Below are 284,290 nucleotides of genomic sequence, written 5' to 3'. Positions count from 1 at the left end.
CCCTCCGCCGCCCCGCACGCCCCCGGTTCTTCCTCACGCCAGCGCCCGGGACTCCTTGGCGGACCGCCTCGTTGTGTAAGGGACCACTCCTTAGCAGTTACTACCTCCACACAGCGCTGCCCTTCGCGCCCTGGTCCCAGACTCCTCGGTCCCCGCACCCGGACGTCCCTCACCCGGCATCTCCCCTAAAGCATCCTCACAGGGCCCCCTCCCCCCGGCCAAGTTCCTCCTCCGGCCTTCCCCCGGTGAACACCCCTCGTCAGGGCCCAAACTCGTTCACGCAGCCGTGCGAGCCCTCCTCGGCCCCCGGGCCCCACGGCGCGCACCCCTCTGTACCCCACCCGCTCACCCGCGGGCCCCCGCCTAGCCCCCACGCCCCTCACCCCGTCTGCCAGACTCCTCCCCACACCTCGCCCCCCACCCCGGGCCCCTCGCATCTACGGCCAGAACCCCTCTGGATCTCCTGCACCGCCAGCACTGCACCCGCTCGTCTGCCCGAGACCCCCCACACCCACTCGCACGCTTCTCCCGCCCTCCGTTCACCCCTCCGTCTCACCCCACACCCCTCTCCCCGCACCCCCCCGGGGCCGGCGGGCAGCGCCGGCGGCGGCGGCGGCGGAGGCCGGTCCCCGGGCCGGGACACACCCACCCGCCCGCCCTCCTTCTTTCCCTCGCTCCCTCCCTCCTTCCCGCCCGCCCTCCCGCCCTCGCTCGGCGCTCGCTCCTTCCCCCTCGGTCGCTCCCGCTTCCCGCGGCGCCCGGCCTCCCGCTCCGCCTCCCCGTGCGCGGCTCTCCCGGGCGCGGCTCCGGGGTTCATGGTGACGAGGCGGCGGCCGCTCCAGCCCAGCGGCGGCGGCGGCGGCGGCGGCGGCGGGAGCTGGGGCGCGGGCCCGGGCCGCCTCTCCCTGAGCGCGGGGCCGGGCGGCGGGCGCGCCCAGGCGGCGGCGGCGGCGGCGAGCGCCCCCACCGGCCCGCGGCCCCGCGCGCCCCCCGCGCCGCGCCCCCGCGCGCCTGGCTTGCGGGGGGCCGGGCCGGCGGGTGGCCGCCGCGCCGCGCACCCATGGACGGCCCGGCCATCATCACCCAGGTGACCAACCCCAAGGAGGACGAGGGCCGCGCGCGGGGCGCCAGCGAGAAAGGTGAGCGGGGGCGCGGGCGGGCGGCTGTGGGCTGGGGGCGGGCGCACGCCCCGCGCTGCCGCCGGAGTTGGGCGCCGCGCGCCCGCACGGGCCTGAGGGAGGGTTGCGCCCGCGGCGGAGGGTGCGTGGGTGTGGGGGTGAGCCGGCGGGCTGGGCTGTGAGCGGGTGGCGGTGACCCTGACGGACTGCGAGTTTGGGTTTGCGCTCCGCCGACGGAGAAGTTGTGAGCGTGCGTGTGTGTGTGTGTGTGTGTGTGTGTGTGTGTGTTGCTGGCAGGCTGTGAGTGAGTGTGCCCTGGTAGGTTTTGCGTGTGCAAGGGACTGAGAGGTGGTAAGGGGGTGTGGTGTGCACCTACCAGAGAGGGGCTGAGTACGCTGTGCACCTGACAGGTTATGAGTGTGTATATGTGCCTGGTGGATTCTGAGTGTGAACTTACGTGTGTGTGCACACACCAACTGAGATTGTAAAGGTGTGTGTGTGCACCACCCAGAGAGGTTGTGAGTGCAGGTTTTCCTGCCGGGGCATGAGTTTTTGTATGTACCTTATGTAGAGGTTTTTTATGTAGCTAAGAGGTTGTGGAGTAGATATGTGTGTGTGTGCATGAGCGTGAGCCTGCAGTTCTATGTGTGTTCCCTCCTGACGGAGTTTCTATGTGTGCATTGTGTGCCCACACCACCCAGCTGGCAGGTTGAATAAATTGTGTCAATGGACAGGAAGGTATGTGTTTGGGCACTCATACACAGGAAGGCTGTGTGTCTGCCTGTGTCGTAGGTGTGCACCATTGAGGCTGTGTATCTGGGTGTTTTAATTGATGGTGCAAGTGCTGGGGCGAAGAGGGGATGGTCAGTGCCTAAACCATCCCCCTCTTTTTCGACCGTGCTGTCTCAGTGACACCAGCCTGTTGGGACTGCCAGCAAGGTCTGGTTCTCCCTGGGTCCTTTTAGGGTCTGCCTCTAACCAGCACTCATAGGGGCCTCACGGTACCGGGTATATCTCTTTCCTCTGTGCTGCAATGCCTGGTTTGGTTTCAGCACATTTGACTCCACCGCTGTCTTCTCTTTCCTTCTGGTTGTTCTTTGTGTCTCTGTCCCTCTCTGAGACTTGGGCCCCTTTCTCATATGCCCTGCTTATTGTCCCTCTAGTGAGTTGTCCTGAGGTTTTGAAGGACTGAGGAATCTGGCTTGGTTGTTCTGGTGACTAAAGCCCTGCCTCCCTCTCTTCCTGCTGTGCGCCCCCAAAACATCTGGATTGATATCAGGAGCAGCCTACCAGGACACCCTCCCCTCACCCAGTCTTGTCTGACCACAGCCAACTTTGGGAAAGAATCAGATTTCTTTCCTTGTGTTAGCATCCTCTCTGCGCCCCGTGGAGTGAGGTGCGCAGCCTTTCTGAGGAAGGGGGGATGGGGTGGGAGAAAACAAGCCTCTGTCTCTTTCCAAGCAGGGACCACTGGGCAAGTCCATCAGAGAATGCAAGAAACCACCAGAGGTACCCTCAGACTGGGGATTTATCAGTGCATTTGCACTTTTGTGGGCCATAAACATTGTGTCTGCAGACTTATTTTCTTTTATGTAGAATTAGAAATCGAACTCCCCCAGGCATTTTTCTGTGCCTTACAAATTGGCTAAAAAATTATGCAGAGAGGGTGCTTCAGGTGAATCTCTTTTGTCTCCCTCGTGCCCAGGTGGGCAACACATAGGTTCCTGCCATTGAGGGCTGTCAGCTCTTGGGGCCCTGGTGTGCACACTCTGGGCTGGGTGTGTCCTCTTGGGGAAGGATTAGTGGGAGGCATGAAGGTGGTTTGATATCTGTGCTTCTCACCCACTCTGGATTGAGTGCTTTGTGTGATGCTTTGCCAGAGAGAGAATCCACAGCTCTTATGAGGAGAGGTGTGGCATAAAGCAGGGAAATATTTGTCAGGGCCTCAGCCCTCCTGCTGTCCCCGATCTGAGTCTTGGAGCAGGATCCTCCCCAACTTTCTCTTTTCCTCTAGCTGCGAGGCTTTTTAAAGTAGAGTCAGTTGAGCCAAAATCCAACCATGTACAAATGCTCAAGAATGGTGCTTGTTCTCTTCAACCTGTTTACATTGCTTTTCATGACGATCTTTTATTATCTTTAATAGTTTATTTTGTTTGTTTTCTAGGGTCAGGTCGGCTGATTGTTAACTGGTTAGGTGAATACTTGCTGCTCTGGGATGGAGTGGCTAGCTATATCAGGTTCTTCTTGCTGAAGCATTAAAACAGTGCTCAATTCAGCTTTTCACTTTAAAAAATGGAAGAAAATTGGTCAATTACAATGTGGCAATAAACTGAATAGTTAGACTTTGGAACAGCTTCTGCAGATTCCTAATGCACTAAACAGGTTCAGCAGTGTTTCTAGCTTAAGCACGTTGATCTATTTAGATAGGCACAATATATTTTACATAATTTTAATTTTAGGTAAACACTTAATCATTCTGTTTTTATTTACAGAGCCTGGAATGTTGTAAGTTTTGGGGATAGGAAAGAAACTATTAGTTTTAAAAGTTTATTTTCATCATTTATTCTGTGAAACAGGAATAAAAAATGCTGCTCTTGGATTTGATATGAGGGTTAAGTGAGATGATGTTTATTAAGGACTCTGTCTCATGTGCCACTATCCCATAAACCTTTCTTGAGGTGTAGATTTGTAAAACAAACAAACAAAAAACCACAACAGCTAATAAATGTGGGCTCTGGTGTTTTGCACAAGTTGAATTACTTCTTGACACATTGCCACGTGGTGATGCCCTGCTTGGAGACGACTGTCAGGATTGTCACTGTCTGCCTGGCCTGTCAGGGAAGATTTATTTCTTAGCTGTGTTTGATTTCGTTGATAGTATAAAGATGCAGAGACAGATCTCCCCGTGAGTTCAACTCTGCCTGCTTTGCTATCCAGAAATTTACAAATCAATAAGGCAAAGCTACACAATGCAGTAGAAAAGTAGAGAAGGGAGATATGAACAAGGAAGTCATAGAAGAGGCAATCCGTTCAATAAATGTATGAAATGATGCTCATTTTCATGTGAAATAGTTGCTTACATCAGCTTGGTAAAGCATTTACATGACAACAAAGTAAATAAAAGTTTTTGGAAATGGATACTCTTACAGACTTTTGTTAAAGAATAAAGGAAGTAAAGACTTTTTAGAGAGTATTTTAGTACTGAATTCTTTAGGAACCCATTTGGCTGCAAGTAAAAGAAAACCAGGCTCATACTATGGCTTAACCAAGAGGAGTTTATTTTTACATAACAAATAGTCTGGAAGTAAGCTCCTACTGGTTTCCCTTCGGCTACTCACTGATAGCAGGACTGACATCACGTTGATTCTCTAGGCTTTCCTCAGTGTAACATGGCTGCCACCCCTCCAAACACCACAGCCACCTTCAGGGCAGGAAAAAAGGGACAGTGCCAGTCATGTCAACCCCTTTTACCTGGCTCAGCAAGCTTTGGGGGATGTTTACTTAGCTAGAACTGGGTCACATGGCCACCCCTAGCTGCAAGCAAAGGGAGTTTCTAGCTTTTTCAGCCTTTGTTATGGGAAGCAGGAGATGATTAGAAATGGGTGGGAACAAGTATTGGTTCAGGCAGTCAACAATATTGGCCATACCTTCAAAGCTTAAGTTCTGCTTCTGGGTTTTTCTTCTCGAGAACTGTCCTCATAGGTGATCAAAGAAACATGTACAAGCATTTTCACTGATGGGTACATTACTTGCATGGCAAAAAAAATCCATTCTGAGTTATTTTTTTTATAAGGTGAGGAATTTAAGTTCAGGATTTTTGTTTGTTTTGTTTTGCCTCTGGCTGTCTAATTAACTTCAGTCACATTTGTTGGAAAGGCTATCCTTCCTCTTTTGAATTTTTTTTGCATCTCTACCAGTTCAGCATATTTGTGTAGGTCTCCTTCTGGGTTCTTGAGTTTGTTCCTCTGATCGCTGTGTCTATACCACTGTTTATGCTGTGGAGTCTTGATTACCAGAGCTATGTATTAAGTCTTGAAATAGGATAGACTGATTCCTCCAATTTTTGCTCTTTTTCAGAAATTGTTTTAGCTGTTCTAGTTCTGTTGTTTTTCTATATGCATTTTACAATTTTGTCTATATATATAAGAAGTCTTGTTGAGATTTTGATAGGAATTATATTAGACCTATATAAAAACTTGGGGAGAACTGACATCTTTACGATGTTGAGTCTTACAGTCCACGAACACATTATGTTTCTCTATCTATTTAGATATTCTTTGATTCTTTCATCAGGGTTGTGTAGTTTTAAGCATATAAGTCCTATTGATGTTTTGTTAGATTTACATTTAAATGTTTCTCTCTAAGATTTTATTTATTCATTTAAGGGAGAGAGCAAGCATGGGAGAGCATGAGCCAGGGGATGGGGTAGCCGGAGAGGGAGAAGCAGACTCCCCACTGAGCGGGGAGCCCCATGCAGGACTGGATCCCAGGACCAAGGGGATCATGATCTGAGCAGAACACAGAAGCTTAACTGACTGAGCCACCCAGGCGCTTCTCTCTCTCTTTTTAAGTGATTGTACTTTCAGTTTTGGTCCAAGTATTCAATGCTAGTATGTAGAAATATAATTGATTTTTGTATGTTTGTCTTATATCCTGTGATCTTGCTGAGTTCACATATTAGTTATAAGAAGCTTTGTAGATTTCTTGCCTTTTTTACATAGACAAACATATCAGCAAATAAAAACATTTATATTCCTTCATTTCTGATTTGTAAACTTTATATTTCTTTTTCTTGCTTTATTGTACTCACTAGAACTTCCAGAAGTGTGTTCAACAATAGTGGAGAGATTGGACGACCTTGCCTTGTTCTCAGTGGGAAGCCATTCAGTCTTTTACCATTAAATATAATGTCAGCTATAGGTTTTTTTGTAGAAAATCTTTATCAGGTTGAGGAAGTTTCCCCGTATTCCTATTTTTCTGAAAGCTTTTATGGCAAATGGGTGTTATTTTGTCATGTACTTTTTGTGCATCAACTGATATGATCGTGTGAGTTTTTGTCTTTGGTCTGCTAATGTGGTAGATTATATTGATGGAGTTTTGAATATTGAACCAGTCTTCCATCCCTACAATAAACCTCATGGCTTTATGAGGTATATAATTCTTTTTATATATTGATGAATTCTATTGAAGAATTTTTACATCTGTATTCATGAGTGATACTGTTTCTTTTTTTGCATTGTCTTTAACCTGGTTTGGTATCAGTTTCACAAAATAAATTGTGAAGTGTTCTCTCTCTCCTTTTTTTTTTTTTTTTTTTCCTGGAAGAGATTATGCAGGATAGGTGTTAATTCTCCAGTTAAATCATCTGGGTCTGGAGATTTCTTTTGGGGGAGTTTTTAACTACAAATTCAATTTCCTTAATATTTATAGAGCTATTCAAATTATCTCTTTCATATTGGCTAAGTTATGGGTGTTTGTTTTTTTCAAGATTTAATCCATTTCATATAATTTGTCAAATTCATGTGTAGAGTTGTTTATACTGTCATTCCCATATTAACTGTTTGATGCCTGCAGAGTTTGAGGTGATATACTTTGTTTCAGTCTTGATATTGGTAATTTTTGTCATTCTTGCTAGAGGTTTCTCAATTTTCTTGATCTTTCCAATGACCAAGTTCTTTGATTCATTAATTTTCACTGTTGCTTTTATACCTTCAACTTCGATGATTTCTGTTATTTCCTTTATTATTTCCTACCTTCTGCTTGATTTGGGTTTATTTTGCTCTTTTTCTTGGTTCTTGGAGGAGAGCTTAGGTTATTGATTTGAGACTTTTCTTCTTTTCGAATGTATGCATTTAGTGCTACAAATTTTTCTCTTAACACTACTTTTGCAATGTCCCACAAATTCTAAAGTTACATTTTCACTTTCACTCAGTTCAGTGTATTTTTTTAAAAATAGACTACTTTTTAGAGAAGTTTCAGGTTCATGGCGAAATTGAGTAGAAATTAGATAGAATTCCCATCTAGTGTTGACCCCACACATGCACAGCCTCCCCCCACTATCAGTTTCCTGCACCAGAGTGGTGCATTTACTACAGTCTATGAACCTGCATTGACACATTGTTATCACCCAAGTCCACATTTTGCATTATTTCTCACTCTTGGTGTTTTACATTCTTTGGGTTTTGACAAATGTGCAATGGCATGTATCCACCATTAGAGTATCATACAGAATAGTTTCACTGCCCTAAAAATCCTCTGTGTTCTATTTATTCATTCCTCCCTCCCAGCAACCCCTGGCAACCACTGATCTTTTTACTGTTTCCATAGTTTTGCCTTTTCCAGAATGTTACATAGTTGGAATCATACAGTATGTAGCCTTTTCAGATTGGCTTCTTTAACTTGGTAATATGCATTTAAGCTTCCTCCATGTTTTTTCATGGTTCATTTCTTCCTAGTATAAAATAATATACCATTGTATGGATGTACCGTAGTTTTTCCATTTACCTACTAAAGGACATCTCAGTTGCTTCCAAGTTGAGCAGTTATGAATAAAGCTGCTATAAACATCTGGGTGCAGGTTTTCCTGGAAACAAAAGTTTTCAGCTCCTTTGGATAAATAGCAGGGAGCACCATAGTAAGATTATTTTTAGTTTTGTAAGAAACTGCCAAACTGTCTTCCAAAGTGGCTGTACCATCTTTAGTTTTCAGAAGTTTAGTTATATCTCGGTGTGAATTTCTGTTTTGTTTTGTTTTTAGATTTTTATTTATTTATTTGACAGAGGGAGAGAGATCTCAAGTAGGCAGAGGGGCAGGCAAGGAGAGAGGGGGAAGCAGGCTCCCTGCAGAGTAGAGAACACGAAGCGGGGCTCGAGCCCAGCACCCTGAGACCATGACCTGAGCTGGAGGCAGAGGCTTAACCCAGTGAGCCACCCAGGCGCCCCTTGGTGTGGATATCTTTGGGTTTGTCCTGTTTGGAATTAGCTCAGTTTCTTGAGTTTATTGTATGTGTCTCTTGCCAAATTTGAGAAGTTCTCAGCCATTATTTTCTGAAATGCTTTTTCAGCATCGTTGTTTCTCTTCTCTGGGACTCTGATGACACAAATATTAAATCTTTTGCTGTAGTTCATGGGTTTGTCAGTACTAACTATTCTTTTTTCTTTTCTATTAATTCAGAGTGGGTAATTTCTACTGTTCTATCTTCAAGTTCATCGATTTGTTCCTAGTTCCCTCGATGCTGCTATGTATCTCCCATCCACTGAGCTTTTTATTTCAATTTTTGTATCTTTTAGTTCTAAATCTTCCATTTAGTTTTTCTTTATATCTTGTATTTCTCTCCTGAGGCTTTCTGTTTCTTTGCTGAGCCTTTCTATTTTCCTCATTTGCTTTAAAGTATCCCTAATTGCTTTTATCATAGCTGCTTTAAAAATCTTTGTCAGATAAGTATGACATCTCTGTCATCTTGGTGTTGGCATCTATTGATTGTCCTTTTTCATTCAATTTGAGAATTTCTGGTTCTTGGTATAATAAGTGAATTACAGTTGAAACCTGGACATTTTCATACTGTGTTATGAGACTCTGGATCTTATTTAAACCTCTGTTTTATTTGGTTTTCTCTGAACTGCTGCAACAGAAAAGGGAGAGCACTGCCTCATTTTGCCAGATAGATGTAGAAGCCCAGGGTCTCTACTTGGCCTCTTTTGACATACTGCTGGGCATGGAGGGAGTTTCAGCTCCCACAAAGTCTACTGAACTACAGTGGGAGTGGTCTTATTACCACTGGGTGATGGGAAAGCCCTGACTCTTCTTTGCCTCCTCCGACACCACTGCTATGGGAGAGGAGTACTTCATTATTCTAGGTAGGGATGGAAGTCTGTGGTCTCCACAGACACCTCTGGGAGACAGGGAGGCCATTTACCAGTTGTCAGGGATGAAAGTCCCTGCTCCCTATTTGGCCTTCTCTGACACTACCCCAACCTCCTTACACCTTGATGAGAGTGGAATTCTAGGTACCCATCAGATTTTGCTGGCATGGGTGAAATTGGAACTACACGGTATGTGTGTTCGGGATGGGGGTCTTTGGCTACAGTGGAGTGGTTGTTGTCTGAAAGTTTTCTGTTTTGCTAGACTATCCCTTTTCTGGGCCTTTGGTTATAAAGAATAGTCTTTTGAAGGAACTCTTGCTTGCAGCTCTTGGGGTTCACTTCATGTAGCTTCTGCAGCTAAATCTCGGCTGTTACAGAGAAAAAGAAACCCCAGAGATCACTGCAATGTCATTTCAAGTCTCAAAGTCCCTAGCTGGTCTATCTTCTTTCAGAGTCTTCTTAGGTTTACTTTATAAACAGTGTCCAGGGTTGTTAGTTATATTTAGTGGAAAGAATAAGAAGAAATATGTCTATGCCATGTACCTGGAAGCAGAAGCCCCCTGATTAGCTTTTACACTGATCCAAATTGGTATTTTAAGGAAGACTGGAATTGGAAAGCTGTCATTTTAAAGGTTTATTTCAACATTGTGTAATGTAAAAGTCAAAGTGAGTTTGTGCTTTGAGAATCTTGACTGTCCCCTAAAAAGAAACATGATAATGAATTCAGTGTAAAATCAAGGCTAGATCAGTAGGGCTTCAGTGACAACTGTTGTTTAAATAACCTTAAAAAGATGCATTCATAAGCTTTGGTCTTAACACCAGAATTTTAAATCAGAGTTCATAACATCTTGATTTAAATATATTTTTGATCTAATATTCCATTTGATTGGCAAGCATGTTTAAACTCCTATCTTTGATTTTCTTTCTCAAGCAAGAAAGCATCAGTTTAAGTAAATAGAAATGTTTTCATAGGTTAAACACAAAGGAGCTTATCTCTGGATTTAGCACTTGACCACCCTCCCCACCCACAACATGGCTTGCTAGCCAGTGACTGGAAAAGTCTGCTTTCAGTATGGGCTGTTCTGGAAGGAGGTTTTAGGGCTTTAGAAACTGGCATAGACTGCATTTGACTATTGGAGAGTAACCCCATTTGGAATGGCAGGACTGGGTTTTCAGGAGGGACCACAGAACCTCGAGTTTAATTCTGAAGTATGTATGTATTTACTTACCTACTTATCTGTCTTCCAGTTTTATTGAGATATAACTGAAATCCAGCGTTCTTTAAGCTCAGGTTATATGGCATGATGACTTACGTACATACATATTGTGAAATGATTACTACAGTAAGTTTAGGTTATGTCCTTCTCCTTGTGTAATTGCAAAACAGAAAAACTTCCTTTTTTTTTTTTTTCTCATGGTAAGAACTTCTAGGATTTACTCTCTTAGCAACTCTGAAATATACCATACAACAGTGTTAACTGTAGGCATCATGTTGTACATTATATCTCCAGTGCCTATTTATCTTTTAACTGGGAGTTTATAAGTTTGTACCTTATAATCATCTTCACTGAGTCCTCCTCCCCAATTCCCTGCCTCTGGCAGCCACAAATCTGACCATTTTTTTCTATGAATTTTGTTTTTTTGGATTCCTCATATGAGTGAGATCATACAGTATTTTTATGTTTGTCTGACTTATTTCACTTAGCATAATGCCCTCAAAGTCCATCCATGTTGTAACAAAGGGCAGGATTTCCTCCTCCTTCAGAGCTGCATACCATTGCATTGTATAGGCATACACTACATCTTTATCCATTCCTCTATCCGTGGACACTTGTTGTTTCCATGTCTTGGCTGTTGTGAATAATGCTGTAATCAATGTGGGGAGAGGGCAGAGGTCTGTTTGAGACAGTGATTTTGTTTCCTTTGGATATATACCCAGAAGTGAGGTAAATGCCTCTCTCTTTTAGTGATGTTGAGGGTTGAGGAAGTGGGATACATGACATTGCTAGTGGGTTCACTGGAACTAACAGAGGTCAGGAAACATTCTGGCCACCAATGATTCTAGATTTAAATATACATATATATTTTTAATATATTTTTTTTTCACTTGCTTCGTCAGTAATGTATGGTGCCAAGGTCAGGGAATGTAAGGAGTCTCTTGAGTAATATTAAAGGTATGAGATATACCTTTGGTTTTATTTTCCAGATCTTAAATCTTGATTTATCAGGTGTTTAAGGTTTAGTATTTTTAGTGACCTGCCTTTCTTTTATAAAATCTACTTTCTTTAAATAGTTTTCTTCCCTTTAATCTTTTAACATACATTTTCCTATTTTCAAAAAAGTGAGGATACATTCCGTGCTATATTTAAAATAAAATTAAGCAAATATTTGCCTTTATGGCTCTGAAATGACATCATATAATGGAGCAAAGGCTTAGGAACTGTTTGTAGCACTGGGTTGGGATGTGGACATTTTTGTATTTGGGATCAGGACTGAAAACACTAGTGGCATAGTTCTCTGAAACCGGGGCATAATAAACAGTGGTCTTTATGGATGCTAAGGATTATGTAATCACCTAAGTAATAGCTCATTTTGATTCTGAGTAGCTGCTTCAAGTTAAAAACTGAAAGGTTTCTTTGTAATTGTGATTTGTATTAAGGCTATTTGCCAAAATGTTTTAAAATCCTGGTACTTAAAGCACTTTAAAAACTGAAGAGAGGTGGCTTAACATTTGATGATGGATACTATTCTTATTTTTCATGATTAGTATTTAACCAAAGCTTTAAATGTTTCAGGGTATCTTGAAGAACAAACTGCACCACCTTGTCAGCGCGGCTTGAATAAAATGTAGCCTTTTAGTACCAGAGAGAAGTGAGTGTTCCAATAAGAATGTACACTGTACTTGACATTGTATAGAATATCTCTTGCATTCTGATCAAGATTCAGCTTTCATGCTTAGCATATCATTAAATTTGTTCTAAGGATTTGGCTCACTTATGTTTAAGTCAGAAACCATTGACCTTAATTCCATAGACTTCAGTCAGAGCCATATTTTCTTTCCTCATTTTGAGGAAACAGCTCAACGCGTTCATTTTGGTTTTGGTTAGAACAAATACATTTCATAGCAGTCATCAAACAAGTGTGCAATTTGAGTAGCTTATTAACTCTGCTAGGTGTTTAAAGTTATTAGTGAGCATTAATTTTTCTACACTGCAGTATATACCCTGTGTCACTGCCATAGGCCTGACTTCTTTTTGAATTTTTTTAAGTTTGCTTTTATATCCAGGTAAATTTGCATACGATAGAAATCACTCTTTTTGGTGTAACCAAGGGTTACAAATTTCTGTGAGTGTTGACAAACTCAGGCAGCTGGATAACCACCTCCACAGTTAAGGCAGGGAATACTTACATTGGTCTCAAAATACTGCTGGTACCCCATTATACCTATCCTTCCTCTACACTCAGCCCCCAACAGTGATCTGTTCTCTCCCCTATTGTTTCTTTGCCTTTTCTGGAATGACATATACTAAATGGAATCAATATGTAGCCTTTTGAGTTTGGCCTCTTTCATTTAACCTGATGCTTTTGAAACTCAGTCAGGTGGTTGCATGTATCTCCTTTTTTTTGCGTTTTATTGCTGGGTAGTATTCGCATGTATACCATAGTTTAAAAGTATATGTTGCACTTTATAAAAAAATTGCCAAATTATTTTCCAAAGTGGTGGTACCATTTTGCATTTCCATCAGCAGCGTATGGCAGTGCCAGTTCAGCTCTGCATCCTTGCTGGTACTTGGCACTGTCAGTTTTTAATTTGAGTCATTGTAGTAAGTTTCTAGTGGTAGCTTCTCATGGTTTTAATTTGTATTTCCCTAACAACTGGTAGTGCTGAGTTCTTTTTTTTTTTTTTAAGATTTTATTTATTTATTTGACAGACAGATCACAAGTAGGCAGAGAGGCAGGCAGAGAGAGAAGGGAGGAAGCAGGCAGAGAGAGAAGGGAGGAAGCAGGCTTCCCGCTGAGCAGAGAGCCCGATGTGGGGCTCCATCCCAGGATGCTGGGATCATGACCTGAGCCGAAGGCAGCGGCTTTAACCCACTGAGCCACCCAGGCGCCCCAGTGCTGAGTTCTTTTTATGTGCTTGTGTGCCATGTAAATAAATTCTGTTAAGTTGTCTATTCAAATTATTGCCCAGTTTTAGAAAATGGGATCGGTTGATTTTTCTTTCTTTCTTTCTTTTTTTTAAAGATTTATTTATTTGAGAGACAGAGAGTGCATGTGAGGGGCAAAGGGAAAAGGAGTGAGAGGAACCTCAAGCAAACTCCCCTCTGAGTGCTGAGCTTGACACGAGGCTCCATGCAGGGCTCGATCCCAAGACCCTGAGATCATGACCAGAGTCAAAATCAAGAGTTGAACTCTTAACCAGCTGAACTACCCAGGCACCCCATGAATTGTTTGATTTCTTTTAATTGAGTTAGAAGGTTCTTTATATATTCTGGATACACATTTTTCATTGAATGTGTTTTAAAAGTGTTTTCTCTCAGTTTTTGGTTTGTCTTTTCATTCTCTTAGCAGTATCTTTTATTTTCCAATTTTTAACTGTAGTGAAATACGCACAACATAAAATTTACCATCTTAACCATTTTTAAGTGTACAATTCAGTGGCGTTAAGTACATTCGCACTGCTGAGCAGCCATCACCACCATCCATCTCCAGAACTCTTTTCATCCTGCAGCACTGAAACTTTGTACCCATTAAACACTAACTTCCCCTTCTCCCCTCTCCCTAGTTCCTGGCAACCACAATTCTGCTTTCTGTCTCTGATTTTAACTCTCCTGGGTACCCCGTGTAAAAGGAATCAGGCAGTATCTGTCTTTCTATGACTGACTTATTTCACTTACTATAATGTTGTCAAGGCTGATCTGTGTTGTAACATGCGTTACAATTCCCTTCCTTTTTAAGGCTGAATAGTATTCCATTGTATATACAGTCAGTTGACCCTTGAATGATTCAGAAGTTAAGGGCACTGACCTCCCGATGCAGTTGAAACTCTACACATAACTTTTGACTCCACGAAAACTTAAATTGCTAATAGCCTGTTATTGACAGGAAGGCTTTCTGATAGCCTGGACAAACAATTAACATATATTTTATATGTTATATGTACTGTATACTATATTCTTACAGTAAAGTAAGCTAGAGAAAATATTGAGAAAATCATAAGGAAGACAAAGTACATTTACATTACCGTACTGTAAAATTCACATTTAAGTGGACCCATACAGTTCAAACTATGTTCTTCAGGGGTCAACTGTATTATATATGTGTGCATATATGTTATATATACAGTACACACACACACACACACACATATATTGTACATATTGTATAAATTTATGCATATATGGTATCTAAAATGCACCACATTTTGCTTAATTATTCATTTGTCGGTGGACACTAGGTTGCTTCCGCGTTTTAGTCATTGTGAATAGGTGTATATACAAAAGTAGAATTGCCACATCATATGGTAATTCTGTGTTTAATTTTTTAGGACCAGCCATTACTGTATTCACTAGCAGCTACATGATTTTACATTTCCTTCAGGTATATAAGGATTCAGAATTTTCCACACCCTTGCCAATACTTGTTATTTTTCGTCTTTTTTTTTTTTAAAGATTTTATTTATTTATTTGACAGACAGATCACAAGTAGGCAGAGAGGCAGGTAGAGAGAGAGAGGGAAGTAGGCTCCCTGCTGAGCAGAGAGCCCAGTGCAGGGCTCTATCCCAGGACCCTGGGATCATGACCTGAGCCGAAGGCAGAGGCTTTAACCCACTGAGCCACCCAGGCGCCCCTATTTTTAGTCTTTTTGGTAGCAGCTACCATAATGGGTGTGAGATGTTGATGTCTTCTGAAGAGCAGAAATTGAAGTTTATTTGTTTGCATGTGGATGTTGCGATTGTTTCCACCTCATTTATTGAAAAGACCATCCTTTCTCTATTGTACTGCCTTTGAACCTTTATTAAAAATCAGTTGGCTGCATATATGTGGGTCTATTTCTGGATTCTGAACTCTCCTTAAATTTTGATCACCTCCTTAATGTGAAGTGGTGTTAAGCTTAATATAGTACCAGCCCTCCCTCAGAAGTAAATTTTTGGTCGTGTTTTAAGCAGAAGAGAAGACCAAGACATTTTACAATCTGGCAGGGAGGATTTAACTCTGCATTTTGCAGTAATGGGGGCTCTTAAAGACAAGACCTATGACTTCCTCCAGTCTTTTTTTAGGATTTTTTTTTACCCACGCAGATTTTGTACAGTATATCTTTTTTTCAGATTTAGAATTGGGGCTGAGAATTTCTTCTAATCTTGATTATCCTTCTGGAGAAAGCTAATACAAAAGTATGAGATAAAATAAATAAGGACTTGAATTTAAAATATAGTCTCCCATAGTTATACTTTAGTATAAAAATAGTGACTATCTTGATGGAGTCTAAGAGAACAAAGGAGTAGAATAGCACTAGGACAGAGAAGTGTGACGAAGCCCCTGTTCTGCGGAGAGGGCCTGGGCTCTGAAGGGTGTGAGGGATACCTTTCAGGCTGTCTACAGATGCCTGGGGTGGCAGAGGCAGGGAGAAGTGCTTATACTACCTGAAACAAAAGGGCAGAGCCAGCTCATTCACTGGGTAGCTTCATTTCTTTTGTCCCTAGGTAAGTAAAACAGGCGAAACTTGCCCAAGAAAGAAGTCCTCATCCAGGAGGTGTGATCCAGTTTGTATAGAGCTCACAGTTGTGTTGGCCACTAATGTTAAGACGTCCCTTAGAAAATAACATAGAGATGATCCAGAGTCTCAGAGATGGGAAAGCTCAGGCAAAGGGCCAATATCCTTTTCTATCTTCCTACCTCTTATCTGGGCTCTTACTCCAGCCCTTCCTCTGTGAGGCTGCTGGAGGTAAATTTCTAAAGCACAGCTCTGCTCATGCTACTGCCTGCTTAAATCTGTTTCTCTGTGATTCCCCACTGGCCTCAAGATAAGAACATGTTTCATAGCCTGTAAGCCCTTCATGGACTGACCCTGGCCCACCTTCACAGTCTCCTGTCCAGGGACTCCTCTTCTACACTGTAATGAACTACTTGCTGAGCCCAAGTGAGCTGTGATGTTTTGCTCCGTCGTGCATGTACTGATTCACCTTACTGGGCTGCCTTTTCCATTATGTTCCTGATGGAGTCTTAGTCCTCTAAGATCCAGCTCAAGCATCACCTGATCTTGACAGCTCCTCGTGCTGCCTGAGCAGGATGCGGTAAATAGAGTGTAATGTTCGAAGGCATAGCCTTGGATTTGAATTCCAGCTCCATCATTATGAGTTGTGTGAACTTTGAAAAATTTCTTAATCTCTCTGAGCCTTGGTTTTATAGTAGCTAACACTTCATACGATTATTATAAGGATTAAACAGTATAATATATGTGTGTATGTATATATATAGGGCATATCAAAGTACATAAGTGTCTGAGAAACATTTTTTCTTGTTAATATTATTTCTAATTCATTTTTTCCAAAACATTTATTGAGCATTCATTATACATTGTTCACCCTTCCCAGGTGCCTGGGATGCACAGAGAAATGAGACCTGCCCAGGTACTTGAGGTGTTCAAGCATAAGTGCTCTGAGAAAAGGGCATACAAAGTGCCATGGAAGCTACTATTTATTTTATGTCTGCTGTATGCCAAGTACTTGACATACATATCTCATTTCATCCTCCAACAACCTTTAGATGTAGGTATTATAGTCCATATTTTATGTCCATGGAAACAGAGTCTCTGAGAGGTTAAGTAACTCGCAGACCTACCAAGTAGTAGAGCCAGGAGTTAAACCTAGTGTGTGTGAATTCATTAAAAGGAGACTCAGGAAATATCTGGAGAATATCGTAAGCTCAAAAGATTTACATCTTGAAAGACAGCAACCATATTTTTCCAAAAGATGCTTCTTTTTGCTTCTGCCAGATGTAGCATATTTAACAGGATAAATTCTAGGGCTCACCCAAGTTGACAGGCCACATTTTCTTACAGTTCAAGCTCTGTTATTTATATAACAAATTCTGTTTCCTTGAGTCTTACTGTTAACTCTTCACCTGCTTCATATTTGTTTGTGTATTGTAAACAGTTAGAAATGAGAGAAGTTAAAGTAAAAGCCAATAGTTTTTATCTCTAGGATTCTGGGAGAAGTGATAGGTTTGCCTCTTATTTACACACTATTTCTAGGTGTGTCATTAAATAGAAGTGGAGTTTTGAGATGTTTTTGGAAGGAAAGAGCGCTAAGAAGGCTCTTAAAGATGCTTGAATCCCATTGTACTGGTCAGAGTTCTGAGTGGCAAACCACAGAATCCATGTGAACTGTTTTAGACGGAAAGGAGTTTATCAAAATATTTTAGTGACTTATAGGCCATCTGATGTGGCCAAAGAACCAGATTTGGCTGTTTTACAGCCAGAGCAAAATGCTTAAGTGCACCCTAGAGCTCTCCTAGTAGAATACACGTCTGCCCCCGCCTGCTGATGATTCAACTTAGCAGCATCACCAAAGCAGTACTTATTCTCCCTTACAAGGGGCTCATTTTCTAGAAACTACTAGAACCAAAAGAAAGCCAATTCTTCTTCTTCTTCTTTTTTTAAACAAGCTCTGTGCCCAACATGGGTCTTGAACTCTCAACTCTAAGCTCAAGAGTCGCATGCTCTGCCAGCTGAGCCAGCCAGGTGCCCCAGGAAGCCCACAGTGAAATCATATAAGGCAATCAATCAAAAGGAATAAATCAGAGTCACACCTGTTAACATGACTAAAATTTTCAAATGTAACATTGAATGAAAAAGCAAGTTCCATAGTAACAGAGTATGAAGCCATACATAAATTTGAAAACATGCAAAAACAGTTTATAATGTATGGATATATGCATATATTGTAAAACTGCAGGAACATTCTTAGGATTGATGAACAAATCCATAATAGTGCTTATTTCCTAAGAGGGAGGAAAGGGGATGGAATCAGGGAAGACTATATAAGTACCTTTAGCTGTATACTGAATGCTTTTTTATGAACTATTTTTTTGAGACGAATACAGCAAGATTTTAAGAGGTCCTAGAGCTGGGTAGTTGGGTAGCTTAATATATAGTCATTTGTTATATCTATTCCTTGCACTTCTCTTATGTTTAAATATTTCACAATTAAAAATGTTAATTCTGGACTTTAGTATTTAGATAAATTTTGAAAAGTATTGCCTCCTTTAGATAGAGATAAATTCAGAAGAAGTGGTAAAGAGGCAGTTATTGAATTTATTTGGTTCTTTTCCCAGTGGAAGAGTATTCAGGAAGATATCCAAAATCTTGGTCATTGAGCTTTCCAGAGGGGGTTCAAGTGATCTCAGTGCTAACTCAGGCTGTGCCAGATACGCAAGTTGGAGCCAGGTCACACTCCAGTCCTATTATGTTTCTCTCAGGTGCCTTTCAAAGGGTGTTGTGAGTGCTTAGTCTGGAGTCAGGTAGGCTTTGTGTAGAGTTCTGGTCACAAAAGTCTATGTTGGTTTAAAACAGTCTGTTTACAAATGTGTTGTCACATAGCTTGGGTATCATCAAAGGGGTGATTTGCTTAATTTGCCAGTTCTATACCGTTATCGTGGGAATTTCTTTTGGGAATAAAGGAATTGAAATGTTTAGTCAAGTCCTTTATATTAAGCAAAGTAAAATCATACTGGAAGGAGAACAAAGAAATGTGTGAAATGCAAAAAATCAAAAGGAGTTATCTTAAAAGAAATCAAATGAAAAAGTGTTTGAAGACCTGTGGCATCCCTTGCACAGAGGCCCCCACAAGGCTTTAAACTGATGGGATCAACATTTGGATGGGAGCTCTGGTTCCCTAGTCACCTGGGGCGCCTCCAGCACTGGTTTTTCAGTGAAGGGATTTTTAACCTGGTGTCCACAGATCCCCAAGTGGCCCATGAATAGAATTCGGGGAGTCTAGCAACTTGGTTAGCAAAAGATATTCTTAATTTTCATTGACCCCTAACTAAAATTGAGCATTTTTCTCAGTTACGAAGATAACTGGAAATAAACCACTGTAGTATTAACAGTGCCTGTAACTTTGTCATGATGTCCAAAAGAGATTGGCCTGTGGTTTTCCTTTCTTTCAACGTCCTTGTGAGGTTTTGGTATCAAGGTTATGCTGACCACAAAAAACAAATGGAGAATTTTATTCTCTGGAAGAATTTGTGTAAGGTTAGTGTTATTTCTTCTTTAAATATTGAGTAGTATACATTGGTGAATCCCTTTCAGGTCCCCAGTTCCCTTGTAGAAAGGTTTTTAAATGTAGATTTAATTTACTTAATAGATATAGGACTATTCAGATATTCTATTTCTTCTCTTACAAGTTTTGGCCAGTTTATTCTTCCTAGAAAGTGCCCATTTCATCTACATTTTTTTAATGTCTATAGAATCTGTAACACTGTCCTCTTTTTCATTCTTGGTATTAGGTAAAATTTTTAAACATGGACAAAACTCAGGGTTCAGAAGGGTTTAGGGAAATGACAATTATTGATAGGAGTTGAAATTAACAGTCTTTCTGGAAGACTTTTGCAGTGTATATCAAACAAAATGTGAGTATATTCTATCCAGCAACATTTTTGAAAAGGAATTTGCCATGAATAATCTCACAAATGCAAAAATAATCAACACAGTGTTATCTGTAGCAGCAAAAAACAAACAGGCAAATGAAAAACACCTGGAAACAAATCAATAGGGGACAGGGAAGTAATTATGTTCGTTTCATTCACTAGAATAACCTTTAAGATTACAAAACTTAGGACAGGACATTGACATAGGAAAGAATTAGGGGGATACTATTAGTTGTAAAAAGCAAGTCTCAAAAGAGCATGTACAGTGTAGTCTCTTCTATGTTAATACATACTTCTATATGTGAATGTATACAAAGAAAATCATTTGGAAGTATGGTCACCAAATTTCTTTTTTTTTTTTTTTAAGGTTTATTTATTTATTTGAGAGAGAACACACAAGTACATGAGTGGGCGGTGGGGCAGAAGGAGAGGAAGAGGGAGAGAGAATCTCAGGTAGACTCTCCACTGAGTGCAGATTCCCCACTCGGGGCTCAATCCCATTACCCTGAGATTATGACCTGAGCCAAAATCAAGAGCCGGGCATTTAATGGACTGAGCCACCTAGGTGCCCTGGCCGCCAAATTTCTAATAGCAGTTATCTATGGGTAGTAGAGTGTTGGGTAATAGTTATTTTCTTTTTGCTCTTCTGTATTGTTTAAAATGTTTGCATGAACATGCATCATTTCTACAAAAATAGCAAAACTTTCTAAAGAGCTTGGCAGTCACAAGATGAGAGGGTGGTTGGGGAGGGGAGTGTCAAAGCTTTTTTCTTGCCTGATGGAGAACAGCCAGGAAGGAAGGAAAGCTTGAAGCTATAAGAAAGAAAGGACAGTCAGTTGAGTAAAATCCTTTAGAAAGACAGGAGGGCCTGGATTCCGACACAGAAGTTAGTCTTAAAGGAGCAGGACAACATTTCTTCCCCGAAGGGAGGAAAAGAGGACTGGAGATAAGAAGAAGGTCAGAGCCAAAGAGAAGGAAGATGAGAGTGTTCACAACTCATGGCTGCCGATTTCTTAGTGAAATCGGAGGTAAGGCCATTTGCCAAGAGTGGGAAATGAAAGTGGACCCAGGGGTCTTGAAGCAGGTGGTTCTCTCATAAAGTTGGCTTTCCGAGAGGGATGTGGATATGTGGGCAGCTGAGCTGACCAGAGGCTTACTGAAACTTTTGAAAGGGTGCAGTGTTTTCTCTAGCAGAATGCACAGCTGGTATCAGGTTTTAGGGTGGAGCAGCAGGCTTAGCAGAGCTTCAGAGGATGACAAAATTCAGGATACTGATGAGGACAACTTAAATAATTGGCCTTGGAATCCAGGATGCTCGGGAGGAAAGTGAATTAGAGAGAATGCTATGGACTGGATATTGAGTTGGAATATGGACATCCAAGAAGCCAGAGGATGAGTGTTCGTGGTCAAAGTGGGGTTTCAGACTTTGAAATGTTACAGGGGACACAGGGTTGGCTAGCTGGCCGTGGAATATCAGGAATGGTTGTAGAAGTTGGGAAGGTCAGGATTGTGATGCTGGGAGTTTCAATGGTCTTCCTCATAGACGGGAGCACTTTCCAGGGTGATGATGGGAACTCTGGAGAAGAAGGTCTTGAGGCAGGTACTGAGAGATTGGTTTCAAGGATAGAAAGAAGGCTGACTCCTCAGAGAAGGCTTGATGAAGACAGCTGGGGGAGCCCTGGTCTGGAGTCACTGCAAGAGAGAAAGGAGTTTATAGACTTGCCCTCCTAAGACCCAGAACGCTGGGATCCAGGAAGTCTGTCCTTGAGACTGATGGGCAAAGCCAGGTTTGCAATGCAGGAGACTGGTAGGAGGAATTGTCCAGAAAAAAAGAAATGCTCCGTTGAAGCTTCTAAGCAAAGGGACAAGGGGGCAGGGACAAAGGGGTGCAGATGAGTGGGCAAACAATATGAGAAAGGGGGTTCTAAAGAGAAACAAGCTGGGGAGAGGAAGGGCTGAGCTGCAGAGGGGTGAAGCTTTGTCTGCTGGGTTCCCAGAGGAAATGCTGAACTGTATGTTTCTTTTTCTTAGCACAGAGCAGTATCAGCTCACTACAGAAAGAACAGAAACTACAGATAAGCAAAAAGCAAAAACAAGTAAACAGAAAACCATAAGAACTACTCACTATCCCAGGGGTTTGGAGCTTTTCCCACTGACATGTCCCTCCCCTCCTGTTCCTACTGCCATAGACCAGGTCAAGGCCACATCATCTCTACAATAAGCCTGTCCTCTGGGTCATAAATCTCTTTAGCTGAGCCCCTAGGCCTGCCCCAGCTCCTTTCCCACCCTTCCCATCCTGCATAAACCAACACAGTCATTTTCCCCAAATGCCACTTTCCATTGTCGCTTCTCTTGGTGGGTTCCATTGTATATTACATCCCCTCCTTCGACTTTCAAGGACTTCTCTAACTTGGAACCATCTTATTTCCCTACACTCATTTCCAAATAGTTCCCTTTTCTTAGACATGCTTTATTTCCCTCCCAGCTCACGTTCCCACATCCTCACATCTGGGTCTCTGTCCCCTCAGTGTGATGCCCCTGTTAGGACAACCACCCCATTCCAAAATCCCCCACCCCCACCCCCGTGAAGGCCTGGTGCCCTACTCCAGCCCATAATGACTGATGTTTGGCCTCCTAGGTACTTACCTGACCGCCCCTTTTAGGACCTCATCAGTGGTATTTCAGTAAACACTTAGGTGTGTTGAGTATACTGGAGTACACTTAGGTGGAAGCACAGGATTTAGAGCCGGGAGGAACCTACTCCCCTGGTCTTACTGATGAGGAGCCTAAGATTCAGAGAGGCCAAGGGACGTCCCATGGTCAACCAGCAAGCTGTTAATAAAGCTGAAACTAGAACCCTAATTCTCAGACCTAAATGCTACATGTTGAATTGAAATTTGCTTTTATTTATTTATTTATTTATTTATTTATTTATTTATTTATTAAAGATTTTATTTATTCACTTGACAGACAGAGATCACAAGTAGGCAGAGAGGCAGGCAGAGAGAGAGAGAGAGAGAGGAGGAAGCAGGCTTCCCGCCGAGCAGAGAGCCCGATGCGGGGCTCGATCCCAGGACCCTGGGACCATGACCCGAGCCGAAGGCAGAGGCTTTAACCCACTGAGCCACCCAGGCGCCCCGAATTGAAATTTGCTTTTAAAATAGACTTTCTGTGATACCTGGATGTGAAGCCCCAGAGGCCTAAAGCAATGATTATCAATTTTTAAAGCACATTAGCATTACCTGAGGGGCGCCTGAGTGGCTCAGTGGGTTAAGCACCTGCCTTTAGCTCAGGTCATGATCCCAGGGTGCTGGGATCGAGTCCCACATCAGGCTCCCTGCTGAGCCTGCTTTTCCCTCTCCCTCTGCTGCTCCCCCTGCTTGTGCTCCCTCTCTCTGTCAAATAAGTAAATAAAACTTAAAAAAAAAAATTACCTGGGAGATTTCTGAAATTCTAGATTTCTAAGCCCAATTAGGGGAAACTGTCTGATTCAGTAGGGGTAGAGTAGAGCCTGAGTTTCCTCATTAAACAAACAAACAAACAAAGACAGCTCTCCACTTGACCCTGGTACAGGTGATCCTCAGATTACCCTTTGAGAAGTAGAATTTTTGTCTTTCTGTTTTGAGCTCCCTGTTATTGCCCCTGTAGACAATTTTAAGCTTTTCTGAAGCTTCCCATTTTAGGAGAGGTTTGGGTTAACCCACAACCAGATTTCCCATCAGAATATACCAGCCACAGCTCTGTGCAGTAGCCTGCATACCTCCTCGGGCTCAGACTGCCCTGGGCCCCTGCTGCTGCCCTCCCTTGACATGCTTGGCCATTTGGCCCTAGGAGCCAAATTATTTTCCAAAGTACTTTTAGGCACACGTTGGCAGAATACTGAGTGTAGAGGAATTCTTACTGGAAACAGCCCACTGCCGAGGTGTTTCTGAGCACCTTCTCAACTGCGGATGTCCAGCCCCTGCGGCCTGCCAACTGTCTGTGCCACAGGACACCCAAGTAAACCAAACCCAGACATGCGCTTCGAGCTCTCCAAATCCTGGCCCGAGCAGCCCTGGGCCAGTATGCCAAGGCGGAAAGGCCGTCTGTGCAGTAATTATGGCAAGGCTCCAGGCATACTGCCTCCTGGGGTTTGTATCTCAGTTCCACCATTTCCAGCAGCATGACCTTTGACATCCTTTTGCCTCTGTTTTCTCTTCTAGAAAGTGAGAATAAAAATGATAAAAAGCAATCATGTTAGAAAAATAAAAATAATTCTTACCTCAGAGGATGGTTATGAGGATACTACATCAGTACATGGAAAGCACTAGAAGCTGTGTTTGGCACATATGTGTTCAGTAAGGGACTGCAGTTACTATCACTGTTTCATGGAAACTCTTGAAATCTTGAGACCCTGAAGGCGCAACTTACGGCCTGAGACAGTTATCAGTCCGAGTTATCAATTCCTTCCTTGTTGCCTGAGCACGCATCAGAGAAATGACTAATAAGGTGGGAATAGCTCTTCAAAATGCTGCCTGGACCTCTGAAGACAATGAAAATATGCCAGGTATTTCCTAGCAATAAGGTCAAGCCTTGCATAATTTAAGAAATACACAGCTCTTCAGCATTTTGGTTCTTGAGAAGTGGCAGTTACATAACAGGCTGTAACCACGCAGATGAGCAGAGCCAAAGGTGGGGGAGAAGGTGCTTTGAAAAGATGTGTGAGTGCTGGAGTGAAGGGTGTGATAGATGACAGACGTGACCGCGGTTGGGGCTCCGTTAAAGTTTGGGTCCAGGAGATCTGTGCATGCCCGTTATGGCACATGTTGGCTTGACAACAGGAAAAACATCTCTCGACATTTACTCTCAGGCTAACACCAATGGGAGGTATGAAATTTTTTCTCATACGAGCCATATTGCCAGTGTTTTCTCACCCCTTGGTAATGTTTTTAGGCTCAAAGTAAGATTGCCTCAGTCTCTAACGTGATACAAAGCTGAATTAATCTCCGAAATGATATGTTTTTCAAACTTTTCTGTAAAAAAAAAAAACCTCAGCGGAGAGGTTGCCAAAGCATCACCTTGCTGCAGTCATCGTGCCAAGTTAAACTTCTTGGTGCTTCAGACGCAGCGGTGCCGTCCCTCGGATGCCAAGCACAGGAGCGCCCTAGGAGGGTGCTGAAACGCAAGTTCCAGTGGTTTACTGCTCTCCGGGGGGTGGGAGATGTTAGTCCATGAGCACCTGCCAAGTGATCTCATGTGCTACCAAAATGCTTCCTGGACTGCCCTGTTTGAGTTGTGCGATATTCTCTAAAAGAGGACTGGCCCATTTAAATAGACTGTTTGGTGTTTGTCACAACCTCAGGCTCAAGCTTCTAGAAGCTAGAAAACCAGTTTGTTTTGGGAACCATCTTTAGGCCAAGCATCCTTCTCATCTCACAGGAGGAGCCAGACTCGTTCATTTATTGCCCATACATTCTGGAGATGTTGCTCAAACCGGGGACCTTTAGATCCACGGATAGGGAGGATGCCAGAGGGGGCTGCTGTGGGCCAGGCCAGGTTGAATGCCTTGACTCTGCCTCTGCACGTGGTAGGCCCCCATTGCCTTAGCAAGAAGCTGCTGTGGAATGAGTCCCTAGAATGGCTGAGGCGCAGGAAAATGTTGTTGTCTTACCTCAGGGTCTTTTAAAATAAATAATTTTTAATATTTATAAATGAGAGCAAAATTTGAGATGAGTATGTATTTTTTTTATTGTGGGCTGTCCAGGCAGGGGGAATCAGAATGCTAGCCTGATGGCTGGATGGCAGGCAGCAGCGAGGAGACCTTAGGTAGCTGTCATCTTTATTTATTCACGCCGATACCTCCCATGCAAGGCATGGACCACACTGTGCTCTGGAGGAAGGCCGATGACTGCACAGACTGAGCACATGTGTGTAAGACATTATTTTGAATACCAGTTTGAAGTTTTTCATAATAAAGTTTTTAAAAAGCGAATTAGCATTTAAAAAGTGAATTAGCATATTTGAGAACAAGAAGGAAATATTCGAAGATAAAAATGAAACTAACTTAGGGTGCCTGAGTGGCTCAGTTGGTTAAGCGGCTGCCTTCAGCTCAGGTCATGATCCCATGGTCCTGGGATGGAGCCCTGCATCAGGCTCCCTGCTCAGCAGGGAGTCTGCTTCTCCCTTTCCCTCTGTGTGTGTTCTCTCTTGCTCCCTCTTGCTTTCATTCTCTGTCAAATAAATAAATAATATCTTTTTTTTTTTTTAATGTAACTAACTTAATCGCTTGTTAAGTATGACAAAAGGACTGGAAAACAAAATCAGGGAGTTTCCAAAAGGTAAAATGAAAAAATGAACAGAGAAAACCAGGGAAGAATAATATTTAAAATTTTTTATTAGCACATCCAGGAGTTTTAATGTCTGACTAATAAGAATTCCAAGGAGAAGGAACACAGAAATAGAAAGAAGGAAATTATCCAAGAAAAAATACAAGAGAAGTTTCAGAACTGAAGATCAAGTCAAGGCACTCTAGATTAAAACATGCAATGAATGAGGGGTCCCTGACCGGCTCAGTCAGTGGAGCGTGCAACTTTTGATGTCAGGGTTATGAGCTTGAGCCCCACTTTTGGTGTAGAGATGACTTAAAAAAATAAAATCTTAAGAAGAAAAGTACAACAAATGAAAAAAATGGCTCACACCTACATGTATTGTCATCAACATTTAAAACTCTAAACAGTGAATTGGGACGCCTGGGTGGCTCAGTTGGTTAAGCCACTGCCTTCGGCTCAGGTCATGATCCCAGAGTCCTGGGATCGAGTCCCACATCGGGCTCCTTGCTCAGCAGGGAGCCTGCTTCTCTCGCTGCCTCTGCCTGTCTCTCTGCCTGCTTGTGTGTACTCTCTCTCTGACAAATAAATAAATAAAATCTTTAAAAAAAAAAAAAAAACTCTAAACAGTGAATTATAAAAGCTTTTAGAGGGGGAAACAAATTTGTCAAATTTGTCACAAACGAATGAAAATCAGAAAGCTAGCAGAGTTTTTAACATCAGTACTGGAAGCTACAAGACAATGGAACAAAGTCAACAAAAACTTTGAGGGAAATTTTCCATTTAGAATTTTATACTCAGCTGTACTTTCATTCGCATGTGAAGATAGAACAAAGACATTTTCAATCTGCAAGGACTCAAAACTTTGCTTCCTGTGGATCCTTTTCTAGGAAACAACCAGACTAAATACTTCAGCAAAATGAGGAAATAAATAAAAAAGGCAAAAGAAACAGAATCCAGAAGGCAGGGAACCAACACAGGAAAACGGTACAGAGAAGCCCAGTGTGTATAAAATTGACTCAGCTGTTTTGGAATTCACAGATTATCAGACATATCTAGACATATCTGGCCATTTGGAAAATAATATTTTTTGATAATTCAGGCAGGGTGTTCAGGAGAATTTGAATAAAAGTACATAGAAGATTAAACAAATTAAATAAAAAGGAAAATGTTAACTACAAGGAAAAAATGGTACACAGAAAAAAAATCAGAGTAAACTTGGCTTTTCAGTGAAGAGTTCTTTCTCATTATAATGTAAAGGAAAGGGAAATGTGGTAGATGGTGTAAAAGAGCTGAAATCTAAATTATTATAACAAAATTAATAGATGAAGGATAAATAGATAAACCAAGAAATGGCAATATTAACATATTATTTGGTTTTTAAAAAAACTAAAAGCATTGAAAGTGTTTGCCTCAGTGTTTGCCTGGTATTTTTTTAATTCAGTATTTTTCAAAAATTTGATTTAAGGGGCACCTGAGTGGCTCAGTCGTTAAGCGTCTACCTTCAGCTCAGGTCATGATCCCAGGGTCCTGGGATTGAGCCCCACATCAGGCTCCCTGCTTGGTGGGAGGCCTGCTTCTTCTTCTCCCACTCCCCTACATGTGTTTCCTCTCTTGCTGTGTGTCTCTCTGTGTCAAATAAATAAATAAAATCTTAAAAAAAAAAGAAATTTTATTTAAACCATAGGATTTTGTCTGCTCTGATAAAAATGAAAATTACTAAAAAAATAAAAGGTCCAAAGTTTGGCCATCAGTGGGAAATTCAAGCGTGCATCATTCAATAAGCTTTTGTCGGCACAGGCATCACCTGTGTGGTAGATGACAGCACACAAAGTCTTGATTGGATCTAGGCTCTCTGTCTCCAGGTTCCTTGTCACAGGATATCCTTCTTGTCCCCTGGCAGGTGACTAGGCTGTCTCCTGCTCCAGTCATACCAGGTTTCAGGTGAGGTTATAAGACAGAGTAGGGGTGTGTGCCTCTTAACAGGGAGGGAGGGAGGGAGTGGGGAGGAAGGAAGGAAGGAAGGAAGGAGAAAATCCCCTTCATAGATGAATTTAGAAAACAATTTGGCACTTTGCTATTGAGACAGCTTCAGGGAAATTCTATCCAAAATGCATCCAGCTGGATCTGGCATCAGATGACGATTCCACTTTTTTACCCCGTGAAGGCTGTTGGTGTGACTCAGTGTGTCTCAAGGCCAGCCCCGGGGAGTAGAGTTAACTGGTGGGCACACCAGGCTGTCCTGTTTTCACCACTGTCCAGGTTGGAGTTGGGGATTGGTACTAAGGGTTCCAGGCTTGCCCAACCTGGAGATGGCCAACCTGAACCACCTAGAAAACATAGACTGGACCAGATTTCCCTCCCAGGGGTAACCTCTCCAGTATCACCCCTACTCACTGGAGGTGACTTATCATAAATCTGGGACCTATCCCAGTCTATACTAATCCATCTGGGCTCACCGAGTCTCTTAGAATTGGACCACCCAGACCATGGCCATATTTAAGCAGCCATTCAGTTCTCTATACTCTACTCCTGATGACCAACACTTGCTGAAAGAAGTGACTGCACAGGAAAGAGCCTTTCTACTCCTACACACAGGTGTGTGCAGGGCACCAGGCCAGCCACAAGCTAGGACACAGCTGTTTGTGTACATGGGTCTGCAGTAAAGCCCAGACTCTCCTCTCTCGCAGGCTTGGAGTGCAGTTTTACAGTGGAAATGACTATACCACACTCCTAGCTGGGGAGGACCCCTTGCACTTTCAGTTAGCCAAGGTTTAACCTGTACCTGTTTATGGAAGTGTTCTCCTTCTAAAAGAACACCTTTTATTTTTTAGGTAGTGAGCCATTTTTAAAAAATCTTGTTGGTTTATTACGGAAGTAATACATGCTTCTAACAGATTGAAACAATACAGAAGTATGTTAGAAAAGGATTTCCCCATCCTAATCCCATTCATAGGAAAAAGGTATATATGCATGTATATACAACTTTATATAACATAGACATATATATATATACCTGTATACAGCATACATATATATGCACATATCTTTGCAAACAACCACGACTCAACATACATGGTTATTGTTCAACAAAAATGAGATCTAATCTATGCAATGCACCTTTTTTCTGTTGACATATATTATAGACATCTTTTCATATTATATAAATTTACCTCATTCTCAGAAGTATCTTTATAAGGATGCGCCTTCATTTATCTAAGCCCCCTATTGATGGACATTTGGATTCTTCTAGACTTTTGATATTAATATTCTTGATGCGATAACATCCTTAATTCTGAAATCAAACAGCCTTAGTTCAGGTTCCAGATAGTTGATACTTTGTGACCTGTAGCAAGTTATTTAAACTCTGTGCCTCAGTTTCCTGATATGTAATAGGGGAATAAAATTGTCCTCAGAGTGTCCCTATGAAAAAAGTTAAATAAGATAGTATGTAATCTATTTAGCATATTATACTAATGATAGCTAGTGTTTATTGAGTGCTTCCTATCAGCCTGTCACTGGGTAGGTAAACAAATACCACAGTTTCATGCATTAACCTTATAACATGTTTTTTAATATCTGCAGAAGAGAGTCCTACATTATTATTATTGAAATGACATTAGCTATTCCTATGCATCTACTCCTCCAGGTAAATTTTTAAATCAACTTTCCACCTACCTCCCATCAGTATGACAGGTGTTTTTTTTTTTTTTCTTTAATCTAGCTGGAATTTTGAAGGGTGTTTATATTCTTGAAGGTTGCCAGAGTAGGAAGACCCTTGGAGTTGAGTTAAAGAGAACTGGATAGGGCGCCTGGGTGGCTCAGTGGGTTAAGCCGCTGCCTTCAGCTCAGGTCATGGTCTCGGGGTCCCAGGGTCGAGTCCTGCATCGGGCTCTCTGCTCGGCGGGGAGCTTGCTTCCCCCCTCTCTCTCTGCCTACTTGTGATCTCTCTCTCTGTCGGATAAATAAATAAAATCTTAAAAAAAAAAAAATAAAGAGACCTGGATAGTCTCACAGTATCCCTTCCAAAGCCTTGTGACCACGGGCAGTTCATGTAAATGCTCTGAACGGCTGCAGCTTCCCTACCTAGTAACCAGGAGGGATGATCCTTATGGGAGTAGAGGGTGAGGATATTGTAAAAAGCCCTGGAAGAGTACCTGACAATATTTTTTAAATGTGCTTACTTTGGAGGCAAGTGTTTTCACTTTGTCTTCTGGTCCTCTGTCATCAGCACCATTTTCAGTGGCAACTCTAAGATGATCTTCCGTGAAAAGAGTTTGTGTAAGAGCGAGAACTGCATGAATGAGCAGGATGAAGTTGAAGGCCCCCGCTTCCTGTGCAAGGCAAGCTGAACATTTATGATCAGTGAAGATTAGCCAAAGGGGAGGAAAGGGAATTGGGACAAACATAGACTGTTCCGTTGTGCCGGCATGTGCCACCAACCATGGCGGGGACTTCCTGCTGCAGGACACAGCTGACCTTTGGAGACTCACTGTCTGGGTGAGGCTGTCCTTTAGCAGGACAGCACACAGCTGTTGTTTAGATGTCAGAGGCTGGTTAATGACTGTGTTTGGCAGTCAGCTTGGGATGTTAGCAGTTTGGAAAACAGTCTGCTTCTCGGTTGAAGGAAAGCGAGTATGAAGGGAATCTTTGTGTTACTAACAGGTTGTTTGGTAATCCTGCCTTGAACAAAAATGAACACTTAGCAGCAGCTTAAAAAAGTATTAGGAGAACTCATAAAAGTCAGAGCAGATGTGCAGGAGAAGGTCACACTTCCGGAGCTCTCCTGGGAACTATTTCTGGACTAACAAGTCCAACAAACATGTTAATTCAGGTTGAGATTTCTAATGCAAATATTGACTCAATCTCAACCTTTTGCAGTGAATTCTCCAACTTGAATGTGTCCTTTCAGGCTACCTTGGCCTGTTTTCTTTTCTTGCGCCTCATACCTTGCCCACCCTTCATTTTGAACTCTTAGTAGATGAGCTTTTAATAGTTCTGCATTCTGTCTGTAGGTCTGAATAATGTTAAGAGGCGTAAATTGAACTATTCCTCCCTTTCCCAGTGGCATACTTGTGGGAAAGGAGGGAGGAGAAGAGATTGTTGAGACCAGGAAATCTTGGTGGAATGTAAATGATTCCCAGACTTAGATTATGTAGAAATAGCTTCTTACCCACTATTTACCATTTCAGGAAAAACTGAGGACAGGTTGTTTTGTTGATCTTCCCCTGCCCACTTCACATGATTTTTTAAAAAAATTACTGTTCATTTTAAAACACGTGTTTTAAAGTTTCTGTGAATTGGTGTGCAAACTGCTGCATAGCTAACAAACTTGCAGGGTAGAATGGAAAGCTTTAACTGAAAGATATGACCAATATACTATATATTTACTTTATTTCTGAAGAATATTTTCACTGGATATAGAATTCTGGGTTGAGATTTTTTTTTTTTTTTTTTTTTTTTTTTTTTTTTTTTTTTTTTTACCCCAGATGCTGTTTTACCATCTCCTGGCTTCCTTGGTTTCTGATGAGAAGTCAGTGGTCACTGGAATCATTTTTGACTTTTATGGAATTTATCCTTTTTCTCTGGCTGCTTTCAAGATTTTCCTGTCTTTATCTTTGGTTTTATTTATCCTGCTTAGAGTTCATTGAGCTTTTGGAGAATTTTCTGCCATTATTTCTTCAAATATTTTTCTGCACCATTCTTTCTCTCTTCTCCTTCTGAGGCTATGGTTATACCTATGATAGACTGACTGATTTATTCTCTTAATTCCAGTGTAGTTAACATACAGTGTTATATTAGTTTTAGGTGTACAATATAGCAGTTCAACGATTCTATACAACACTTGGTGCTCATCACAAGTGCACTCCTTCATACCCATCACCTACTTCACCCATCTCCCCACCCAACTCCCCTCCTGTAACTATCAGTTTGTAGTTAAGAGTTTGTTTCTTGGTTTATCTCTCTCTTTCTCTTTCTTTGGCTCATTTGTTTTGTTTCTTAAATTCCACATATGAGTGAAATTATATGGTATTTGTCTTTCTCTGACTGACTTATTTCACTTAACATTATATGCTCTTGCTCCATCCATATCATTGCAAAGGGCGAGATTTCGTTCTTTTTTTATGGCTGAATAATACTCCATTGTATATGTGTACCACCTCTTCTATATTCACTCATCTATTGATGGACACTCGAGCTGCTTCTAAAATTTGGCTATTATAAATAATGCTGCAATAAACATAGGGACACATGTATTCCTTTGAATTGGTGTTTTTTTAATTTCTCAGGTAGACACCCAGTAGTATGATTACTGGATTATGGGATAATTCTATTTTTAACCTCCTGAGGTACTTCCATACTGTTTTCTGTAGTGGCTGCACCACTTTGCATTCCCATCAGCAGTGCAAGAGTTTCCTTTTTCTTCACATCTTTGCCAGTAGTTGTTTTCTGTGTTTTTGATTTTAGCCATTCTGACAGGTGTGAAGGACATCTCATTGTAGTTTTGATTTGCATTTTCCTAATGATGAGTGATGTTGAACATCTTTTCATGTGTCTGTCGGCCACTATGATAGACCTTTTGGTATTGTCGTACAGGTCTGATGTTCTGTGTTTTTGTTTTTGTTTTTAATTCAGTCTTTTATTTCTCTCTGTTCTTCAGATTGGGTAATTTCCATTGGTCTGTCTTCAAGATCACTGACACTTTCCAATATCATTTCCATTCGATTCAGTTCACCAGTGATTTTTTTTTTGAAAATTTTGTATATAGTTTTTTTAAAATTATAGAACTTCCATTTGGTTCTCTTTTATAGTCTATTTCTCTGCCAAATTTTCTGTATATTTCATATATTCTTTTATGCCACTGAGCATAATTATAATAGCTGCTTTAAAATCCTTATCGGCTAATTGCAACATCTGGGTTATCTTGGGATTGCTGTTGATTGTCTTTTTTCTTGAGGGTGGGCTGCATTTTCCTATTTCTGTGTATGTTTAATAATTTCAGATTGTATTCTAAACATTGTACTACTACATTATGGAAACTCTGGATTCTATTATATTCTTCTGAAGAGGTTTTGCAGGGTTGAGGGAGGTTATTTTTTATTTTGGTTTTTGTCTTAGCTAGTGATTACCTTGGTTGAACTAAAACCACAAACCTTGGCCATTGGGCTAAGCATCTCAGTTCTTGGCTCAGTTATTTTATCCTTAGCTAGGTTGCTGAGAGTCTGCCCTGTGCATGCATGTCTAGGAGATTTGGACAGAGTTTTTACACAGAATTTGAGGCTTTCTCTTTCTGGCTCTATTCTTTCTGAGATTCCCTCTTCACTTTCCAATGGCTGTGATGGTGCCGAAATCTTTCTCTGAAAGACTGCATGCTTTCTGTTGGAGTTTTAGCCACTCAGCATGGCACTGACCACAGCCTCCAACCAGGCTAAAAGCTATAAAATTGAGAACCCCATCTATGTCTTTTCCTTTCTCCCACATCTCAGCCCTCCTGCAGAATCTCCCTATTTTTTTGTCTTTCTCCAGTGGTTCAGGCAATTGTTTTTATATTTTGTCTGAGTGTACAGCTTTTTCCAGGAGAATTGGTCCAGTAGGAGCTAACTTGCCCATACCAGAGGTGGAACCAAAAGCACACTTTTTAAAGAATATTTGAAGTGCAAACTGCTCCTTCCTATAATTAGTTCAGATTAGCAAATTTGAAAAATATATCTATAAGTAGATGAAGACATGGGACTTGAAAACTTCTAGAGGAAACAGTCATTTTTAGGGTCTTAGTAAACTACTATTAACATAATATGTTAACTACTGTTAACATAACAAATAAGCAACATAGTTCATTATATACTTCAGCATATTAATGAGATACCAGAAGCTTCTTTGTTAAATCTTTTAGTCAAAGTTTCTTTTTCATACTAGCCAACTGAAAGTTGCCAGGCAGCAACTTACATACCAATTCACAGAATTAAAGGGAGAAACAAAAAATTACCCAATCAGAGTTGGAGATTTTCCCACTGTCAGCAACTGATAGATCAGTTACACACACACACACACACACACACACACACACATATCAGTAAAAGGCATAGATGAAGACATAAGCCAGATTGATGTTTGTAGAATACTACATTCAGCAACAGGATGCACGTTCTTTTCAATTGCACATAGCATGTTTACCACTCAGTCAAAATGCTGGACCATAAAACGAGTCTCAATAAAGTTTAAAAATTTGGAATATGTAAAGAATGTAGTATATCCTCTGACTACATTGGAATTAAATTAGAAATCAATAGCAGAAATATATCTTGAGAAACCCCAAATATTTGGAAATTCAGGAACACACTTGTAAATAATCTGTGTTTCAAAGAAGAAATCATAATGGTATTCAAAAATAGTTTTAACTAAATGATAATGAAAATATAACATCAAAATTTATAGGATGCAGCTAAAGCAGTACTTAGAGGAAATTTTAGAGCTTTAAATGTTTGTTTTATAAAACGATTTTTTTAAAAGATTTTATTTATTTATTTACTTACCAGAGAGAGAGGAGGGGCAGAGGGAGAAGGAGAAAGAAAATCCAAAGCAGTCTCTGCTGAGCGCTGAGCTGGCTAGAGGCTCCATCCCATGACCCTGAGATCATGACCTGAACCAAAATCAAGAGTTGGAGGTTTAACCAGGCACCTCAAAAAGAAAAATCTTAAATGCGCTGTACAACAGAAATTTCTGTGGCAATGGAAATGTTCTGTATCTGTGTTCTCAAGTTTGATAGCCACTAATCATATGTGGCTTTAATTTTTAATTAATTTAAATTAATTTAAATTTAGATACCCACATGTGGTCATTGGCTACCATATCAGAAAAGACAGGTCTAAAACTCAATGACTGAAGGTTTCTTCTTCTTCTTCCTTTTTTTTTTTTTTTTTTTTTAAGATTTTACTCATTTATTTGACAGAGATCACAAGTAGGCAGAGAGGCAGGCAGAGAGAGAGAGGGAAGCAGGCTCACCGCTGAGCAGAGAGCCCGATGCGGGACTTGATCCCAGGACCCTGGGACCAGGACTCAAGCCGAAGGCAGAGGCTCCCACCCACTGAGCCAGGTTCCCCTGAAGGTTTCTTCTTAAGAAAGATACCTAAATTAAGTAGTAAGAAGGACATGAAAAAGATAAGAACAGTGGGGAGGAGCAGCAGCAACCAGGCCACCCAGCTTCACAAAGGCTCTGCACACACCTGGCCCCACAGGCACAGGCATCAGGCACTCGCCCACTTCCCACCACGATGCCCAAGAGGAAGGTCCACTCCTGCAAGGGTGCAGCAAAAGAGGAGCCCAAGAGATCGTTGAGGTTGTCAGCTAAACCTGCACCTGCAAGAGTGAAAACGAAGCAAAAAAAGGCAGCAGGAGAGGATAAATCTTCAGACAAAAAGGTGCCTACAGAGGAGAAAAGGGGAGCAAAGGGAAGGGAGGCTGAAGTACCTAACCAAGAAAGAACGACTTACCTGCAGAAAACAGAGAAACTAAAAATGAGGAGAGTCCAGCCCCTGATGAAACAAGAGAGAAAGAAGCCATCTGATTAATATTATATACCTTGTCTTATTAGTGCCCCCTGTCTCCCTTCTTGTACAATCCAGAGAAATATTTTTATCAACTGTTGCATAAATCCAATTTTTTTAGTAGTTCTAGAAACATTTTCAAGAAAGAGAGAATCCCACCTCATCCTATTTTTTTTTTTTTAAGATTTTATTTATTTCTTTGACACGGAGAGAGAGATCACAAGTAGGCAGAGAGGCAGGCAGAGAGAGAGAGAGGAGGAAGCAGGCTCTCCACTGAGCAGAGAGCCCGAGGTGGGGCTCGATCCGAGGATCCTGGGATCATGACCTGAGCCGAAGGCAGAGGCTTTAACCCACTGAGCCACCCAGGTGCCCCTCGTTTTTTTTTTTTTTTAAGTAGGCTCCATCCATGCCCAGTGTAGAGCCCAACACAGGGCTTGACCTCTGACCCTGAGATCAAGACCTGAGCTGAAATCAAGAGTTGGACACTTAACTGCCACCCAGGCACCCCTCTAGCATTTCTTATAAAATTAAATATATCCTTACTTGACTCAGCAATTCTCTCACAGTTATTTACACAAGAGAAATTGAAATATATGTTGACAACACTTATAAAGCCTATGTGTCCCCATTACTAGGAAAATGAATACAGAAACAATAGGATATAATGGAATGCTACTTAGCAATATCAAGGAAAAAATTACTAATACATGCAACATGTATGAAACTAAGGAACTGAGTGAAAGAAGCTTTCCACAAAAAGGAGTATTTAGTATTTGATTCCATTTCTGTCAAATTCTAGAATAGGCAAAACTAATCTTTGGTGGAGGGAAAAATCAAAACAGTGGTTCCTTACAGTAAAATAGGGATTTTTTAACTCAGGTGTATATATTTATGTAAACTCAGTGTATATACATTTAAGATTTGGGCACTTCATTGAATATAAATTTTACCTCAAGAGAAAAATAATGACTGCAGTGCAGTGAATTGAGCCTTTATTGAGTCTGCCTTTATGGACAAGAAAAATGTACTATGAACACATTTGTTCTGAGTTTCTTAAGCACTGCTAATAAGCAAAGGACCACGGAATAATTAACTAATTAATTAATATGAATCAAGCATTTTCCCTGTCTTCTGGAAACTTGCAATCTGATGAAGGATATAAAACAAACATACCAGTAATAGAGTACAGAATATGATACATTCTCGATTAGCAATAGGGACAAGCTGGTGTGGTTTTCAGGGGAATGAGCATATTTAGGTTGGAGGAACCACAGTGGCTGCATGAAGGAGGGGATATATTGAATACCAATGGACAGAAGGCCTCAGCAGGGGAGATGGTATCCTAGGTGCAGAAGGGAACCTGTGCAGGTGTTGGGAGAGTGTGGAATAAAGGTAGAAAGGTGAGACCAGGGCCCTGAAAACCAGGTTTGGATTTTATTCAGTAGATAGGTGGGAGACATTGTGTCTTTGCACAAGGCCAGGAGACAGATGCTTTAACATAAATGTTACTTAGTAGTACCTAGGAACACTGGAAGCCCAGATGGGATCCCTGACTCCCTCCTCACCGTAAGGCTTTGTTCCAGTCATGTGCTCCCTCGGAGGGGTGCCCAGGCCCCAGCTTCGATTTGAAGAAATTAGATTAGAGGATCTCCATGGCCCTTCCAGTTCCAACAGTCTGTGATCTTGTGGCCGCTTGAAAAAGTTGTTGCTCAAACAGAGTAAATATTTCCTCTTGCAATATTATTGTACGCTGTGAGCCAGTTCTTTCTTCATCAAGTCTGGATTGTACTGTTAGATATATTACAAATCCTGTATTCAAGTGTCAGAGCTCTAAGCTGTTGCTGGGTGATAATGCTGCTTTTTACAGAGTTTTAACATTTCAAGCTGTTGAACTTTCACATTCTGAAAAAATCACTGATGTCGTGATGTTAAGCCAGATGAGGGTTATAGGGGAAAACTTAAAACACTTCATGGGAATCTGGGAGTTCTGCATCTGTTACGAATGAGTCTGAATAATCTGAACTTGAAATGAGACTCCTCACAGAATGCTTACAGCATTCTGGTAACTCCTGAGTGCAAGGAAATGGAATCTTAAAACTGTGTGGAACAACACAATTTCTTTGGATGAAAAGAGTATCTTTTACCACGTGAGTTTTTATTAATGGTTTTATTATTATATCTGATGTCTTCTACTCTTTGGTCCCAAAGAGCAGAGTCCCCCAAAATATATATTGAACCATTGGATGCGTGATGAAAAATTAACTTTCCATCTCTAAGTATCCCGGTCCAGGTGGACGCCTGCTGTGTCAAGTGTGAAGGAAAGATAATGGAGATACTCTTTCTTCCAGACCACTGGGTCCAAGAGTTTGATGTGGGGAAAGAAAGGATAGGCTGAGAAAGTTGTGTGGTGTGGGAACACAGACTCCTCGGGAAGAAAAAGAGAAAGAAAGGTAGCCCAGAGCACTTCCATAATAAATTTGCCACGGCTGTGGTGGTTTGCTGGCTGGCTTAGCCCCAGTTCCAAAGACTCAAGCTTGATGCTTACAGAGAACGGAGCTGCAGAGACAACGTATCTCTTAGCATCCATTCACTTTTCATCTTAATAGGGAGAGAAACCAAATCCTGACCTCATCAGAGCACCAGACCACCTCTCTCCAGGTGTCTCAGATATCTATGCTCTGTGAACTTGGCAGAGATGGTCTTTTACAGGGAGGGTCTTCTCTCAGAGATCCCCATTGAGAGGGGTCTCAGATCAGAGCTGCTTCAAAGGAGTAAGGGATGTGCCTCTAGACCCAGGCCCCAATTAAGGGGGGGTGGTGTTTTTCTTTTGCTGGGAAATGAGGAGTGCCACATCAGAGACTCTCTTCCATTTTAAAAGTATTTCACTGAAATATCTGCTTTCTGGCTGTTGGCAAATAGCATGTTTTGAAGCCAGATATCCTGTCCAAATAGTAATAACAATGTCACAACTCCAGTCACTAATATGCTTTCCCCTTTCTTCAATTTATTTATAACAATTTTTCTTGTGGTTATAAAAGAAACTGCAGAAATCATAGAAAACATACAAAATGTAGAGACAAAAAAGTCATGCATAATACCACAACTTAAAGGCGCTAATTGTTGCTAGCTTTTTTATTACTCTCCTTGCCTTTTGAATTTCTCTTACATATGTGCATGTATAATATCATAAGGGGATTATGGGAAGTATAGCACATGGATAGCCTAATATGTCAGCTATTTTTCACATGAGAGTTTTTCTCAAATTATAAAAACCCTTAGAGAATATCATATTTAATGACTATAGAATATTCAATCTCTTCTGTGGACATAGCATCACTTTTTAAAATAGTACCTCGCAGATGCAACGTGGGGGGTTTGGGGGGCAGGAAAAGAATAAATGAAACAAGATGGGATCGGGAGGGAGACAAACCATAAGAGACTCAATCTCACAAAACAAACTGAGGGTTGCTGGAGGGAGGGGGCTAGGGAGAGGGTGGTGGGGTTATGGACATTGGGGAAGGTAGGTGCTATGGTGAGTGCTGTGAAGTGTGTAAACCTGGCGTTTCACAGACCTGCACCCCTGGGGCTAATAATACATTATATGTTAATAAAAAAAAAGTACCTCGCTCTTAGACTTTTAGATTGTTTCCAATGTTCTGTTGTAAAAGCAACAATATCCTTGGTTGCAGGAGATACACTTCTGTGTCTGGGGAAGGAAGAGAAATGCTTAAGTTTGCCAGGGTGCCTGATACCCCTAACTGAGCCTTGTCAAGGCCTTTGTCTGACTTTCTGGGGATGCTGGGTCCAGACTGAAGGAACAGAGTGGGAGTCTTCCAATCCACTGACGATGGCAGGAGCCACTCTGTATGTGTGCTGCCCTTCCCAGGGGACAGGCAGGCTCTGGGAATGAAAGTCCGTCTCAGGGGACAACCCACCTATTCCCAGTAGCCCCAGTGGGCCCAAGGACCTAACCCTTTCTCACTCTCTTTTCCTCAGAAAGAATACCTTTTAATGGGTTCCCAGTTGGCTGTGGTTATAGATACTAAAACAGAGGAGCTTGAAATGGCTTGGAGCCTACTTGGCCTAATAATAATAACAACAATAACAGTAGCTAATATTTATTGGGCATCTGCTATGATGTGTCAAGTGCTTTACATACAGCATCTTATTGAATTTGCAGACCCTTTGTTCTGAGAGCAAGAAGTAGTGCTGCGCCCTGGAAAACAAGCAAGATAGGCTCTGAGAATATACAGAGTGTTTGGAGCCCAGTCCCGCCATTTACCAGCAGCTCTATGACTTGGCAGGGGTATCAGTCAGGTATGCATTTAGCTGCAAAACTCAGAAAACCCAACCAAGAGTGGCTTAAATAAGTAAGTAGTAGGGTGCCTGGGTGGCTCAGTGGGTTAAGCCTCTGCCTTTGGCTCAGGTCATGATCTCAGCATCCTGGGATCGAACCCCGCACCAGGCTCTCTGCTGGGCGGGGAGCCTGCTTCCTCCTCTCTCTCTGCCTACCTCTCTGCCTACTTATGATCTTTCTCTGTGTCAAATAAATAAATAAAATCTTTAGAAAAAAAAAAAAGTAAGTAGTTATTTCTCAGGCACAGTGAGAATTCTGAAAGGAGCCAGGCAAGGGCTCACACAGTGTCGTCAGGGACTCAGTCTCTTACCTTCCTACCTGTGCTGTCCCTGGCACGTGGCTTTCCCGCCTCATGGTGGCAGATGGCTGCTGCATCTGAAGCAGGAAGAAGAAGTAGGGCAGAAAGCAGGGCCAATCGCTCCATCAGGAAGGCAGAAGCTTTTTCCTAAATGCTCGCTTATGTCTGATTGGCCAGAAGTCTGTTATGTGGCCACTTAGGTGTAAGCAGCTCTTTGGGAGAAGTTTCAGCTGCACGCACTGCCGTCCCTAAAGAGATCAGTGCTCTGTTGGAAAGGGAGGCAGGGGGATGTTTGATGGGTGAACTGGCATCAGTGGCTGTATCAGCAAGTCATTTAATATCTTGGAAGCTCAGTTGTTCCTCTGGTAATAATTCCTTCCTATTTTAGTCAGGCCTTTTCAGCCTCTAGGTGGTGTGTCCAGTTTGTCAGCATATGGGAGCTCCTTGGGACAAGGGGGACACTCAGGCCTGGGTCCCAGCCACATACACCCCATTCACCCAGGGCCTCTGTACTTCCCAGCAGGCCCCTTAACACCTCATCACTCAGGATGTACCAGGAACTCTAAGTACCCACTGTCAGGCCGTCACTTTAGAACTGGGCTTCCAGGGTTCCTTACCTTGGGGATTCTCCCAGGCATGCAAAGGTGGGCTCTTTGCTACATTTTTCTCTTGCTTCTACTGCCCTCTCTACTGTCTCACCCCAGCTTCTGTCCTTGCTGCCATGATGTCTTAGGTCAAACAGTCATCACTCATGAGGAGTATCACAGGCAGAGTCTTACACCAGGCCACCCCAGTGGTCCCCAGTCACCCTTTAGCCATAGGACACACTGTGGCTTCTTTTCTCAACAGAGACCTGTGGCTGTGGCAGGTGCTAATGGATCCCAGTCCCCACACAGATATATTATATCAGAGTCTCAGGCACATGGCTCTGAACAACTGTAGAGGCAGGGGCAGCATGCACCTTGAAATGCACAGGAGTTTTGTTCCAGGAAACTCTGTTCCCCTGAAGTCGAGTAACAGGGAGGTACAGGCCCAGCTGGCCTCTCTGGGCCCTGAGAGTCAAATGCCAGAGCCAGGCAAAGATGGCTGGCTTGGTTAAGACCGTGAGACAGGGGCACCTGGGTGGCTCAGTGGGATAAGCCTCTGCCTTCGGCTCAGGTCATGATCTCAGGGTCCTGGGATCGAGCCCCGCATGGGGCTCTCTGCTCAGCAAGGAGCTTGCTTCCCCCTGACCCGCTCTGTGCCTGCCTCTCTGCCCAGTTGTGATCTCTGTCTGTCGAATAAGTAAATTAAAAAAAAAAAAATATATATATATATATATATGAAACTTAAAAAAAAAAAAAAAAAGACTGTGAGACAGGGTAGGTTGGGGGTTGCAGGCGTGATTCCTGTGTACCTGGCCGTTGGAGAGCCATGCACCAACCTGGGCCACGGGCTTACTGATGGCAGGGCAGAGAGGAGAATGTGGGTTCTCTGAGGAGAGGGAGGAAAGGTCTTGGGAAAAGGCTATTACTGGTCAGATTGCTGGCATTCCTGAGGAGGACCTTGTTTGAAAAGCAGGCTGCTGTTAGCTGCACCCTCTGTCCCAAGCCGCCCAGAGGTGAGAGGCAGTTATCAGGACAAATGAGGGAATGTGTGTGCACATACTTTGAAATGGTGACTCACTCCAGAGGCCTCCTCGTTGGTGTTATTACAGCTGCTGCTGCTGCCGCAAAAACAGCTTTGAACCCTGAGGTGTAAGGCTGCCTAGAGGTAGGGGCAGGGAGTAGGGGGTGGGGGGACTTGCAGGGCAGCCTGAGACGTGAGAGCCTGCGGTCAGTGATGGTCAGTGATCAGGGAAGGGGCCCACAGGATGGATGAATAAGGCTCTGTCTCCTCTGTAGTGGCTGTAGGGTATTTGTGTGATTTCTGGTGCAGATAGAGAGCAGATCTGGGCCTGAGGGTCAAATGCCAGAGCCAGGCAAGGATGCCCTTGTTGGTGCAAGGCTGTCCAGGCGAACAGTCAGCAGAGGGTGTGGCACACCTCCACCAGATCCTGTCCCTGTGGGCCATGCAACGGCTTCATAGCAAACTGGGCACAAGTTCGGAGTCTCTTGGGACAGAAATCCCATTGTCCCTTTTCTCTTGTTCACCCTGCATCCCTCTCAAAGCTGCGGCGGGTCAGGGTGCTGCCACTGCTGGACAGAGTTCCTGCCAAGTCCATGCAGTCGTTTCCGGCTGGTGCCAGGTTTGCCAGCCAGCTTCCCACAGCCACTGCCGCTGGGCGACTGGTTCGTAGAAGCGGCACATGCGTAAGCTGTAACAGTGTCAGCGGAAAGTAATTGGGTGGCCCTCCCTCCCTCACCAGATCCCTACCACATATTCACTGGCCCGGGACTTCTCCTTCAGCTTGTCCAGGGCAAGAGAGCTGTACAGCAAATCTCCTGAGCATGAACAGTTCTGTGGAATAAAGTTGGCTCTGTGGGCTGGCTGCCTGTCAGACGGCCAGCCAAATGGCCCTCTGCTAAAACTCTGAACTTGATTATGTGACATTTTTGTTTGAATCAGAGAGGAAAGCTGGATTGCTGAGCAGAGCCAAGCTGGTCATGGCTCTTATTTCAGCTGTTTAGCACTAATTCCCTTTGGGGGAGAGTCCTCACTGGGTCCCTTTTTAGACACCCAGGAGAAGAAAGAGGCACACGCTCTCAAGCTTTAGAGGCCACTCCAGCGGGTGGAAAATTCAGGGTACTCATCTCACCTACACTGAGAAAAAGCTTCGTTTGTGAAGGGCTATGCCGAGGGAGAATTGGCTCACCCTAGTGCTGACCCAGTGGAAGAGATGGCATCAGGGGGTGACTATCAGGGGTGAGAGATCCCCTTCCAGTCCCTGGCCAGAGCAGAGCTCCAGAACCTGAGACAAGGCACGAGGAAGGGCACAGCTCACCCTTGTCTGGGCGCTCAGCCCTCAGCAATCTGCTCAGCGCCCTTTCCATGGGGAAAACATGTATGGCCATGAGTCCCCTTCGTTCCCACATTCCAGGACACATCTCCCTGCTGTGTCATGGTCCAAATTTCTGCCACTTCCTTCTCCACGTTCTGTGATCTGGAAAAGTGGTTTTTCTGCCCATCCTTGCATCTTGACTACAATAGCACAACAGCCTCCTAACGAGGCTTCCTGCCTCTGGGTCTCATCATCGTCGTCGTCAGCAGCATCCTGTATATATTTCTAGCATAACTTGTCAGAGCATGGTGCAGTCTAATTATTCCTCTGTTTGGAAGCTCTCAGTGCCTCCTCACTGCCTGCAAGAGACAGAAGAAAATGGGAGAACCTTCCTTTGGGATTTGGTTCCCACTTGCCACTCTGAGTCTTACTACATTTTGTCCTGCCCACAGCTCCAAACACAGATGCTCAGGAAACACTGAGAGATGGAGTGAATGAATATAAAAATTAGGAAGCCAAATAAGAGTTCTGTAGTGTTCTTAAATTTTCTATAGAGGTATCATGCTAATATATGTGTGAGATTAATCATTGATAATCTTTTCATGGTTTTCTTGAGCTATGTCTCTTACTCAAAGAATTGGGAACCCTTCTTATTTTAAATAGACGGCGAGGTTTATAGAATACATAAGGAAATTGAAAGTCAAATAACATTTTGATCTTTAATTTTTGAATTTGTAGCTCAGACAATGCTTCCAAAAAGGATCTCGATCATTTGCTCTTTTTTTAGCCAGTCACTTCTCTAGTCAAATTTTAAAAGGTTTGGAAGAACATGTGATTTTTAAAATATCCTGGAGGACTTTTCCACGCCTGGGCAGCTCATGGGTCAATGCACAGCTATTTTTCTGTGTAAGTAGAGTGGGAGTGTGCTCTGCCAGCTCACTGAAGGTTGGGGACCCAGTTGTCTGAACTGGGAAGTCGGATGGAAGGACTTCCTTTTTCCCCTCTTGTGCCACAGCTGGGCTTCACTACAGAACTGCAGACATGTGCTACCCCGTTTGTGTTTGCATGCCTGTACCTGCTGCAAGGTATTTTCTTCTGAGTTGATCCCTTTAAATTGTGGGGAGTCTGACTCTTGTGTCAAAGGTATAGCACACAGGTGTGAACAAAGTAGTCATTTGGAGAGTAGTGCCAAGATAGTGTAGACTGAACCATGTAGGAGTTAGGAGTAGCTTTGGAATACACAACTCCAAAAGAGATATAAATAGTTTCCAGCTGATTTGAAGGCCTGTTATTTTTCAAGGTTTGAGCCATGCTTATAGGCACCTTCTGGTCAAATGAGGGTGGAGGAGTGTGGACTGGCACCCAGGGATCGAGTTCCCAGCCCAGCTCCGCAATTCGTCCATTGATTTCCCTGGGAGTTGTATAATACCTTTCAGTTTAAAGGGTTGGGTCAGTCTGCTCTTTTGCTGCAGATCCTCTCTCCAGCCTTCTCCACCCTGTCCTGTGCTCTGGAAGCTGATCAGTAGGGACTATATGAATGGGCTTCCTTGCTTCCTGGCCCCCTATTGCATTCTTACCCTATAAGGAAATTATCATACAGGACATTAGGGGACAGGGAGTGGCAGAGGAGTAGGGCCGAAGTATTGATTCTCCTGGCTCCTCCTTGTATCTGTCTCTTGGCAGGCAGCCCTCTCCCCAGGGCACTCTGTCTAAAGGTTCCAGTAGCCTCTTCTCCCTCACCCCTTTGGTTCTTAGGATGTAACTGTGGCACTGTTACGGGTCCCAGAACACTGCACTGTGGTTCCCCTAGTCCCTGCCCACCCTTTATAAATGGCCCTTTTATTAAACTCTCCTCAAATTACCCAGTTTGAGAGTGCCATCTGTTTCCTGCCAGAACCCTGATGGATACAGTTCCTAAGATCTTTTCCAGCTCTGAAAAAAGATGCCTGCAAACAGGGGAGGAGCTGGCCCTTGGGGGCTCCCATTTTTCACTCACGCCTCCCTTCATGGTTCACTGGGATCAGGGGAGGGAGGGACTGGCAGAAACATGATCTCTAGAGCACAGAGTCACTAGGATAAGAACCACCCGTGCCTTGGTAGGCATAGGATGTTAGAACCTTGATTTTCAAAGAATACACAGGCGTGCTCTTCCACTGGGGTCCGTGGACTTTCCCCACCTTTCCCCAAGGGCGGCTCACACCATCTGAGGTAGGACTGCCCCTCCTACCCCTTGCTGCCTCTGTGACTTTGAGCAAGTGACTTCCCCTTCTGAGCCTCAGCACCTTCCCTCCTAACCTGGAGTTGGTAACGCCTTCCCTGGCCTGCGCAAGATTGTTAAGAGGTGCAAAGGAGGAAGTCTTTGATGAACATCAAGTTCAGGACTAAAGAGGATTGTAGTCATAAACAGCTTTTATCGTGGTAGGGGTCACAGGCAGGGCACAGAGCCCAGTGAGACATTACCCCTGCTTCCATTCTAGCCAGAAACCCGCCTTCATTCACTGTGTCCTGCTATGTGCACTCGCTGAGACATACGTGGCTCCCAGAGTGTCAATTTCAGGATCAAAGTGTGACCTCAGAGATACCAGATTACAGAATCATGTCATCAGACAGCAAGAACAGCTTTCTGACATTCTTGGAATTCAGATCCCGGCCTTGGCAGTCTTAGGTGACCACTTATGGCCCTTCCAAAAGCAGCTGCTTCAAAATAGTTCTAAGAGAGGATAAAGGATTTGAATATATTTTATTTATACATTTTTAAATATCGAAGTTGTCACAGAGACTTCTTAGCATACAAGAAAAATACCTGCTTGTAGACTACATATTTCGAGTCCAGTTTTTTTCTTTAAAAAATTATAAAGGGGCTTAAAGAATTATCATATTCGCTTGGTACTGTTGATATTATGTTAGGCCATATGCATACAGCCCACATGTATAGACAAGTGGCAGAGCTGGGGGAGGCAGGAGGAGGTAAAGAAATGACAGGCTGTGAGTCCCTGGCATTCAAGGCCCTAGTGGATACACAGTTCACTGTATTTATTTCCCAGCAGCTCAGTACTCTGCACAGAGCAATGTGCGTGAATGGTAAGAGCATGGTACTTAATGGGAAAAAAGAAGAATGAGATGCACAAACTAGTATTTCCGTAAGTTAAAAATAGGTGCATAGAAACACCCATTGCACATTTTGTAAGCACTGTTGTGGACATGAGGATACACCTCAGGCACATTAGGAAATTGCTCTGTGGAGCAAGGGGGACCGAAATGGGCCGTAGACATAAAAGGAGAAAAACTGCTTGTATACATAATACAGTGTTAATCAGGAACTGTTGCATATGGTAAATGCAGCCCTCTGCTCCTGAGGTATAAAACAAACCAAAAGAAAGTCCTCAGTTTTTCTTTTTTTTTTGGGTTTTAAAAGAAACCTAATAAGGGTTTTACTGTTAGGTTTGAATGGTCTTCCCTCATAGCCCTCAGTGTAGCCCCTGAACCACAGCGTAACGTTAGTGGAACAAAAGTAATCTGTGTAGGGTCAGAGCACAGACATAGCACAAAAGCTGTGTAGAAACCACACGGAGGAGGGGGATGCCTGGGTGGCTCAGTTGGTTAGGCCGCTGCTTTCGGCTCAGGTCATGATCCCAGCGTCCTGGGATCGAGTCCCACATCGGGCTCCTTGCTCCACAGGGAGCCTGCTTCTCCCTCTGCCTCTCTGTTTGCCTGTACTCACTCTCTCTCTCTCTCTCTCTCTCTCTGACAAATAAATAAATAAAATCTTTAAAAAAAAAAAAAAAAAGAAAAAGAAACCACACGGGGGGAAGGATGCTGTGAACTGCCCCTCAGGCTCACTTCTGGAAACTCAGCAACTGATAGTGACCCCCAAGTGGGCCAATGTCCATCACAGCAGGCAAGACCATTCCAAATATGGTTCTCTTTTGTTTAAAAAACAAAAAAAATCCCTTAGGGAAAGTAGAAGATACAGCAAATGCATGTAAACTTATCAGAAGAGCCTTCATAAAATATTTTGAGCAATACACCCTGCTTTCTCCTTTTGATGTGTTTGATGTGTTTTACTTTTAATCTCTTATGGGTAATTTTTTTTCTGCAAAAGTGATATCCCATGTCTACATATTCCCTTTTTACATAAATTACATTTTACATCCTTATCCTAGTTATCTTCCCTTAATGTTGCATTTAACAGTATTTTTCCATTTTGCTACATGGACTGTCACCATCATTTTTAATGGCCATGTAATACTTTATTGACTGAATATACCAACACTTATTAGAATGACATTTAAGCTGCTTTCCACTTATCCCCAACATATAAGTAATGCAGAAAACGCTGCATGTAACCTCTTCATATTTTAAATAAGTCCCTTAGGATAGATTCAGGAAATGGAATTACAGGTGAAAGAGTATACAAAAAGCATCTGTACCCTTGGTACGAATTACTAAATTGCTTTCAAAAAGGATAGTAGCAATTTGCACTTACAACAGTAATACATTCTTTTAGCAACATGGTGTTTAAAAGTTCTTTATTGCCAATTTAATAGTTCACATGCATTGATTTTATTTTTGTGTTTCTTTGATTAATAAAGAGATCAAAATTTTTCTAAGTTTGAGATTAGTACTTTTGTTTATATTACTATTTGGGTGGTTTTGGACTTTTCTTTTCAATTTGTACCCAATCCTTACCCAGTGTTTAGTTGTTGTCATGATTCTGCAACTATTTTTCATTTTCCCTTTAAAATGTTTTAAAAAGTTTATATGAAGTGTTTTTTTTTTAAAGAAACTGATACTGATTCATTGGTGTTTTTTGTTTTATTTTGTTAACCAGATAAAAATCAAGATACTTTTGGTTAAATTTGAGAAAGAAATTTTACAGCAAGGCATAATGAAAAACGCACTGAATTGAGGGCTTTATAGGCAGATAAAATGAGGTTTTAGTCCCTGACTGTGATCTCCTGGCTGGGCAGATCACTCAAGCTTTCTGAGCCTCTCTGTCTTCACTTATGCCGTGGAAATTATGACCCACCTTCAACCTGTGGGACTGGCTGAGCTCATGAACAAATGCTGGCATGGTGGGTTTTCCCAATAAACAGGGATCCTCTTCCTGCTCCTTGCCCTCCAGATCCTAGGGCTGAGCAGGCTGCTAAGGGTGGCTGAGCGGCTCATCAGGAGAAACAAGCTACGGTGCTTACCCAGGACTGCCTGTGGCTTGCCCAACCCTGCCCTGGGGCCCCCTGTTTCCTTCCAGGCAGGAGGTCCAGGGACTCGGGTTAGTTGCTGTGCCCCTCTCCAATGGCTCTGAACAAGAGGGTTGTTGTTCTGGCCTATCGGGTTACCAGCTTCCTGTTTGTCCTGGTATAGCTGTGTTCTCTCAGTCAGCAGTAGGAGGGAAAGGAATAGTCCTGGATGGGTGACTTAGGTTCTCTAATTCCTCCTGCAGTGGGAAAGCCTGGCCCTTCCCACCTGGGGCTCTGTGACCCGATCATGAGGCTGTGTGACCTTGAGCAGGCTTGACACCAAGTCCCATGTGTAGGGAGAAAATGAAGGAAGGAACGGCAAGTCACCATTGCTTGGAATTTAGAACTGTGGTGCCCAGGAACTAACGCCAATGGATTTCAGTTGTATGCTGATTAAACATTAAACTTTAATTTCCCACAAAGTGAATGCACCACACATTCCCATTCTCTTCATATTCTGGGAAGGGTGATTAAGTCATGAACAGGATTCAAATCCCACCCCCCCTTATAAGCTATGTGACTTGGAGCAAGTGACTTACCGTCTGCGTGCTTCAGTGTCCCTATCTGTAAAATGGGAGAATAATAGTAATTACTTTGTAGGGTTGCTATGAAGGTTAAATGAAGGAGTGTGAATAAGGTATTAGTACAATTCTAGGCCAGATAGAGTGACCCTACAATAGTTTGCATAAGACCCTAAGATTTTACTTGTTGAATTCCCTTTGAATCTATGATTCTCAGAGGCTGCACTGCATTCTTCTCTTCAGAGATCTGGAAGTTCAGTGTACAGGTAATTTGTTGAAATTTCTCAGTTATTTGAAGCAGATAATATTTGCAAAGAATGTGCATCAAGAGTATAGCAGATATATTCCTAAAAAGTTAGTTGTAGAATAGAACGAATATTTTATTTTTATTGGCTCAGTGGGTTGGGCCTCTGCCTTTGGCTCAGGTCCTGATCTCGGGGTCCTGGGATCGAGCCCCGAGTTGGGCTCTCTGCTCAGCAGGGAGCCTAATTCCTTCTCCCCCTCTGCCTGCCTCTCTGCCTACTTGTGATCTCTCTTTCTCTCTCTCTCTCTCTGTCAAATACATAAATAAAATCTTTTTTAAAAATTTAAAAAATAAAATTTAGGGCTATATTCCCATGGGAAAAGTTGCTTGCTGCTGAAACCAATGTCCCTCTTTCCCTGACAAATAATTAGAGGCTGAATTACGTTGTGCAGGGTTGGGGCCAGGGGCCCTTGTGAGAGGTGTGAGCTTAGCACATGTGAATGTGGACTGTGATGTCCGGGGGAGATGAGAAGGTGGGGTATAGCTCTTCTCAAGCTCCACTGGTTCCAAGGTCAAGGCTCCTACCCTCTGGGCAAAATCCCAGCCTCTGCCCTGCTTTATGACTGTCAGTAGGGCTTTGTTAGGTGGTGATTTTGTCCTGTGTCTTTCATGGGTGCTAGGACAGACGCAGAGCCTACAGTAAGCATGTAGGTAATTTAAATCACTTAATTCCCTTGCTTCTTTCAAAACAAGTTTATCATGGGCTGACTCAGTTTATTGCTGTACTCAGGAAATCGAAGCAAAGGGTGAGCTCTCGATGTGGTTATGGCAGCTGCCGGATTCACTTTTCCTCAGTGTGCTTTGCTGACATGACTGAATACTAAGTCAGAGTATAGTACCTTTTGGGTTTTACAGACTTGGGGAGATCCCTTTTGGTAACAATTTTCAGTGCATTCGGAACTTCAGAACTGAGTCGAGGCTGCAGAGTGATGACTTCCTTTCTGTTACTCAGCAAGAACTGGGAGAGAATTCACAGAGGGGCAGCAAGCTGTAAGAAGCAGGTAGAGCTGTGCATCTGGAACAGGGTGGGCTGAGGGATGAAGGAATAACAGAGTCTTCTTGATTTGGGGTGCAGATTACCTGCTTATTTTTCCACCGAACATCCAACAAGAAAACCCTTTAGCAAATAATAAGGATTTCTTTGCAGGCAAATAAATTTTCTTTAACATTTTAGTGAACTTCCAAAACAGGTTTCAGATTCTCTTCCTAGGAAAGGCAAGATGTGAGGGAGCGGCAAGAAGCAAGAAGCTCCGAACACCTCGGTGGCAGGTGTAACCCTCTCTGCAGAGAGAAGGAGGAGCAGGACCCTGATAATGCTTACAAGTCAGAAGCTGTCATTAGGAAAACCTCTTTAGTTAATTACAGTTTAGCATATTCATTTGTAACTTTGAAGCATCTTGATTTATGGTGTCTTGGGGGGTCTAGAATGACTGTCCCAGCAGGGAAAGGTGGATAGTACTGTGGCTCCCTCTGGAGGAGGGGAGGTCAGCTCCTTCTGCAGTCAACCCCGACCACTCCTTCCTTCCATCCAGGCAGATGTTTTCAGGCCTCAAGAGTAAGTTCTGGAATAGGGTATTGTAGTACCTAGCTTCTTGTTGGTTTGGAAATACTTCTTTTATGGGTGGTTTTGTATTAGGAATCTCTGGGGTGTTAGCCAGGCTGCAAGCTGCTGAGGCATCAGTTGACCACAAGAGGCAGAAGGGTTCCCATGTGTTTGGGGAGGGAGGGAAGGAGGGAAGAGATGTTAGCTGAGGCCAGGTGTTGGGGCGGGTGGGGGAGGAGGTAGCATGGGAACCAGCCCAGGCTTCGGTAATAATGGGAGGAGGCAGAAATGTACTAGGAATCTGGTTATCATTTCAAAGGGAGTCTGACAATTATAAAGAAGGAACCTTAACTACTTGTAGGATTTGTGAGAGCCTGTAAATGAGTAACCTTCCCATTCCACAAATACTTCATAAACAGTAACTACACATTAGGCACTATGTGATAAACCCTCGCAAGTCTACTTTGTTATTTCTGTTATTCTGTCTTCATCATCACCATAGCCCTAACACCCAGCCCTGGTCTATTTTCAACCATAGCTTCCATGTTTTGTTTTATTTATTTTATTGTTAATTGAAATATAATTGACATATTTGCTTCAGGTATACAACATAGTGATATGACAGCTCTGTACATCACTCGGTGCTGACCATGAAAAGTATAATCAACACCTGTCACCACACTGTACTAATTTATTTTATAACTGGAAGTTGTGACTCTTAACTTCCTTCACCTATTCTATCCATCCTCCCACCCCTCCCTTCTGGCAACTTTCAGTCTGTTCTCTGTATTTATGAGTCTGTTTCTTTTGTTGTTGTGTATCTGTTCATTTCTTTTATTTTTTAGATTACACATATGAGTGAAATCACAAGGTCTTTGTCTTTATCTGGCTTATTTCACTTTGGCTTCTACTTTTTTTTTTTTTTAAAGATTTTTTTTTTTTTTTTAATTTTATTTGACAGACAGAGATCACAAGTAGGCAGAGAGGCAGGCAGAGAGTGGGGAGGAGGAAGCAGGCTCCCCGCTGAGCAGAGAGCCCGATGCGGGGCTCGATCCCAGGACCCTGGGATCATGACCCGAGCCGAAGGCAGAGGCTTTAACCCACTGAGCCACCCAGGCGCCCCTGGCTTCTACTTTTTAAATGCTTACTCTGGGGGCGCCTGGGTGGCTCAGTGGGTTAAAGCCTCTGCCTTCGGCTCAGGTCATGATCCCAGGAGCTCTCTGCTCAGCCAGGAGCCTGCTTCATCCTCTCTCTCTGCCTGCTTCTCTGCCTACTTGTGATCTCCGTCTGTCAAATAAATAAATTAATTAAATAAAATTTAAAAATCTAAAAAAAATTAAAAAATAAATGCTTACTCTGTGCTGACACTCTCCTAAATGCCTTACAGGCATTATTCAATTTAACCTTCACAGTAACTCTCCTTCCCCGGATAAGGGTAACTGATACTCAAAGAGCTTAAATAGTTTGAGTAGAAACTTGATAGATATGTAAATGAAAAGTAGTATTTTAAAACCAAGGTCTACTTGATTTATCCACTGCCTAGTATGCCTCCTAAATGAGCAAACAGTATAAGCCTCAGCAACCTATACCCTTTATACTCAGACTGCCTGGAATATTAAATACGTAGGTGGCAGAACGGGAGGCATAATCCCTGCTTTTCCTTTTTCCCAGAAAGCAGAGGGGGAATGGTTTCCTGAAGATTGTCTTGCTTTCAGGTGGAAGTGAGACACTGCAAACTGGATATGCCTATTAATCTATTTTTATTTCAAATCAGAATTTTTGTGACACAGTCAAAATTATAGGGGTTAGAGATGAAGAAACTGAAGTCCACACAGGGGATGAGCTTTACCCAGGATTACAGAGAGTGAGAACGTTGCTCCAAGAATCTCGCAACCTTGTTCTCTCTGTGGGAACATACATCTGCCTGCAACTGTTTCAGGGCTTCTATTCTATAGTCTACTTATCTCTGTTCTTTTGCCAAAATTACATTTTCTTAGTTACTGTTGCTCTGTAAGTTTCAGTATCCAGTGGAGCAAGTCTATTACTGGCTCTTTGCTTTTCCACTTAAATCTTAGAATCAGTTTATCTGTTTCTGGTTTCCAAAAAAAACAAATAAAAACTGCTATAATTTTCTCTAAGATTGCATGGAATCTAAGGAAAAATTGATATCTTTCCAATATGGAATCTTCAAAACCATGAACATGGTATGTCCCTCCATTTTTTATGGACTTCAGAATTTCTCCAAATAACATTTAAAAATTTTCCCTGTACAGGTCTTGCATATCTTACATATCATAGTTTATTCCTAGATATTTTCTATTTGGATGCTAGTGTAAATTATAACTTTAGATTCTTTTGCCTTTTCTAAATATCTGGAAAATGTAAATCTAAATATTTATTTAGAAACATGAGATATTTTCAGACTGACTTTATATCTCCCAAAAAATTGTTAATTCTGGAAATTTATCCAAAGATTTCTTTGGATTTTCTATGCACACAATAAAAAAAATCTGTGAATGAGTTTTTTTCCCTCTTTCTTACACCTCCTTTTTCCAGTATGATGTTAGATAGAGGCTGTGATTCAGCCATCCTAGTCTTGTCCTTGATCTCTGTAGGAAGCTTTCAACATTTCACCAAGTATGATTAGTGCTATAGTTATTTATGAATACAGTTTATCAGATTCAGGAAGTCCTTATCTAGTCCTGGTTTGTAAGGATTTTTATCATAAATGGATATTGAATTTCATCAAATTATTTTTCCGACTCTATGATATTTTTCTCTTTTATCCTGTTAATGTGATGAATTGCATTCCTGCATTAAACCCATTTGCTTGTGATGTATTATCAATTTTATATGTTGCTGGGTCCATTTTCGAATATTTTGTTCAGGATTTTTAACATCTTTGCTCCTGACAAGGATTGCATATAATTTTACCCTTTGGTAATATCTCTGCTGTGGTTTAGTTTGTCTCATAAAATGAACTGGTAAGTGCCATCATTTTTCTTCTCTGGAAGATGTATAAGATATGTGTTATTTCTTCCTTAAGAGTTTATTCAAAATGGGTGTTAAACATTTGGATATTTTCTTTTAGTACTTTGACAATATTCCAGTGCCTTTTGGCTTTCAGTATTTTCATTATGAAATCAACTGTCCATCATATTTAAGTCCCTTGATGATTCCCTGTCTTTTTCCCACTGGCTGCTTTTAGGATTTTCATTTGTCCTTGGTGCACAGCAGTTTACTGTGAGGTGCTTAGGTATAGCTTCTTTTCATTCATCCTGTGTGGGGTTTATCCATTTAAGATATTTTATCTGTGCTTGATGTCTTTTTTCAGTTAAAATTTTTTGGCTCTTCTTCTGCACGGTTCTTTTCTTCCTGTCCTGTGACTGTAACTGCATATCTATGATCCCTTCTTCATCCCTATATCTCTTACTCCCTCATTTTTATTTTCTATCATTTTGTCTCTCTGAATTTCAAACTAGGAATTTTCTTTGAATCTATCACTTAGTTCACTAATTTTCTTTTCAAGCTATGTTTGAGTTGCTCTTAAACCCATCTAGTGAATTCTTTTTTTTTTTTTAATGTCCTGTAAACTTCTTGCATTTTTTTAAAAAGATTTATTTATTTGTTATAGAGAGAGAGTACAAGTGAGTGGGGGGAGGTTCAGAGGAAGAGGGAGAATCCTGAAGCAGACTCCACGCTGAGCATGGAGCCCAGTGCAGGGCTCAGTCCCAGGGCTCTGAGATTATGACCTGAGCCAAAAACCGAGAATCAGAGGCTCAACCAACTGTACGACCCAGGGACTCCACATCTATTGAATTGTTAATGTGAGTTATTTTGTTTTTAAATTCCAGGGTTTCTCTAGGTTTTTGTCTTTTATTTTGTTTCTAGTTCCCTAAAAAACTTCTCAATTTTATCTTTGAACATATTCAGCATAGTTTAAAAGAAATTCTATGTCTGATAGCACTTTTATTTTTAGCCCCTATGAGTCTGTTTCTATTGCCTGTTGTTTTATTCAGTATCCATTCATATTGTCTTATATCCTCCTATACCTGGTTACTTTTGAAGGAGTGCCAAACATCAGAGATGAAAAGTTGACAGAAATAACTTGAGACCTTCAGTGATGTTATCTAACTTTCAAGAGCATTTATATTTGCTTCTGGCAGGACCCAGAGCACCAGTGATCTATTGTCACCGCCATCCAGTTTCAGGGATTGAGAGGACCTTTGTATCTGTGAGGACCAGTCTGCTTGTGGCTCACCTTTACTCTCAGAGTGTAGCACTTTGGGAATAGGACTCTAATTTTAGATCCCCTAGTTCCACAGGCTGTCCAGAGCACAGCCGAGCCTTTCAGCCTCTTAGCCAGCTCTTCCAGGAGCAGGCATTCTTGGAGGAAGTGTCCTGAAATTCCAGGCTTGCCTCTCAAGATTTTTCTCTTCTTCTGAATCTTGGCTTTGTTATTCTTCATTGCTTGATAATCCTCCATAGCTTCCAGCAGAATTTTAAAAATATTTTTCTAGCTTTCTTCATTCTCAGCAGGAGGGTTAGTCTGAATTACCTAGTCTAACAATATTTCAGTGGTTTTTAAATGTGCTGCCTTGATTCACATGGTGCATGCTGTGGATTAAATTGTGTCCTACAAAAAGACATGGGGAGAAGTCCTAACCCCAGTACCTCAGAATGTGACCTTATTTGGAAATAGGGTCATTGCAGATATAATTAGTTAGGATGAGGTCATACTGTAGCAGAGTAGGCCCTTAACCCAATGGGCTTGTGTCCTTATAAGAAGCGGAGAAGATACACAGAGACAGAGGCACACAGGGAGAAGATGACCAGGCAAAGACAGAGGCAGATATTGGAGTGGTACATCCACAAGTCAAGGAGCAGTAAGGGTTGCCAGCAAATATCAGATGCTAGAAGAAGCAAGGGATTCCCCCTGCAAGTTAAAGAGGGCATATGGCCCTGCAGATACCTGGATTTCAGACTTCTAGCTTTCAGAACTGTAAAGCAGTTAATTTCTGTTGTTTTAAGATACCCGGCGTAAATGGCTTTTGATATGGGAACCTGAAGACACAAATACATTGCTTTATAGTGTACAAAGTGCTTTCCCAGAAACCATAGTGTTTGTTCTGCACAACTATCCTGACAGGAAGGGGGGCAGGTGGGTGGTGCTAAAGGAGATCAGTTAGTGAAACTGAGGCCCAGAGAGGCAGCATCTAGGTACCACATTTAGGTGCACAAGTCACAGGCAGAATTTGAATTGTAGCTACATGTTCTGCTTCTTTCTACCCACTGAGATGCCATAATTTTCATCCAACTTCATCCCATCTCTTTAGTGTTAGAGGTCAAGAGATGTGCCCAGTGACCCTAGTGCCAATGTTCATTGCTTTGGAGTTGAAAGGAATGGAACATTTACTTGAACATTTACTGGGCAGTGCACACATTCATTTTTGTGTTCATTCATTTGTTCAGCAGATACTTACCGAGCACCGAGGTCCTATGCCTCGGTGAGGTCAGGGCATAGTACAGGGAAGGACAAATGCAGGAAGGCTAGATCAAGAACTCAGTTTCTCTCCTCAGGAGCTCACAGCTCAAAGGCAGAGAAGGTACATCTTTACAACTAAATTATTGTAGCTTTTAAAATAGAACTTAGCAGAGTATGAATAATTTTACTCAGGCAAAATGAGTTTTCCACTCTGGTTTATATACAAATGAAATGTAAGAAAGTGTTTGTATATCCTGTTTAATATTTATGGCACATCTTTTGTTCTAAAGTGTTAGACACTCTCATTGTAATTATTTAGAAAATTATCTGTGGATAAGTTGTCCTAAATTATATCACAATATAGATGAATAAATTTAGACTTTATTAGATTGATGTCATCTACTCGAAAATGTAGCCTTACCGCACATGCCAGACCACAGTGTACTAGATATAGTTTTACTATTAAATGTTTCTATTTAGTACACAGTGTTACTCAGTCATCAAATTTTTATTTATAACTTTCAAAGGAGTGTTAAAGGAAGTGTTGGACAGTTCCTGTCCTCAGCCAGAGACAAACTGTAAGTGATGAAGCCTTCGTTCTTTGATTCATTCAACCTTAATTTGAGTATCCAGGCAGTGGGAATATGGTGGCAAATAAGGCACAAAGAAGCAAAGTGTAAAATTCAGTGCTATTGTGTTTGACAGTAAAAATTTGAGAGAAGAGCTAGATGAGCCAAGTGCCCAAAAGCATAGTAGGAATTAAGGCAGAGAAATGTGGGTTGGAGTTTTTGGTTCATGGAACTGGGCCTTAAAAGGTAAGAAAGAGTTAGGGGCCAGCAGAAGGCCTGGTGGGTGTATGAAGTGAGGAGAGGTGGCGAGCAGAAACAAAGGCAGGGGCAGGGAAGAACCAGAAGCATACAGAAGGGTGCTCCAGAGGGAACATGTGCTCTGTATACTCAGTTTCACATGCGTACTTGCTTTCTTGAGTAAGAGAACAGACCTTGGGCCTGGTGCTTTAAGTCATAGTCTCTGCCTCTAACCAACTCTGACTTTGCTGAGGTCACTTCATTTCTCTGTACCTTTAGTAAGGAACTGAAAAATCCACCTGGTATCGAAGTCTAGCTTGTCAGAGCCCCTTCCACCCCTGCGCAGCCTGCCCCCATTGCTTGCTTCGTCGAGCCAAGGCTTTGCCAGCTCTGGAAATCCCTGTGTCTGCTTGGGCTGGCAGGCATCCCTGTGACCCCCTGAGCCGTGAGCCTAGTCTCTTCTTGGTGTCATGCCCCTGCTCCCAGACCGCCTCACTACCTTTAAGGACACATGTGGAATAGTTCCAAGGACACAAGTTGGAATAGTTCCCAAGCCTTCTTGTATTTAATGTAACTCTTGGAGCCCCCCCCCCAGCCTATAAATGTGGTCTGCCTCTCCCTGGGAATATCATCTGGACTCCCATTTCTAGAGGATTCTAACTTCATTCTGTCCTGCCAATCACATTCTGTTTTTATATCGGCACCCTCTCTTACTAGTTCTCCATCCCATGTTCTCTTGCTTGAATATGCTCACAAACAAACAGACCAGAACGTATATTGCTTTACGGTGACACTAAGAAATCGTATTCTTCAGTTATGGTAGAATTGTTTCTCATTTGTCTTTTTGCATCAGGTGGGATCTTAAGTAAATGGCAGTGCCTGGAGCTTGGAAGCAATTTGAGTCATTCACCCAACAAACATTAAGAACTATATGTGATCAGTTGCTGTTAGCCAGTCAGAATCATGAGGAAAACACTGCTCTCTCCCTCCTATTTCCTCTCTGGAAGGGGAAACAGGGCCTGGAGAATCATGGGAGGAGAACCCTAAGGGGCACTGTGGGAGTGGCAGGAGCACCTTTTATTGTAATAGGATTTGTGTCGGTGGGAATATATGTTATTGAAAAGACTATGTGTAATACACAAATAGATTCGGTGTGATATCAGTGGTTTTCGGGGGGCTCGGAAATCCCCCTTGGGCTGAGAGGATCATGCCTTTCTTCCTGCCCTCCTCCCGCCCCACAGCAGCTCATTTCAGCTTGTGGTATTTAACAGTAGGGTCCTTGTATGAGTTGCCTTTTAAAAATGTCCACCTATTGATATTTTAAAGTTTGGAAACTATGCTTTTCTATAAAAGACACTCTACTCTGTACCCTTGGGAAATTGCACTTAGGGTCTCATGATCAGAGGATCCTTGCTGTTTCCAGGAGTCTGCTTCAAGACTATACCCCTCACCTGAGGACGTTCCAAACAGTGTCCTCAATGTAGAATTGAAAGTTTTTCCCTTCCCTGGAAAAACAGTTGTGGAATTTTGGCTCAAGTTAATAATTAACACGACATGACAGGACAGGATCTCTGAATATGTTTTCACCTCCATCTTTATTTTAAAAGTGAAGTGTGAGGTAGAGCCCGGAATAGGAATAGGCGGGGCAGGTGTGGAGAACCGTTTTCAGAGGGATTTGATGGCAGTAGGTATTTGCTAATCCAAAACCAGGTCCTGGAGAAGCTGAGGGATCGGTGGGAGGCTGCAGTTTCAGGAGCCGGAGAATGATTTAGCAGATGGGACCCTGAAGCGGAGGGAGAATCATCAGGGACCAAACGGAAGGAGGGCCAGGGCTCCCCTTCTTCAGGGTAACGGGCCCTCCATCAGCCTCTGCCCTCAAAGACCCTCCTGGGTTCCGGCAGTTATGTGTGGCCGGGCCTCAGGAGAGACAGAGAAGGAAGTTTGGTTTGTAGGGCATTCCCCTCAGTGAGTAAGCCCAGTGAGGGAACCCACAGGATGGCTGGAGAAGGGAGCTGGCAAAATCAGGCAGGGTCCAGAAAGCTCAATGACGAGGCTGGAGAGTTAGGAAGCCTGTAGGGTGATTTCTTCTCTCAGGCCCTGCTAGAAGCTTAAGTAACACTCACATTCCCTCCTAGTTCCAGAGGTCAGAAGTCAAATCAGCTTTGCTGGCTTGGAGTCGGGTGTTGGCAGAGCCGGGTCCTTCTGGAGGCTCTAGGAGACAGTCTGTTTCCTGACCTTTTCTGGTTTCAGGGGCACCGGCATTCTTTAGCTCATGACCCTTCCCTTGCTTCACTCCAGCCTCCTGTTCTTTTCTCCTGTCTCCTACTTACTACGTTGACCTTGGCATCCTCAGGATTCCATACAGGGCCCGTTCGAATAATCCAGGGTCATCTCCCCATCTCTAGATCCCTAATGGAATCAAGTATACTAGTTTCCTTTGCCATAGAGGTAACATTTCACAGGTCCCAGGGGTTCGGATGTGGCTGCCTTTGGTGGGGAGTCTTATTCAGCCTCCTGTAGGACAGAAAGGATTTTGCTAAGTCGTGAGAAACATTTCTGGATGAAAGACAGGCATTCACATCTCCGCTTGAAGTCTTTGAGCATGTGCTGCGGCGCCCTGCCTTGGGGGGCTGAACCAACCTGGTGACCAGAATTGAGCTCCTCAGACCTTCCCTCCAGCAGGCGGAAGGCTGCCTGGCTTTTGCTGGGTCTCGGTGAGACTGAGCACTGTGGGGGCAGCTCTCTCCAGAGCTGACTTGCCTGCTGCTGCAAGCAGGGGTGGGAGCTGCTGGAACTGCTCAGGAAGGAAGCAGTCTTCTCCTTTTAATTGGCAGCTTGGACTGTTCCGTAGCACTGCTCCCCCTCAGATCAGCTGTGTTTCCGCCGCCTGTGAACATCTGCCCTGGTGCTTTCACAGCGGAGTGGAGAGGAGACAGGCCCTGTTGGGCACCCTGGAAGGGGTGTGGGGGAAGCCCGGGCTCTTCCTCACTTGGGTCTGTGGATGGTCGAGGGCCAGGCACAAGCGATGGAAACGTCCTCATAAAGAGTGGAATTTTCAACAAGTGACCTTGTGGGAGGGAAGACCAGCGACTGGTTCAAGACCGACAGTCCCTTTCACCCCTGCTTTGCAGTGCTGTCAGTCACTAGGGATTTCATGTGGATGCCTTCCCCTTGCTGTATGGACGGGGGCAAGTCTTTTAAACCTAAGCTCACTTAGGTTTTAAGCAGACATAATAGTTCAGCCCAGTTCTGGTCTCTTCCCTGCCCAACCCCCATGTGCCCTGCTACCCCTCTGCATTTCTTAGCCCTGTGGGCCCGGCTCCACTAGCCGTGGGTTTGCATCTGTGACCCTCCGCCTTTGTGAGCCTCGGAGAACCAGACCCCTCATGAAGGAACCAGAAAGAGAGGGAGCTGAGAGAGCCGTCCTCGTACTTTCTCACCCATGACTTTATCTCTTTCTCGAACCCTCTGGAGGTGGCCAGCACAGGGCCTTTATTTCCCAGCTGACAGAGTTTCCCTTTGGAGCAGCTCAGTGACTTGCCAGAGGAGGGGCTGTTGGGGACGGGTGCTATTTGGGATTCTTTGCACTGCTTACACGTGAGGAGCAACACCGCCGTCCGTGCTTGGCTGACAGGGTGGCACGTGCCCCGTGGCACCGTCTCCTCCACAGGCAGGAAAGAGACCAGACAGTGTGCGGGACCAGTGCCCATTCTGCTGGACACATTTGACCCATGCCACAGTCCTACGTCCACGTTTAGAGCCTGTGTTATAGGCAGCTGGGTATGTGTGTGTCTGTCCCCTCCCATTGTTAGTATCGGCCTTTCTTGAGGACAGAAACATTTCTTTAACTGATTTTAAGTTCTCAGTGCCTGGTCAGCCACTGGCACATAGCTAGTGTGAGAAAGCAGTCCCAACCCTTACCACCACACATGCGTACACACACACACACACACACACACACTGTACAACTTTTAAGCTGATGCGTAACGGTTTGGACTCTCTGAGGTCCTTGAAGCCTTCCCTGTGTGGTAGGCAGATGTCTCTTTTAAGACAGTGATCGTTACAACTCCTGGTCATCCTGGGGCAGCCCATTTCTTCTCTTTGTACCCTGTCATCTCAGGCCTTGTCTCTGTGGAATTCACATGTGCTTGAGGACTTCTTCCCAAGTCGTGGGCTTCGGGGTAGAGAGGTAGCCGGGGACAGCCCTAGAGACTTCCTGTGGAGAGGAGTGCTGGGGCAGCCGAATTAGCGGTGGCTGCGGGTGACTCCCAGTCTGATTCTTGAGTGCTGTCCTCAGACCTGTGGCGCTGTGGAGCATGAAGCCCCCGGTCTGTGCCCAGACTGAGCCCGAACGGCCTGAGGAGCAGTGCCCTGATGTACCTGAAGCAGGGGCAGCAGTAGCCAGTTGGATTCCCAAAGTGAAAGCAGATCTCAGGACAAAAACTGGGCTATGAAGTCCCAATTGCTCCATCCCATGGAGAGATTCTTCTCTGTGCCGGGTAGAGAGGATCAAGGTGTTACTTTATGAAAGGAGCTAGCAGGCATCCTTCTATCCAGCGCCAGATAAATCTCTACTCCTCGCAAAGGTAGCTCTGTTGAGTTATGGGTTAAATCGGCTTTTATGGGCACCTTATCACTCTTTGTCACATGGTATTTATGGGAAAGAATATTCCAGGTCCTAAACAAGTGATTGGCGAAGTAAGGCTTGTGAGCACAGCCTGCTCACCAGCCGGGGGCTTGCCACCTCCTGGCCTGGGCCACTGGAGTGTCTCTGCAGAACTACCTTAAAAGGCTGCAGGCCAGCCCAGCCTCAGAGCCCACAGGCCTGCAGGACTCTCCCAGCCTGTGGGCGTTTGACGAGCCAGGGCTGCATTTCCATCGTGGACAGTAAGGGGTGAGTTCATCTAGCGTCCTTTACTCTGTTCTGTGCTACCTCGTCTCTTGTAACATGACAGCAGCCGGGTCTGAGCCATGGGGGGCCACCGAGGGGCTGTAAGCAGCAAAGGGCCTAAGCACATCTGCATTTCAGAAAAGACTGCTCTGCAAGAGTGGGTGCAGAGAGACCTGTCATTAGTCAGACTATTGCACAGGTCCCAGGGAGGGAGGGGTGGTGGCGTGGGCCAGGATGACGGCTGAACAGATGGGAGAAGAGCCTGTGCCTGGCAGCAGCTTGATTGTGGGGGATGTGGAAGGGAAAGCTGAGGTCACCGTCCATGTTGCTGGTGTGCCTGAAGAAATACGGAAGTAGTCAGCTGGAGGAAGGAGCCCTGAGCTCTTCTTCTGGGGAACCCTAAAAATGCTGTGAAGAATTCCAGAGGACTGCATCCCAACTGATAGTTCAAATGTGTTCTTAAAATATCTGATCTTGGCAGAATGGAACTCTGTGTAGGAAGAGTCACATGGTACTTCTTATTCCATGTTCAGTCCCCCAAAATGTAGGGTTTATTTTGAAATATGTGGTTTAAGGATTTTTATCTTGAGAGGTTTCTTGGGGTCGTTTGTTAATATTTTTTCCATTTAGAAAGGCTATATCCTAGAAGATTCCTGGTTAAGGAACAAATAACTAAATAGATTTCTTACAAAGTCATGCTCTTATGGGAATTAAAAATGTACAGTTAAAACTATAGGCTGTTGACGGTGACATTTAAATGTGCATATTTCCATCTGAATTATTAAACGCTTAGCTGGCTGATACGAACAAGCCTTCTAGGTATTCCTTGCTTTTTTCTATTTCTTTTACATGAAACAACACACTTACAAAGCAATATAAGGTTCAGACAATATTAAATCACTTACTTAGGCTGTCAGGAAAACTATGATTGTAGCAAAGGAATGACACAAACATGTGATTTGATGAAATTTCAAAATTAATCTGAAAACCTCTGTCCATATGCATGAGAGCTGATGCCCGTTTTCATCAAAATGTCACAAGTATAACCTCTGTTTTACCTTTCTCTTGTTAAAACGAAATAGGGAAGAGTTTCTATGTTTGAAAACTGGGAACAAGGACAACAGGTCTCTTGCCATATGCTTCAGACTAGTCCAAGGTGAAATTTCCTTTGTCTTAAAATTCTTGAGGTAAGAATTCAGAGTTCGTCATGATTCATACTAAACTGTTTCCATTATTTGGCCTAGAGAGAGGGAAGGAGTGCTGTGTGTCCTGTTTATGTGATGAAAATAAATTTCTCTAGGCCAGCCATTTGCTCTTTTGTCCCTTGTGGTTGCTATCCCACGACTGGGAGACTTGTTTATCCATGCGAAAAAGGAATTTGAAAGAGTTATGAAGTCCAAAGTTGATCCTTGAGAGACTGAAAAACAGGGACAAATGACCCGGTGCCAACAGCTTTTACTTTTACTCGGAGACTCCCCAGTATTGTAGTTACCAGCTTTTCCAGCAAGGGTTAGAGGGCACCGTGAGGAATTATCCTGGTGGGTAACATGGAAAACCTTCTGGGCTTATGTTGATCTTCCTGCCTCCACAATTGCAAAATAATGACAAAAGTAAATATTTGGGACCAGGTTTATTTTGGTCAGACAAGTTCCAGTCTGGTTTCTAAAATTAGGAATTCTGCGGGATGCACGTGGTTTGGGGCATCCTGCCAGAGAACTTTGTCTCAGGGATGTACAGTTCTCTTATTTGTTGTTGCTTGCTTGGAAATGTGGATCTAAACCTTCTCTCGTGTCTGTCCATCTGGACAGACCCACTCCCGATGGTAGGAAGGCTCTTCCCAGCTAATTTGGGTGGGTTCCTGCCCCCCTGCCCTCACCCCTGCTTGCCGTCTGTCCTTCATTTATTGCCAGACAATCCTTCCAAGAGCACAGCTCTCATCCTGTCCCTGTCCCTCCTCAGGGCGTTCACTGACACTCACCCCCCGCCATACACACACACTGCCTTCAGGCTAAAGGCCCTCCCCACCATGGTCCTACCTGGTGGGACATCTTCTGCCACCACCCAGATTGGCCTCTCCATGGCCCCTCAGACACACGGGCTGCTTGCTTGCCCTTGTAACTTTCCATTGCCCCCATATAAATATCCCTCCATAGTCCCTCTGTTCGTCTTTCCAGGCCCAGCCGCAGCCCCATCTCTCCCGGGAAACCGTTCTGTCCAAGGGAAGCCTCAGCCAACCACTGTGCATACTTGCCTGTATCATCCACTGTTGTCTCATTCCCTCAGGCCCAGTGCTAAGGAGGTACTCAGGAAACATTTCTGATCAGGGTTGTCTTTGAGTGTCAGGTTCTCCCCCTCAGGAAGCTGTCCTTGCCCTATAAAAGGCTGCCCTCCCGCTGCCGGTTCCTGTGCTGGTCTTTCTCCTCCTCCCAGACCTGTTCAGCTCTTTGTAGAAGGTGGTAAGGGCTGCTGTTACCCTGCACCTCTAACTGGGGCTGTGTTTGGGGTGGGAGGAAGGCCTCATTCCCCAGGCTTTGCCTTCATCTGCCTTCTTGGGTAAAATAGGAATAAGCAGGGTGAGCTTCATGGGTGTGCGTCCTGTGCCCCACAGAGGGCCCCACACTTGCTTTCATGCTCTGCTGTTACTATCTTAAAATTCTTACTTTTTTCACAAGAAGCCCTGCATTTCCGTTTTGGACTGGGTCCTACAAAGTATATATCTGATTCTAGGAGTAGGGCAGCTGCTGACAGACAGGTAAGGGTAGGGAAACATTACAGAAGGAATGCTGGGTGGGGTATGTGTGGAGGCCGATGGAAGGTGGGTAACAGAATGGCAAGAGAAATGGAGGAGATGCATCAGTTGTGAGGTTCCTTCCTTAAAGGGGTGATAGTTCTCCAAAGCCAGGACTGTTCCTCAGGGGTGGTGACTCCACAGGACCCGACTTTGGCCCTAAATAGGTTTATTTAAGTTCTGTTGTAAGTTTGCCATTTTTTTAAAGATTATTTACTTATTTGACAGATAAAGATCACAAGTAGGCAGAGAGGCAGGCAAAGAAAGAAGGGAAGCAGGCTCCCAGCTGAGCAGAGAGCCCGATGTGGGGCTCAATCCCAGGACCTTGGGATCATGACCTGAGTCGAAGGCATAGGCTTTAACCCACTGAGCCATCAAGGCGCCCCAAGCCTGCCATTTTTATCAAGCTGTTCCAACTTTCCCATCCTTATCAGAGGAAGAACCAAGTCCTTCCAGTGGCCTATGGACCCTACCTGACCTAGTGCTTTACCACCAAACTCTGTTCCTACCACTGTCTACTCAGTCTCTTGCAGCCACATTGGTCCCCTTGCTGTTCTTGAACATGCCAGAATGCCCCCCACCCCCACCCACCCCTGGAAATTTACACCTGCTGCACTCTGAGCCCAGAATGCTCTTCCTCTAGAAGGCTTGCCTCTACCTCCTTCAGGCCTTTGCTCAGGTGTCACTTTATCAGTGTGGTCTTCCCCCAGATACCCTATTTGAAATAACATTCACACACACACACACACACACACACACACACACACACACACACACATGCCAACACATGTCTCTTTCACCTCCTTCCTGCTTTACTTTGATCCACAATACTTTTCACCATTTAACATACTCTATACTTTACGTGTTTATTTATTGTCTGTCTCCTCCCACTGGAATATAAGTAAGTTCAGTGAAGGCAGGGATGTTTGTAAGTTTTGTCCATCTAGAACACTATCTGATACAGAATAAACACTAAATAAACATGTGCTAGTGAATTCACTGCCTTCTGGGGGCTGATAGTACTGCTTTATGATGAGACTGTTTTCCGCAGGGACTGCACCGTTTTACATTTCCAGCACAGTGCTCAAGTGTTCAGTTTCTCCACATCCTTGCCAACACTTGTTATTTTCTCTTGTGGTTTTTTTGTTTTTGTTTTTGTTTTTTCTAATAATGGTCATCCTTACAGGTGTAAGATAATATCTCATTGTGGTTTTGATTTGCATTTCCTTGATGATTGAGCATACTTTCATATACATATTGGCCATTTTAGGTCTTCTTTAAGAGAAATGTCTATTCAAATCTTTTGTCCATTTTTAAAATCAGATTATTTGTTTTGTTTTGCTAATGAGTGATAGGAGTTCCATATGTATTTTGGATATTAACCCCTTACCAGATACAGGGTTTGCAAATATTTTCTCCCATTTTGTAGGTTGCCTTCTCACTCTGCTGATGGTTTCCTTTGCTGTGCAGAAGCTTTTTCTTTTGATACAGTCCCACTTACCTGTTATTGCTTCTGTCACCTGCATGTTTGGTGCCATATGCAAGAAATCATTACCAAGACCAATGGCTTTCCCTGTGTTTTCTTCTAGGAGTTTTATTTTTTTATTTTTACTTTTTAAAGATTTTATTTATTTATTTGACAGACAGAGATCACAAGTAGGCAGAGAGGCAGGCAGAGAGAGAGGGAGAAGCAGGCTCCCTGCTGAGCAGAGAGCCCGATGCGGGGCTCGATCCCAGGACCCTGGGATCATGACCTGAGCGGAAGGCAGAGGCTTTAACCCACTGAGCCACCCAGGCGCCCCTCTTCTAGGAGTTTTATAATTTTAGGTCTTAAGTCTAAGTCACTAATCCATGTTGAGTTGATTTTGTGTATGGAGTAATATAAGGGTCCAATTATATTATTTTGCATGTGGATATACAGTTTTCAGAAGCACCATTTGTTGAAGGGACTGTACTTTCCTCATTGTGTAGTCTTGACTCCGTTATTGAAGATCATTTGACTACGTATGTGTGAGTTTATTTCTGGGCTCTTTTGTTCCATTAGACTTTATGCCAGCAACATACTGTTTTGTAGTTTTCTAGTGTGTTTTCAAGTCTGGAAATCTGAGGCCCCCAGCTTTGTTCTTCTTTCTCAAGATTGTTTTAGCTATTTGGGGTTCCATATGAATTCTAGGATTGTTTTTTTTTTTCTATTTCTGGAAAAAAAAAAGCCATTCGGATTTTAATAGAGATTATACTGAATCTATAAATTCCTTTGGGTTGTGTGGACATTATAACAATATTAAGGCTTCCAATCCACGAACACATGCTGTCTTAGCATTTATTTGTGTCTTTTATAATTTCTTTCAGTAGTATTTTGTAATTTTGAGTGTACAAGTCTTTCATCCCCTTGGCTAAGTTTATTCCTAAGTGATTTCATTTTTTTGGATCCTATTGAAAATACAGTTGTTTTCTTAATTTCCTTTTCATTATTGGATTGTTTACTGTAAGCAGATGGAAATGCTACTGATTTTTGTCATTAATTTTGTATCCAACAAGTTTGCTGAATTCATTTGTTACTTCTAATAGTATTTTATGGGATTGTTAGGGTTTTGTACATATAAGATCATGTCATCTGTGAACTGAAATAATTTTGCTTCTTTTTTAACAATTTAAATGCCTTTTATCTCTTTTCCTTGTCTAATTGCTCTAGCTAGGACTTTCACTACTATGTTGAATAAAAATGGCAAATGGGCATCCTTGCTTTCTTCCTGATCCTAGAGGAAAAGCTTTCAGTTTTTCACTTTGAATATGTTAACTCTGGGCTTTTCAGAGGGGGAAAGGGAGCCATTTCATAGGAGAGATATGTTTAACTGTAACATAATGACAATAACAACAACAAAACTATGGTCTACTTATGTAAAAATACTTATATTGAGATTCTTTTTATCCTCATTTTTTAATGCTTTATTATGAGATGGTGTTGAATTTTATCAAATGCCTTTTCTGTATCTGTTGAAGATCGTGTGGTCTTAATGTTTCACTCTGTCAATGTGGTGTATCACATTGATTGATTTGTGTATGTTGAACCATCCTTGCAATCCACAGATAAATCCCACCTCATGGTATAGGATCCTTCTAATGTGTTGTTAAATTTGGTTTGGTGGTATTTTGTTAAGGATTTTTACATCTGTATTCATCAGAGATTCTGTCTGTGCTTTTCTTTTCTTGTAGGTCTAGCTTTGACATCAAGATGAATCCGCCCTCATAATATGAGTGATGTGTTCCTTCCTCTTTAATTTTTTGGATGGGTATGAGAGGGATTGGCATTAATTCTTCTTTAAATGTTTGATAGAATTCTTCAATGAAGCCATCTGACCCTGGGCTCTTTTTTTGTTGGGAAATTTTTGATTACTAATTCAGTTTCCTTATTCATTATTGAATTGTTCAGATTTTCTCTTTCTTCATGATTCAGTCTTGGTAGATTGTATGTTTCTAGAAATTTACCTGTTTCTTCTAGGTTATCCAGTTTGTTGACATACAACATTACATAATTGTCTCATAACCTTTTTTTATTTCTGTGACATCAGTTGTAATGCCTTGTCTTCCATTTTTTATTTTAGTAGAGTCTTCTTTTTTTATTAATTAGCCTAGCTAAAGGCTTGTCAGTTTTGTTCTCTATGCCAAAAGCCACCTCTTAGTTTCATTGATTTTTTTTTTCCTATTCTTTTTCTAGTCTTTATTTTGTTTATTTCTGTTATAATTTTTATTACCTCCTTCCTTCTGCTAACTTTGGGCTTGGTTTGCTCTTCTTTCCTTGAGGTATAAAGTTAGGTTGTTTATTTGATATCATTCTTCTTGTTTAATGAAGGATATTTGCCATTCTCAGCTTCCCTCCTTGTATTGCTTTTTCTATATCCTGTAAGTTTTGGTATATTGTGTTTTCATTTTTATTTGTCTCAGGTATTTGTGATTTCTTCTTTGACCCATTGGTTATTCAAGTGTGTGTTGCTTAACTTCCACATATAAGTGAATTTTCCAATTTTCCTTCTAGTATTGATTAGCTTGTTTAATTCCATTTTGATCAGAAAAGTTACTTGGTATGATTTCAGTTTTCTTAAATCTATTAAATCTTGTTTTGTGACCTAACATGTGATCTGTCTTGGAGAATGTTCTGTATGCACTAGAGAAGAATATGTGTTTGCTACTGTTGGATGCAATGTTTTGTATATGCCTATTAGGTCCACTTGGTCTCTCATGTTGTTCACGTCCTCTGTTTCTTTATTTGTCTTCTCTCTAGATGTTGTGTCCATTACTGAAATATGCTATTATTGGGTCACCATCTGTTTCTCCCTTCAGTTCTGTCCAGGCTTGCTACACATACTTGTGTGCTCTAGTGTTGGGTACATACACATTTATAATTGTTGTCTTTCCAATGAATTGGCCCTTTTACCATTAGATAATGTTCTTCTTTGTCTCTTGTGACAGTTTTTACTTAAAATCTCTTTTTTTCGTTTACCATTTGCGTGTCCTGTCACTTTCAGCCTATGTATATTAAATCTAAATGGGTCTCTTATAGGCAGCATATAGCTGGATCTTATTTTTTTTTATCCATTCAAGCACTCTGTGTCTTTTGATTGGGGAGTTTAATCTATTAACATTTGTGCTAATTACTGATAGGGAAGGTCCTACCAGTACATTTTATTTTCTGTCTCGCAACTCTTTGTCTCTCTTTTTTCTTTTTAGCTATCTTGTGTGTCATTGATTTTTTTTGTGGTGACATGCTTTTTATTCCTTTCTCGTTTTCTTTTGTGTCTCTTCTATAGGTATTTTCTTTATTGTTATCGTGGGAGTTGCAGAAAATATCTTACAGTTGTAACAGTCTATTTTAAGCTGATACACAAGGCCATTTTTACTCTTGGAACAGTATTTAGGAATAAGGTACAACAAATGGATTTTTTTTTAACTTTTTCGTTTTAACCTTCCTTTAATTACTTTAATGGAATTAGTGGATGTATATTTTATGAGCCTAATGCAACCAAATCCCAATGGTATGTTTTTTTAGAACTTGATAAAATGATTCTGACATCCATCTGGAAGCATAAGGGGTTAGACTATCCAAGAAATTTTTGAAAAGAAAATAATTAAGGGGGTCTGGTACTGTTAAATATAAAACATAAACCTGCAGTAGCAAAGCTTTGTGTTAGTGGCACAAGAGGAGGAATGGAGTGAAGTAGAGTGGGATGGGAAGAAATAGAATAGAATAGAATGCCCAAATCAGTGTACGAAGGTGAACTGTTAAATCAGTGATGTTAGGATATTTAATCTTGGGGGGGAATAGGTAGATTCATAGATCCTACTGTATACAGCATAAACTCTAAACAGATAGAATATTTAAAAGAAATTTCCTTTAAACCAAAAAAGAACGAGAAGAAAAGTTAAGTGAAGACTTTATCATATTAGGGGGCACCTGGGTGGCTTAGTCGGTTAAGTGGCTGCCTTCAACTCGGGTCATGATCTCCGGGTCCTGGGATCAAGTTCCACATCAGGTTCCATGCTCAGCGGGCAGTCTGCTTCTCCCTCTGCCTGCAGCTCCCCCTGCTTGTGCTCCCTCGCTCTCTGTCTCTCACTCTCTCTGAAATAAATACACAAAATCTTTAAAAAAAAAAAAAAAAAAGAGTGTATCATATTAGTGTGGGAAGGAATCAATTAAAAAATCATTAGATTTGACTCAAGACTTCGCCCATCTACAGCCATTATAAACAAAAGCAAAAGGCCTAAAACAAACTGAGACTATTTCAACACACAAAACCATCCAGTACAGAACAGTCTGAGGATTACGTCTCCAATATAGGATAAAGGAACTCTTAAAAATCAAAGAAAAAATGGAAAAATAGGCAAAAAGTATATAAGCACAGTTCTCAGGAGAAGAAATAGAAATGGACAAAAGTTATAGGAGAGATTATAGAACTTGGATGGCAATCAAAGACATGCACATGAAAGCAAAAGGGTTGCCATTTCCACCTTCCAGACTGGCGGAGGCTATTTACAGTCTCCATGTTGGCCCAGCCTCCGTGGCATAAACCGCGGGTGGGCGCGCACACTGGCACTGCCCCTCTAGGTGGCAGATTGTCCACAGGTATCAAGAGGCTTGACTTTTTTTTTTTTTCCAAAGACTTTGGTCCTAGCAATTACACGTCTAGGAATTTCTTCTAATGGGATAATCAGACATGCACTTAAAATTATGTAGACTAATTTCATCGTAGTATTATTTTGGATATTTCTTACTCATTATGGTGCATGAGACATTACATAGGATTATTAATTTAATAAGTAATACAAAATTCAAAGGATACTAAAAGGAAATAGAGTAAAAAATAATTCTCCTTTCCTTCCCAGTTGTGTCCTCCATTTCTCTGCCATGGAGCAACCAGTTACTTATAAATCCTCCCAGAGATGCTCTTTGCACATGTGAGAATAGACACATGCTTGTGCTTTTTATTTTGCTAATCTATTTAATTTTGTATTTGAAGGTTGATGGCAGCATGCTATATGTACCATATGTACCTTGCTTTTCTCACTTAATAAGTCTCAGAATGTGCTCCATTATCAGTAGGCAACATAATTGCAGAGAAGCACAGGTGAGTGGGGTTTGAACAGACTCTACTACTTCCTAGCTATGTCATCTTAGACAAATTTTTAACTTCTCTGGGCCTTAGTTTCCTCATCTATAAAAAGAGTACAGTAATAGGCCTTACATCATAAGATTACTGATACGATTCAATGAGTCACTGTTTAGAAAGTGCATAAAATAGCAACAGGCACATCTTACATAAGTGTTAGCTAATATTAGTACCTATGGAGCTGCAGCCTTCTTTTTAACAGCTGTAGAATATTCTACACCCAGGATCTGTTCTATTTTGTCCCATATCAGTGGACAACTAGATTGTTTGTAGCATTGCTGTTGCAAACAAACTGCAGTATTTGTCACAACACTTTTTTAAAGGAAACAACATAAATGTCCAAAGTCAGTTTAGTTATGGCATGGTGTACATCCACACAGTGGAATATAATACAGTGAACCAAATTGAGGTTGTAGAAGGGTATCAGATATGTGAAGATGTTCCCATATATTTTTTTAAGTAGAGACAAAGATTTTTGACATTCTGTTTTTTCCATTATAGATTGTAGAACTTGAGAAATGATTTTTAAAAAGTGTGGAGAAAAATAACAATTAACCTAGTCCTATGATCCGGAGATAGCCATGCCTACTGAACATACTGGTGAATTTTATCTGATCGCTCGCGCTCTGAAAATTTGCACTAATTCTCCTATAGAGGTTGCACACCTTCACTAAAAATGTCTGGGAGCTGAGAGTTGGATTCTGCAGGTGCGGGTTGGCCATAAGTGGATGGCATAGATTAAACCAGCTTGGAGGAAGAGGCTTGCTGTGGTCAAGAGGGCTTCCCAGGAAGCAGAGCTGCTTGGGCTGACCTCTCTCTGAACAGTCGGAGGAGCTGTTTCTTTCTAATAGTATCTCAGTCATTTTCATTGTTCTGAGTTTCCTTTCATACATTCATTCATTCGGTAAACATCTGTCACGAGGGGCCTATTTGTACCAGCCTGCTTCTATGTCTCAGGGACTCAGGCATGAACAAGATGAGTTCCAAGCCCATAGCTCTGGAGCCTACATTCCAGATCTCATCCAGAAACAGAGGACAGAGTTACAGACATGAGGCATGTGCAGTGTTTCTGAGATGCTTCCCCAGATGGTGACCACAGGCACTTCTCCCTGGGTCTTCCCAGTGGCATTTCTTGTGGCTGCACAGTATTCTGTCCAGCTGCTCTGCATTCGTTTACTTAACCATTCCTACTCTATTGGACATGCACGTGTTTTGCATGAATAGTTCATGGTCTTCAACACATCACTCCTCTGCTTTTCAAATGGATTGTTCCAGTTTACCGAGTTCACCAGCCACATGTGAACGAAGGGGCCTGGACCATCAAAACCTCCCCACTGTGTTGGCTCTCTGTTTTTATTTCTATTGTTTCTATTCATTTAACAGGTACAAAACTGGGTTTCACTGTTTAAGTGTTCATTTATTTGATTACTGTTAAATTTTAACCTTTACTTCCTCTTAAGTGCATTTTCTGTATAAATCCTTTGTTCTGGTACTTAGTTGGGCTCTTGCTGTGAAAAACGGACTCTGTACAGTGATGGCTGAGAGCTCCCTTCTAGACTCCCACAGACCTGGTTTCTGTCCAGCCCTGTTACTTAGGAGCTGTGTGGCCTTGGGCCAGGGGTCTGGGACATGCTGAGGCGTGGAGGGCGTTCCCAGCACAGGGGCACTCCTTGGGAGCTGAGTCACAGAGTTTGGTGGCCTGGGGGACATTTAGGGCTCAGTGAAACAACCACTGTGTCTGACCTTATCTAAGAGTCCTAGCACGAGTATCCTTGGCTCACTTTGGTATTTTCAGAACTGCAGACTTTGGAGTAACGGCATGCAACACAAGGCCTCATATTCATTTTCTTCCTGGAAATAAACCCCAAACCCAGAAGAGGACGGGGGAGAGACGGGGAGGGCTGGTGGGAAGGCTGGGAGCCCTGCAGTCAGGCAGTTCTGGCCTTGAACCCCAGCACCCTCACCACACAGTTGTGAGTACTCTGGGTCTCCGTTTCCTTACTGGGAAGTGGGATGTCATCTGGAGGGACATTTCTTTCAGAGTGCCGGGTGAAATTGCCAGGGGAATTTTATCGCTTGGAACTAGATATAGGGACTGCCTAGATATCTCAAAAGGTAACTCAGTGACTAAGTCCTTTTTCTAGGAGAAAAGGATGTTTGGATTCTCAGCAGCCACATCTGCTTTTGAACTCTGTGCGGTCTGTGCCCTGGCCTCTCCCCACCCCAGCAGCCCCGTCAACAGCCCCCCTTTTATTCAAACAGAGGAAAGTTGTGTTTGTTGACCACTCTTTTGGGGGTGGGAAAGGAATGTAATGTATGCATAGACTGCCCAGAATTTCCTGTTAGACACCCACTCCAAACCACGGCCCTGGGATGCATTCCAGAGATTGCGGCCCAGTCCTACAAGAGAAGAAAGGGTGCATTCATTTAAATGCTGGCCACTGGGAGGAACTCCCCCTCCCCCCTTAAAAAAAACTGGTGCTTAGCATTCTTCTGTAGTGGCATAGTTGTGAATTCAACTGCATGGTCTTCGCAGGGCTGTAATGTGCTCTGACGTCCCCACGTGTGAAGAAGCACCTTTTCCTTGGGAAACTCCGATGTATGGTTTTGTAGCCTTAACAGCATTGGTGTCCACGTTGATGCTTGGACATGTTTGTTTAGTTTTTAAGATTTTATTTATTTACTTTGACAGAAAGAAAGACAGCAAGAGAGGGAACGCAAGCAGGGGAGAGGGAGATGTGGAAGAGGATGTGGGAGAGGGAGAAGCAGGCCTCCCGCCAGCAGGGAACTCAATGAGGGGCTTGATCCCAGGACCCCGGGATCAGGACCAGAGCAGAAAGCAGATGCCCACCAACGGAGCCACCCAGGCCCCCCCTTGAACATGTTTTTAATGTTCTGTGTGAACACCTGATGATACAAATCGGCTGTGGAGTACCTTTCTTGATTCTGCTCTTGTGACAAGGAAGAAGCCAGTTTTGAGGGCAGGTTTTGGCATAGACTTCTTGTGTCGAGTCCATTTTCTCCTAGAAATTCTGTTATGCTTGGTCTTTGGCCGTCTGGCCCCTGTGCCAGCATGTAGGCTGGCTTGGCACCGTGGAAATTAAAGGCAAACCTTCTTTGTTTTCTGTAGCTGCCAAGATGCAGTTTCTTCACTTGGGGAGAAACTTGAATGATTGGGGATGGATTCCCAGTGAGTAGCAAACATTTCCACCTACGTTCCAGCTTCTCCGTGCTTCATCCTGAACCACTCATTTGATTGTAGGGATGTGTGTGGGGCGGTGGAAGTTCCAGGTCAGATCTGAGATAAGGACAGATGGGTGGGGGTGTTCACAAAGGCAGCGAGTATGTGAAGCTCTGAGTTGATGTAGACCCCAGAAGTTTGCCTGAAGCTAGGGTTCAGGATGGAACCAGAGCCTCCAACATCTGCAGTCTAAACCAGGTTAGAACACGAGAATTGTTTAAGGGCAGTGATAGGTGGCACGGGCGGCTATCACACTGATAAGAAACGCTGTGTCGAGTCAGCACTTCAATTTCTGGACGCAGAAGGGAACCAGGTAGGTCAGGAAGTCTAAGCGGATAGCAGTACCCCCTCCTGGCCAGTGCAGACCCACTGGTGGTGGATCCACTCGCACCTTCCATCTGTTGGCATAAATACAGTTTGGTAGCTCTTTAGACCAGTCCTTTTGATCCCACTGAAGGACCAGACCTCACTGTCCGCCTTGGTGGACTTTCCCCTGGATGTTTCATGTTCCTAATTAATTACAATACTTTCTTTCTAACCTTATTTCATGTAAGAGTTCCTAGAAAAGTCCTGAGTCCTAGGGTTTATTATTAAGCTTCACATGTAGATCTGCTTTTTATTTGTTTCATTTCCATCATCGTCATCATCATTGTCGTCATCATGCAAAGAAACCTTCACTAGATAGGAAGTAAAGTTTTAAGGAGCCACTTCAAGTTCTAAGTTTAGAATTCACATAACCAAAACCGAAATGGGACTGCCTCCATGTTTTCTCATAAAGCCAGGCTGTTTCTGTAAGGACTGTTGTTTGGATACACGCTAACTTCTGAATGTTCACAGTGAGACACTGCTCGGTACCTAAAATCAGTCCATTGCTGCTGTATTTTAAGTTGCTGGTAGATCTTCTCTCTTGAACAAATATGTGTATTTTTGCTGCATCCACACAGCAGACCTCCCTGCAAGGATAGGTATGAAGATTCCCGTATTAGTGGTGTGGCTTAGGTAGATGAAGTCACACTTGCTGACCCATGCAGGGTGAGACGAACCCAAAATATAACTCCAAAGCCCATTTTCTTTCCATGTGACTTGCTTATTTATTTTTATTTTTAATTTTTTATCTCCATGTAACTTATATTTATTTTTTATTTTTTTATAATTTTATTTTTTTTCAGCGTTCCAAGATTCATTGTTTATGCACCACACCCAGTGCTCCATGCAATACATGCCCTCCTTAATACCCACCACCAGGCTCACCCATCCCTCCCACCCCACTCCCCTCCAGAACCCACAATTTGTTTCTCAGAGTCCACAGTCTCTCATGGTTTGTCTCTCCCTCTGATTTCCCCCAACTCACTTTTCCTCTCCATCTCCCAGTGTCCTCCATATTATTCCTTATGGTCCACAAGTAAGTGAAACCATATGATCATTGAACTCTCACTGCTTGACTTATTTCACTCAGCATAATCTCCTCCAGTCCCGTCCATGTTGATACAAAAGTTGGGTATTCATCCTTTCTGATGGAGGCATAATACTCTATAGTATATATGGATCATATCTTCTTTATCTATTCATCTGTTGAAGGGCATCTTGGTTCTATCCACAGTTTGGCAACTGTGGCCATTGCTGCTATGAACTTTGGGGTACAGATGGCCCTTTTCACTACGTCTGTATCTTTGGGATAAATACCCAGTAGTGCAATTGCAGGGTCATAGGGTAGCTCTAATTTTAATTTCTTAAGGAACCTCCACACTGTTTTCCAAAGTGGCTGCACCAACTTTATTCCCACCAACAGTGTAAGAGGGTTCCCCTTTCTCCACATCCTCTCCAGCACATGTTGTTTACTGTCTTGTTAATTTTGGCCATTCTAACTCGTGTAAGGTGCTTTCTGAATGTGGTTTTGATTTGAATCTCCCTGATGGCTAATGATGATGAACATTTTTCCATGTGTCTGTTAGCCATTTGTATGTCTTCTTTGGAGAAGTGTCTGTTCATGTCTTCTGCCCATTTTTTAATGTGATTATCTGGTTTTTGGGTGTTGGGTTTGAGGAGTTCTTTATAGGTCTTGGATATCAGCCCTTTGTCTGTACTGTCATTTGCGAATATCTTCTCCTATTCCATGGGTTGCCTCTTTGTTTTGTTGACTGTTTCCTTTGCTGTGCAGAAGCTTCTGATCTTGACGAAGTCCCACAAGTTCATTTTCGCTTTTGTTTCCTTTGCCTTTGGAGACATATCTTGAAAGAAGTTGCTGTGGCCAATGTCAAAGAGGTTACTGCCTATGTTCTTCCCTAGGATTTTGATAGATTCCTGCCTCATGTTGAGGTCTTTTATCCATTTCAAGTTTATCTTTGTGTATGGTGTAATAGAATGGTCGAGTTTCATTCTTCTATACATAGCTGTCCAATTTTCCCAGCACCATTTATTGAAGAGATTGTCTTTTTTCCACTGTATATTTTTTTTCTGCTTTGTCAAAGATTAGTTGACCACAGAGTTGAGGGTCCATATCTGGACTCTCTACTCTGTTCTACTGGTCTATGTGTCTGTTTTTGTGCCAGTACCATGCTGTCTTGGTGATTACAGCTTTTGTAGTAAAGCTTGAAATCAGGCAACGTGATGCCCCAGTTTTGTTTTTCTTTTTCAACATTTCCTTAGCAATTCGGGGTCTCTTCTGTTTCCATACAAATTTTAGGATTGTTGTTCCAGCTCTTTGAAAAATGCTAGTGGAATTTTGATTGGGATGGCATTGAAAGTATAGACTTAAAGTCGACTTTAAGGTAAGAAATTTCCATTCTAGGCTCTTTACCCAAAATGGTCCATATCTCTGATTTGCAAATATGGCATTCTGGAAATCTTTGATGCAGATCAGTAGCTTATATCAGTCAATTTAAAATTTAAATTCAGAGGTTCCAGTTCTAGAGGTCAAACTGTGACATCTACCGTACAATCTGCTCATCTACTCCCCATTTCCGTAGAGGCAAATGCAAACTCATCATCTTGGTTTGCAAGGCTGTCATCAACCATCGCCACTCCTCTGATTTCTGAGATACATCGTGCTGTCTCTCACATCAGGCCCTTTACACGTTGCTGTTTCCCCACTTCCCTGCCCCCTCCAGCAATTGTATGCACTGTCAGCCCAGCTCAGAAAGCATTTCTTCTAAGAGATAACTCCTACCCTCCCCCAAATCTAGACTTTGGGCCCCATCAGTGCCTTGCACTGTTCAGTGTCTCTCGTGCCAGATGTGGGCCACATGAGGTAGGGATGGTACCTGTGTGGTTCACCAGTGTTTCTACACTGCCTTGCCTGGGAGCTGACATTTTCAAGAATAATCTTTTCCATCACAGATAACATAAACCCAGAGAAACAGGTAATTTATTCTCTTACATAACTGAAAATTCCAAGAGGATCTGGTTTTGATGAAACCAAGTCCCCAGATGGTATTGTCAGAGAACCACCCCTTTCCGTATCTCAAGCTCCTTTTTCCTCAGTTTTGGCTTATGCTCAGGTAGGTGCCTCTCACTTAGTGACAAAGGAGCCACCGGGGGCTCCAGGTTTACATCCTACCCACTTGGCAAACCAGCAGAAAGAGAACATGAATCGTGGGGCACACTCTCCTTGGCCTAGGTTGGGTCAGATGCCCAATCCTAAGCCAGTCATATGGCTTAGATTAGCCAGGCCTCGGTAATGGATAGAAAGCAATTTGCTGGGGGAAGGCAGCAGGGTTATTAGACCTAACCAGCCAGCATCTTGAGCCCGTTGAGGACCAAATGAGTACCGAGGATGGAGTTGAGGCTGATGCTGGTCCTGAGCAACTCCATTCATATCCCCTGCGAGCCTGATTCTGAGAGTACCAGACTAGTCCAGGAGCGATTAGCAAAGTAGGCAACCCCTGACCTCCCAAAGCTTCCTGCAGGCCCTAGAACTAAGCTTATTTAATGGGAAGAGCCTGGCCCCTCCCTCAGTCTTGGAAGTGAGACCACTTTGGGCTGCTTCACCTCCTGGTACACCAAAGGGAGATCTTAAGTGAACTGCTGCTTTCCCCTCAGGGGGTGACGGCCTTCCCAGGGACTCACTCCCACCGCTCTATTTGTGGCTTCTACGTAGTAAGCTGTCATATGGTAGAAATTATAAGTAGCTCACTGGCTCCAGGTTCAGGACTTTTTTTAGCACATAAGTTCATTTGTTAATTTGTTTGTTAGTTGGTTGTGGGGAATATGTATGTGACCTGAGGATGAAAATGGGATCTGAGGGGGGTGCTTTTTGCTGAGCGATTTACTCCCCAGCTCAGGCATCGGCTGCTCTGTGTCTCTGAGACATGAACAAATCACTTGTTTACTTGCAGAGAAATGTGCTATCAGCCAAGGAAGAGGCAGGCAGTATTTTTTCTTCCTCTGACGAAATTATCTGAGTGTGGCAAAAAAAGGAAGCACCCAAAGTAACAACAGAACAGTTTAACCAATCAGACATTTTTTTCAAATTAACTATTTGTTTATTTTCTAGAGGTGAGGCAGAGCAGGGGGGGGAGGGGAGAGAGAAAATCCCAAGCAGGCCCCAGGCCTGGCAGAGAGCCGAGCACCAGGCTCCATCTCACAGCCCTGAGATCATGACCTGAGTCGAAATCAAGAGTCGGATGGACACTCAACCGACTGAGCCACCCAAGCGCCCCTAAGAGTTTATTGTAGTGTTTTTCTCTCCGTTTGGTATGTTCCCTCCTTGATCTGACCTGATCTGTCTAGACTGTGTTCAGCATGGCCCGTGGAGAGAGCACACACTTTGGGAACAGGCCCCCTTGGGTTCAGATCCCAGCATACGAATTCCTGGTTGTATCCCCTCAGCGGTAAGACGGAGGCAGTAATGCTGATCTCGTTGGGTAGCTGTGCGTGTTCCATGAAGTGAGGGTTGTAAAGTAGTGGAATAAAGAGGGCCAGTCCTCAGTAAACAGCGGTCATTATCACATCCCCCCTCTGCTGCTTGGGAGGCCTCTGTGCCTGGAAGTCCCTGTGGCCTGGCTTGGCCTGCCATCGGGTGCCCCAAGTGAGAAGACTGGTGCCTGTGGCATGCGCCCAGGCATTCTCAAGGAAGATAAAAGGGCCAGTGTTTCCAGGGGTTACGGTTCTGAAGCGCATAGTTAGTGAATGGGGATCTTAAACTCACACTTGCTGAGCCACTCGCCCAGGCCCAGGCTGGAGGCCATGCATGCCTGTGGAGTTGCTGGCAAGAAGTTTTTCAGTCTTTTTTCATGTTGATTTTGCTGCTGGCAGAAGAGTACCCCAAGACTATTAGCAGAAGTTTTGTGATCTCTTGAGAGGGAAGGTGCTGTACAAATGACTCAAGTACACAGAGGAATCATGCCAAAACTGCTTTTTGGGAGAGAGAAACTCCAACAGTTATCATGTGGACTCAGTGATTTCCTATTGGTAATTTCCCCCGTTAACCCCAAGCATGGGCCCTTTGTGGCCTCTGCTCAGTACCATTGACCCACCCAGACATGGTATGTGGTGGGACAGCCCTGGCTGCATTCCCAGGCACTGCTCCTGGCCCTCCAGGTTGTCAGTCTCCTCCCCTGAGATGTGTTTTTCATTTTATACTAATTTTTGGCCTTTTATTTCTGACTTGTGGCAGCTCGTCTTGAGGCCTGAATAACAGAAAGGATAGCATCAATCCCTCGGGAGGCTGAGTCCAGGACAGGCCAGGAAATGAGTCCATGGCACAGGACTGCCCCGGGTTTCAGGAAGATGGGCTTTTCCCTGGCCAGCCCTGCTCTTGCTGGACCATGTGCTCTCCGTCCCACACCTGCTGTGTATGTCGAAGTATCATGGAGGACTCCAGCCCTCCCATCATTTCTTGACAAACGGCAGAATTTAAGAAGGGGCCTGCTGTATGCCTCACACACCTTATCTCTTGATGAAGTTAGTCTTGATGAAGTTAGACTAGTTTCAGAGTGATTCTTTCTTGGTACCCTTCTCAGAGAAATGCTTCTCAGAGACTGTCAAGTCTGATTTTGCCTGAAAGGATCTTTGTTTTGAAGTGGTGCTCAGTCCCGGGTCGGAAGACTGTCTGCTGGGTTCAGGAATGCAGATGGTGCCTGACCCTGATGATGGGTCAGTTAATGAGCAAGCAGCCCCCACTGGGCTGAGGTCAGAGGAATTCTGTCCAGCCAGCAGGAATGGACTCCATCAACCAGCTGGCCCTCTAGGAATCACATGTTGAATAACAGTCCTTCAGAGTAACTTCTAGGGCCCCTCATCTTCTTGTGCTGAGTAGGTCTCCTGGTATCGGGGCGCCCAGGGGTGGGGCAGCTGCACATTCGGGTTTTCCCATTGCATGACAACTAGGAGTATGTGCTGCAGTTGGCCACAGTGTGTTGTTTCTCTTTCCAGCATCCCAGTGCAACGTCAGCTTAAAGAAGCAGAGGAGCCGTGGCATCCTCAGCTCCTTCTTCTGCTGCTTCCGTGACTACAATGTGGAGGCGCCGCCCAACAGCAGCCCCAGTGTGCTTCCGCCCCTGGTGGAGGAGAACGGTGGGCTTCAGAAGGTCAGTGCAGGCACGAACTGTGCACTCAGCAGAGCCTCTGTGGCTGTGTATCTGTCCCACCCTTCATGAATATCCTGAATAAAGGTCTGTGATGGTTACGTGTGCAGCCATTAACTGAAAGATCTGAACTGACCAAAAAGGTCAGCTTCTTTGTCAGGATATGTCAGTCACTCCCATTTAGCAACTGAAGCATATGCTTGATGACAGTTATAAGAATCACTTCACATTTTTATAACATTCTGTCCTGGGTGGTTGGTGGCAAGAAATGGAAAGCTAAAGAACCAGTAGCAGAGAAAGACACAGAAGACAAACAGAGAAACAGAGGCATCCCCCAAACCGATATTAAGTATAAAGGGATTTAACTACTTTGTCTAATATATTTGTTATATATTCTTTAAATCCATCAGATATAAAATTTTAAGTCAGGTTTTCATAATATGTTAAAAAAAAAACCAACTAAACTCTACCCACATGCTGCCCAACAGACATACCCTAAGCAAAGTGACTCAGAACAGCTAAAAGTAAAAGGATGAGCAAGAAGATGACACACAAATATACAAGCAAGAAGAAAGCAGGGATTGCAACAGTCATTCAGTCAAATAGAATTTCAGGTAACAATCACTGAAAGGAAAAGACGATTATTCGCTCTGAAGACAGTTGAGATTGAGGACACAAAAACCATAAAACTTTATGTCCCAAATAGTGTGAGCGAAGGACCTGAGCAAGCATTTCACAAAATAAGAAATACAGTTGGTCAATAAACAGGAAAAGTGTTCAGTATGGTTAGTAATCAAAGAAGTACAAACTAAAACAGTGAGCTAGCCTTTTCCATGTGTCAAATTTATTTATAAAGATACTGTTTGGTTTGGATGAGGGGTAGCCACAGAGAGGGTAGAAGATGTAAATGGTTTGTTAGTAGCCTTTTAATCAGTTACCTTTCTTGAGGGAAATTTGACAATGTAATCATAAAACCTTAGCAGTTATTTATTGACATAATTATAGATGTGCAAAGATTGAACTATAGGATACTGTCCAGCATAGGTTATAAGATTGCAAAATTGTGAGCAACCTGATGATCAATGCTAGACAGTAAAACCCCACAGAATAACCACACAGTCAAGTAGTTGCCAGCTATTAAAAATGATGTCTCATAAATATTACTGACATAGGGAAATGTTCATCTATGTCACTTAGGAGATAAAAAACTTGTAGGTGAGTGTATTTATAAGTATATTAGGGGATAAAATGCAGTAGGTGAGTATATTTATAAGTACACATGTAGTGTCACACACACACACACACACACACACACACAGGCATTTATAAGACTAGAATGATATATGCCAAAATATGAAGAGATTATCTCAGGCTGATGGGATTATATATAGGATGTTCTCCCCTCTTCTGTGCTCTCCTTCTTTCTCTTTTTTCTTTTGGCTTTTCCTAATTTTCACAAAATAAGCTTAAATTACTTTTGGGATTAGAAAATACATTATTTCAAAAGCATATATGAATGTAAGGAAAAGGATTCTGGGAAGGACAACCTGAGCATGTGGCTCTGACCATTTAAATTCTCTCTCTTGATAAACCCAGGTGAGCCTGCTGGTGGAACCTGGAAAGTGCGTTAAGGCCTCTGGTTTTCCCAACATCACCAGGGGAAAGAGCAGGCACAGGATTCACCCTCTCTGCTCCTCAGTGAGAAACAGGGACCTACCAACAGAGGAAAATGCTTGCTTGCCTTGGAGTCCTGGGACAGAGACTTGAAGCAAATAGTCCTTTGAGGTCCCCCAGCCAGCAAGAGCTGTGGATCTCCTTGGAAAGGGCCTTTACTGCCCACTTACTGTGTGTGGTCCTTGGAGGGGCTATATGGATGAGTTGAGTTGCTTTTACTTCTTGGGCCCTACAGGAGCCCATTACTACAGAGACTTTCTTCCTCTCTTGTGGTTTGTCAATTTGGGCTCTGAGGACTGTGAAAACATTGCTCCTTGTGGGGTCTGGCACTGCTCCCTCATTTGCCACTGCTGAGAAGGTCCAAGTTGAAAAACTAGCATATGAGGCTCCCACTGAGGTAGAACTAGTGGAACAGATAGAAGAGAACTTTTTAAAGATTTATTTATTTGAGAGAGAGACAGAGAGAGACAGGAAGGGTAGAGGGAGAAGGGGAAGCAGACTCCCCACTGAATGTGGAGCCCAACACAGTTTGATCCCAGGACCCAGAGATCATGACCTGAGCTAAAGTCACATGCCCAACCAACTGAGCCTCCCAGGCTCCCTGAAGAGAATTTAAGTAGACAACTCAGGAAATGATATTTCAAGAAATGAATTTTGAGTACAAAAGTAACTTCTAGAATTTAAAAAAGAAATCCCATGATTTCTAAATATAAAAATTCAGTAAACAAACTGAGAAAAAGGAGACTGAGGATGGTCACTGCTGAGAACTGAATTAATGTTCTAGAAGAACAAGTGGAAAAAATATCTTACAGTTCAGACCAGAGACACAGAGATGATTATTGTGAGCCAGGAAGAGGCATCTAGGAGACCTAACAGCAAGTAATAGGAGTTCCAGAAAGAGAAACTGTAATAGAAGAAATTTTTCTTGAGCTGGGAAAAAAGCCTCAAATGTGTACATTATAAGGGCTAGCCAAGTCTGCAGCAGAATGGGGGGAGCAGGTGGAGGAGCACATACATGCTGCTGAAGTTCTGAAATTTAAGTGTAAAGAGAATATCTTGCAAGCTCCCAGAACAAGATATTTTCAAAAGAAAAAGAATTATACTAGTACCAGACTTCTCATCAATTATATTGAAAGCCAGAAGACTATGAGAGAAAAATTTACAGGTTCCTGGGAGAGAATTCCAGACCACAAATTCTATATGTAGCCAAGATACCATTTATCTATCAAAGCAAAGGAAGTACATTTTCAGACATGTAATGATTCAGAGAGAGGACAAAAAAAAATCTGGGTGAGATTGATCTTCTGTTATGATATAATTATAGAAAATGTAGGAATAAATATAACTATCAGGAATAGAACTGTAACAAGCAGCACAGTTAGAAAATAGATCCTCATTAGAGCCTCATGTCAGGCTCTGTGGTGAGCGTGGAGCCTGCTTGGGATTCTCTCTCTCCCTCTCCCTCTGCCTCTCCCCCTGCTTGCTCACTTGCTCTCTCTCTCGCGTGCGCTCTCTCTCTCTCATACACACACACACACACGCACACACACATCTTTTTTAAAAAAGAGAGAAAGAAAGAAAACAGATCCTCAAAATGCACAAGGAGTGAGAGGAGAAATGGGCAGAAATGTGAACAAGCCATCAAAATTAAGAAAAGGAAAAAAAGAACAAACAACATAAACAGTAAACTTAACATAAGGGTAGGCATGAAACCTAGTTCAGTGAACCAGATTCTCCTGACAAAGGACCAAGACTGTATCAGATTGGCTTGACAAATTCATCTGTATGCTGTTTCCAAGAATAGACCTGTATCAGATAGGAACAATTTTGGCAGCAAGTAAAAGAAAACCGACAAATAACAGCTTAAACAAATAGGGGATTATTTTTTCACATAAAAGGCCTGAGTCTGGCAGTTGCCGGGGTTAGTTTAGGGGCCTGATGATGCCATCAAAGGGACCCAGGTTCTTTTCTTTGCTTCTGTCTCTCCATTTTTCCACTCCGCCGTCCTTGGGGGGTTTGCCTTCGTCCTCACACTTGTTTTTATCTCAAAGTTGCGAGCTCCAGACAGCATATCCACATTGAAGGGAAGAAGAGAGGGAGGAGTAGCACTACCCATGGCTGTCCCTCTTGTAGAAAGTAAATGCTTTCACAGAAAACCCCGGGGAACTTCCACGTAGGCTGATTGGCTAGAACTTTGTCACGTGGCTACCCTCCAGCCACAGGGGAGGCCCCAAACAGGAAGGATTTAGACTGCCTTATTCTGCCCTCAGCAGAGTCAGAGCTCTTCCACAAAGGAGAAAGGAGGAGTGACTGCTGAGTAGATGTACTAGTCAGTGTGGGTTCAGTTTTGCTGTAGTAACAACCCCCAGACCTCAGAGGCTTAAAACAATAGAAGTGTATTTTTCACTCATGCGCATGTTTAGCGTGGAGTGGGGGGACCCTCTCCTCTGTGGCACTTGTCCAGGAGATACTGAGAATGTGAGCCACATATGTTATTCACATTTTTCTAGTAGCCTCATTTTAAAACTATTTTTTTAAAAAGGTGAACTCAAGTTTAATCATATATTTTATTTAACCAGACCTATCCAAAATATTATTTCAACCTGAAATCAATAGAAAAAAGTATCAGTGAGATAAAATTTATATTCTTTTTATCTTACTAATTCTTCAAAATCTGATGTCTATATATTTTATACTTATAGCATGCCTTCCTTTGTACTAGCTACCTTACACCGGCTCAGTAACCATCGGTGACCTGTAGCTACCATTACCAGATTACCTAACCCACCTTCTCCTCATTCATGGACTACGCTGGGGAAGGCCCTATCTCTTTGCTTCTGTCATTGTCACAGCAGGGAAAAGGGAATGTGGTGAATCACACTGACTCTTAAAGCTTTCGCTCAGAAGTAACTTATGTCTTATTGGCCAAAGCAATTGATGGAACTACCCCTAACTTCAGGGAGCAGGGAAGTGCAATCCTACCATGTGCCTGGAAGGAAAACTGGAATTGTTTGGATAACAGTGCTGATTGCTGTTACAGTAGGTGGCTACTAGTTTGTGACATCTAATAGTGATTTTTAAAAGGTGGAAAATAGATGGGCAAAATGTAAAAAGCAGGGCGCCTGGGTGGTTCAGTGGGTTAAAGCCTCTGCCTTCAGCTCCGGTCATGATCCCAGGGTCCTGGGATTGAGCCCCACATTGGGCTCTCTGCTCAGCGGGGAGCCTGCTTCTCCCTCTCTCTCTGCCTGCCTCTCTGCCTACTTGTGATTTCTCTGTCAAATAAATAAATAAAATCTTTTTAAAACAATGTAAAAAGCAAATCAAATAAAAAAGAAAGCAAAGGTGGCAATATTATATTCAGACAAAACAAAATTCAAGGCCAAAAAACATGAAACAGGAGAAAGAAGGACACTTTCTCATGGTAATAAGTCTGATACATGAAGTGTGTACTAGCCATAAACTTTTATATACTAATCAAGAGTAAAGACAAATATATAGAAGAAGACCATTTAAACACGATAAAAACTATCTTCTAAAAATATGGAGCACCTGGGTGGCTCAGTCAGTGGCATGTGCTCTTAATCTTGGGGTTGTAGGTTTGAGCCTCATGTTAGGGTAGAGATTACTTAAAATCATTAAGGGGTGCCTGGGTGGCTCAGTCAGTTAGGTGTCTGCCTTCAGCTCAGGTCATGATCCCAGGGTCCTGGGATCAAGCCCCGCATTGGACTCCCTGCTCAGGCAGAGCCTGCTTTTCCCTCTCCCACTCCCCCTGCTTGTGCTTGCACTCTCTCTGTCAAATAAATAAATAAATAAAAATCTTTAAAAAAAAAAGTTAAAAAAAAATACAGCAAACTACATTTGAAAATCTTTGGCAGTTCCTGGCTAATGCAATACGACAAGAAAACGAGGGGTGCCTGAGTGGCTGAGTCCTTAAGTGTCTGCCTTCGGCTCAGGTCATGATCCCAGGATCCTGGGATCAAGCCCTGCATCAGGCTACTTGCTCAGTGGAAAGCCTGCTTCTCTCTCTCCCACTCCCCCTGCTTGTATTCCCCCTCTCGTTCTCTTTCTCTCTCTCTCTGCCAAATAAATAAAATTTAAAAAAAAAAAAGAATGCCAAAAAAAACCCCAAAACGCTTGGTGTAAATGTAAAAAAATTGGAAATTAGTTTTATTTGCATGTGACATGATTATTTACATAGAAAACCCAAATACTTCAAAAATAGAATCATTATAAGGTTTTGCTATGGTCCTCTTATATATGGAAAAATCTGCCATGTTTCTAGATAAGATTTAAATATATATAGAAGTAATGATATCTAAGAATAGATGAAAAAATTTGGGGGAAAAATAATGAAAGATAACTTGCTTTAACAGATGAAGCTTTATTATATTGGCACAGAAAAATATATTAGTGGAATTTATATGGTGAGATTCTACTATAAACCCTCTTGCAGCCCCAGATTCTAATATGTTCCCCCAGTGTGCTTTCCTCGTACTATGTCTCCCCCAATTTAAAAATCATTTTAGAGAATCTTTAGAGAATCACCATTAGCAAAAGGACCATGGTTGGTACCCTAGGTATGTAGAGGATAAAAGAGATGAATCACTGCTGTCATAGTAAAAGCTCTATTTAAAATTAGTATTTGCCAGGGCACCTGGCTGGCTCAGCTCAGTCAGGCTGATCTTGGGGTTGTGGGTTTTAGCCCCAGATTGGGTGTAGAGATTACTTAAAAATAAAATCTTTTAAAAAATAAATAAATAAAAATAGTATTTGCCTCGATGAAATGCCATGAGACAATGGTGGTGCAGCCCCAACAGGTTTTCTGTAGTGGCTGGCTGTATATATGGGAGAGTAAAGGTGTTTGAAGGCAGTTCCTCCGGCAGAGCTGAGCTGGACTCAGTGTTCATTCATAGACTTCCTTCACTTAATATTTATCAAAATGACTGTTTAAAGAATAGAATTAACTCTGAGTCATGCATCATTTGCACTAACACTTGACTATTCGGTCTATAAGACCAGACCCCACAGAACAAACCAGGGTCGAAGTGGGCAGCCAAGGCCTGGAGGAGGACCCTCCGCCCTCCCTCACACTCAGCTTGGTCTGGAACACAGAGCCCAGGCCATAAATTGTGGAACCAGATTCTAGGCCCGACTCTATTGCTGGCCTCCAGCCCTCCCTGCCTCTGGGAACTCAGCAGGCCAGAGGCAGAGGGAAAGTTGTGGGTGGAATGCTATGGGTGGCCCCTAGGGTTCTGTCCACCCTACATATTAGCTTGAGCCTGGAGAAATGCTTCTGCAGCAGTGGCCGAGAGCGGCAGCTGTTGCCACCATCATAGTTACAACCTGCAGGCCAGTTGCCCAAGATAAACAGGTCCAAGGCCCTGGCCAGAGGCAAGAAGAAGTCAGCATCCAAAGGACCCCAGTGGCCAGGACCATGGAGGACTTTCTCAGGCAGAGGGCAGAGTAAAGAGATAGCAGGACACACTAATGTATGCACACCCCATCACACACGCACACATACATGCAAACTTCCAGGGTGATTTTCCTGACCAAATATGTGGCCAGAGGAGCATCTTTGGTCCTAGCCCTTCAGATGTTTGTTAGCTCTCCCTTCACTGATGCACTCGTCTTGTCTGAAGATGCACCTGTGTGAAGGGGCTGTTTGCAGCCTCCACTGGTGCAACGGTTCTCACTTGGAGATGATTTCTCTCCCTAGGGCACACTTGACAATGTCTGGAGACATTTTCGATTGTCACTACTGGGCATTGTACTGGCATCCAGTGGGTAGAGGCCAGGGATGCTGTTGAGCATCCTACAACACTCAGGACAGCACCCCTAGCAGAGTTATCAGGCCCAGAACATTGGTAGCCCCGGGGTTGAGAAACCCGCCTTTGTAGTGGCCCAGTGGGCCTGTGAGCTTCTGGTTAAAGTCTCCCCACCAAGAGCAGGTGTTGGGAGTAACATTACTTAAGAGGTTTGGAAATGAACTTCTCTGCAGAAGTCCTTAAAAACGGATTGGATTTGATTGTGCCGTCCTGTGCTCGCTTCGGCAGCACATATACTAAAATTGGAATGATTGTGCCGTCCTGTTGGAGAGCAGCACAGCTCTGCCTTGAATAATGGCAGAAGGGGTTTAGAACCTGAAGACAAGTCCCAAGTGTCCTGAAAAAGGAAAGAGCGTCAAGGTGGCCTTGAGAGGGAACAGTAGTTGCTGTCACACTGCAGAGGTGGTAACTAGGGCTACAGATAATCAGGAAGTTGCTAAATGGTGCTTAGAGTCAGAGCAGAGCTCAGAAAGGTACCAACCAGCTGTCGACAGTCAGGTTTGACCCCTTCCTGTGAGAGCCTTGTCGCCAGCGAGCCCCTCAGTGAAGATGGACATACTGTTCACAAATCCTTCGGTGTCGGAGACTGGAAACAGTGTGTCTCCCCACCAGGAACTGTGATGCTACTCTTCATTGCCTCCTGTCACACCATCTAAAAAAGAAGAAATGCAGAAACCGGAAATGCTCAGTGGAGATAATGGAGAGAATGTGTTATTTTATTAGCATTTCGTAATGATGCTCAAATGAAATGTTTCCATCAACCAGCTTTGGAATGGCTGGCATTTGGAGGCTGAGGAATGGGTAAGGCTCTACCTTGGGGCCTGGATTTTTTTAACACTCCCTGTGAGTACAGATTTTGATCCCATTAAAGGGAACACTGTCTCCACGCCTGTGGCCTCAGGGGCAACCTCTTGAGCTTTGCCTTGTCCCCTCTGCCCAGTTCTCCTCTAGAAGAAGACCAGGAGAGGCCAGGGGCTTCCTCCTAACCTGATAAATGAGACTTCCTTTCCCTGCACATTGTATTGACTTGAGGCTTAGTCTTCTTAGGGAAAAACTTGCTTAAAAGAAGAAATAAGCCAGTTATTAGAGGGATTAATGGATCAAAGTAATATATGGGCTTTTGTTTTTATTTTTCAATCAAGGATTAAATTCCTGAGAGTAAGGGAGGCACCATTTAAATAAACAAGATTAATGAGCCTCAGGAACCCAGCCTTGGTTTGTCGGGGGAGGGAGTGTCTGGGAGGCAGAGTGGAGCCCAGTGCCCTGACTGGAAAATCTGTGGGTTCCTCCTGTTCATTAAATACCACTAAGGTAGAGAGAACAGGAAATCATAGGGCTGCTGTACTCAAGAGTGCTTTGAAGTTTCTTTTGAGCATATGATCTACTTATTTCTCTTCAAACCTGACAATGATTTCTTTTTTTCTTTTTCCTTAGGGTGACCAGAGGCAGGTCATTCCCATACCAAGTGTATGTATATTTATCCGATTTTATTCAAACATTCATAGAATCTTGTAGCTTTGGGCCTACTGATATAAAAGATACTTTTTAATGTTTTTGCATATGTTGAGTTTAGCATGTGATATAAACAGCTCTGTTCTGTTAAAAAATGAAGCTGCATTTTAAACTGTGAGCAGGAGGTTCTGTAGAGTTTCCTTTCTCAGGAACAACAGTGGAACTAGCATCTATTAACCAACTTCTCACCTTTCCTTTCTTTCTGCGAAGGGCCTCCAGACTAACAAACTAAGGCAGCCTGCTGCTCTTCCCCACCCAAGACCCCCAGCCCCAACTCTGTAGCCCAGGAGAACATGCTTTTGCCCAGACATGGGCTTTTATGGCAGGTGCTCTCCCAGTGGGCTTGGTGAGCCCGTGGGCCGGCCATTTCTGACTTACTCACCAGTGTTGGTAGCTTGGCCCTCCCTGGCTCTGAGATCAGAAAAAAAAATTGCCCCAGTTGTATTCCCTGAACTTGCAGGACTCACCCCCACTCCTGCAGGCTGGCTTTGCTCTAACTCTGTTCTAGCTGGGCACTCCCTCAGACCACCACTTCTCTTTTCAGCCCTGGAATTTGGAAGAGTAGCTGCCCTAGTGTCCAGCACAGGCTGGGCTCCCACCCTGCCCCGGACATCCGAACATCCGCTGTCCCCACTGTTCCTGCTCTGATAGCAGAACCACTTTGCCCCGGGGCCAGACAGCAAGGAACAGACCAGGGACTGACTCAGAAGAAACTTGCACTTGAGATGTCTTTGTCAAACAAGACCACTGAAACAGCCCTATGTCCTTAGAGAACTGGGTTTTAAAAGATGTCTGTAAATGGATACTTTTATCCATAAAGTGTCTCTGATTCAAATTGTTTGACTCAAATCTGTTCATCTAACTTTCCGTGGACATCTTCACATATTATCTGGGAACATCCAGACACAACTTTGAGAAAAACCAGTGCTATGCGAGTATCACAGGTAAGGGGAAAGCTGCTGTCAGAAGTAGTACGTTGCCCTCCAATTTTTAAAAAATTTCCTTGTTCTCAGGACTTCAGCTCTGCATTAATTAGTTTTAAGGGTTTGTGACATGGTTCTGACTTGGCCAGCATGCCTGGAGGTTGGACTTTGTCAGGAAAACTGACTTTAACCCCAAAAATGGATCAAGCAGCAGGACCTCTTATCCAGTGTTTGAGTGGGATACCCAGTGGATTGATACCAGAGGTCCTTTTAACCTTTATACAGAGTAGTTTCATGCATTTTTCCTGTAAAGTTACCTATGTTAAGCAGGTGACAGCAGCTTTCCCCTTACCTATGATACTCCCATAGCACTGGTTTTTCTCAAAGTTCATTAAGTGCCAAACCAAGCATTTCTCAGGATAGAATTCTACTGAGGAAAATGACCCTTTCCCCACAAATTTTGACACATTCTAGAATCCCAGAATGAAATAGCCAAGGGGAAAAAGATCCCTCATATAATTTAGTGCAGGGTTAGATCAGTAAACTGCTGACTCCTTCCTACAAATGAGACTCTAGGTCAGGCCTTGTGAGTCTCTGAAATATCTTGCACAAAAACAAAGCCTAGCTAAAGTAACTTGCATCACTGAATGATATCCTCCAGAAAAGTAGATCTACTGATGGGCTCAGTATGATTTGCACTGCCTGCTTAGCATGCACAGCTGAACCCAAGTCCATCTGGAGGCCAGCTCAGCCCCAGAATTTGAGCATTGGGATCCCCTGCAGAATCTGTACCCACCTGTCAAGACTGCAGGTCGCATTAACAGAGTAGCCCTGCCCTTTCTGGGTCACAGGGGACCTGGTCAGGGAGCCTGTGCGAGCCTGGGGTGCTGTATCATAGGAAATATGAAAATCCAGGCTTGTGCTAATCCCAAACCAGAACCTCTAGCCTCCTGAAAGCTGTTCCAGGCCCTGAAGGTGAAAGGTGCCCTCAAGCCTGTGGGTGCCCAGACTAGTTCCAGCTGGAGCCCCCCCCGCCCCCATTTCTGCTTCCGTCCATACCCATCTTGTTTCATTTTCATGCTACTCTGTTTACATGTGCAGCTTTGGTCTTTTGGTTTTTTACTAAGCAATAATTGAAGCTCATAGTTTTTACAAATCATAAAGCAGAAAGAAAAAAAATTCCCCACATGGTCCCACTCCCTGGAATAACAACTTTCAATATTTGTTATGGATTCTTCCAGAAATCTAAATAAACACAACTTGTTTAGATTATTAATATCAGATCTTTTTTCTAATATAAACATATAATGCTATAAAGTTATCTCTAAGGGGTGCTTTGGTGGCTTAGTCATTAAGTATCTGCCTTTGGCTCGGCTCATGATCCCGGGGTCCTGGGATCAAGCCCTGCATCAGGCTCCCTGCTTGGTAGGAAGCCTGCTTCTCCCTCTCCCACTCCCCTTGCTTGTGTTCCCTTTCTCTCTCTCTCTCTCCCTCTCTCTCTCTGTATTAAATAAATAAAATCTAAAAAAAAAAAAAAGAAGTTATCTCTAAGACTTTATCTACATCCCCCATATTTTATGTTGTATTTTTCAGTTTTGTTCACACAAATAAGGAATTTGCAAGATGTTTTTTGCTTTAAACAATATACTTTGAACCTCTTTCCAAATATTCGCGCATCGTGAGTGATCTACCTCCTTCTTTCACTTGACCTTGGTGGCATTTACTTTGTTTCTTCTTCTGGACTATTGCAAATACTTGGGAATATTCCTGTGCACGTATGTTTATGGACTTGAGTTACAGCATCTGTTGTGATCCTTTCCTAATTGTGGAAATGCTAGATCAAAGGATATCTCTTACATTCTGGGTAGATTAAAGCCAGATTGTCCTCTGAAAGCTTAATTTATGTTCCCACCAGGAGTGTGTGGGATTGCTCATTCCCTTACCAAAAATGATGATAATCAAATATTTAATCTTTGCTGATCTGTAAGTAAAGAATGGTATATCAATTCATTGCTCTGATTTGCATTTCTTTATGAATGAGGATGAATATTTTTTCACAAGTTTATTATTTATATGTCTTTCTTCTTCCCTGTTAATTTCTTCTGGATATTCTTCTGTTACCTTTTTCAATTTCAAGGAAATTAGGACTTTCCCCCAAATTTATGGTATATCTTTTGGCCTTGGTTATAATCATTTTGGCCACAAAGAAGTTTAATTTTATATAGGCAAATGCGTTAATCTTACCCTTTATGACTCCAGAATTTTATGTCATGCTCTTAGAAAGATCTCCCCACTCTATCACTGTGAGCTGTATTCTCTCCTAGTATTTTAATGGTTTTATCTCTACACTGAAATCTGTGACCCATCTAGAATTCATGTTGGTGGAAGGCGTGAAGTAATGATTCAGCTTTATTTCCTTTTCCAAGTGGCAGGGCAGTTGTCTCAACACCATTTATCGATTAATCCAGCTTTTATACCCCTCTTGAAAATGACATCTTTATCTGGACTTGACATTAAACATTCCACTCAGTAACATTGGCCTCCCAGATGTAAGCTGGGATTTGCGGCCCTCCACACATCTTACTGGAAGCCTCGTGGGCTGTTCAGTGAAAGCCAGATATCGAAGGGTAAGGAAAAGAAGCAGTGGGACGGGTTGAGAACCCCCTGAAGGTTGGGTGGTCGTGGCTGAAGGCGAGCACTCAGATGCTTCGGCCCCAGTGAGGAATGGGGCTGTGAGCCGACTCCTCCCGTGCCCTCTCTTGTGTGAATCTCACTCTATCCTGACACTCACCACACACGGTCGCAGTGCAGCTGAGCCGTAAAAGTGCTGAAAGGGGAGAAGAGAAATGTGTTTTCTAACGGTGTCTATGCTGTTTGCCTGAGCCTTTTAGTAAACAATAGCATACTTTTTTTACCAAACCTTATGAAGAACCCATCGGCGGAAACGACGATGGTAATGAAAGACAGCCCAGGGTTTCCTTCGCCCCCTTCCGCAGAGGCCCTGAGATCTCTGCCCTCAGCTCTGTGGCTGAGGGACCCATCAGGCAAACTCTGAGCCTGAGGACTCTTACAGACAAAAACGCCAATCTGACGTGCCAAGAAGAGAGTGAGTAGGGTGGTACTCGAAAGAACCTTAGAGTTAACTGTTCCTGGCTGCCAGTTCATTACCAAGGACCGGAAATTCCAGACCTACTCCCAGGAAAAGAACAGGAATGAATGCCCTTCCCAAACCTTGGGTGGCAAGCCAAGGTTCCTTCCTTCTCCCCTCCCCCAACATGTTTGCCCCCTACCTCCACCCCTTCCATCCCCCTGGCAATGCCCTCCATGTGCTTTGGAGCAAGAGAGCCGGCTCTTCTGGATAGAACTGGTGTTCCTCTGTTCTCCGGTTCTGTGATGGCCTGAGAGGAAATTTGCCTCAGGGCATTTTTAGTTACTAATTCAAGCATCACCTGAACAGATCAGTTGAAGTAACAAAGCACTGTTGCAATTCTGTACGGTCCTTGCATGTGCCAAGGACACAGCTGTCCAGAAGAATTCTTACCAGTGGTCTGAAGAATTTGCATTAGTCTAAAGCCAAGCTCTCAAGAAGCTGTGTGTACTTAGGAAGCGGGCTGAGGATTCATGGAACCCTCCTGGCCCATTGCCCCCAGCCCGGCTTTGCTCTCTGCAACACAAATGCTAACTCCGTGGCTTACTTAAGAGGACCCTCACCCTTCTCCCTCTTTTCTCTCCTTCGGTAGTACCGTGAGGCCTTTTCCGTACTGTTAGCTCAAAGAATGCTTGCAAAGTGTGGGTTAAATATGCTAAGAAAGTAATTTTTATTCTCAGGTTTGGAAAATAACTGAGCCACTTTTGGCAGATCTTTGATGTTTTCAGATCTGCTAGGGATAGAATTTCTAAAGCCTTATTTTCCAGGCTAGCAATTACATAAAGTGAAAATGTTGTTTAGTATATAAACGCATTGAGAAAGGTCTGGACAGACAGACACTGAACTGAGAAGGGGGCATCTGGGGAGAGGAATGGGGAAAAGGGAAATAGTTGTCTGTTACATGTCTGTATTCTTTACAATGAGAATGTGTTTTTATTACATATTTGTGTAATCAAAAATTAAAACAAATTTTATTCTAGTCCCAGGCATGCTTTCTGCTATGGCCCCAACAACAGAAATAACTCAGATCCTCTTTATTATGTTCGCTTACAGAGCTCATCGTGCCCTGCCTTTTTAAAACGTTTTTGCAGAACTTCTTCTTGCAAGTTTAATTTTTCCAGCCACCTGCTTGCTTGCTGATTTATAATGAAGGACAGGGTCCTCTCTAGGACTCCAGATCCCATGCCCTGTGTCTAAGGCACATCTCCCAGGCCACTTACAGTATTGGGTGAGATATACTGCTTGGTGAACTTTAATTAGAGCCAAGGGAGTTGGAGGCCATGAAGGCTTTTTCTTCTGGATGTTGCTGGACAGGAGGAAATACCCACACTCTCTGGAGGGAGCCCCTGTAGAATTAGAACCACCACACGCAGCCTCACCCCACCAGCCCGGACAAGGTGGTCATCACACTTGCAGATTTACCTGCCCTGTCCACTTCTTGTGTTACATTCACTACTGAACCAGCAAAGTCCAGAATTAACTCTGGATCCTTGACTCATGTTCACTTTAACCTCCCCCCACCACCAGAAAAAGGAAATACCCATCGAAAAGGGAATACCTCTTGATTTCTTTTTTTTTCTTTTTCTTTTTTTTTTGGTCTTGTTTTTTGTTTTGGGGGTGTTTATTTGTTTTAAAAAGCTAAATTGTTCTTCAGTGGCTAGGGACACCTTTTTTTGTGTGTTTCGTTTTGCACTAAATATTGAACAGAGAGAGCTTGACCTTCCCAGGATAGAAAATTAACTGTTTAACACTGGCTACGGACACCACAAAGTAAACTAAGAAACTTCAGTCATTTCTAGAATGAGGCAAGGCCCAAAGAAATAAATCTAAATCAAGAAGGAGGTTGGCTGAAGATAACTGGCCGTTTATTAGCTCTTTACAACCGCTTTATCACAAGATTAGATTCAGCTGCTACTAAGACATAAATAGGTTTTCTGATTAGCACAGAGCATGTGGATTGAAGTAGAACATCCAGACACTGAGAATCCAAGGGGTAACAGTGTCAGGCTCGCTCAGTGTGAATACTACCGTGGGGCAGACCCCAGACAGAGCACTTTACCTCGACCACTTTTACTTCTGTTTCCTATTATTGAAACTCACTTCGGATTGCATTTTGCTGGTGGGTCTATAGGTACTCTTCAAGTTCCTGAAAGTTTTAGTCATTAAAACAAAACAAACACTGTGGTTCCTATATAGCTTTAAAATATACTTCTGTACCACAGTGAATTTCAAACAGAATATGACCCCAGTAAATGGGCCCGGAAGTAGGAGAGTAGCTAATACGGTCTAACATTTGTTTTTGCGTAGCCCATTTTAACTATAATAGTAGCCACCATATATGTGCCAGGCAGAACGCTGGGGGCTTTACCACAATTAGAGCCGATAACAACCTTCCATGGTAGGTGTTACTATCCCAACTCACTGCCAAGAAAGAGAGCTGATACTCGGACCCTGGCTTGTCTGGTTCCAAAGCCGAGGCCCTCAAATAGCCATTCAGACAACAGCACAGTATTTGTTAAAACTTCAGTGGCAAACGACCCAGTCCTATTGTTTTTAATAAAATTAAATGGGGGGTGGCTCAGTCATTAAGCATCTGCCTTCGGCTCGGGTCATGATCCCAGGGTCCTGGGGTCAAGCTCCACATCGGGCTCCCTGCTTGGCGGGAAACCTGCTTCTCCCTCTCCCATTCCCTCTGCTTGTGTTCTCTCTCTCACTGTGTCTCTCTCTGTCAAATAAATAAATAAAATCTTAAAAAAATAAAAAATAAAATAAATTTCTGTGATGTGCTTAATCAGGCATATAAACGTTTGATCTCATTTAACCCTCATTGACATAATATATAATAAAGGCATTGGTTTGTCTTTTACATAAAGGTAATAATACTGATTTTTTTTTTCTCATTTTAGCCCCCAGCTAAATACCTCCTTCCAGAGGTGACGGTGCTTGACTATGGAAAGAAATGTGTGGTCATTGATTTAGATGAAACATTGGTGCACAGTTCATTTAAGGTAAATCAACAAAGAAAGCAATCCATGATCTTCGTGATTCCGTCACAGTTGTCTTGGAAAGGGAAAATAAAAGCATGACATTTTGTGGCTGTTGGTGTAGGACTTCACTGTGCATGAAGAAATCCCAAGAACAGTTGCTTATTAACTCTGGTGAACATTAACTCGAGTAGTTGACTGTTACATAGTTAGTTTGGGGGAAAATGCTGGGCTGCTAGTGTCACTAAGACCTCATTCTTACTTATGAGATTAGAGTTTTCCAACCCTCCAACCCCTGCAGAAGTACTTTTCAGGTGGCAAAAGGCAGTCAGTACCCTGTGCCCCAGGACACTGCTGTGTATTTGTCAAGGTAGCCAGAGTGCTCTATGTTTTATTGGGCAGGGCAGGAGAGGCACTGTTAAACTGTCAAGCAACCTGCTATCTTGGAAGTTTTCCCAGACCAGTTCTTGAAAGATGTCCAGCTCTGAAGAAGACTTCCGGAGTGACAGCATCTGGGATTCAGCCATTTATTTTGAGCTTTTTCATGAGAAGAGGTTGCTGGGTGTTTTGGTTTTTGTGTGTGTGTGTATTTTTTTATAAACGTCATAGTTCAATGAGTATCCATCCACAAGCACGACTTCTCTCCTGAAGGGGGCGGGGCTTTAGTGATGTCACAGGAAGCATCACACCACCGGCTTCCTTCCGTCCCCTTCCTCACTCCACTCTTTGCCAGAATGACAGCAAATTTGCCAAAATGACAGCAAAATTCCCAGAGGGCGTCCATGTGGGAACAGCTGTGGCTACACTATTAAGAAGTGACTTTGTGAACCATTTTTCCATTTTTTGAAATGAAACAAGTTGTTTAAAAGAGGCAAATGATGGAAAGGTTTGGGAATAGGGGGTTCCAGGGGAAGAAGTAGGATCCTGGTCCTACTTTCCCTTGGGGTATTTGTGGAGATGAAACTGCTGCACTATCACTGGCCAGTTAAACCCCGTTCCTCCTTTTATCCCCAGCCCTCAACTCCCCTTGCTTTGCTGAGAGATGTGAAAGGCACCACCCATGGTGGGGTATGTGTCTCCCATGAACCACAGTCATTCCCTGACTATTGTATTGGGAAGTGGAAGAGCCATCAAATTGACCCGAAGACCTTTCTGTCAGAAACACCCTCCTTGTGCCTGCTTCTCACTGAACAGAAGCCTTCCTTAACAGGACAAGGCCAGGCAGTTGTCTGTGAGTCCTTTGGGAGACTGGAGCAGGTGCCGCACTTTAGCAGTGGGAAATGACCTGCCTAGCCACTGGGGCCTGGAGGTGTCACTTCTTCCCCAGCAGCTTGAGGGCCCTTCCAGGATTGGTCCCGTGGCTGCCATGACCTTGTGCCCCAGCTCAGCTCTGCACAGCATCGGAAGCCTTTTCTTGCCTATGGGCAAGTCGCTCAGGACTTTTCAAATCCCTCAGGAGGAAAGTCCTTTGGAGCAGGGTCATTTGCCATTTCAGCCTACATGGCTTCCTCCCAACGCTGGCCAGACTGCCTGAGGTTACGGACAGTTCCTGCCTCCAAAGGCAGGCCTGCTCGGAGGGCATTATACCACGAGCTGATGGGAACAGCATCTCTTCATCTCTTTGCTCCCTGGCCTGCCTATATTTGCAAGCAGGAAATTCTTTGTTGTGTGGGTTTTTTAATTCAAGCATACTGCACATACAGAGTTGTGTTAGTTTCAGGTACACGACATAATGATTCAGCAATTCTGTATATTTCTCCGTGCTCATCAAGATACATGTACTCTTAATCCCCTTTATCTGTTTCACCCATCCTCCCCACCTCCCCTCTGGCAACCACCTTTAGTGTATGGTTTTTAGTATTCTGGGCGTTTCAGAGGCCTCTTCTTAAAAATGTACAGTGGTACGACTCACAGGCTCTTAAACCCAGGGGAAGAACCGTGGCTTGGCATAGCCCCCTTTACACCAGCACGTGAAAAGAGACGGAGGCTCAGGCTTCGTCTGAACTGGGGAACGGTTTTTCTCTTTTAATGTACTCTGTGGAGTATGATATCACAATATGCTAATATCTTTTCAGAGTTTCTGCCTTCAATCTTGTGTTTATTTAGCATGATTTTGTATTTTCATTATAGAATTATAAAATACCAAACTTATCATCCTTAGCCTTCCAACCACAGGAGTGAATAAATTGTAATCTTAAACCTCAGGTGCTCTACTGAGTCCTTAAGAACAGTTCTGCGATCTAGAATTTTCTATATTATTTTCAGTTTACTTATCAAAGAACAATGTGTGTGTGTTGTGATGGGCTTAAAGGCAGATCCAAGTTCAGGTTCTGACCAGAGACTGGGTAGTACACACCCCTGTCCACACCCCCTGCCCCCTGGCCACCACATACATGCTTTTCTCCCCCTCTCTCTCCCACTTGTCCCAGAGGTTTGCGTTCTGATTCTCTGGGCCCTGTTCATTTGAGTAGTTTCCACCTCATTTATGGAATTCCATTTAGAACTGTATGTAAGCCCAGCAGTGACTTACACAGGCACTGCCAAAGTATATTTAGATTTTAAGTGTCATTAATATTGTCAAAGAGTTCATTTAAGTGTGCTGAAGTTTGTGGGTGTGCTGGGCATTGCGTTACTTAGAGCAGAGCAGTCTAGGGTGGGCTGGCTCTCCCCACTGCTCAGGGCAGGAGCTGGTGCCGGGCAAGGCTGATCACTGATGCTTGGGACCGATGGAGCCACGGGCACTCAATGGACCCATTACTATAGCTGTGGAAGAGAGGAGAAACCAAGGTTGAGAGGGAAGGAGCCTGGCCACAGTCATGGCTTGTAGTCTCTGACTTCAGCCTCACATCTCTGTGGCCCTGCTTTGTGTCCATGTGCTCAGCATCTCCTGCCAAGGGGCCCATCACAGGGCAGCCTGCATCTGTGGGTCCAGTGCAAATCATTCTCCCCCGTGTAGTGCCATCCTTTGGGACCATCAGGCTCTCACCTCCTCCCCCTGGTGGCCAGCAGTGGTTCCGCACCATCCTGGCAGGGCTCTAGGCAAGAGTTGGGCCTTCTGAGAAGCCCCATTCCCTGGCTAGGTTGCCCAACCCTTTGTCGTTTAGGCCAGGAAGATAATAGAGAGGTTGGACCAAGATGCTGAAAAGGTAATGATACTCGGAACAGAAAAAAGTGTGCTTTCCTGCTTGTGCTTAGGGAACCTGCTTGTGCTTTAAGGAACCAAAGCATACTTGAACATCCTTTGCCTGAACTGTTTTTTCCAATAATAAAAACATTGGTCTGGGCAAGCTTTATTCTTACTAAAGTTTCCAATTTTATTTTATTCTTTCAGATGTAGTAATTATCATTTCTTTTCTCTCTAGCCTATTAGTAATGCTGATTTTATTGTTCCGGTTGAAATCGATGGAACTATACATCAGGTAAGAAATCAAAGCTAAATCTGAGTTGCAGTTAGCATTTTTTAGTAATTACATTTCCTGTGAACTTACTCCTAAATTCCCATTTCATCAATAATTTTATGACTGAATCAAAAGGGAGCAGGCTTTGTAAAATAAATACAATGGTTTTCTGCTTTTTTCACTCAGATGAATTTCTTTTATACTGTGTTTATAAGGGAAACTAAAATCTGTAGATATTAGATGTGGTTGCAAGTTCAAATAGTTCTTTGATTTGATTCAGACTTTTAGAAGTGCCCATATCCCCCGCTGGCCTAGCTTGATGGTCTAATTAACTTCCTCATGTAAGTGCTCTTGGATACTCTCCTAGCAGGCAACAGGAAAATGCCACAAGTCACCCATTTATGGGCGAATCTTGGGAAAGGGTGTCCATTTCCAGTGCTAGCCACTCCAGACTGATCTTTTCACTTCTACATCGTGTTCTCCAGTGAATCTTTAGCAAAATCCCAACGCTTCATCAGAGGATGAAGAGGGAAGGGTGTGTTTTCAGATCCAAAGGCAAATTTGAATAAAGATGCCCTAGTTAATTGGCATGCATCTTTGTTCTGATATTTTTTCTCCTTATCTGCATGATGATTCTCCAGGAATAGCTTCATTTATGAACATATTGGAACATTGTAGGAAAACTAGCCTCGGAGGTTGAGGAGTGGGGGAGATTTTTGTCAGATTTTCCACAGGGATGGTCTGACCATCTTCCTTGTCAACCCCAGGGTCTTAAAGGGACAGTCTCTGGCCTGATGTGTTTATCTCCCAGGAAGGAAAATCTCTCTTGGTGCTTGAGCCATTTTAAAAGGATATCTTTCCTTAATGATGCCAGTCATCTCTTTGGCCTTTGAGGACAGGGTGTCAGAGTTGGTGATGACTTGGAAATCAACTGGCCCAGCCACCTCATTGTCCAGATGGGGAAACAGAGGCTCAGCCAGAGAAAGAGTTGGCTCAAGGTCATACAATGAGAAGAATTAAAATGAGACTTCTAGTCTTTTGCCTCCTGGCCCATGGCTCTTTACCTGATGCTCTAGACCCTTCCCTCCCCTGCCAGGCAATCTTGCCAGGAAGCTGGCCCTGAGAAAGGCAGCTTATCCCTAGTGTCTCCACATTTCATGCTTCTGAAAGCCATCAGGGAGCCAAAAGGCAGGCACTTGGGCATTTAACATTTGCAAAAGCATCAGCTGAATTAACTCAGCATCTGAGAAGCAGTTAGGGCTTCATTTATTATCTTGGCTTCTGCTACAAAGTAATAAGACAAAGGAGAGGCTGCCTACCGGCATGGCAAAAATTAGGACAGAAATTAATCCTTCTTACCTCAAGATGTGAGCATGACCCTCGGGGCCTGACCTGCTCTGGCCAGCCCATTCTCGAAGGAGCCAGTCCAGCTCCCCCGGCCTCCCTCCAGACTGCGCTATGGTTCATACGGTGGTAGATACTCCAGGGCCCCAAGGCTGGGGTGAGAAACTCACTCTCCTGAGGGAATGAAGCCACAGGCGCCAAGAGGAGGACCAAGGCCCTGGCGAAGGCCGTGGCCTCGTTCAAGTAATCCAGGATAGGCTGTGCAGGTCCCAATGGGCCTATTCTCGGTTACTTGCACGCGGACGCGGGCCTGGACGCCGGCATCCGGGCCCAGGACCTTCCTCTCTGCCAGAGGCACCAACAACCAGAGTTCCCAAATCAGTCTCCTGCCATTTTCGTGTAGCAAAGTTTGCTTTCCAGGCACTATTCCCAAGGAGACTGAGGACCACAGGCCATACCCACTCCCTGGCATCGAGGAGTCTCGTGGGCAAAGTGGGGGCCTGGAGCTACTACAGCCACAAGCCCTCACCCCCACCTAGTCTCCCAGCTCCTCACAGCCCTGTTGGCACTCACCCCGGGCCATCCTACTCCTCCAGCCCCTCACTGCACCCTTGGCCACAGACTATGCTTGCCCTACTCTTTCAGTTGGCCCAAGTTCCCACCGAACCCTGGCTCTGTGCAGAATTCCCGTGCCGTGCACAGAACGCATTCTCTGTGTGGTACAGAGCCCCGCCTCCCTTCCGTGACTCCACGGGATAGACAGCCGGCAACATCTGCCATTCACGGCCCCACGCGTACTCCCCCGCACCTGCCTTTCACACTTGCTCTTCAGCCGCTTCTCCTATCCCCCGTCTCCTCTAGAGGGCTGGTCATGAAGGGCTCAGCTGTGCTCTGACACCGGGGTATTTTCAGGCCGAGTCTCATGCTCATACCCTTCCCTCTGCCTGGAAGCTGACTTCTCATCCTCATCAGCCTGGTGAACTCCTGTTCATCCTTCAAGGTCCAGGCCAGATATTACCTTCTGTGATTCCTTCCCCTTGAGAGGGGAGTTAACTGTCCTTAATATATCCCTGTACTACAACTTCCATTACGCATGCCTATCCTGCCTGATTTGTTTTTATTTATATCTGCTCTAGACTGTGAGCTCTTCAAGGGCAAGGCCTGTGTTTTGTTCATTTTTGTAACTTCTTCAGGCTGAGCACAGAACTGGATCTCGGTGAATATGAGCTGAATTGAATTTTAATAAGTTTGAATTATTTTAGGGAAGTGGCTAATTTCAAATGGAATTTATTCAAGTTTTAGTTAGTTCTTCTCTCCTCCCACCTTCCCTATCTTCTCTCACCAGCTTTGCCTTCTCTCCCATCTCCCTAGTCTCCTCAGATTGGTTCACGTTCCCCAGGCAGGAGCATAGAGCCCAGCAGCCACTCTAGGAAAGCCTGCTCTTTGCCCCCCCCGCCTGCTTGGAGGCCCCTCCTGATGGCTGACCAGGGGCCTGGGAGTAGGCCGGCTTCACATCCCCTGACATCTGTTTCTGTACCAAGCAGAGTAACCTTTGTGGGTGTCAAGTGGACAGCTTCCCAGGAAGGCTCTTCTTACAGCTTTGCTGGGCCTGCTCTCCGACCCCAGGCCTGCCGAGCAAGGGAGGTGCTCCAGGCAAGGGTAGGAGGTGGCAGTCGGGGCAATCCCAGCGCGTCCGGGCAATGGGCCGGGCCTGGACCTCCCAAAGGACAGCCCCCAGACCCTGGCCTATGTCCATGTAGGGCCTGACTCAGAACACATGCCAAGAAACACATGTGAGAGAATGAGTCCTTTCACACAAACGTGGCACACCCCTTCCACTCACTGGTTCGGAAAATCCCCAAGACCTGCAGTACCATGGTCAGTTTCCCTTTCTCCCTTGGGAGGAGTGTCTGCGCCAAACTCAGACCTGGAGCCCCATCCAAGGAGTGTGGCCTGAAGTGCAACCTCTGCTCATTCAGTTGGGTTCTCCATGCCACAAATAGAGCTGCTGGGGACAGGAAGCAGTTGCCTTTTCAGGAATTCTTCTACGTGGGTATCGGCCCTCAGCAACCCCCAGCAGCTGCCACGACTGACCGGCTTGCTGTTTGTTGCCGTTGCAGGTGTACGTGCTCAAGCGGCCCCATGTGGATGAGTTCCTCCAGAGGATGGGGCAGCTCTTCGAGTGTGTGCTCTTTACTGCCAGCCTGGCCAAGGTACGTCCCGCTCCCAGCTGGGCGCCCCCAGCCACTTCACCCCGACCCGCTGTCCATCAGACAGCCCTCTGGTAAGGGAGGGGAAACGGTTTCTATGGTGACAGGTTCCCACCCCAGATGGGATGCATGCAGGCCATGTGCACAGTACCAGCCTGAAAGGCTTCTGGGTTGCCATGGTGACAGGGAGCCCTTGGAACAAATGCCCCACAAAGCTGAGCAGGCAGCTGCCTCAAGCTGGATGTCCGCAGACCAGGATATCACGAATGTGTCCAGTGTCACTGTGAAGGGGCATCTGCATCTCCTCTGCTGACTGGCAGCCTCAAGCCTACGTGTCCTTCATTAGCTTACACAGGTTTGGGGAAGGACGAGCGTCCAAGATTCTCCTGCATACACAGGCCAGAGGAGGCTTCTGCCTGCCCTAGTGAGCCCTGGGAGCTCGGGCAAGGGACTTCAAGTCTCTTGACTCCGGGTCTTCTAGAAATTAGGGATAATTCCCTCTACCTCGTGGAGTGGATCAGATGAAATAACGCATGTGACAGGCATAGCACAGTGCCTGACTTCTGTGCGGCAAGTCTTCATCTGAGCCCCTGCCGTGTTCACTGTGCCTCGCCGGCCCTGCCACGTGCTAAGAGCTCCTGATGTTCTTTGTTTAGTTATCATAATTATTAATGATGACAGTTTACATGGTCTGCCCTTGTAGCTCAGCATGAATCTTTGACCCCACGTCCACACTGGCTCTAACCACATAGAGTGGTTTCTTTGCCTTCTCCTACTATTAAAGGACACCCCCCCCAATCTGGTTATGTCTGCCCTTTCACAGATGTGCTGAGCCAAAGGGGGAGAGGGTAGGTCCACACTCCTCGGAGGACATCCTTGCCATGATCATCTCTCAAATCCTGAGTCTGATGGGGCCAACACCATCCATTTGTGGGGGGCACCACCAGTGTCTCCGTGGGCAGCTCCAGGGCTCTGAAGTAGCCCCAGAGATGAGCTTTGTGGGGCCCAGGTTAGCCAACTGCTCATCTCCAGACCTGCTTCAAGGACTCATATGCAGTTCCCCACCACCCCCAACAATTCCTAGCTCTGGACAGCTCCCTTCTCCTCTGCGTGCCGAGGATTCTGACCAGGTTCCCAGATACCCCGCTTTGCCAGACTGGGCATTCCCAGTTTGGGCCATCTCTCAGTCATGGCTGAGTTGAGAGAGAACCCCACCTGTACAACATTCTGCCATGAAGCATGAGCTGGTAGAGAACACAAATCCAAAACCTAGGCCTTACTTTCGCACACTAAAAAGAGCATGGCCTCGGGGAAGGGCGCTCCCCATGGGCGCTCTTTCCCAGGAATGGCACCAAGAGCAATTGTACTGTAGGGGAGATGACTCTCCTAGCAGTGCTCTGGGGTGCCGAGGAGCCTGAAGTGACAGCTAAGGAAGTAACAAACAGGACGATTGCACCCGCTCAGGGGAGATGGAGAGTTGGTGGGATTGGGGGCTGCTGCGTCGGGGGGAGATTGGCAGAGTTGAAACACTCTTGCTTGGCATCGTCCCCAGCACTCACTTAAGCATCCTTGTGCAGTCTCCCTTCCTGGCCTGCTCCCACCTGTGCCTCCATCTGTCTCTACATCCCTTCTCTCAGTGCTACTCTAGCCTGGCTCAGCTGCATCAGCTCCCAGGTGAAGGCTTCCAGCCCTTTTCTCCCTGTGGGCAGGTGGGCACTCCCCAGTTCTTGGCTCTGGGCTCAGCTCCCAGCCAGCACTGCCATACTGGCCCACCGCCCAGGAGCCCACGGGAACCCTCCGCTGACTGTCAGAGCCCTTCGATGTCTGCTTCCTCATCTTGGTTTCCTTTACGGATGGATTCACCCAGCAAATATTTACTTAGTGCCTACTGTATGTTGGGCTCTGTCCTGGGCACTGGGGATGCAGCAGAGAACAAGAGACAAAGCCCCTGCCCTCATGAAGCTTACATTCCCCACATTCATCTCCAAGGCTTAGAGCCCCCAGACTCAGACATTGCTTGAAAGATGTATGCCACCACCAGTATCAATAATTCTGGGGAAATTAATCACCATTTTCATCTAGAGTCAGCCCCCTAGCACCCACAAGGCACTTGGCTGCCCTTACCAGCTGAAAACTGCAGTGCCCACCTGGTCAGCAGGAAAATCTAGCCTGCTCCTGGACTCTGCCCCTCAGGATGTCTCCAGGGAAAGGAGGACATTCCCACAAAGTCGGAGCTGCTGCCTGTAGCCCCGTGGCCCTACGTGGCCTCTGCTCTCGGGCACTGCTGTGCCTTCCACTGCTGGCCTTCCCAACACCGCAGCCTCGGGGGCTTCCTGCCTCCCTGGCAGAGTTGCTGGGCCCTGGTAACACCTGGCTGTGCTGGTCCTGGTGCTGAAGCGTGGCCTCATGTGGGCCTTGGAACTGCCACTCTTTTGCCTCCAGCCCCAGCCACTCAGGGCAGCCCAGTCTTTTACACATTTTCATTTATGAAGGTTTTTCCCCTCAAGGATGATGCCTTTATTTCTTTATCCTGGTTAGCCTGATTTGGGAAAATTCCCCCAGGCTCTGAGGGCCAAGCAGGGTTAGCCCCAACTGTGAGCTGGGCTCACACTCAAAACTCCTGAACTCCAAGGAAGGGGAAGTGGGAGTCTGATAATGTCCTGTGACTGGCAGGGGCTGGCCTGGCCCAGCTGCCCCAAACACCCATAGGGGGCAATATGGCCTCATACCACATGAGCCGGATTCAAAGTCCACTCACTCATTCAGAGATGAAACTAGTATTTCCTGAGCCCGCACCATGAGGTGGGCACTGTGCAGGGTGCCAGGGACATCATGGTGAGCACGACAGACAAGGCCTGCACCCTGACCAGGGAAGAGCAAATCCATAATCCCCAGGGCTGGTGAGGGAGCTTGTGAAGGAGACCACTGTGAGGCATTAGGAGCCAGGAAGGGAGGGACAGGCCGGTGCTCCAGACGGGTGGCTGGGGAAGCCAAGACTGAAAGGCAAAGAGGCAGAAGCTGAGGCTCCTGCGGAGATCTGAAGAGGGCATGTTCCATGCGGAGGGAACACTGGTGCCGAGGCTCTGACCGTGGTCAGCCAGTGCAGCTCAGGTGACGGGCTAGAGCAGGGAGGTGGCAGAAATCACGTAGCTGCCGCTGTGTGGGGTATGGCAGGCCTCCCTCCAGGGGCCGCAGGTCAAGAGTGGGGGTTGTAAGCAGGGGAATGATCTGATGGGACGTGTTTTCCAGTGGCCACTCTGACACAGGCAGGGGTAGCAGCTGCAAAAGAGATGCAGGGGGATGTGGGGGGGCTCTTTGGGAGGCTTACGCCGCCGCCCCAGGCAGAGGTTACACCGGTTGGGATCAGGGCAGTGCCAGTTACACAGAGGGGCAGGTGGATTCAAGGTAGTCTTGGAGACAGAACTGTCAAGAATTTCTGATAGATTAGATATGAGAGGTGAAAGAAATGGAAGAATCCAGGGTATCCTGCACGCATGGAAAGGAAAAGAACCAGGATTCTAAAACACATCCAGTTACTTAAATCCCTTTCTAGGGGAGCCTGGGTGGCTCAGTGGGTTAAAGCCTCTGCCTTTGGCTCAGGTCATGATCTCAGGGTCCTGGGATCAGGCTCTCTGCTCAGCGGGGAGCCTGCTTCCTCCTCTCTCTCTGCCTGCCTCTCTGCCTGCTTGTGATCTTTGTCTGTCAAATAAATAAATAAAATAAAATAAAAAATCCCTTTCTAGAAGAGTAATGCAAGTAATACTTGCTCTAGTAGGTCAGGGTTTCTGGGCTCTTTCGGGTGCCTGGCCTTCACTGCAACCTGCTTTTCAGTACGCAGACCCTGTGGCTGACCTGTTGGACCGCTGGGGCGTGTTCCGGGCCCGGCTCTTCAGAGAATCATGCGTCTTCCATCGTGGGAACTACGTGAAAGACCTGAGTCGCTTGGGCCGGGAGCTGAGCAAAGTGATCATTGTGGACAATTCTCCTGCCTCGTACATCTTCCATCCCGAGAATGCAGTAAGTGGCCCCAGGGGCAGAGAACGCAGGGCCTCATCCAGTTCCACGTTTGTGCCCTCAAGCACCTGTGCCGGCTTTCTTGGCCTTCCTGGGGGGCCCCAGCTCTGGCACTTAGCAGGTACTTGGCACTGACTGAGTTATTTAACCTCGCCGAGCCTTAGTTACCTCGTCCATCAAATGGGGATTCTGGGGATGCTGACCCGTAGGATGCTTGGAGGACTGAGTGTGGGAGTGAAAAGCACTTAGAACACTGTCTGCATTGGGTAAGTGCTCAGAGAGCCTGGATCTTAGCAATTTTCATACTGTTCCTGAGAAGGGCACTGTCAGTAACCTCCTGGAGCTGGCTTCATGACTCCTATAGACTCAGAAGGCCTGGATGATCTCTTCAGCAAAAGTTCTTAAACAAGAATGAATAAAAACACCTCAGTCAAGGCCTTCAGACAAGCCTGCCCAGCTTTTCTGCCTCATAGTGATGCCTTAAAAGTATACAGTGGGAACGTTTCCTATATAAAACTCTCTAGAGCATGACAGCCCTTAGTGCCCGCTCCCTGGGTGCAGCATGACTTTCCGAGCAAGAGATGCCATCCCGCTTCCCAGCCCACACTTCCAGGGGATGAGCGGCCAGCCAGGCCCGCGGGTGACAGCAAAGCCCTCGGCAGCACCGCCACGCTGGCTCTCAGCTCGGGCAGCCCACCCTGCACAGGAGGCTTCCTCCCCAGCCTGGGGTTCTCAGCCTCAACACAGGCTTCCCCTGGGTTCTTTCCTTGAAGCCAGAACTCTGTGGCTGCACTTATAGCAGAAAGCCGAGATCAAGCTAGATTTATTTAGTAGTGCATAACGATTACTTGAGTAAACATTCCAAATTTATTATATTTAAACATGTTCATTTTAGTGAGTTAATCAAATTCAGCATAATGCATTTTGTCATGTGTCTCTAACAGATAAGGATTACTTCTTAATATAATCACAGTTCCATTATCACATCTGACAGAACTAACAGTTTCTTAATATTATCTACTATCCAGACTGTGTTCATATTTTCCCCGTCATCTCAAAGTGTCCTACATTTGGATTGTTTGACTCAGTATCAGACAGGGTCCAAGCACTGCTTTGGTTATTAATGTGTTTAGTAATTCTTGTGTAATCCTAACAATCCCCTCCCCTCTGCCTTTTTCTTCCATCCTGTTTACTTGTTGAAGATTCTGGTTATTTGTCTTGTAGAAATTTCCTCTCTTCTGGCTCTGTCTAGTTGCAGCCACGTGGTGGTGTTTTACTTTGTTTTTATAACTGCTATATTCCTTTTTTTTTAAATTATTTATTTATTTATTTGACAGACAGAGATCTCAAGTGGGTAGAGAGGCAGGCAGAGAGAGAGAGGAGGAAGCAGGCTCCCCACTGAGCAGAGAGCCCGATGTGGGGCTTGATCCCAGGACCCTGAGATCATGACCCGAGCCGAAGGCAGAGGCTTTAACCCACTGAGCCACCCAGGTGCCCCTGCCATATGTCCTTTAAACAAGTAGTTAGATCAGTACTACTTGGTTAAATGCAGGTTCAGTTTTTCAAGTTTTTCAGTTTTTTCAAGAATATGTCATAGGTGATATTGTATACTTACTGTGGTATCATATCAAGAGGCATGTAATGTCAGGCTGTCCCACTTTTAAAGATTTTACTTTTATTATTATTACCAAGTAGGCTCCATGCCCAGTGTAGAGCCCAATGTGGGGCTCGAACTCACAACTCCAAGATCAAGACCTGAGCTGAGTTTTGAGATCAAGAGTTGGATGCCTAACCAACTAAGCCACCCAGGTGCCCTTTAAAGATTTTAAGTTGGCCTTTGGATTCAGATGTTGTTAGCCTGTACCATCTGTTTGCAAATTCCCTATTGTCCTTTCACCTAAAAATGTGAAGCCGCTGATGATCATTGCCTCCATCAACTATTTCATTAAGAACTACGAAATGGTGATTTCTAAATTCTATCATTCTTTCCACATTTATTGGCTGGAAGTCTATTTCTTTTAAATGAAACTTGCCCTCATTGACTATTTGATTATCCTAAATTCAGTTTGAATGTTTGAATCAGAAAGTCAAGGTAAAGTCTTGGTTCTTTTTCTTTAATTCTTCAGTCTTCAGAGTAATGAGGTGGTGCTCTAGCAACTTCCAAAAGTAGACAGGGAATTTGTTGTAGGTATTAATATAAACTCATGGATTTTTTTTATTAATTTATTTAATAAACATATAATGTATCCCCAGGGGTACAGGTCTGTGAATCGCCAGGTTTACACATTTCACAGCACTCATCATAGCACATACCCTCCCCAATGTCCATATCCCCACCACCCTCTCCCGTCCCCCCTCCCCCCAGCAACCCTCAGTCTGTTTTTTGAGATTGAGTCTTTTATGGTTTGTCTCCCTCCCAATCCCATCTTCTTTCATTTTTTCTTTTCCTGCCTCCCCCCAACCCCCCCACATTGCATCTCCACTTCCTCATATCAAAGAGATCATATGATAGTTGTCTTTCTCCGATTGACTTATTTCGCTAAGCATAATACCCTCTAGTTCCATCCACGTCAATGCAAATGGCAAGATTCCATTTCTTTTGATGGCTGCATAGTATTCCATTGTGTATATATACCACATCTTCTTTATCCATTCAACTGTTGATGGACATCTAGGTTCTTTCCATAGTTTGGCTATTATGGACATTGCTACTATAAACATTGGGGTGCACGTGCCCCTTCGGAGCACCACGTTTGTACCTTTAGGATATATACCCAATAGTGCAATTGCTGGGTCATAGGGTAGCTCTGTTTTCAGTTTTTTGAGAAACCTCCACACTGTTTTCCAGAGTGGTTGCACCAGCTTGCATTCCCACCAACAGTGTAGGAGGGTTCCCCTCTCTCCATATCCTCGCCAGCATCTGTCATTTCTTGACTTCTTAATTTTAGCCATTCTGACTGGCGTGTGGTGGTATCTCATTGTGGTTTTGATTTGTATTTCCCTGATGCCGAGTGATGTGGAGCATTTTTTCATGTGTCTGTTGGCCATCTGGATGTCTTCTTTGCAGAAATGTCTGTTCATGACCTCTGCCCATTTCTTGATTGGATTGTTTGTTCTTTGGGTGTTGAGCTTGCTAAGCTCTTTATAGATTTTGGATACTAGCCCTTTATCTGATATGTCGTTTGCAAATATCTTCTTCCATTCTGTCAACCAAAAGTTGTCTTTTGGTTTTGTTAACTGTTTCCTTTGCTGTGAAAAAGCTTTTGATCTTGATGAAATCCCAATAGTTCATTTTTGCCCTTGCTTCTGTTGCCTTTGGCAATGTTCCTAGGAAGAAGTTGCTGCGGTTGAGGTCAAAGAGGTTGCTGCCTGTGTTCTCCTCAAGGATTTTGATGGATTCCTTTCTCACATTGAGTACCTTCATCCATTTTGAGTCTATTTTTGTGTGTGGTGTAAGGAAAGAGTCCAATTTCATTTTTCTGCATGTGGCTGTCCAATTTTCCCAGCACCATTTGTTGAAGAGGCTGTCTTTTTTCCATTGGACATTCCTTCCTGCTTTGTCAAAGATTAGTTGACCATAGAGGTGAGGGTCTATTTCTGGACTCTCTATTCTGTTCCATTGATCTATATGTCTGTTTTTGTGCCAGTACCATACTGTCTTGATGATGACAGCTTTGTAATAGAGCTTGAAGTCTGGAATTGTGATGCCACCGACTTTGGCTTTCTTTTTCAATATTCCTTTCGCTATTCGAGGTCTTTTCTGGTTCCATATAAATTTTAGGATTATTTGTTCTATTTCTTTGAAAAAAATGGATGGGATTTTGATAGGGATTGCATTAAATGCGTAGATTGCTGTAGGTAGAATAGACATTTTCACAATATTTGTTCTTCCAATCCATGAGCATGGAATATTTTTCCATTTCTTTGTGTCTTCCTCAATTTCTTTCATGAGCACTTTATAGTTTTCTGAGTATAGATTCTTTGCCTCTTTGGTTAGGTTTATTCCTAGGTATCTTATGGTTTTGAGTGCAGTTATAAATGGCACTGACTCCTTAATTTCTCTTTATTCTGTCTTGTTGTTAGTGTAAAGAAATGCGACTGATTTCTGTGCATTGACTTTATATCCTGACACTTTACTGAATTCCTGTACAAGTTCTAGCAGTTTTGGAGTGGAGCCTTTTGGGTTTCCCACATATAGTATCATATCATCTGCAAAGAGTGATAGTTTGACTTCTTTGCCAATTTGGATGCCTTTAATTTCTTTTTGTTGTCTGATTGCTGAGGTTAGGACTTCTGGTACTATGTCGAACAGCAGTGGTGATAACGGACATCTTTGCCGTGTTCCTGACCTTAGCAGAAAAGCCTTCAGTTTTTCTCCATTGAGAATGATACTTGCTGTGGGTTTTTCATAGATGGCTTTGATAATATTGAGGTATGTGCCCTCTATCCCTACACTTTGAAGAGTTTTAATCAGGAAGGGATGCTGCACTTTGTCAAATGCTTTTTCAGCATCTATTGAGAGTATCATATGGTTCTTATTCTTTCTTTTATTAATGTATTGTATCACATTGGTGGATTTGCGGATGTTGAACCAACCTTGCAGCCCTGGAATAAATCCCACTTGGTTGTGGTGAATAATCCTTTTAATGTACTGTTGGATCCTATTGGCCAGTATTTTGGTGAGAATTTTCGCATCTGTGTTCATCAAGGGTATTGGTCTGTAATTCTCTTTTTTGGTGGGATCCTTGTCTGGTTTTGGGATCAAGGTGATGCTGGCCTCATAAAATGAGTTTGGAAGTTTTCCTTCCATTTCTATTTTTTGGAACAGTTTCAGGAGAATAGGAATTAATTCTTCTTTAAATGTTTGGTAGAATTCCCCTGGGAAGCCGTCTGGTCTGGACTTTTGTTTGGAGATTTTTGATGACTGTTTCAATATCCTTACTGGTTATGGGTCTGTTCAGGTTTTCTATTTCTTCCTGGTTCAGTTGTGGTAGTTTATATGTCTCTAGAAATGTATCCATTTCTTCCAGATTGTCGAATTTGTTGGCGTAGAGTTGCTCATAGTATGTTCTTATAATTGTTTATATTTCTTTGGTGTTGGTTGTGATCTCTCCTCTTTCATTCATGATTTTATTTATTTGCATCCTTTCTCTTTTCTTTTTGATAAGTCTGGCCAGGGGTTTGTCAATCTTATTAATTCTTTCAAAGAACCAGCTCCTAGTTTCATTGATTTGTTCTATTGTTATTTTAGTTTCTATTTCATTGATTTCTGCTCTGATCTTTATGATTTCTCTTTTCCTGCTGGGTTTAGACTTTCTTTGTTGTTTTTTCTCCAGCTCCTTTAGGTGTAGGGTTAGGTTGTGTATTTGAGACCTTTCTTGTTTCTTGAGAAAGGCTTGTACCGCTATATATTTTCCTCTCAGGACTGCCTTTGTTGTGTCCCACAGATTTTGAAAACCGTTGTGTTTTCATTTTCATTTGTTTCCATGAATTTTTTCAATTCTTCTTTAATTTCCTGGTTGACCCATTCATTTTTTAGAAGGATGCTGTTTAGTCTCCATGTATTTGGGTTCCTTCCAAATTTCCTCTTGTGATTGAGTTCTAGCATCAGAGCATTGTGGTCTGAAAATATGCAGGGAATGATCCCAATCTTTTGATACTGGTTGAGACCGGATTTATGACCCAGGATGTGGTCTATTTTGGAGAATGTTCCATGTGCACTAGAGAAGAATGTATATTCTGTTGCTTTGGGATGGAATGTTCTGAATATATCTGTGATGTCCATCTGGTCCAGTGTGTCATTTAAGGCCTTTATTTCCTTGTTGCTCTTTTGCTTAGATGATCTGTCCATTTCAGTGAGGGGAGTGTTAAAGTCCCCTGCTATTATTGTATTACTGTCGATGTATTTCTTTGATTTTGTTATTAATTGGTTTATATAGTTGGCTGCTCCCATGTTAGGGGCATAGATATTTAAGATTGTTAGGTCTTGTTGGACAGACCCTTTGAGTATGATATAGTGTCCTTCCTCATCTCTTATTACAGTCTTTGGCTTAAAATCTAATTGATCTGATATAAGGATTGTCACCCCAGCTTTCTTCTGATGTCCATTAGCATGGTACATTGTTTTCCACCCCCTCACTTTAAATCTGGAAGTGTCTTTGGGTCTAAAATGAGTTTCTTGTAGGCAGCATATTGATGGGTTTTGTTTTTTTATCCATTCTGATACCTTGTGTCTTTTGATTGGGGCATTTAGCCCCTTAACATTCAGGGTAACTATTGAGAGATACGAATTTAGCACCATTGTATTGCCTGTAAGGTGACTGTTACTGTATATTGTCTCTGTTTCTTTCTGATCTACTACTTTTAGGGTGTCTCTTTGCTTAGAGGACCCCTTTCAGTATTTCCTGTAGAGCTGGTTTGGTGTTTGCAAATTCTTTCAGCTTTTGTTTGTCCTGGAAGCTCTTTATCTCTCCTTCTATTTTCAATGATAGCCTAGCCGGATATAGTATTCTTGGCTGCATGTTTTTCTCGTTTAGTGCTCTGAATATATCATGCCAGTTCTTTCTGGCCTGCCAGGTCTCTGTGGGTAGGTCCGCTGCCAATCTAATGTTTTTGCCCTTGTATGTTACAGACTTCTTTTCCCGGGCTGCTTTCAGGATTTTCTCTTTGTCGCTAAGACTTGTAAATTTTACTATCAGGTGACGAGGTGTAGACCTATTTTTATTGATTTTGAGGGGCGTTCTTATCATCTCCTGGATTTTGATGTTTGTTCCCTTTGCCATATTAGGGAAATTCTCTCCAATAATTCTCTCCAATATACGTTCTGCTCCCCTCTCTCTTTCTTCTTCTTCTGGAATCCCAATTATTCTAATGTTGTGTCCTCTTATGGTGTCGCTTATCTCTCAAATTCTCTCCTCATGGTCCAGTATTTGTTTGTCTCTCTTTTGCTCAGCTTCTTTATTCTCTGTCATTTGGTCTTCTATGTCACTAATTCTTTCTTCTGCCTCATTTATCCTAGCAGTGAGAGCTTCCATTTTTGATTGCACCTCATTAATAGCTTTTTTTATTTCAACTTGGTTAGATTTTAGTTCTTTTATTTCTCCAGAAAGGGCTTTTATCTCTCCTGAGAGGGTTTCTCTAATATCTTCTATGCCTTTTTCGAGCCCGGCTAGAACCTTGAGAATTGTCATTCTGAACTCTACATCTGTCATATTACCAATGTCCGTATTGATTAGGTCCCCAGCCTTCTGTACTGCCTCTTGTTCTCTTTTTTGTGGTGAGTTTTTCCGCCTTGTCATTTTGTCCAGATAATACTTGCTTTCTCCTCCTCTGGAATTCCGCTGTTCTTGATGAGGGAAGTTGGTCTTGGCTGGGTTTCTTGTTGATCTTCTGGGAGAGGGGCCTGTTGTAGTGATTGTCAAGTGTCTTTGCTGCAGGCGGAATTGCACCGCCCTTGCCAGGGGCCAGGCTAAGTAATTCGCTGGGGTTTGCTTTCAGGAGCTTTTGTTCCCTGAGCGCTTTCCGTAGAGTTCAGGAGGACGGGAATGAAGATGGCGGCCTCCCAATCTCCGGCCGGGAGGAGCCCAGAGCTTTGGGTCCCACTCCTCAGTGCGCCCTCAGAGAATAGCGCCCAACCGCCCCGCCTCCCTGGCCTCCAGTCGCACCTGGAGGAAAGCAGTCAATTGCTGGCACTTGGAGAAAAGCGCTCATTCGCTTCCGTCTCCGTGGCCTCTGGCCGCGCTCCGAGCTCACCCAGCCTGCGACCGGCTCAAGGTAACCCTGGGCTGAGAGCTCACTCCTTGGCTTTGTCGCTGTAGCCGGCTTCGCTGCTCTAATACCTGCGAGCTCTGCGGCACTCAGATACCCCCGGTCCTTCTGTGACCCCACGGGACCTGGGGTTACGCTGACCCCGCTTGGGCTTCCCCCCGGTATAGCCTGTGGAGCGATGTCCCTCCTTGGAGCCGACTTTTTTTTTTTTTTTTAAGATTTTTATTTATTTATTTGACAGACAGAGATCACAAATAGGCAGAGAGACAGGCAGAGGCAGGGGGACGGTAGCAGGCTCGCAGCTGAGCAGAGAGCCTGATGCGGGGCTCGATCCCAGGACCCTGGGATCATGACCCGAGCCGAAGGCAGAGGCTTTAGCCACTGAGCCACCCAGGTGCCCCCGTGGAGCCGACTTTTAAAAGTCCTGATTTTGTGCTCCGTTGCTCTGCCGCTTGCCGGGAGCCGGCCCCTCCCCCCGAGGTCTGTCTTCCCGTCACTTGGGATTCACTTCTCTGCAGGTTCTACCTTTCAGAATGTGATCGATTTTCTATTTCTAGAATTGTTGCTCTCCTTCTCTTCGATTTTCCGTTGGATTTGTAGGTCTTCACAATGGTTAGATAAGCTATCTAGCTGATCTCCTGCTACCCGATGTCATCTCAGCCTGCTACTTCTCCACCGTCTTGACTCCTCTCCTCATGGATTTTTTTATTGTTATAATTTAATCCATGTATTATTCTTTTGGATGCTGAAACGTTCACCGCCGGATGGCAGACATCACTTCATATAATAGTAGTCTTTGAACACTTCCCATTTTCTGGTGCAACAAGGTATTCCAGGCTCATCTTGTCCCTTTTTTGCCTTAGCCCTGGAATTACCCACTTTCCTATGGTGCCTGATTCCTGTTAGTGGAAATGGTATTTAGAGACCACAGTCTGGGTGGATTCTCATTGTTCCTGAGGTATCCTTTGCTTCCAGCCCCTTATACTGGACAGACCTAAAATATATATATTTTTAGAATTAAAATTAAATCGTGAATTCGGGGCGCCTGGGTGGCTCAGTGGGTTAAAACCTCTGCCTTCGGCTCAGGTCATGATCCCAAGATCCTGGGATCGAGCCCCGCATCGGGCTCTCTGCTCAAAAGGGAGCCTGCTTCCCTTCCTCTCTCTGCCTGCCTCTCTGCCTACTTGTGATCTGTCAAATAAATAAATAAAATCTTTAAAAAAAAAAAAAATAAAAATAAAATTAAATCGTGAATTCATACTGGTTTTTATAATTCAGTGTTAAAACAGTTTTTATTTAATTTCTTTGGTTTTGTTCTTGTATTTGTATCTCTTCTTGTGCTGAAACTCTTGGTTCCTAAATATATTAACATCATTACCTATTTGACTTAGTCTACAGTACATGTTTAGTAGTTTCCAAATAGCAGTACTAACATTATTACTACTACTAAGACAATTAATACATGTAGGGTTTTTATGGAGAAATGTATGGGCAGAACACTATGTTTTAAATCACTTGAAGTAATTCTCTGTGTGGCTATGTCACCAACTTTATATTAACTTTGGTTCATTTTTTTTATTGCTTTCTTAATTGTTTAATTTTTTTAAGATTTTATTTATTTGACAGAGAGAGACTCAGCAAGAGAGGGAACACAAGCAGGGGGAGTATGAGAGGGAGAAGCAGGCTTCCCACTGAGCAGAGAGCCTGATGTGGGGCTCGATTCTAGGACCCTGGGATCATGACCTGAGCCGAAGGCAGACGCTTAAAGACTGAGCCACCCAGGCGTCCCTTAATTGTTTAATTTTATTGCAATTATGTAACATTTCCATGAGTCCAGCATCAAAACTACCAACAGAAATGAGTTTAGAGAAGTCTTGTGTCCATGTCTGCCCTCTCCCTCATTCCTGCCCTTCCCGTAGGAGTAGTCATTATTTTTTTTGTTAATCCTTACCTTGTTTATATTTTTAAGTTATACAGTGAATTGTTTTGTTTCTGAGCAGTCTTTAAATTTATAAAAGGGAGCCAAATACTCCTTTTGAACTCCTTTGATTTTCCCCAAACTTTTTAAAAATTTTTGTATTTACTTATTTATTTGTCAGAGAGAGAAGAGAAGTAGGCAGAGGCAGAGCTGCAGACAGAGGGAGAGGGAGAAACAGACTCCCTGCTGAGCAAGGAGCCAGATGCGGGACTCAGTCCTAGGACCCCAGGATCATGACCTGAGCCGAAGGCAGAGCTGATTGAGCCACCCAGGCACCCAGGAGATTTTTTACATCCCTTCTTTTGCACCCCTGGCTACCACCCATTGCCACCCCTCCCTACCCTCTAAAACTAAGTGTAAATCCTGTCCGTTCCCGTGGCTCAGACTGTCCTGAAATGTTATATATATGCTTTTAACTGCTCACTGCTAAGGATGGGAGGAAATTCCCCACCTCCCTTTGCCATGCAGCATGGCCCGGCCATCCCAAGTGAAAGCTTTCCTGGCCCTGTTTGGGGGCTCCCTGGTGTTAGTGGCTGGCTAGTGGTGCTAGTGGTGTTAGGTGACCTCTGGCTCTGGGTGAGGTGTAAGGAGCTGCTTGGATACAATGGAAGAGCTTTTGAAATCGACAGGTAGCAAGGCTAGCTCTCCTATATTCTGCACTCTGGCCACCTTTCCTGAGGCAGAAAATCAAAGCAAGTAAATGCACGCAAACTAGCAGTTAGACTTCACTTAAAAAGCAAATGCACTGAACTTTACCTTCCTCCCAAACCAGGGAGCTTTGGAACAGCCTTAGCTGGGATGGGAGAACCAGATGATGATGATGATGATGATGATGATGGTTTTTAGATACCTGTCCTCCTTACCAAGGAAAAGACTAACAGTGCGGGGTGTCCAGTCAGGCTAGGAGCTGCCCCCCCGCCCCGCACCAGGTGCAGTTCTGCTGCCCGCTCCACGCACTGTCTTCCAGGTGCCCGTGCAGTCCTGGTTCGATGACATGACGGACACAGAGCTGCTGGACCTCATCCCCTTCTTTGAGGGCCTGAGCCGGGAAGACGACGTGTACAACATGCTGCACAGACTCTGCAGCAGGTAGCGCCGGCCTCCGATGCCTCCCGCCCGTGCGCCCTGCAGCCGCCAGCCTCGGGGGCCCACCCGGCCGCAGCTCAGTGGGGACACTCCGTGCTCCAGGCCACAAGGGCCATGTGGCCATACCTACCTGGTTGCTTTTTTAAGAACAGAAACAACTATTTTAAAATGAACTCTTTTAACCAATTTCATAAAGGGACATGCATTTTACTGGATTTGCTTTTCTTAAAACATACCAAAAAGGATAAAAATGGGGAGGGGGGAGAAAAAAAGCTTGAGATCTATCAGAACTTCCTTTCAACTGGCCCCCCTTGGCCCCCTCCTCCAAGCAGACAACCTGTCCCTTTCTATCCCAGCTCGGAGCAGCTGACCCAACTCAGAATCTCTTTCCTCCAGGATGAAGTGCCTTTTTGAATGTTATTTTAAGCTGAGAGTTAATTTTTCTATACAACATATTTCCAGACATCTTTTAGTCTTTTATTGTCTTAAGATTCTCTAAAAAAAAAACGAATATGACAATTTTCTAGAACCTGGGGTGGGCGGGTGGCAAGGGATAGAGGTGAGTCCTAGAAGCCAGTCTCCCAGCAGGTGTGCGTGCCCTGATGCCTAGTGGCACGCTGCAGGACCGGGCTCCCGCAAGGAGCCTCGGCGACCGTGGCAGTGTCTCGGTTCATTACGTACCCAGTTTGGAATGTACCTGCGGTCGTGGGGCTCGACACTTTAGGAGACAATAGATACTTTTATATTATCACTGTTACTTCGGACGGTGACAGTTGTGTCCTGCGGTCACACTTTCCCCTTGAAAAGTGGCATCGTCACCTCTACTTTCAACCACTGCCATACTTCTGTACGTTTTTCGTTCTGTGGCTGTCGTTCTGGGTAGAGCAGTTCCAAGAAACTCCAAAACCGGATATCTTTAAAAAAAAAAAAAAAAGGAAATCTGTTGATTGATTTTTAAATTTTTCCTTTCCGAAAGCTGGATACACACGGAGCTGTTTGGGAATTTTCTTTGCTGCTACCGCGCTGCCACCAAATGGAACTGACCAGCGGCTGTTACACTGTTCTTTGCCACTGTGCCTATGCTCAGAATCTGCTCACTGCTAAGCTGCAGACGGGGACAGGGTCAGAAACGTAGGTGTCCCCCTAGCCCTCCCCCCACTGCAGACTGCACCAACCGTATCCCTTCCCTGGCACTGGCCGTGGGAGTTCAGGAGGGAGCAAAGACACGGGGGCCAGCGCACCAGGCATGGCGTTCATTCTAAATGGCAGCCATCATCAGATACCATGATGAGCTGACTGTTCTCCTTTGAGAACCTGTGGCCTCAACCAGCCACCGCACTAATGTGGCCCAATTCCACTCCTGGTCTTCTCTTTTGAAGCACAGCCTCTTTCTTAGCCGGGGTTGGGGAAACCTGTCCAGATGTGGATGGAGCTCATCACCCTGAGTCAGGGAGAGATGGGGTGCCCTCCCTGGGCTGGGGCTTCCTTTGCAGCCTTTCCCAGTGAGCTGTTCTAAGCAGTGCCATGTTCCTTGTTTGACAAGACAGTTTATAAAGTATTGCTCTTAAAAATAATTTAAAAGAACCCTGTCGTGTCGGCACCATTGCCTTAGTCCTCTGTGGGTTGGGCCTCCGTCAGAGCTCTGGTGGGAGCGACTGGCACTAACGAGTCTGGAGATGGGGGTCGAAGTAAAATTTTGCTCCTGCTTTTGTTCACAAAATAATGAAGCCAGCTGCCAGTCCCGTCCTCCCAACAGCACTTTAGGCTGTGGACTGCCATGCGTTCAGAAGACAAGTGTTTGGGGTAACCAGGTGCCCCAGCATTCTGGGTGTGCAGAACCCAGTGATCCCCATGCCAGTTCCGGCAGAAATAGCCGCACGCTAGGCATTACCACAGAGAACGGCGTTACGTGGCAGATCTGCACATGCCCTCAACCTTGATTTGGAAAACTAGTCATTAATGAACCCGCTGCCTTAAATGTTCTTGAATGTTGCAGTCAAGTGTCTGTCCTGTGTTGAAATCCACACAGAAATCAGTCCTGGGGACAGCCTTCGACCCCCCGCCCCACACCGCCCTCTTCTCTGCCGGCATCACGAGGTCTTCTCTGGAATAGTGGGCAGAGAGGACGGAAATTCTAGAGTATTTCAGGGGAATTGAACCTAGGAACAGTGTCCCACTTATGAGAGCTGGAGTGGAGACGCTGGCAAGCTTGAGCCAGACACTGCACCTAGTAGTTCCTGAAACCGCGAGCGCCATTGCACGACTGTTGGGGATGGAGCCCGGTTCCAGCCATTGCAGACACAGACTGTCTCGGGGGGTGCCAGCCCCTCCCTCCCCTCCCCCCGAGCCTTCTGGATTCTGTGCACCTTAGTTGACCACACTCCAAAATGCCATTTTTATTTTAACCCTTGATTCTGCTTTATGTACATAATCAGAATATCTATATCTCTCTATATATTTTTAATCATCTACATGTAAATGAAGCAATAGAATTCTAACATAAGGCCAAGAAATGAGATGAATGTTTGGGGTTTATGTTTTTTAAGGTAAATACGGGTATTGTTTTTAATTATTACCTTTTATTAAATTGTGGGCTTTAAAACCTAATGAACCCTATTAGCTACTTCTCTGTGCCATATGCTTCCCATGTTACCAAAATATCCCCCCCACACACACACGCACACACTCTTCAACCAAAAGAGAAACCCAACCTCCTGAGTTTCTTGGTCCTTTGTGTACCAGGTTAAAATACAGGCTCCCGGACAAGTATTTTTTATATTAAGATCTGGGACAAGAGAGCTTGGGTCATGGACTTGGGCCCCTATGATATGACAACATCTCTGGCCAGGCCGTGGGTGGCAGTGCCTGGGCCCATCAGAGGTAGTCACTGCCCTGTCTTCCATTGCTCTGGAACCCTATGTGTTGGTCTGTGGCTTCACGCATTAGCTGTATGTAAACAGTGTTATCTGTATCCTAAGGAGGAACGCAGCATGTCACAGCCGATGGTTGGTGGGGAAGCTCCTTTGACACTCCAGTTTTGATGAGGTGACTTTGGAGAATCGAAGAGGCCCTGATGACACTGACTTGTCATGGTTGCAGCATTTGAACTTCTGGTGTAAAAAAGAAATCTGTAAATCTATAACCTGGCAACCCTTTACAACCCTACGTTTTAAAGACGGCTCTCTAATAAAATCTAGAACCACACAGCCCTCTATGGTCAAACACTCGTGACGTTTGTGCCTCTGCTTTTAAAGGTGCTGCAATGGGCAGTTGGCATGCCAGGGTTCGACAGGGTGGGTGGCTTGAAGTGCTCGCAGTTACCTGAGCAAAACTCTTACCGGCTGCCTCTGTTCCTGTCTCACTGTAAAACTGATGGGGTCTGTAACTGTCCGTTTTCCAGGGAGCTTCTCTGCAGACTAACACCTCCCACCCCCCACCCCCCAGTAGTGGAGATTCTGGTGCCTGGCTAGTCGTGGATTTCTGTTGGACATTTGAATGTGACAAACAAGCCAGCATTACTTGGGAAATACTACTTGTGGAATGTGCACGTTTCCAGGGGCGAGCATTGTCCGGTCGAGAGGTTTGCAATGATTTCCTTCCTGCCAAAAATAAACACGTGAAACTGCGCCCTCTTGTGGATGGACTGCTTCTCCAGCGCTAGCGCCTCTTTCCGCTCTCTCTGCGCTCTCTGTTCTCTCCACCTGCACGGCCTCCCGCCGGCGCCGCGGGTCTTGGGTGGGGGGCGCTTCTGCAGAGCTAGGGTGGGTGGGAGCAGGGCCGCAGCATCCCAGGAGCCACTGACCTGGACCCCGGGGGAGGCTGGAAGACCATCCTGCTCAATGGTAGGCCCCCTGGCGGCGTCTCCGCAGACAGAAGTCGTTGTGGCTCGCTCTCCGGGCCCACGGATTCCAGCCCTGCCGACGGGCTTCCGCGCAGCCTGAGAGAACCGCAGCCCCCCACCCCAGCCCACAGGAGCCACTGGCATTGTGTGTGAAGTATGGTGCCTAAACCCAGAGACCACGGGCACGCTGGCTGAGCTGCTGTGATCACCCGCTGAAGCGTGGCAAGGGCTAGAAAGAGTAAGGATCGCCGAGACCACTTTCTCACCCTGGGACATCCTCCGGGCACTGCCCTCAGCCCAGCCCCTCTGCACATAAAAGTGAGAGGGGCAGCAAGTGCCCCTCTGCTGGAGAGTCATGGCGGAGCCTTGGGTCTGGCCACACCACTCATGACTGCTGCTTCATGGTGATCCCTAATTCAGATTAACACCAGTGTCAACAGTCTCATTAGACAGGTCTTCTCCCCATTTCATGGATGAGAAACCTGAGGCCAGTGAGACAATTCTTGGCAGTCTCTACTCTATCACAGGCTTCCACCAGGCGTGTATACTCGTCCTGAACACAGGATGTGGGTCAGCCCAGAAAACCTACTATTTACCCAAAAACAAAACCCCAAATCCCCCACAGCTAGTCTGTGCCATGCCCCTAGGTCGCCCTCTCCACCGTGGGGCAGCTGTCCAGCCAGAGAAGTCGCCCCAGCTTTCCCCTAGGTTTTGGACTAGGCTGTGTCCCTCTCTGTATCTCTCCTTGGTTCTGCTCCTCCCCAGCCCTGTTCCTTCCCTCCTTTCGCCTTCTCTGGCATGGCCACCATACCCACAACTGCTTCACACGTCTGCATACAACCAAACAGACAGACAGCTGAGAATTGGGGCAGGCCCTGAAGCAGAGGTGTCCCAGTGAATGTCCACAGATCCCCTGAACAGGTGAGAAGGAAACATACGTCATCAAGAAGCCACTTATTTGGGACTTGGGCATACTTGGATTTCACCTCTGGATGTTTTCTTGTTTGAGCACCTATCATCTGTGTTCCAGGACCAAAGAATGAACAGGAAGCCAGGGAGGGGAGGGGAGGAGTGGCCAGGGAAAGACAGTCTGTCGAGCTAATGGATGGGGGAGTGTCGGGGGCTTGTGGTGGACTCCTCGGAGGAACTGAGATGCCTATGTGGCAGACCTACACTGGGACTGCGTGGGCTGCTCAAGGCCAGAGCCGCAGTTGGCATGGTCAGCAGCCTGGTCTCCGAGGAGAATATACCGGACCCTCCGGCACTCAGGAGGAGGATATGGGGGTTCCGGAGTTTTCCCTCCCAAACTTCCATTAGCTCCATCTCTTAGCTCAGCGATTCTCAGCTGTGGCCCCCATTAGAGTCGCCTGATTGGATTAGAATCACCTGCTGGCTCCTAAAAACAGATCCCTTAAGTCCACTCCAGACCATTTAAACCCCAAACCCTGGAAGTGGGCATCACATTTCTACTCAAAGTTCCAGGAAGGGCTGAGAACTCCTGTTCTGACCTGCAATGGAGGAAAATAAAGTCCCCCAAATTGTTTCAGGCTTGACACCCAGGTATGGTAGAGGGGCCACGGACAGGACTTAGGGGAAATGGTTTGTATTGCTTTACCTGAAAGGCCAGCCATACAAGTTCATTGCTAAAAGGTCAGGAAACCCAGAAAATTACAAAGAAAACCCCACACGGCCACTGAGAGCCTTTCCTGAGGCAGGGGTGAGGAGAGGGGCCTAATAGCCACACTCAGCCGACAGTTCCAGCTTTGACATTGAGGCGGGAGCAGAGTGGATACCCCCACTTCACATGGGAGCACTGGGTCACACTGCCCACCAAGATGACCGAGCCTTGCCACCCCCCACTCCCCTATTCTGGCCCAAGTGGCGTCTCCAGGGGGTAGATGGCACAACTGGGCAGGGCGACACACCCCCAGCCACGGGGATGCAAAGCGGAGACACCTCTTTGTTTGCAGGGACCTAGGGCTCTTTTCTTGGCTGTCCTCAGACCCTAGCAGTTCCCACCACAGCGACTTCCAAGGAGCCCCTTTTGGGGCTCCTCTGCGGCCTGCAGCCAGATGGGGGGGTGGGGGCGGGGGTACAAGTGGGCCTAAGGCTGCTCTCCTGAACGGCGTGTGGCCAGGACATTTTCAGGCTGTGGGATCCAAGACCCCTGTCAGGCCTTAGCTCCCCTCCCACCCCCCCAACGCCCTGTCCGCTCTGTGGAGGGTCACACCCCCCTGCAGGACCTGGTCTCCACGAGGGGCAGCGTACTGCACCAGTCTGGGAGGGCCTGCTGAGGAGAGTAGGACAGCCACTTGAGAAGCCGAACTTAGGGAACTGGGGGGGTGGGACTTGAAGGGGCAGAGCTGGTTACCAGCGTCTGTCCCGCCCACTCCGGGCCACACCTACACCGTTGTCAATACTGACGCAGGGGTGGGGGGGAGCTAAGCAGGAGGAGGGGGTGGCAGAGCTCCTTTTTTGCTCTGGGGGAGGCAGGAGGGAGAGGCTGGGCATCCCCTCGTCCTTGTAAGACCCTAGTTGTCTGTGATTACTACCCTGGGCCTCAGTTTCCTCTCTCTGTGTCATGGATGTGGTCCCCTGAGCTGGAGATCGTCTGCACCAGACATAAAGCGGTGCTGCTTATCTGCCCCACCCAAACCCCACCCGCTGACCTGGGGCCTACTGCCATCTCTCTTGGGCCTAGGATCACAGGTACAAGGTGGTGCCCGCCATTCGGGAGTAGGGCAGTTGAGCCCATCCAGAGTCTTCTGGATTCGAGACCCAGAGAATTCTGGGGAGGGACCTTGGAGAGTGGAGTGCCCCCCACTACGCTGCGGAGGCTGGGTTGCGCCAGGTGGGGTCACGAAATGTGACCTCCCCTGCCTTCTCACAGGAGGACGTTTCAGCTCAGAAACAGGCTGAGAGATGTGTCCAGAGTCCCACAACCAGGGGGCACTTCAGCTGGGGCTAGAACCCAACTCTGAGGAGGGCTCAAGTCCAGGCAGCCTCGTCAGGAAGGGGCCCCGAAAGGGTCCAGATGAGCAGGGCACAGACCACAGGAGCACATCAACAGACATTTAGTAAGCAGCTGCCGTGTGCCAGGCACTATTCTGTGTGGGTCACGGACACTGAGCCAGGACCCAAATCAGTAGGGTTACCTGCTTCTGCAAGCACGAGGAAGAGGACGAAAGTGGTGGGTGGCTGGGGAGAGCACTGCTTTAGCTAACATGGTCAGGGAAGGCCCCTCTGGGGAGGTGTCACTTAGGTTGAGGCCAGAATGCAGAAAAGGAGCCATGGGAAGATTTAGGGGACAGGCTTCTGGCAGAGGTAACAGCAACTACAAAGGACCAGAGACTAGAATGAGTTCGGTGTCTTAAGGGACAATGAGAAATATGTAGCTAGAACACAATGAGGAACAGAGAGAGTGAATGAAAATGCACCCAGTGGGACAGGCAGTTGGGGGCTTTATTTTTGGGCTTACAGCAGGGGAATGGGGTGATCTACTTATGGTTAAGAAATCCCTTTGGTTACTATGGGAGGATGGACATCAGGGCCGGAGAAACCAGGAGACACAGAGGGAGGCCCAGCCAAGTTCAGGATCCAGGTTGAACCAGACTAGGTAGTGGCAGCCCGTGCATGTGAGGGAGGGAGAGGAAGCCGGGGCGGCCCCCGGGTGTGGGGCCTGAGCTACCAGCTGGAGGTTCATGCCCTATCTTGGCCTTGGAGGAGGTCTCTGAGGGGCCTGACCCGGACGTCAACCGTGAGGTCAGATGTGCCAGGAGAGATGTGACCAGACAGATGAAGGATGAAGGGTGGGCAGGGGGTGGGGTGGGGGGGTTCGGAAGAAATAGCAGTCTGTGTTGGAAGAGACACTAGTGTTCCCCTGGGACTGGAACTTGAAAGAAAAGAGACAAGAGGCAGGAGCTAAGGCCTGAGGTGTGTGCCCATTGATATCTGAAGGCCCCAGTGGAGAGGGCAGAGTGGCCAGTAATGTGGGGAGAACACTCAGGCTGTGAGCAGTTTCCAGGGGAAGGAGTGGTCAGTGGGGTTCCTGGGTGGTAAGAGGGAGGGTCAGGTGAAGACAGACAACCATCCATTTGCTGTGGCAAGAGTGGGCCTTGAGGACCAGGAAAGGGCCATTTCCAGGAAGTTCAAGAACGAAGGCCAAGCAAAGTGCACAGAGAGAATTTGCAGGAAGGAAGTGAGAAATGAGGACACGGGATGGGGACATGGAGACAAAAGGAGTCGGGGAAACAGACATGTGCAGGCAGACACAAACACACACACACACACACACACACACCCATCATATAAAGGAACAGAGGACTAAACAGGCGTTCTCACACATACAAGGCCAGACACACACAGGGCCTAACCTCCTGTCCTGGGATGCAGGCGTCCCTTCACACACAGGGACCCATTAACTCTGTTAACCACAGTCACATACTGTCAGTGGGTCTGACTGGGCACAGGTGGACCCAGACTTCCTGGAGTCACCCCCTCTCTGTGACAGGGAGCAGTGAGGGGGAGGCTTGGACATGGGGAAAGGGTCTTGGGGCCAACGGGCAGGTTTTAGCAGTATGTCCTGGTAGAGGAGTCCCACGGGCTGGGCCTTGGCTAGGACGAGGCCAATGGCTTAAAGTAAGAGGTGGCCCTGTTCCCGGCGTTTCTGGAATGCTCCATTTTCAGCACCTCCCCCACCCTACAATCAGGAAGGAAAAGAGAGAGCAGCCCAAGGTGTGGGAAAGGTGTGTCTTCCCTGCAAGGACTGGACTGGCCTCTCCCACGATGGGTATCAGGGCTCCCCAGGGAGGGCTGTGCTGAGCCCAAATGGAGAGCAGTGAGAACAGAAGAGATGCTAGAGGGAGCCCTGGCCCCCTACCCCATCTCCTGAAGTGACCTGGGTCTCACAGAACCAGACTGCCACCCCCTCCCCCAACAGCTTTGGTTCTCCTTCCTCCTAAAGTGTGTTGGAGTAGCCTGGCCTTCTCGGGGTCAGGGATCAGAGAAGGAAAGTTATGGTATATTCTACACCCCACATCTTGGACCAGCCCGGGCCACCAAGCCCTGCTGTCTCTGGCCGCCAGTAGCCAGAAGGGGAGGCCTGGCAGACGAGCCATGGCCCTGGGGATGGGCTGCCTCTCAGAGAGCTGGGTCAGTACTTGTTGACTGACTTCGTTTGAAGTCCAGCCCACAGGTGGCCCATGGGGTGTCAGGCTGGGCGGGAGCTGGGATTGAGTTACAGTGCCGAGACAGGTAGGGGACAGGCCCAGCACTGCCCGCTGGCCAGGAAAGAGAGCACCTTCCAGCAGGTAGGCCTGGCAGCGAAGGGGCTCCGGAATCAGCGAGGAGGGGTTGCTCCGAGTCAGAGTGTCTAGCACAGGGTCACCGGGCTCAGGGTCATGAGGGGCCACCAGAACTTGGGAGGCAGGGAAAACCCAACAAGTGAGAACACCAGTGGGGGCAGGGAGGCCGTAGGTGGTGACCGAGGGGAGGAAAGTGGCAGATTCTGTACAGGTGGGGTCTCCCTCGTGCCTAGAGTCGGAACACCTGGAGGCCCAGGCCTCCCTCCTCCCACTCCCGCCTTCCCTGGAGGGCAGCGCCCCTCCCCTCTTACTGTAATTCTGGCAAAGTGACCTCAGGGTCTGCCCTCTCACAGGTACCTCAGGAGGAAATGGCCATGGGGGCACCAGAGGAAGGGGGGCCCCGGGGGGAGGGAGGCTGGTTGGTGGGTGGGAGGAGGAGCCCAGGAAAGGAGGTAGCATCTGGAGAAGGACGGGAGCGCCTGACAGTGAGGAGAACCCAGGGTAGAGAAGGGGAGACCAGGGGAGCAAGGGGACGTTGGGGGAGGCAAGGGGTGCAGCAGGGTGATGGGGGGAGGAGTGGCCTCTGGGGGAGAGAAGGGAGCACTGGGCAGGGAAGGCAGAGAGAAGGGGGCTGGGGAGGGAGGATGTGTGGGGGCAGGGGATGCCCAGTGGGGACAGGAGGGGGGCCAGGAATGGAAGGGGGTATGGGGGAGGGAGGGAGATGGGTTTGTCAGGGAAGGAACTGGGTATCTAGGAGAAAAGGGGACCCTGGGCTTCCAGCGTCTTTCAGGAGAGAGAGGACACAGGGTGGGATAGAGGGAGTTCCCCAGGGGAAGAGAGGGCATCCACGGTGGGAGGGCTTGGCACTCTGGGAAGGGAAGGGCCCCCCTGAGGGAGAAGGAGACCGCTTGAGGGGAGGGGGTGCTAGGGGAGAGAGAATCCCTGTGAGAATCCCTTGCCCATCCCCCAGAACCCAGGTGATATGGGGATGAGGGCCTCAGGCCCTGGGAGCCTCTGAGTTTGGCTGGATATGGGGCACCCTTCCCACCCCCTGCAGGGGATGTTGACTCAGCCCAGTGAATCTCACCCAGTCTCCAGATTGACTGTCCTGTCCCCCAACAGGTCCCTGGTGACCACAGTGTGGTGGCCAGCCAGGCTTCCTGTCACTCTGTCCCTGACTCCCACAGTTACCTGACCTACAGCCCATAGTTTATACCTCTGGCCACTGCCCACCTGTGTTCTGGTGGTTGTCACTGGACACTGCTTCTGTCCGTTGCCTCTGAATGTCACTATGCCCATCACTCGGTGTCATCGCATGTTTTCTGTTGCCTGGGACCAGCTTTACAGGATCTCTGTGTCTGCCTGTCACCCACGTCACTGGCACGTCAACAGGCAGGTCTCTAACAGCCGTTCTGGGTGCAGTGAGAGCACATGGTGGCCCCTGTCCATCCACCCTTACTCAGTAGCCAGCAAGTTCCATTCATTCAGTGACTGTCCCTGAGTCCCTGCTGGCTGTGGCGCAGCTGGGAGCTGGCAGCAAGCAGGAGGACGAGCCCCTGGTCTTGTGAGCCCTCCGCTCTAGTGCAGGAGACCCTACCTACAGCAGACATGCTTGGTGAGGCTCTAACCTCCACACGACCGCCCCTCTGCCCACCCTGCTCTGGGCAGCTCCCTCCCGCATTCGCTCCCTGCTTCCAGAAGCCACCTTGGCCCTCACCGGGAGGGTGTGGAATTTCCCACAGCGACCTGTGAGCTCACCCGGGCCTGAGCCCGGCCCTCAGGGGCCCTAGACAACGGTGTAAGGCATGCAGGCCATTCTGCACGAGCCACATTATGCTTCTGATTCTGTAACTCTAGAACTCTCCTCCTCCTTAGTCTGCCCTGCCCAGGCAGGGTCAGCGAGCCATGGGAGTTCCTACCACTGGAGCCGAGTGGGGAGTGGAGAGGAGCTAACACCATGCTAGGGTCACTAGGAAAGAGAAATTCAGAGAGAAGTGACTTCTGGGTCAATTGGGCAAAGCAGAGGCAAGAAGCAAAAGTTGTGGTGCACCTGGGTGGCTCAGTCAGTTAAGCATCTCCCTTCGGCTCAGGTCGTGATCCTGGGGCCCTGGGATGGAACCCCACATCGGGCTCCCTGCTCATCAGAAGCCCGCTTCTCCCTCTGCCACTACCCCCTGCTTTGTGCTCACTTCCTCCCTCTTTCTCTCTCCCTCTCTCTCTCTGTCAAATAAACAAATAAAATTTAAAAAAAAAAAAAAAGCAAAAGTTGCAGCTGGCAGGACTTAGGTGAGATGGAGAAAGAACTTCAATGGATGAAGAAATGACCAAACCTCACACCTAGAGCATGTTACAGGGAAGACTGGGGGAACTGAGAGTCATCGGCTACGATGTAACAAGATATGGAGAGCTCCCTCCTTCCCCAGATACCTCTCATTCCATGCTGCTCTCCTGTGCACACTCAGAATCACAGGGCACTGTGGGAGCTAAGGGAGCTAAGTTACTGTTTGCAGAGCCTGTGGCTGTTCACAGGGTCTGCTTGTATTAAGAGGTCAGCTCTGTTTCAAGAATTTGAGAGTGCCTATGCTTGATTCACCCAGCCCTCTCAGGTTAGCTAAGCCTGCTGCTTGCTCCTGACTTGATCACAGTCTTCAGAGATGATCCTTGTGTGCAGAGTCTGAGTTTGCAGAAACTTCCTCTTGCCTGTTTCTCTCTGAGCCTGTGTCTAGAGGCTCTTTTAAGGGTCTTTTTTTCAAAATGTGTCTTTCTTCTTTTCTTCCTCCCTTCCTCCCTTCCTTTCTTCCTTCCTGAGATTTTATTTATTTGAGAGAAAGAGAGAGAGAAGAAGCAGGGGGGAGAGGGACAAGCTGACTCCCTGCTGACCGGGGGACCGGATGCAGGGCTTGATCCCAGGACCCTGAGACCACAGCCTGAGCCAAAGGCAGACACTTAACCCACTGAGCCTAGAAGGTGCCCCCCCAGAACCTGTCTTTTTAAACAGTCTGTCCCTATTTCCTTGTGCATTAGATTTGCTTTTATGACAGAGACTGCACTGTGTGTACAACCTATCCCTGTCTACGGAGTTTGTCTGGGTCCTTGTCTAGGACACCTCTTTCAGCCTAAAGACACTGTTCCTGTTTGCAAAGCTTTGTTTCCAGTACCTGTCCCTATCAGCAGACCCTGTTTCCTCTGTAGTGTCTCTGTCTCTAGACTATGATCCTGTTTGCAGAGTCTTTTTCTATTCCAGAGTCTGGTTCAGTCTGCAGAACCTAAGCCCTATTTGTACAATCTATGACATCTTTTTAGGGCCTTCAACTGTTTGCACACCCTATCTGAATTTCCCTGGGTAGAAACTGTTCCTGCTTGCAGGACCTGTTCCTGTGATGAAGACTTATCACTGTCAGAGGTCACTGTGTCTATCTGGGAGCACCTGTGTCTCTCTGCATACCATATCCCTGTTTGTAGAGCCTCTGCCTATCTGCATACTCTGTTCCTAATTCTATGCGTAACTGTTAGCAGAGCCTGGCCATATTTACAGAGCCTTTATCTGCTTCCAGAATTCATTTTTTTTTCCCTATAAAGTCTATCCCTGTTTGCAGAACCTGGGCTCTCTATAGAACTCAATCCTGTTTTAAGATCCGGGAATTCTGTGCTTGAACACAAAGCTAATTACCCTGCCAGCTCATTTCAGCAAACCCTGCCCTCTCTGAACAGGCTTCCATTGTTAACAGAGCCTATCTATTTATAGAGCCTGTGTGGGCTTACAAAACCTCTCCCTATCTGCAGAGTCTCAGTCTGCAGAGCCTGTGTCTTTTTTCAGAGTCTGGATCTCTTTGCAGAGTTCATGAGAATTTGCCCAAGCTGTTCCCATCTCCCTGTATGCAGGATTTGAGTCTGTTTTCCAAGGTTGTTCTTGCATGCGGGGGTCTGACCATGCCTAGAGAGTTTCTGCTTGTTTCAAGATCCTGTCTCTGGAAAGACGCTGTGCCTGTTTGCAGAGCCTTGCTTTCTATGTACCTGTCCATATCTGCAGTCTGTCTCTTATGCAAAGAGTCCCTATCTTAAGGGTTTGTCCCCATCCGCATTTACAAAGCCTTTCCCAGTCTGCAAAGCTCCTCCATATCTGCTGAGTCTCTGGCTGTTTGTAGAGCCTTTTTTGTATTCACATCCTTTGCTTGTTTGCCTGCCCTGTCTGAATTCCCCTGGGTAGAGTCTGTCTCTTTGTGCAGGCTGTGTTTATACACACACATGGTCCCTGACCACAGAACTCATTTTGTCAGGACAGCGTGTGCCTGTTGCATCCCTTTCCTCAGTCTCAGGAAGCTGTCCCTGTTTGCAGAGCCTCTGTTTATATGTAGAGCCTTTTTCTGTCCACAGAAACTATCACTCTCTGCCAGTGCAGTCTCTCTTTGTATAGCCTGTCCCTAACCATCTGGAAGACCTAGGCCTATTCGCAGCTCTGAATCCTGTAGACAGAGTCCGTCTTTGTTTACAGGATTCAGTCTCATTTCAAGAACCTGTTTGCACAGCCTTTCCTTGGCTGCTGAATCTGTTTTTTTTTTACCAGCAGAACCTTTGCCTGTCTGCAGAGCCCGTCACTGTCTCCAGTGGCCATTCCTGGCTGCAGAGCTTTCTATCTTCATAGCCTGTTTCTAACTCCCTGCTTGTAGAGGTCCCCATGTTCAAAACCCATCCTTGCCCACAGAGCTGGGCCCTGTTTCAAGACCACAACCACAGATAGCAAATCAGGTCCCTGCTTGCAAAGCCTCTGTGCCAATATCTGCAGTACCTGTCCTGGTTTGCTGGCCTTTGGGTATGTATAGAGCCCTCCTAGTGAAAGGCATGTTCTGTGATGACAGTGCTTTGGAAAGCTGGAGGCGGGGAGTGTTCTTGCTGGAGCCCAGAGCACAGGTGGTCAGGGCCTGAGAACTCCAGCCCTTGTTGTTTCCTCCCTCATTCTCTCCTGGCCCAGGATGGACATCGGCAAGGACCTCCCAGCCATTGAGAGTCACAGGGACCTCCACGTATGGATCATCGAGGTGAGGGGCACAACCGGACAACAGAGCTGGTGACAAAGCCTATGCAGTCTCTGAGACTAGGTTTCTCCCTCCCCCCATCTCAGAGCTCCCTCCTTCCTTCAACCCCAGAAGGTCATGGATAGGCAGGTGGTCCTGGGGAGTTTTCCATAGGCACCTTCCTCTCCCAGAACCTGAGGATGGTGCCAGTTCCTGAGAGGGCTTATGGGAACTTCTTCGAGGAACACTGCTACATCGTCCTCCATGTGAGCATGTGGGGAGTCTGTCTGAGAGGTGGCTTGGCCCAGCCGGGGAGTGTGATGATGCAGACCAAGCCCCGCCCTGGGAAGAGGCAGGCTGGCAGCCCAGGAATCAACCCCAGGAGAGGGCTGCCACCTCTGAGGCCTCTTCATCCTTCCTTCCCCCATTCTGGACCTCCTGTCGAGGGAGGCGCCTGCCCAGTCCCTCCAAGGCCCTTGGTGCACCCTGGATCTGTGTCCACCCCATCCCTGGATCCTCCGTGAGCCCCGACCCCCCCCCCCACACACCTGGGCCCTAGGTTCCCCAGAGCCTGAAGGCCCCGCAGGGGGTGCCCAGCGACCTGCACTACTGGGTCAGAAAGGAGGAGGGTGGAGAGGCAGAGGGCGCCGTGGGCGCTTTCGTGCAGCACCTGCAGGGGGTGCCGGGGGCTGCCACCGTGCAGCACCGGGAGGCGTCGAGCCAAGAGGCCACCTCGGCCCCCACACCCTGTGAGTGCTAGGCAGCCTGGCCTCTGCCCTCAGGCACGTGGAGACCAACACGTATAGCATCCAGTGACTACTGCACACTTGAGGGAGGAAGCATGTGTCAGACACCGAGGTGAGGGCTGCGGGGAATGGTGCTCCATCTCCAGGCTCAAGTCAGACTGTGGGGACTCCCCTTACGGGGAAGTGTGGAGGGTGGAGGGGGCGGAGGGGTGGCAAGGGCTGTCACCACTCCCAGGTGGCCTATCTTGAATGAGCAGAGAAGAGGCGGAGCCAGGCTTCTAGCCCCTCACCACCGCAGCTCCTTTGACTGTTTTCTCATCCACCCCAACGGCCTATGAAGAACGTGGGGAGGTGAGGCGGACAAGATGGTGCACCCAGAGGGTCCTCATAGGCAGCACAGTGGGAAGTGGCCTGATGTGGGATGGGGGGTGCACAGCCGCACACTCTTCACACACATTGTCCCTATCACCCGTAGGCACACCCACTATCTCCCGTCAGCCCCCCAAGCTCACTTCCATCTGTCAGGAAAGCAATTGGGACTACCAGTCTTGTTAGAACACGACACGTTGCTGCCATGTGGCAGGAATTTGGTGTCACAAACATCCAGGTGTTTGATGTCTGTGATGTGAATGGTGACACCTGAGTTGTGCACATTACTCTCCATATGACATAGAGTGGTCTGTGACAATCCCACACAGGCTCACCTGCCGTCCCCACAGAGGCAGTGACCTACGTCCCTGGTCACACAGGGACGACACGCAGCCCCAGGTTTGGCCTGCCATATTGGCATAATTATTTAGAATCCCTCCTTCTCCTCCCTGAAGTGTCTCTGTTTGGATGGTAGCTGTCCTTCTCCGTAGATAACACCCTGCCCTCCACTCAGACACATCAGCATCATCACCCATGCGCTCTCACACTTGTTCACATTGGATGTGCCCCCATATGTGTACACACATGTACACATGTGAGTAGATAGGTACACACATTCCACTTGCATACACATGTACACGTACACACATGCAGCTATCGACATGCCTTGAGCAGAGAGTGTCCTAATCATGAACACCCTGTGAAATGCAGCATTACCCAAAGTCACGCCTATGGATGCACACAGCCATCCCCCTAGAGTGACCTTCAAGGTCTCATATGGTCACACAGACGCGTGTCTGCATGCCACAGTACTGGTCCCACAGATAGGCAGTTGGCCACAGCTTGGTGCACTCACGCAGACAATGTAGGTGGAGATGGGTGGTGGTGCCCCTCCCCCCGGGTGCTGGTGGTATAACACCCCGTTTCCTGCCCTGCCGCTCCTGACTCTGGCAGGTGGAGCTCTCTTGGAACAGCTTTAATAGGGGTGACATCTTTTTGCTGGACCTGGGCAAGGTGATGATCCAGTGGAATGGGCCTGAGAGCAGCATTTCTGAGAAGGCATGGGTCAGTGTCTACCCTGGGAACTAAGGGATGCAGGGTTTGGGGGGAAGGGTGCCCATCCTCCAGCCACCCCAAGAAGTGGGCCTGGTTCTCCGCTACAAGCTGAGAAGCACCTACTATGTGCAAGCTGAGCCCAGAACCTGCACTGGTATCCTTGGAGTCTAGGATGCCGTGACGTGTCCCCATGACTCTGGCCTCTGGGAACTGAGCTGTGACAGAAAGGATCGGGGATGGATTATCTGAGCAGGGAAGTTTGGGGACATGCTGGGGAAGCCCTGACTGCCACGTCCTCTCACAGGGCCTGGTCCTGACCTGTAGCCTCCAGGACAGGGAGCGTGGTGGTTGTGCACAGACTGGTGTGGTGGATGACGAGGTCGAAGCCACTGACCCCATGCAGGTCACGGAAGTTGTGCTGGGCTACAGAGTGGGCAATCTGCACACCACTGTGCCCAACAAGTGACGGGCTGCAGAAGGCCAGTGTACGCCTCTACCAGGGAGCAGACCTGGGGAGTAGACAGGGTGGAGGGAGTAGCCTGGCTCTGCATGTCTGTCATTACTATAGTAACACAGTGTCCCTAGAAAGCTCTCTAGGAAAGGCCCCTTGGTTTCTGGAGCAAGCCATGTAGGGCTTTGGGCCCAGCCTGTCCTCTTGCATGGCTGTGTTTCTGAGAAACCTATTGTACAGATAGGGCAACTGAGGCACCAGAGGGCCAGGAAGTTGCCTAAAGCTCTACAGCAAGGCTGCAGTGATGTCAGGACTGCAACTTCCATGCCCTCTGCCTTTGGGGGAACTAGAGGAGGCTGGAGTGGAGCCAGGCCAGAGAGGGGCTGAGCTGCCTACATCGGTTGCCTATCCCCCAGTGTTTGTGAGAAGGATGAGGACTTGGTGATCCAGGAGTTGGCGACCTGGCCACTAACCCAAGACCTACTGCAGGAAGAGGTGAGGCAGGCCCAGCTAACCTCATCCATTCCCACCCACCCACAACCCCAACCTGAGCCAGACCACCTCCTGATCATTCCCCCTCTTGCTCCCAGGATACTGCATCCTGGACCAGGGTGGTTTCAAGATCTATGTGTGGCAGGGACGGTTGTCCGGCCTCCAAGAAAAAAAGGCTGCCTTCAGCTGGGCTCTGATGAAGCTGTTGGACCCTGTCTCAAAGGGAGCTGCCCTCAGGTTTGAAGTAGGGAGAGCCCTGCCCTAGGGTGTGAGGGAAGAAATGGCAGGACCCTGAAATCTAGCTAGGAGACATCCACGTTCCTGGGGTTTTCAGGGGCGGTAGTCCCGCCCTTGGGCCAGGAGGTGGATACATCCTGCCCTGGGAGGCTGTCTGATAGAGGAGGACATGACTTTGCCCTGGGGTCTCAGCTTGGAGACAAAGTGCCTCGTCTGAGGATGGAGACATAGTTTTGTCAGGGGTCTGAGAGAGAACACAGGGCCCCTCTCGAGGTGCCAGGGGCATGCAGCCTACCCTGGGCAGCCCTGACAGGGATTAGGGCACGGGGGACCAGATAGCACCCAAGAAACCACCTGTATAAGGGGAACGTGGCCCTGCCTTGCGGTTTGAGAAGCATACCGCACTGGGGGCCTCCTCCTTTTTGAGGAGGGGAGACAGGGCTCTCCTGGTGTCTGGGGGTGCTGTCACGTCCATCCTTCGCAAGGCTCAGACTAAGGGGACCTTGCCCGTCCTCAGGGACCTCAGAGAAGTCGGTGGTGAAGGAGCCAGCTTGTTAAGCGGGTCATGAGCTCGGTTAACGCTGCTCAGGGCTTGGCTGAGCGGCACGTCCCCCGTGAGGGTGGAGCAGAGAATTGGACCCCCCGGTCGCGCCCCCTGAAGCCCCGGCCTGGGCACCCCTGACAGAGACCCCGCCCCAGACCTTCGTCCATGCCAAAGGCTAGCCGACCTACACCAACGCGGTGGTGAACGACCCGCGCCGAGTCCGCCGCCTTCAAACAGCTTTTCCAGACTTGGTCTACCAACCAGCGAAGGCACAAGAATGTCGACAGGACTAGCGAGAGGAAGGGGCGGGGTCTGGAGGGGCGGGGAGGGCGCGGGGCGGCACCCAGCTCCTCGGTGGGATGGGAATGTGGTCGTGGCTTGGCCTACGGGGTCGGCCCGTGGTCGGCGCGGGGCGGGTTCTGCGGGGGGAGGCGGGACCGGAGCGGGGCGGCACCCAGAACTTGGGTGGGATGGGAGGCCGGGCGGGACTAGGCCGGAGGCTTGGAGGAGGCGGGGCGGGGCCGGCGTGGGGCGGCACCCAGAACCTTGGCGGGGGCGAGGGGCGGGGGCGTGGCGTGACCTGCGGGGGGGGGACATGGTCGGCGTGGGACGGGGCCTGCGGGGTGAGGCGGGGCCGGCGCGGGGCGGCACCCAGAACTTCCGTGGGATAGAGGAGTGGGCGGGACCAGGCCCGGGGAGTTGTGGGGGCCGGGTGCTGCGGACGCGCAGCCCGGTCTTCGGGGGGATGGAGTGGGACCGCCAAGGGGTGGCACCCGGAAGGTGCCACTGGATGGGAGGGTGCGGCCGGGGTTGGGGGGCTTCTTGAATGATGGGAGGGACGGGGGTTAGCTGGGGCGAGGACGCCAGTGACACCTATGCCCTCCCTGATTCAGGTAAATTGATTCAGGTAAGGCTGATGTGGGCAAGCTGCAGAGTCAGCCTGAATTGCGGCCCAGATCAGGATGGTGGACGCCTCCGGGAAGGTGGAGGTAAGGGGCATTAGCTTGGCTGGAAGAAGATAGGCACACAGGGTAGGCTGTGTCTTCAGGTGATCTGTATGGTTGCTGAAGTGCCCCAAGTCCACGCAGTTGCACATCACACGGTGACACCCAGAGGCATGTGTACATGAACACACGCCCTGCCTACAGCTGGCTCACACACATCACACCTAATCAATCTATGCAGCTGTGTTCACGTAACACTTGGCACACAGCACAGTAACACTTCAAGATACTTAAGTCCACCCCTTTGTTAAATATATGACACAACCATATATAGAATACAGACACATATACGCAAACCTTTTAATTGCACCCAACCAGTCAAGCTCATCAGTGGCAAACGTGTAATTGCACAAATTCTACATTACACATGCTCACAGTCACACACAACACTCAACCCACAAGAACACACCAACATAGCACACAATCACATGTCATCAGTCACAGCCCTATGCGGTCACACAGTCAGCCACCTGTCTGGCCTCAGACCAGAGTTCTGGGAGATGTAGGGACTGCATCATGACACGTTTTCTGATCTCTGGTAGAACCCTTAATTCCTTTGGGCCTCAGTTTTTATCTATAAAATGGGGGCAAAAGCATCTGGCCTTGGCTGGTGTGGGGATGCTATAAGATTCTGGGAATAGGACTTCTGGCCTTCTAGTTCTTAAGGCAGGTGGAGGTCAGAGAAAATACCAATTGTCCAAGGTTTCTTCCTATATTTGCCCTAATATGGATGGACAGAGACTGTTAGAAGGGACCAAGGGAGGAGGAGACACAGCAGGGGTTGGGAGAGCAGGCAGAAAGGAAGACAGGGAATGGGAACAGAGACAGAAGAGACTAAGAAAGAGGAGGAAGGAAACAGAGTGGAGGGGGGGATGGGATGAAAAGCAGGAGAGATGGGGTACACAGGGAGAGACAGAGGGGGATAGGAAAACAGAGGAGGGCAAAGGTCTTGCCACTCAGGCTCCAAGCGCAGAGGCAGGGAGGGGAACCCTCCCAGCATGCCTGCAGTCAGGGGGTGGGGAGCCCCTGAACCAGGAGGCCTGGCTGCCAGAGAAGGGCTGCTCCTGGGTAGCACGTGTGATGTGGTCGGGAACAGTCTCTTCTCCAAAAGGCAGCATGCTGCCCCAGAGAGGACATCTTCCCCAGAGAGAGCAGTCAGGCTCCGTGTGGCCACAGGATGCCCAGGCACTGTTTCCTGCCATTGTCAAGGTGGGCATTGGTATGCCCACTTTATAGATGGGAAAAGCTGACACTCAGAAGGGTCTCACCGCCCACACTGGGCTTGCCTGGGATTTGATGCAGGTCTGCCCGGCTCCAGAGCCCATGCTCAATACTCATTAGGAACAGGAAATCATGCTATTAAGTGTAAGGAAGTATTTTCCTTTCAGCGTTTGAACAGGCTTTGTCTTTTCAAGTGACATTTGAGAAAAGAGAATTTTCCCAAGAGCCCCGAGGCCTTGCCTCCACCCAGCTTCTGCAGCCCTGGCCTGGGCAGCAAGCAGCTGGGCCAAGACCTGCCTGCCCCTAATGCACCTGTGGCTGGAGGGGAGCAGGGTGTCTGGGCAGCCTCTGGAGTCCTCCCTGCTTGCTTGTCCCATGCACCACAGGCCAATTCTGTCCTGTCTGACAGCAGGCCAGGACATGTGTGGCAGGGTCCAGGGGCCCATGGGGAGAAGGGTCACCTGCAGAGCCTTGCGCCAGCCCAGGAGAGCCCTTGCCTGCACTGAGAAGGGCTGCCCTGAGGCCGAGGAGAGCTCGCTGGCTGGGCACAGGTTGGGCGGGCTGGTTCAAGGGGAGGAGCCACCTGGGCCCACCAGTCTTCTGTTCCACAGGGGTGGTGCATCCAGGACTTAGGCAGACAACCCGTGGACCCCAAGCACCATGGACAGCTGTATGCAGACATCTGCTACCTGGTCCTCTACACCTACCGGAAAATGGGCTGTGTCTGGTATATCCTGTACCTGTGGCAGGTGTGCGGGCTGGGGGTGGGAGAGGGCACCTTCAAGCCCCAGAGCTGAGGATCTGAGAATGGGATTGAAGAGCTGCCCCAGGCCCTTACCACCGCCACCTGCAAACCACCAGACCACCAGATGTGAGGTCAATGCTCTAAACTGCAACGGCGAGGAGCTGGACCTCATGTCCCGTGGAGCCCTTGTGCAGGAGCACGCGACCATGGGCAGTGAGCCCCCTCACTTCCTCGCCCTCTTCCAGGGCCACCCGGTGGTCTTCCAGATGGGGACCACCTTGCTGCTGTCCCTACAAACTCACCGGCTCCTCCATGTGCCCACAGCCCTTATGTAAGGGCGAGTCTTCTCTTCAGCCCTGGGGGCCCTCCCTGCTTACTACCCCTGGTAACCCCATGCTGTCAGACACCCAGGAGCTCCAGGGCTGACCCCTGCCTGAGTCTTTTCACCTGGTTCCCAGAGCCAGCCACAAAGCAGAAGCACAGGTGAAGAAGCTGAATTGGAAGGGAGTAGGGCCTTGCCCGGGGTCACCATTTTCTGTCCTCAAGGCCTGGGCGAGCCATGACCCAACTCCTTGGAGATGGGGGAGGGATCCATTGAGAAAGGGCCTGGTTCCCTATCCTTGGCTGATGGGGTCCTCACCCTCCACACTCAAGGGGTCTAGGAGTTAGTGGTGGCTTCAGGCAAGAGTCTGCTGGGCCCCGGGGGTAGTTTGTCTGTCACTGGGACAGGGAGGCAGCTCCCAGGAGCCCTTGCCTCATCCTGAGGCCCAGCCCTCTTGTAGGGGCTCAGGGGGCATGATGGGAAGGGGCAGCCAGCACCCACCACAAGGCTCTTCCATGTGCAAGGCACAGACAGCTACAACACCAGGACCGTGGAGGTGCTGGCCTGTGCCTCAGCTCTCAACTCCAATGACATCTTCTTGCTGGTCACACCTAGCACCTGCTACCTCTGGTTTGGAAAGGTACCTCTAACACTGGCCCCTCAGCTCATGCCTAGGGTGGTGTGCAGGGCCAGGGATGGCTCTACTCCACAGGGGAGGCAGAGTTCACGTCCAGCCTCAGGCCAGGCCCTATGCAGGGGAAAGGCCACTGTGGGGAGCTGAACGTGACAGGTAGATCTGGAAGTCCACTGGTCAAAGGCAGGCCAGGTCCAGGCTGCCTCCCCTGCTTCCTGCCAGGAGCATGATCCTTGGGAAAAAGAGGAGGCCTAGTCCAGTTTGCCAGTTTTCTCTGATCTTCGACATAAACCATAAATGGTCCCCAAGTCTGAGGTCCCCATCCCATTCTCTGGACCAGGAGAGGGCACCAGTCCTGATAGTGGGGAAGCTCATGTGTGCCCTGCGATCAGCACAGGCCTTCCCCGACTCAAGCCCAGCCCCCCAGAGTCCCCTGTGAGTGGGGGAGGTGGGGCTGGAGGCAAAGACCCCTCCCACTTCAGGGCCTGACCCAGCTCTCTGTTGGCCAGGCCTGCAGCGGTGACCAGCGTGAGATGGCAGATGGTGGTCACTGCCATCTCTGGGGAGAACAAGGAAACAGTGCTGGAGGGTCAGGAGCCTCCCCACTTCTGGGAGGCCCTGGTAGGCCGGGCTCCCTACCCCAGCAACAAGAGGTGACAGGGCTGGGAGGACGGTGTTCTCCTTACATAGAGGAGGAAACTAAGACCCACAGAGGGTGGGTGACAACTTAAGGGTCACACAGAGAGCTGTAGAGGCCACCCTAGAACTGAGGTCTCTTGGCTTCCCATTCCAGGATTCCCAGGAGCACAGCCCACCCTTCACTCCCCAGCCCTGGGTAACTGGTTGCAGGAAGATGCCAGGGAGAGCAGGGTAGTGGTGCCCTCTTCTGGCCAAACTTGCTCCCTGCATGCCCAGTCCAGGACCTTCCCAATGGCAGAGGGCAAGAGGGCAAAGCCCTATTCCCAGCCCACAGTCCCCAGGAGTGACGGTGCTGAGTGTGTGTGTGTCTGTGTGTGTGTACGTTTATGTGTGTGGGCCAGTTAATGTGACGTGTCAATAAACAGTATGTGTGGAGTGTGTAAAAGGACAAGGGTGTGTATCAGAAGGTAAGGCAGGTGAGGCCTTCAGGGAGGAGGTTACTGAGTCAGGGCCGCTGTGAGTGTCTGTGGGGCCGGGTTTATGTGCTGTATGCCCCTGAGCATCCAGCCAGGACAAGGGTCTCCTCCCTCCTGGGGTGGGCAGGGCCCCAGCTTGATGCCCCTCCCCTCCACCCTTCCTTCCAGCCCCACTGAGCCAGCCATCCCCCTCCCAGGGCCCACTCAGGGGAAAATTCCTGGGGCAGCATGTGTCACTGCCGGCTGTGGCTAGACAGTCATGTAACGGGCTTTCCCACTGACAGATGGGGACCCTGGGGACCAGAGAGCAGCGGGGCATCTCCAGAGGGAATTATGGGCTGGGGGGAGCCCAGAGGAGGGCCCGTGCCTCCCGCTGCAGGAGAAGCTGTCCCTGTGCTGAGGGCTAGCTCGGCCCAGGCTGCTGGGAGGCACAGCTCTCTCTGGGCCCCTCACAGCCTGGCTGTCTGCAATGGCTGGGCTTCCCAAGGATGTCTCCAGCTTCCAGCCATGGCTGTTTGAGTGCTCCAGCCCAAAGGGCCACCTGGTCTTCACGGAGGTGGTGTTCTTTAGTCAAAAGGACCTGGACACATATGACATCATGTTACTGGACACCTGGCAGGAGGTGAGACGGCCGCCCCGGCTGGCTGGGGTGTGAAAGGGGAGGGGGGGTATCTGTGTCCATGCAGCTGGGGCTGAGTGTGTGTAAGTGCGTTCCCAAACGTGTCAGGCCGCGGGCGAGTCTGCGTGACTCTGGGTGACACAGTAACGCCATGAGTGACTGTGCCCTGCGCGGCCACGGACAACTCCGTGTCACCATGAAGCTGCAGGGGACTCTGGCTGTGTCTGGGGCTCACGTGCGGCTGGGAGCAGTTCTGTGTCCTCGTGCCTCACAACAGCATGCAATTCCAGGTGACCGGGTGCCCGGGGCTAAGGTGGCAGTGCGAGCAGTCAGAAATTGAATGACCGCGCGAGTGTACATGCTTCTTTTGTGTGACGGGGCTGCCTCTGTGGAGCGGCCATGGGGTCACGTGCCGCTGTAACTGGGGAAACCAAGAAACGATAAGACTGGCTGCCGCAAGAGTGACTTGAGTGACTTGGGGGGCAGGGTCACTGTGTGTCTGAGAGGCGGGTTTGGGGGCTGCCTGTGTTTTTCAGGAGGAGTGCGCACAACTGTGATGGAGTGCAATCTTGTTTACGTGCAACCGTGTGTGACCGCGGGTGACAGTGAGTGGCTCTGTGGCAGTGGGGGATTGTGTGTCTGTAGCTGTCATCATGTGTGTCTGTGACACCGAATGTGGCCATGAGGCTTATGTGTTCCCATCTCAGAGCAAAAGCCAAGCCCCCCCATACACACAGCTACCACACTTTGTGTCTTCTTGCTTATTGCTGGCTGGGATGTGTGTGGGATTGTGAGACCATTTAATGGATGGGAGTGGGAAAGAAGTGCTCAGCTCTGGGTAGCCCCTGCACTCACCCAAGGCCAGATGCCCTCTGTGTCCCAGATCTTCCTGTGCCTCGGGGAAGCTGCCACTGAGTGGAAGATGGTGGCAGTGGCCTGGGGCGGGACTACCTGAAGACACACCCAGCAGGGAGGAGCCCCAACACGCCCATCTTGGTGATCAAGCAGGGCTATGAGCCTCCCACCTTCAGGGGACGGTTGTCACCCGGGATGCCTACAAGTGGACTGTGAGTGAGGCCTGGACTCCCAGCCCCACCTACTCCAGGAAGAAGGACCTGCCCTGAGCAGGCTAGGAGGAGGCACTGCCCTGTCTGGGGGAGACCTCCAGTGTGGGTAGAGAAGCCCTGGTCTTGTCCCCAGCGCCCGCCCCCCTTTCCCACCCCCAGGCCCCAGTGGTGCCCTCCATCCTGGTTCTACCCTGATTCTTGCCCCCAGAACAACCATTTCTATGAGGAGGTGGTGCACGGCAGCCCGGGAGCAAAACCTGCCACAGTTGAGATAACAGCAGTGAGTACTGGGTCCCCCAGCCTCCCGCCGGGGACTAGGCTTGGTCAGCATGGTCCGGATGGGCAGAACAGGCACGAAGGGAGCCAGGCCCTGGTGGGTGGCAGTTTGCAATGGGGGCAAGAAGGCCACAGGCTCAGTGTGACCTCCCCGTGCAAGTGTCTCCCCCAGGACTCCCCAGCTTGAGTCCTCTCTCAGGGCAGGAACTCAACAACTTCCAGCTATCTGGAGGACCAAGCAATGGCAAGGCAGGCCCCTTGACCCCGCCGACACTTAAGGGCTCCGAGGAGGGCATAGGGAATGAGCTGCAGCTAGGCCCCAAGGCCAGTGGCACCAGCACCAGCAGCTACCACAGCAGCCCCAGACCCACCATCAATGGGAGCCTGACCCCCAACAGCTAATGTCCCAGGCTGCTGAGGACTTGCCAGAGGGTGTGGGCCCTGCCCACGAGGGGGTGGGTGCCCAAGGCCCCCTGCCACTTACTGCCCAGGGCCTGGAGCATCTGAAACTGAGCTGGAGGTGCCCAGGACATGACCAACTGATTGTGGGAAATGGGCAGCCTGCCCAGGGGGATATGTCTTCCAGACGGAGTAATGGGCAGAGCAATATGGGGGAGGAGACCCTTGAGCTCTGGGACGATACCACTGGGTGGATGAGAGGGGATTCCGGGATCAGCTTACACCCTGCCCCTGTACCCTCTCCCCCGGTCCAGTTCTACCTCTCTGACTCTAACTTCCAAGATATCTTTGGGAAATCCAAGGAAGAATGCTATAGCATGGCCAAGTGGAGGTAGCAGCAGGAGAAAAAGTGGCTTGGCTTTTTCTGACCCCAGGCCTGCCCCCGCCTGGGCCAACCACATGGACAGGACCCCCACAGGTACCTTCCCAACACATACCTGAGCCCCCAGGAGGACCCTGCTGGCACGGTCTAGCTGGAGGCTCCCAGGTCACCCCCTCCACCCCCATCAATAAAAGCTGGTGGCGCTCACAAGGTGTGGTGTGTGGGCTTTCAAGTCTGGATCACTCAGTTGGTCCATCTCTGGGGGAAGGGGCCTCTGGGACTGGAGGGGGTGGTCTGTGACATTCCAGGGACCAAGCTCTCGCCACTGTCTTCCATGGAGGGGTTTGTTTCTTACTGGTCCTTCCTGCCCAAAGGGACAGACAACCCTCATACTCAGTGTAAGTGTGGGGGACATGGAAAGAGAGGTGCTGGGGCTCCAGTTCCCCCCAAACACACATGCATACGCATACACACACACACACACACACGCCCTTTATAGGGATTTTCTGGCATTCCGGTAAAGAACCATAGGAATTAGTCTTATAACTTTTATAAAAACCCTCAGCCCAGGGCCAGGCCAGAGGGCGGAGGGCTGCAGTGTTTTTCCTAACGGAACTGAGGAGAGCTCCAGGGATAGGGCCAGCTCCTGGGACCCCAGAGAAGCAGCAGCACAGACGGGATGTTAGAGCTGAAGGCAGGGCGGGGCCTCTAGCTCCAAGTGAGAGGTTGGGAGCAGCCACAGCAGCCCTGTTCCTGGATGGGGACAGAGGGCCCGGCCTGCTTGGGGCAGCCCCCATCAGAACCCCCAAACCTAGTCCTGGAGAGACACCTTCACAAAGAGGGTGGCAGACGGGTGCTGGTCTCCGTTCTTTGACAAGAGATGGACATGGCGGTATCCTGGCAGGGGGATGGGCAGGAAAGAGTACAGAGAGTTCCGATGACTCAGTGAGGAGGCTTCGAGAGGCTTCCACGGCCCCAGCCCAAGAGGTAACAGGCCCTGCCTCCTCCACCTTGCCGTCCCCTCTCCTCAACAAACACTCACCTTGCTTGAGGCTGCCCAAGGGGATGGTGCTCTGACCAATGAAGTCGTTCTTGGAGGATGCGTCATAATCCTCCACCACAAAGCGCACAAGGGCAAGCTCAGGCACGACCACCTCAAACTCAAACTCTGTGTCCCACCACGGGTTGAAACCTAGGAGTGCAAGCAGCACGTCAAGAACAGGGACGCCAGCTCTGGGGGTCAGGCCCCACCCAGGCCTGGAGAGTACCGTTATTGGTGACTACGGCCGTCTGGCGGCTGGCCATGTCCCGGCCCACGCCGTGGATCTCCACCGTCACCTTGGGGTCCACAATTGAATTCTTATTCTTGTTGACTTTGGGCAACTGCTGCCCGGAGATGACCTGAGCAGAGGCAAGGGACAGAGAAGGGCTCAGGAGTGGCAGTGGGGAGGAGGGAAGCCCCTGGGCTCCCGTCCTGCGGGTGGCTGGCCATACCCTGACGGTGAGCCGCTTCCGGGTCCACCAGGGCCCCTGAGTCAGGGCACGTGAGTTAAAGGTAGAGTTCGGGTCTCGCAGGAAGGCGGGCTTCAGCACGTACCCACAGGCCCCGTTGTCCTGGAAGCGGCCCTGGTATACATCCATCTCTGGGCCAGGTGTTTGAAAATTCAGGGCCACTGTAGGCAGACAGAGCAGTCACGGGCTGTGGGCTGGCTTTGGGGGCCCTAGAGCCCGGCCTATTCAGGGTACACGGAGGCCTTAGGGCCACACGGTGAGGCAGAAGCAGGGTCTGGCATCCCTTCAGTGCCTCCTGCCCTCTCACCCCCATCACTGACCCACACCAGCCTAACATTCCACTTCCGGTGTCGGAATTCAAAGGGCTAATGTGCTAACCAGGTGATGTCAGACCCTGACTTACTGGCGAGACTACCAGCTCGTAAGCCCACAAGTCCTTGTGTCTGGCCCCAGCGGGGTCCCCAGAGACACCTGACCCCTGGCCCTCTGGACTGAAACCCTCACCCTGGCCTCCTCAGCCCCTGCCAGGCCATACCGATCTGACAGCCCCCATTCCACATCTCCACGGGGCTGTAGTTGGAGGAGTCCGTTCTCCACCCAGCAGGGTAGATTCTGCTCAGGTGACTGACGTTGTGGCGCACTAAGCTGTTTCCTGAAAAGGGTGCGGGTGGTCAGAAGCGCAGGCCTCCTAAGGAGCCCAAGTCCCCCTGCCGCCCTGCCCCCATCTGGCAACAGCAGGGAGTGTCCCATTCAGAGTCATGGAGCCAGGCCTGACCCCGGCCAGTCCGAATGCTCAGACAGACAGCCAGCACCCTCAGGGTGCCGGGCTGGGGCTCACCTGACTCTTGGAGCAGCCTGAGGGCGCGGTTCTCGGAGAAGGACACCATCTCATAGAAAGCCTGCCCTGGGGTGCCAGGGCTGGAGAAGCCCCCAAAGTGGACACTCTTGCAGTAAATGACCATATCGGAGAGCTCCTTCACTAGCCTGAGCTTGTCCTCCTGGGGGCCATGGGGAGGCCCAGGTTAGATTCAGAGGTTGGGGCAGGTGGGCACTGAGAGAGCCAGAAACCCAGACGCAGAGAGACAGAGAGGGAGACAGACAGAGAGAGGGGGGCAGAGGGTCTGAGTGGCAGCCACAGAGAACTGAGACAAGGCAAACATCCCATGATGGGGGAGGGCCCCAGGGCTGCCCCCTCCTCCACAGCGCCCCCTCGAACCCTGGGCTTGCGCTGCACACGGCTCCTCACGGCCTCGTCCTCCATCTCAGCAGCCTCATCCTCATCAGACACGACAGTGGCTTCAGGGCCACCCTCCCCGCCAGGGGGCAGGAGCCCCCCAAGCTTCTTCCCCTTCAGCAAGATCTTCCCCTTCAGTTGCTAAGAAGGGAGGAGCCGCTCATTAAGACCCAAGGGCCTCCCAGCCAGTCCCCTTGCCCTCTCGTCTGGGTACCCCCATGCCCACTGCGAACCTCAGGGGAAGGCAGACTGGTGGTGACCCCGTCCAGCGGCCGGTCCAACAGCATGGGGCCCAGGATGGTGCGCAGGTGTCGCGCCATCACACGCTGCTGCTCCAGGCTGCAGTGGTTCTCCAGGGACAGGATGACGGGGTAGGGGGACGCCTGGAGGCCCGAGGGCAGGTTAGGAGTGGGGGGACCGCCGCTACCACGGCCCTCCTCACCCTCCAGGGGCGCGCGCAACCTTGAAGGCGTAGTCCCGGATGGCCCTGAGCACGTCGCAGAGGAGGATCTTGGAGGTGAAAGTGTAGCCGTGGTAGATGACCGGCTCCTGGTTGGGGCCGTCCCAGCAGTCGAGCTCCAGGCAGCGGCAGCCTTTGCACAGCGCCCTGCGGGTAGGGGTGGCGGCTAGGCCCTCTGGCCCCGCCCCCAGGCGACCGGCCCCGCCCCCAGGCGACCGGCCCCGCCCCCAGGCCGCCCAGGCCCCGCCCCTGCCCCCTCGCCGGGCCCCACCGGATGTAGGCTTCAGTGCTGCTGGGCCCGGTGAGCTGGTCTTCCAGCAGGTAGGTGTTGTGCGAGGAGGACATCAGGTAGTGGCTGAGCGGCTGGCCCATGTCCTGGTAGACCCGCCGGTGCGCCAGGCTGAAGGCGCTGCCGTCGGCAGACAGCAGGTACATGAGGAAGCCGTCCTTGGTCATCTGCCGCTGCGCCTTGGCTGTGAAGGAGGACGCCAGTGCCCGTGAGAGCCCTTCGGGCCAGGCCAGCCACCTTCAGGAGACCTTCAGGGCGCCACCGCTCTGGAAGGGGAGCCCCCTGCTGTCCGTGTCTCCCTGTCCTGAGCTGTTACCTCTCGGAGGCGGTGAGTGTTAGTCAACCATCAGCCTGTGACTATCCCAGGGTGGGGCCCTGTCTTCTCCTCCTCGGTCCCCCACACTGTGAGGCCCCCTGAAGCCGGGGCCTCATCTCCTCCTCTGGGCCTCCAGACTGAAGCCCCTCCAATACAGGGCCCCGTCTGTCCATCTCAAAGCCCCGCCCAGGGCGGAAGCAAGAAAAGGGTTTGCTTTCCCAGCCTCCTCTCTATTTCTGGAGGAGGAGTCCGCAAAACCCTCTGGAGAAGCAACCAAGAGAGGGGTAGTGATGCTGGAGCCCCGTCTCCCATCTGCTTACTTTCATGGGGCAAGCAGATACTGATCAGGGTGCCCCTCTGTTACCTTGAGCTCCCTACCCTCGGGCTGTAGTCTCTCCAGGGGTCTCCCAGCCCAGTGTGGCCCCAGGGACTGCAGGCCACAGGCTGCAGCCAGGCTCTCACCAGTCTCACTGGGCTCATAGCGCTCAATGAGGGAGAGGGCCAGTGCAGGCCCTGCCGCCTCCTCCCGCTGCTGGTGCTGCAGGAACGTCACCAGCTGATCCACCGATAGCGTTTCCCTGGAGCCCGCCGCCTCCGCGAAGGTGCGGTCAATCTCCTCCCGCTGGGTCAGCATCTTGTAGAAGGCCTCAATCTCATCATCCTCCAGGGAGTCTGTCTGGGAGTGGTCACATTCCTGCCAGGCCGGGTGGGCAGGGCTCAAAGCGTGCTCCCCACTAGTGTCCCGGGGCCCATGGCCACACAGACCTGCCCTCACTCCCTGCCTCACCCTGAAGATCTTCCGGGCATAGCTGTCATCCACCTGGATGTTGAGCTCCTTCAGGAAATTCTGTAGCTCCTTGAAGCTCATCTTGTTGTCCTTGTTTTTGTCAGCTTTTCGCAAGCAGGAGTGAATCCAGCTGGGCAAGAAGTAAGGAAAGAAGCCAGGAGCCCTGATACCCCCAAGGTCCCAGCTGTAGCTGGGTTTCAAGCCCAGGGTCCACTCCTGGGCCCAGATGGACTGAGATCACCTACAGACAAAGCTCCCTGCAGGCCTGCCATACTGCACACCAGCATTCCAGAGACAAGACCCGATGGCCTCTTCAGAGGAAATGTTATATCCTAATTAGGGGTCTTTTTTCTATTTACTGGCTTCAAACCCTTTCACATAAAAAAAAAAAAAAATTCTTTTCTCACTGGGAAAGAGTTCACTATAGATAGCTTACAAAATGCAGAAAAGTAAACAAACAAATCCCCCATGGTCCCATCAACGTTTCAAGATATGTCCTTCTGGTTTTCAACACATAAGTTAGCCAACCTGACTAAAGCGCTTGAGGCTTATTTTTACAAGAAACAGCAAACTTGAAGCCACAGATCAGAAGGTGAGTGTCTCACAAGCAAAAACAAAGCCTGCATCACATCCTCACAATGGGGGCACTTAGCTCCACTTCTCCATTATCTCTGGCCTCTCCCCCCTCAGACTTGGCCTGGAGAAGTCAAGAAAAAGGACCTCCACAGTACATTCCAGAGAAATTAAAGAACAAAGACAATGAAAACAATTTTTTAAAAATGACAGCAGGTTTTTAGAAGAAGTCACAAAGGAAACAACATAATTGATACCATGTAAACTTTAAATAATTCTGAGGGTCAAATAAAGAAAAAATAAAGCCACCCAGAAAACACGATGATGACCCTAATAACTAAATGAGAAAAGGTCATAAACTGACCTTTTGCAAACATTCTCAGTAATCAAAGACATTAACAATTTGCAAATGAGATGCAGTTCCTTAAACTCTAAGATCAGCACTTGAAAAGTCTATTATCCAGTGCAGGTAGGGGTGAGGTGACATGGACACTCCCATCTACCACTTGGATAAAGGAAATTGTTCAACCTTTGGGAACGTGATGCAAAGATAGAGCTAAAGCTCGAAACCATTACATCATTGGACTCCCCAATTCCACTTCTAGGAATCTACTGGTAAGGAAATACTTCTAAATACCTAAAGCATTTAGGAACATAGTTCTTTGCAATGTTACTTATAGTAGTGAAAGACTGAAAATAAATGTTCAACACTAAAAGAACAGATCACTAACTTAGAGGGCATCAACTGCATATTACACAGTCACTACAGCTTTTTGTGGAGACTCTACTAACACAGGGGAAAAATTATGACATAATGGTACACAGAAAATGGATACAAATGTAAGATCTCCACTATTTTTGGCAAGTGCATCATTAGGCAAATTGCAATGCAATAAAGAAGACTGGGGGCAGAACCTGAATATCAGTAGTTTCATTTTGTCGGCCTCTAAAACTTCAGTCTGGGGCACCTGGGCGGCTCAGGTGGTTAGGTGTCTTACTGTTGGTTTTGGCTCAGGTCATAATCGCAGCGTCACAAGATTGGGCCCTGCCTTGGGCTCCACACTCTCAGTGGAGAGTCTGCCTGGAGATTCTCTCTGTCTCCCTCTGCCCCTCTCTGCACACATGCGCACACACACATACACACACACACTCTCTCTCTCTCTCAAATAAATCAATAAATCTTTTTTAAAAATTAAAGAAAACTTCATTCTAACATAACCATACTTTATGTATATATTTACATGAAAAAATAATTGTGGCAGAGTTCCAGGTTAAAAAAAAAATAATCAACTTCAGACTGGTCCAGCCAAACATGAGGTCCCCATGCTGATGATTATTTAGCAGGCTGGGATGGCTTTATGATCTCAAGGGCTGGGCAACAGAACCTTCTGGAGGCACGAGACTGTCCAAGGATAAGCTGATGCTACAGAATTGGACTTTTAAGAAAGCTCAAAATCAGGCAGAGGTAGCACTGAGAAAAAATACTTTAAAATCTATGAAATGCTGAAAAGTACAGAGTAAGGAAATGAACAGAGCTCAAAGGATGTCCCTTAAAGCAGCTGGATATACATTAGCAATGAATAATCAGAAAATGAAATTAAAGTAATTCCATCAAGTAGCCTCAAAATGAATTAAAATACTTGGGAATATATTTTTTTTAATTTATAGCTTATACTCTGAAAACTACAAAACAATGTTGCAAGAAATTAAGGAAGACCTAAATAAATGGAAAGATACCCACATTTAAGGATCACAAGATTTGATATTGTTAAATAGGGAATACTCTCCAGATTGATCTACAGATTCAATGCAATCCCTATCATAAAAATACTGGCTTCTCTGCAGAAATTCATCCTAAAATTCACATGGGACGTCAAGGGACCCAAAATAGTCAAAACAATCTTGCAAAAAAAGAACAGGGGCACCTGGGTGGAGCAGTCCGTTAAGTGTCCAACTCTTCGTTTAGGCTCAGGTCGTGATCTCAGGGTCACGAGATTGAGCCCTTGGAGTCTGTTTGAAATTCTCTCTTGCTGTCCCTCTGCCCCTCCCACTCCTGCTTGCTCACTCTCTCTCAAATAAATATATCTCTAAAAAAAAAAAGAACAAATTTGGAGAACTCACACTTCCTGATTTCTAAATTTACAAAGTTACAGTAACCAAACTGTTGTGTGCTGGTGCAAGGATAGACATAGATAAATGGAATAAAACTGACAGCCATGAAAATAAACCCTCTTGAGGTGCCTGGGTGGCTCAGTCAGTTAGGCGTCTGCCTTCAGCTCAGGTCACAATCCCAGGGTGTCTTGGGATTAAGCCCCTTGTTGGGCTCTCTGCTCAGTGGCGAGTCTGCTTCTCCCTTTCCTCTGTCTTCTCTCTCTCTCACTCTTATTCTCTCTCAAATAAATAAATAATCTTTAAAAAAGAAAAGAAAAGAAATCCTCATATTTACAGTCAATTGATTTTCGATGAGGGTGTAAAGACAAGCTCAACATATGGTGCTGAAACAACTACCTGTGGGCTAAAAAAAATGAAGTTGAATACCCCACACCCCACCACACACACAAATGAATTCAAAATGAAGCAAAGACCTAAATGTAATAGCTAAAACTATAGAACCTTTAGAAGAAAATAGTAAGAGTAAACACTAGTGGTCTGGGGTTAAGCAAAGCCTTCTTAGATATAACACCAAAAATCACAAGCCACAAAAGCAAAAAGCAGATGAATTAGACTTCACCGAAACTAAAAATTCATGCTTCAAATACCATCAAGAGAAGAGAACCCACACAATAGGAGAAATTATTTACAAAGCATAATTATGACAGGGCTTGTACCTAGTATACATAAGCAACTCTTACAACTCAATAATAAAAGGAAAAATAACCCAGGTAAAAACTGCACCACGGATGTGAATAGACATTTCTCCAGAGAAGATACAGGAAAGCAAATAAAAAACCAAGGCTCAATATCATTAATCATTAGGGAAATGCAAATCAAAACCACGATAAGATACCTATCAAACCCCAAACCAAACCAAACCAAAAAAAAAAAAAAAAAAACAAACAAACCTAGAAAAGAACAAGTGTGCTGAGGACTTGAAGAAATCGGAAGCCTGGAGCATTGTCGGTGGGAGTAGAAAGTAGGTTGGATGCTGTGGAAAACAATATGGTGTGCCTCCAAAAACTTAAAGTAGAATTACCCTGTGATCCAGCAACTCTGCTTCTGGCTATAGACCCCAGAAGAATTGAAAGCAGGGTCTCAGAGACATGTTTGTGTAGCCATGTTCACAGCAGCATTATTCACAACAGGAAAAAGGTGGAAGTAACAGAAAAAAGGTAGAAGCATGCCCATCAATGGATGAATGAAAAAACAATATATGGTGTATGCGGACAGTGGAATATTATTATTTCACCTTAGAAAGAATGGGAAGTCGGACATGGGTTACCACACGGATGAACCTTGAGGACATTTATGCTAAGTGAAATAAGCCAGTTGCAAAAAGACAAATACTGTATGATTCTACTTGTCTGAAGTCCCTAGGGTGGTCAAATTCAGAGAGACAGGAGGCAGAACTGTGGCTGCGGGGGGTCAGGGCCGGGGAGTGGGAACTGGAGGCAGGAGAATGAGAAGTTGTTGTTTAATGGGGAGAGAATTTCAGTTTTACAAGATGAGAAGAGTTGCTTCTTGCACTGACAATGTGAATGTACTCAACACAATTAAAATGGTTAAAGATGGTAAATCTTATGTAGATTTTACAAGTAAAGATTTTTTAAAAATAAATCCATTTTAAAAAGAGCTTAACAGGGGTGCCTGGCTGGTTCAGTGGGTAGAGATCGCAACTCTTTTTTTCTTTTTTTAAGAGTTTTAATTTATTTATTTTAGAGAAAGAGCATGTGAGAGCAGGGGGAGGGGCAGAGGGAAAGGTAGAGAGAGGAAATCTCCAGCAGATTCTGCACTAAGCATGGAGCCTGACGTGAGGCTTAATCTCATGACCCTGAGATCATGACCTGAGCCAAAACCAAGAGTGAGACACTTAACTGACTGAGCACCCAGGTGCCCCCAAGCATTCAACTCTTGATCATAGGGTTGTAACTTCAAGCCTCATGTTGGTTGTAGAGATTACTTAAAAACAAAATCTTTAAAAAAAAAAAAATGGGCAAAGGATCTGATAGATATTTCTACAAATGACCGATAAACACATGTAAAGATGAGCGCCTGGGTGGCTCAGTCATTAAGTGTCTGCCTTTGACTCAGGTCATGATCTCAGGGTCCTGGGATTGCGCCCCACATTGGGCTCCCCGCTCAGCGGGAAGCCTGCTTCTCCGTCTCACACTGCCCCTGCTTGTGTTCCCTCTCTTGCTGTGTCTCTCTCTCTCAAATAAATAAATAAAATCTTAAAAAAAAAAAACCCAAAACAAAACAAAAAACGCATGTAAAGACAGCTGACACCATTAGCTGTCGAAGAAATGCAAGTCGAGACCACAATGAGATACAACTTCACACCTACAAGGGTGGTTAGGATAGAAAAGTAGTAATGATAGTAACTAGGCTTAGCAAAGATGTGACAAACTGGAACCCGCATACACTCCTGGTGGGAATGTCAATTTCCTTGTTGGAAAACTAGAAGTCCCTCAAAAGGTTAAACATACACGCAGTTACCATAATGCTTGTAAATTCTAGGTACGTACTACACAAAACTTCTGTACCAGTGTTCACAGAAGCATTAATTCATAAAAGCTCCAGAGTGAAAACCCCACCGTCCATCAACCACTGGCTGGGTGAATAAAATGTGAAACAACCATACGATGGAATATTATTCAGCCATAAGAAGGGATGAGGTACTGATTGACACTACAACATGGATTCACCCGAAAAACATGCTCCATGAAAGAAGCCAGTCACAAAAGACTATGATTCCATTTATATGAGATGTCCAGAAAAAGGCAAACATAAAGAGCCAGAAAGCAGATTAGTGATTGTCTAGGGCTGGGGGATTATGGGGAAATGAGGCCTGACTGCTCATGGGTGAGCAGTGATGAAAGTGTTGTAAAATTACTTACAACCCTGTGAACAGACTAAACAGCATTGACGTTTACACTTTAAGCAGGTGAATCACATGGTATGTGAATTATATGCCAATAAAACTGTCATTAAAATAAAGGAACTGAAGCTGGTTCCACCGTAATCCTCTGTACCAGAAGTCTGACCGCTCTGAACCACAGGCTAGTAGTGTGCTGTTGTGCATCCAGATGTGGAAGTGAATTTGTTTTAAGCCTATAGGCTGGCCTGCACATGAGGCCCAGGGAAATTTGACCATTCCGCAAAGAATGGCACAGGGGGTACCTTGGCCTTCCAAATTCCCAGACAGAAAAAATGTAGTAACTCCAAGAAACAGTCAAACACTCAAGACTCGGTCTCAGATGGAAGCTGGGGCCATTAGCGGAACTCTGTGCTGGTTATGGGGGGAGAAGAAGGGACAGCAGGGGCTGCACTGAGTAGACCAAACAGGGCTCCGGGTACCGCCTCTGCTTCCCTTTGGCTAAGGACTGAACTGTGCTCCCCCCAAATATGTGGGAGTGCTACCCCCCAATATGATGGCATCTGGGGATGAGTCATGGGGGGCTTATATAAGGTCATGTAATTCATGATAGAATTAGTGCCCTTGTAAGAGGAGACACCAAAGATCTTGTCTGTCACTCTCTCTGCCATGTGAGGACGCAGTGAGCTGGCAGCCACTCACAAGCCAGGATGAGAGCTCTCACCAGAACCTGACCACACTGGCACCTAGACCTCGGGTCTCCAGCCTCCAGAACTGTGAGAAGATTCATTTCTGTCATGTAAGCCACCCACCCAGCCTCTGTTGGTACGACAGCCCAGGCTCAGTATCTTCCATAACCAGGCTGCCCTGGCCATGACCACAGCCAGGATCCACAGGCTGGGCCAGGACCCACCACCATCAGAAGGATACTGCTGCAGCTTCTGCCTCTGGTCCATGGAGCCCGAGTGATGGATGATCTTGCGCAGACCCTGCACCCAGTGCTGGGCCTCCGCTGGCGATGGCGCAATGAGGTCTAGTGTGTTGCGCTGGTCCTTGAAGACCACGGAGAAGCAGCGGTCCTCGGGCACATCCCGGGCGAACTTCTCCATGCCCTCTGTGCGGTGCCCCTTCCGCACCTCCTGAATGTCCTCAATGGAGACTGCAAGAAGGGGATAGGTGGCAAAGAGAGTTTCGAGGCCAGTCCCTGCCCCTGGTGTGGCTAAAGCACAGCATGGGTACCCAGAGCCAGGGCTGGAGCTCAGGCCTAGATCCAGAGACAAGGAGTGGGGTGGCAGGACGGACAAGGGGAACACAAGGGTGGAAGGAGGACAGAGACCAAGGTGGAGGAGGAATATGAGACACAGCTGTGTTGGGTAGGGGACATAAGCGTGGGGGTGGGGGGACAGCGGGAAAGACTGACCCCAGAGAAGGGCACCTGGGACCCCAGGCCCTACTGTTTCCAGATGGAGGGAGGAGGGGCCCTGGGAGAGTACTCGGGCAGGGCAGGGCTTTCAGAGATGGGGAGAGACCATTCTGGAGCTTGGAGCCTGTGACAGACAGGATACATACCTTCTAGATCACACTTGACTTTGGGCCTTTGGGCCGTCTTCCCCACAGGTCCCTCCCCCGACCCCAAGGGAGCCTGGAGCCACACTCAGGCAGCCCTGGCCCCAGGGTGTGGGGGCACAGGGAGAAGTGCTTGTGCTGCAGCATAGACACGACCTTGGCCTGTGTGTGTCTGCGTGTGTCCTGACCTCAGGGAACCCCTTGGCAAGAAGAGTGCGAGAAGGCTCTTGCCCTCTAGGACCCCAAGTGGTGCCCCTTAAGGATCTGAGAGAGTCCATCATTCTGCCCTTAGGAACTGGGGGGAGAGCCCTCCTCTCACACCCCAGCCTTCCAAGCTTCAGGGAGCAGCAAGACTGCTGCCTTCCCACCGCCTCCCCCCCACCCCAGGGTGCCCTTCCTGGCCTGGCTGGGAGCCAGTCCCCCCAGCTGGGCTCATGCTAAGCTGCTCAGCATCAAGGTCCAGGCTACGCCCCTGCCCCACCTGTGTCCTGAGCCATCTATCTGTCCTGGGTCCTAGACCAGCTCCAGCTGCCAAGCTCTCCTATGCCTGTCTGCACCCCGAGGGCCCAGAGGTTTCCTATGCACCTGCAAGCCCCAGATGAAGGCATGTGCCCAGCCTGGGCAGCAGGCTTCGAGAGTGGGGCATGTGAGCCCCGGGCCATCTGGGGTGCAGGGGATGTCCCTGCTTAATGCCTGCAAGGCCCAGACTACCTGCCGCAGCCCTGAGCTGGGACTGGAAACAGGAAACTGGAGCCAGGCGCTCCCAGGCTGCCAGCACTCCCTCCCGCACCAGAGAGAGAGTCCAGACGCCCGCACTGCTGATAATGCCTGGAAGCCAGAGTGGAGGGACAGGAGCAGCGGCAGAATCAGGGGAAACTTGGGGAGGAGGGAGCAGAGAGAACTGGGGGCGCTGCTCCCCTCCTCCCTCACCTGGCCTCAGGCTCCCCGAGGGGAGAGAGCATTTGGGGACAACAGTCTCACTGCTCCCCCAGAGAAGGGAAGCAGCCAACAGGTATGCTCAGCCGAGAGCCAGCTTGGTGTCGCTCTGAGCACATCCCGCCGCACCGTCCCCTCAGCAGCCCCTCTGGTCAGGCGCAGGCCGCTCACTCACGCCCCTTCCTCATTCTCGCCCCTGCACCTTGGCTCACATGGGTCTCCATCCTGGAAGGCCCCTTCTGTCCTTGTGCTCACAGCCCTCCCAGTATGAGGGGCTCATCTCTCCAGCCCAGGTCCCCTACTCCTCTTGTCTCTGCCCCCATGCCGGCCGCCACCCAGTGCCAGACACAACGGGGAACCAGGCATATGTAGTGGCTGGTGGAGGGGTGCCTCTCAGGAATCCCCAGAGTTCAGAGAGCGAGATTCCCTTTCCCACCGTGCCACCCCCCACCATTGTCTAACAGGAAGCCCCATATCAGGGCAGAGGCCCATGAAGGAGCCTGGCTGGTGCCACCGACAGACAGAGGCAAGGTCTGGGTCACTCCCAGGCTATGTGGCTGACATGCATTCCGGTGGCTTTTGGAGAGAACTTCAGGCTCTGTCCACTTTAACCCTACCCTGCCTGGCTCAGAAACCTTCCATGGCCCACAGCCCCAAGGCCCCAGCCCAGCTCTCCCTATTGAACCCTGATCCTATCCTGCCTCACCTCTGACCCTGCCACAGGCCACACAGCCAGTAGACAATACTTTCTCAGGTTTCTGCCCAGTGTCCTGAGGCCCAGTGAACCCTTCCTAGGCACCTCCCATTCTCCTGTCCCCTCTCCCATCTGGAGCTTGTCACCTGTGTCTGGTCGCCCTCCCCAGTGGGCTGCCCCTGCCCCTTTTCCCCCTCTCCCCACCACGGCCGAGGGCAGGGGTCTGGGTTGGGTGAAATTCAGCTACCAGATCTTTCCACATTGTCCAATACAACAGCCGCCAGCCACACATGGCTATTTAAATACAAAGTAGCTACAATTCAGTACAATTAAGAATTCAGTTCCTCAGTCACACTAGGCACATCTCAAGGGCTCAAAGGCTACAGGTAGCGAGAGGCACCCATACTGGACAGCATAGATATAGAACATTTCTATTTTCAAAGAAAGTTCTTTTGGGTAGCATTGGTCTAAAATGTTCTCACTAGGGCGCCAGGTGGCTCAGTAGATTAAGCCTCTGCCTTCGGCTCAGGTCATGATCTCAGGGTCCTGGGATCGAGTCCCACATTGGGCTCTCTGCTCAGCAGGGAGCCTGCTTCCCCCTCCCCCCTCTGCCAGCCTCTCTGCCTACTTATGATCTCTCTCTGTCAAATAAATAAATAAAATATTTTAAAAAAATAAATAAAATGTTCTCACTAAGTAAAGATGCATTGGGCACCCCTCATTTTACAGAATCTTTTTTTTTTTTTAAGATTTTATTTATTTATTTGATAGAGATCACAGGTAGGCAGAGAGGCAGGCAGAGAGAGAGGAAGGGAAGCAGGCTCCCCACTGAGCAGAGAGCCCGATGCGGGGCTCGATCCTAGAACCCTGGGATCACGACCTGAGCTGAAGGCAGAGGCTTTAACCCACTGAGCCACCCAGGCACCCCTCATTTTACAGAATCTTTAGGGCATTCTGTGTTAAAGGCAGCTAACCAGCACAGTTTCTTTCTCTGGGAGGACTCTGGAGGCGCTCTCCATTTACAGGGCCTTTTCCAAAGCTTCCAGAAAATCCTCAGACCCAACACCCTCCAAGGAGCTGCCCAGCTAAGGCCTCTCTCCACTCTACCCTACCTCTTTGCTATGGCCCCAGTCCCAGGAAGGCACTGCCTCCTGCGGCCCCACCTCACATCCTGGCCACTGATACCCGGAAGGGCCTTATCTGCCCCGGACTTTGGGCTTGGCTTTTGGCCTCACTACACCTGGAGTCCTCATCCACCCAACTTCCCTCCTTCTCACATGGGTCTGGGTGGATACCCTGTGCATTCAGACAACACGGTCCAGCAACCACCCTACTCCTGAGCCTGACTTTCCCACCTGTGGTCACAGTTACGTATCCCTACCCTCAAAAGGCTTTAGCCTCTCCATCTCTGGTCCTCCATGACTGCCCTCTCCAGCCCAGACTAGGCCTCAGTAGTCCTTTTGGTGATTTAAAGAATTCTTCTCCCTCACCCTTGCCAGCTTTAGTTTCCCTGTATTTGGTCCTGGTTGTGTGACCGACCTAGGCACCAACAGGCCACGCCTGGGTGTCCCTATCTGTGGTCCTGGTCCAGGATTGACCTCCCCACCCTCAGCCCCTGCCTCAACCAGCATCCAATTCCCATGCAAGCACAGGGTCCGCACTCTGCCCACCCCTCCACCTGCAGCCCTGAGACACTCACACAGCTGGGACTCCGGGGTCCGCATGACCTTGCGCGACTCCTGCCAGATGGTCTTGCAGTCTTCCTGCAACTTGTAGAAACGTTCTCGCCGCCATGAGTTGGACTTCACCTTCAGGAGCTGGCTGCCCTTTAGCAGTGCCTGTAGGTCCTCATCATCCTGTAGGCCTAGAGGGTTAGAGCTGGTGAGATGCCACTTTCTCTGGCGTCCCTGCTGTCCCAGGCCCCATGCTAACTACTCCCACCTCTGGGCCCTCTCGGAGAAGGGTCCCATTTCTCACCAGCCTCACCCTCCGCTCGCGGTTCCTTCTTCCACCTTCACCCATGCCCCAACCTGATCCTGGAGCTCTGCCTCCTCCAAGAAGTCATCTCTGACTGCCAGCAAGGCCATTCAAACCTAGGACACCCGCCCACTCAAGGCTACACTTGTGACCTGTCATCCATAGCTGAATGGACAAGGCGAAGCAGCTAATTCAAGAATACCTGGCTCCTAGGGAACCAGATGCCTGAGAAATGGCCTGACTTTAGAAAACAAAACGTGCCCCTCCTGGTCATACTTAGGGGTCAGAGTGATCTGAAGGAAGCCGGGACCAAAGTAACAGGCCGAGCAGGAACAAAACGGTTCCAGAGGTAACAACAGCTGTAGTTCTTGAAGTCAAGGTTATGGTTGCTGTAGGGCCCTTGTGCCCATCCCTGTCACCCTCACCCCTGCTGCTCCCCCATCCTGACTTCCACCTACTTGAGTAGGTCTCTGATCCTTGCCCCCAGAAGAGACAGATGAACCCACCGTGGCCCGAGTTTGGCCTCTGGGATGCCCCTGGCTCTCCCTGCCCACCCCATCTCTGAGTGTCCTGGGTCTGGGACCCTCAGGGAATAATAGCCCCAAAGCACAGTGCAGCCTTCCTAGCAGCTGAGGCAGGACCTGGCGGCCCAGGGCCCTAAGTGAGGATCAGACCCCAGCTGCATGGCCCCTCCTGCGCAGCTATCTTCAGAGGTCCAGGCTGGCCTCCGCAACATGGGCTCCCAAAAATACAATGCCCTTTGCCCTAACAGGTCCAAGCAAGAGGTACCAAAGGGGCACTAGGCCTGGTGCCCCAGGCACCTTCATCCCCTCGTTCCCCAAACAGAGCCTGTATCAACTGTGATCAAGGAGAGACCACTCCCCACCTCAATGATTCATCAATATAATATAGAGATAGATGCATCTAGATCCATATCTATCCACAGAGCCAGATCAGTCAGCAGCCATCTCTGCTCAGAGCTGGTTGGCCATCTCACCTCGCTCCATCCCCAGAACTAAAACTATGTGGCCCTTCAGCAAATCCTTATTCTTCTGCTCCAGCAGAGCGGTGGCATCGGGGACCATGTGGGTCCAGTCTGAGGGGCCTGTGGTGAGGCTTATAAGCTTTTCTTTTCTGAGCCCAGATCCACAGCCCGACAGGCTCTCCCCACTCCCCAACCCCACCAGCCTGCCCCACACACCCACAAGACCAAGGGAACCTTCTGGACCACTTCCCCTAGGCCTCAGCCACCCATACCCTCTCTATCCCTCCCTAGTCTCCCGCCTCCACTAGGGACAGAGCCCAGTGCTAAACCCACACACACCCCCTCATGGCTTTAGGCAGCTCTCCTCCCCATGCCTCTGTTCCCCCATCAGCCTTGGGTGAGAACAGCATCAGAAGAGGCGTGTGCGGGTCTCCTCAGAGGTGACAATCTTATGTGCCTTCTTTTTTTGTTCCAAGTCTCTGCACACTTCTGGGAGACCCCTCTGTTTTAGTATGAGAAGCCTCCCTTCAGCCCCAGGGGAGGTTCGGTGGAGCTGAGAAGGGCTGCAGGATGTCCTATACTGTTGGCTGTGTCTGGGGCACTTGGAACAAAAGGGAGTTCCCAGATGACAGAAGAGAGTCCCTCAGCCTCTGCTGGGGCATTCCATTGTCCTTTCTGAAGCTGAAGTGTAATCGGCAGGGGCATCTCTTCACCCTCGCCTGCCCCTTGCCCCGAAAGCTGGGCACTCATTAGGACAAGCCATGGCCAACAACACAGATGGTAATGGGGGAGGAGGTTGGAAAGTAGAAGGTGAGCCCCACCCTCCGGTTCTGGAAAACACGGTGGGGAGATGACATGTTCATCCTGTCCTGGAGCCAGGCTGTGGCCTTGTCTGCGGTCAGGCAGAGATAAGTCCCCTGGCTGCCGACATGGTTTCCGGAACACGGACCTCAGCCCCAAGGTGGGCCTTGATAATAGCCACTGCCTTCTGGGCCATTAGGGGACCTGGGCAGGCACCCTTACCCCTGAGTCTCATTGACAGCTGGCCCTTTTATTTCTGAGGCTTCTGGGCTGCCCACCCTGCCACCCTTGCTCCCTTAGCACCCAGAAAGTCTATGGGCACTCGTTGCCCAGCCCCACTCACTCAGCTCCAGTACCTTCTCCTCCTGTGGAGTCCTGTCCCTGTACTGATGCATAATGGAGACAAATTGGGTCTGTGCCCCAGAGCCACACAAAGCTACACAGTTACACACTGCCACACTCAACACACAGTGCCAAAACATCATCACTATGATAATCATAGCAGCCACCATCACATTCATGGCCAACACTTGAATAAGATACTGTTCTTAGCACATGTATTTAATCCCCCCAACAACCCGAGGAGGAAAGCACTATCATTACTCCCATTTTACAGATGAGGAAACTGAGGCTCAAGGAAGTTACACTGTGGAGTCAGGACTCCAAAGCCTGCCCAAGGGTTAGTGCTAGGAAACATTACCTTATGCAAGTCCCTGCTCAGGCACATTGAATAATGTCAGAAAATCCATGTAACACATACTGTAACACAGAACCAGTCACCCCGGTCACCCACTGTTGATCTGTCGCCTGCAGTAAGTCAGGGCACTGAGCATCACACTGGACCAACAAGGTCACACTGGTGCCACAATGTCACACACTTGGTCACACAGTGTTACCCATCATCATTGCTGCACGGTGGCCCCACGTACCACACGAGGGACAGAATCACCACTAGGTTATCACACTTGGCATTCACACTTACACAGCATCACACTGGATCACATAGTCTCAGAAAATCATCTCATTGGGTTACACGGTCATACCAGTTACATACTGAGCCACATAACTAGTAGTGCCTCAGAAATCCGTAAATAGGAGGGGTGCTTTGGAGTGGCTCGGGTAGATGAGAAGTAACCAATCCCCCGCGCCCCCCCCCCCGGAAAACACTCCACATGCCACCCCTGCAAACACAGACCCACAGTGGGTCTCACACTCACAGAAGTACTAAACTGGTCCAACCAAAGGATCAAAGGAACATAGTCTACATCCTGTCCTAGCTGCCTTCCCAGCAGAGCTCCGTGCTCCCTGCGGTCCTTACCCAGCCTCTGCCCATTGAGCGCTGCCACCTTGAGGCTCTGCTCCTGCAGGTAGAGCTCTCTGGAGCGGCTCCGGCTCGGGAGTCCAAGGCATTGCATGACGCTCGCCACTGCCTCTGGGACACCGAGCCTGACCCGGGACAGCGCAGCCTCTAGAAAGCCCGGGCAGTGGGGGCGGAACTACTGCCCTGGAGAGGAGCACAGCGGAGCCCGGGCGTGGAGGGGCGGAGTCAGAGCCCAGAAGGAGGGGCCAGCCCTGAGGGGCGGAGCCTCGGCCCTAGAGGCGGGGCGTGAGAGAAATCAGGGCTAAAAGGGGCGGAGGCAGACCCCAGGAGACGTGGCCAGTCGGGGAGGCGAAGGACCTTTGCTCCTGGGGGGTGCGGCAAGGGCGGACTCCAGGAGAGGAGAGGAGGAGCCAGAACCCAAGAGGCGGAGTGGGACAAATCTGTAACCCAGGAAGCAAATCAGTGGCGAAAGCCAGAACCCAGAAAGCGGATAGGGGGCGGAGCCACAGCCACAGAGGTTGGGGTGGGAGGCGGGGGAAAGACGCAGGGTCTGGGAGGCGAAGTGGAGGCAAAGCCTCAGTCAGGAAGCCGACCGGGGGCGGAGCTAAGGCCCAGAGGGCGACCCGAGGGAAGGCCCCGCACTGAAAACTCGGGGTTCGGGCAGGGAGGGGCGGAACCTCAGCTTTGGAGTTGGTGTCCCACCAGGGGGCGGTGTCCACCGGGGGCGGAGCCCGAGTCGCGAATTCGAAACACCTACTGGGGGCCGGGCGGAGGACCAAGCTTGAGTGAGATTGAGCAGAGGGGAGATCGGGTAGCGGCGGCCTGGGTGGTCAAGTCTATAAGGACGGGATGGGGCGGGGTCAGACGGAGCCGGGGATGAAGCCTGGGGCAGACCACCAAGCCCGTCAAATATTTTACTTCAATTACTCAACGAATTCATTGTAATTCAGCAGGCTGTTGCCTCACAGGCAGACTTGTTTCCTTCTCACAGTTTCTCCACCCGAGTGGGGTAATCTCCAAGGTTCCAAATGCGAATGGAATTCTTGAAAAAAAGGCTGATCTTAAAATGAGTTCATTAACGCAGGCTTGCTTTGATGAATAGATGAGAACTACTGCAACTTTATACAAAACTGTGCTGCCAGTGTGCTCGGGAACAGTGGGACCTTTCATGTAAGTTACAACTTCTCTTTCATGCACCCAGCCCCTACTGTGTGCCAAGGTCAGGACACCATCCAGAGGCCTGACTCACCCCTCTCTTACTCTCTGCCTCTGAATAGTTCCTCCATTCGCTTCACTGCTGCCCCAGTCACCAGCACTGGCAGTGAGTCACCGGCAAAGCCAGCCATTAGCACGGCCAAGCAAAGCAACACTAACAATAAACTGGAGCGCAGAGTGACTTGCCTAAGGTCGCGCCGCGGAGAATAAATCAAGAGAACGTGTGTTAGTGTAGATGAGCTGAAATACGGGCACAAGCAAATTGTTCTTCATGTGGAGGGGGAGGAGGCAGAGGAGGGGAGGAGGGTAAGGCGAACCTGTTTTAGAGAAACCACACAAGGGTTCTCATCCAGAGGATCAAGGACCGCCCCCCACCACAGCCCCACACCAAAGACCTATGGATAGAATCACATCTCAATATAATTTGTTTCCTTTGAGTTCTCATGTATTTTATTCAATGCATTTAAAAACATGACCGTGGGATGCCTGGATGGCTTAGTCTGTTAAGTGTCTGCTTTTGGCTCAGGTCACAATCTCAGGGTCCCGGGATCCCTCCTGGAATCTTCTCCCTCTCTCTGTGCCCCTCCCCCTGCTTCTGTGCACATGCTCTCTCTCTCTCATGCTCTCTCTCAAAATAAAAATAAATAAAATCTAAAAAAAATAAAAATAAAAACATGACCCCCAAGGAGGGGCCCACAGGCTTCATCTGACTGCCAAAGTGACCTACGGCACAAAATGTTAAGATCAGTGTAGATCAGTGTGTGTCTGTGGGGTATGGGCCTGGAACCTCAGGCACAGTTTGGAAACATAATTGAGGTAATAAGGGGCTGGCCTCCCCAGCTTGCTATGATGGCTCTGGAACCATTATCTCTTGGGGGTACTGGCTCTTTTGCCAACCCAGAGTTCCTATGCCGATCCGTACTTTCTCTTCACGACGTCTCCTGTAAACTGCGTGTTGCTATGCCATGGGGGGACAAAAAGGGCCCAGAGAGGCAAAGGGATGTGCTCTGGGTCACAACATTTATAAATAGAGGCCAAATGAGGACTGGAGCCCGGGTCTCCTGGGGCCAAGATGAGCCCCTCCCACAGCCTGCCTTCCACTTTTACAAATGCTAGTTTTGACAGTGGGGCAGGGTGGATTCGAGGCAGGTAGAGTTAGTGAAGGTGGACGTGTTCTGTGAGGGGAGGGCCTGTGATGTAGTGTCCTTTGGGGTATATGTGGAGACCTGCTGGTGAGGCCAGCGCTGGTCTGGCTAGAACAGAGACAGCAAAGGTAGTGGAGTAGCGGAAGGAAGCCAGGAGACTGAAGCATCAGTCTGAGGGCCTCCCAGAGACACCAGAAGGAGCCCCTTGGTTCTTGAGCCCTGTTCTGGGCACATTTTTCCTAGCAAGGGACTCCCTTACAGTGTCCCCCTCATCTCCCAAGAACTAACAGGGCATGATCCCTTGGGGGTGGGCCTCCTGCAGCAACACAGCCCCTACCGAGCGCCAGACACTGTTCCCATTGCCTTATATGTGTGACGGCATTCAGTCCTCACAGCAAGCCTATGACGTCAGTAGTGTTCTTGTCCCTTATTTCACTGAGGAAACTGAGGCACCAAGAAATCAAGGGATTTGTCTGAGATGAAAAAGTCAAGGCTTAGGAGCACCTGGGTGGCTCAGTGGGTTAAGCCTCTACCTTCGGCTCAGGTCATGATCTCAGGGTCCTGGGATCGAGCCCTGCATTGGGCTCCCTGGGGAGCCTGCTTCCCCCTCTCTCTGTGCCTGCCTCTCTGCTTGTGATCTCTCTGTCTCTCTCTGTCAAATAAATAAATAAAATCTTTAAAAAAAAAAAAGAAAAAGAAAAAGTCAAGGCTTGAACTCAATCCGCCTCTAGAACCCATACCTATAGACTACACTGCATCTGCACCCATCTGGGGTGAGGACGTAAGGGACAGCTCATATCCAGGGAGGCTCTGTGGCAGACTGCCAACTACCCAAGCCACATGTCCGGTGCCATAGGGCCCCAAATCTGAAAGGGGTACAGACTCCAATGGCAGTGTGGACACCTTGGAATGGCACAGGGCAGGGCACAGTGACCACCTTTTCCTGCCATCAACTCCCCTTGCCAGGCTCTTGCTTCCTGATCTGGTTTGCAGGAGGGACTGAGGCAATTAAGGGAGGTGATTCTGGGTGATGACCTTGAAGTGGTAGGGCCTGCAGGTTGCAGCGTCCCTGACGGTCCCTCAAGAGGGGCTGGACAGAGTGAGGCATGTGGGAGGCATGTCTCAAATAGAATGGGCCAAACCCATGGTACAGTGCCTCCACGTAGCTTCTTCTCCAGGGAAGACACCAGGGGAGAAAGACCAGACAAAGGCACAGACGGCTGAGGATGGAGCCCATTCCAACATGTGCTGTGTCATAGGCAACCAGAAAGGGCTTTTAGGAGATCTGAGGGTGAGACAGACCCAGAAGAGGTGGCACTCTGTAGGACAGACAGCACTAAGGGTTGATGAGAGAGAAAGCAGAGGTCTCCACTGTGGTCCTCTGAGCCATCCAGACTCCCTTCCTGCCCGTCTGGCAGGAGCACTAAGGACACCTCTGGTCTGAGAAGAGGAAGCACTGGAAGGGACAGGAGTCCTGTGACCCAGGTGGATGAGGTTACCTTGAGGAGCCCAGGCCAGTGGTGGGAGGGTCACAGCTCTGGGCCCTGAACAAGGTCTCTTTGGGCCATGGACACTAGGAAACATAAGACAGACCAGGGGCTGGCTGAAAGAAACATCTCCTATCCCCCTGAATTCCAGGGGGTCTCTAGTGGGCAGCTGGAGGTGTCTGCCTTTCTCTTTCCTGTCTAATATCTTCATGTATGGCTTGGATGGGCAGGGGGTGGGCACTAAGTCTCCAACCCCCGGGATCCTAGAAAACAGGGAGATAGGGTTAGGCAGTGAGTGTATGGTCTAAGGGGCAGGGTTTGCTGAACTGGCAGATGATCTCAGAAATCAGGAGGACAAGGCACCCTTAAAAGTGAGTGAGTCCCCAGGCTGGAGCGGAGAGATGCCAGACCAGGTTGGGGGACCTGACCTGCCAGAAGACCTCCAGGCTCTGCAGTGGGAAGCTGCCCTTTCTCCTGGAGGGACAGCAATGCGGCAAGGACTGCTCCCCGGTGGGTCAGAGGGACAGAACTCGGCTGGACAAAGGGTGGAGCTGCAGGCAGTTCGAGGTGATACTCGGCCCGGCCCGTCCTGCCAGGAGAGTGCGCAGATGGGAGGATCTGGCTGCTCCTTGCAGCTTGGGCATCGCTGACTCGGAGTTCTGCGCTGAGCAGTTGAGGCTGCCCAGCCCGACCTCAGCCAACCTTGCGCACCTCATCTTCTCCCCCCTCCCCCGCACCTTCTCCCGCCACACCCACGCGGCCTGACGCGGTCCAGGCACGCCTGGACTTTGGGGAGCCTCTCCAGCCGGGCCCGGACGGTGTGGGGGAGAACTTGGTTATTCGTGGATGCTGGTTCCGTCCCTCCTCGGCCCTTCCGTGCGCGCTGGACCATGGAGCCCAGGCTTCTGAGACCAGAAGAAGGCAGAATCCTTGAGGCGGGGTCTGGGGGTCGGGGGTCGCCTTTCGAGAAGTCTTCAGAGCCGCACCCCCACCCCAACCATCACCTCGGGCCAGATCTGGGGGACAAGCCTGGAGACGCCCAAGGTCTTGCCTGGCAGTCCCACCCCGAGAGTCCTGTGCCGAGATTTCCCCCAGCGCAACAAAGGAGCTGAGAGGCGGGCCCGGGGCGGGGCGGAGGACGGCCGAAGGAACTGGGGGTCCCCGGCCCAGGGCAGCGAACGGCTTCCCGCGGGGTCTGCCCATGTAGGGTCCGCCCGCACGCCAGCCGGGAACTCACCGTGCAGGGTCAGGAAGTCCCGGCCCGAGTCCATGCCCGACGGGCGGCGCAGCGGGAGGGGGCGCCGCGGGACACACGTGCGCGGCGACTGCGCCGTTGGCCTCGGGTCCGAGCGGAGTGTGGTGGAGGGACCCGAAGGGACTCTGGTGGGAGGAGACCGGAGGTGGGCCGGGGAAACTGCCCCGCCCCCCGGGCCCGCCAACCCGCGCCTCTCCCCGCCCCCTCCTGGGGATAGGGGAGGGCAGAAGGGGGGCCAGCAGCCCGGCCAACCCCTGCCGGGGCTAGTGGGCGCGCCCCGGCCAGAAATAGCCGGATTCCTCCCGCTTCCTCCGCCGCCGCCACCCACAGGCCGTGGGCCCTGTCATTACAGCGGGAGGCCCGGCCCCACGCCCTACCTGTGGGCGCCTCTCCGGGTTTGGGGTGCCGCTGGAAAGAATCTTCCCCGAATGGCGTCGTTCGGGGAAGGGACCGCGTAACTTCCGACGCCCAGCCGGGATGCTGCGAAAGGGAGCTTGGGCGTCCCAGCGTCCACCCGCGGCTTCCCGGATCTCTGCTTTCCCTTCTGCAAAATGGGTGCACGGGCATGGGTTAGGAGGTCCTTGGAGAGGTATGCCTAAATCTTGTCCGGAGGATGGTCCTCTCCTCTCTCAATGGGAAGTTTCTAACCCCAGGAGCGCCTTTGGTGAGGGCTGGGGCGCAGGCAGGGAAAGCTCACAGCGATTGGGTGCAAGGAACTCACCTTTTAGATTCACCCCAAACCCCTTGTGATCTGTACAGCAGAGTGGTGGGACAGGACCTAAGGGTGGGTTACATTTCTAGGGTTTCTTCTTTGGGTGGCCTCCCAAGGGGCTGTCCGAACGAAGGGCCCCTAGGCCCCTCCATGGAACGCCCCATCCTTGCTCCCCCTCAACTCTTGCAACCCAGATACCCTCTTTATAGGGTACCCATGTACCCCCAGGGAAAGTCCAGGAATCCTGCTGCCCACCACCCTTTGGGAAAGTCCCTTGGGAGAGCCCCCAGAAGGCCTCCCAGGATGAAGGTTGCTGGGCCCACCAGTGAATTACCCAGACTTCCTGAGGGCTTATAAAGCCATTGTGAGAGTCTGGTAGAAGTCGGTTGGACCCCTTGCTCACCTTAACCCCCTCCTCTTTCCGGTACAACCAGGCCTTGAATACCTCAGGTAAGGATGTAAGCCACAGAGTGGTCTTCCTATTCTGAGGGTCGAGACTGGGTCAGGACTTTGGGACATCGGACACCATTCTGGTGGGCCTGTCCCTCAGTAAGAGTGCCCCCTGGTCCTGGCAGACCTGTCAGAGCCCTCCTTGGTTACCCTTCCAGTTGGGGATAAGCAAGTCCACACTGGCAGGCCTGACTTTGGAGTCTGGAGGTGGGGGCGTGGTCAGCAGGGGGGGGGCAGGGGACGCGGGTGATGCGGGGAGGGTGAATGAGGGGATTCTTACTCTGCCCTCACCTGTCTCCCTCTCTCTCTCTCTCTCCATCCTAGGGTAGGATATATGACAAAAGGCCTGCCCTCTGGGGGCCTCTGACTTTCCTGGGGGCCTTCAAGCCCCTCTACTCAGCACCTCAGGTCTCCTCACGCCCTGCCCCTCTTCCGAGGCAGAGACACGATGAAATTCTGACACCAGCAGTTGCCTTGGCTTCATCTCAAGCATCATTCCTATTGATCCACGTCACCTCCCAGCTCCGAGCCCCAGGCTCCAAACTAGGGCATTATTTGGCACCGTGGCCTCTCCCTCTGCCCCAGATGTCTGTGGGGTGGGGGCTGCCGCCAGGCCGTTCCTCTAGTACCCTGAACCCTCCCCCCCAGGTCCTCTTCTGGCACAGGGCCCAAGCTGAAGCTTCCTCCCTCCCCTGAGAGGGTTAGGCGTGGCTGACTCAGAGCTGGCACAAGCCACCAGGTTCTGCCGGAAAAGAGGGCGGGACAGCGCCCTGCTCAGAGAAGACCGGCTGCCACCCTGCCCTGCTGCTCCGTCCAGCACCCCTGCACTCCTGGATGGTCCTTGCCTCCTCTGTCCGCCCCTCACCTCCTCTGTCTGCCCCCCCCCCCCTTACAGGCTGCCTGCAAGGCACTCCGCCTGCTTCTGCTGGGAGCCAGCCTCCGTGGGGAGTGAGTGACTAGGCATCTTTGGGTGAAGGGGCTGGAGGGCCAAGCAAAAGGCTTTGTACCTCCAACCACAGAGTTGCTGGCTTCTGCTCCCTCGGCCCCAAACAAGCAGGGCCCTCTGTGGGCCCAGCCCTGGTCCTGGCCAGGCGCCTTAATTCCTCTCCCCAAAACCCAGCTCCCGGTAACCTCTGCAAAGTGCCCTGAGATCCTGATGACTCACAGGATTTTGGGCAGGCTCAGTCAGTGTGGAGAGAGGGGCCACACACGCCCAAAGCTGTGTTGTTCTACGGTGGAGTTTCAGGCATCTCGCCATCTCAGCTGGCCCTCCTGTCTTCAGTGTGTGTGTGAGGCTGGGTGCAGGCGAAGGGGACTTCTGGGATGACTGGGGACAGGGAAGACCTAGTGAGACCAGTGTTAGGGTCGTGCCTAAGTCCAGGCTCTTCCCTTGGCCCCTCTGGCACTCCCCCTGTCCCCCAGAAGCCCAGGGAGAGGGAGGATCAAAGCGGGGAATGTCAACTTTCAGGACAGTCAGGCTCCCGGAGTGCTTCAGGAATCACCCCGCCCAACCTTTCCCCAGAAATGCAAACCCAAGCAAGCCTGAGTAGGTGAGGTGGAGGAGGTTTCTTTTGTCCCTTCTGATCTTTGCAGCCCGTGTCCCAGGGCACGGGGATGGGGATGAGGGGCTGTTTAAATCTGCTTTGCCCTTTCCTGCTGTGACACTTTGAGCAGATCCTTTTGTTTCTGTGATCTCCATAGTCAGGAGCTGCAGTCGCCTTCGGAATCCGCTGAAACCACAGATGCTGGCTACCTGGTACTGCTGGACGGACTTACGCTGGCATCCGATGTCTCCACAGCTGTCCCCTCCCCGTTCTCCTCTCCTGCGCCTGGTGGTCACAGAGCCCAGCCTCAGGCTCTCCGTCTAAGGGCCTGCCCCTGATGCTTGCCAGGGCTGGAAAACCCCATCTGAATCCCCTCCCAGAGGGTCCTGGACCCAAAGCCAGACGCACCAGTAGGGAAAGCGGAGGCGGCCTCTCCCAAGGAAGCAGCTGTGGCAAGTGTGCATGCTCAGATCATGCCAGGATGCCAGTCCTGACGGTGCAGGGATCCAGGATGCTGGGATGGACCGCAGGGTGTCTGGGCCCGCTGGTTATCCCAGGATGATATGGGACGACTTTTCCATAATGACATTTGTGGGGTTTTATTGTGTATTTGCTTGTGAATGTAACTGTGACATTTATTTGAACGCACACTAAGTCCAGTGCTCACCTCCACCCTATCCAACCCCAGAGGCAGAGTCTAGGGCTTGGTGTGGGGGAATAGTCAGGAGACTGGCCCTCAGACCCTCCTCTGAGGGAGGAGGCACACTTAAGTGTGTGAAGTCAAGAAGACACTGCTCTGCTATTTCTTTGTTCAACAAATACTTATTGGGCACCTACTATGTGCTAGGCACTGTTCTGAAGACTTGGGAATCACCAGTGAACAAAATATACCTCCAACCCCTGCCCTTCTGGAGTTTAACTTCTAATGGGAAGGAAAGAGACACCATAATAAACATGAGAAGTGAATTGTGTGGTAGATTAGAAGGTGTGTAGGATAAGGGCATTCGGGAATCAGAGAGGGTTCAATTTTAGATAGGTTGGGTTTCACAGGGAAAGTGACAAAAGACTTGTAGTAAAGACTTGAGCAAAGATTTGTAGGAAGCAAGAGAGTGGGCCATTTGGAGATTTCTGGTGAAGAGGATGCCAGGCAGAGGGGACAGGACATGCCAACGCCCTGCATCAGGTTCTATACTGGATGTGGAGGCTATTTAAGATTCTCTGTCTCCCTCTGCCCCTCCCCCCCACAACCTCCCCATTTAGAAAAAAAGAATCACTCTGGCTGCAGGAAGAAGGAGCATCAGGGAGGGGCAAGGGCTGAACCAGGAAGCTCAGTGAGGAGGCTCTCACAGTAGTAACTCGGGTGAGGCAGATGGTGGCATAGAAGTTCGAGATGCCTTCAGATAACTGAGGCAAGATGTCCAGTATATGATGGATATACAGATCTGAGATTTTGGAGGGAGATGAGAGCTGGGAATAAAATTTGGGGTATGACGGAAATCATGTTAAAAACGTCCATCATGGGACACCTGGGTGGCACCTTGTTGTGATCCTGGAATCCTGGGATGGAGCTCCATGTGGGACTCCCTGCTCAGTGGGGAGTCTGCTTCTCCCTCTTCCTCCCCACCCCCGCCCCACTCCTGCTTGTGCCCTCTCTCTCTCTCAAATACATAAAATCTTAAAAAACAAAAAGCAAAAAACATCCATCATGCTCTCACAGAATGCAGGTGGGAGTCTACTCTGGCATAATCTTTCTGGAGGACAATTTGGCAATATCTCAAATATTAATAAATACATACCCTTTGGCTAAGCAATTCTAATTCCACGATATTATTCTATTATCTAATTCTGTGATCTTATCTGTATGTTATATATAAAAATATTGTACAAGGTGAAGTTCATTAGTGGGCTCCTGGTTAAATAACCTTATTTCTTTTTTCTTTCTTTTTTTTTAAATTATTTAATTTTTTATTTGACAGAGAGAGAAATCACAAGTAGGCAGAGAGGCAGGCAGATAGGAAGGGAGAAGCAGGCTCCCCGCTGAGCAGAGAGCCCGATGTGGGGCTCGATCCCAGGACCCTGGGATCATGACCTGAGCCGAAGGCAGAGGCTCAACCCACTGAGCCACCCAGGTGCCCCAAATAACCTTATTTCCATATGGTGGGTTGTCTTGCATCTGTTTTAAAAATAAACACACAGGGGCACCTGGGTGGCTCAGTGGGTTGGGCCTCTGCTTTCGGCTCAGGTCATGATCTCAGGGTCCTGGGATCGAGCCCCACATCGGGCTCTCTGCTCAGCAGGGAGCCTGCCTCCCCCTCTCTCTCTGCCTGCCTCTCTGCCTACTTGTGATCTCTGTCAAATAAATAAATAAAATCTTTTAAAAAATAAAACTAAATAAAAACAAACACACAAACAAAAGTTCCAGTCAGCAAAACAGGTCATCAAATGAAGAAGGCAGCTCCAGGGGTTCCCTCTATGCTAAGAGGTCTGCCCGGAGGAAAAAGCTGGAGAGTGGTTCTAAAGGTGGCTCGAGCCCTCTGTTTCTGGTGCAGAGTTTGAACCATTCCTTTGGTCTGTTAGTCAGCGGGCAAACAGAAATCGAACGCTGGAGGCAGAATGGGGGATGGATCCAACTGGTCAGGCAGAGAGAGACCAGTGGCAGAGGGAGATCGGTTTGGTGGGGTGGGAAGCACAGAGGAGAGGGAAAAGCAAGGCCAAAGAGGAAGAGGCAGCAGCCCAGGATGACCAGGACCGAGGAGCGGCTGTTGCCACTGGAGGCACTGGACGGCTGCCGGAGACCTCAGCCTGGACAGACCAGAGGGGTCTGAAGCCAGAAGGTGGGAGGGGTCATGGAAAAAAGGGAACCATCTCCCAGGCTGGGGCAGGTTCCCTGTGACCTTCTCAAGGCTGTCTGGAGGCAGGTCGGAGAGGCCAAAAGTGAGGGTAAGAATCCACTGTCCTGTCTGTCCCCGAGACAGGGAAGGGTGCCAGGGAGCCTCCACAGGAACTGCTCCTAACCAACAAGATCACCCAGACTGGGCTGGCCCACTCCTAATACTAGAGCACTGGAGGCCCCCCAGACTGTTCCGCTTCCCTTTTTCCACCCACAGCTCCTTCCTGCGCCACTGGGGGCCTTGCATGTGTGTGGATGACTGGACAGACCAGCCTGCTTGCCCTAGTTCTGTCCACCTCCACCTCCTACCACAGCTGTTTCCTAGTGCACACACTGGTCAGCAATGGGGGAAAGGCTTTAAAACAGAGGCCTGCACAGGACCTGTCAATGGGCTCAGGATGTTTGGGCAGATCCTTCTGGGGTCCCAGGTACCGGAAGGGTGGGGGCGGGGCATGCCTCTTTGGTCTTCTCACTCCTTAGAGAAGGGTGCAGCTCGGGGAGAGCCAGAGCAGGGTCCTCTCTGAGGACTGGAAAAGTACCGGAAAGGACAGATGAGGGAGCCAAGCCTACCCAAGGGAAGCGGTAGTGGCCCAGGTCAGTGGGCAAACATCCTGGCGTACATCTCAGGAAGTGGGTTTCAGCTGTAAGGCAAGCCGACTCACCCCAAGAGGAAAAAGCAGCTAGCTGTATCAGTGGTGAGCAGAAGCCGTAGTATGCCAGTGATGCCGGCCCATGTGATGTCAAGCGGCTGGCCTGGACAAGCCTGGTCCTTTCTCCCATTTCAGTGGAGGTAATCCCTCCCCTGGTTGCCCACACAGGCTATCCGGGAGTCATTCCGAGCTCCTTTTCTTTCTTACTTCCTTTACCCATCAGTAGGTCTTGTGACTTCTCTGTCTTACAGGTCTCTGATCAATTCCTCTCCCTAGCCCAAGCTCCTAGTCCGTCTCTTTCCTAACTTCTGCGTGGATGCACTTTCCTAATCCATCCCTAGTCTCCTAATTTGTCACCTTGACACCTCTGGCCTCCCTCCAGTCTGTTCTTTCATGGCAACCACAGTGATTTTAGTAAAACACAGAGCTGACCCTGACACGCCCAGGTGAAGACCTTGATGGCCCTTCTAATTGTACTCAGAGTAGTTTATTTTTTTTATTTTAAAATTTTTTAAGATTTTCTTTCTTTATTTATTTGACAGACAGAGATCACAAGTAGGCAGAGATGCAGGCAAAGAGAGGAAGGGAAGCAGGCTCCCCGCTGAGCAGAGAGCCCAACATGGGGCTCGGGGCTCGATCCCAGGACCCTGGGATCAGGACCTGAGCTGAAGGCAGAGGCTTTAACCCACTGAGCCACCCAAGCACCCCTGTACTCAGAGTAGTTTAAATTCCCCACTGTTGGGGCACCTGGGATCGAGCCCCACGTTGGGCTTTCTGCTCAGCGGGGAGCCTGCTTCCCTTCCTCTCTCCGCCTGCATCTCTGCCTACTTGTGATCTCTGTCTGTCAAATAAATAAATAAAATCTTTAAGAAAAAAAAAACTCTTTAAAAATAAATAAATAAATCCCCCACTGTTGCCTACAGACCTGCTTATGATCTGGCACTCACCTCCCAGCTTCATTCCTCCAGCTCAAACTCTGAAGTTCCTTTCCTGAACTTCCTTCATTTCTTTCCATATGCACCTGCTCTTGTCCCACTTTGATACAATGGGTTCCCTCTGCCTAGAATGCCCTTTTTTCTCCTCTCCTGGCTTATTCCTACTCATTCTTTTTTTTTTTTTCCTTCCCACCATTTAAAAAACGGGAGTATAATTTGTATGCGGCAAAATTCATCCTTTATGGTCCTGTGGGGTTTGACAAATTCATACAGTTGTGCAACCACCACCACAATAAAGAACAATTCTCTCACCCCAGGAAATTTCCTCAGGCTCCTTTGGAGCCAACACTAGCTTCCATGACCAGCTCCTGGCAACCACTGATCTGTTTTCTGTTTTGTTTTTGTTGGTCTGGGCGTGGAGCCCAACATGGGGCTTGAACTCATGACCCTGAGCTGAGACCAAGAGTCCACAGCTTACCGGATCGAGCCACCCAGGAACCCCCCCCCCCCACCATCTGTTTTCTGTCTTGCATTTTCCAGAATGTCCTAAAAATGGAATCATTATGTATCTAGCCTTTTGAGAATGGTTTCTTCTACCAGCATAACGCATTTGATATTCATCTCTACTGTTGTATCAATATTCCTGTTTCCTCTAAATTGCTGAGAACATTCATGGTATAGAGGTACCACAATTTATCCTTTAGCCAGTGGATAGGACATTTGGGTTTTTTCCAGATTTTGGTGATGATTAATAAAGCCATCATAAATATTTGGGCACAGGGTTTTGTGTGCATGTAAGTTTTCATTTCCCTTGGGAAAATACCTAGAAGGGGGCCTGCTATATGTGAACCATTCCTAAGCAACTGCCAAACCCTTTTCCAGAGCTGCTGTACCAGTTTGTATTCCCATGGCAATGCGACAACTGGAGTTTCTCCACATCATGACCAGCACTCCTCTGGTACATTTATTTATTTAGTCAACTTTTTGACATTCTACTAAGTGTGTAGTGTTATCGCACTGTGCTTTTAATTTCCACTTTAATTTCCTTGATGACTAATGATGGAGATTTAAAAAAAAAATCTCTGCCTGGTCTTCACTTTGTCCAAAAAACCACTGTTCACGCTCCCTCTGATTAAGTTCCTGTCCTTTGTGGTTCCCTGACAACCAACCTTTATTGCCACCTTGGGCTTAACCCACTAAACTACCAAACTACCATTGTTTTCCAGTTCCCTCCCTGTTCACCACCCTGGTTTCTCGGTCTAGCTGTCTTAGCTGTCTCTCTCTCTCTCTCTCACACACACACACACGACTGAGGGCAGAAGCAACCTCTTACTTCCTTTGCTATCTTCAGCTCCCAGCACAAACCTGAAACAGAATCTTTATACAATAAATATTAAATGAGTGTATAATCGCTTAACAAATTAGAGAACAGAGGATGGAGAGAGGTGGTTAGGAGCCAGGTTTGCAACCAGACTGGCCTGGCTGTGCCAATGAACCATTCTCCACTGGTGCCCCACACTAAGCTCCCTTTAACAAGGTGGATGCAAAAGATGCGAATATTTACGACCACGACGACTACACCCAAGACACCCCCACGCAGAGGGAGGCAAAGCGGAAGGCGCGCAGCCGGAAGCGGAAGGGCGGCAAGGAGTTAGCGGCGTCTCAGTTGCCATGGAGACGGGAAGAGCCAGCGGCCGGCTGTCTGCAGAGTCGGGGTCCTATGCATTCCAGGACGCCACGTGGACGCCAACCTCGCCTGCGGCCGGGGGCCGCAGCCTCAGCGAGTCCAGCCGGCTGTCCTCCTTAACGCACTCCGAGGCTTCTCACTACGGTGTCGGGGGCCGGGCCCGCCCCGTGGGGCCCTTCAGGCTCCAGCCGCTCTCTGAGCCGCAGCTGCTGAGTCTGCGCCCCACCTCGCTGCGCACCCAGGACATCTCGCACTTGCTCACCAGCGTCTTCCGCAACTTGTACACTAACGAGGTGATCGGCGAGGACCTGTGCGCGAGCTTGATCAAGGCCCGCGGCAGCGAGGATGCGCGCCACGAGGAGTTCGTGGACGAGCTGCAGCGGGTAAGGCGGCCCCCGAGCCCCGCGCGCCCCCTGCCCGTGCCCACCCGGGACGCAGTGGCGTCGCGTCCGCGGACAGTGCGGGAGGACCCAGGGCGCGCCCCTAGAAATGCAGGGCCCCGCATGACTCAGCCGCTGAACAAATGCCAGCACCTGCGGGGCGCCAGGCACCGGGGATCGTGTTCGACAGCCTAGTGGAAGGGCATTCTAACCGCACGTTTACGTTATACGCACATAAGTTATATGTCTGTGGCACCCATCCATCTTCATTTCTCTACATGCATACACACACGAAATATTGCATGTATAAATAAAAGGACTGGGGCAGATAGCCAAATAGTTGTTCCCTGGAGATGATAAGGCCAAAAGTCACTCCTTTTGGGGTGCCTGTCTTTGTATCCCAAACCACAATCGTGCCTAGGCATTCATGCCCAGATTTGAGGAAGCCTGCCTCATCTCTGGAAGGCAGCTGCCTCCTCATATGTACGAGGAGCAAAGCAGCTGACTTGGATCCGCTCTGCTGCGTCTGACTGCTGCCCACACTGCTGAGGAGTCCCTGAAAGGGAGTCTCAGGTGAGGTAGGCATCTGCGTGGCACGCCCCGTCTACCACAGGTGGTGTGCTAACTTGTGTTCGCACAAGTGAAGGCAGGAGGCGGAGTTTCAGGCTCGGTTCTGTTCCCCACTTTACTATGAAAGTTTTAAGCCATTTCCCTCTGTGTGTCCCAGTTTTCACATCTGTTAGGTTGGACCAGATGGTTTCCATAGTTCTGTGACTGCTCTTCTGTGCTTCGCAGGAAGCCCGGATGCTCGCGGGTTGGAGGGGGGATGCGGAGGATGAGTAAAGCTCTGCGGTCTCCGCATATTTCTGTACATTTGTTGGTCTACCTGCCAGATTCGGGAGGTCTATAAGCAGCGACTGGATGAAGTTGAAATGTTGGAGAGACATATCATTCAGGCCCGCGCACGAGCTCTTGCAGAGAACGAACGGATCACGCAAATGGCCGAAGTGCATGTCCTTGATACCTTTGTCAAGATGCCTCCAGGTGTGTAGAATGAACTCCCAAATGCCCTTCCCCTGGCTTCCCAGCTGGGGCTATATTACAGTGTTTGCTCCGTGGTCCACTCTCTAGTCTTCTTCTGATCGTTTGGAGATCAAATTGTAGGTGTGATGTTTCATTACCACAAAGCACTCTAACCTGCATGCCTCCAAAACAGGGACTCTCCTGTGTAACCGGCATATAGCCATTCAAGCCTAGAACTCAGCATTTGTGCAACACTAACCTCCAATTCGCAGATCCCATTCCGATTTTCACCAGCTGTCCCACAGTGGCTCTTTCTCTTCTCTGCCAGGACTGTGTCTAGGAATTCATGTTGCATGTGATTGTCAAAACCCATTTTTAGAGTCTTTAGTTTGGAAGAATTTTTCAGTCTTTTCTTGTCTTTCATGTTCTCTAAAAAATTTCTTTTCTGGGGCGCCAGGGTGGCTCAATCAGTTAAGTGTCTAACTTTGATTTTGGCTCAGGTCATGATCTCAGGATTGTGGGACTGATTCCTGTGTCAGGTTCTGTGCTGGGTGTGGAGCCTGCTTGAAATTCTCTCTCTCCATCTCTTTCTCTTTCTCCCCCTCTATCCCTCCTCTCTCTCTCTCAACCTCTCAAAATATTTCTTTTTTATTTGAGCACAGTTGACACACAGTGTTTCGTTAGTTTCATGTGCACAACTTAGTGATTTGACAAGTTTAGACATTATGCTATGCTCACCACACATGTGGGCGCCACCTGCCCCAGACCTCACTATCACAATGTCATTGACTGTGTTCCTTTGTTTTTTAAATTTAATTTTATTTTTTCAGTATTTAAGCACCACAGCCAGTGCTCCATGCAATACGTGCCCTCCTTAATACCCACCACCAGGCTCACCCATGCCCCCACACCCTCCCCTCCAAAACCCTCTGTTTGTTCCTCAGAGTGACCTCATTCCTTATGCTGTGGCTTTTATTCTGGTGACTTTTCATTCCATAATTGTCTAACTATCTTTCATGTTTTGATGGTTGTGTTTCTCTCCCAAAAATTTTATTGCGCCTAAATATGCATAAGATTTACCATCTTAACTATTTTTAAGTGGACAGTTCAGTGGTACTAAGCACATGCATAATGTTGTATGATCATCATCATTCTCCATCCCCAGAACTCTTTTCATTTTGCAAAACTAAAAGCCGGTACCCGTTAAACAATACCTTCCTATTCCCCTTACCCCAGCCCCTGGCAACCACCATTCTGCTTTCTGTCTTTACAATTTATTTTTGTAAGATTTTATTTATTCATTTGAGAGAGAGAGAGAGAGCAAGCAAGAGCAGATGGAGAAGCAGAGGGAGAAGCAGACTCCCTAATGAGCAGAGGGCCTGATGCGGGGCTCGATCCCAGGCCCCTGAAGATCATGACCTGAGCCGAAGGCAGATGCTTAGCCAACTGAGCCACCCAGGTGCCCCTGCCTTCACAATTTAGACTGCTCTAAGTACCTCATATAAGTAGAGTCGTAGGGTGTTTGTCTTTTGTGACTGGCTTATTTCGCTAGCTTGGTGTCTTCAAAGTTCACTCGTATCGTAGCCTGTGTCAGAATTTCCTTCCTTTTAAAGAGAGAACAGTATTCTGTTGTATGTCTATACCACATTTTGCTAATCCATTCATCCACTAATGGTCACTTGGGTTGCTTCCACATTTTGGCTATCATGAATAATGCTGCTCTGAACAGGGGTGTACAGATATCTCTTTGAGACCCTGCTTTCGATTCTTTTTGGGGTATACCCCAGGGAAGGATTGCTGGTTCACATGGCAGTTCTATTTCTAATTTTTTTGAGGACCCACTATACTGTTTCCCACAGCTGCTGAATCATTTTCACATTCCCACCGAGAGCACACCAAGATTTCCATTTTTCCACGTCCTTGCCAACACCTGTTATTTTCTGTTTTATTGATAGTAGCTCTTCGAATGAGTGTGAGGTGGTATCTTACTGTAGTTTTGATTGGCATTTCCCTCCTAATTAGTGACATTGAGCATCTTTTCATGTACTTATGGCCATTTGTATATCTTTTTTGGAGAAATATCCTTTCAAATCCAATTTTAATCATTTTTTAAAAGGTTGCCTGTGCCTTAGTGTCATATCAAGGCATATCAGAAATCACTGTCAAATCCAGTGCTGGGCAACTTTTGCCCTATATTTTTCTTCTAAGAGTTTTATTGTTTTAGGTCTTACATTTAGGTCTCTGCTGAAATTTTTTAATTGGAGTATAATTAACATACAGTGTTATATTTGCTTCGGGTATACAATGTAATGATTCAACACTTCTATATAATTACTTAGTGCTCATGATGATAAGTGTGCCCCCCCTTTCTTTTGAAATTGAGTCTGTTTTATTGGCTCTAAATAAAATTTTATGCTTAATGGAACAAGCTTCTGCAAATTCTGAAGCGATCTTAATGTACAAGATATTCCAAAATAGCCAAGACCTATATTTTGTGTTTAGTAAAAGCAAATGGTGTTAAGTGCCAGTGTGAAGAAAATTCTCCATTACAAAATTGGAAAGCCACCTACGTATCCCGCCTGTGGACTAGCACCTGCATTGCCATTTGTGTGAGCCAAGATAATTACGCTAAAGCTGGACTCAACCTCTCCCCACTGACTTCATTTCTTTACACATCCTTGTTCCTTAACCTTGTGGCAGGTAAATTAGGTGGTGATCTCCCCATGTTCTCCGAGCCACAAGGAAAGGAAGAGGAGCCGAGGGAAGCTCAGGAAGGAACACTTGCTTCTGCACCAGAGTTTTACTGCTCTGAGCTAAGGAAGCTTCCTCCCTATTTTACAGATGAAACAGACTCCACAAGTTTCACTGCCTTGTTCAAGGTCACCCAGCTAGTAAGTGGTGGGAGGTCTTTTAGTCAAAGTGGAATATATACTTTTGCAGTGGCTGACACACCATCCGAATCAGGAAAGATAGAGGTTTGAGTTTTGGGGGAAGAACATCCTTAACATGAGAGCGCCTTCAGCGGTTCAAACCTTGGGGCAGTGTTGTCCTCCTGGGGGGCAAGTAGAAATGTTTGGAAGCATCTTTGCTATGCCAGTTGCTATGCAACCCAATAGCCAGTGGGTTGTGTTCTTGGCTTTTAGTACTCCATGGGCCAGGGAAGCTAAGAAACACTGCAGTACTTAAGAGGGTTCCGCACAGCAAAATATCTATCCCAAGATGCGAATGGCTTCCTGTTGAGTAACACCATAGGTGCCCCATTAAGCTCAGGAGTTAAAAGTGATGAAATTACTTTAACTCCCTTTGGCATGAAGTCAGACTAAGACGCAGTGACTCACCCCACCCCTTAATCCCCTTCATTTCACTCACCACTCCACCCACCTCCCTTTGGGCAACGAGCAGTTTCTTCTCTGTATTTAAGAGTCTGTTTTTTTATTTGTCTTTTCTTCTTTGTTCATTTGTTTTGTTTCTGAATTTCCACATATGAGTGAAATCAAATGTTTATTGTAGCATTATTTACAACAGCCAAGATACAGAAGCGCCCAAGTGTCCATCAATAGACGAGTGGGTAAAGAAGATGTGGTACGTATATACGATGGAATCTTACTCAGCCATAAAAAAGCATGGATCTTGCCATTTTCAACAACATGGATAGACCTAGAGGTTATAATGCTAAGTCAGAAAAAGACAAAGGTCTTTGACTAACTTTGATGTGTTTTAGATGGTGTTAGAAGGGTCCAACTTCCTTCTTTTGCATGAGGAGATCTACTTTCCCCAGCATCATTTGTTGAAAAGACTGTTCTGTCCTCATTGAATGGTCTTGGCATCCTTGTCAAAAATCATTTGACCAGGGGCTCCTGGGTGGCTCAGTGGATTAAGCCGCTGCCTTTGGCTCAAGTCATGATCTCAGGGTCCTGGGATTGAGCCCCACATCGGGCTCTGTGCTCAGCAGGGAGCCTGCTTCTCCCTCTCTCTCTCTGCCTGCCTCTCTGCCTACTTGTGATCTCTGTCTGTCAAATAAATAAATAAAATCTTAAGAAAAAAGATCCTTAAAAAAATCATTTGACCACATATGTAAGGGTTTCTTTCTGGGCTTTTTATTCTATTCCATTTGTTTCTATGTCTATCTTTATGCCAGTACCATATTATTTTAATAATAATACCATGGCTTTGCAGTAAGTTTTTAAAATTTTTTTTTATTTTTAAAGATTTTTATTTATTTATTTGACAGACAGAGATCACAAGTAGGCAGAGAGGCAGGCAGAGAGAGAGAGGAAGGGAAGCAGGCTCCCTGCTGAGCAGAGAGCCCGACGTGGGGCTCGATCCCAGGACCCTGGGATCAGGACCCGAGCTGAAGGCAGAGGCTTTAACCCACTGAGCCACCCAGGTGCCCCATGCAGTAAGTTTTTAAATTAGAAAGTGTGACTCCTCTAGTTTTGTTCATTCTTTTTTTTTTTTTAAGATTTTTATTTATTTATTTATTTGACAGAGAGAGAGAGAGAGAGAGAGAGAGAGAACAAGTAGGTAGAGAGGCAGGAAGAGAGAGGGAGGGAGAAACAGGCTCCCCGCTGAGCAAAGAGCCTGACGTGGGGCTCGATCCCAGGACCCTGAGATTATGACCTAAGCCGAAGGCAGAGGCTTAACCCACTGAGCCACCCAGGCACCCCTTGTTCATTCTTTTTCAAGAGTGTTTTGGTTATCAGGGATCCCTTGAGATTCCGTATGAACTTTAGAATGGGTTTTTCTATTTCTGTAGGGAACATCATTGGGATTTTGATAGGGATTGCATTGAACCTGTAGATCACTTTGGGTAGTATTGTCATTTTAGTATTATGTCTTCCAATCCATGAGCATGGAATGTGTTTCCATTTATGTCATCTTTAATATTCTTTCAGCAGTGTTTTGTACTTTTCATTGTAAAAGTATTTAACCCTTTAGTTAACTTTAAAGTATTTTATTCTTTTTGATGCTACTTTAAATGGAATTGTTTCCATAATTTCCTTTCCAGATTGTTCATTCTTAATGGATAGAAATGCAACTGATTTTTACATGTTGACTTTGTGTCCTGCTATTTTGCTGAATTCATTTATCCTAACAGTTTTTATTTTGTTCTGTTTTATTTTGTTTGTGTGAGACCTTAGGTTTTTCTACATTTAAGATCATATCATCTGTAAACACATAAATTTACTTCTTCCTTTCTGATTTGGATTCCTTTTTCTTTCTTGCCAAATTGCTCTAGTTAGAACTTTTACCATTATGCTGATTGGACATAGTGAAAGCAGGCATCCTTGCCTTGTTCCTGATCTTAGAGGAAAAGCTTTCGGTCTATTATCATTGACTATGATGTTTGCTACTGGTTTTCTATCTGTGGCTTTTATTATGTTGAGGTAGTTTCCTCTGAGTCCTAGCTTTTTTGGTGTTCTGATCATGAAAGGGTATTGAATTTTGTTTAATGCTATTTCCATATCAGTTGAGATGATCATATGATTTTTTTTTCTTCATTCCACTACTGTGATGTATTACATTGACCAATTTTCATATGTTGAGCTACCCTTACTTTCTGGGAATAGATCTCACTTGGTCATGGTATATAATCCATTCAATAAGCTGCTGGATTCGATTTGCTGGTATTTTGCTGAGGACTTCTGCATTGAGGTTCAAAAGAGGTTCTGGGGGACGCCTGGGTGGCTCAGTTGGTTGAGCGGCTGCCTTCGGCTCAGGTCATGATCCCAGCGTCTTGAGATCGAGTCCCACATCGGGCTCCTTGCTCAGCAGGGAGCCTGCTTCTCCCTCTGCCTCTGCCTGCCACTCTGTCTGCCTGTGCTCGCTCGCTCTCTCTCTCTAACAAATAAATAAATTTAAAAAAAAATTTAAAAAAAAACAAAAGAGGTTTTGGTCTATAGTTTTTATGTAGTGTCTTTGTCTGGCTTTGGTATCAGGATAATGCCGACCTTACAGAATGAGTAACTCCATTTTTTTTTTTTTTAACTTAAGAAGATTTGGTATTAGTTCTTTAAATGTTTGGTGGAATTCACCAGTGAAACCACCAAGTCCAGGACATTTTGGCGGGGGAGACTTTTAATTACTGATTCAACCTCCTTACTAGTTATAGGTCAACACAGATTTTCTGTTTCTTCGGGATTTTGTCTTTGTAGGTGTCATGTTTCTAGGAATTTGTCCATTTTATCTAAGTTATCCAATTTGGTGATATAGAATTGTTCCTAGTACTCTCTTATAATCCTTTTTATTTCTGTGGAATCAGTGGTAATATCCCCACTTTCATGTCTGATTTTAGTTTTGGGGGACTTCTCTCTCTCCTAGTTGATCTAGTTAAAGTTTTGTCAATTTTGTTGATTCTTCTGAAGAACCAACATTTAGGTTCATTGATTTTCTCTGTCGTTTTTCTGTTCTGTATTTATCTGTGCTCTAGTTTTTGTTATTTCCTTTATCTAGCTTTGGGTTTAGTTTTTCTAGTTTCTTAAGTTCTCAAGCTAGGTTGCTGATTTGAGATCCTTCTTGTTTTTAAATGTGTTTATAGCTGTAACTTTCCCCCTTAGTACCACTTTCACCATGTCCTGTAAGCTCTGGTATGTTATGTTTTCACTTTCATTATTTGTCTCCAAGTACTTTCTAATTCCACTGTGATTTCTTCTTTGAGCTATTGGGTTGTTTAAAAGCGTATTGTTATTGTTTAAAAGGGCTCTGGTGGCTCAGTCAGTTAAGTGTCTGCCTTTGGCTCAGGTCATGATCCCAGGATCCTGGGATCGAATCCTACATTGGGCTCCCTGATCTACGGGGAGACTGCTTCTCCCTCTGCCTCTGCCTCTCTCTCTCTCACTCTCTCTCTCATGGATAAATAAATAAAATCTTAAAAAAATAATAAAATAGAAGTATATTGTTTAATTTCCACAATTTAGTGAATTTTCCAGTTTCCTTCCAGTGCTGATTTCTAACTCATCCATCATCCCATTGTTGCCAGAGAGGATACATTGTATGATATCTATTCTTTGAAATCTACTGAGATTTGATTTGTGGCCTTACCTATGATCTGGGAAATGTCCCATATGCACTGGAGAAGGACATTGCGCTGCTGTTGGGCAGTGTTCTGGGTCTGTTGGGTCTACTTGGTCTATTGTGTTCTTCAAGTCCTCTCTTTCCTTACTTATCTTCTGTCTGGTTTTTCTATCCATTACTGTAAAAGGGGTACTGAAGGCTCCAACTAGTACTGTAGAACTATTTGTCCCTTCAATTCTGTCAGTTTTTGCTTCATTATTTGGATGACCTGTCATTAAGAGTCTAAATGTTTAGAATTGTTATATCTTATTATTGTATTGAACCTTTTATTAATATATAATGTCCTTCTTTGTGTCTTGAAACCTTTTGATTTTTTAAGCCTATTTTGTCTGTTAGAATAGCCACCCCTTTTGGTGTTTTTGCATGGAATACTATCTGTTACTTTTTGGCTACTATTTGCATGGAGTATCTTTTTTCATGCTTTCCTTTACATTCTATTTGTGTCTTAGATCTAAAGTGAGTTCATTATAAACAGCATCTAGTTATATCATTGTCTTTTTAGCCATTCTTTTAGCCTGTCTTTTGACTGGGGAGTTTTACATTTAAAGTACTTATTGATAAGGAGGGACTTCTGTCATTTCGTTATTTTTTTCTATATACCTTATAGCTGTTGTCTTTTATTTCCTACATTACTGTCTTCTTTTGTGTTGTGTCAGTTTGTGTGTGCGTGTGTGTCTGTGAAGTATTTAAATTCCTTTTTAATTTCTTTTGTGCTTATAAACTCATTTCTTTGTGATTAACATAGGGATTACATTTAACAACTTAAAGTTATAACACTCTAATTTGAATTTATAGCAGCTTAACTTCAATAACATACAAACTCTGCTTCTTTATAGACCCATCTCCACCCTGTTAGGTTGTTGATGTCACAAAATTACATGTCACAGAATTGCATCTTTATACGTTGTATGCCCAGAAACAAACAATTTCTTTTCTTTTTTTTTAAGATTTTATTTCTTTGAGAGAGAGAGAGAGAGAGAGAGAGCACAAGAGGTGGGGAGGGTCAGAGGGAGAGGGAGAAGCAGACTCCCCGCTGAGTGGGGAGCCTCATATGAGTCTCGATCCCAGGACCCTGAGATCATGATCTGAGCCGAAGGCAGAGGCTTTAACCCACTGAGCCACCCAGGCGCCCTGAGGGCTGTACTTTCAAGGTACAGCATATCTGTGGCCCAGAGAGAGGGCAAAGTGGAGGATGTCATGGCTTCGAAAGGCGTTATGCTTATGGGGTCCTACTAGGGACCAGATGCTATGTAAGATGTTTCGTATAGGTTATCCCACGGAACCCTTCCAACAACCCTGTGAGGTAGGTTTCCTCTCCATTTTATAGCTGCAGGAACTATGAGAGAACGGATCAAATGACTTCCTAAACTCACACAACTCAGAAGGGCTGGGAGCCAAATTTGGACCTGAGTGAGTCTGCTGTCAGAGCTGGCCTTTCTCCTGGAGGAGGAAGGCTCGTTGAGCAGACCAGGCGGGGTGTCACACAGGTGTTGATGACTTCCCTCAGGGTGTGGCTCTGGGCATGAGGCCTGGAACTCCATCAGGCCTGCCCCTTCTGAGGCTCACCCCAGCAGACACTGAGTGTTCCATGTGTGATCCGTATCTTCTGTTCCCCCGCCTTCAGAGCAGAGTCGTGGATTTGGCATAGATTGTTGGGAGTAGATTCTTGGGGGGTATTATTGGTTGCCTGCTGTCGTCTGAGTCCTGGGAGTCCAACACTGTTCCTAGGATTCTATTGGCTAGAGATCAAGGGGGATGAAATAATTGTTTGGTTGTTCTTAAATAAAAATGAACTAACACACTGAGAACTGAGAAACCCCAGTCAGGGGAGTTTTTTGATGACCTTCATTTTGGTTTTTTTTTTTACCCAAGATAGTATTGTTATAATCAGACATTATCTGCCCTGGTTTCTCAGCCTTCTGCTAGTAATGTTTCTGTCTTTTATTTCAAAAGTAGCAGAATTAGAGATCTTGATCCAGTTCCTCGGACATCCCTCTGGTTCCTGCTTCTGGTTCGGGGAGGAGGGTGAGGTGACCCCAGGATCTCCTTTATACCTTAGATGATTGATGGTGATGACATTCCCCTGAAACTTTTCTTATTTGAGGTACAGAGGCAGCCTTTATCTGTTTGTTAATACAAATGTCACAAAGTCGAAAACATGTAAATTCTTCAGACAGAGGGGGAAGATCAGAACATCTTGTGCTTTCATTCCCTTCCGTTGTTGATAAATTGTCCACATTATCTCTTGGGGGAGTGGAACAGAGCCACACACAGGAGCATAGGGTCGCTGCAGGAAGCCCACTCTTCCCGGATGGAGGAGGCTGCTCACGGGGCCAGTGAGGGGTGTTCCAAGGCTCACATAGTCCAGGCCGGACATGGAGAGAGACTTTCCAAAGAGCTGACATACAGACTGCCCCGCGCTTCTGCAAACGTAACACCTAACTCTCCACAGCCTGGGGGAAGACTGCAGAGAGAATGGCGTCAGAAGACAGAGACCACATCTTCCCACATGGCCCTGCCCCTTGTGTGGAAGTTTTATCTTTTGATATTTCAAATAGGTCATCACCAAAGTCCTTGGGAACTGGGCTGGAACAGAACTTGGCATTCCTGCCACCCCCTGCCATGGTCTCTGTATTGCAAAGGAGAGTCTGGGGATTTCCCAGAATTCAGCTTTTCCTGATGGTTCCATGTTAGGTCACTGATGAAAGGCTCTTGGTGAGTTTTGGAAGGAGAGGTCACTATTCTCCAGCAGCAGTAACAGGCAGATGACTGAGAAGCTTCCAGAAAGCTTCTTGAGAAGCCCCTCACTCAGTGCTGCTGGCCAAAGTCAGTAGTGATAGTTTCCCTGACCTTCGAGCTCCCATTCCATAGACCCCTGCATCCAACCTCTTTATATATGACATGCAGGGAGTGATTTCTGTTTTCCTCACTGAACCCTGACTACAATAGGAACTAGCCAAACCTTGAAATTCCTCAATTAATAAATATCATGGGAAAAACATGTATTCTTCGCTCATCTCACCCTGGGTTACTGGAAACCTCCAAAGGGCAAGGCCATGTTGGTTAATGGAGCAAGCAACAAAGTCTGGAAACTTGTGAGTCTTCCATTCATCTTATTTATTCCTTAATTTTCATCCAAGTGTTAATATACATGGTTTTGAAAAAAACAAATAGTTTAGAAAAGCTTCTAGTGTCATATGAAAAGCCTCTACCCATGCACATCATCATAAATTTATCCAAACTCATAGATCTGCAACACCAAGAGAGAACTGTGATGTAAACTATGGACTGTGTATAAGAACAGGGTGTCAGTGTGGGCTCGTCAGTTGGAACAGATGTACCACTCTGGTGGGGCATGTTGATGGTGTGGGCAGCTGTACGTGCGTGGGGCCAGGAGCTCTATGGGATGTCTCTGGTCCACACAATTTTTCTATGAACCTACAAGTGCCTTAAAAAACAAAGTCTAGGGGCACCTGGTTGGCTCAGTGGTTTAAAGCCTCTGCCTTTGGCTCAGGTCAAGATCCCAGGGCCCTGGGATTGAGCCCTGCATCAGGCTCTCTCCTCAGCAGGAAGCCTGCTTCCTCCTCTCTCTCTGCCTGCCTCTCTGCCTACTTGTGATCTCTCTCTGTCAAATAAATAAATAAAATCTTAAAAAAAACAACAACAACAAAGTCTAGGGATACCTGGGTTCTTCAGTTAAGTGTTTGCCTTCAGCTCAGCTCATGATCTCAGAGTCCTGGGATTGAGTTCCACATCAGGCTCCCTGCTCAGCGGGGAGCCTGCTTCTCCCTCTGCTTGCTGCTCCGCCTGTACTCACTCTCTCTCTGACAAATAAATAAATAAAATCTTAAAAAAAAAAAAAAGACCATTGAAAAAAATCCTCCATGTCACCTCTCCCAGTCTCAGTCCATTGCCAATAGTAGCCATTTTTAATTTTCTGAATACTTCTAAATAATGTGTCTCTATTATTTTTTTCTTGGCTCATCAGCCATGGATATTAATGACTGACTTCTGGCTCTTTTAAATGAGATTCTATATCTCATGTGTCAGTGGGTCTGTTGGGGGTTGGCTGATCTACCTGGGCTTGGCTGGCTAGACCAGCTTCAAGCCGTGGGCCCAGCTGAACTTGGCTCCTTGCTACAAGTTAGGCTCAAGTCTGTTCCACATGGATTCATGCTGGAGTCCAAGATAAAGAAGCAGGAGCTCTTCTTGGGCAGGAAAGCTCTTCTCATGATGATGGCAAAGGCGCAAGAGAGAAGACTCAGCCATGCAAACCCCTGCCAGCATCTCATTGGCCAAAACACATCACATGGCCAGAGTCAAGGGTGAAGAAGTACTCCTGTCTCTAGTAGAAGGAGCTGCAGAGTCATATGGCAAAGGGCGTGGATACAGAGAAGGGTGAAGGATTGGGGCCATTTCTTTAATCTACCATACTTCCCTTAATTACATTTTATTAATAGACCTCTCCTTGAGTCACACAGTACTTTAGCTCAAATAATACCACAGCACAGCCTTACCTAATGGTTGGTCTCTGTGAAATGGCTGGTCAACTTTTGCTGATTAATTTCGGAAATCTCAAAATGACCACAGCATTCTCGGAAAGAATTTTGTGAGATGGTTTAGATTTGGAGGATGAAGAGGTTTGGAGTACAGGTTCTTCAGTGTCAGTCTGGCTTCATACACCTCTGTCCTTCTTCTCTTCTATGTAGCAAAGACTATGTTCAGATGGTGTGTGGACAGTGAGTTGCTACAGAAACACCATTTGATCAGCCCGGATGATTACTACAGTGACATAGTGCCATTTTGCTCTGCACCCAAAGGTAAGGCTTCTGTCCTCTGCTGGGACATGTGCTCTCATTCTGGGGAAGTTAGGATCGCGACCACACTGGCTACCTCTGCTGCCATTTCCTCCTTGATGTTTTAACCCTTTTTAATTTTTGATAGTGGTTCTTGGCAGGGTCCACTCTCAGCATGCCCCTTCCTCTCTGGGTTCCTCACCCCTGCAAGACAAAAGTCTCAACTCCTCCATGTGGAATTTGCGCCCTTGTCAGCTGTTCAACACCATGAGAGATGAAAATGTTTAGAAAAGTAGTTGAATAAGCCAAGAGAGGGAGGGACTGAAGGCAGATAAGTCAGGGAACAAGATCCTGCTGGAGTCAGAATATGGACCGTGCGGTTTTCCCATACTGCATGTAGGAAAAGAGCAACTTTACCTTCTTTGAGTTTGGTGGGAAGACTGGGGAGGGAGGCAGAGAAGGATGTGTATTTGTGTGTGTGGTGTCGGGCCAGTTCTCTGTGATGTGGGAGGCAAGATATTCTGAGAGTGAGTACGGTGGGAGCTGGGTTGTGGGTTTAAGCAGGGAGGTAGACTTTTGGGAGAGTCAGTGTTATGGATAGGGAGACATTGCTCCATGGATCCTGTGGCCACATATCCAGATGGCCCAGTGGTGCCAGACTTGGAGGATGAGCTCTCCAGGCACCCCAGTCAGTGGGACTATGATGATCTCTGAGGCTTTGGAGCTGAGAAGGCATTTGGGGTGTGAAGACTGGGATCCAGAGAATTGAGGATGCTCATGAGAACCGAGTTCCATTGATAATCTGAGCCATGTAGGGAAGGCGGCCAGAGAGAAGGAGCAGAAGTAAGCATTTCATGATATTAAGCCTCCTAATATTGCCAAGTTAATTGGGAATTTAGCATCTTATGCAGGTAAGTAAGGATAGAGTTAACATGTATTGAGAAGTTCCCCGGTAACTGTACTGGTAACTAGTTTCATTGTTAGCTATGAGTGATCTAGTACTGGTGCTGGTACCAGTTCTTGCTAGCAATGGGTGTTCTCCTTTAACCTTTTGGGGTTGATCTTATGGGGTTGATCTTAGAGGTGTAAAAAGCTAATGCAAACTTTGATTCCTCATGTGAGCTTTTCGAAAAGCAAGTTCGCATATGGGGTATGTGTACATGAATGAGAGACAGACAGACAGTAGTTTACTCATGTTCTTTGACCATGTTCGACAATCAAACAAATACGTAACCCTCTAGTCCTAAGTCTCAAGTACACAGAATAAGTTACAGGAGTAAGTTATATGCTACAGAGCAGTTATATCTAGTGTAGTGAATGTGAAAGCTGAGGAAAAGGTATCAAGCTAACTGTGGCTTTGGTGGTTTTATGGAGTCTTCTTAGAAACGACCCCTTCATCAGTGGTAGCTCAGCTCGATTCCTTGGTGCCATAGGCATCTCCATGCCCGGATGTTCAAAACTCACATTCAGTTGCGAGAAGCGCTCTGTCCCCAAGAAGAACCTGATTAAGAAGCTTGAGGCTTCCTGCAAGACGCTGACTAAGTCTGAAGACGAGTTAGACTACACCGTGGACAGCCTGACGGGGGACTTGTGTTCAAAGGCCAAGCGCAAGGCCATCAAGGTTGGAGTGGAAGTCCATGCGAGGTGGTGTGTGTGGGCAGCGGGCACGGGGAGGCGATGAGCGGAAGGAGTTCCCGGTGACACAGGAAATTGTGGGTCCACAGAGAAATAGGGAGGGGAGTTGGCACGGATTACCATTGGGTCACGGAGTTGACCCAGTGTCAGCACTCACAGTCAGTCCCCCGGCCCGTCACGGACTCTATTTTTTGTGTGTTTCAAAGAAGGCAGGTCCACCCAAAAATAAAAAGTGGATGAGCCACTTACACGTGCCCCAGAGAGAACTGGAGCGACTTCTGCTTGCCAGAATGGAGAGTCGGAACCACTTCCTAAAAAACCCTCGGTTTTTCCCTCCTAACACTCCCTGTGGAGGCAAGTCTCTTCTCTTTCCTCCGAAGAAGCCAGTCCTGGTGGGAGATCTGGAGCAGAGGTGGGTCTTTCCTGGACTTGGATTCGTCAGGAGGTGGGACCTGTGCGAGTAAACCCAGAAGGTCCTGGGTCTGGTCTGGACTTTTGGGGAGTGGAGGGACAGGATGTCAGTATCAGAATAGAGGAGGGCTTCAGGGCTCCCCACAGACTTGGCCTTTGGACAGCTCCCAGAGGCCTGGGTTTGTGCTTTCCTGACCTGCCAGTGTTGTTGAGGTATTGGGGGTTAGTGTCGCTCCCCTGCTTTCATCTGAACAGTCTCGGTCTGTAGCCATGCTCTTCCCTTGCAGTCACGTGTCTCGGAATAGGACCCTAAAAATAAAAATATTTAAAATTCGTTTAATTGAAAATAATACATATAAATTGTGAGTTTCTTCCAGAGAGGTCCTTTGGCTTATTTCATTAATTGTCCTTGTGAAGGGAATGAATGGCTTCATGGTTTCAGGGGACTTCAAACTCTTAACACTTATTAATCAAATGACATCATTTTTATTAAGAAAAATTGGACTCTTATATCCCAAGAAACACAACACCTATATTAAAAACCCAGTTAGGATAGCTTTCTACACTCATGTTGAAAATGAACCACAGCAGCTGCACATATCTTCATGAAGATTCTATCATCCGGTAAAATTATCCCATAACCTGCTTTAACAACAGGAACCAACCCAGTAAATGACATATTGTGATTATCCTTGGCAGTTTGGGTGTTTTTATTTTTGCACAAATCCAATGGGTAAAACTAAGAGCCTTTCTCCCCTCTTGTGCCCTCCCACAGTTGTGCTGATACTCCAGTGTTTCTAGCTAAGCCATCAATCGGATTTTTCACAGATTATGAAATTGGACCAGTTTATGAGGTAAAAGTCTTATTTCTTTCCAGCTCGCATTTCATCAGCTTCCTTACTTTTTGAAGTCATTCATGGAATTAAAGCCATATACAAAATTAGAGAAAAGACTGTAATAAACCCTTGCGTGCCCATCACCCATCTTCAGTAATTATCTGCTTCCTGCAAATCTGGTTTCACATATCACTCCCACAACTTCTCTGTGTGTGTGTGTCCATGTACACATGCGTACACTGGAAGTGTCTGGAGGAAAAGCCTAGACATCGGGTCATTCTTTAGTTAGTACTTCGGTATGTATTTCTAACAGGTAAGCACTTTTACAAAATAACCATTATCAGGATGCCTAGGTGGCTCAGTCGGTTAAGCGTCTGTCTTTGGCTCAGGTCGTGATCCCAGGGTCTTGGCATCGAGCCCCGCATCAGGCCCCTTGCTTGGCAGGGAATCAGCTTCTCCGTCTGCCTGCCGTCCCCCCCTGCTTGTGCTCACTCTCTCGCTGACAAATAAATAAATAAAAATCTTAAAAAAAAAACCACGATCATATCCAGGAATATTAACATCAATTAATATTGATTAGTATTAACCAATATCAATCCATGTTTGATTCTCCTCCATTTGTTAAAAAAGAGTCAGTTTACATTTGGTTTATTTGAATCGGAATTCAAACATTGCATTTCGGTAAAATATCTCTTTTTTCTCCTTTAGTGGATAATAACTCTTCCACCCTCTGCTAGTTTTTTCCTCCAAAGAGACTGTCTATGCTTCTGTGCACAGTGGGTGAGATTTCTGGTTCTACATCTTCACCAAGACTCAGTCTTTTTCATTTTGACCATTATGAAAGGTATCAGAGATCACTCATTGAGCACATTTTCTTGTGTCTATCAGCCATTTGGATATCATCTTTTATGAATTGTTTTGTGGCTTAACATGGGATCTGTCCTGGAAAATGTTCCTTGATGTAAGTGGGGTGTTAAAGTTCCCTGCTATTATCATATTACTGTCAATTTCTTCCTTTATGTCTGTTAATATTTGCGCTTATGTATTTAGGTGCTCCAATGTTGGGCATATAGACATTTATAATTGTTATATCCTCTTATTATATTGCTCCCGTTATTATTATGTAATAGTCTTCTATATTTCTTTTGTGATATAAGTATTGCTCTCCTGCCTTTTTTCTTTTTTTCCGCTTCCATTTGCATGGAATTTATTTTTCCATTCCTTAACTTTCAGTGTGTTCATGTCTTCATTCTGATGTGGGTCTCTTGTAGGCAGCATATAGAGGGGCTCTTGTTTTTTTATCCATGCGTCACCCAGTGTCTTTAGATTGGAGCATTTGGACCATTTGCATTTAAAGTAATTATCGATAAGTATTGTAAGTAAGTAGGTATTGTATTGTAAAGTATTACTGCCATTTTGTTTGTTGTTTTCTGGTTATTTTTGTAGTTCTTCTCTGTTCCTTTCTTCTCTTGCTACCTTTCTTTGTGATTGATCACTTTCTTTAATGTGAGGCTGGATTTTCTTCCTCTTCATTTTTTTATGTACCATAGGCTTTTGGTTTGTGGTTACTATGAGGTTCATATATAACATTCTAAGTATATAGCAGTCTATATTAAGTTGATGGTCACTTAAATTTGAACACATTGTAAAAGAACTTCATTTTTACTCTCCCCTCCACATTTATGTATATGTTATTGTGTTTTACATTACTTTGTGAGTCCCCTTAGCTGATTTTTAAAATATAATTGATTTGATTTATTTTGTCTTTTCAACTTCATATTAGCTTTCTAAGTGATGACTACACTACCTTTTTTGTGTGTTTCCTTTTACTCATAAAATGTTTTCCTTTCATAATTTTATTTCTAATTATGACTTTCTCTTTTCCATTTAAAGAAGAAGTCCCTTTAATATTTTTTCTAAGGCCTGTTTGTGGCAATGATCTCCTTTAACTTGTATTTTTCTGGGAAACCTTTTATCTTTCCTTCAATTCTGAATGATAAACTTGCTGGGTAGGATATTCTTGGTTGTCGGTGTTTAACTTTCAACACTTTGAATATATCATGCAACTCTCTTCTGACCCACAAAGTTTCCGCTGAAAATCAACTGATAGGTTTATGGGGGTTTCCCTTGTAGTAACTACTTGCTTCTCTCCTGCTGCTTTAAAAATTCTGTCTTTATCTTTAATCTGACATTTTAGCCATTACATGTCATTGTGTAGAGCTCCTTGGGTTCATCTTATTTGGAGCTCTCTGTGCATCCTAAACTTGGATGTCTGTTTCTTTCCCCAGTTCAGGGATGTTTTCAGCTATTATATCGTCAAGTAAATTTTCTGACCCCTTTTCTGTTCTCTTTCTCGTACCCCTATAATGCAAATATTTGCTCACTAATAACTGTCTGGGAGATCCCTTAACCTGCCTTCTTTTTTTTCTTTTTATTGTTCAGTTTGATTGTTCTTCACTACCCTGTTTTCCAGATTACTGATTATTCTGTAGCCACTAATCTGTGGTTGATCCCCTCTACTGTATTTGTCACTTCAGTTACTATTTTCTTCAATTCTGATAGATTCTTTTTCATATTTTCTTTCTCTTTGTTGAAGTTCTCACTGAGTTTCTCCACCCTTCTCACCAGTCTGGTGAGCATCTTTATGACCATCACTTTGAACTCTTTATCAGATACATTGTTTATCTTCATTTCATTTAGTTCTTTTCTGAGTTTTTGCCTTGTTCTTTCATTAAAACATATTACTTTTTCCTCATTTTGCTTGACTTTCTGTGTTTGTTTCTACAAACTAGGTGGAATAACTACTTCTCCTAAATTTGAAGGGATAATCTTTGTATGGTCATTACCTGTGTAGATTGTGTTTGCTTGACTTTCTGTGTTTGTTTCTACAAACTAGGTGGAATAACTACTTCTCCTAAATTTGAAGGGATAATCTTTGTATGGTCATTACCTGTGTAGATTGTGTGTGCCTAGTGATTGTAGAGTGTAGGAATGCTGACAAGACTGTCTTCATCTTTGGCTCTCCATCGTGTTCATGTTCACCAGATGACCTCTCTTGGGGTTATGTGTTGCGAGCCCCTTGGAGATTAATATACACACCTTAGAAATGCCTACCAAGGCTAGGATGGGGGGAGGCTTACTTTGGCCTCCCATGAATCTGATAGAGATACCAGTCTTTCCCCTTCCTGATGCACAGGTGGCACCACAAGATCTAATTAAAGTTAGCTGTCAATTAGGTGCTTGCAAAACCCTTTGATCTCACTACAGAGTCCTTCTGCATGTCTCTTTGCTTTATAAAATCTATGGACTAAGATCCAGACTTTGTGGGAAATAGCCACACAGCTGCCTGAATTGTTGCTCCCCTGATTCCCCCCCTGCCAGTAAGTTACCCTGAATAAAACTCTGTAAACTACATGGAGTCACCTGCTTCGTTTTATAGTCTCAAAGTGCCTTCTCAGTTTGGAAGATATTTTACTACCCCTCCTCCACCTTCTAATAGGCTGGCTGGCTGAACCTGGGGCTATCATGGGCAGGAGGACTTGACACACTCCATGCAGGAACGGTCCTGGTGGGATGGCTAGAGCTGAAGTGGGTGCAGGCTGGGATGATCCTGGAACTCTCTGTGCAGAGGGCACCTTGGCAGGATTGCTGAAGCTGAAGTGGTATAACCCCAGGGATCCCAGGGCTCTCTGTATAGACAGTGCCCTGGGAGGACAGCTGAAGCCGAAGTGGGTACAAGCTGGGTTTGTCCCAAGATGCAGGGGTGCCCTGGTACAGGAATGCAGCTGGAGCTGAAGTGGGCATGGATCAGGATGTCCTGGGTGGTCTACACAGTGGCACCCTTGCAAGGTGACTGGAGCCAAGGGTGGCATGGGCTGGAGTGTCCTGGGGTGCTTTGCACAGGGATACCATGGTGAGACAGCTGGTGCTGAGGCAGGCATGGACCAGGGGTCCCTGGGGCACTTTGTGCCAGGAGTTCTCTGGCAAGTCTGGAGCAGAGGTTGGTGCCAAACTGGAGCATTCCAGGGTGCTTTGAACTTGTATCACCTTGACAAGATGGCTGGAGCTATAGTGAGCACCGGCTGGGGTGTCCTGATGGGCAATGTGTTGGGGCCACCTTGGTGGGATAGCTTGGGCTGGTAGGTGCTAGGGACCCAGTGAGGCAGCAGGCCAGCTATGGTGCCCAGACCCTGCTCTCGTCTGGGCTATTAAGGTGAAAAGGGAATGTAAACTGTAGGGCTTGCCAGCTGAGGGGTTTCAGCAGCTCTCACTGCTCAGCAGAGTTCTAGAACCGGGTCTTTTATATTCTAGTTGCCCGTGCTTTCAGTATTGTCCCTCCCTGCTGCAGCTTGCAGCATTAGGGGTAGCGGTTCCCTCTGTGACTCTTTCACTCTTTCCCATCTCTTGCTGTTCCATCTATGTGGTGTCTATCTTGTATTGTATAGAAGCTGTACAGTTGGCCCTCGGGTGCAGATTTAGAGCACCTATAGAGGAGGTGAGTTCTGGGTCTTCCTACATTGCCATCTTGGACCAGAAATCCCTGTACCTGCTTTTTAAAAATGCCATATTTATTGAAACTGTAGTTTCTTACATCCTAGATTTGGCTAATTGCATTTTTTAAAACTTTATTTATTTATTTATTTGACAGACAGAGATCACTAGTAGGCAGAGAGGCAGGCGGGGGGGGGGGGCGGGAAGCAGGCTCCCTGCTGAGCAGAGAACCCGACACGGGGCTCAATCCCAGGACCCTGAGATCATGACCTGAGCTGAAGGCAGAGGCTCAACCCACTGAGCCACCCAGGTGCCCCTACATTTTTGTGATGTCATTAAACATGTTCCTTTATTCATATTTTCTATAAAATTATAGTTTAGATGTAGGTGTTTGATTAGATTCATGTTCAGTTTTTTGTGTTTTTTTGTTTTGTTTTGTTGTTTTTTGGTTTTTGGTTTTTTTTGGTGAGGGTAATTCTTTGGTGGTGCTCTGTATTTTTTATTGCATCCCATCAGGAGGAATGTATCTGCTTTTCCTATTACCAGTGAAGAATGGCTTCGGATGTTACGAGCCTGATCCTTCATGTATATAGTTTTTGTCAACCTTTCATATATTGGCTTTAGAAGCCTTAGATGATTGTTACCTAGATCCATTTTTTTTAAAGATTTTTTATTTATTTGACAGACGGAAATCACAAGTAGGCAGAGAGAGAGGAGGAAGCAGGCTCCCCGCTGAGCAGAGAGCCTGATTCGGGGCTCGATCCCAGGACACTGGGATCATGACCGGAGCCGAAGGCAGAGGCTTTAACCCACTGAGCCACCCAGGCGCCCCTAGATCCATTTTTTTTTAAACAAAATTAAGGGTTACAAAATGGTGATTTCTAATTCTGTTATTGCTTCTGCATTTATTAGCTGTGATTTTTTATTTAAAAAGAAACTTCACTTCATATCCCTTTCCCCCCTTCCTTATGCTCTCCTTAACCCTTTTGGTAACTATTTTTATTAGTTTGGGTTCTTCCTTTTTCCATTGTTTCCTTCTGGAATCATAAGTAAATATATGGGTATAGTTGAGCTCCCTCTCCTTACTGCCCTCAGCATCTTTCTAGTTTCACTTAACAGCATATCCACTGATTCCTCTGGGAGTAGTTGTAGAGACTGTCCTGATTCCTTTTTCACCAGTTTTCTTCATTTTTATGCTAGACTCCACTATTCTAGGGAATCAGATCAAGACCAACTTAGTAGTTGCCAGCTCTGCTCACCAGGTTTAATCATGACAGATCTCATGACAGATCCTTCATATATATGTAAATTGTATTTTACAGTTTAAGAGAACGTGCAGATCCATCATTCTTCTTTTAAAGATTTATTCATTTATTTTAGAGAAAGAGAGAGAGAGCCTGCAAATGAGGGGGGGAGCAGAGGGAGAGGGAGAGAAATCCTCAAGCAGACTCCCTACAATAGAGAATCCTGGCAGACACCACTTTGACCAAGTGATGAATTTTTTTTTTTTAAAGATTTTATTTATTTATTTGACAGACAGAGATCACAAGTAGGCAGAGAGGCAGGCAGAGAGAGGGGGGAAGCAGACTCCCCACTGAGCAGGGAGCCTGATGCGGGGCTCGATCCCAGGACCTAGAGACCATGACCTGAGCCGAAGGCAGAGGCTTAACCCACTGAGCCACTCAGGCACCCCCCAAGTGATGAATTTTAACATCACCACTAATAAGACACTTTGATATCATATGCCCCAAATATGACATACTGAGAAGGGCACATCACTTACCTGGTATTCTTGCAAATAGTGCATAACCTCAATCTAATCATGAGTAAACATTAGACAAACCCAACTGAATGCCATTTCACAAGGATATTACATAAAATAACTGACTAGTGCTCTTTAAAAGGCTCAAGGTTGGGGCGCCTGGGTGGCTCAGTCAGTCAAGCATCTGACTCTTGGTTTTGGCTCAGGTCTTGATCTCATGTTGTGGGATCGAGCCCCATGTGGGCCTCCGTGCACAGCACAGAGTCTGCTTCAGATTCTTTCTCCCTCTCCCGCTGCCCCCCCCCAAATAAAGAAATTAAATCTTAAAAAAAAAATGGAAGGCTCAAGGTCATGGGCAATAGAGAAAGACTAAGGAAATGTCACAGATCAGAGGAGACTAGAAAGACATGGGAACATAACACAATTTCAGATTTTGGATTGGATCCAGCAGTGGAAAAAGGAAGTTAGTGGACAAATTGGAAAAGTATATGTAGATCCTATGATTTAGTTTATATATTATAGCAAGCTTAATTTCTTAGGTTTGATCATAGTTCTCTTGTTATGAAGATGTTAACGTAAGGAAAAACTGAGTGAAGAGCATATGGGAACTCTCTGGATTATTTTTGTAACTCTTGTAGATCTAATTTCAAAATCAAGCATTAAAAATATACATGTATTAAGGAGAGCTCCAGGTATGTAACTAGATAGCCTGAAGCAGGGCGCCTGGGTGGCTCAGTGGGTTAAAGTCTCTGCCTTTGGCTCAGGTCATGATCCCAGGGTCCTGGGATCGAGCCCCGCATTGGGCTGTCTGCTCAGTGGGGAGCCTGCTTCCCCCCCCTTCCCCCGCTCTGCCTGCCTCTCTGCCTACTTGTGATCTCTGTCTGTCAAATGGATAAATAAAATCTTTTAAAAAAATAGCCTGGGGGCACCTGGGTGGCTCAGTGGGTTAAGCCTCTGCTTTCAGCTCAGGTCATGATCTCAGGGTCCTGGGACTGAGCTCCGCATCGGGCTCTCTGCTCAGCAGGAAGCCTGCTTCCCCCCCCTCTCTCTGTCTGCCTCTCTGCCTACTTGTGATCTCTCTCTCCCTCTGTCAAATAATTAAATAAATTTTAAAAAATAGCCTGAAGAATAAGTATCTACAAAAAATGAAAATTCTAGAACTGACATTACTCAATAGTAATAGGGCTTACCAGCAAACTAGACACAGATGAAGAGAAGATTTGCAGAGAGGTCAGTAGAAATGATCCAGACTAAAGCACAAAGAAAAAAAAGAAGGAAAAATACACAAAGTAGCATTTTAAAATATGGGACCTAGTGAACAGATCTGTTGTATAATTGAAGTCCCAGAAAGAGGGTAGAGGAAGAATGGGGCAGGAGAAGGGTTGGAAGATGTAGTGGATGACAGTGATCCAAAAGTAACAAAGACATCAAGCCATAGAGTAAAGCACTAACAACCCTAAGCAGAATAAAAAAAAAAAATCACACACAGGCATATTTAGTAAAATTCTGTTCTAAGTCAAAGAAAAGGAGGGGGGACCCTAACTTAAACCATCGAGGGAAAGAAGACCCACCACCTTCTAATGGAAATGATTGAAGCTACAAAATACTTGGAATGGAAGCTTCAAAGTGTTGAAAGAAAGTACCTTTCAATCTAGAATTCTAAACCTAGTGAAAATAGTCTTCAAAAATGAAGATAAAAGGAAGACATTCTTGGACAAAAACTGATAATTCACAACCAGATAATAATAATTCGTCACCAGGAGATCTGCACCAAAGGAATTTTCAGTCAGAAGAAAATGGTACCCATATGGAAGCAGAGAAATGCAAGAAGGAATGAAAAGCAACAACAATTACATGACTTGTAAATGGACCAGGTACTACAGTTAAAAGAGAAGGAGAAGCCTGGGTGGCTCAGTCAGTTAACCAGCTGCCTTTAGCTTGGGTCATGATCCCAGGGTCCTGGGATTGAGTCCTGCATTGGGCTCCCTGCTGAACGGGGAGCCTGCTTCTCCTTCTGCCTGCCGCTCCCCCTCCTTGCACTCTCCTTCTCTCTGACAAATTAATAAACAAAATCTGTAAAATCTACACACAGTAATGACTTAGCCTCAAAATATGTAAGTATAATTTTACAAGACTGGAAGAAAAGCAGATACAATAACAAACATGTAGGAGGAGATTTTAACATTTTTTCCTTCAAAAACTTAACTAGGTAGACAAAAAACCCAGTAAAGATATAGAAGAATCGAGCAATTAACAAACTGCATCTAATTGACTTATATTTACAGTCGGCAATTGCAATATGTATTTTCTTTTAAACGTGCATATGAAACACCAAAATTATCTATGTGCTGGACCATAAAGCAATTATGAAAAAATTTCAAAGGACTAAAAACATAGATAGAATTAATATAGAAATCAATAACAAACATATAACTAGCAACTACCTAAATATTTGGAAATTAAGTAATTCATTAGTAAATTCATGAATCAAAGAAGTCATAATGGAAATCAAAAAATAGAAATCATTTTTAAGAGTTATTGAAGTATATTTGACATATAGGGTTACATTTGTTTCAGGTATACAACACAGTGATTCAACAGTTTTATACATTACTCAGTGCTTACCATGATAAGTCACATCTGTCACCATACAACGTTATCACAATATTATTGACTATATTCCCTATGCTGTACTTTTCATCTCTATGGCTTATTTATATTAATGATCATTTTTAAATGGTACATCAAAGCTTGTAGAATGCAGGTAAGGCCAAGCTTAAAAGAATATGTGTAGACTTATATTTACATGTTAGAAGAGAAATAGTCTGAAAATCCATTATCTAGGTATATCTGAAAGATCAGAAAAGAATAGCAAATTAAACCCAAAGGAATGGTAAGGAAATCACAAAAACAAGGAGAAATTTAAACAAAATAGAAAACAAATATGTGGTAGGATCGGCAAAGCCAAAAATTAGTTCTTTGGAAAGATTAATGAAATTAATCCCTAGCAAAACTGATCAAAGAGAAAAGAAAGTACAAATTCACCAATATCAAGGAAAAAGAGGGCATCATTATAGATCCTATAGACATAGAAGAATAAGAGGTTTATGAGCAATGTTATATATGGAAATTTGAAAATACAGATGAAATAGAGAAATTTTCAGGAAAATACAATTTACAAAACAGATACAAGTAGAAATAAAACATCTGAACAATGTTCAGACACTGAATCTCTGTTTAAAACCTCACAATGTTCTAAAATTGTGATGATTGCACAACTCTATGAATATACTAAACACCATTGTATTATACACTTTAAGTTGTTGAGTTGTGGTATGGGAATTATATTTCAGTAAAGCTGTTTAAAACAACAACAACAACAACAACAGGGGTGCCTGGGTGGTTCGGTTGGTTAAGCATCTGACTCTTGATTTCAGCTTATGTCTTGATCTCAGGGTCATGAGTTCAAGCCCTGCACTGGGCTCCATGCTGGGTGTGGAGCTTACATAAAACAACAATGACAAACCTTCCTACCAGTAAAATTTCAGGCCCTGGTTGTTTCACCAGTGAATTCTTTCTAGCCTATGAGGAAGAGTTGCAATGATCTTTTACAAAGCCTTACAGAGAATAGAAAAAAGGGAACACAACCCAACTTGTGTTATGAGACAAGCATAATCTTGACACCAAAATCTGAAAAGGATTATTTTTTTTTTATTTTTAAATATTTTATTTATTTATTTGACAGAGAGAGATCACAGTAGACAGAGAGGCAGAGAGAGAAGCAGGCTCTCTGCTGAGCAGAGAGCCCGATGCGGGACTCGATCCCAGGACTCTGAGATCATGACCTGAGCCGAAGGCAGCGGCTTAACCCACTGAGCCACCCAGGCGCCCCTGAAAAGGATTATTATAAGAAAGGCTAAACTTTGTCATGAGGAGAACTGCAGAATTTCTTAGCAAAACATTAGCAAACTGAGGGGTGCCTGGGTGGCTCAGTGGGTTAGGCCTCTGCCTTCGACTCAGGTCATGATCTCAGGATCCTGGGATCGAGCCCCGCATCGGACTCTCTGCTCAGTGGGGATCCTGCTTCCCCCTCTCTCTCTGCCTGCTTCTCTGCCTACTTGTGATCTCTCTCTCTGTCAAATAAATAAATAAAATCTTTAAAAAAAAAAAAACATTAGCAAACTGAATTCAGCTTTATCTAAAAATAATCAACATTACCACCAAGTCGGTTTGATCCAGCAGTGCCAAGTTAGTTTAACATTTGAAAAGCAACAAGTAGAATTCCCCACCCTAACACAATAAGGGAGAGAACTTATAAAGTTATCTTTCACTAGATGCAGATAAAATTTAATATCTAGTCATAATTAAAAAAAACCTCATTGCAAACTAGGAATAGGATAAAAGTTTTATAATTTGACAAAAGGTATTTACAAAAATAAAACTGCTGTTATTCAGATGACATGATCGTGTACCTAGAAAATCCAAATAAATTTACAGATAACCTATTGGAATTAAATAAAATTAAGTGAATTTATTGAGAACCTTTAGACACACAGTCAATATACAAAACCCAAATTTGTTCCTCTGTACTAGAGCAAACTATTATAAAATGAATTTAAAGTAGATACTATTTATAGTCCATTAAAAAAATCAAATTTAGGAATAAGTTTATTTTATTTTTTTCTTAAGATTTTATTTATTTACTTGACAGAGAGAGAGACATCCAGAGGGAACACAAGCAGGGGGAGTGGGAGAGTGAGAAGAAGGCTTCCCATCTAGCAGGGAGCCTGGTGTGGGGCTCAGTCTCAGGACCCTGGGATCATGACCTGAGCTAAAGGCAGACGCTTAATGACTGAGCCACTCAGGCAGCCCAGGAATAAATTTAAATAAATACGTGCAAGACTTTGACAGAAAATTAAGAATATAATTGAAAGAAATTAGAGGAGACCCAAATAGATGAATAGGTACATACCCAGTGGTACGTTGGAGCCAAGTCATAGTAGCACATGAGAGCTGACGGTGCACATTCTCCCCAAATCCACGTTCAGTGATGGTTTCTTGAATTCGACCACCGTGGGAGTATTTATACTATGGAAATCAACAAATACTATCAAATCAGGGCTCTCTCCCAACCCCAAGAGCCTGTCATTAAACATTCACTAGCACACTACTGAATATACTATATTCATGGATTGGAAAACTCATTAGTAGAGGGATGTTGTCAAAGAATAATTCAGAGGAATTTGTTATCTGCATACTCCTGTGAGGAATAGTAGTCAGTATACTGTTGTCAGTGAACAAAAGCAAAAGCAAATTTGTAATGAGAGGAGAGAGAAAAAACTTGTAGTCTGGCAACAGTGAATCATCCAGTGTTCACTGTTAGTAACTCTTAGTCCAGGTCTGAACCATTGTCCTCAACTCTTCCCATTTTGGTCAATAGTTCCTAAAGGAGAGAATTTAACCTGAAGAGCTTTATTCTCTGATGCAGAATCTTTTGGGGATGTCAGTTTGATATTGGCAGAATAGCGACACTTTTATACCTGAACATCTGACAGTGGAGGAGAGCAAAATATACCAGGGCAATTATAAGTATTATAAGAAATATTGAGAACCTATTTTGTACCCAGTTTTTTTGGTTAGCATGGATCTAATCAAGAGCATACATCATCTTAAAGATCAGCTTGGTCAGTCTTAGTGAAGTAATTGGGTTTTTCCCCTTTGATTAATTGATTATTTCATCTTTTCCAAGACATGTATCCTAGCAGTACTGTTAAATTTAACAGCTATTTCCATAGAGTTCATTTTCTTGGCCAATATTCAAGGGCACATCTACTTAGAATCATTCTTAGTAATGAAGTTATATTAGTCTAACCTCAAATGAGTTTATTTAAAGTCAATATTCATTTTGCTTCTGTAATAATCCTAGATTTGTCCAGTGGGAATCTTATAAGTATTCTCCAATGAGAGTCTCCCATGTTCTTTTGTGGGGTTTTGGTTGTGGTGTTTTTTGGGTTTGTTTTTTGTTTTTGTTTTTTTTAAGCACTTCCTTGCATTCTGGCATTAAAAGATGTTCCAGGTTCATCTTGTTCTTACTTTGTCCCAGTTCTGGAATCAGTTTCTAAAAAGCCCTGCTTCCTTTTTGTAGAGAACACAGAAACTTGATATTTAGAAACCAGGGTCTAAGCATTAGAGATGCTGTTTGCTGCTGGGGTGTCATTGCTTGTGGGTCCTTTCAACAGACAGAGCTGGAGAAAAAGAGCAGTTGCATAGATCCAACCATAAATAGACATATGTGTGTACACATGTGTTCATACTATGTCCACACACGGTTGCATAGTATTTAAAATCTTGACTATACCAATGCCTCTAGTTCTAGTCTAATTCCACACCGCCTCCTCCCATTCCATGCTTGTGGCTCCTTCTCCTACCATTATGTGAAGAATCCTGGAATCATATTCTACTTTTGGAAGTCTCTGCCTCTAGTGGCTTTGTAGTGAAGCTCAGGGTCAGAGCTCCATGATAAGTGGATGTCCGGTGGCAGGATTCCAAGTATTTATACAGTGGAAGGCGTATATCCCAGATGTATTGTGTTCTGGAGCTTAAGAACAACACTTGTGGCTAAAAGTACGTGATAGAAAAAAGAAGTACTTGAGATGGTTTTTTCTGGCACGACTTCATAGATCTTTTTTTTTTTTTAAGATTTTATTCATTTATTTGACAGACAGAGATCACAAGTAGGCAGAGAGGCAGGCGGGGGGGGGGGGAAGCAGGTCCCCCCGCCAAGCAGAGAGCCCGATGCGGGGCTTGATCCCTGGGATCATGACCCCAGCTGAAGGCAGAGGCTTTAACCCACTGAGCCACACCCAGGTGCCCCGCTGGCACTACTTTAAGGACAACTTTCATTGGTGTCTATTTAAATGTATTTAGTGTTCCAGTTATGATAGCCATGTAGCCAGTTGCCTCAAGACTTTGTGAAACAGCCATTTGCTTGCTGATCAGGTAGGACACAGTGAGAACAGTTTATTTCTACTGCGATGTTTGGAATCTCAGCCAGAAGACCGGAGACAGAAATTTTCTGAAGTGTCACTCACTCACGTGTCTGGTGGTTGATGCTGGCTTTCAGCTTAGATCTCAGTTCCTCTCCCCGTGGACCTCCTGCGCAGGCTTGTCCATATCAGTTAGTTCCTCTCCTCCCCTCCCCTCCCCTCCCCTCTCAGCCCAGTGGCTGGTTTCCCCAGAGCTGGCCTCCCAAAAAGAGAGATACAGTCTGCCACAGTGTATTAAAATATGGGGGTGACATCATTCAGAGTCCCTGATACATCTAGACATCTTGGGAAGAGATTTTTAGAGTAGTGCAGGGAGATTAAGTTATTAATAAGTACATATTAAGCAAAATAATCAATTGATTAACTCTGGATGGACAATAATTATATAAGGGACAATTTCATGCACAGCTGTATCATTTATACAGTGACAATAGTGTAAACATCAGTTACTGTACTAACCAAGTAGTATAACTTATATTGGGAAGATGGGGGATAGGAAGTGCATATCATATGGTGAGTTGGATATGGGAGAGGAAAGAGAGAATGTCCATAGCATGCATCCATATTTAATGCATACAAATTAAGAAAAATATTATGTCATTTGGAGGCATATTCTGAAATAATCAGTCAAAGGGAGGAAAAAATATTATAGGAAATGACAGGAGACTGGTTCAGGGGAAGAAAGCAGGATTTCTGTTTTTCAAAACCTTTGATTCTTTAACCTGTGTGGTGGTCCAACTTTGATGAAAATAACAAACTTTCTAGCAAAAGAAATGCTAGGCCTAGATCATCTTATAGGTACACACCACAACCATTTAAGGTAATTCCTATTATATATAAACAGTTTCAGAGACTAGGAAAGGAAGGAACATACTCTCATTATTAGGTGATGAGCCTACCATGGTCTGAATGTTCATGTCCCCCAAAAGTTCTATGTTGAAATCTTATGGTATTGGAAGGTAGAGCCTTTGGGAGGAGCTTAGGTCATGAGGGTGGGGTTTCATGAGTGGGATTAGTGCTTCTGTAAAAAAGGTTCTAGAGAGATCCCTTGCCCCTTCCACCACTTTGAGAACACAGTGAGAAGGTGCCGGCTGTAATCAGGAAGAGGGCCCTCACCGAAATGTGACCATGCTGGCACCTTGATCTTGGACTTGCCGGCCTCCAGAGCTATGAGAAATGATTTTCTGTTGTTTGTAAGAAAACCAATTTATAGTATTTTGTAGAGGAGCCCGAATGGACTAAAACAGAGCCTGATCTTACCTTGAACCCAAAGCCAGGTGAGGAGGTATAACAATGAAAAACATGCTCCAGGCTTGCTTAAGAACACAGGTATACTCCCAGTCCCTGGCCTCTGGAAGTTATGAGAAAGCTGCTCTGTCCGAGGCGGAGGCAGATGGACCCAGGCTGTGAATGTGAAGGCTGAAGGGTTGTGGTGGGAAGAAAGTCCTGTACCTTGTAAGCCAGGGTGCTATTTTGTTTCCTTTCAATATTTTGGTAACTTAGACATTTGAAAGAAAAAAAAATAGGTACAGAAATACAAGGTGAAAAATGGCAAGCCAAATCAAGTAAGAAATGCATCTGGGCCCGCGTGTGCACCTGCACACGCACACACACACACTAGGAGCAAATTGTGTATAACCCAGGAATGCAAGGAATGTCTTCACCGTGGGCCTTGAGTGGGCAGTTCCCTGCCCTGAGCCTCTCATTTTTCTCTCTGGGGCTTCCAGTGCTGTTAAGGAAAGCTAGCCCGCTTATTATTATCACTGTCCCAGAACTTGCAGGCACCAAAGCCGCCCCCTGTTTTGGAGCCTGACCTCTCCAGCTGACCGTGGGTGAAAGCCATGGTGATTGTGATGCCACTGTGTACCGGGGTCCTCCCACCTGACTTCCCACTAGCTGGAAAGCTAACACCAGACCTGCGTCCTGAGGGTCTGCTGCCTTAGGACCCTTCTGATGCCAGCTGTCATAGTCTGGGTGCCTCATAAAGCAGGGTCTGAGGCGGTGAGAGTCTGCGCTGTCAATCACGTCTCTGGAGAAGACTGAGGAAAGGGGATGGAAGCAGGAAGAGCCAATCCAAGAAAGTGCTACTGAGCTGTCCGCCATAGAGCCCAGTTGACTCTTTCATCTTGCGGGCACATCCCCTCAGAAGCCACATAAACTGCTGGCTCCTGCCTGTTACTGGTCAGAGGTCTGTCTTGCGTGGCTGGAGCAAGGCTCTGTTGATGGCCCAGTGGATGTGAGGAACGGCTGCCATCATGAACACCTTGACCATGAATCTCAGCAGTGGGTACAGTTGGCTCCATGTCTGAGGGAACAGCTGCCTGATGGAGGGAACCACGCATGCTGTTGCTCGGGCTGTTCTGTGCACATGTGCACTCCTGAGGAAACAAAACTGAAATGGCATCCTTGCATATGGAAAATAATTTAATCCCTACCTCACTCCATACCCTAAGCAAAGTACTTTTCAGCAAAGATCTCAAACAAAATTTATTTATTTATTTTCAGGTGGAATTTAATTGTATTATCATTACTTGTTTTATTTTGTTTTAGAGAGAAAGAGGAGGGGCAGAGGGAGAGGGAGAGACAGAATCTTAAGCAGGCGCCACACCCAGCACAGAGCTCGATGTGGGGCTTGATTTCACAATCCTGAGATCATGACCTGAGCCTAAACCAAGAGTTGGATGCTTACCTGACTGAGCCACCCAGGCACCCCTCAAACAACATTTAAAGAAGAAAATATAGGAGATATCGAAAGATTTCTGGAAACAGAAGCACAAACCACAAAAAGTTGATGAACTTTACATTAAAATTTTAGAAACTGTATATCAAAAGATATCAAAAGATAATATGAGTTATAAACTTAGAGATGTTTACAACATACACCTTATAAAGAATTAGCACCAAGAATATATCAAGAACTGCTACAAATCAATAAGAGAAAGACAAAGTGTACAATGGCAAAATGGTAAAAGGATATGGACAGACAACTCACACAAGAGGAACCCCAAATAGGAAATAAACCTATGAAACAATGCTCATCATCATTAATAGCAGAGTAATGAAGATTAAAATAGTAATATGGGTCTCTCCACACTTGGATGTGGTTTACAGATGGACTGGTGCAAATGTTGTGTTGGCCAAAAATAGACAAGTGTTGACTTAGGAATACATACCTATGAATAAAAGTATGAAGACACATACGTCACATTTTTGTAGCTGTTATCTGGTGGATGGCAAGGGGGCTGGGGTAAGGCTTCATCTGTATTTTTATTTTTTTTATTTATTTTTTTTTAAAGATTTATTTTATTTATTTGACAGAGAGAGATCACAAGTAAGCAGAGAGGCAGGCAAAGAGAGAGAGGGAGGGAAGCAGGCTTCCTGCTGAGCAGAGAGCCCGATATGGGACTCGATCCCAGGACCCTGAGATCATGACCTGAGCCGAAGGCAGCGGCTTAACCCACTGAGCCACCCAGGCGCCCCTTCATCTGTATTTTTAATGTTTTTATCTTAATCTAGGTGATGGAAACATGCCTTTTGTCATGTTATAATTTATACATTTTTTTCTAGTATAATTTTTCACAAAAGAGAAGCAAGAGATATGTTCATATACTGAACTTCTCTTTTCTGCCAGGCCCTGTGTGGAGTGCTGGTGGGGGCTAGCAGTGTTTGAGTCCCAGGCCTTGCCCCTTGAGGGTCTCCCAGTCAGAGGGAGGGAGAAGAGAAGGCAGGGTTTAATAGGGGTTGGATGGGTTGAGTGGTAGTGGGAGGCCCAATTACAAACCAGTCATATAGGTGCCCACAAACACCTCTTGACTGGGCCCATGGGAAGAAGCTACCCAAAGGGATACGTGGGGAAGAAAGAAGTCAGCAACATAAGAAGCCAGTGGGCAGGACTTTGGAACCAGAGGTCCTGGGCTCAAATCTGAAGACCATTACTTACTGGGTAAGGGGCCTCTTTGAACTTCAACTTTGTCAGGGTAAAACAGAGATAGCTCCCACATTTTCCTGGCTCTTGTAAGGTTGGGGGGACATGGCAGATGCTCAGCAAATAGTAGGTCTTGTTTTAAAGAGGGCAAAGCATAGGTCAGATCTATTCCTGTCTTCATGTTCACTTTGTATTTTATTTTTTCCAAATACAATCTAGGGCAGATAGAGGGGCATGTTGAATCCCCATGTGCCATCCCCCAGCCCAGACTCACTGCATCTACACCTCTACCCCCTTTCCATATTACGTAGTCAGACTGCCTCATGTCACTTGGCCATGTGCGTTGTCCAAAAGAGCTCCCCTTGACTTCTGGGCAGATGGTGATCTCCTTGCAGAATACTACCGCAACCAGTCGCTACCTGCGAGTCCTCCCGCCTTCTACACCGTACTTCGCTCTGGGACTGGGTGAGTCAGCCTAGCGGTGATCTGGACCACATCAAAATTGTATGTGGGCTCACTCCCAACATAGGCCCGCCTGACCCTCAGATAAGCCTGGGCCCTCCTTTCCTGTCGCAGTCCCTGGGGCCCTTCTGCTCTGCAGATAGCCTGTCCACCTCCCACCCATCCTCCTAGTGATGTCTCTGAGTCCTGCCAGCCCCTTTCTCCAGGCACTCCCTCCGGGCCCTGGACCTGCCCTCTGCTCACTCTCCATGCTTCTACTGCCCGAGTCAGGCTGTCCTCATTCTCCACTTAAACCAGTGTGGGGGCTTCCCAGCCAGCCTTCCAGCTTCCACAACACAGTGTTTTATCCACAGTGTTTTATCCATAGCTCTGGTCATGTCGTTACCCTCCCAACCATGCTCGGAAGCTCATATGGCTCTCTGCTGCCCGCAAAATAAATTCTAAGCCATCAGGCCAGGCATCCCTCCCCTAACTATTCCAGATGGACCATATCACTCTGCCACCCACCTGCCCGGGCCCTGGTGTTCTCCCCTGGACTCCCGGTCCTAGCAGCCTGTCCCCCTTGCACAGCCTGGTGGTTCTGCCATCAGTGTGGCTTTGGCACAGAAGGCATCTACTCGTGGAGCAGCCCAGCTGTGATGGGGTCTACCTCTGTCCCCTGGTTGCCACCCGCATGCAACACATGAACCCAAGCCCCGGGGGCTGACTGGTCCCCAGGTCCTCATCTTTTGCTTCTGTCACGCACAGGGATGTTCCCAGGAAAAGGCGGAATGGTGGCTCCTGGAATGACCTGCCAGTTCATCGTCCAGTTTTTTCCTGACTGTCTTGGGGATTTTGATGACTTCATCTTAGTTGAGACCCAGTCAGCCCACACCCTCCTGATCCCCTTGCAGGCCCGGCGGGCCCCCCCAGTGCTGACGTGTGAGTGTGTGCTCCGCCCTCCCTGGGATGCAGTTCAGGTTGACAAGTCCCTGGAAAACCCGTCTGCTCGCAGGGGCCCTTTGTGGCAGCGCATGACTTGGTCCTCCCAGGCAGGGGCTTCTGGGTCCTAAGGAGGCACCTGCCAGCAGCTTCCAGGCAGCCTTCCGCTGTGTCGGGCCCCCGTTGTCCTGCTTCCTGGTGGAGGCTGACTCAGAATTGTACATAGTAAGAGAGGAGGCCAGCAGCCTAGCTAGCCCCAGCACAGGCTTTGCTGGCTCCTGGATCCCCAAGTGGGCCTGTGTCACACTGAGCCAAGCCAGGGGTGCCTGGGGCCCTCAGCAGATGTCACCTCTGTGGCCGTGTGGGTGGCTTTGGGAAAGCTGGGTTGGGCTGGGCTCCCTCGTTAGCAGCAAGCCTCTTTGGCTGGACCCAGGACTCTTACTCATGCTGTGTGGCCCTGGCTGAGGCCTGAGTCAACAGTGAGCACAGACTCCTGCTGATCTAGCCAGCAGCGCATGGAGACCAGAGACTGCCATGTGGGTGCAGGGCTCAGGGCGGGTGCCCATCCAGCCTCTCTGCTCCGGGCGCTGGGCCGGAGCCCCTGCATCCTTCCACGGCTGCTCTAAGCTCTGGCTGGACCTCAGGGGCACAAGGGCCACAGGGCCTGTTCAGAGCGACACGTTATTTCTGCTGTGCCCCTTCTCCTGTGGCTCCAGTGTCACCAGTGCTGGACTGCGGTTACTGCCTCATCGGGGGAATGAAGATAACCAGATTCGTCTGCAAAAACGTGGGCTTCAGCATTGGCAAGTTCTGCGTGATGCCTAAGAAGAGCTGGCCGCCACCAAGTTTCCGGGTGAGTGATTGCAGGCTGCTGCCTGGAGCGAGAGCGAATCCATCCATGGAAATCCCGCCCACCCCCACCCCGTGAGGAACTTGCTGGAGTGACCTGTGATTGGAGACACACACACAAAAGAACGGTGTGGCGTCTCTCTCGCCCAGCTGCTGTCAACACCACGGAGACCAGCACTGTGGTTCTTGTCCTGCCGCGGAGACCTGTGTCACCTGGGCAGCTTGTGTCACCTCCCTCATCCTTCCAAGCCAGGCTCAAGTGTCACTGCATCTACTCCTTCCTTCAGGCATCCCTGTGGCAAATGTTTTCACAGAGCCAAGGCCCTACGCTGGCAGCCCCTAGGCTGTGTTCTGTGTCGTATTTATTTGGCACAGTGCTCAAAAACATTTTTGGGGCCAACATTTAAAACTAGGGAGATTTCACCTAAAAATCTGCATTTCCAGTCTCTGAAAAATTGGAGGGGTGCCTGGCTGGCTCTGTTGGTAGAGCACATGACTTTTGATGTAGGGGTTGTGGGTTTGAGCCCCACTTATGGCATAGAAATTACTTTTAAAAAATCTTTAAAAAAAAAAAAAAGAAAAGAAAAAGAGAAAAGAAAAATTGGAAGATGTGCAGCGCCGGGCCGGGATTTCCCATGGCCCCTTGGCAGCATGGACCGCATGCTCACACTGTTTTTTTTCAGATCTGTGTCTCTGGGAAACTGGTGTTAGATCCAGAGAACTGCATGTTCCAAGACCATTTCGCTCACTTCTGTTACCTGCCAGGGTCCCCTAGGTGTGGGTTTGGGTCCCCGGAGCGCTGAGATGGCCTCCTCTGCCAGCGAGATGGCAGCTCCCCTCGACTCCGGGACTTAGAGCCAAGGGTGGATCTGGGACTGAGGCAGCCACACAGGGTGCTGGGATGGGGGAAGGACTATGCTTTGAGAGCCCGCCTCCAGGTTGAGGCTTCATCTCACGCTTCTGCTTCACGTCTGAAGCACTCGTCAGTGGTGTTCCTTCTGCCTCCTGCCAGCACGCAGCTCCTCATGGGGGTTCTGTGAGCCTTCAGCCCAAGGAAGGTGGAGGGAGTGCTTGCGGAATGGGCGAGCCTCAGTTTCTTCGTTGGCTGTGTCCTGGATGATCCTTAAGATCCTTCAGATTGCAAAATAGATGGAGGAGAGAAGTGTGTCATCAAAGGGCTGGATTTTACGATCTCTTCCATGCTCTTGTGTAATCTTCCGCTTTTCTTTAAGGCTGTTGCAACCATTGGCTTCGTTGAGCAACCTCCCTTCGGAATCCTGCCTTCGGTGTTTGAGCTGGCTCCGGGACAGGCCATATGTATGGAGGTCGGTAGTTGGACAGCACGTAGAGTTTCTCCTCGTTATGATCGGTCATGGACGTTCCTTCAACTGCTTACGTGATTTCATTCGCCTGTTTTCGTGACTTGAATATCCACTCTCATTCCAGGATGGTTTCTGTATAGGAGGGTGTTATTCTGTGGGGTGATGTCATCTGACCATCTCATGACCCCTCTTACAGAGCAAGTGCGGACAGCCCTAGCATTCCACCGTGATTCCTCCGTGCTGCTTGTCCGCACTGTTGGCCTGGGAGTCCTTCCCATCTTAGCTGCCTCCAGAATCTTCTTTTGGTTCTTTGGTCTCTCTTGGACACCTCCCCCCAACCCCTACCAGATCTGGTGCCTGGGGACGATAGTGACGTTGTCCTCTCTTTCCTCTTTCATCCTCAGTTACTTGGCTGGCAAAGTCTTCCTTCCTTCCCCCTTATCCTGGACCTCTGCGGAAGCTCTCAGACTTGGACCTGCTGGCTGTGGGGCTTGTCCTTTCCTAACCAGCTTCTTTCAGTGGCCCCTTTGGCCCATCACACCTGCTCACTGATCCCCAGCACTGTCTGTGAGAAACAATGATGTCTCCCTGCACCTTTTTTTTTTAAAGATTTTATTTATTTATTTGAGAGAGAGAGAGCGAGCAGGAGGGAGAGGGAGAAGCAGACTCCCAGCTGACCATGGAGCATGACACGGGGCTCGATCCCAGGACCCTAGGGTCATGACCTGAGCCAAAGGCAGACACTTACCGACTGAGCCACCAGGCGCCCCTCTCCCTGCACCTCTTGCTCCACACCGCGCCCTCCCCGACTCCACAGTCCAGGGCTCAGACTCTGAGCTGCAAGCTTACGTGGCCTTCCTCGCTGGCCTGTCGGAGGGGCACTGATATTCAAGAGTGAAAGCGGTCTGGTTTCTAGGGAAGGGCATTTGGATGGCACTGTGTCATCAGGTAGTGAGAGCCAAGAACCATAGTGTTTTCATACTACCTATTGCAATCTTCTGAGAATCTTGCAAACACACTGGTTTCTTGGCCCCAGTCCTGAGGTTTTGAGTTTATGGGTCTGGGGTTTGTCTGAGGCACAGTGAAAAGGAAGGCTTCTTTTATTAGCTGCTTTCCAGTGTCAAATGTCTGATAGGATCTCGTTTGGGAGTCCTGGAGTGATGCCTTCTTGTTCATGTCTGTGCCAGTCTGATCCCTGATAAGAACCTCACTTTTGGGGTTAGGATGAAGCCAATTCAGGGCGTTATAGGGCTTTGTCAGACCTCACCTGCTGATGGAGTGTGGCTTGGGTCCTGTTGCCTGGTCCAGGCCTTGTCAGTACCTTGTGGTGTGGCTTTAAGGAATTGGGGCTGACCACCCCCGCCCAGGCCAGGACTTCCCCTCATCCCATCCTCCTGTGATCCTCAGGGAAAGGAAGAGGGGAGCAGCAGGACTCTGGGGAGTCATGAGGAGTCAAAGGGAGGTTTTTTCCCCTTTGGCATTCCTTGTGTATTTTTTTTTTTTTTTTAGATTTTATTTATTTATTTGCCAAAGAGAGAGAAAGAGACAGAGAGAGCACACATAAGCAGAGGGAGCAGCAGAGCGAGAGAGAGAAGCAGACTCCCTGCTAAGCAGGGAGGCTGATGTAGGACCCCATCCCAGGACCCTGGGATCATGACCTGATCCGAAGGCAGACGTTTAACTGACTGAGCCCCCCAGGCGTCCCCCTTGTGTATTTTATTTATCGATTGTTTGGGGTTTGTTTTTAAATGTGTTCATATTTCCAGGCTGCCTGGATGGCTCCGTGGGTTAAGCATCTGCTTTTGGCTCAGGTCATGATCTCAGGGTCCCGGGATCGAGCCCCACATCGGGCAGCACCACCAGTCTCTTACCGCCCCGCCAGATAACACCGCACCCAACGAGCAGCCGCGTGCGCGCTTTCTTTCCTTTGCTTCTCCCTTTCCTTCCCACAAGTCGCTGACCACACTCTGTCCTGCCCATTCACTGTTCTGCTCTGTCTGAAAGAGCATTCTCGTATTTGTCTCAGCTGCATAGTATCCCACTGAACAAATGAACCTTAACCCAGGTCACTTGTCCCCTACTGCTGGCCACGAAGATTCTTTCTGATCTCTGGCCATTTCGGCAACTCCGTACATCACTCTGTCCAACCGTGAGTCTCCCGGCAGCTTTCAGTCCTTGAAGGGGCTTTGCCGGCTCCGGGGTTTCTGTTGGTCAGAATTGTGACCGCACTGAATCCCCACCACGTGGGTGCATCAGAGTGTCTGATCCCTCACACCCTTGCCAGCACAGTGTGTTATCAAATGTAAAAGAAAAGCTGTTAAGAAAAAAAGCAAGAAAAGCCTGTCGTCATGTGTGTTTTAAAGCACATACAAACATGGAGTGGGCTCTTTGGCACCCAGTCAATGTTCCTCAACTCTTGGCCAAGCTCATGGCATCTGTGCCTCTCTGCCTCTTCCAACCAAACCCCACTCTTCCCCTCTGGATAATTTTGAAGAAAATTCCAGCTATCTTGTCATTGCTTTCCTGATTGCTGGCTTTCTGCTCCTTGCCAATATGAAGGATGAAAATTTTTTCTGTGTGGTTTCCATTGGCATTTCTTGTATCAGGAATGAGGTTAAACATGTGTTCCTGTGATGAAGAGCCGTTTGTATCTCAGTCTCTGTGAACTTCTTCTTCATGCCTTTCAACATGTTTCCTGCATTAGTCTGGGCTGGGGCCTTGGCAGAACCCCCTGGCCTTAGGGAGAAGGCTGGGGGTGGGGGGAGAGCAGGGGGGAGCAGGGTGGGAAGTGAGAAGTGGAACGAGGGGAGGGGGTGTGTGTCTGCAAGGAGGAGGGAGGTCACAGGGCAGCCCTTCTCTTCTCCAGGTCTTATTCCTCCCAACGAACCTAGAAAAGGCAGAGCAGACCTTCATCATTGTGTGTGACAACTGCCAGATAAAGGAGCTGGTGACTGTAGGTAGGCTTGTGTGTGCTCCCAGGCCTGGGGCTGGGGTGGACAGGTGCCATGACTCCAGAAACTGCCACATTAGCCTTGGCCGTGGCTCAGCTGTGCCCACTCTATCTCAGGGGGGTGCCCTGAAGGGGTGTTGCAGCCCCCAGGCTCTGGGGTCTGGTTTAGTCACATTCTGGGGTCAGACATTGGAGACCCAAGCCAGTGTGGCCTCTGGGACAACCCCAGAGAACCTTCTGGTGATAAACAGATGGAAACCTGGGTGAAGTCTTTGATTTCTTCATTTTGAAACTCACCTTGATCTCCTTTGGGGTATTGCCAGAAACTTAAATATAAATGACTGGAGGCACCCCATGTTCTGTGGAGCTAGAAGGGGCATTCTGCTGGATTTCCCCCAAGATGTACTCCTTCCTCCCTCCCTCCCTCCCTCCCTCCCTTCCTTCCTTCTTTCCGTCCTTCCGTCCTTCTGTCCAGTTTCACCCAGCAAACATTAACTGAGTGTCTCTTATGTGCCAAGTTATCAAAATCACCTCCTTGTAGTCTGGGAAGAAATGGGTATGGGATGTGTGTGCTAATGGCCCCCTGTTCCCCTCTTTGCACACTTGTGGGGTTCATGGTCAAGGCCAGTTGCATGTGGATGGTGGCATGGATCCTGGGACAGCCTTTGGCCATAGAGCTCTGATTTCAGCCCTGGTGAAACTTTACCATCTTACGGTGTCAGGAATCGGGCAGCTGGTTGCTTTGGATCTGATCTATATTTCTGGTGAAGAAAGTCACCCGGAGCCTGGAGAGCTCACAGACTTAACAGCCCAGCACTTCATACGCTTTGAGCCTGAGAACCTTCAGTCCACAGCTAAAAAGCAGCTGATTATTAGAAATGCTACGTGAGTGACCCCTGTGCCGGGCCCTCCAACATGCACCCTTCCTCCTTCCGCACCTGGCCCAAAGTTCCCATTGAGGCTGGAGCTTCCTTCCAAGGGCAGGAAGGAATCTGGGCACAGGATGGGAGAACTCAGGTCTGCACTGCCCATCACGGTAGCTGCATGTGGCTATTGCAATTGAAATCAATTGTAAGTAAAATAAAGCTCACTTTTTTGATGGCACCAGTCACATTTTAAGTACCAGCCACAGGTGTAGCTTGTGGCTATCCTATTGGACAGAGCAGATACATAAGACTGTCACTGCTGCAGTCTGTTATATTGGACAGTGGTGTTCTAGATCATTCTGGAGTATCCTTAGCCCAGAGCAGTTTTGCAGAGAGGTCTTGCCCTGCCCGTGAAGGGAGGCCAGCCAAGTTCCAGGATCAGGTAGATCGTGACCAGTGGGTTCAGTTCCTGACCATTCTGTGAGCACAGCCATTAAGCCAGCACAGACCTTCCCTGGAGACCCCAGGCCTTACGAGGGTCTGTCCCCTAAGGTGATGAGCTATACCCATCAGCCGTCCCCTACCCTCCATCAGCAGCACGCCGGAGTCCCACCTCCCCACCGCCATGGAGTTGTCACTGCTCTGCTGGGAGCCGGTGGGCACACCCCATTCTGGACAGAGCGGTCCTGGGAGGCCACAGCTGGAGGGGCAGAGGGTGGTAGAGTGGGGACACCAGGCAGCAAACCTTTGGAACTCTTGTGTGGTAGGAGCCATGGCAGAAAAGTCTCCAGATATCTACAGTTAGACAGTTAGAGCCGGATTCCTTGTGTTTACCATTCTCCCTGTGTCACCGTGGCCACTGCAGTGGAGAGAGGGAAGCTCCCTGAGAGAGGTCTCCAGCATGGACCCCCTGACCCCCATGCTCCCCCACTTCCTGATCCTGGGTCCTCTCTGCTCACTCCTGGAGTGGGGCCCAGCCAGGCAGGGGGTCAGGAGACTGGTCCTGGCAAGACGGGGACATGGCTCCACTGGCCCCCACAGGCACGTGGAGCTGGCCTTCCACTGGCAGATCATGAAGCCCAACCTGCAGCCCCTGATGCCTGGGGAAAGCTACAGCCTGGAAAGCGTCAAGTACCACCCAGACAGGGAGACAGCCTTCTCCGTCCTGCCCGACAGGGGGCTTCTCAGCCCCCACGCGGACCATGAGTTCATCCTGAGCTTTTCTCCTCATGAGGTAAGAATGATGCCATCCTGGTAGTCACACGTGATGGGGCCATGGTACTTTCCACCCCCGCCCCCCCCGCCCCGCCATCCTTCTTTAGTGACACTGAAGCCGCCGCTGAGCCTGACGAGATCCTGGCATCCTCCAAGGCTGGGACTTAGCTGAGAGTGGGGCTGGAGGACAAAGCGGCCTATTCTGCCTGGTCCTGATGGTGCGCACACCTCATCTGCCTCGGGACCCTGGGCTCATTTCCTCAGCTCCGGTGTCTTCCGTGTTTCTACGGTGTTGGTGACAGTACCGTCTCTGCCCAGCCCCTGCCTCCCCTGAAGAGTGAGGTGCAGGAGCCGAGGGCTGGGTTCACGTGGTGGGCCCCTGTGCGAGGCCCTGTGTGTAACTCAAGAGGGGAATGAGAGCTGGGTGTGAAGGGGGTGCTCTGGGGGCCCCCAAGATCTCCCTGGCCTGTCCAGCTGGCATCCCAGCCCTATTGTTCTGGGAGGCCCTGGTGCTTCCCACAGTCGAGGTCACTGCCCGTGGGCCATGTCAGGGTCTGAAGAGCCTGTCCTTCTTGTCCGCTCTGGCCCAGCTGAGGTAGGAACGCCAGTCTCGGGACTGCGGCGGCCCCCACACTCGAGTCCTGTCTCCCATCCTGGCAGGCCACCCCTCTTTCCCTAGGATGGGGGCGTGGCAGAAGGGGAGCACCACTGTGTTCTTTGGAAGGCCTCTCCAGCAGCTAGGCCAAGGGGGAGAAGGAATTCCTGCCATGGCTCCCGGCTTCTCTAGGGCAGCCTGACTGGAATGCAGTTTGTTTTCAAGGTGCCGTGTTTGCCTTGCAGCCCAGGGATTTTCACAGTGTGCTCCAGCTCGTGCTAGAGGAAGTCCCAGAGCCCATGAAGTGAGCGGGGACAGGGCCCCCTATGAGGGGTGGGCCTCAGGGCCTGCCTTCCCCCTTGGGGATTCTGGGGATGGCAACAGCAAGGAGTGAATGAGCCCCCTGAGCTCAGCAGGCTTTGACGAGGGGGAGCACTTCTGCCTTGCCCTGGCACCTGGGCCCAGGGGGCTCAGCTGCAGGGAATGGCTCACTGGGCTCCACTCAGCCTTAGCCCAGGGCAGCTACACTGCTGGGCCCTGGGTGGTGGCCGCTGAGGAGGGAGGCAGACTGGGGTGGATGGGTCTCCAGACTCCAGACTTAGGGTGGGTCTCCAGTCAGCCTCGTGTGGAGACCCCGGGCTGGGTGCCACCACAGCCGAGTCCCAGGAGGCAGCAGGCAAGGCATCCCGTCCCAGGACTGTCACTGGTTGGTTGGCTCATGCCTCTGATTTGAGGGCACTTAGGAGCTGCGGGTAGGGGAGTGCTTTCTTTTTACAAGACCACAGATAAGGGACAGAGGTGAGGGCCGTGCTCCCGGGCTGTGTTGGCACTTAGCTCACAGTGGGTTTGTGTTCAGCTTGGACCTGGAAAACCAGAAGGATTCCTCCTGCTCTATGGATGATGTGATTGTCCTGGAAATCGAGGTGAAAGGCTCAGTGGAACCTTTCCAGGTTCTCTTAGAACCATATGCCCTCATCATCCCTGGGGAGAACTACATTGGCATAAATGTGAAGAAGAACTTTAAGGTAGGCTATGGTCTCCCGCCAGCCTAGGCTGGCCAAGAGTGTGTGGAATTGGTGTGAGTATGGGGAGGATGTGGCTGGAGGAGCGGGTGGCAGCCTCCGCACAGAGGATGAAACTGTCCCAGGGGCTCCTGAACCTGATTTGGTGTGCACAGGTGATGGGTCAGGCATGTCTGTCATTCTACCAGCTCCCCAGCATCCTCTGAATGATAGGGCTGTGGGGCCATTCCTATGGTTGTGGGTCTTTGATGGGATACAGCGCCGACAACCCCTGCTGTGTGGTGGGGGTGCTGTTGGATGGCCAAGAATTAGCTGGGAGGGTGTCGGGAGGACCCACTGTGGGCCCACAGCCCTGCAGTCCTTCGGTGGGTGCAGATTTGCGCAGGGGCGGTGCCTGTGGAGTCTGGATTGGGGTGTGTCTTGCAGATGTGGAACAACAGCAAGTCCGCCATCAGATACCTGTGGGGAAAGATCAGTGACTGCCACATCATTGAAGTAGAGCCCTGCATGGGGACCATAGGTACTGCAGGGACAGTGGTAGGGGAGGGGGGATGTAGGCGAGACGTCCTGGGGCTGGCTGTCAGGGAGACCTGAGAGAGGACGGCGGCCTGTGCAGGGGTTCAGGCGGTTCTGGGATCAGCTCCCACTGCAGCCTGGCCTGTATAGTGGATGAGAAGTCAGCAGAGGCCACACATCTGGGCCCAGCCGCAGTGGGGATCTGTCCCCCTCCCTTTCTCCAGCTCACTTCCCCCTCTCTTCCAGAGCCCAGCGAGGTGGAGGATTTTGAGTTGAGCTTTACCGGGGGTGTCCCTGGCCCAACAAGCCAGGACCTGCTGTGCGAAATCCAAAACTCACCCTCACCAGTGGTGTTACACATCGAGGCGACCTTTAAGGTGCTGCTGGGGGGGGGGGGTGGTTGCTGCGCGGCTGGGAGGGCCTGCAGGGTGGCAGGGGTAGGGTGCAGAGTCTGTTCCCAGAGTGGCCCGGTGACAAGCCCCTCTGGGTGTCTCAGGGGCCCACCCTTGTAATCAGCGGCTCAGCCCTTCAGTTCGGTTTGCTGCGCTTGGGGCAGAAAGCCACGGACTCCATCCAGATCCAGAATGTCAGCCAGCTCCTGGCCACGTGGTGCATGAAGGAGAGCCTGGTCTGCCTCCAAGAGAGGGGCGAAGATGTAAGTTGGGCGCCCACCAGCTCCAGCACTGCCCACCCCCCACCCCGCGGCTGGCAGCCGATTCACCTGTCCTGGCGCATTCAGAGCATTGAGGCTGGAGAGGAGGAGCCTGCCTGGTCACCCCTGCCTGGCAGTGTCACCGGTTCTCCCCATCTCTGACGCAACTGGGGTACCCTTGACAGCAGAACTTAAGCCTGAACTGGATGTTCCTGTTCCTTTCTCCACCGTCTATCTGATGTGGAAATAAGACATGGGTTTCTCCCTCTGTCAGAGCAGCCTGAGTTGGGAGGAAAATGGGCAGCTGAGCTGGGCGGGAAGCTCCCCAGTCTCCAGGGAGGGTCAGGCCCTCAGGGTTCACCCCCAAGGCTCCCAACCTCCCAGGGACAGTACTCGCAGTTCCAGTACCTGCCACCAGGGGGCACTTGCTCCTGGCCTTGCGGCCCCAAACAAGAGAATCCAAGATGTATTTCCACTGAAGTAGCTCTTTCCTTTTAGCTATAAACTTAGAGAATACTAAAAGTGATTAAATATAATCATCATCATCATCACTAAATACGATGTGCGATCCAGAACAAAACCAGAGCAAGTGGCACAAAATGTCAGTTACTCCCTACCTGCCTGTGGCTAGCTGTGTATCACCACTTGTCACCCCCACTCTTCATACACGGGGCAGCTGTGGCTTCTTGGAAGCTGCCTTAGGTCAGTGTTGCCCATGTGAGGCTCTGACCAGGTCTGTGTGATGAAAGCACCCTCCCTCCAACTCCCTGCCAAGGTCCCCCTCTTGCTTGCCCACTTACCGTCTAGGGACAGAACATTGCTCTTCCCTCCTTCCGCATTCAGAAGCTGAGGAAAGAGAGGTGCAGCCGCAGATCTGCCTCTGGGCGTTCCCTTTCTCCCAGACTTTTCCTTTATACTTGACCAGCCTTGTTCCTTAGGCAACGGCTTCATTTCTCTCTCTGGGCACTCTGAAACTTAGCCGTTGGGACCATTTGCCTCAAATTACCAACACCATTGCCAGGAATCGCTGGCAAGTGCCCTGATATACAGGGTTGGAGTTTTGCACTTTCCATCCAGGCTCATTGGTCTCCCTGCTTGGATTCGGGAACCATGGAAGATGGGGACAGGGACAGGGTGGTATCAGTATCTTTAGGCAGGAAGCTTTTCTTCAAATGAAACCTTAGGCAGAAGCTCAAGATGGAGAATAAAGTGCGACTGCTCTGGCCACCCAGAGATGCACTTGTTAGGTGCCTGCTGCCCCAGCCTGCCTTTTCCCCCCACCCTAGTCCCCTTCCTTAAGTACTCTGGGACTTCCCAGAGCACAGAGCACAGCCGCCCTCCTTACTGGATAGAGACAGAGAGGGATAGTGACTTCCCCAGGGTCATACAGCTAGTGGGTGGTGGAATCATCAGGTCCTCATTCTCTAATTCTCAATCTGCATTTTTCTCCCACTGTGAAGAATGACAATTTTTTAATAATTGAAGTAACCATCAATTTCATAGTATGTTAAGATTTATGTCTTAATTGAGGCTGGTACGAATCCTGTCTCTACAGTTCTCTGTACTCTGTTCTTCTGAGCTCTCAAAAATAATGTTGGGATTTGGGGTCTGTTAGATGTGCTCAGGTCAGGGGCACAGAGATGTAGTCCTGGCCTACAGAATCCCCCCAGGACTCCCGGGGAGATGCATGTGAGGAACGAAGACCAAGAAAAGTAAAGGGGCTCTTCTTTACTACTAGAGCTTGGGGCCCAGACTCAAGCACATGAGCTGCTTTTGCTGATTTAGGCCAGCTCTTCCCTCCCACCAGCGCCAGGGAGGAAACAAGAGAGCACAGAGCCCAAGAAAGGCAGCCTGCACCTGACCTTGGCTAGCATGGCAGACTGGGTGGGAGGAAGCGGGTGGAAGCCGGCAGGCCTCTGCAGTGTGGGCAGGCTGCCCTCCGGCCAGGGCCTGGCACTCACTGTCTCAGTCTCCTGGAACGAAGAGACCACAGAGGAGAGAGCATCCCTCCTCGGTGTGACCTTTCCATGTTCAGTGACACCCTCACTAGGCAAGTGTGGACCACAGGGCCCTTCAGTCAGACCAGTGCAGGTCTGGGACCAGAAGAGGGAGGTAGAGAGCCCCCCTCCCAGGTGCATTCTTCTTCCTAAGCTTTTGCCCTTCTCTTCTCCCTTCCTATGGCTGGTATGGAGGCTAGGGCGTTCAAGCCTGCAGTGGCAACTGTGGGTGGGAGGTAGTCATGGAAGCATCGCCCTTCCCCCAATCTGGTGGCTTGGTGGTTTGCCTTCCTTAGAGCCCTCAGGGTCCTGACCCTTGTGTGCTCACTGGGGCTGGGCAGACCTCACAGAAACACTGAGCCTGCCCCAGTGTGTCTCCCCTTTCCCCTTGGGGCACACCCTCTGTCCTCTACCTCTCAGATCTGGGCCAGGGCATGGGGACCCTCTCCTTTACTTAGAGACTTGGTCTTTATTCTCTTTATCCCGAGGGCCCTGCTCTCCCTGTTTGCTTTGTCCTGCCTCCTAGCACCTCTTTGAAGAGCCGGGGCAGCTTGGGGACGACCCTGGTTGGGGGTGACCCAGCTGCCAGTTCTGCAATTCCAAGTGTCCTTTCTCCTCATTCTTCCGGATTGACTTCCACATCAGGTGTCTCCCTTCGACATTGAGCCCTCAAGCGGCCAGATTCACCCTCTGGGGGAGTGCAGAGTGACCATCACCTTGGAGGCCAAGCAGTGTCAGCGGCTGCAGACCGTCCTGGAGCTGGAGGTGGTGAACGGGGCCTGGAGGTAAGGGGGCGATGGGGCACAGCCAGGACAGCCCACTCCAGGCCTCTTCACAGTGTATGGATATTGTATGCCATGAAGGATTTGGAGTCATTAAACAATTTAAAGGTGGTGAAACCTGTTTATTCTATCAGATTTGGATATTACAGAAAAGAAATTCCATGACCCAGAGAAAACCCACTGGTCATATTATAGGGTGTATCTTTCCAGTTTGTGTGATGAAAGATTAGAAATAAGTATAATCACAGAAGCACTATGTGTCATCCAGCTTTCCCTGTGCTTTCCCTGTGACCCAGCATCAGCCCTCGGAGAGGTGCTACCCGAGAAACACACACGTGTGCCCTGGGAGCTGAGCACTCACAGCGGATGCTCGTCACCATTGTTCATAGTCGTGAAAAACTGGAAACGACCAGTGTTCGCCAGCAGGAGAACGGACACCAAAAATTGTGACGTGTCCAAATGAGCAAATACCACTGTCTTCTGGGAGGCCCACACTGGAGGTTTCCACGGTTTTTGGTGCTGTTCCCTTTCTTTCTTCCTCCCTCCCTCCCTTCCTGCCTGCCTTTTTTTCTTTCTTGTGGACAATTTCTTACATACATAAAAACAGAGCAGTATAATGAGCTCCCATGTACCCATCACCTACCTTCAGTAATTATCATATCACTACAAATATTGTTTCATTCCTATCCTTCATCCCCTCCTAAATTATTTTGAAGCATCATATTCATTCTTCAGCTAGGCGAGGGTGGTACACAGGCGCTCTTTTTATAATTCTTTAAACTGTATATATATTTACGTTGTTAATAATAGTAATTTCTGCATATATTTGGTATTTCACTAAGAAAACACTAAAGTGCTTGTTTTAAATCTTCATGGATCCTCTTGAATTACCTCCCCCAAAGACTGTCATTTTATACTTCCACCTCCAGTGCATGAGACTGCCCATTACCCTACACTCTCACAGCGACAGATAGAATCTGACTTTTAAATGTGACCACCTGATGGCTGGGGGTGGGGTAGTGCCACCTGTGTCCGTTCGGTTTGAATGTATTTCTACCCAGCATGGGTTTCGGTGTGACTCTGTCTCACTGGTCCCACGTGGCATCTTGTGGGCCTTAAATACCAAGGTTAAGTCTTTCTCCTCTGGGAGAATGCCTTTTATTAAGTCTGCCTCTTTCCTTTCCCATCTCTCTTGTTCTTCAAGGACGCCGCCTGAATCAGAATGTTTCCAGGTGGAGGTAATGGAAACACAGATGTAACCAACTTGAGCAAAACTGGGAAGCTGTTGGCTCCTGTAACTGGGCGTTCCTGCCCTGCTGAATCCATGGGCTCTAGTCTTTTCCTGGGTCCGCTCTTCTGCTTCTCTCTCGTTCTCTACCCACTTCCTTCACCCCTGCCCCCGCCTCTAATTCTGCTTCTCTGTTTGCCTTTCTCTCCCCTGAGGGCCAGGGCCCTTGGCCACTCTGACCTGGGGGCGGGGGCCACTTAGGGCTCAGGCTCCCACACTTCCTTCCAGCTTAACAACCTTCGAGAAAAATGAAACTGGCTTTCCCCGGCTCTGATTGGGCCTCTTTGGTTCACGCGCCTCCCCTCCCCACATGCCTATGCCGGAGGGGGAGGGTCAGCCTGGTGGGAAAGTTCGCCAGACAATAAAGGCTGTAGCCCACCACAGGCCTGCTGGATCTGTACGGCAGGAACTGAACCATTTTCCTCGTATCTTCCATCTGTCAGGGTTTGTGCTCCTTGTTCAGGGAGATGTCCTTGGCCTTGCCGGGTGCTCCTTCAGTGTTGGGTGGATGCCCTCCTTGTAGCAGTCATATTTTTAAATTTCCAAGCTTTTCTGTTCTCCGATTGTTCCTTTTTTAGAGCCATATGTTATTGTCTTATGGATGCAACAGCGTCTCAGATCCCCCCCCAAGGAAACTCATCTTTGTTTCCTCATGTCGCTGTTGGGATCCTTCACCTTCACTTGGAGGGTTTTCTTGTACAGTAAGTAATCCTCGGCTGCCCACTCGGGGTCTGGAGTGTGAGAGGAAGGAGACTTACACGAGCAGCTGGCGGTCTCGGTTTCTGAGGAAGTGGGTGGAGGTTTGGAGAGCACTCCTCTTCTAGGGAGCCAAGTGAGCGTGAGCGCCGTTGGTACCCAGCCCCCTGAACCCGGGAGGAGGAGGGGACCACTGTTGGGGAAGGCAGCCAAGACAAGCAGTAGAGGCAACCCACACTGGCCAGCGACCCAAATCTTTGCATTCCTTTATCCGTAAATAGGAATGAAGTGGAGCTCTGTGGGTGTTTTCCCCGGTGATAGCTGAGAGGCCCAGGGTTCCTGCAGGATGGGCCCTGAACCGGCCATTCTCACCTCCGGGCAGCCTTGAGTTAAGTCCTCGGCCCTTTCCCCACGGACCCCTCGTGCTGGGGAGGTGCCCGTTCTGCTGTTAGGGGAGCACTCTAGGGAGTTTAAAGAGTCTGTTCTCTGTGTCATTAGCTAATCTGATCACAGCCGCCCTTCTTTTTCTTTCTCATTAGCACAGCATCGTATGTACTTCTTTATTCTTTATTTACAGTTTTCCACAAATGGCACAGGGTATTATACAATGGTGCAGGTGTAACAGTGGCCAATCCCGACCCAGCCTCCCGCCTTCTCCACCCTGTTGGCCTGTCTATCCACATCCTCATGATCTGTTCATGGTAGCTGTCCCAGTGTGTGTGTGAAGTGACATTTCATTGAGGATTTGGTTGATTTTTTTTTTCCTGATGCGTCTTTCATGTGCTTATTGACCCTTTGTATGTCTTTTTTGGAGAACTGTCTCTGGGAATCTTTGCCCACTTAAAAAAATAGGGTTGTCTTTTTTTATTATGGAGTTGTAAGTGTTCTTCATATATTCTAGATATGAACCTCCTACTAGGTGTTGGGGTCCATTATCAAAGGAACGAGACTGAGACAAAGTAAAAGTTATGCTAAGTCTTATTCTATGCCGAGCATTAGAAGTTAGACTGACTGGCCAGGGGAATGAGACTGAGACAAAGTGAAAGTTATGTAAAGCTTTATTCTTTGCCAAGCATTAGAAGTCAGACTGACCGGCCAGGGCCGCCTCCGAAGAGAGCGACCCCATCCTGATCTCACAGGCTGGTTTTATAAGGCATAACCGCAGACCCAAGGTACGAGGCTTCTATTGTTAAGACATTTACTCCTGGAATCGATACGCGGAACCATACCAGGAACTATGGGGGCGTTTATTCCCGGAATGAAGTCTGTGGATGTAAACAACAATATGGCTACCTCGGCAATATGGAGTCGCTCTGGCCCTAATAGTTAAACAGGCTTTAACATTAAATTGGCCCTAACACTAGGTATATGATTTTCAAATATTTTCTCCCATTCTGAGGATCATCCTTTCACTTTCTTGATGATATACTGCAAAGCCTAAAAATTCTTAATTTCCATGAAGTCCACTTCATTTTTCTCTCTTGTAGCTTGTGCTTTTGAGGTCATATCTAAAAAACCATTGCCTTGGGGCGCCTGGGTAGCTCAGTCTGTTAAGCGTCTGCCTTCAGCTCAGGTCACGAACCAGGGATTCCTAGGATTGAGCCCCACATTGGGCTTCCTGCTCAGTGGGGAGTCTGCTTCTCCCTCTCCCACTGCCTGCTGCTTCCCCTGCTTGTGCTCTTTCTGTTTGTCAAATAAAGAAATAAAATCTTTAAAAATAAAAATTTTTAAATCTTTTAAAAAAATAAATCATTGCCTGATCTCATGTCACTAAGATTTTCTTCTAGGAGTTTTGTAGTTTGGGCTCATGCATTTAGGTCTCTGATCTGTTTTGAGTTAATTTTTGTGTATGGTATGAGGAAGGGATCCAGCTTCATTCTTTTCTGTGCAGATAACCGGTTGTGCCAGCACAATTTTAAAAAAGAGAAAGATTTGTGTATTTGGGAGAGAGTGAGTGCGAGAGCAGGGGGAGGGGCAGCAGGCAGAGGGAGAAGCAGACTCCCCACTGAGCAGGCAGCCCAGCTGTTGGGCTTGATCCCAGGACCCTGACATCATGACCTGAGCCGAAATCAGGAGTCAGACGCTCAACTGACTGAGCCACCCAGGCGCCCCTTAGCACCATTTTTAAAGAACACTGTTCTTTACCTATTGACTTGTCTTGGCACCCTTGTCAAAATCAGTTGACTAGAGGCCCCTGGCTGGCTCATTTAGTGGAACATGTGACTCTTGATCTCAGGGTTGTAAATTTGAGCCCCACACTGGGTGTAGACATTGTTTAAAAAAAACAAAATCTTAAAAAAAAATCAATTGACTACATACGTGAAGATTTATTTATGGCTTGTCAATTCTGTTCCATTGATCTATATAATTATTCTTATGGTAGTACCACATTTTCTTGATTACTGTGGCTTTGTAGTAAGTTTTGGAATCAGGAAATATGAATTCTCCAACTTTTTCTGTTTCAAGATTGTTTTGGCTCTTTTGGGTCCTCAGAATTTTCATAGGAGTTCTAGGATCAGCTTATCAATTATGGCAAATAGCCAGCTGGAATTTTTTTTTTTTTAAGATTTTATTTATTTATTTATTTGAGAGAGAGAGAGAGCACAAGCAGGGAGAGCAGCAGGCAGAGTGAGAAGTAGGCTCCCCACCGAGCAGGGAGCCCAACACGGGGCTCGATCCCAGGACTCCAGGATCACAATCCGAGCTGAAGGCAGACGCCCAACCAACTGAGCCACCCAGGCACCCCGCCAGCTGGAATTTTAATAGGGAGTGTATTGGATCTGTTGGTCAGTTTGGGGAGTGTGTTCACCTTAACCATATTAAGTCTTCTTATTTGTGAACATGAAATGTCTTTCCATTTATTTAGGTCTTTTTTCATTTCTTTTGATGATGTATTGGCATTTTCAGTGTATAAATCTTGTACTTCTTTTGTTAAGGTTATTCTTACGTATTGTTTTTGGTGCTTTTGGAAATAGACTGGTTTTCTTAATTTCATTTTATGAATATTCATTGCTACTTTATAGAAATAAAAATATTTTTGTTCATTGATCTTGTATCATGCAACCTTGCTGAATTCAATATTATTCTAATAGTTCTCTAAATAGAAGATTGTGTCATCCATGTATAGAGATAATTTTACTTCTTCTTGTCCAATCTGGATGTTTTTTATTTCTTTTTCCTGCTTAATGGACCTAATATTCCAGTACAGTGCTGAATAAAAGAGGCAGAAGTAGACATTCTTGTCTTGTTCCCCATCTTAAAAAGAAAGCACTCAATCTTTCACTGTTATGTATGATGTTGGCTCTTGGCTTTTTGTAGATGTCCTTTATCAGGTTGAGGAAGTTCCCTCCTATGCCTAGTTTGCTGATTGTTTTTCTATTGAAAGAATGTTAGATTTCCTTGAAGGTTTTTTTCAGCGTCTACTGAAATGTTCATGTCCTTTTTGTCCTTTGTATGTGTTGGCATGGTGTTTTACATCGACTTTTGGATGTTAAAACTGACCTTGCATTCTTTTAAAAAATCCCGTTTGGTCAGTATATGATCCTTTTTATATGTTGCTGGATTAGGGTTCCTGGTATTTTGTTGAGGATTTTTGTATCTGTAGCCATAGGAGATATTGGTCTGTGGTATTTTATGATGTCTTTGTCTGGTTTTGTTACAAGAGTAATACATCTTGGAATGAGTCTGGAAGTATTCACTCCCCTTCTCTGTCATTTAAGAGTTTGTGAAGGATTGGAGTGGACGTATGTCTAGATTTTCTATATTGTTCTGTTGGTCTGTGTGTGTGTATCTCACCACCAATGGTTCACTAACTTGATTACTGTAGCCATAAAGTCTTAACACCTAATACAGCAATTTCTTATTTTATTCTTCTTTTTAAAAGTTGCTTTAGTTATTCTATGTCCTTTGTCTTTCCATGTAAGTTTTATAATGAGCTTGTCTATATTTACAAAAATCCTTTCTGGGATTTTCCTAAGAATTATGTTAAACCTATAGATTAATATTTGGAGAATTGACATCTCTACTATGTTGAGTCTTCTAATCCATGAATATAGTATGTCTCTCCTTTTATTAAATCTTTGATTAATTTCATCTGCATTTTGTAGTTGTCAGCATATAAACTCTGTATAGGTTTTATTAGATTTACATCCAAGTATTTCAGTTTTTCTGAGCAATCATAAATAACATTGTATTTTTAATTCCTATGTCCACATGTTCATGGTTAGCATACAAAAAATGTGAATTTGAACCTCATAACTTTCCTGACTCATTAATTGTGGGAGGTTGTTGTAGTTGCTGTTGTTTTTGTTTTTTAAGAAGTTTTTAAAATACAGTTTTCTTGGGATTTTCCACATAGACCAGCATGTCATCTGCAAATAGGGATGGTTTTGTTTCTTCTTCTCTAATCAGTATACTTGTTGCTTCCTTGTGTTCCAGTTACCTTCCTGTGTATGCTGAAGTACAGGAGCCCCACGTGTACCTGCAAAGCAGCCACATGGAAGTCACGAACCTCTACCTGGGTGTGCCTACCAAGACAACCATCACACTCATCAATGGCACACTCCTGCCTACCCGGTTCCACTGGGGCAAGGTGAGTGAACTTGCGCTGTTGAGCACTGGGTCTGCAGTCCTCAGCACCAGAGGCCCATGTGGAGCGGGACTTGCCTGCAGTTGCCCCCCAGGTGCTCCCCAGAACAGAGTCTTACCTCTCTTCTGCAGCCTGCCCCTTGCCCCATGGTGATCCGACATGCTGGGTTCCTTGAAGGAGCAGCACATCTGGTCTAGTTTTTCCTTGCCCTGCCTCCAGGGAATTCCAGTTCCCTACCTGAGAAGGAGTCTCTGGAGCACACAGCCAGGGCTCCCAGCCAGCATAGCCCATGACTGGTCCCCACACTGTTGTGAGCCCCGCTAGGCACCGCACGTGGGGCTCACTGTGGAGCTTCTTTTGCATGCCGTGGGAGGTGGGGCCGTGTCCTGTGCCTCCAAGGCAGCTGCCTTCTGCTCACCATCACTCTAGGCCTCCCAGGGCAGCTAGCTTAGTCCAGGCAACTCCTAACAGGTGGGAAGACTGCCCAGGGTTGGGGAGGGGAGGCGAAGGGAACAGTGGGTTATCCCCACCAGTGAGCACACAGCCCTTTCTGGTCCTGCTGTGGGCCCCCAGACTGCCAGCCTCCACCAGAGCGTGCCCCAGAACTAAGCACTGTCTGGACCCCAGGTCCATGCTGGGAATCTAGCATGTGACAAGAGGCCCTATGTCTGCCAGCTGCTAGGACGCCAAGCAAGCGTCTGCATGGCAAAGATATCCCCTAGACGGGGCACGCTGGGTCCCAGTGAGGAGCGCCAGCTCAACCTGGAGTTGACTGCGCATACCCAGGTGAGTAAGGTGGGAGGAGGCCTGCGGGACTACGAAGGTTCCCCGGAACTATGTGTCGGCAGGGAGGTCCGCCTCAAACCCCACTCCTGTAAGAGGGCAAGAGATTTCTTGCCTTTGGGCCTGGGGTCCCCATTCCTGTTAGGCCTGCTCTCTAGGGATACAAAGTCCGGAAGCCTAGAGCAGGCCTGAACGTGCCCCTAAACCCACTGGCTACGTCCAGCCTTTGGCACCAGCTTTACCCTTCCCCTCTTCTGCAGCCATAGGTGGGCCCGCCTTTCCAATTTGCCCAGAGATGCGGAGCAGAGCTGCTGCTCACAGCAGGCCCTGTGCTGGGTGCTACTGGGAGAGGTTAGCCGGTGGCCGCCTTCCTGGAAGAAAGGCACAGCTGCTCCCTGGCATGGCCCACAGGAAGGCCCTCGGGGCGGAATGTGCTCAGGACTTGGTTGGGGGGTTGTTGGCTGTTTGTGGTTCTGGTAAGAAGAGAGACTACTTCCTTGCGGAGGCTTGCAGACCCAGTCCCATTTCTCCCTGGCAAACCCGGAGATGGTGGACTTTCTTTCTCAGCTGAATCTGAGCTCTAGGTGATGGGCAGACGGACGCAGGCATGGAACAGACCTCACTTGGGATGGGCTTGATTTCTGTGGGAACAGCTTCATCAGAATAAGTGTGTGGCTTCTCCAGAGGCCCGCCTGGAGGGTCTCCCTTCCTGGGGCTACGCACAGATGTTTGGAGCAGACTCAGCCAGGAGCCCTGAGGAAGGTGTGGAATGTCAGGCTGGACCTGTGAATGGTGGCTCACTGGAGGAACTAGGGAGCCCTTTCACAGAGTGGAGACTAGACAGAGGTCAAGGCCGTTGTGCTGAAGGCCCCACAGCAACAACCTCTTCTAGGCAAGACCATCTGGGGCCCAGTCCTGGCTCTTACGGGTAGTGATGTGCCCTTGGTGCGCTTTCTTATAGGAAGAGCTGACTGATCTGGCCTTTCCTTGTACTGTGTCAGGCATGAAGGAGCCACTGGTTCTGGGCATTTCTGGGAAGCCCCAGGGACTGCAAGTGGCTATTGCCATCTCTATGGAGGACTCTGACAGCAGGTGAACCCAGGGCTGGGGCCAGGGTCTGAGGGTTGAAGCGACCACATAGAGGACCAGCACCTACTCCCAGCTGACTCCTGTGGCCAGGAAAGGGCCACAGTATTATTGTGCCCCCCCCCAACCTCTCTGGAGCAGGTCTCTCTACCCAAACCCTGCACTCTGTGTGGTCTTTCCCCACACACCTCAACACATGGCATCTGGGCTGGTGGGAGATGCAGGGGACGGGTCTGTAGGCAGCTTGGGCTCTCCCACACAAGGCCAGTCACCCCTGGTCAGAGAGGGTTTGTGGTTGAGGCCCCTCCTCGTATCACGAGCTGACAAGAAGGATGTGTCTGTGGGCCAGCAGTTTCGCGGGAGGCAGTCCAAGGACGAAGCCTAGTGTGTAGGCGGCTCTCACACTCCCATCCCAGCAGGCTCTCTGGGCAGGCCTGAGGGTGGCATGTAACTAGTGCCCTGGGCCCGGGGCAGTGTGCCCAGCACAGAGCTGTGTCCAGACCACCTGGAGGAGCTCCGCCTTGACTTCGGCTCGACGGTGCCTCTGAGGACCCGCGTGAGCTGCCGGCTCATCCTGACCAACCACTCCCCGATCCAGACACCTTTCACCCTCCAGTTTGAGTACTTCGGGAGTCCCCAGAACAGCCTGACCCAGAAGGCCAGCCTGTAAGTCTGGTTTCTCTCAGGGGCAGTCCCCAGGGAGCACGGGGCCTGGTGGGGTTGCCATTAAGCATCTGTGTAGCTCAGGCCGCCCGAGGCTGTTTGGTGTGAGGAGTGAGAAAGGTGTGTTTTCACAAGGATACATGGAGAAATGTAGAGAAACAGCTCCCAGCACCCATCTCCCAGACTCTGCGGGGACCTTCGGGAGATCCTGGGGTTGTGGTGGGGGACAGGAGGGGGCTCCTGGTAGATGAAGCGGTTCAGGCCAGTAGGTGAGGGGGAAGTTCCTGGCAGCCGACGGACCCATGAAGTCAGAGATGTCACAGTGAGGCATTCTGCAAAGCTGTAGCTGGACATCAGCCTGGGGAAGGTTTTATGCCACAGAAATTGGCAGTTTACCAGCATACCAGAGCAAACCCCTCACCGCTCCGTCCCCTAAGGCAGGAGAGCCCAACTTCAAAATCACTGCCATGGGTGGTGGGGAGCCACTCGTGGTTTGTAAGCCATTAACTTTCCCAGTCCAGTAAAGTTAGTGGATACTCGATGCTGGACAGATGTCAGCAGGAAAGACCAGAAACAGGGCCTTTTGCAGAAGGCTGGTGCAAGAGATGAGTCTGGGCTGGGTTGGTATCCAGGCTCAGCAGGACAGAGCCTGGGGGTAAGAGGTCTCTACCCCAGCGCCCTTCTGTGTTTCTTGGAAGGCAGTCCCTGGGCTGGCGGGTGGCCTATAACCACAGGGCATTGGGTGGTGGGGGTGTAGCAGGTGCCAAGACCAGAGAGGGAGGTGAACAGACCTGACCTCTTCCCTGGGAGGAGCAGGCCGAGCCTCCTTCCTCCACTGGGCACCTGGTAGGATGCTAGTTGCCAGGAGGCATGGCTCAGCTCTGGGGAACAGCCCTGATGGCTTGCTGCTCTTTCCGTGTCCTGTCTGGTGAAGCCCCGACATGCCCTCTGCCCTTCTGAAGACGTCTCGGATTCGAGAACACTTGGCCAAGCGAGAGCAGCTGAGTAAGAGCCCCATGGTGGGCCAGAGCAGGGTTTCCTGGGGCCTTTTCAGGGGCTGGGCCACCTGCTGCAGGGAGGGTACCCTGGTCACAGACCCCATGTCAGTGTCTTTTCTAGCAAGATGTCTGAGATAGCCATGGCCCCCTGCCTGACGGTACACCCTTTTTGAATGGGGCTATCTCCTGGCTAGGGTTAGGGTTAGGGTTAGGGTCTGGTTTGGATTTGGGATGGGTGTTGACTCAGAAGCGTGGGCTCCCATGGGGGCCTGGCCCCTGAGAGGTGAGGGAGGCTGCCTGCTAGATTCTGGCCTCCCAGAAGGAGGGTCTGGGCTATGGACTGGCTTGTCTGATATAGTGCTTTGCTAACTCCTGAGGGTTTGGACCTCCTTCTTGCCCTGGAGTCCTGAATCCCATTCCTGGTTATCACCCAGATTTTGTGGAAAGCATGTTGTCTCATGGGAAAGGAGCTGCCTTCTTTCCCCACATTTCTCAGGGCATGCTGGGGGCCCACCAGCAGCTAAGCATCGGCATCACAGGCTATGCGAACATGTGGGGCGAGTACTGGGACAACCTCATCTGCACGGTAAGCCTGAGCCCGGCCTCACCTTCAGGCTCTCCCTCCCCCAGCTCCAGGCCCTCAGCCTCTTGGATCTCTCCTGGTTGGAAGACAATGCCCATGAGCTTGGGATGGGCATTCGCATCCACAGCAACCATAGAGATTCAGGCGGGAGGGGTTCTCGGAAGCAGAACATTTCATAACTTTTCCCACTGGGTCCCCTGAGGCTGAGCACACTGAGGAGGGCAGAGGAATCTGATAGGCTGCCTACTTAGGCCAGGACTCGAGACCTGAAGGAGCATGAGTGTGGCGAAGCAGTAACAGCCTCCCAGAGCCACATGTCACCTAGCGCTTGGTGCAGTCACTCATTCTCCCATTGGCCCTTCACTCACTCATTCAGTCTGAGGGGGTGCCTGCTGTGCCTGGGTTCCCGTGGGGTCCCTCTGGACAGGGACAAATAAGAACAGATGATCCAACAAGGAGTTCCTAGTTCAGTGCGGAGGGGTGAACTCTGTCCGTTGTTCAGTTGGAGGGACGGCCTTGAACGGGGGGGAATGGGGAGCCAGGGACTGCCAGGGCAGGGGACAAGAGGGACCCAGGACTGGTGTGCGTTTGCAGGTGGGGGACTTGCCACCAGCAGTCATCCCAGTGCACATGGCAGTGGTGGGCTGCCCCATCAGCTCCCAGAGGACCACCTACTATACCACTGACCAGCTGCAGAAGGAACCAGTCATCAGGTGACCCCACCGGGCTCATCCCCTAACCCTTGAGACCCTCTGGCCATCACCCTGGCTGCACATGCTGACCTTGTTGCTCTCCAAGGGGCCCAAGGCTTCGTGGCACCACCCAGCAAGAAAGCCCCAGGACAGGGCTGCCCGGGAAGGGAGAGGCCTCTGAGGCCGTGGCTTCTGTCTGCACAGGGCTTGGGGGAGTTGGGGAGAGAAGTAGCCAGTACTCAGGGTGGCCTGAGGGCCGTGCCAGACCCTGGGCCCCACACACCACGAGTGGGGATCTGTCGGGAGGTGCGGGGCAGGGAGCGGGTGCTACCAAGGCACTGAGCAGTCCTGGGTCACACTCGCTGCATGGGAAGGCCTCCAGCCCTAGGTCTCCATGACTTCAGGATCCACCACCGCTGCGGGCCTCCTCCGTGCCTAGGCCCCAGTTCCAGCCCTGCCTGCACTGTGTGTGCCTACTGCGGTGGCGCTGAGCCTGGTCTCTTGCCTCCAGGTTTGGCACCCGAGTCTCCGGAGGAGACACAGTCACCCGGATCCTTCGCTTGAATAACTCCAGCCCCTGTGGTGAGAGGCTTTCGAGAGAAAACTGGGGCTCTTGTGCCATGTCGTGGGCCAGGCTGGAGGACGATGGCGCTAGGGGGAGGCTGATGACCCTCTAACCCAGGAGTCCGGGTGGCCTGTGGTTACTGAGGGAAGCCCCTGAGGGCCAAGGTGGGGAGTGACCTGCTGGTTGGGGGTTGTCAGAGATAGCCGCTTCCATGTGCTAGGGCAGGACGTGCCCTTGCTCACCCCTGGGGCCCCCAGTGTCTGTGGGGCGCAGGTGCCCTGCTCTCATCAGGTTCACTTTGCACAAGGACAGGCACTGGTGGGGGACACCTTTCTTGTCCCTTCAGCCCATACTACCTGAGCCATAGCCAGGTGCTGTACAAGTTGCTGGGGACCCAGAGGGAACAGGACAGCACACCACTGTGCTGGTGGGGGTGCCACGGTCAGGTTGAGTGCATTGAGGGGGACTGCTGGAGGATCACACGGGGGGTGTCCAGGCTGCGTCCAGGAAGCAGGACGAACCAGCTGGGCCTGGGGAAGCGTATGGGAATGGAGGGTATCCGGGCCGCAGGAAAAGCTTTGGCGGTCTGGAGGTGGACCAGGGTTCCAGGCATCCCGAGGCTGGGCCACAAGGGGCTGAGCCAGTCTTCAGGGGCAGGGCCCGAGCTGCTCTGACTTTAAGCTCCTTGGTGCCTGTAAAGAATGTGCAGCAGGGGAATACCAGCCCTCCTGCTCCGTCTGTCCACGGAGTCCCTGCTTCGTCTGTCCATGGGGTCTGGCCAGTTAGGAAAGGGGCACTGAATTCGCTGCTCGAATTGGCTTTTCCAAGATTCCCTGGCATTTCCAGGGGTACCTGGTTGGCTCAGTTGGTAGAGCCTGTGCCTCTTGATCTCAGGGTTGTAAGTTCGAGGCCCGTACTGGGTGTAGAAATTATTTAAAAATACAGGCTTAAAGGGGCACCTGGGTGGCTCAGTGGGTTAAAGCCTCTGCCTTCGGCTCAGGTCGTGGTCCCAGGGTCCTGGGATCGAGCCCCACATCGGGCTCTCTGCTCGACAGGGAGCCTGCTTCCTCCTCTCTCTCTGCCTGCCTCTCTGCCTACTTGTGATCTCTGTCTGTCAAATAAATAAATAAAAATCTTTTAAAAAAATTTTAAAAAAAATACAGGCTTAAAAAGGAAGATCTGGTGTTTCCAGGAGTTTTACTTCTTAGCTGTTAGATGCATTTGAGAATTGAATCACATATTTGCCCTTTGCTGTTTTTACCCTTTATCATTTTGGTATGTTTCTTTGTAAACAATGGAGAGCTGAGCTTTTTAAAAGCCCAACCTGACATTAGCTTTTTTAGGAATAGTCTACATACTTATTTTATGATTTTACATTTTCTACTTTCTTTTGTTTGTTGTGACTTTGTGCCATTTTCCTTTTGTTTAATTTGGAATTTCTCTTCTACCTTCTTTTGTTTTGGTGGTTCCCTTCTTGTCCTCGGGACTCATCATCGCACTCCATTTCTCTTCTTTACTGAACTTCGGTGGGAGGATGGAGGTCACTGGTGGCCTTGGTGAGGGGGATTTGGTGGATATAAGAGGCAGGTGCCAAGGTAATAACTTGAAGAAATACGAGCTCAGGAGCGTGAGCCTGTTCGTCAGGTCTCCCGCAGGGCTAGTCATGAGTCAGATGTTAGCTGGGGAGTGGCTGAGAGCAGAGTGGGGGAGGCGATGGTGGACAGGGTCCTACAAGCGTGCTGTGGAGGGACAGAGGTGGTTTGGAAAGGTCGTCTGGCGGAGGGAAACTGTTCAAGGTGGGGAGACTGAGCATGCCTGGCCCCTGAGGGGATGGAGGCGGACGGAGGTGGGAGGGAAAGGGGGATAGCTGAGATACCTGCCGAGCAGTGGGGGTGTTGCGATGGGACTTCAGGGCCTTCTTGATGTGGGGGCTTCGGGGAGGGGAGCTGCAGGCAGCGGCCCAGTGCCCAGCAGCCCCGTGCCCAGGAGGCAGCTCAGGTGTCAGAGAACAGGGAAGGCGTGACATTGGGGCCAAGGGTCAGTTCAGTTCTCCAGGATTAGGCTTTGCCAGATGGGTAGAAGGCTGGGGGTAAGGAGGGATGAGAATCCTGTCAAGATGGAGGTTGACATGGTAGTGTCTGGACGAGCCCAGCTGGGGAAGGAAGTGAGTGCAGTGGGAGCTGATGGAGGGGAGAAGGCAGGGAGAGGGGCTGGAGTGCCTGGAGAGGCTGTAGGGAGAGCCCCAAGGACCTGGAGCCGCCCATTTGGATGCGAGGGCCTGCTTGCTGCGATCCTTAGGGTAGGGCTGACAGAGCCAGCGGACCCAGCCTGTGGTCTATTCTCAAAACAAGAATTGCCTGGAAGTGGCACTAGGGAGTAGGTGAGACCCCTCTCCACCCTGAGTATGGGAGAATAGGCACCAGTAGGGGTAGCGGGGCAGGGGTCCAGGGAAGATTCGCCTGCCCCTTCCTCAGCCTTCCCCCTCCCTCCTGCAGACATCCGCCTAGACTGGGAGACCTACACACCGGAAGACAGGGAGGACCGGCTGGTGGAGCTGCTGGTGTTTTATGGGCCACCTTTCCCACTGCGGGACCAAGCTGGGAATGACCTCTTGTGCCCAGGGACCCCTGAGAGCAGCAGCTCCTTCTTGTCCCCAAGCCCCTCCAACACTTCGGACTCCAGCTACGAAGCCGCCCAGACTGTGAGCAGGGGTGGAGGGGTGGGGTGGGATGGGGGCTGAGCTGGGGCCAGTGAGCCTTGAGCCTGTGTGAGCCCCAACGACTCCCTGATGACAGGCCGAGGACAGCTCCCGTGTCAGCAGCAGGGTCTCACAGAAGCTCATCTCAGTCATTCTGCGGGAGCACGATGGGGTGCCCGCCGACCATCTATACTGCATTAGCCCCAAGCAGGTGGTGAGTTGGGGCGGAGGGGGGGACTGCCGCACTGGGGGGCAGCAGCACCAGCAACGTGGGCAGGAGGAGCACTGAGGCTACTGTCTGTGTCAGGTGGTCCCTGCAGGGGGCAGCAGCACCATCTCCATCTCCTTCACACCAATGGTCCTGGGCCCTGATGTCCTGCACAAGGTAGAGTGTGTTGGCTACGCCCTGGGCTTCATGAGCTTGGACGATGAGGTGAGCCCTCCATGCCCAGGATGGGGCCACAGCCACCCCCTCTTCCAGCTGACATGATGCCCCTCAGCTCAGGGACGGCCCATAATCAGGCTTGGGCCCCACAGGTGGAAAAAGAGCTTCCGGGGAGGAGGCGTCGCATGCAGGACTTTGCGGCAGGACCGCTGAGGCTGGACCTGTGTAGCTACGTGAGGCCCGCACAGTGAGTGGCCGGGGCCTCCTGTAATCCCCTTGTGGGGAGCACCTGCACTCTGGGAGCAAGAGGACAGGCATGGAAGGGAGAAGCCAGCAGGAGAGCCCAGGCAAAGGCTGGCCAGGGCCCAGTGAGCACAGTGGGACAGCCAGGAGGCCCCTGGGGCCCAGCTATGCTCCTTGTTGGCAGGCTAAGCATGGAGCTGGACTACGGGGGCGGTGTGGAGTTCTGGCACCAGGCCAGTGACCTCATCCCGGAGCAGCCCTGTACTGGGGTGAGTGTGCTGTCGTCCCCGGCCCTGCCAGTCCACTTGGGCCTCAGAGGGCCCTGTGAGCCCTCTTACAGTCCGGGTCCTCCTCCGGGAGTGTTTCCACCCCAGAGCTGCAGGCTCCTGGAGGGGAGAAGTGCAGCCCGGCCTCCCCACCTCTATGGCTCCCCAGGTGCTGAGCGAGCTGGTGACCACCCACCACGTGAAGCTGAGTAACACCACTGAAATCCCGCAGTACTTCCGGCTCCTGGTCTCCAGGCCCTTCTCCGTTTCTCAGGAAGGGGCCAGCTGCAGCCGCAGAGCTCCTGGCCAGGCGAGGGGCGGTGAGGAAGAACAAGCTGCAGCCAGCAAGCAGCTGGTGCTCTACCCGCAGGAGAACATGCTGGTCAGTGGGGGCTCTGCAGGGCGTCACCTGGGCCAGAGGTCACCTTCTTCGCACACACATGCACATGTGTAGATGGACGTGTGCACACTGCCATTCCACATTTGTCCACATCAGTGTCCAGACAATGCACACTCTCATGGCATCCGCCTCCAGTCTTCCGTGAGCGGTCATATCCACTATTCCAAACTGTGTACTTCCGTGCAGGTGTGCTGAGTGCCTGCCATGTGCTAGGTGCTGTGCTAGGTGACAGACACCCCCACCCTCCGCCCCAGACCTCATCACAGAGGGGCAACTGCTACAGGAGAGAGGAGGAAGGGCACCCTCGGCTCACTTAGCCTTGGCTCCCTTCTTCAAAGGTAAACTGAGGCAGCCCCGAAGCACAGCCAGAGGTCCTGTCCCAACAGGGCACCCATGAAACCACAGACTGCCACCGAGTAAAGGTCCCTCTAAAATGCCTCTGGGAGCCCCTGGTCTCTCAGAGGACATTTTGTAACGGTAGGACTTCTCAGCCTCCATGTGCTGACCCAGGCATCTGGTTCTGATCAGAGTTCTAGCCCAAACTCATTTCTCCACTGTCCTTCTCACCCACTCCTGCCCATGCCTGAGCCACCACTCTTGGCAGGAGCATTTGATCTCAGCAAATACCACTGCGCCCGACCCTGTGCCCAAGCAGAGCCCTGGCATTCTGCTCCACAGCCCCACCCTGACCAGCCAGCCCCCCACGCCCTGTTGCTGCCCCTCCTCAGTTTCCATGGTCTCCCCACTCTTCATCCCACACCCACAGCCCTGGTCATGCCAAGAGGTAAAGTGTAGTTTGCCAAGGGGTAAATGTCCTGCTCCTGAGGGCAGGCAGGGTCCTGTCCCCAGGTTTACCGGGTGCTGGGCACAGAGTGGGGCACCATGTCTGTGGACCGAATGCCCCAGACAGCGATGCTGGGCTGCCAGCCGGGCTGGGCTGGCTCAGTCTGGGCCGGCCCTGTGGGCTGGGTGTGGGCAGGCGCCGAGCTGGGGCCTTGCCGGGCAGTGGGGGCCATGGAGGGAAGGAGGCCGGAGCTCCCGGGGGAGGGGAAGCTGCCGCCTGCCTCCGGCAGCCTCTGGTGACTGGCTGGCTCATGTGGCTCAGGTGAACGTGTCCTTCTCGCTGTCCCTGGAGCTGCTCTCCTATCAGAAGCTGCCGGCTGACCAGATGCTGCCCGGGGTGGACATTCAGCAGCGCGCCAGCGGGGAGAAGGAGATGGTGTTCACTCAGAACCTGCTCCTGGAGTACGCCAACCAGACCACTCAGGTCAGTCCCGGGCACCCCATGTCCGAGAGGACAGAAATGGGCCCGACTCCACTCTCCTGGGTCAGAGGGAGACAGACCCCACCGGGTCTTCAGAAGTGAGGAGCCCCAGCCCTCACCCCCAGGGCCTGGTCTGCCCCGGAAGAGGCCTTTTCCTGGAGAGAGGAGGGTCATCCTTCCTTACCTGTCTCAGCACAGAACTAGGTGAGGTGCTGGAGGGTGGGAAATAGGGAAGGCTTCCTGGAGGAGGTATGCGGCCTATGAAGCCTCCCAGCTGGAAGGTCCAGGAGAGAAACAGAAAGGAATAGCCTAAGGGGTGGATTCTAAGGAGGCCCGAGGAAGAATCCGTTTGTGACCAGGGAGGCCCTCCAGCCTGGTCCTTGAGTGGCTGCTGGGGCTTGGGGGTTGGGGGTGGGGAAGGCTGAGGTGATGAGGTGTGTATGGCAGTGCCTGAGGCAGATGTGGGGGGACCCCCAGGAGCTTGGGCAGGTCAGCGCACAGGTGGGGCCCAAGGCCAAGGGAGGAGGTGAGATGGCCCAGAGCCCAGGAAGGGCAGAGGGCTGGGCCTTGGGCCCCCAGGGGATGGGGGCAGAGGGGGAGGGCGGCCTGACCAGCAAGCAGAAACCACAGAGCTTGATCAGGGCAGGGGACGTGGGGTGGAGGGAGAGCAGATAGCGTCTTCAGGACCCTTTATCGGCACAGACCCCCACCAGCCCTGGTTTTAGATGCCGGTACCAGCCCCCTTCCACTTGCTGTGGCGCTGCCCGTGTGCTCCTCCGAAGCTTCAGGACTTGGGGTCAGCAGGGCCCGGCATCCCTGAGACCCTGGCCTGGAGCCCGGAAGGAGGGGACAAGGGCCCTACATTCCAGGCTCTGTCCCCCAGGTGGTGCCCCTGAGGGCCACGGTGGCCGTGCCCGAGCTGCAGCTTTCCACCAGCTGGGTGGACTTTGGGACCTGCTTTGTGAACCAGGGACGGGTCCGGGAGGTCTACCTCATGAACCTGAGTGGCTGTCGGAGCTACTGGGCTGTGCTGATGGGTAGGATGTACCTGCCCCCCATGTCCCCTGCAGGCTGGCACCACCCACGGTGCCCCATGGCCACCCATGGCCGGTTCCCAGATCCCAAGTGATCCCAGGGTAGCCTCACCCCGTGGCACTGAGCTGGACTAGAAGGGTATGCCTGAGCTGCAGGGCCGGGGGGTGGGGTGGGGGGGGAGGGGCTCTCTGGGGCAGCGCACGGAGCTGCCTAAGCTCTTGTGTGCTCCCTTCCCTTGGGGCAGGCCAGCAGGAGCCAGACAAGGATGCTGTGGCCTTCAGGGTATCTCCAAATAGCGGGCTGCTGGAGGCACGACTGGTCAACGGGCCCCCAAATACCGTCACCCTCCAAGTTTTCTTCACTGCCAGGTACCAGCCTCTCCCAGCCTTCCCACAGGCCAGGGCCCCCTTCCTAACCTCAGCGAGTGACCCTCACCCGCACAGGAGCAACACGCTGTATGAATCCACGCTGGTGGTGGAAGGCATGCTCGGTGAGAAGGCCTGCACCCTGCGGCTCCGTGGCCAAGGCTCTTACGATGAGAAATACATGTCACCCCACCAGCTCTGAGGTTCTACCCTCAGCCCCCCAGCTTCGGAAATAAAACATGACCTCGAGCTAAGGAACAGGTTTGCTGGGCTGGAGTACATGCCGGAGGACCTCCAAGAGGCTCCGGGGAGGGCAGGGACTCCCTTGGAGGGTAGTGCTCCCAGCCCAGGCCCTGCCTTATCTGCCCTCAGCATGCAGCTGGGCCAGAGGCAAGGCCCGAGACAGCCAGAACTGGCCTTTGGGAAAAACCACAGCCACCAAGATAAGAATACATATTTATTGTCCGCTGCACTCCTCATCCCCAGGACCCACATGGTGACCTGGGTGGCCTGGCAGAAGGCAGCCCTGAACCTCAGCCACACCTGTATTGTGTCACCAGTGCTCATGTTCGTCCCAGTGCTGCCACCGCCACTGGAGCGGAACTCAATGGGGCCCTGCTCAGTTTCCGGGGTATTCAAAGACAGCAGCGGCTCCCATCCCGGTCCCGATGCACATGGACACCACCCCGTAGGCCCTAGGGAAGCAAGACTGTGTCGGCTGGGTGAAGGCACCAAGGGCAAAGTCCTCCCCACCGAGCTCTTGCCAGACCTCTGGGCCTGTGGGGCTCCCAGACTGCCCGCTGAAGGCCACACCCAGGATGGCAAGTACTCGCTGGCCCCCAGGGAGAACAGGGGTCATGGCCCCATGTCCTCCCTTCAGAGCACACATGCATGTGTGTCTCCCCCTCAGCGACCCCAGCTTACCTCTTCCCACGGCGCTTCAGCTCATTAAGGAGCGTGATGACCTGTCGAGCTCCAGTGCAGCCCAGCGGGTGGCCCAGGGCCACTGCACCCCCGAGAGGGTTCACCTTCTCGGGGGGGAGTCCTAGCTTCTCCACACAGTAGACAGCCTGGGAGGGGGCAGAGCATCAGTTACAGTTCCCTCCCCAACACCTGCATCCCATGCCCTTGGGCTCCACCTTGGCCATCCTGGGCCCAGGCAACATGGAGAAAGGAAAGCTCACCTGGCTTGCAAAGGCCTCATTGATCTCAAAGATATCCACGTCATCCACTGTCAGCCCTGCGGGCACGGGGAGAAGACCTGAACTGACCCAGTGTCCCCGTGGCAGGACTCTGTCCCCCAGGGCCCCATCCCAGCCGTGGCCTAAAGGCTGCTTGCTGTGCCTAATCCACATAGGCAGGTGGGTCCCGGCTGTGAGGTCAGGAAGGGCTGGGGGTCAGGAGGCTAGCCTGGCCCACCTTCACTCGGCAGCACTCACATGACCTCCCCCCACAGCGGCAAAAGCACGAGAGGCAGGAGTGGGATACAGCTAGAGATGGAGAAGGAACCGCCTTACCTGCTTTCTGCAAAGCTACGGGGATGGCATAGGCAGGTCCAATGCCCATGATGTCAGGCGGGACCCCAACCACCGCATAGGACCTCAGGACCCCAAGGATGGGAAGGCCCAACTCTTCTGCCTTGGACCTTCGAGCCAGCAGGAGGGCAGCTGCCCCATCACTCACCTGACTGGAGTTTCCTAGAGGCAAATCGTAGGGGTTAGGACGCGTCAGGGCAGGCGGAGGAGCTCCACCTGCACACCTTGCCTGGAGGCTCCAGGCTCCCAGAGAACACCCCACAGGGACACGGCCCCTCCTAGCCCTCCCCCAGCCCAGTCTCACCAGCCGTGGTAGAGCCGCCCTTCTTGAAGGCAGGCTTCAGTTTGGCCAGGCCCTCCATGGTGGTGTTGGGGCGGATACCCTCATCCTGGGCCACGGTGATGCTCCTCTCGGTACCCTTGTCATCATGGACCGTGGTGGTCACAGGCACAATCTCAGCTTGGAAACAGCCCTTGCTCTGGGCTCTGGCTGCCCTGCCAGCACCATGGACAGCCAGGCTCAGGCTCCCTTGGGGTGCCTTCCTTCCAGGGGTCCCTCCCACTGCCTCTACCGCCCCTGCCCACTGGGGCAGACACACTAACTCAGACTCCTAAACATGGGACACGCTTGCCTCAGGAGAGCTCTAAGTGACTGCCGAGGGCCCCTCTTCCCAGCCTGGGAGTGGGAGACCTGAGGCCTTATGGGGCCTTCTTGGCCAGCAGCCTCCTATCTTCAGATCTTGGCCAATCCCAACCTTGAAGGGCAAGGGGAAGTTTAGATGTGATACCTCCCCCTTTGAGCCCTTCACCCACGAGGGACTGAGCCAAACTGAAGACGGAGCCCCAGGAATATCTGTGCTGGGTTCTACCAACTTGTCTGCTCCATCCCAATGGCTCAGTTTCATCTATTCCCCAGTTTCCAAACATTTAAAATGACATGCACTAAGCTACTTAATGAATCTTATTATTTAAAGAGTACAAAAGCACAAAGTGTTTTTAGGGTGATCCTTGCAATCATATGCAAGATGTCAGTGCCCAGGGTTTCCCCTGGAGAAGATTCCAGTTTTCAAATGCTTCCTTGACCCCAGGTGCCTAAGAACCACTTCCTCAGAGAAGCCCCCTCCCTTCTTTTGCTGTCCTCTCTGGGCATCTGGGGCTTGTCAACCTCAGCCTGCCCTTGCCCAGAGGACTGAGCCCCCAGGGGTCTTCTGATGCTCCCCAGACTCAGGGGTGGTCCAGAAGCCGGGAGCCAGGGTCCCCAGCAGTGCAGGCCCCACAACCAGGCTATCTAGAGAGGCCTGTGGCTGCCATGTCGAACCACCAAACCACAGACAATCAAGAGTCCTGGATCTCATCACACTCCTGATGAATAGACGGGGAAACTGAAGCCCAGCTAGGGAGAGACTCGGGGTGAACAGACAGTAACAGGACATGGAAGAGCTGTCAGTGTACTTCCAGCACATCCCCGGTCCCTGCCCACCTCTCCCTCCCGGCAGGCACTAGGCTTGGAAACCACTCACTACCTAGCTGCAGCCTAAGGGCAGCTCCACCCGAGGCCACTTAATCCAGCCTCAAAACCTCTCTCTCTCTAGCCCCTTACACACCCCATCCCAAAAGGCACTCACTTTTGCTGGGAAGCCAGGGCAAAGGTATCCTGCTTCTCCCGCGAAATGCCAAACCGCTCAGCTACATTCTCTGAAGTTATCCTGAAATAAAAGCAGCGCGCACTGTGGGGACATGTCCAGCAGCCTGGGGGCCTGGGCCAGGCTGCAGAGCTCTGCTTGCAACTCTCGAGTCCCTGCGGCTGTAGGCAGAGGAGGACAGGAGGGCCGGTCCATGCCATGGAGACAGAAGATGACTTAGGGTGGAGTGTGGGGGCACAGAGAGGGAGGCAGCAGTGCCGGCCGGACCCCGAGAAGCTTGTACACTGGAAAGACCAGCCCAGTAGAGGGGCAGATGAGGGAATGGGCGGGAACACTAACCAGTTACTCTTAGCCAGCTTCCCCTATGCCTTGAGAAAAGCCGCTCTCAGGTGGCTCTCTGGGAGGGCCACCCCTAGGCTTTCTGCTTACTGTGACCAGACCGGGCCCTCACTCTCAGAGCCCAGAGCCACAGCCAGGCCTTCCAACCTGGCCTTCTTGCTTTAGATACTTCCCTGGGAGATAGGGTCACTGGATGTGGGGGAAGCCAAGGTACTGCGCCTCTCTTAACTTCAAATCTCACATTCAGGGGAGCCATGACACCCTGCTTATGAACCAGGGGGATGGCCCAGAGGCTCAGTGATGCTGGCTGCAGAGCTAAGGTGCCGAGGAAAGGCAAGGCACTGTGATGTTGCCTCTGACAGGGCCCAAGCCCCCGCGCCCGCGTGTTCCAAAGCAAAGCCCTTCCACATCAAGTTTGTAGGCCTCCAAGCCTCTGGCATGCAGCTGCCATTGTTCCTTGTGCAACTGGCCCCTCAGGGTGGGAGTGACAGGCTGGGCCATGACTAGAAACCTAGAGGCACAGAGGACCTGGAGGCCTCAAGAAAGGGAAGTCAGGGGCCCCAAGGCCCATCCCCATGTCCCGGCAAAGCAGAACAAGCCCGGGAGGCCACGAGATGATCCAAGTCTCTGTGCGCCTGCTCCAGGCCAGGAAGGGAGCTGAGGGGGCAAACTCACCCCATAGGAATCAGGCAGTCTCTGGCCTTCTCCTTCTCCACCAAGCGCGAAGTAATATTTCCAGGGTTTCCTCTGTCAGCCAGGGACATGGACTCCACCCTGAGGAGGCAGCGGAGGAGGGCGGTCACTCCCAGGACTCCCCCAGGGACAGCTATGCCTCTGGTGAGTGCTAGGAAAAAGGCAGCAGGCCCTGGGAAATCCAGCAGGCTGTCCTGGACCCTGGGCAGGGCACTGACCAGGAAGGCAGAGCTGGCCGTGCAGGGCTGCTGGGTCCCCTCCACCCCCATGCGAGGACAGAGCGTTGCACAGTCCACACTCCTAGGCAGGGCTGTGCTCCTCTAGCACAAATGCTCCTGCAGCTGGCCAGTCCGTGGTTCCCTGGCAAAGCCGCCTAGTGCGGGCCACATCCAGGAAGCCTGAGCCCTGCCCTCAGGCAGCAAAGGTTCAGAGGGTAAAAGAAACAAGTATTTTAAAAGCCATAGATCAAAGGGCATCTGATCTGCACTGACCACGAGGTGCTAGGAGCTCTGGAAGGCAAGATCTCAGTTTGGAGCTGTCAAACAGGCCTTCAAGGGGCCAGGGTAGGGGTGGGGGGACACCTGGGGGGCGGAGTCAGTTAAGCGTCCAACTCTGTGATTTGGCTCAGGTGTGATCTCAGGATCATGAGATCGAGCCCCAAGTCCAGCACCATGCTCAGTGCAGAGTCAGCTAGGTTTTCTCTCTCTCTCTCCCTCCCTCTGCCCACCCTTCCCCCTGGCTCGGGGGCATGTGCTTTCTCTCAAATAAAGGTTAAAAAAAAAGGCCCTCAAGGTACATAGGGCCTCAAGGGGTAACATGTAACTCTGAATGCTTTTCACATGCCCTGTGCTATTTGAAAATCTGTTCAGATATTAGAAAGCTTTCAACAGCATCAGTCACATGACATACATCCCAGAGTGGTAGCTGCCGTTACTACTCCCTTTAATATTATCAACTTCAACAGGACTGAGGTCTTTTCCCCCCATTTTATAGATGAGGATACTGAGGCCCAAAGAGCTGAGTAACTTGTCCATAGTCACTCAGCAGGGATCCAGACTTAGATATCTGGCCCCAGAGCCCGTTCCCAACCAGGATGCCCTGGGGCTCCTCTTCATGATCAAAGCCTATGGCCTTGGCCCAGACCTTCAATACTCTAGAAACATAGTCTTTAACCTGCCTGGGGACTCAGATGCCCTCTCAAGAACTCATGAAGACTCTACCCTTCTCAAGTTATCCATACCTGTCCCACCCCTAGGAAGATAGAGGACCATGAGAGAAATCCAAGGGCAGACTGGCAGTGGCCCTTGCCTGGCCCAAGGCTCTGCAGTGTGGTCTCTGGCTTTGTTTACAAGTGCAGACAACCAGTGCCAGGCAGCACAGCCCTGAGGCAGCCCAACAATACTCCAAGAAATGCTCCAAAGTGGAAATGAAAGGCAGAGAGAACGTGTCAAAATCCTGGGGCTGCTTGCCTCCCAGAGCCTGCCAGAGTCCTGGCTTTGCCTGCCTTCTGATACCAGATGCCCATCCCAGACGGGGGCCCCAGAGCCCTTCCCCTCCCTGGAGGCACTGCCCCGTATGCCTTCTGTGACTCCAGGTGCTGCAGCTGAAGACAGAGCCACAGCTGACAGTGACCAAACCACCGCAGATCTGACCATGCCCCTCAGAGCCCAGCAGGCAACTGCAAGTTTCCACCATGGTACCAAAGAGGGGGTCAAGGGGACCCACAGCCTCATAAAATGAACAGACTAGTTACATAGCAGACAACTGTCTCTGGCTTCAGGCAATCCAAACTGCAACGTCTCAATAGCATCATAGGGCCAAAGAATGAAATCCAAGGGCTCTATTTTCTCAAAATACTTGCATTTCCCAGCCTAACAAATTCCCAAGAAAGCAAGCTTTTAAAAGCTAATTCCCTTTCCCCACTAGTGCTGACAGGTGTGAGCAGTTCCTGAGCATGCGGAGCTGGGAGCTACTTCTAAGCTGAATTTGTAGGAACCTACTCCCAGCCATCTGCCTAAAAGGACTAAGGGAGAATCCTGTCATTACGGCCCCTGAGAACTCAGGACATGAAAATTAGTTTTATTATTAGACGTTGATTAGAAAGCTCTGGCAGAAAGAAATTCTTACCCACAAGCCATGCCAATGTCATAAGACCCATTTCTGATGCCACCTGCAACAAAAGCATTTCATAAACATTCTTTATCGGAGTCCATCTGCTCTAAAACAGAGGAGCCTCTTCCCCACCTGGTCTCTAAATGGGACTCAGCCCCAGCCTCAGAGATGGTAAGACCCAGGTGTCCGAAAGTGGCAAGGGGCTCTCCCAGAGGTTGGTCTCAGAAATCCTTATCTCCTGTCCAACAGACTGTGACGTTGCTGACCTAAACCTATGGAGCCAGGACCAAGGCCAGGCTGGAGCAGTGGGCACCCACCCCGTCATAACTTACCAGCTATGTTGGCCACTGCCTGGAGCCCAGATGAACATTGTCTATTGACTGTGGACAAAGGCACAGTCTCTGGGATGTCACTGAAACAGAAAGCGAAACCAGTCAGCCCCCTCTCCTCTGCCAGGCTCTCATGGAAAGCAGGCCTATGCTCCTGGTCAATTAGACCGCCCCAGCAAGGGATACAAAAACCAGGGGAACAAACCAACAGCCCTGTCGCCACTCTAGGCCAGATCCTTACTGGGAAGACCCCATCTCTGCAGGGACCTGCTCCCCAGGGCCCCACAACACATGCTCTTTCCTCCTGTGAGTCTCTTTAACCAAGGTCAAGAACAGCTCAAAGGCAAGGAAAACTGGTTGGACTACAAGGATCCTTCTTCCTCTCCCTTTGAAGATTAAAAAAAAAGGAAAACTATACATCCGTTTCCTAAAAAATAATAATAATAATAATAATAGAACGGGATCTGTTGCTGGGGCAGAAAACCAGGGCAAAAATAATAAAATAAAAAAAGAATGAATGAATGAATGTCTCAAGCATGAGGCCAGAAACCATCAGCCTTACCACTCTTTAGCTAACCCTTTTTTTAAAAAAATAGATTTTATTTATTTATTTGATAGACAGAGATCACAAGTAGGCAGAGAGGCAGGCAGAAAGAGAAGGGGGGAAGCAGGCTCCCTGCTGAGCAAAGAGCCCGATGTGGAGCTCGATCCCAGGACCCTGAGATCATGACCTGAGCTGAAGGCAGAGGCTTAATCCACTGAGCCATCCAGGTGCCCCTTTAGCTAACCCTTTATGTTCCCACTCTCTGGAAGGTCTGTTCCCAGCTGGGCAAAGAACCCTTGATGGGTACCAAGTATTCTAACATCCCTTGTTTGGGTATGTTCCCCTAGGTTTCCACACTGGTACCAGTCCGAGAAGCTGGTGGGGCTGTCCCTCCTGATGTAACCCTCCCTGACCAAGGGTACAAACCCCTGGGGAAATCCCCAGCCCCTCCTCAGACTCTTGGATTCAGAACTTCAGGGGGTGAACGTGCTCTGGAGATGGTCTGATGTGTAGCCAGGGTCCGAAACCTGTGAGCTACTGCCCAGGTCAGGCCCTGCTGAGAGCCTCTCAGGTGGGTAGCCTCCTAGGGTCATGCAGCCTGTGTAATCCCTCCCAGGTCTCCTAACTCCTTACTAGCTGTTACTACTTAGCTACCACTTCTTCACCCAATCCACCAGCAGTTCACCAAAAACCTGCTCTATACATAGCACCATGTGAGGGATGCTGACATCCCTAGAGGCAGACTGACCAGCACACAGACAATGGATCAGCTGGCAGAGACTGCAATAACAGCGCAGAGAAAGGAAGGAGGGACAGCACTCCAAGGGGACAGAGTGACCAGCACAGGGAAGACAGTGGGCAGACAGGTGGGCTGAAAGAGTAAAAGTCAAGGCAAATAAACAGCTGCGAGATAAGGCTGGATGCTACGTCTGGAGCCAGACCGAGGGAGTCCTTGAACTCCATGCTAAGCAGTCTGAACCTATCCCAGTCCCTAAAGGTTTTGTCAGTTTTCCTGTTCCTTCACTGGCTAACGTTCCTATTATTTCTTCTCCAGGTAGTAGGAGTGCAAAGTGGTTCTTAAATCTACACATGGCAATAATTTAAGCACTCCTCCCTTGTCTTGGGACAGCAAGTGGCGAAGGGCCAAGTTTCCCAGGGCCCCTCCAGGGCTACCCCTCACCCCAGGGTTCTGCCACATCCCTAGGTCTCTGCTGATGAGCTATGTCTTGAAGGTCTCAGCTTGCTCAACTAGCTTTTAAAGGCTCAAAGTCAGGGCACCTGGGTGGCTCAGTGGGTTAAGCCTCTGCCTTCGGCTCAGGTCATGATCTCAGGGTCCTGGGATCGGGCGCTCTGCTCAGTGGGGAGCCTGCTTCCCCCTCTCAGTCTGCCTGCCTCTCTGCGTACTTGTGATCTCTGTCTCTTTGTTAAATAAATAAATAAAATCTTTAAAAAATAAAAAAAAAAGCTCAAAGTCACTCTTCAGTGTGCCTTCCTGGTTACTTGCCCAGCAAAAGAGGACAGAGTCCACACTTACAAAAGGCAAGCAACAAGCTGACTTTGGCTAAATCATCAGGCCTCAGAGATCTTTTGCTCTAGTCCCAAAGGGCCTGTTTGTCTTGGCTCAGAACCGATAAATGCAAACTTCTTTCAAAGTATGGGAGGGGCACCCGGCTGGCTCAATCAGTAGAGCCCACGCTCTTGATCTCCGGGTCCCGAGTTCAAGCCCCATACTAGGCACAGAGGTTACTTAAAAAACACAGAACAAAACAAACAAACCAAAAAAACAAAAACAAAAAAAAACAAGGATATGCCAAAGTAGGGGAAAGGTAGTGTCCACAAAAGCAGGGTGTCAAGGACCCTGGCTGCATCTGGGTCTGGTACCCAACCACTCATAGGCTGAGGTCCCTGGGGCCTAAGCCTACTCAAGAATCAAAATGGCCAACCCACAGCTAGAACTAGAAAAGTTTACCTCAGAAACTGAGCAATTCGGGCCATGATTGCTCCGGCCCCCGGCTGAAGCACATTTCCTGTGGACAACAAACCTTTATTCAGTGCCAGATAGTGTTCCAGACACTCAGGTACAGTTGTGAATACTAGAGAGAGGACATTCCAGATCTTTCTTCCACAACACAAGCCCTCAGCAGGCTCCACTGGGGCTCTGGAATTTCAAGGAGCTGGTCATACAGCAGCTCGCCCTGGTCATACAATTAAACCCAGTCCGTAGGAGTCACAGACTCCCTTGACCTGGACCATGCTTTTCCAAATCAATGCACAGAGGGCAGGCTGGGTGCCTGCCTTTAAAGGAAACGTGGAAGGAAGACTGCAACGCAAAGCTCGCAAACAAACTGGTCTTGTCAGGAAAGTGAATTTCTGAAAATGCACACCTCTCTGAAGTGTCCTCAGCCAAGCCCTGCTGGCATTTCAGAGGTAGAACAGCGATTCCCCACCTAAGGATGGCACCCACTGATAGGACTCTGGCCATGTTCTATTGTTTCCAGGCCAGAGGAGTAGGGTTGGAGGTAAAAGGTTGGAGAATGTCAAGAGGCCCTGGACTTCAGGTCCAATTTCTGCTGCTAATTTCCCAGGACTGAGTGTCTCCATCTGTGAGGGGCTGAACTACGTGGTTTTGATGGTCCTTCTGTTCTCTGGTGGCACAGGCAAAATGGGTTAGAGAACCCTGTCTCCTACAGTGTCTGCAAACTCCTGTGCCAACAGCTTGGGTGTTAGAATGGCATGAAGATCGCTGCTCTCCATCATACTGAACAGGCAGAACGTGCTTGGGTAGGGGTGGAGAGGCAGAAAGTGCCTGGAGGTGGGAGGGAAGGGTAGGCTCTGAAGAAACGATTAAATTCACTGCATGGGGTCCCTTGACATTCCCCTCAGTGAAAGCACCTAGAGGGTGCCTGGAGGGTGAAGAGGTGTTTGCGGAGGGCTTTGGCCGGATGGAGGGCGAGGAGGACCAAGCCCAGAGCTCGGGGAATGTGCTCACCCACGCAGATATCCCCCAGCTGCGTGGGGCTCAGCTTCATGTCCCGGAGAACCGCGGTCATGACGGCCGAGAGAAGCTCGTCGGGGGTGGTGTCCTGCAGCGAGAGGCACGGCCGCGGTGATCCCCCGCCACCAGTGCACGGGGTTCCCGGGACCCCCGCTCCCCCACCCCACCCGAGAGACACAAATCGGTCACAGCTCGGGCGCGGAGCCCCCTCCGGCGCCGAGGGGCCAGATCCCAGCCAGCTCAGGCCCCCCGTCTTCCACCGGGCGCCCGGACCCCGGGGCCTCACCTTGAAGCCGCCGCGGCCCCCTCGGCCAATGGCCGTGCGCCGCCCGTGCACCACCACCACGTCCTCGGCCGAAACGTCCGGAGCTCCGCTCAAGCACGGCGCGGCCTCCGGTGCCGGCTCCCCCCGACACTGGGGGTGGCCGGTCAGGTGGCCCAGCACCACCTGCAGCCTCCGCATCGCGCCTCTCGGCCCAGTTAAGCCCCCACTCCGCCGGGAACAGCGTAAAAGCTAACAGACCGCCTTCTGCGCAGGCGCAGAACCCACTCTACCGGGAGGCTTTAACTCTGCCCAGAGCCCCGCCCTAAAGTCTCCCCCGCCTCCCACCTCAGCCAACCAGAAGGGGTGTCTACCTTAGGTCCCGCCCCCTTCTTCTAATCAGACCACCTAAAGCAGAGCTCTTGTTTTGGTGGAGAGTCTTTCCTCTCAAAGCCCCGAAGCCCCGCCTGCCGTAGCCTAAGGCTGCCAACCAGGAGGGGGACTCTTTCCAAGCCCCGCCCAGAAATGCCGGCCGGAACGTTTCCGGTTGCAGTCCTGCCTACTGAAGAGTCCTTTCGGTGGCTTGTGTGTGTCTGTATTTTTTAAGATTATATTTATTGGGACGCTTGGGTGGCTCAGCCTGTTAAGCGTCTGCCTTCGGCTCAGGTCATGATCCCAAGGTCCTGGGATCGAGCCCCGCATGGCATTTCCTGCTCAGTGGAGAGTCTGCTCTCCCTCTGTCCCTCCCCTCCGTTTGTTCTTTCTCTGGGGCTCTCTTCCTCTATCTCTCAAATAAATAAATAAGCTTTAAACAATTCTTACTTATTTATTTGAGAGAGAGAGAGAGAGAGCCCAAGATCATGAGCTAGGGGAGAGGCAGAGGGAGAGGGAGAGAATCTTAAGACTCCACAATGAGCAGCATCCTCACTTGGGGCTTAGATCTGTAAGCCCTGAGATCCTGACCTGAGCTGCAACCAGCAGTCAGAAGCTCTACCGACTGAGCCACCCAGGAGCTGCATAGCCCTTTCAGTATCTTGAAACAAAGTCCGCCATTGTCGGGGCTGTTTCCCCTATAACCCTGCCTGCTGCAGGCTACCAAACCCAAGAAGAGGGAGACCGCCAGCACCACTCCCCAACCCACCCATTGGCGGCTTCCTGCTTGGGAAAGAGGCAGGGACTCTTAATTCCTCTTTCCACTTGTCAGTTTTCTCTGCTGTCTCCTGGATCTCTGCACACGAGCTGAGAGTCTTAAATAATCCCCAGAGGCCCCAGATCCTTACCCTGACGTGCTTGCGCTGTCCTGGGAAATCTTTCGAGAAAACAGAGGGAATTGGGGACTCTGGTGCGGTAGAAGAACAGATTGTATGAAGTTGCCGAGATGTGATAAACTCCCTATATAAGGAGAATGGCACATACCTACCCATTTTACAGTGATTTGGGTTTATTTAATCAGTGCCCACCCCCCACACTAGGCTGGGGTCTCCACCCAATGTATCCGCGGTGCCTACAACATGCTTGACACTTACGAGGTGATCAGTAAATACCTATGGAATGAAAGCCCAGAGCTTCTTAGGTCAGGACTGTGTTTCTCAACCTCCCGCCCCCAAACAACTCTAAAGAGCAAGGCCAGGTGCCCCCTTGACTCCAATGGTAAAGTGTTCCCTTGACCCGAGAGAGTAGAAGGGGGTCTCTCCTAGACACCAAAGGCCAGGGTGCCCTGTTACCCCCAACCCAGAGGGGCTCCCACCTTTCAAAGGCAGGGCCATGGCATGCCTCAGACTTCAGAAGGGAGTACACCCTTTTTCACCTTACCTCTGGAATGTGCCTTCGCAAGAGATCTAGGGACGGGCGTAGTGGGGGGAATGTCTCCGCCTTTGCCCCCTCCCCGCCATCCTAAAGGGCAGTACCATATGAACCCCTCAGATCCCCCACAGAAAGGACGTAGTTCTACCAGATCCCAAAGAGCAAGGCGCCTATTTCCTACATCCCCCAAAGGAGGGTCGTGTGACGCCCCTCCCGCCCCCGCACTAGACCGCTGAGGCCAGACCAGTGGGCTTCCACAGACCTCCCACGGCTGGTCCCCGGTTCGCATATAAGCTGTTGCCCCAGACCCCGAGAGCGGAGGCGGGGCGTCCCCACTTCCACACGGCTGCTAGGGCTCCAGATTCAAGTGCAGGGCGGCGCTTCTCGGAAACAGAAACCGGCGGGGCGGGGCCGGGGGCGGGGGTGGCGGTAAAGGAAGGAGGAAGCTCGGACAGGCTTCGCGACTCAACAGCGCTGAGGCTCTGGGGTATCCCGCCATGGCCGCAGAAGTCTCCCCCGCGGAGTCCGCGTCCCTGGTCTGCTCCACGTCCTCCCTGCCCCTGGCTGCTCTCAACGTGCGAGTGCGGCGCCGCCTATCGCTGTTCCTGAACGTGCGGACGCAGGTTGCGGCCGATTGGACCGCGCTGGCCGAGGAGATGGGCTTCGAGTACTTGGAGATCCGGCATCTGGAGATGCACGCTGACCCCATGGGCAAGCTGCTGGACGACTGGCAAGGACGCCCTGGGGCCTCGGTGGGCCGTCTGCTTGAGCTGCTCACCAAGCTGGGCCGCGAAGATGTGTTGGTGGAGCTGGGGCCCAGCATCGGTGAGGAGGCGCGCGCTTCCGGCCTCCTACCTGCCGGGGGCGGGGGGGCGGAGGGGTGCTGACCTTCACCAGCCTCAGCATCTAACCTCCCCTGGAGAAGCCCTCCTTTTCTGCCTGGGGTGGGGTGGGGACGCTGGAGGCAGCCTTGCAGGGGTGGTACCACCGTGGGAGACCAGTTCCTTCTTTCAGTGGGGTGATAGGAACTGGAGAAAGGGGGTGAAGGCTAGGGAGAGGTAGAGGCGTTCACGTAGGGCCAGGAGTCAGAATCGGGGTCCTTTGTGGGGGAGGCAGGACTGTTTCAGGTAGAGCAACGGGGCCGGCGAGGGACTGAAAGCTGACAGTCATTTAAACCTCAGGTCCCTGGGAAATGCAGCCCTTCCTGCCCCTCGCTGACACATAACATGCATGCACAGGTGTAGGAACAGTGGCCTATAGATGACACATCTTGCTTGACTGGGGCCTCTGCCCTCGCTGCACATAACCACTGGGTCTCGCCAACTGTTCTTGCACACCAGTCCCCCGCTGCCATCAGCGGTGGGTCCTAGAACAAGCAGACCTTGGGTTCTATTCTCAAGAGTTCTAGGAGGGAGCACCAGGACAAAGGGACAGAAAGACACAAGCCTGACCATGATGACTTTCCAAATGACCAGAACACCAATGACATCCTTTTGGGATGGTCAGAACCAGATGGGAACTCAACTTTTCAGAGCTGTTGAACTGTGGATGGCACCAGTGTGCTGGAAAAGGCCTGGAGCACAACATAGTTAAGGGAGTGGGAAAAGAGCTGGATCCTAACTGGGGGTAGAGGCATGGGACAAACAGGAGGAGCCTGCCACACCCTGTCTCTTCTCTGCAGAGGAGGATTGCCAAAAGTATATTCTGAAACAGCAGCAAGAGGAGTCTGAGAAGCCCTTACAGGTGCCTGCTGTAGACAGCAGCGACCCACGGACACCAGAGCGGGGGGGCATCACCATGCTTGATGACCCCCTAGGTAAGGATCCAGTATTGCTCCCCAGTTGTGACAAGTGGGTCATAGGATATTGGGGTAAAAGTATAGGAGATGGGCTGTGGCCTCTTGGGCAAGTCACCTAATCTCTCTGATCTCCCCAATTCCTTACCTAAGAAATGGGAATTATAATAATCCTCTCTCTGAGTTGGTATGAGACTCATGAAATTATGTGTCTGTTTCATGGTCAACCCAGGGCTTGGCCCCTGTGGCAGGAGGTGGGGGAGAGACACTCATCTTCCCTCTCCTAGGAAGGGCACTTTCTCTTAGAGTCACCTCAGGATTGGTGTAGGGTTCAGGACCAGGGTCACCTAGATTGGGGGTTCCTGGCTGGGCTCTTCCCCTGTAGAGCTTTGACATCACCCTTGTGCTCTGCACCCAGGGCAAATGCCCGAGCGTTTTGATGCCTTCATCTGCTACTGCCCCAGCGATATCCAGTTTGTTCAGGAGATGATCCGGCAGCTGGAACAGACAAACTATCGGCTGAAGTTGTGTGTGTCTGATCGTGATGTCCTGCCTGGCACCTGTGTCTGGTCCATTGCCAGTGAGCTTATTGAGAAGAGGTTGGCTAAGTGGCTGGGGTGCAAGCGGGTGGGTACATAAAGCCCTGCCCAAGAGATCCAGATGCTGGGATTCTCCTAGCCGGGCCCTGTCTAGCTTGGGCACAGTGGACTCCTCCTGAGTCTGTTCCCTGGGTGGGAGAGGTATGCTAAACTAGGTTGCCACAGTGCCTGCAGCCTGCCCAGTCTCCCCTAGGTGCCGGCGGATGGTGGTGGTTGTCTCCGATGATTACCTACAAAGCAAGGAATGTGACTTCCAGACTAAGTTTGCGCTCAGCCTCTCTCCTGGTAAGTACTGCCTTTGCCACAGAGGGGTGGGTGGGTGGGACCTCAGGATGCCATCAGTCTCTCACCAAGAGCCAAGGATCAGCACCGAGGACCCCTGTAGGTTTCTGCATGCCTGAGTGCGTGTGCACATGAGTGCCCTCTGTGTGAGTCAATGTGTGCCAGGGGTGCTTAGTTGAGGGGAGGGCTGTTGTTAACCCCTGGGCTGGGGACTGATCACCCCACTACTGTGGGGGGAAGGCCTGATGTCAGCTTGGAACTCCTTGGCTTGCAGGTGCCCATCAGAAGCGATTGATCCCCATCAAGTACAAGGCGATGAAGAAAGAGTTCCCCAGCATCCTGCGGTTCATCACCGTCTGCGACTACACCAACCCCTGCACCAAGTCCTGGTTCTGGACTCGCCTTGCCAAGGCCCTGTCCCTGCCCTGAAGACTGCCATGGGACCCTGGGTGTGTGTGCATATGTCTGTCTGCCCGTACATGTAATTCTACCCCTGCTTCCTCCTGCAGTTGTAGGGGTAGTCTGTGCTCCACTTGCCTCTCAGTTCCTCGAGATGCCGACTCCACAGACACATCCATAGCCACTGTGCACAGTGTGGACATTGCACTCATGTCCTGCATGGAACCAGCGGCTGCAAGGGGCACGTCCACGTGCGGGGTTATCTGCCAACACAGTGAAATCCAGAGCCAGCTGGCACTAAGAGGACCAGTGGAAGCAGCCCTGACGTGTCCACACATCTTGGGCCTCAGTTTCTCCACCTGAGAACTAAGTAGGGTGGGAAGAACTGGCAGTAGCTGTGTTTCAGTCACTACCGAGGGGGCCTAACCTTGGACAAAGGTGGGACACACTTATATTCCTTTTCTCTTTTTTTCCCTCTTCATTGAAACCCAACTCTGGAAAGAACCCAATATGCCAGCATTTATGCCCTCTGTGAAGCACAGAGCAAGAAAGAGCTGCTTGAACCCGCAGAGCAAGTAAGCTGCAGACTTCCCTCCCAGGGAATTTCTGTGCTCGTTATCTTCAAGCTCTCCCTGGGGGACAAAATGTTATGGTCTCAGGTCTCTGTCCCTTGGCAGACCCCAGGAGCCTAAATCTAATAGGAAATGTGTCTTTCCTGCTCCACACCCAGCCAGGGCTAGGGCAAGGTACCTTTCCCCAAGGTCTTGGGAGGGACTGGAGGCCCCTCTCTACATGATCTTGATGAAGCACTTCGCTAACCGTGCACTTATTCTCACTTTGATCTTGGGGATTCTTTTTAAACAATTTCCAAAAAGTACCTTTCATACCTGTTTTGTATGCACTGTGAGAATTTCAGAGAGCTGAGATATGCCTATGTTTGTCCTTTCTCTTCTTTATCCTGGGTTTATAATAAAGAGTTCTATACTTTTGGAATAGCAGGTGTCATTTGTGTCTGGGAGTTTGGAAGCAGTAACCTGGGATAAAGCTCTCCTGGGTAAGAGAAATTGGCCCATGGGGTAGGCTCCAGTGGGTTTGGCAGGGGCTTCCTGAAGGCTGGGCCTCCACCTCCTCACAGGTCCCAAGAGTCACCAGGGCAGAACCAGGAACAGGGTCCTCAGTTCCAGACTCTGGGGAGACTGCTCCCCTCTACCAAGTTTGGTCTTCCCTGGATTGTGCCACATTTCTGGGTCCTTGCTTGGCCCTTCTAGGCTCTAAGGAAAGTCTGGAGAACTTCTGGCCCACAGATCTCTGGAGAACTCAGTTATGAATAATAGTTATCCTGAAGCATATCTGTGTTAATCCTGAAGATTTTGATCTATTTTTGCTTTTTTTTTTTTTAAAGACTTTCTTTTTTGTTTTTGAGAGGGCGCCTGGGTGGCTCAGTTAATTGTCTGTCTTCAGCTCAGGTCATGATCCCAGGGTCTGGTCATTATCCCAGAGTCCTGTCATAATCCCAGGGTCCTGGGATTGAGCCTCACATCAGGCTCCCTGTTCTGTGGGGAGCCTGCTTCTCCCTCTCTCTGCCTGCTGCTCCCCCTACTTGTGCTCTCTCTGTCAAATGAATAAATCTTTTTTTTTTTTTTTTAAAGATTTTTTGTTGTTGTTAAGAGAGCAAGCAAGCATACCTGTGTGGGGGAGTGGGTAGAGGGAGAGGGTTAAGAGAGAATCTCAAGCAGATTCCATGTCCAGCATGAAGCCTGGCACGCGGCTGTATCTCACAACCCTGAGATCATGACCTGAGCCAAAATCAAGAGTCAGACACTTAACCCACTGAGCCACCAGTACCCCTAAAGATTTGATTTTTAAGTAATCTATACACCCAATGGGGGCTTGAATTTACAACCCTGACCGAGATCAAGAGTCGCTTTCTCTACTGACTGAGCCAGCCAGGTGCCCTGGTTTTTATCTATTTTTTAAATAGAATGCCACTTTTTTTACTGTTCACTCAAGAAAATTTTGAAAATATACTATTTTTAAAAATTCAGTGATTCTAATCCAAGAGATAACTCTAGTGATCTTTTAGAGTACCCAGACATTATCAGTGACCATAGCTTTTCACTCAGTGGTCTGTTACCATGTCCTGGCTCCTGAGCCTCCTGGATACTGGAGGCTCGCCAGCCTTGCCCCGTGCCCTCAGGGACTACTAGAAGTGCCCCATGTATTCAGGGCAGCCCTGAGATAAGACTTCCCTCTCCAGTGTGCCCTGGGAAGCAGAGCCTCAGTGTGGTCCTGGAAGAGCCCCTCCCGCCCCTCAGGATCTGCCCTGTGCCGCCTATGACTGGGGAGATAGCCTGTGGGTGGGCTTCTGGTCTTGGGGTTGGGTGGGGGGCGGGGGAGTGTGGTCGTCTGGGTAACACCAGTAGAGTCATGGAAAACACTTCCTTTCTTTCAGGCCAGGCTGGTGACCTAAATGTGCTCACTCACTGCCTTCTGATTCTCATACCTCTCCCACATTCCTAACACCAATGCCCGCTTCCCCGCAGGCAGGTTCCCAGATACCAAGAAAACTTCCTCTCCTCATTTTGGGCGTAGTCTTCTAGGAACCTTTTATTAAGAAACCCTCATTTTTCAGTAGGGGAGATTCACTGCTGAAATTATCAAAGGTAAAAGCAGAAAATTTTGGAGGGCAAAGTTAAAATACAAAACTGTAAGACTACATGACTATGAACCTGAACTCTGCCACAAGTCAGTGACAGGGGGAAAACAACAGGGAGAGGGATTTCCTCCAGATTAGACAATAAAATATATATAATAAAGGGTGACTGTGTTGGATCCTGGTTCAAACAGATCAATTGTAAAAAGACATTCTTGGGGCATATAACTGATAGAGGTTAATATCCAGAACTCCTACAACTCAACAAAAAATAAATATTAACAATTTAAAATGGGCAAGGGACTTGAACAGACATTTCTCCAAATCAAAACCACAAGGGGTACCTGGGTGGCTCAGTAGGTTAAGCGGCTGACTCTTGATTTCTCAACTTGGGTCATGATCTCAGGGTCATGAGATTGAGCCCCACATTGGGTTCTGCGCTGGGCATGGAGCCTGCTTAAGATTCTCTCTCCCTCTGCCCCCCCACCAAATACACACAATCACACACACAAGACACCATATCACACCCATTAGGATGCCTACCATCAGTAAAACAATGCCAGAACATAACAAGTGTTGGCAAGGATGTGGAAAACTTGGAGACCTGTGCACTGCTGGTGGGAAGGTATCATGTTGCGGTTGCTGTGGTAAATGGTTATGGCAATTTCTCAAAAAATTAAACACAGAAATACCATATGATCCAGCAATTTCACTTCTGAATATATAACCAAAAGAACTGAAAGCCAGGTCTTGAAGAGATAGTTGTACACCCATATTCATAGCAGTGTTATTCCCAACAGCCAAACCATGGAAGCAACCCAAATAACCCTTGGCAGATGCATGGGTTAGCAGAATATAATATACACATAAATGGGATACTACTCATCCTTAGAAAGGAGTGAAATTCTAATACATGCCACAATATGAATGAACATTGAGGACATTGCACTAAGTGAAATAAGCCAGTTGCAAAAAGATACATACTGTATAATTCTAGTTTTATGAGGTATCTAAAATAGCTAGATTTATAGAAAATAAAGTGGTGGTTTCCAGACTGTGAGGGGAGGAGAGAATGGAGAGTCACTGTTTAATGGGTACAAGGTTTCAGTTTTGTACAAGGAAAAAAATTCTGGAGATTGGCTGTATGACAATGTGAATGTACTTAACACTACTGAACTGGATACTTAAAAAATAGTTAAGATGGTATGTTTCATGTCACGTGTATTTTGTCTCTTAAAAAAAGACATTCTTGGGGTGCCTGGGTGGCTCAGTGGATTAAAGCCTCTGCCTTTGGCTCAGGTCAGGATCTCAGGGTGCTGGGATTAAGCCCCACATCAGGCTCTCTGTTTGGGAGTCTGCTTTCCTACCCCCTGCCTGCCTCTCTGTCTACTTGTGAATCTCTGTCTGCCAAATAAATAAATAAAAATCTTTTAAAAAATTTTAAAAAATAAAATAGCCTAATTTAAAAAAAAAAAGACATTCTTAGGACAATTGGGGAAATTTGAGTATTAGATGATGCCAAAGAATGATCACTATCTTTTTAAGATGCGATAATAGCACTGCAGTTACACAATATCCACATTAAAAAAAAAAGGATTTTATTTATTTATTTGACAGAGAGCACAAGTAAGCAGAACGGCAGGCAGAGGGAGAGAGAGAAGCAGGCTCTCCGCTGAGCAGGGAGCCCGATGCGGGGCTCCATCCCAGGACCCCATAATCATGACCCCAGCTGAAGGCAGCCGCCCAACCAATCAAGCCACCCAGGAGCTCCAAAATCCAAATTTGTTAAAAGAGTCCAAATCTGAAATATATTGGTATGAAATAAAAGGTATCTGGGATTTGTTTTTATTTTTATTTTTTTTAATATTTAATTTATTTATTTGTCAGAGAGAGAGAGAGAGGGAGAGAGCACAAGTAGGGGGAGCAGCCCGCAGAGGGAGAAGCAGGCTCCCCATTTAGCAGCTAGTCTGATGTGGGATTTCCCAGGACGGTGGGACCATGACCTGAGCCCAGGCAGACACTTAACCCACTGAGCCATGCAGGTGCCCCCGGAGGGGAAATTTGATAATATATTTTTAGACATTTGAAAATCTCGTCTCTGACAATTGGCTCTAAAAATTACTCATTCATTTTGAGGCTTAAAAATAGTATATAAAAAATATTTTAACTTGGGGCACCTGGGTGGCTCAGTGGGTTGAAGCCTCTGCCTTCGGCTCGATCGTGATCCCAGGGTCCTGGAATCGAGCCCCGCATCAGGCTCTCTGCTCAGCGGGGAGCCTGCTTCCCTTCCTCTCTCTCTCTGCCTGCCTCTCTGCCTGCTTGTGATCTCTGTCTGTCAAATAAATAAATAAAATCTTTAAAAAAAAATTTTAACTCAAAATATTTTTAACTTTATCTTCAAAGGGACTTTCATGAACAGCATGACATTTGAGTTAGAAGGACCAGACCCAGGGGTGCTTGGGTGGCTCAGTCATTAAGTGTCTGCCTTTGGCTCAGGTCATGATCCTAGGGTCCTGAGATTGAGCCCCATGTCGGGCTCCCTGCTCAGTGAAGAGCCTGCTTCTCCCTCTCCCACTCCCCCCGCTTGTGTTCCCTTTCTTGCTGTCTCTCTCTCTGACAAATAAAAATTAAAAAAAAAAAAATAGAAGAAGGACCGGACCCACTGATACCGGACAAAGGGAGAAGGGCTATGGTTCCGTTTCAGCTGCACTGAAAGCCTTGCTTCAGAGCAAAGAGGGACCATGGCTCTTCAGCCAAGCCAGGAAGACGCGGATCCAGTTCTTTCCCACAGCAATGCAGAGCAGCCTCTCTGAGGCCTCTGGCAGACAGAGAAATCTGAGTCGTGGGGCTGAGAAGTGGCAAGTGGTGGAAAACTGGTGTATGCCTGTTCAAACCAGGCTGGAATGATTTCAAATTCTAGAAGGTGAACTCAGAATCCCAGAGCAGAACACATTGGGCCATTGTGTGGGTAGGTGGGTGGGTGAGGAGGGAATGCATCATCAATTCAGGGGAACTTTGTCCCTGCTGGCTGCTGTATGCCAGATGATGCAGAATAAATGGTTTAAGAGGCCCTGGGGACTTCTGGTCCTGGGAAAATATGGAGTAAACACATCTCTCCCTATTCCCTCTATTAAGTATAGTTAAAAGAACAAGATAAGGAGACTCTGAAAGGTGGAGAAAAGGAGACACACTGGCTAGGGATCTAGGGACCCACAAAATGACATGGTGGTGATTCCCAGGGTTTTCTTTTTGCCTTATATAGCTCACACTGAGTACTGGAGAAGCCAACAACCCAGAAACTAATTAGTACAGACCCAAAAAAGTAGGGGGTGAGGGGAGAAAAAAAAAGGGTTTGCTTTCTCTAGCCAAAGGACTAGCAAGGGACAGCCTAGAAAGAAAACTTTTAGGGGCCCCTGGGTGGCTCAGTCGGTTAAGCGTCTGCCTTTGGCTCAGATCATGATCTCAGGGTCCTGGGATCAAGCTCTGTGTCGGGATCCCTTGGTCAGCCAGAGTCTGCTTCTCCCTCTGCCTTTCCCTTCTTCTTATGCTCGCTCTCTCTCTCTCTCTCAAATAAATCTTAAAAAAAAAAAAAAAGAAAGAAAGAAAACTTTTAGATAATAACCACTCTACTCCAGCCATAAAAACTGTAGGAAAAACTGCAATACCACCTATGCCCTGCCAGGCATGGACACTTCCATTCCTACCTGCTGGGTGGTGTCAGAAGAGGCCTAGTGGGGGAGTCAGGATTTTCGCCTCTGCCAGCAGCCCTGTTGCTCCTCCACTATGCCCGTGGAGGCCACACGGGGGCAGTACTGACGCCTCCTGCCCCCTCCAGCCAGGGTGGTATCAGCAGAGGCTCAGTGAGCAATCTGAATTCCCACCCTGGCCCAGCAGTTACTACATACCCCCCCATCCCCGCTTCCCAGGATGTCAACAGAGGCTGAGTAGGGAATCTGAACTTGGGACAGCACTGAGAAGGGCTTCTAAAACAGAAGGTTTAAATAAGATCCAGAGTCTCATAGCACTCAAAATTTCCAAGGCTGAAAGTCACTCTTCACTCTACCAAGAACCAGGCAAATTTGGAGCAGGAAAAGACAATCCAATCCCACTGATGCTAATACCAAGGTGACCCTGATGTTGAAATTGACAAGGATTTTAAAACAGCCAGTGTTAAAATGCTTCAGTGAGCAGTTATAAACTCACTTCATTTTCTATTTGCTTTTTATTAACAAGCAAAATAATGATTACAAAACAACAACACAAGGGGTGCCTGGGTGGCTCAGTCAGCTGAGTGTCCAACTCATGATTTAGGCTCAGGGTCGTGGTATCAGGGCCACGAGATCAAGCCCCCTGTCAGGCTCCAGGCTGAACATGCAGCCTACATAAGATTCTCTCTCTCTCTCCTTCTCCCCTGCAACTTGTATGTGCTCACATGAATGCATTCACTCTCTCTAAAAACACCACCACCACCACCAACAACAACAACACAAGAACAAGCTTAAAGTTGGAATAGCAACGAGTCAGATTGCTGCTGGAGTTCCTGAATGTACCCGGGGTCCATGCTCTCTCACTGCAAGGCAGGACCCAAGCACGACTGTGCATTTAGGTATATTTATGACCAACAAAAGTCGGAGAGAGGGAAACCACTGGAGAACAGAAAGAATTAAGAGCTTTTCATCAGGCAATCCCAAAGCACTCTGCCCTTTTCCTCTTCTTGGCCTCTGTATCCTCTGTGGTTCTTGTTCCATTTGAACTTGTAACAATTTCAAATCACTCCTTCCTAATTCTGCTTCTCATCATCTTCAGACTTTCTGGAGATTGACGAGACATTCAAACCAAATCTTTGAGCTCTTTCCTTTAGTTTATCCAGGTTAACCACTGGTTTGGCATCAGATGGCAGGCCTTTTAACCCACTGAGCCACCTAGGCGCTCCAGATGACAGGCCTTTTGATGGAACTGAAGAAATCTCAAATCTCACTGCCCAGGCAGTGGTCTTACTCTCCAAGCTCACAGGTACATTGAATCATTCAGCTCTCCTCTGCATTCCCTGGGTCTATGGTATCTCCGATGTAATTTTTACCACTTTCTTCTCTGCTGCCGCCTCTTAGGAGTTCTTCCTCTTTGACAGACAGTTCTATGGGCTTTGGTTCTTCCTCTGTTTAACCTCCCAGTACATCTTCATTTGTCTCCTCTTCAGCATGCTTCCAACATGCCTGGGTGGCTCAGTTGGTTAAGCATCTGCCCTTGGCTCAGGTCATGATCCCAGGGTCCTGTGACTGAGTCCCACATCGGTCTCTCTGCTCATTGGGGATCCTGCTTCTCCCTCTCCCTCTGCCTGCTGCTCCCCCTGTTTGTGTTCTCTCTCTCTTTTCTAATAAATAAATAAATAAAATCTTTAAAAAAAAAAAAAGATTTGCCTGGAGCCTGTAATAAGATTTTATTTTATTCCCTTAGTCTCCAAACCATGAGCAACACATTCCTGCTTTAGTTCAGTAAGATTTGGATTATGGAGCTCCACCTTCTGCTGCCATCTTGTTACCCTTCTAAGTCCACTCACAATTGCACTTCAAACAAACAAAAAAACTGTCTTGGAAAAGACATAAAAGAAATGAAGAACTAAATTGAAAATTTGGAACTGAAAAAGGTGAAAAAAAAACAACAACCCCTCAGTGGATGAGTTGTGTGGTAAAATGGAGAGGACAAAGGAAAGAATAAACGAACTTGAAGATAGAATAATAGAAATCACCGAACCTGAGCAGAGAGAGAATAGATTGAAAAAAAAACACAACACAAAATCTCAGGAATTTGTGGAATTTTAAGAAAACACCTAATATTTGTGTCACTGTGTTGTGGAAATGGTGGGTATTGGAACTGGTGGTCCAGAACAATTCTTGAGAGGTCTTCAGCGCAGTGGTTTTATTAAAGCACGGGGATAGGACCCGTGGGGGGAAAGAGGTGCACTGGCGTTGTGACGAATTATACTTTGGAGTTGGGAGAAGTAAAGACAAAGGAAGTTTCCAAAAGGATTTTCATATTTAAAGAAGATTGGATCTTAGAGGTCAAGTTAGTATTAAGATAAGGTTGCTTTTTGCGTTTAGCATATTATCACTGAGGCAGCTAAGCTCCTTGAAGAAGGTCACTCTGCCTGTCCCAAGCACTTGTACACCAGCTATAAGTCATAAGATTTAATTTTATGTACATTTCCTTTGCTTTTGTTCTCCACATCAACCGGAATACCAAAATTAGAGGAGAAAGAAGGTGGGGCTTTAAAAGTATTCAAATAAGTATGGCTCAGTATTTTCCAGATATGGCAGAAGACCTAAACCTACAGATTCAAGAAACTCATCAAATCCCAAACAAGATAACCCCCCCTGCCAAAAAATCCATTCCAAGATACATCGTAGTCAAACTTCTGAAAACTAAGGACAAAGAAAAAATCTTGAAAGCAGCCAGGGAGAAATGACACCTTCCCTATAATGGAAAAACACTTTGAATGACATCAAATTTCTCATTGGAAGCTTTAGAAAGCAGAAAAAGTGGCACAATATTTCCTTTCCTTTTCAGCACAACATTTCCAAGTGCTGAAAGAGAAGAGTCAACTCAAAATCCTATATCCAGTGAGAATTGGGAATAAAAAGGACATGGACATTCTCAGACGAAGAAAAACAATGAGAATTTGTCAACAGCAGAACTACCCTTAAAAAGTCGCTACTGGAAGTTTTAGAAAGAGAAATTAAGTGATTAAAAAATGATTGAAAAAAGAATCTTGAATCAAGAAAGAAGAACTGAAGTGTAAAAAAGTCTAAAAAAAGTTAATATAATAAGCTTTCCTTCCTTATTTGAGTTTTCTAAATGACATCTGATGGTTTAAGCAAAGAATTAGTGGTTGTGTGCACGATAAATTAAGGAAGTTGGTAAATATAGTTATAATTTCTCCTTCAAGCAACTGCACAATGAAAAGGAGAAATGAAGTGACAGCTGGCCAGGAGGAGGGGCTCTGTGGTCCCCATGATTTCCTCTTTCCTCAAAAGATCAAAGCCCATCAGGCCCAGTCTAGTGTCCCCTCCCAGTCTAGTGTCCCCTGTCCCACACACTCATTCATTGCCTGATGTGATTCTCAACTTATGTTGAAGAAATATTTAAGACCATTATAAACAGGGGCAGGTAAAGGGACTTAAAGGGAAGAAACTTTTTTTTTAAGGATTTTATTCATCTAGGGGCGCCTGGGTGGCTCAGTGGGTTAAAGCCTCTGCCTTCGGCTCAGGTCATGATCCCAGGGTCCTGGGATCGAGCCCCGCATGTCGCATGTCGGGCTCTCTGCTCAGCGGGGAGCCTTCTTCCCCTTCCCTCTCTGCCTGCCTCTCTGCCTATTTGTGATCTCTGTCTGCCGAATTAAAAAAAAAAAAACTTAAAAAAAACCACTTTATTCATCTATTTGACAGACAGAGATCACAAGTAGGCAGAGAGGCAGGCGGCGGGGTGGGGGGGGGAAGCAGGCTCCCTGCCGAGCAGAGAGCCTGACATGGGGCTTGACATGGGGCTCCACATGGGGCTCGATCCCAGAACCCTGGGATCATGACCTGAGCCAAAGGCAGAGGCTTTAACCCATTGAGACACCCAGGCGTCCCGGGAAGAAACTTTTGATATCTCATTGAAACTGGTAATGTCAATACAAGTAGAACTGAGATAAATTATACACAGATAATATTATACTGAGTGCCTACTAAATATCTATACAAAGAAATACTCTCCAAACACTGTCAATAAATCAAAATAAAATTCTACTCAAAATAACCGAAATTATTTGGAGTGCCTGGGTGGCTCAGTCAGTTAAGCATCTGCGTTCAGCTGGGGCCATGATTCCAGGGTCCTATGATGGAACCCCACATCAGGCTCCCTGCTTGGTGAAGAGCCTGCTTCTCCCTCTCCCTTTGTCTGCTGTTCCCCCTGCTTGTGCTCTCTCTCGGTCACATAAATAAATCTTTGGGGGAAAAATGACCAAAAGTACAGAAATGGAGAATAGATTAGTCAGCTGTTAGGGCTGCTGGGGGAAAGGGGAGTGGTCAGTCTATAAAGAGGTAGCCAGTAGAGATCTATAGGTAAAGAGTTCTATATCCTGATTGTAGTGATGGTAACACAGATCTCTACATGTGATAAAGAGGCAAGGAATTGTACATACACACTGTACCAGTGTCAAGTTACTGCTTTGATATTGTATCCCAGTTACTTAAGAGGTATCCATTGGGGGAAATTGTATGAGAGGTTCAGAAACTACTCTGTACGATTACTGCCACTTCCTGTGAATCTATAATTATCTCAAAAGTTTTTTAAAAAAATTTTGACATAAAAATGAAGTAAAAAATTATGCAATGATCAAAGCTTAATTTTCTATCCTGCCTCCCCCCTCCCCCGCCCCATTTCACCGAGCTGTAACTGGCATATAGTACTATATAAGTTTAAGGTATACAGAATAGTGACTTGACTTACATACATTGTGAATGATTACCACAGTAAGTTAACATCCATCATCTCATATAGATTTTTAAAAAGACTTTTTTCCCTGTGATGAGAACTCTTAGGATCCACTCTCTTTAACAAGTTTCATTATAGTAGACAGCAGTGTTTACTATAGTCATCATGTTGTACATTGTATCCCCAGTGCTTACTTATTTTATAACTGGAAGCTTGTACCTTATGACCACCTTCATCCATTTCCTCCTCCCCCAACCTCCCACCTCTGGTCACCACACATCTGATTTCTAAGAGTTTGGTTCTTTGTTTAGATTCCACCTTTAAGTGAGATAACATAGTGTTTTTCTCAGTCTGATTTCACTTAGCATAAAGCCCTCTAGGTCCATCCATGTTGTCTCAAATGGCAGGCTTTCTTTTTCAAAATGGCTATTTCATTGTGTGTATACACACACACACACACACATACCACTTCTTGACCCATTCATCTATCAGTGGGCACTTAGGTTCTTTCCATGTATTGGCTATTACAAATAAGGCTGCTATGAACATGTTAGCGCAGATATCTCTTTGACACCGTGTTTTCATTTCCTCTGGATATATACTCAGAAGTGGAATTGCTGCATCATATGGTAGTTTTAATTTTTTGAGAAATTTCCATACCGCTTTCCATAGTGGCTCGGCTATGGCCAACAGTCCATGAGGATTTCCTTTTCTTCACATCCCTGCCAGCGTTTATCTTCTATCTTGTTTTTTAAAAAGTACCCTTCATTATAAAAATGACCCCTGACAATATATACTTATGTGTAAATAAAAGTCTTTGTATTCCCAACTAGCAATTTATGTTGGGAAAATGAACCAAACTATATTTTTTGAGGATCTACTTATTATATTGGTCCTGATAAAAAGCGGAATTCAAACATAAACAAAACAGGGCTCTGTCCTCAAGGAGCTTAAAGCCCAAGGAATCAAGGCACAAATGCAGGAAAACCTTAATAACTCAGGAGTTAGAAAACATAGCCCCTCCATAACAGACTCTCTGGCTTGTGCCAGAGATAGCCCCTCTTACAAGTTCTAAAGGCAGGCTTCTGTGGGCCAGTCGTTAAAAAAAACCCATGGAGGCAGATAACCTTGAAGTGGGTTTTGAAAGGTGGAGATGGTGAAGCCAGAGATTCAAGCAGTAAGGGAATAACTTAGACAGATGGTGAAAGTGAGAGACACATTGGGGGCTGGTGGACTGGAAGACAAGACCCTCTGGGTTCAGTGGGGAGCCCCTGGAATGCAGGCTGCAACTGGGTGCATGTATCTGGGCAGGAAAGGGCTAAACCAGAGTGTGGAGATTATTTTAGTGGTTGTGTGCAGGACAGATCAGGGAATTGGATAAGCACAGTGGTAATTTCTGCTTCAGACCACTGCATAAATAAGAATGAGAAATGAAGTGACTGCTGGTTGGGAGGGGCACCTCTGGGACCCCCAGAATCTCCTCAAACCTCAGCAGGCTTATTTCAGTGTCCCCTATCCTAAGCACTCATACATTAATTCAACCTGAAACTACCTAACCCTGAGGTCCTGAGGTCCGAGGAGTGGGCCAAGTTCAAGGACCCAGGAGGCAAGTCTCACATGGTCCTTGCTGTATTAGGTTCTTCTGAGTATCCATAAATGAAAATGAATGTGTTGAAAGACCGCCACCCTTATCTACTTCATTACCTCCTTCTAGAGTAGCACTATCCAACAGAAACAGATAAGCCACATATGTATTTTTAAATTCTCTAGTAACAATGTTAAGAAAGGTAAAAAGAAGTAGGTGAAATTAACTTTAAAATATACTTTATTTAAACCGATATATCTAAAATACCATTTTAACATACAATCTATATGAAAACTATTGATGGGTTTTAACCAGTTTTCATATTAAGTCTTCAAAATCCAGTGTATATATACACTTACAACACATCTCAAGTTAAACTAGCCACATTTCAAATGCTCAATAGCTACACAGGTGGCTAGTGGCTACCATATTGGACTATGTAGCTATAAAACCTTGCTACTCAAAGTGTGGTCCCTGGACCAGTAGCATCAACATCAATGTTGGAAATAAGGAATCTTGGGGCGCCTGGGTGGCTCAGTGGGTTAAAGCCTCTGCCTTCAGCTCAGATCATGATCCCAGGGTCTTGGGATCGAGTCCCGCATCAGGCTCTCTGCTCAGTGGGGAGCTTGCTTCCCCCCCTTCCCCCGCCTGCCTCTCTGCCTACTTGTGATTTCTGTCTGTCAAATAAACAAATAAAATCTTTTTTTAAAAGGGGCACCTGGGTGGTTCAGTGGGTTAAAGGCTCTGCCTTCGGCTCAGGTCATGATCTCAGGGTCCTGGGATGGAGCCCGGTGTCAGGCTCTCTGCTCGGCATGGAGCCTGCTTCCCTCCTCCCCTTCCCCCCCCAACCCCCACCACCCCGCCTGCCTCTCCGCCTACTTGTGATCTGTCTGTCAAATAAATAAAAAAAATCTTAAAAAAAAAAAAAAGAAAGAAAGAAAGAAGGAATCTTTGGCCCCACTCCAGAACTAATTCATCAGATTCTTTACTTTAATAGGATCCCTGAGTAATCCACAGGTACAAAAATGGAACAGTTCTGCCTCACACATTAGAGAAGAGAGAGATAGGGGGCATAATGTTTTGGCTACTCAACATCAACATTTCTCCTAGTCATGGAAGTTCCATGCCATGATTTAACTCAGTCCGAACTCCAGACAGAGATCTAAGCCAAGCAGCACTTCTCCTTGGTGCTGAGCACTACGGTTGGTTCAGGCATTTCATGTGACCCAACAAGAGTCAATGAGACCCAATGAATCCTTTGATAGATTCATTTGATAGAATCCTTGGATAGATTGAATGAAAAAGGCCGTGCATTCTGGAGCCATTTTTGAGCATGATGGGAGACCTGCCTGCATATATATGAAGCCTGTGAATGGAGGAAAAACCAGATACTGATGACCTCATTTGAGTCCCTGCTTCAGGGCTTACAGCTTGACTTTTCAGACTTGTGAGCCAGTAAATTACCTGTTTGTTTAAACTTGTTTGGGTTGTGTGCTAGTTAGGTATCTGTCTCCTCCTCCACATCTCCTCTCCTGGTTCTCTACCAGGCTCTGTGCCTCAGGGTATTGACCTTCAAGGATTACAGCAATAGGCTCCCTTTGCCCCCTGGTTTTCTACGGAGCTTGGCCAATGGGAGGTACCAGCAGCAGATCAGAGAGTAGGAAGAGACTGAAGCCGGGATATTTATTTGCTTGCCTTCCTCCTTGTGAGCTTGCTGAGGGCTAACTTCTTCCTATCAAAGCTACTCTCAGGTAGCTTTCTCCTTCACTTACTTTCTCTGGTTCTAGTAGTCCTCTGTCTCCCTACTCCTTTGTGGCCTACAGCTGCCTGCTCCCCAAGGTTGTCAGTCCTGCACTACTGCACATTCCTTCTGGTTTCCCTATTCCCTGACCATGACTCTGCAATAAGTTCCTTTATCAAACTCTCCTTGAGGCATCCATTTAGAGTGTGCCGTTTGTTTCCTTTTGGGACCTGACTGGTACAATAATTAGTATCAGGAGTGGTCTTAAAATAGGATTCCATGGATAAAAAAGAGATGGTATATGTGCATATGTGGTGTACACACACACACACACACACACACACACACAACGGACTATTACCCAGACCTAAAAAAGAATGAGGTCTTGCCATTTGTGACAACATGTTTGGACGTAGAGGGTACTATGCTAAATGAAATAAGTCAGAGAAAGACAAATGCCATATAATTTCACTTACATGTGGGATCTAAAAAACAAAACATATAAATAAGCAAACAACGAATAAGCAAAAGAAACAGACTCATAAATGCAGAGGACAAATGGGTGGTTGCCAGAGGGGGATGGGTAGGAGGATGGGTGAAACAGATGAAGAGGATTAAGAGGTACAAACATCCAGTTGTAAAATAAGTAAGTCATGGAGCTGAAATGTACAGTATAGGGAATGTAGTCAATGATACTGTAATAACACTGTATGGTGAGAGATGGTAACTCCACTTACTATGGTGAGTACTGCATAATACATAGACTTACTGAAAAAAAAAAAAGATTCCAGAATTGAGTTGCCCATGTATTTGTGGAAGATATGGATAACCTCCTTGTTGTGGTGAAATGGGATCCTGGCAATTCATAACATGCAGTGTCATCACTGCATCACTGGGCTGGCACGGGATAAAGCACAGGTAGAGGAGGATAAAGACATGAGGAGGTTCAAGATTTAACCAACTTGAAGTACCTATCACAAACTGTATTATCTAGTCCAGTGAGCCACAGAATTGGAGAGGCATATTAGCCTGCCATTATAAAATGGAAATGGGTATACACTGGGCAGATCCAAAGGCACAGTGAACTACTTGATTCCCCATGCATCCAACACCTCTACCTGATTTTATCCCCTTCAACATTCTACCAATGCCCTCAAGAGAAACAAATAAGGTCACTTAGTGGCAGAAAAGAAAGTACAGCCTTCTCTTCCAGAAGCAGCCAGAGTGTTGCACCACAGCCCACTCTGGAGTGGTTCCAAAAGCCTGGAGTGAAGGGATGTTCTCCAGCGAGCAGTACTCTGCTACAGATCTAGCTAAGGCTCAGATCTACCCTGACGTGTGGGGAGTAACTAATAGGCTGGCCAGCTGGTCAGGAATTTACAAAGAATAAGATCAGAAGACCAGGGACAAGGCAGTCAAAGGAAAGGTGGACTTCTTGCCATCCACAAAGGATTAAGATATTCATGTTCCACAGAAATGCTCATCCAAAGGAAGAAAAAAAAAAAAAAAGAAATGCTCATCCAAGGGCCTCTTTTGTAGATGAGGCTTTCAATAATCAGGAGGATAAGATGACCCAACCTGTGGACATCAGATGGCCTCTTCCTCAGATACTCTGGTGCTTGGTCAATGGACCCACTTACAAAGTGGCCATGATGACAGGAAAGGAGACAGTGATGGGCTTAACAACATAGACTTGCCCTCACCAAGCTCATCTGGCTACTGCCAACATCTTCTGTGTGTGTGGGGGGGGGTTAACTACAAATTCAAAAATTTTGATAGCTATAACTCTATGCAGGTTATCTATTTCTTCATAAATGAGATTTGAGAGTTTGTGTCTTTCAAGAAATGCATCCATTTTGGGTCACCTGGATGGCTCAGCCAGTTAAGCACCTGCCTTCGGCTTAGGTTATGATCTCAGGGTCTTGGAATTAAGACTCACATTGGGCTCCCTGCTTAGCAGAGGAGTCAGCTTCTCCATCTCCCTCCCCACACTCATGTTCTCTCTCTCAAATAAAATCTTTAAAGATGCATTAAAAAAAAAAAAAAAAGCATCCTGGGACACCTGAGTGGCTCAGTGGGTTAAGCTGCTGCCTTTGGCTCAGGTCATGATTCTAGGGTCCTAGGATTGAGTCCCGCATCAGGCTCCTTGCTCAGTGGGGAGCCTGCTTCTCTCTCTGTCTCTGCCTGCCACTCTGCCTGCTTGTGCACGCTCTCTCTCTCTCTGACAAATAAATAAAACCTTTTTAAAAAAAGTAACCATTTCATTTAAATTGTTAAATTTATTGGCATTAAGTTGTTTATGAAATTTCTAAATTATCCTTTCAATATCTGTAAAAACTGTGATGATGTCAATTCAGTCATTCCAGATACTGGCAATCTGTGTTTTCTACAATTTTTCTTGATCCAAACTACAGGTTTAGCAACTGTAGAGATTTTTTTATTTTCTCAAAGTATCAGTTTTTGGTTTCATTGATTTTCCTCTATTTTTTGTTTAGTATTTCACTGAATTTCTCTCTGGTCGTTATTTCTTTTCTTCTGTTTATTTTGAGTTCAAATTACTCTTTTTCCCCCCAATTTATTAAGATAGAGGCTGAGGTCATTGATTTTTGACTGATCTTCTGTAAATACAACGTTTAGTGCTACACATTTCCCCGAATACTGCTGCTGGGTGCTCAGCATGTTTATTCAGAAGCTGTGTTGAGCCCAGAAATAGTACCACTGCCACAGGGACCAGCCAGCCACCCAGGTACTGAACCCCTTTCAACATGCTGGGAAAAGTTATTTGTCTTTATAGGAGTAAACACATAGTATGGGTATAGATTTGCCTCCCCCACCTAAAGCATTTCTGCCAGAATCACCAGTTTATGGGATTGCAAAATGTCTTACCTCTTGCCACATTTATCTCACACGATGCTGCTTCCATCAAAGGGACACATTTTATTGCAAACCAAGTGGGACAGTGGCCTCACTTAGAATTCCTGGTCTTACTACATGTTCTATCACCCAGAAAGAGCTAGTTTGGTAGAACAGTGGGTTGGCCTGTTTAGATCTCAGTTTATAGCCTTAAGAATCAGCAGTCTATGGAGCCAGAATGCATGGCTTTGGGAAACAGGGGTAAAGCGGGGGGTGACCCTCCTCACTGTTACACCCAGTGCACTACAAAGAAATTTTTGTGCTTCTCATCTCTGCAAACTTGGGCTTTGTGGGTTAGAAGTTCTAGTGCCAAAGAGGATGCTTCTTCCAGAGAACATATCCATAGTTCCATTAAACTATTAGAAGAAACTGCCTCCTGAGTGATAACACTGTGGCAGACAGAGTCCTCAAACTCTAGCTTCCTTTTCTTTCTTTGGGAATAGAACTTCAGAGTTTTAACTGGAGTTAATAGGGCCACCCTGCTGAAGACCACAGACTAGATTATCATTTATAAGACATTTATTCCTTCCCTCCTCTCTTCCCTTCGTGAGCATATACTTTCTGCCCTACTGATGTTGAGCTTGGGTATGTCACTTATGTGGGCCAATGGGATGTTAGCAGACATGATCCAAGCAAAGGCTTTAAATGTGCTTGTGAACTTGATGGGCTCAGGCCCTCATCTTGCCATTCTGATTCTGGACAGGGAAGCGCAGAAGTAAAAGGGTTCATTACCTCTGCCAGGTCACCGATCTTGCTCTAAGGCAACCTTCTCCACATAGCTTCTAACCTATGTACATGACTTACCAAGGTGTACATATGCTGCTATTACCATGAAAGTCATTACTGTGAGGAACACATGGCCTGGGAGCTTGCTGGTGGCAAGAGGATGAGATCTGAACTGAAGGTGCAGCGAGCCATGTCCAGCTGAATCCAATATAGACTAGCCAAACACCAGTTCATCCACGTGACACGTGAATGAGAAGTTAATGCTTACTATTGGCTGCCACTGGTATTTTGTGGCTGTTTGTTACACAGCATTTTTGCGGCACAGCCAACTGAGACCCTAAGTGTGGCCATCTGACTAAATTTTGGGCATTAGGATGGAAGAGAAAGTTATACGTGCAACTTTTAGTTCATGACCTTCACAGAAAAGTGTGTGTCCTCTACTTTCCCTCTTCTTCATGCTGTAGAAATGTGTGACGGGAGCTAAGAGCTGCATGCTGAGGATGACAGACACAAAGTGGGAAGGGCCTGGGACCTCCACACTATGGCAATGAACTATCAGCATGGGACTGCTTACACTCAGACTTTTATATCAGAAAGAAACAAATTGTTATTTTGGCTATTGTTGCAGCAGGAATGTTAGCAGCCCAATGGAGCATAGGTTTACCGCCAGTAGCAACCAGGAGGTCCTGAGAAAATGGGTTGTTGCAAGCCCCCTGCAGTATTCATCCAACCACAGTCCCACCATGCCTGCTGCTGGTCTCCTCCTTGCTCTACTGTGGGTCCTGCTCATTTTACTGTTGACCACTGTACCCAAGGTCTGCCTTGAATCACCGCTGCCCCTGTCACAAAGGCCCCCATTTCCTGCAGCACTGCTAGTGGTGAGGGTCTATCTGGCTTGACTGAGGGCTAACTGTAACTGGACAGTTTATGTGCTTGCCCTATAGTCTAAAGCACAAAAAAAGTTAGAGCAGGGATGCATGTTTACTCACCCTATAAGTTGGAGGTGAAAGACAATGGATCATCTTTGTTTTCTATAATCTAATCTTTCTCATAAGCCCCTGCCCTGCTGGGTGCAAAGGGGAGATTTAGATTTGCCAGTAAATAGTAGGTGGGATTAGTTTGGTTCAAGCAGTATCTTTGGGGGTAACTTGGTTTCTCTTAAGTAAATGCTGCTTCTCTTTCCCCTCATCTTTTCCAGATGGTTATCTGGGAGTATGGAAAAAGAAAGGCACAAACATAACTGTGTGATAGAAGGAAAGAATTGCCTCAGATCCCTTTGAGTAGGTCCTTGTACTATCCTCTGGTTCTGCCATGAAATACTGGGTCTGATTCCTGAGTTCCTATAATTATCTGCTGAGATGCAGTGGGCCTAATCTGGTCTTTGGAGTGTGATGCCAGCACCCAGAGTTGGTGTCCATGGTCCCAACATTTGCCTTCTGCCACAAAGTCCTCCCTCTGAAGGCCTTTTCATTCCAGCTTTCAGTGCAAGCCTCTACAACACTTCCTCGTGCCTTCATGGGGCACAGGGAAGCTTTTTATCTCCTGCAGAACAAGTATAGGTTGTCAGGGACTGGGTATGGTATCCTGGTTTTCATTGGCCTAGATTCTGCCCTCCATCACTGCTAAATTATTGTTCCTACAGTATTTTGGTCATGATGCAAAGCCAAGTGCAAGGATCCTCCTAGCAGCCTACAGCCTCCGTCATACCTTACCTGGGGAAGTGGTCCACAAGCCTCTGACGTTCTTGGATTCTTCGCAGTCTCCATATCTGTCTACTATAGTTTCCCCTGGTCAAGATCTGGATGGACTGGGGAGGACAGACAGGGAAAATAAGAGCCTTGGAGCCTGCCTGCCCTCCTTCCTTTCCCTCTTCTGTTTCACATGCCTCCAGATTAAAAAACACAAGTGTTACTTTTATTTCCTCTTCCTTTTTTCCAGGGCAGTGACCCTTACGGTCTGGACATTATAGGTAGGTGGAGTTTCATCCCTGCAGTATGGAACAGGCACCGTGCTCTGGGTGAATTAGGCACGGCTTTCGATATGAGGGTTGTAGGGCAACTGTGAACTAGGGCCCTCTAAGAACAATTATATTGATAGTCCATCCCTTGAATGTTAAAAGGTTAAGGTTAAAAGGTTAAGACGCTCTGCTGGGGTGCTTGGTGCAAGCACCAAGCCTAGTTGCTGGCTTTTGTTTTGTGGGGTACCAGAAACATCAGTACTTCTCTTTGTCAAATATTCACAATGCAAATTCCTTTCTATCCATTCTACATCCAGGGATATGGCACGAAGATCTGCTCCCTTACCCCAGGTAATCTGTGGGCACACTCATCTCCTGGCAGTACCTTTCCTACAGCCTGGCTTACTTAGCCTAGAAGAATGCCATATTTGTATGCACCCTTGCATATGCACCTGCTTCCCCAGCACCCTCCAGGGGGTTCTCGGCACTCCAAATTTGTTTTTCAAGGTCTCCCTGACAGGTGAAATGTTAGTAACACCCCATATGCACATTTACAGGTGAAATTACCCAACTCCTTACTGAGAAAGACTTATTCCTAGCTGTGACAGTCTCTACAGCTTTACTTTCTGAAGACCGGGGCGGGGGGGGGGGGGCGGTACATGCTCTTGCAACATGTGCAGTTAGTTCCTCTTTGTTTCCCTGCTCACAGGCTGTTCTCCAAGCCTTACCTGCCACCCAGGAAGGCCTATAGGAGCGCCAACTGTTCTATAGTAGTTACCACTATGCTACCGAATCTTTAACTAATGTTCTCTCTGGGATTTGGGTGGATTAAAAACTTGGGCAGGGCATACTGTAGGACACTTTTATGGAATTCTATGTAAGAAGTCAAGGTGGGCTTTATTATCTTCATGTCCAACTAGATGCTCTATGGGAGGATGGCATGGGGACGGGGCTAAATGGGGTTAGCACTTACCGAAGAGAGATCAAGTTTCCCCCCTAAGACTGAACCAGATGAGTCTGTTAATAGTAGGATAACACCTTCTCTGTCTGCTGGATGAGGTGCTCAGACTCTGCTCTAAGGTCATGGGGAGCCCTCCTTCTGTCATGGTTTGCTGCCATTCACTGGGGAAATAACACCAGTTCTGGGGGCAGGTCCCTTTGGATGACGGAAGGCAATTTTCTCCTTAGGCAGACTGCTAACAGATGCGCACATGGAGAACAGTTCATAAATGTCTGGGCACTCCATTTGATAGGGCCTTTTTGTCCCCATTTCTTGGGTCCCGAGTTTTCCAACTCAATGTCCAGGCAGTTGGTAGCCTAAGTTTGGTAGACCTGAAACCTGCATTCACTTTTTCTATTTGGGTACTAATGGCAAACAAGCCTTCAAAATTCCTGGAGAATCAAAGACTCTATTTCCTCCATCAGATTTTGCAACCAGAAATGAGGCAGAGCCCGGGGCAGCAGGGGGGCAGCAGCAGTATACTGTGAATGACATCACACACATGGTGGTGGAAACCTGTTTGTCCTGAGTAAGCAGACCTGGGTCAGACATACAGCAGTCACTACTGCTCATCTTCCATCCCTAGAAAGCTTTCTTGCTTTATTCCCACCAGCTAGTAAATGACATCCATTACTTATTCAGCACTTACAACAAGGCAGGTACTGTGCTAGGCATTTCCAGGAATTTCTGGAGGCAAGTTCCCCAGACTTGCTGAGTTTGTTTCCTCATCTGTAAAACTGGCTTAAAAACCTCACGAGGCTATTTTACTGGCTACCTGAGGTATTTACTTCCCTTAGCACATTGCCTGGCACATTATGAGCACTTCAATCTAATTGTTGCTATTAAGATTTTATTGGGCTTTGTATCTGAATTTACATTAGGAAACTAGGCATTAAGTTCCAGGCTGTCTGAATCCATTCAGTTCCTGGGTTCAGAGAGGGAAGGATACCAACTTATCAGAAGATAAATGAGTATTAGGTTTCTGAGTTTAATAAGAGATACCTGTATTTTTAAATTTTTTTTTTTATAAACTACAGCTACTCTCAGAGATTCTGAAACCCTACCTGAGGTTGAGAAGTAAAATGGCATACACCTTTGTGCAAACTTTCCCAGACAGAAATGTGGTTCTTCATACATTTCTAAATCGTCATCATGCTGGCAGAGCTTAAGGTGGGCAAAAAAGCAAAACAAAATACCAAACCCCAAACTCCACAAAAATCCTTCACTTCCTTTCTAGTGAGAGGGTAGTCCATGCTCCTAATGGATGACCCACAACCTAATCTGAAATACAGGATAATCATAAAAAGGCTATGGGTCCATGGCAGCACAAGTTCAATGCCCAGAAATGGTTTGGGTGATGCGGAAAGTGTACATGACTTTGCTCAGGCCTGGAACAATCTCAAAGCATTCAAAGTGGAGGTGGACCATCAGCTGAAGCTGATAGAGCCAGCAAGACTTGGACACGTGGACAAGAAATGTGGCCTCCCTGAAAAGAGGACCAGTCTGAACAGAGGGGCCAAGGGAAGCACAGTGAAACCAGGTTGAAGAGCGTGTTGGAAGTCCCCTCAGTTTTCAAGAAAAAAGCAGATTGTGGGGTACCAGAAACATCAGTACTTCCTGATATGAGAAACCAAACTTCAAACTATGAAGTATACTTTATTTTTTTAAGGTTTTATTTATTTATTTGACAGACAGAGATCACAAGTAGGCAGAGAGGCAGGCAGAGAGGGGGGAAGCAGGCTCCCCGCCGAGCAGAGAGCCCAATGTGGGGCTTGATCCAGACCCCAGGATCATGACCCGAGCCGAAGGCAGAGCCTGAGCCACCCAGGCGCCCCATGTGAAATATACTTTAAAAGAACACATATATATATACAAACTTGTAACCCGAATCTTGAAGGTCTTCTGCGTGCCCGACCCTGGTTGCATCCCTCTCCTTTCCCTAGAGCCAATCACCAAACTGGATATTTTTGGTTTCCTTGCTTTCTGTAAGTATTGAATACAGAAAAACTTATTCAATTGGGCCTACTTTTGACCTTTTTGTGAGTGCAGTCATAGTGTTTGTATTCTTCTGTTACTGTGTTTCTACTGTTTTGGAGATTCCTCTGAGTTTTTTTATATCGTTGTAATAAGTACCTTTACACTGTATAGTACCCATTCTATAGATGCTTTTACATCCCATTTGAGTGACTTCCTTTGCTTAGCTAATTATTATAAAGCATACTGATATAATTATTTTTATATATATTACTTGGGATATATGCACAGGAGTTTATTGAGGATATAAACCAAGGAGTGGAACTGCTGGGCTGTGGAGGAAGCATAGGTTCTACTTTACTAGGTAATACCAACCTGCTTTCCAAAGAGTTGCCTCAAGTGACATTCCAACCAGCAAAGTCATAGTTTCTGCTGCTCTTCATCGTGGCCAATACTTGCTGTTCTCTGGCTTTTGAATTTTGCGCAGCTGGTGAGGGTGAAATGGTACCTCACTTTAGATTTAATTTGCATTTCCTTGATTATTACTGTGGCTGGGTTTCTATTTCTGGGACTCCAAAACACTGTTGCAGAATCAATCTTAATGAACTACTTCAAGAATTTATATCATTAGTGCTATAAATTGTTGGAGTGTTTTGTTCTTACAGTTATAACAATACACATAAAGCAAATGTGTATTGCGCCCCCCAAACATCTCCCAGACCTTATTCTATACACTCCCATACATGTATGTTATAGACTAAACATTTGTGTCTCCCCAAATTCATATACTGAAATCCAAACCCTGAACGTGCTACTAGGATTACCTTTGGAAGGCAATTAGGTCATAAGGGTGGGGCCCTTAAAAATGGGATTAGGGCTTCCTCCTGCTCTCTGCTCTGCGCCATATGAGGAAACAATGAAAAGACAACCATCTACAAGCCAGGAAGCAGGCTCTCACCCGACACCAGATCTGCCCGCACCTTGATCCTGGACTTCCTAGACTCCAGAACTGTGAGAAAAAGATGTCTGTTGTTTAAACAAGCAGTCTATGGTAATTTGTTGTAGTAGCCCAAACTAAGCAATGCTGAAATCTAATTTATCTACAACTTGCTTGTTTACATTAATTGTGGATCATCCCATTCCAGTATGCATGGATATACGTCATTCTTTCTAGCTGCTGTGTAATAGTTCACGGTATGGATGACCCATAATTTCACAGTCTTCTCTTTATTATTATTATTTTTTTGAGCATGTACTATTTGGAATTATAAAATCCAGTGTGTACAAGAGTATATTCCTCCTACTCCTCTTCCTCAGGAACTCAGTAGCCTGGCGGCAACCAAAGTTAGCAGATGCAGTAGAAACTGACCAGACGCTCACCACTGCCATTTCTTCTTCCTGAGCACACAGGAAACCATGTCCCAGTTTCCTTGACTTGGGTTGGGGTCAGACAACTCGGTCTGACCAACACCACATGGGAGGAAGTAACAGACACAATTTCCAGTGTTTGCTACCTGTCGTGGTTTTCTCTCCCTTAGCTAACCAGCTGGCTGAATGCAGAGTCCAGTGGAGAACTCCAAGGAGGCCCTAGAAGATGCTGTCACAAGACATTACACACCAAAATCTTCAATTCTCTGCTTGGAGGAGAGGAACTAAGAACATCTGCATTAAGAAATGAGCTTTTGGGTTAAACCAGTCAACTTTTGGGGCTGTACTTTTAGCTAGCATTAATTATAACAATACACATATTTCTTATGTATCCTGAAATGTTCAAAGTAATAAGCAGTTGCCAGTCCTCTATCAATGAACACGTAGATTATTTCCAGCTTCTCCCTATTACGATGATGCTATAATAAACATCCTAATGAGGTAGGTTTTTAGACATATTAAACCCTTAAGTGTTTGAAATGGAGCAGGCACCTAGGAACCTGCTCCACCTCGATGAGGTATTTCCTATCTCTTGCTTCATTCAGCTGGAGCTCATCAAGTTGGCAGCATGGTGCCAGTCTGGCTGAGCCTCAAGCTACTCCCTGGCTCAGAATCCAGCCGATGCTGAGATTCGCCCTTCTGCACAGACTGATTTTTTTTTCCTAGAGTAACCTTTGCACCGACCTATTTCTTATATGCTCTGAGTGCCTGTCCCCTTGGACATTCGCTTCCTGGGTAAGTCAAGATACCAGCTTCTCACCAGGCTCCACACTCCTAGTTTGTGCATGTCTCCTGTATTCTCATGCGTCCACCATGCTGGAGTAGATGCTGTCTACACCCTTTGGGCTTACTCTGGAGTTTGCTTTCAGAACATTCTAGTACATGAGGAAGATTGCCTGTGTCTGTTGCCTGAGTACATTCTCCTGACTTCAGGAGCATGTTTTTTCCCCAGCACTGGGCTGGGTAGAAGTACAGGAGCATTAATCCCCTAAAGAGGGAAAGGAGGTGGTGGGTAAGTACCTCAGCTACCTTGCCTCTGCATGGGACAATTCTGGGGTGTGTTTCTGTTTCTCAGACAGTTCAAAGCATGATTGAGCCTACATGGTAACCCCTCATGAATTCATCCTTTAATGATTTTCCTTCCCATCTCACTTCTCTACTTTGTCACAGTGCCT

At 47.7% G+C, this 284,290-nt stretch overlaps 6 protein-coding genes and 2 pseudogenes across 14 annotated transcripts in view; 5 read left to right on the top strand and 3 right to left on the bottom strand.

The window, feature by feature from the left end:
• The first annotated feature begins 998 nt into the window (after positions 1-998).
• Positions 999-122,127, top strand: CTDSPL (CTD small phosphatase like). 3 transcript variants are annotated; one of them, XM_080797375.1, is made up of 9 exons: positions 1,050-1,139; positions 80,908-81,062; positions 89,993-90,025; positions 97,048-97,149; positions 100,488-100,544; positions 103,988-104,080; positions 107,909-108,094; positions 118,804-118,925; positions 119,899-120,104. In XM_080797375.1, the coding sequence occupies exons 1-9, from the start codon at positions 1,061-1,063 to the stop codon at positions 119,963-119,965; spliced, it is 894 nt and encodes a 297-aa protein (XP_080653501.1). In that variant the 5' UTR covers positions 1,050-1,060; the 3' UTR covers positions 119,966-120,104. The 3 variants fall into 3 exon arrangements, with proteins under 3 accessions (XP_080653499.1, XP_080653501.1, XP_080653500.1); XM_080797373.1 differs by having other exon boundaries at positions 999-1,139; positions 118,804-122,127; XM_080797374.1 differs by lacking the exon at positions 89,993-90,025 and having other exon boundaries at positions 118,804-122,127.
• Positions 35,207-35,499, top strand: LOC308351234 (non-histone chromosomal protein HMG-14-like; annotated as a pseudogene). Its single transcript has one exon. The product of its transcript is annotated as a non-histone chromosomal protein HMG-14-like (transcript).
• Positions 122,128-133,036: 10,909 nt separating the features above from the next.
• Positions 133,037-144,803, top strand: VILL (villin like; the record flags this gene model as incomplete). The annotated part of the gene is given in 31 exon segments (XM_080809778.1): positions 133,037-133,102; positions 133,270-133,344; positions 133,638-133,826; positions 133,832-133,891; positions 133,895-133,906; positions 133,910-133,936; positions 135,148-135,258; positions 135,554-135,711; positions 135,713-135,748; positions 136,117-136,195; positions 136,291-136,294; positions 136,297-136,388; positions 137,129-137,149; positions 137,153-137,182; positions 137,184-137,283; positions 137,881-137,916; positions 137,919-137,962; positions 139,810-139,949; positions 140,029-140,209; positions 140,726-140,905; positions 141,409-141,437; positions 141,439-141,552; positions 142,492-142,636; positions 143,517-143,574; positions 143,577-143,666; positions 143,669-143,700; positions 143,909-143,980; positions 144,181-144,364; positions 144,367-144,431; positions 144,690-144,767; positions 144,771-144,803. Coding segments are annotated over 31 exon segments (2,541 nt in total).
• Positions 144,804-145,236: 433 nt separating this feature from the next.
• On the bottom strand, positions 145,237-168,428 carry PLCD1 (phospholipase C delta 1). 2 transcript variants are annotated; one of them, XM_080824664.1, is made up of 15 exons: positions 168,325-168,428; positions 159,856-160,020; positions 155,891-156,119; positions 149,356-149,485; positions 149,031-149,262; positions 148,235-148,436; positions 147,966-148,110; positions 147,737-147,886; positions 147,486-147,644; positions 147,108-147,267; positions 146,805-146,921; positions 146,252-146,430; positions 146,026-146,158; positions 145,800-145,949; positions 145,237-145,654 (listed from the first exon to the last, which is right to left on the bottom strand). In XM_080824664.1, the coding sequence occupies exons 1-15, from the start codon at positions 168,356-168,358 to the stop codon at positions 145,569-145,571; spliced, it is 2,271 nt and encodes a 756-aa protein (XP_080680790.1). In that variant the 5' UTR covers positions 168,359-168,428; the 3' UTR covers positions 145,237-145,568. The 2 variants fall into 2 exon arrangements, with proteins under 2 accessions (XP_080680790.1, XP_080680789.1); XM_080824663.1 differs by lacking the exon at positions 168,325-168,428 and adding an exon at positions 163,238-163,356.
• An 8,766-nt stretch (positions 168,429-177,194) lies between these two features.
• On the top strand, positions 177,195-243,592 carry DLEC1 (DLEC1 cilia and flagella associated protein; the record flags this gene model as incomplete). 2 transcript variants are annotated; one of them, XM_080825239.1, is made up of 37 exons in its annotated part: positions 177,195-177,593; positions 178,484-178,634; positions 190,397-190,507; positions 191,917-192,104; positions 192,325-192,530; positions 193,305-193,383; positions 210,967-211,054; positions 211,799-211,972; positions 212,689-212,825; positions 214,054-214,146; positions 217,010-217,100; positions 217,816-217,978; positions 219,001-219,193; positions 220,015-220,073; positions 220,626-220,794; positions 221,218-221,311; positions 221,554-221,684; positions 221,804-221,962; positions 224,602-224,741; positions 231,160-231,313; positions 231,986-232,096; positions 233,055-233,185; positions 233,663-233,845; positions 234,777-234,847; positions 235,275-235,426; positions 236,018-236,136; positions 236,627-236,697; positions 239,176-239,381; positions 239,476-239,592; positions 239,686-239,811; positions 239,916-240,010; positions 240,191-240,275; positions 240,442-240,654; positions 241,778-241,939; positions 242,820-242,973; positions 243,216-243,339; positions 243,415-243,592. In XM_080825239.1, the coding sequence occupies 37 exons, from the start codon at positions 177,195-177,197 to the stop codon at positions 243,536-243,538; spliced, it is 5,223 nt and encodes a 1,740-aa protein (XP_080681365.1). In that variant the 3' UTR covers positions 243,539-243,592. The 2 variants fall into 2 exon arrangements, with proteins under 2 accessions (XP_080681365.1, XP_080681364.1); XM_080825238.1 differs by having other exon boundaries at positions 233,654-233,845.
• Positions 243,593-243,780: 188 nt separating this feature from the next.
• Positions 243,781-254,872, bottom strand: ACAA1 (acetyl-CoA acyltransferase 1). The gene is made up of 12 exons (XM_080829655.1): positions 253,813-254,872; positions 253,521-253,614; positions 252,501-252,558; positions 249,991-250,070; positions 249,674-249,716; positions 247,529-247,627; positions 246,497-246,577; positions 245,176-245,366; positions 244,854-245,033; positions 244,521-244,576; positions 244,261-244,406; positions 243,781-244,031 (listed from the first exon to the last, which is right to left on the bottom strand). The coding sequence occupies exons 1-12, from the start codon at positions 253,987-253,989 to the stop codon at positions 243,956-243,958; spliced, it is 1,281 nt and encodes a 426-aa protein (XP_080685781.1). The 5' UTR covers positions 253,990-254,872; the 3' UTR covers positions 243,781-243,955.
• Positions 254,873-256,010: 1,138 nt separating this feature from the next.
• On the top strand, positions 256,011-259,659 carry MYD88 (MYD88 innate immune signal transduction adaptor). 3 transcript variants are annotated; one of them, XM_080829668.1, is made up of 5 exons: positions 256,011-256,416; positions 257,273-257,407; positions 257,805-257,966; positions 258,179-258,270; positions 258,542-259,659. In XM_080829668.1, exons 1-5 carry the CDS (start codon positions 256,089-256,091, stop codon positions 258,560-258,562), a joined length of 738 nt encoding a protein of 245 aa, XP_080685794.1. In that variant the 5' UTR covers positions 256,011-256,088; the 3' UTR covers positions 258,563-259,659. The 3 variants fall into 3 exon arrangements, with proteins under 3 accessions (XP_080685794.1, XP_080685793.1, XP_080685792.1); XM_080829667.1 differs by having other exon boundaries at positions 258,169-258,270; XM_080829666.1 differs by having other exon boundaries at positions 257,805-257,985.
• A 6,337-nt stretch (positions 259,660-265,996) lies between these two features.
• The window catches only part of LOC308346645 (SAP domain-containing ribonucleoprotein-like), a 19,781-nt pseudogene continuing 1,487 nt past the window's right edge, over positions 265,997-284,290 (bottom strand). Inside the window, exon 3 of the transcript in view lies at positions 265,997-266,520. The product of the transcript in view is annotated as an SAP domain-containing ribonucleoprotein-like (transcript). The remainder of the gene's footprint in view (positions 266,521-284,290) is intronic.

Source organism: Martes martes (genome assembly GCF_963455335.1).
Source record: "Martes martes genome assembly, chromosome: 1".
Taxonomy (NCBI): Eukaryota; Metazoa; Chordata; class Mammalia; order Carnivora; family Mustelidae; genus Martes; species Martes martes.
Note: the sequence above shows the minus strand (reverse complement) of the source record. Positions and strands in the feature narration are given on the sequence as shown.

Coding starts and splice junctions, on each gene's coding strand:
- CTDSPL (XM_080797375.1), top strand. CDS start 1,061: ATGGACGGCCCGGCCATCATCACCCAGGTGACCAACCCCAAGGAGGAC. Junction 1,140..80,907: donor GCGGGGCGCCAGCGAGAAAG/GTGAGCGGGGGC, acceptor TTCTCTTTCCAG/CATCCCAGTGCAACGTCAGC. Junction 108,095..118,803: donor TCTTCCATCCCGAGAATGCA/GTAAGTGGCCCC, acceptor ACTGTCTTCCAG/GTGCCCGTGCAGTCCTGGTT.
- PLCD1 (XM_080824663.1), bottom strand. CDS start 163,334: ATGCAATGCCTTGGACTCCCGAGCCGGAGCCGCTCCAGAGAGCTCTAC. Junction 146,159..146,251: donor GGAAGCGGCTCACCGTCAGG/GTATGGCCAGCC, acceptor GCCTCTGCTCAG/GTCATCTCCGGGCAGCAGTT. Junction 145,655..145,799: donor CTTGGGCAGCCTCAAGCAAG/GTGAGTGTTTGT, acceptor TCCCCCTGCCAG/GATACCGCCATGTCCATCTC.
- ACAA1 (XM_080829655.1), bottom strand. CDS start 253,989: ATGCGGAGGCTGCAGGTGGTGCTGGGCCACCTGACCGGCCACCCCCAG. Junction 250,071..252,500: donor CGAATTGCTCAGTTTCTGAG/GTAAACTTTTCT, acceptor TTTCTGTTTCAG/TGACATCCCAGAGACTGTGC. Junction 244,407..244,520: donor ATGAGGCCTTTGCAAGCCAG/GTGAGCTTTCCT, acceptor GCCCCCTCCCAG/GCTGTCTACTGTGTGGAGAA.
- MYD88 (XM_080829666.1), top strand. CDS start 256,089: ATGGCCGCAGAAGTCTCCCCCGCGGAGTCCGCGTCCCTGGTCTGCTCC. Junction 257,408..257,804: donor CATGCTTGATGACCCCCTAG/GTAAGGATCCAG, acceptor CTCTGCACCCAG/GGCAAATGCCCGAGCGTTTT. Junction 257,986..258,178: donor AGTGAGCTTATTGAGAAGAG/GTTGGCTAAGTG, acceptor AGTCTCCCCTAG/GTGCCGGCGGATGGTGGTGG.